This window comes from Schistocerca nitens, chromosome 5 (genome assembly GCF_023898315.1).
Source record: "Schistocerca nitens isolate TAMUIC-IGC-003100 chromosome 5, iqSchNite1.1, whole genome shotgun sequence".
In the NCBI taxonomy this organism is placed as follows: Eukaryota; Metazoa; Arthropoda; class Insecta; order Orthoptera; family Acrididae; genus Schistocerca; species Schistocerca nitens.
The window spans coordinates 272,242,412-272,530,769 of NC_064618.1; the positions used below are offsets into that span (position 1 = coordinate 272,242,412).

The 288,358-nt window shown below is 43.1% G+C and overlaps 1 protein-coding gene and 2 pseudogenes across 1 annotated transcript; 1 reads left to right on the top strand and 2 right to left on the bottom strand.

Annotated features, from left to right (window-relative positions):
- Positions 1–4,561: 4,561 nt before the first annotated feature.
- On the bottom strand, positions 4,562–4,679 carry LOC126261118 (5S ribosomal RNA; annotated as a pseudogene).
- A 38,732-nt stretch (positions 4,680–43,411) lies between these two features.
- Positions 43,412–217,374, bottom strand: LOC126260378 (uncharacterized). Its single transcript, XM_049957705.1, has 7 exons — positions 217,313–217,374; positions 212,394–212,568; positions 164,043–164,158; positions 62,288–62,516; positions 54,988–55,108; positions 43,625–43,761; positions 43,412–43,507 (listed from the first exon to the last, which is right to left on the bottom strand). Exons 1-7 carry the CDS (start codon positions 217,318–217,320, stop codon positions 43,412–43,414), a joined length of 882 nt encoding a protein of 293 aa, XP_049813662.1. The 5' UTR covers positions 217,321–217,374.
- A 41,436-nt stretch (positions 217,375–258,810) lies between these two features.
- Positions 258,811–258,928, top strand: LOC126261042 (5S ribosomal RNA; annotated as a pseudogene).
- The last annotated feature ends 29,430 nt before the right edge of the window (positions 258,929–288,358 follow it).

A 288,358-nucleotide genomic window follows, 5' to 3' on the forward strand; every position in this document is an offset into this window, starting at 1 on the left:
ACAGGGTCTGTTTTCTTTAACAGTTTGTTTTCTTTTTTCCTCATCTCCTTCACTGTGAAGTTTATGTATTGAGCTGTTACTGTTTCACTGTTTACCAGCAAACAGTGAAACAGTCACAGTGACAGCTGTTTTTACAGCTGGTAAACAGTGAAACAGTGACAGTGACAACTCAATACAAAGAACTTCACAGTGAAGAAGATCAAGAAAAAAGAAAACATGAAAAAATGTAAAATAAAACAGACACTGTAAAAACATAAACAGGAGGTTCGATTCCCGGCTGGGTCGGAGATTTTCTCCGCTCAGGGACTGGGTGTTGTGTTATCCTAATCATCATCATTTCATCCTCATCGACGCGCAAATCGCTGAAGTGGCGTCGAATCGAAAGACTTGCACCTGGCGAACCGTCTACCCGACGGGAAGCCCTAGCCACACGACATATACATATATTGGAGAATGTCTCTGTCGATTGCGTATTTATTTATTCAACAATATAAAATTTCGATTTCTTCTTTAATAAATGTAATGCAGGCTATTACATAAAGTATATAGTACAAGAGTTGAAGAACATAATGCGAAATATGGAAACATGATTTTAATAAAATTCCTCGAGTTTCAAGCCGCGTCAAGTGGTTAAATGCCCACGAGCTTTCTGCAGAGATCTCGTCTTCCATTGTTATGTGGTTGACTGTTCTCTGGATGCGGATGCCGCGCTGCTATAACCGCGCCGCCGGCAGTGACGTCATTGGTGCACAGCCTTGCACCAAATATGGCAATTTTTTGATGGTGTGACTGCCCGCCCGATTCAACTCCCGCTTCAACTCCCCAATCAAAAGGTCTCCGGCCGTGCAGATTACTCTTTGAAAAAACTATTTACTATTTGACTTTTTAACTTTATCATATTTGTGAAAATGTTCTACATGATACTATTTAACGTAACGAACATAATGCTTATACAATCCTCAACATGTTTAATCCACACTTCCATACTAACATTAACCACAAACCAATCGCATTTTAGCCACTGAGCGTCGCGTGTCTCTTACAGCTTCTGAGACGCTTGAACACAACACAATGTTAGGGTCATTTAAATGCTGTGCAATAAATAGAAACATCGTGATTTTACATGCAGAACGTAGTCGGCTTTTAGTGAGACTGCGTTTTATTATGCGAGAGCAGCAACAGTTAATAGGAGGACACATGAGGACAGCCGACGTTGTTGCATATAGAAGTATATCAGAAACACCACATTTTATTTTAGCGCCGTCAGCATCACTCATCATAACGTGACTACTGATAAACACCGACAGCTGGTGGTCTTTTGGTCCACTCGACATGTCACCACCAGTATTCATGCCTAACACTGAATCCCCGCCGCATTATGTGCAGTCGTATTTCATTATGGTTAGGTACACGGGTGAGGGATCTCTCCATTATTCCACAGCTTTTATATAACAACAAGCGTTTCAGCATCGACCAGTACACCCACGTTACAGGAGTTACCTATCGACAGACTGGAGCAGAATTCGCTGAAACGTTTACCAAAAATGTCACCTACAAGAAGGTTCCAACTAGGATGACGTTGCACAACATCAATCTAATGCCAGATCCTCTCTGCAGAGAGTGTCAGTTGCAGAATATGGTGACACATACATTCATTTGTTCAGATCAAAATGTAATCTGCAATTTGGTAATGGACAAGGAAGAAACTGGCTTTAATTAATAGAGCCCTGTACTACTGACTTGAACTTCATTTTCCAACCGAACTGGTGCTTGTTTCCAGGTACAAAACAACAACTGCGTCCTTGGTACGTGGCTCATTTCACTCACTGCTCGATTACTATAGCCACTCCGAACGTTTTAGGCAACAGCAACAATGGATCATGCTACAAAAGTGCGGCAGAAAATACTTTGAACGATTCCAAAGATTTTTAGCGTCTCTCTTGGTTTGCATTGACGAAGTATACTAGTTGGAATTCATTGAGGACCGACGACACTCTTGGATTGTTAACGGTCTTTACTGGCGCGGTATGAATACCAGAAGCTCGAAGAGGAGACTTTTTTTTTGCATACTGATCATGAAGACATTTGGTTCCCAGAGTTAAGAACAAATAACGATAAAGGTGAGGGGGAAACACAAGAAAAGCACGACGAAGAATGTAGCGTGAGACGTAAAACAAAAAATAGAGCTTTGTTGCCTCTCTATTGTGGGGTGCCAGGTTCTATTCCAGGTCGGGTCAGATTTTCTCCGCTCGGCACCGGGTGTGTGTATCGTTCTGATTATCATTTCATCAACGACGAGCAAGTCGCCGAAGCGGTGTCAAATAAAAAGACTTACTTCAAGTGGCTGAACATCCTGGCCAATAAATCAAATGTTCAAATGTGTGTGAAATCTTATGGGACTTAACTGCTAAGGTCATCAGTCCCTAAGCTTACACACTATTTAACCTAAATTATCCTAAGGACGAACACACCCACCCATGCCCGAGGGAGGACTCGAGCCTCCGCCGGGACCAGCCGCACAGTCCATGACTGCAGCCCCTAGACCGCTCGGCTAATCCCGCGCGGCGGTCAATAAATTCAAACCACATTTACATTTCACTTTATTTTACCGATTGTCGAGCGTGGCCGTGGGTAACAGTTAGCGTACAATGCTTATACAGTACTCACAGTGCTTAATCGATACTTCCATACTAATGTTATTAAATGCGAAAGTAACTCTATCTGTTACGGTTTCATGACCAAACCACTGAACCGATTTCGATGTGATATGAACCGCGAGAAAAAACATAAGACTACTCTAGAAAGAAAAAAGAAAGAAGTCGACACCTAAAGGGTGAACTAACGACTGGAATATCTTTTTTGGCATCATTGAACGTAAAACACATTTAAATTTAACAAATTTGTTGGATAATGTACACGTTGCATATGCCCACGTCTCTACATATGCATCGCTCGGCATTGCGCTCTGATTACCCGAATAGGCAACTATGTAAGGTGAGCTGGCGTACAATAGGTTACTTACTTACGATCACTCATCATAACAAAACAAATGACGTGCGAGTGTAACCAAACGTAACAACTGATTTTGTTGTGGTCTTCAGTCCTGAGACTGGTTTGATGCAGCTCTCCATGCTACTCTATCCTGTGCAAGCTTCTTCATCTCCCAATACGTACTGCAGCCTACATCCTTCTGAATCTGTTTAGTGTATTCATCTCTTGGTCTCCCTCTACGATTTTTACCCTCCACGCTGCCCTCCAATACTAAATTGGTGATCCCTTGATGCCTCAGAACATGTCCTACCAACCGATCCCTTCTTCTTGTCAAGTTGGCCACAAACTCCTCTTCTCCCCAATCCTATTCAATACTTCCTCATTAGTTACGTGATCTACCCATCTAATCTTCAGCATTCTTCTGTAGTAACAACTAGTGATAAATAATTGCGTTTCAGATTGGGTTTTATCGATCAGTGCCACTTGTGTGGTAAGTGAGTCGGTAATGAGTCTTCTTCTTCGTGATTCTATGAATAATAACGTTTTTCTGACGAAACTTGCTGTTTTCCCGGATAAAAATTTTGTATTTTACATATTACTCAAAGTTATTACCTTGTTACTTACGAACGAAAGTTACGTTGCAACGACCTCGGATCCAAAACAACTCACAACAACATTGACTGCCTCTAGAAAAGTTGTGAATTCTTTGTACTGTGCTCTTTTTACTATACTTCTCTATTAAGCTAATGGACGAATAGAGCTATGAGATCCATTTAGCTGCCAATTAAAACAGGAGCAAAAGCCATTTCAGTGGATCAATTTCCATAACGGGTAGGCTGCGACAGCACCATATTGCGTGAACGGCGAGCGTCAGCGCTGTGAAAGGGAAAATGAAATATTTCGAACTTTTCAGAGCGTGTCGCGAAATGCGAGTTGCCATTTTTCCGTTACTGGTATTATGACCGCATTTCACGCATCAGCTGCGTTGACGGTCTTCACTGCGTGTGCCATTCGAATTCAATGGCCCATGCAAACGGGGGAAAATGCGAATTCCAGGGGAAGCCGTTTTTTGTAGCAAAGGAGGGATTATGCACTGGGTAAAATGTAAGCTATACATGCTGCTACTTACAACTGATTTCCCCGTTGTGCTGAGTTCCAATATCATATATCATCAGTAGCATAATTTACGTGTTTTTGTGTTTCGTCGTGATAGATTATTCTATACGTCACCGACTCCTATTTGATTTCAGTGGCCGCGACACATGATTGTAGAATACATTGCATATATAGAAATTATGAAACGGAAGGAATCACAATTATCAATAATATCGATCACAATTATGGTATTAATAAACATCAAAAAGAGTTTATAAAAGTCAATAAACTAATCCAAACTCCTGCCGCTGTGTCATCCTCAGCCCTCAGGCGTCAGTGGATGCAGATATGGAGGGGCATGTGGTCAGCACACCGCTCTCCCGGTCGTATGTCAGTTAACGAAAACGGAGCCGCTATTTCTCAATCAGGTAACTCCTGAGTTTTCCTCACAAGAACTGAGTACATACATCCCTCTTGCTAACAGCGCTCGGCAGACCGGATGGTCACCCATCCAAGTGCTAGCCCAGCCCGACAGCGCTTGACTTCGGTGATCTGACGGGAACCGGTGTTACCACTGCGGCAAGGCCGTTGACTAAAAAGTCAGTAAGTTTGATGAAATTACTACTGAAGTAATAATAAATTATTATTTATTTATACTACGGCTCACAAAGGCTTGTAGTGCCACGAGAAATACGGATGGAGTCTATCAACAGGAACGTATCACGACAATCTACTGAAATGATTTGGTGAAACTTTGAAACACCGTAATCTGAATGGTTAGAGAAGTTTAACAGTCCAGAATACTCGTTACGTATAATTCTTATAATTCTTAGACACATGATAAAATAAATGAGCCATAAGTATTAATGTCCTAACAGGAATTGTCACTGTGATTATTGTAACACAGATTAAAAAAATATTAGTGTAAGGAATGTATTAATCAGGAAAAATTTCTTGAAACTGTATCTAGAAGATCTGTTTCTTTTTATTTTTTATTTTTATTTATTTATTAACGGTCTTAGAACCTGGTGGAAGTGCACTGAAAAGTTACGTTGGGAGTACCAGTAATTAAGGATATTCACGTATCGTAACATTACTTTTATATCTATTGAACGTTGAGGGGATGCTGCTGCTAGAAAAAAGTTTAATATTGTCGACCGAGAATCTCATAAATCGCGATGGCATAGTCAGAATCGCCATCTTGTTGACTAGAGGTCTGAACGAGGTTCGTGGAATAATACGAAGTATGCACTGTTGCATCACTTTTTCACTGAAAATATTGTTTGCGCACGAATTTATTTGTCTCAAAATGTCATCTCGTGTGAAAGGAAACGTTGATAGCATGCAAAGTAACCAAGTTCCGTTGCAGCAATGTTGTTGGGTGTACACGATTTTTTATCGTTTATGTAACTGCATTAAGCTTTCCAGAAGATCGCAGATGTAGTATCTTCCACGTATTCATTCCAACACAGTTCAAGAAATCTGGTCTTTCCTGTATCACCAACCGTGCGACAAGGGAACTGACACTATGAATCCTTCACGGCTGTCCACAAATCCGTAAGCGTGCGAGGGGTAATGATCTCTTGTGAACAGCACGTTGCAGGCATCCAAGATATGCTCAACAAGGTTCATGTCTGGTGAGTTTGACAACCAGCAGAAGTGTTTAAACTCAGAAGGGTGTTGCTTGAGCATGTGGGGTGTCGTTTTGTCTTGCTGGAATTGCCCAAGTCCGTCGTAAATCACAATGGACATGAATGGATGCCGTGATCAGACAAGATCCTTACCTATGTGTCCCCTGTCAGAGTCGTATCTAGACGTATAAGGGGTCCCATATCACTCCAGCTGCACACGCTAACACCATTACAGAGCCTCCAGCAGCTTGAACAGTCCCCTGATGACATGCAGCGTCCATGGATCAGGAGGTTGTCTCCATAGACGTACACGTTCATCCGCTCGATGCTATTTGAAGCGAGACCCGTCCGAGCAGGCAATGAAAAATGGTTCAAACGGCTCTGAGCACTATGAGACTTAACATCTGAGGTCATCAGTCCCCCAGAACTTTGAAATACTTAAACCTAACGAACCTAATGACATCACACACATCCATGCCCAAGGGAGGATTCGAACCTGCGACCGTAGCAGTCGCGCGGTTCCGGACTGAAGCGCCCAGAACCGCTCGGTCATAGAGGCCGGAGAGAGCAGGCAACATGTTTCCAGTCATCAACAGTCCAATGTCGGTGTTGATGGGCCCAGGCGAGGAGAAAAGCTTTTTGTCGTGCAGTCATCAAGGGCACACGAATGGGCCTTCGGCTCCGAAATCCCGTATCGATGATGTTTCGTTGAATGATTCGTACGCTGACACTTGTTGATGGCCCAGCACTGAAATATTTAGCAATTTGCGGAAGGGTTGCACTACTCTCACGTTGAACGAGTCTCTTCAATCGTCGTTGGTCTCGTTCTTGCAGGATCTTTTTCCGGCCGCAGCGATGTCGGAGATTTGATATTTTACCGGATTCCTGATATTCACGGTTCACTCGTGAAAAGGTCGTACGGGAAAATCCCCACTTCATCACTACCTCGGAGTTGCTGTGACCCATCGCTCGTGCGCCGACTATAACACCACGTTCAAAATCCCTTAAACCTGTCATTGTATCAGCAGCAACCGATATAACAATTGCTCCAGACACTTGTTGTCTTATATAGGCGTTGCCGTCCGCAGCGCCGTATTTGTTTTGTTTACACATATCTGTATTTGAATACGCATGCCTATACCAGTTTCTTTGGCGCTCCAGTGTATATTTATTGCGCTGGTAGAGCTTAAGTTGCCTATTAGATTGGCCCATATGTGTGTAGCTACTGGCCTCTACCGTTCGAATCTGTACGGTTTAGTGACACAGCACTATTTGAAGACTTCGATGTGTGTTAAGCTAACTGATGTATATGTATTTTTTTTTCTTACATAGTTTTGGGTTGCATATTTATTTTGATGAATTTTCTCTCTGTTGTGAATGTGTCAGCACTTTGTTCTGTTGGGTTTAGTGCTCCAGTTCTGCTGAGGTTAATTTAACTTGTGTACATGATTTATTTATCTTTTTATTCTCAATCTTTATTTTTATATTCATTTGCATTCACTTTTGTCATTATCTTTGGTGACTCATTGTGACTTAATTGTACGCAAGTTTGAGTTCTCTTATGTTTTTTATACAGAGTGTTACAGAGAGGTACGGCCAAACTTTCAGGAAACATTCCTCACACACAAATAAAGAAAAGATGTTATGTGGACATGTGTCCGGAAACGCTTAATTTCCATGTTAGAGCTCATTTTAGTTTCGTCAGTATGTACTGTACTTTTTCTATTCACCACCAGTTGGCCCAATTGAAGGAAGGCAATGTTGACTTCGGTGCTTGTGTTGACATGCGACTCATTGCTCTACAGTACTAGCATCAAGCACATCAGTACGTAGCATCAACAGGTTAGTGTTCATCACGAACGTGGTTTTGCAGTCAGTGCAATGTTTACAAATGCGGAGTTGGCAGATGCCCATTTGATGTATGGATTAGCACGGGGCAATAGCCGTGGCGCGGTACATTTGCATTGAGACAGATTTCCAGAACGAAGGTGTCCCGACAGGAAGACGTTCGAAGCAATTGCTCGGCGTCTTAGGGAGCACGGAACATTCCAGCCTATGACTCACGACTGGGGAAGACCAAGAACGACGAGGACACCTGCAATGGACGAGGCAATTCTTCGTGCAGTTGACGATAACCCTAACGTCAGTGTCAGAGAAGTTGCTGCTGTACAAGGTAACGTTGACCACGTCACTCTATGGAGAGTGCTACGGGAGAACCAGTTGTTTCTGTACCATTTACAGCGTATGCAGGCACTATAAGCAGCTGATTCGCCTCCACGGGTACACTTCTGCGAATGGTTCACCCAACAATGTGTCAATCCTCATTTCAGTGCAAATGTTCTCTTTATGGATGAGGCTTCATTCCAACGTGATCAAATTGTAAATTTTCACAATCAACATGTGTGGGCTGACGAGAATCCGCAAGCAACTGTGCAATCACGTCATCAACACAGATTTTCTGTGAACGTTTGGGCAGGCATTGTTGGTGATGCCTTAATTGGGCCCCATGTTCTTCCACCTACGCTCAATGGAGCACGTTATCATGATTTCATACGGGATACTCTACCTGTGCTGCTAGAACATGTCCCTTTACAAGTACGACACAACATGTGATTCATGCACGATGGAGCTCCTGCACATCTCAGTCGAAGTGTTCGTACGCTTCTCAACAACAGATTCGGTGACCGATGGATTGGTAGAGATGGACCAATTCCATGGCCTCCACGCTCTCCTGACCTCAACCCTCCTGACTTTCATTTATGGTGGCATTTGAAAGCTCTTGTCTACGCAACCCCGGTACCAAATGTAGAGACTCTTCGTGCTCGTATTGTGGGCGGCTGTGATACAATACGCCATTCTCCCGGGCTGCATCAGCGCATCAGGGATTCCATGCGACGGAGGGTGGATGCATGTATCCTCGCTAACGGAGGACATTCTGAACATTTCCCGTAACAAAGTGTTTGAAGTCACGCTGGTACGTTCTGTTGCTGTGTTTTCCATTCCATGATTAATGTGACTTGAAGAGAAGTAATAAAATAAGCTCTAACATGGAAAGTAAGCGTTTCCGGATACATGTCCACATAACATATTTTCTTTCTTTGTGTGTGAGGAATGTTTCCTGAAAGTTTGGCCGTACCTTTTTGTAACACCCTGTATAATGTGCATGAGACATTACAGCCACACAAATATGCTACCAGCTGTTAGGCCAAATATTTATTTTCTTATGGTTAAATGTCATTAAGTATATCTTGACATGAAGCTGTGTTAATACCATTCTTGTCCTACAGCCAAATATGATAAAGTGCACTTTGAGATCAAGCAGTTGTGATCAACCACGATGAAGTAACTCTTACATTTACGTGTGACGTTTAGATTGGGTCTTTAGTAATAAATGATGAATTGAAATTTGTCCTGTAAAACCACCAGCACCGTCAGCACCTACTACCACACTTCCTGCCGTTTCAGTGGAAGCAGAGTGTGGTTGTAAATGGGGGCTGGACAGTAATTGAGACGTTTGATCGTTTTGATTGTAAATGTAAGAGCCTTGCTTGGTTCACAATAGATTTTGGTCACGTTACCACAAGTTATTGTAATGTTGACTCCATTTTATGAGTTGTAAATTTTGTGAGGGAAAACCAGCCATTGGTAACTCTTGTGTCTCTTTTCGCGGAGGTATCGCGTAGTTTAGTCAATGTTTGTTCCTCCCATCCTCTTGTGCTTGTGGTACTTGCTGACAGGTCTGTATGTTTGTCTTTGTTAGTGACGAAGTGGTGCAAGCAGACGTGAGATTTTGGCTCCATCAGTAAAGTCAAGTATGCTATGGTGACAGTATTAATAAACTGGCCTCTTGTTGGAAGAAATGTATCCACACATTTCTGACTACGTTGAAAAATAAATATGTAGACATGAAGAATAAACATGTAGAATGTTAATAACGTTCGTTTAATTTAAAAAGCTTTAAGAACTTACGCATAAAAAATTCTGAGGTCTTACTTATCAGCAGGGTCTAATAAAAATGTATTATTTTCAGTGTTTCTGCTGATTATATAAGGTCACGAAGTAACACATTGTAAAGAAAGTCTTAACTGTTTCCAAAAATATGGCGTCGTATCTGTAACACTGTAGATATCATTTGTTGATGTTCCAGACACACGCAACTGAGCTTCTCATTGCCGACGTGTTGCGAATAACACAAATGTAGATGAAAGCGTTAACCTTCAATTCACTGCCTACATTACAATTGTGCACCCAGAAGTGGAGGAGGAAACGAAATGAAACATCACCGGGTAGGAGGGTATGTGATGTTATTTAACTGACACAACATTGAGTCAAACAAATGTTTCCGACTACGCATTTGCAAACTTCAAATTTTGCATCGCATTAAACCTGAGAATCACCGGAGACGATGTGATTTTGCTTTTCAAATGTTGCACCGTATAGATGAAAACTACAACTGACTCAGTGTAGAGCTGTTCAGTGATGCATCTATTTCCCACGTAAACTTCCAAGTAAACTCCAGGAAAACTTATTGAGTACGAAGGTGATACACTAAAAGGTAATGCGTAGTTGGGATTATATAAATATTGTGTGATAGGTCCACTTTTTAGGGAGTCTACAGCGACAGGGCAAACGTGTCTCGACATTTCGGCGAACTACGCAGTCACACATGCCACAGATGTCATTTTCCAGTAGAATGGTGCTCCACCCCACTATCATGGAGATGTTATCACTTTTCGCCATGAGACGTTTCCTATTTCTGAGCGTTGAATCGGGAATAGGGAGAGGGTCCCATTTCCTGGCCCCCTAGGTCTCCTCATCTGACTCCACTGGATTTTACTGCAAGGAATTTATTAAGGACAGTTTACAGAAAAGAAGGTTAGATATCTGGTAAACCCGAGACAACAGATCTACGCTGCATTAGAGGCTGAAACACCTGTCATACTAATGAACATGTTGCGAGAAGTGGAGTACCGTTTCGACATCTATCGAGCTACAGTGTCCAGATTGAACTGCACTACCTTGCATAAAAATGTTTGCGCTCCTGTATGTGATATTTGACAAATAAAATTATAAACGTCAATAGATACCGATGTATAAAGAAATGTTTCTTTATACCTCCTGTATGGACGCGCCATATGAGTATGGATTACATACACTATGTGATCGAAAGTATCCGGACACCCCCAAAAACATACGTTTTTCATATTAGGCGCATTGTGCTGATACCTACTGTGAGGTACTCCACATCAGCAACCTCAGTAGTCATTAGACATCGTGAGAGAGCAGAATGCGGCGCTTCGCGGAACTTACGGACTTCGAACGTGGTCACGTGATTGGGTGTGACTTGTGTCGTACGTCTGTACGCGAGATTTCACACTGCTAAACATGCCTAGGTCTATTGTTTCCGATGTGAAAGTGAAGCGGAAACGTGAAAGGTCACGTACAGCACAAAAGCTTATAGGCCGACCTCGTCTGTTGACTGACAGAGACCGCCGGCATTTGAAGAGGGTCGTAATGTATAATAGCCAGACATCTGTCCACATCATCACACAGGAAGTCCAAACTACATCAGGATCCACTGCAAGTACTACGACAGTTAGGCAGTAGGTGAGAAAACTTGGATTTCATGGTCGAGCGGCTGCTCATAAGCCACACATCACGCCGGTAAATGCCAAACGACGCCTCAGTTGGTGTAAGAAGCGTAAACATTGGACAACTGAACAGTGGAAAAACGTTGTGTGGAGTGACGAATCGCGGTACACAATGTGTCGATTCGATGACAGGGTGTGGGTATGTCGAATACCGGGTGACTGTCACCTGCCAGTGTGTGTAGTACCAACAGTAAAATTCGGAGGCGGTGGTGTTATGGTGTGGTTATGTTATTCATGGAGGGGCTTGCACCTCTTGTTGTTTTGCGTGGCACTATCACAGCACAGGCTTACATTGATGTTTTTAGCACCTTCTTGCTTTCCACTGTTGAAGAGCAGTTCGAGGATGGCGATTGTATCTTTCATCACGATCGAGATTTTGTTCATAATGCACGGCCTGTGGCGGTTTGGTTACACGACAGTAACATTTCTGTAATGGGCTGGCCTGCACAAAGTCCTGAACTGAATCCCATAGAACACCTCTGGGATATTTTGGAACGTCGACTTCGTGTCAGGCCTCGCCGATCGACATCGATAGCTCTGCTCAGTGCAGCACACCGTGAGGAATGGGCTGCCATTCCCAAGAAACTTCCAAGCACCTGATTGAGCGTATGCCTGCGAGAGTGGAAGCTGTCATCGAGGCTAAGAACGTGCTAACACCATATTGAATTCCAACGTTACCTACGGAGAGCGCCACAAACTTGTAAGTCATTTTCAGCCATGTGTGTTTGATCACATAGTGTATTTCCGTAACAAGTGCTGTGTTATACTGCACAGATCTAATACATTTAACAGGCAGCGAAAGTTAAGAAAAATTGTTCGATTCACTTCTTAAACAAATGTAGTCTTCACCTATGAGAACGACCGTTTAGGTTTACATGTGTTGTCATGTGTGAGATATATGGGATTCACAACTTTTCATTGTACAGTTGCAATTTATTATCATTCACTGTCATTTTACTATCAAGTTCATTTGTTAGGCTATATTGCTCAGTACAGCAGCGGCTGTTGGTAACATTGTTCGAACTGCCTCTCTCTAGCTCTCGCTTCCGCATCGGTAAGACGTGCTCGCTCCAGCGCGCAAGCCACCTTTCGGTGATGGCGGAGGGTATTTCTCCTACCCCTGTCATTTCTTCCCTCTCAATTCCATTCGTCAATGATGCGTGGAAAGAATGACTGCCAATAAAAGCTCACCACGGTATTGCTAACGCTAAATTATCATGTCAGAGGCCACAGTATTAAAAAAGTCAGTGTGGCAACGTATTTATTTAAAAAAAACTGAGTAATCTGTGAAGGTATATTTGTATTAAGCTTACTTCATCATAAACTGACAAAGATATTAAGTACCACGTTGCGTATTATCAGTGACCTTTCTACCGTATTATGGCTTGTGTTCTTTTTATAATTTGTTAATAACGTTCCTCACAGACGTGGAATGTAATAATTGTATTATATGTCTTCATCTATTGCGACAACGAGGAAGGGAGAGCTTACACACGATAGGTAATACAGTGGCTCCAAAGGCACTACAGACCACCGGTGTATTCGTTGTAACTAAAATATGATAGTCTAGACATATAAAGGCAGAGTTATGTTTATAGCATTTGTAGAGAAAGCTTTTGACGATGTTGACCGGAATACTCTCTTTGAAATTCTAAAGGTAACAGGGGAACAGCACGGAGCGAAAGGCTATTTACAACTTGTAAGCCAGATGGCTCTTCTGAAAGTCGAGGGACATGAAAGGTAAGCAGAGGTTGAGAAGGGAGTGAGACAGGGTTGTAGGCTATCCACTTTGTTCTCAATTTATCCTTTGAGCAAACAGTAAAGGAAACCAAAGAAAAAGTTTCAATAGCAATTAAGATTCATGGGGAAAGAATAAAAATTTTGAGGTTTTCTGATAACATTGCAATTCTGTCAAAGACAGCAAAGGACTTGGAAAAGTAGGTGAATAGAATGGACAGCGTGTTGAAAGGACGATGAACATCAACAAAAGCAAAACAAGGTTAATTGAATGTAGTCGAATTAAAAAAGGGAGGGCTGAGGGAATTAGATTAGGTACTTAAAGGACTAGATGAGTTTTGCAGTTTGACCAGCAAAACAGACAATGATGCCCGAGGTAGATAGGATATAAAACGCTAAGTGTTTCTGAAAAAGAGAAATGTGTTAAAATCAAATATAGATATAAATGTTACGAAGTCTTTTCTGAAGCTATTAGGAGTGTATCCACGTATGGAAGTGAAGCATGGACAATAAACAGTTTAGACAACAAGATAACAGAGATATTTGAAATGTGGTGCTACTGACGAACGCTGAAGATGGGTAGATCAGGTAACTAATGAGGAAGTTCTGAACAGATTTGAGGAGGAAATAAATTTTTGGCACAATCTGACAAGAAGAAGGGATCGGTTGGTAGTACATATTCTGAGATATCAACGGATCGTCAATTCAGTACAAGAGGGAAGTGCAGGGGGTAAAAATTGTAAAAGGAAAACAAGAGATGAAGAGAGTAAGCAGATTCAGAAGGATGTAGATTGCAGCAGTTGCTCGAAGATGAAGAGGTTTGCACAGGATACAGTAGCATGGAGAGCAGTATCAAACCAGTCTTCGGACTGAAGACCACCGCATTATAGTATCCGATATAAGGCTGATGTTGACATTGCACTCTACTGTTCACAGATTTGTTTCTGCATCATTCCATACTTATACTCTAATACGAAGATACCTAACGTGAATGTTTGCGAAGAAATGGAAACAAAAATGGCTCTGAGCACTATGGGACTCAACTGCTGAGGTCATTAGTCCCCTAGAACTTAGAACCAGTTAAACCTAACTAACCTAAGGACATCACAAACATCCATGCCCGAGGCAGGATTCGAACCTGCGACCGTAGCGGTCTTGCGGTTCCAGACTGCAGCGCCTTTAACCGCACGGCCACTTCGGCCGGCAAATGGAAACACACATTACGTCTACATAACCACATGTTTACTCTTCAAGTCACACTTAAGTGCCTGGAAATATTTTGTCTGATCATAGCGTTTAAATAAACTCCTTTTTTGTGAGTTAGAGGTAACATATTTTTCACCCACCGCTTCCGACCTTGTTGCCACAGACTTCTTTTTCAGAGAGTTGGCTTCGAGATATAAAGAATTATAAGAAATTACAGAGCATTTTACTGTACCGTAGTTCGAGGTGCTCCTGCGACGTGCAATTGCTGCATATGCATACAGATTGCGCAAATTAAACATTTTTATCATCCTTCTCAATCTACTTACTGTATTCATTTCTTGGTCTCCCTCTACTATTTTTACCCCTCACACTTCCCTCAAGTGTGGGGAGTAAAAATCGTACAGGGACACCAATGAATATCAATTTTGTTGGCTCAGAATGTCAGAATGTGTTCTATCGACCGATCCCTTCTTTTAGTCAAGTTGTGACCCAAATTTTCTCTGTATCACTCGCATCTTGTTTTCACTGTTTGTATTGTATGGTATGTTAACCGGGGATCTATAAACGACGGAGAGGCTCTGTCCCGGCCGCAGCCGCAGTGGTCCACAATCCTATGACGACTACCGCAGTCCACTTCACCCCTCCGCCGCCCCACACCAAATCCAGGGTTATTGTGCGGTTCGGCCCCCGGTGGACCCTTCAGGGAACGTCTCACACCAGACGAGTGTAGCCCCTATGTTTGCGTGGTAGAGTAATGGTGGTGCACGTGTACGTGGAGAACTTTTTTGCACAGCAATCGCCGACATAGTGTAACTTAGGCGGAATAATTCGCCGAGGCAGATGGAAAACCGCATAAAAACCGTCCCCAGACTGGCCGGTTCACCGGACCTCGACACAAATCCGCCGAGCGGATTCGTGCCGGGGACCAGGCGCTCTTTCCCGCCCGTAAAGCCGTGCGTTAGACGCACGGCCAAATGGGCGGGCATCTGCGCTGTTTACTGTCCTTATTTCACTTTCACGCTTCCTATCAAACAACGCTTTCGAGCAGCGCCATATAGCCCCTTTCTCTACAGTTCGATGCAGCGCTTTTCATTAATTATTCGACCCTCCCATCCAATCTTCAGTATTGTTCTGTAACATCACATTTAAAACGATAATATTTCCCTATTGTCTCTGTTGTTTATTGTCGTTGGTTTACGTCCATATGTAAGGGGCAGTCAAATGAAAGCGAAACAGACGGGAAAAAGTTAATAAACTGTTTATTGTTTCAAATAAATCATCGTAAGTGCTAATACATTTTCCCACTGCGAGACAAGGCTGTCAGTGCCTTCTGGGAAAAAAATATTTGCGGTTGTGTATGGAACCATGATTGTGCCCAGTCTTGCACCTCTTCATCCGAAGCAAATCGGCGCCCACGAATATCTTTCTACAGTTCTCCAAAAATATGGAAATCGCGTAGGGAGATGTCAGGACTGTCTGGAGGAAGTGTGACAGCTTTCGAGAGAATCATCTGCAACTTAGTCGAAACAACAGACAAGTCAATTCCGGGAAGGTCAGTATGACCTACATCCTTGACAGCAAGGGCCCGCTGCTCATTGACTTTCTGGAACAATGCGCCCTAGTTGATCCACAGCAGTGTGTGGGCACTTTATTAAAACTAAAGCTCGCCATCAAGCCCATACGCCCAGGAATCTTGACCGACAGCGTCATTCTGTTGCACGATAATGTCCGTCCAGATGTTACCAAGTCTGTTTATAGCATGACGGAAAAGTTTCGCTGGGAAGTTCTGACTCATTCCCCATACAGTTCTGACTTCTCTCCATGCGATTTCCATATTTTTGGAGCTCTGAAGAAAGACATTCGAGGCCGTCGATTTCCTTTGGACTAACAGGTGCACATCTGGATACAATCGTGGTTCCGTAGGCAACCGCAAACATTTTTCCATAAATGCATTGATTATCTTGTCTCAGAATTGGATAAATGTATTAACAGTTACGGCGATTACTTTGAAACAATTATCAATTTACTTACTTTTTTCCATCTCCTCATTTTCATTTGTGTACTAATTATATAAGTCTACACTCGAGACAAACACTTTCAGTCACACTATCGTGGCCAGGCTTGTGTTTATAAATAGATTGGGTAGTAGACTATTCTTGCTCACTGTAGTAGCAATTACTTTTCAGCCTTCACTGGAGTAGGAAGTCTAAAAGTTACAACGTTGTACGCTGTATGGATGAGGTGGGTGGAATTCTCAATGTAAAAGCAGCTACGAACGGTTGTGTCGCTTATGTTCGGACATCAGTCTACATACTTACGACTAGAGGTAAAATTTACTGCAATCTATTTTGAAATTTCTTCACGATTGGGATTTTAGGCACAAATTAAATGGCCAGTATCTTTCATGATCCAGTTTTTCATAGATGCCTTTGTAGAGACGGAAGAATACTATACTGGTTGTCTTTGTGATGTTCTTCGATTGCATCGGAGCTCATACACACGAGACGAATACAGCCCAGTTGTGGACTCGTAAAGCAGCGACAGAACTGACCTGTATTTAATTCTGAAATCAGACTCCGACGAGGTAAGATGACATTAAAGCATGTTGTCAGAAGCGAGTGCTATGAGTCACAGGATATATATATATATATATATATATATATATATATATATTTTTTCCTTGTTTCATGCATTGGGAATAGTGTGCGTGTTTCCTCGATTCAGTACAGCCACAAATGTTCAAAGTGTAAATTGAAAAGTGATAGGTGTGGTGTCACCGCGAGGCACCACACTGGCTAGGTTGAAGGCTTCAAATCGGTCGCAGTCCGTCAGTACACATCGGACCCGTGAGTCGCCACTGCCGACGCTAGCAGACCGAGAGCCATCACACGGCTGGTCTTATACTTTACGAGACAAGGTAGCGCACTGCCCAGTTCTATAGCCTACTTTAATAGGAATGGTTCACTCGTTATAGCTTCAGAGATCTCAATTGTAGAGACGCTAGTTAGCATAGCCTTCAGCTAAGTCAGTAGCTACGACCTAGCCAGGCGTCACATAAAGTTTATGCATTGACAATTGGTTTAGATGTGTGAAGCAATCAGAATTGTAAAGAAGTATTCGCAGATCAGTCTATAACTGCACTTGTAAATTATTGTACAAAGTCAAGATCGACGTTCACTGCTGATGCTGAATTAAAGCTAAGTATTTAATTGTATTCCCGTCTGCGAACTTTCTAATCACCTGAGATGTTCCAGATACATCCCGTCAAGTACAGTTCATTGATCCTCACGTCAGCCTACGTGACCAACGCATGCAATGGCCACACCTCGTGATCCGACAAAGAGTCAAATTGCGTGACTCAGCAGGGTCACCCTTTTTCCATGAGGCCCATAGTTCGGCCTCATACATAACAATCGGGTGGGGGAAGGGGGGAGGAAAGCAAAGGGAAGGAACTCATGACATCAGCTGCATGGAAACGTTGTGAGGAGTGAAAGGGTGTTCCACACCAGGATTCGAGCTCAGTATCTCCTGCTTGTTAAGCAGTTGGGTTAACCACTGTGCCCCCCCCCCCCCCCCCCCACACACACACACAATGTTAATCGCAGTTGTGCGGACTGTCTCCGTATACTTCTCGGGTGACCCACATTCCCGCCTAGCTCCACCTGTCCGCTATCCTCGTCCATGTTATCCACGCTCGCAACTTTGAGACTCCCGCAAGTGGTCGAAAGTGATTGGGCATTCGCACTGAAGGTGGTGGATTCATCGCTTACCGAGGCGACTCAGTTATGTGAATCCATGGTGTCTGTTCTTTGGGAGACCGAGCGAGGTGGTGCAGTGTTTAGGACACTGGACTCCCATAAGGGAGGCACGAAAGTTCCAACCTGTGTCCAGCCATCCAGATTTAGGTTCCCTGTAGCTTCCCTAAATCGCTCCAGGTAAATACCGGGATGGTTTACTTGAAAGGGCACTGCCGATGTCCTTCCCCATCCTAGAGACAGTCCGAACTTGTGCCCCGTCTCTAATGACCGTCTTCTTTCGAAAGAACAGACACAACCCATTCAGATACAAGTAGATTGTGGTTAACATACCAAACGAGTTATTCAGCGGCAGCCTGTGAGAGTTTTCAATGACTTGGTTGAACTGTTTAAGACGCATACTGATAGTGTATATTTTTGTGTATGTATGTTAAGAAGTAAAATAGTGGAACGAAAGACAGAACATACATCCTAGCACTTGATGATCTAAGTAGTGAAGGCACTAACGTCAGTAAACTTTTAAAAATACTTTTAATTCTCTGCCCTGAAATCTGGGGTAGATTGATCCAGTAACGATTTAGTTGAGAGACGCGGTCTTTCCACGCGATCTGGCAGCGGGGCGGAGTGAATACCAATTAGAAATATGTGGTATGTCTTGGATTTCTTCTGCTGCCACATAGCTCCCAGCCTTTTCCTTTCCCCCAAAAACTAAAATGGTTCAAATGGCTCTGAGCACTATGGGACTCAACTGCTGAGGTCATTAGTCCCCTAGAACTTAGAACTAGTTAAACCTAACTAACCTAAGGACATCACAAACATCCATGCCCGAGGCAGGATTCGAACCTGCGACCGTAGCGGTCTTGCGGTTTCAGACTGCAGCGCCTTTAACCGCACGGCCACTTCGGCCGGCTCCCCCAAAAACTGTAGGGGGACGTTAAGGTGAACTGCGGTATTTTCCTGGTTGGCTCCTTTCGCTGCTCTGTCAGCTTCCTCATTCCCCTCGATTCTTATGCGACCAAGGACCCAACAGAAGGGCACCTCATTCTCCTGCCTGTGCAGGAGTAGATGCTGTTCAAAATGGTTCAAATGGCTCTGAGCACAATGCGCCTTAACTTCTGAGGTCATCAGTCGCCTAGAACTTAGAACTAATTAAACCTAACTAACCTAAGGACATCACACACATCCATGCCCGAGGCGGGACTCGAACCTGCGACCGTAGCGGTCGCTCGGTTCCAGACTGTAGCGCCTAGAACCGCACGGCCACTCCGGCCGGCAGTAGATGCTGTCTCGACTACGCTACCTGAAGAGCAATAAGAGTCCGTGCACACAAGAAACTTCCTTCCATCAAAAGTCTCGTCTCGTGTGTTTCATAGCTCGTTACTGTACTCGAAGAATTTTGTCCTCGAAGTTTAAAGGTCTACATGCTGCTGAAGAGTGTAATTTCTATCATCAGTGCGGTTCTTACGTGTAACCTTATTTTTTCGATGCCTGTTCAAAATCATATGTCTCCAACATGTCTTAGATGTAGGTATAGATCTCTCACTTTAATCTACATCTACATCTACGTACATACTTCGTAACCCAGCGTACGATGCTTGGTGGAGGGTAACCTGTACCACTACTGGTCATAGAGCGGGGAAAGAACGCTTGTATATATGCCTCCGTACGAACCCAAATTCCACGTATTTAATTTCTGTGGTCCTTAAGCGAAATGTATTTTGGCGGCAGTAGAATCGTTCTGCAGTCAGCTTCAAATGCCGGTTCTCTAAATTTTCTCGATAGTGTTCCTCGAAAAAAACGTCGCTTCCCCTTCAGGGATTCATATTTGAGTTCCCGAAGCATTTCCGTTACGTGTTGTTTGAATCTACCGGCAACATATCAACCGCCCGCCTCTGAACTGCTTCGATGTCTTCCTTTAATCCGACCTGGTGCGAATCCCAAACATTTGAGCTGTACTCAGGAGTAGGTCGCACTATCGTCCTATATGCGGTCTCCTTTACAGACGAACGACAGTTTCTTAAAATTCTTCTAAGAAATCGAAGTCGACCGTTCGTCTTCCTTACCACAATTTTCACAACCTCGTTCCATTTCATATCCCTTCGCAACAGATATTCAAAAGACATGACGGTCCCAAGCAGGACACTACCAATGTTGTAGCTGAATATTGGCTCAAATGGCCCTAGAACTTAGAACTACTTAAACCTAACTAACCTAAGGACATCACACACATCCATGCCCGAGGCAGGATTCGAACCTGCGACCGTAGCGGTCTCGCGGTTCCAGACTGTAGCGCCTTTAAGCGCTTGGCCACTCCGGCCGGCAGCTGAATATTACGGGTTTGTTTTTCTACATTTAGAGCTAGCTGCCATTCATCACACTGACGAAAAAGTTTGTCTAAGTCGGTCTAGTAACTTCCTACAGTCACTCAAGGACGACACCTTCGCGTACACCACAGCATCAGCAACCAACAGCATATTGCCGCCCACTCTATCCGCCGGATCATTGATGTACTCGTATGTACAGGGTGTTTCAAAAATGACCGGTATATTTGAAACGGGAATAAAAACTAAACGAGCAGCGATAGAAATACACCGTTTGTTGCAATATGCTTGGGACAACAGTACATTTTCAGGCAGACAAACTTTCGAAATTACAGTAGTTACAATTTTCAACAACAGATGGCGCTGCGGTCTGGGAAACTCTATAGTACGATATTTTCCACATATCCACCATGCGTAGCAATAATATGGCGTAGTCTCTGAATGAAATTACCCGAAACCTTTGACAACGTGTCTGGCGGAATGGCTTCACATGCAGATGAGATGTACTGCTTCAGCTGTTCAATTGTTTCTGGATTCTGGCGGTACACCTGGTCTTTCAAGTGTCCCCACAGAAAGAAGTCACAGGGGTTCATGTCTGGCGAATAGGGAGGCCAATCCACGCCGCCTCCTGTATGTTTCGGATAGCCCAAAGCAATCACACGATCATCGAAATATTCATTCAGGAAATTAAAGATGTCGGCCGTGCGATGTGGCCGGGCACCATCTTGCATAAACCACGAGGTGTTCGCAGTGTCGTCTAAGGCAGTTTGTACCGCCACAAATTCACGAAGAATGTCCAGATAGCGTGACGCAGTAATCGTTTCGGATCTGAAAAATGGGCCAATGATTCCTTTGGAAGAAATGGCGGCCCAGACCAGTACTTTTTGAGGATGCAGGGACGATGGGACTGCAACATGCGCCAGTTCTGTTTATTGACGAAGCCGTCCAGGTAAAAATAAGCTTCATCAGTAAACCAAATGCTGCCCACATGCATATCGCCGTCATCAATCCTGTGCACTATATCGTTAGCGAATGTCTCTCGTGCAGCAATGGTAGCGGCGTTGAGCGGTTGCCGCGTTTGAATTTTGTATGGATAGAGGTGTAGACTCTGGCGCATGAGACGATACGTGGACGTTGGCGTCATTTGGACCGCAGCTGCAACACAGCGAACGGAAACCCGAGGCCGCTGTTGGATCACTTGCTGCACTAGCTGCGCGTTGCCCTCTGTGGTTGCCATACGCGGTCGCCCGACCTTTCCAGCACGTTCATCCGTCACGTTCCCAGTCCGTTGAAATTTTTCAAACAGATCCTTTATTGTATCGCTTTTCGGTCCTTTGGTTACATTAAACCTCCGTTGAAAACTTCGTCTTGTTGCAACAACACTGTGTTCTAGGCGGTGGAATTCCAACACCAGAAAAATCCTCTGTTCTAAGGAATAAACCATGTTGTCTACAGCACACTTGCACGTTGTGAACAGCATACGCTTACAGCAGAAAGACGACGTACAGAATGGCGCACCCACAGACTGCGTTGTCTTCTACATCTTTCACATCACTTGCAGCGCCATCTGTTGTTGAAAATTGTAACTACTGTAATTACGAAAGTTTGTCCGCCTGAAAATGTACTGTTGTCCCAAGCATATTGCAACAAACGGTGTATTTCTATCGCTGCTCGTTTAGTTTTTATTGCCGTTTCAAATATACCGGTCATTTTTGAAACACCCTGTAGGAAATAATAATGATCCTTTCACACTTTACTGGGGCTCTCTTGACGATACCGTTGTCTCTGATGAACACTCGATATCGAGGCAACACACTCGGTTCTATTACTTAAGAGCTACTCACATCTGGGGACCTGTTCCATATGGTCGCACATTCGTTAACAGCGTGCAGTTGGAACTGTGTCAAATGCTTTTCGCAACTCTGTGAATATGGAATTTACCTGTTACCTTCCATCCATAGCTCGCAGTATATCATGTGAGAAAAGGGCAAACTCAGTTTTGCAAGAGCGATGCTGATTCGTGGACATAAGGTGCTTCGTCTCTAGGAAATTTATTATATTCGAGCTCAAAATATGTTCTAGATTTCTGCTTGTTGCATCACGATACCGTTTATCGTCGAATACTCAAGTAAGTGTAGCAATGACATTCGCTACACAACTGAACTGGATTTTCACAGCACATAGGCGTAAAAAATGTACATAAAGGGTCCTTGTGCTTGAACAGAATGACAAGAAATATTTCAAGACAACTTGGGGTCTTCACGGTTTATAAGCCTTGGTAGCTGCACAATGGTCTTTCATCAATAAGAGATGACTTCGATTTTTCTACGCGGTGAGGCATGAGACTTTGAAATATTGAATTGTTATCACGGTATGCTTCACTATATCATCAGACCGTGTAAGATCTACTATAAATTTGATTTTGATGTTTATGCCATTAAGATAAAAACTAGTGAGGTACGAGCAGGATCTGCCCTCTGAGGGTTCCGTACAAACTTAATTACTTATACAGACACTTCATCCATCCCGGGAATCGATAATCTCGAAGATTTTTGCCTGTTATCGACATTGATAATGGCAAGATATCGGTTCCGGAAATTTCAAATGAGAACAGGAATATTCCTTTGTTTGATATAGTTACAAATTGACAGTTCTCCTATTTTTACCTTGACTTGTAACGTGAAACCCTGCTTCTTCCAAATTTCATGATTCAAGGTCAATCTATAGGTTTAAATGAGTGAGTTATGGAGTATCAAAATACGCGACATAAATTACCGTATCTTTTGATTACGTTGACTTAGAAGCCTAATTTTTTCACATCATCAATAGACCATAGACTTCAATATATGGCATAAATTTAATCTTCATACGCCTACTAGTTCCTGTCGGAAAACAAATGAAAAAAGGAATATTTTAGTACGAATTAATTACTAATTCATACTTTTCAGATTTTTTTCATTTAATTTTACCATTGAACCTTGCTTCTTGTCAAATTTCGTGATTCTAGGTCGAAGTGATGTACCCTATAGGTTTTGGTGAGTGAGTTTTCTAGTACCAAAATACATGACCTAAATGGTCGCATCTTTGGCTTGGACTGGTTTAGGCGCGGGATTAGCTGAGCGGTCTAAGGCGCTGCAGTGCGGCTGGTCCCGGCGGAGGTTCAAGTCCTCCCTCGGGCATAGGTTTGTGAATTTGTCCTTAGGATAATTTAGGTCAAGTAGTGTGTAAGCTTACGGACTGATGACCTCAGAAGTTAAGTTCCATAAGATTTCACACACATTTGAACATTTGTTGACTGGTTTAGAAGAGTCAATTTTTAAAAGCACCAGGCGACCTTAGACGGTAGTGTGTAGCATAAATTTCAAGGGGTCTTAACAGATGGACACACAGACTGTCGATCAACAAATGACCAAAAAATTTTTATGTTATATAATTACAAATCATCAGTTTTCGGAATTTTCTCTTTACTTTCACTACGAAAGCCTTTTATTTGCCAAGTCAATGATTTTAGACCAACAGGAAGTACCCTACAGGTTTTGATGAGCGAGTTTGCGATTATCGAACATAGGTAGCCCTATCTTCCCATTGCATTGAATTAGAAGCTTACATTTATTACACCGCCAAGGGATCTTAAACCTCAGTATGTGACATAAAGTTTTACTTGATACGTCAAACCCTGTCTGAGAAACAGGTGTCTTAAGAGACAAGCAGTTCAACAGCAAATGACAAAAAGGTTTTTCGTGTGATGTCATTACAATTTTCGGGTATTTTCCTTTCCTTCCACTGTTAACCCTTGCTTCTTATCAAATTTCATAATTCTAGGTCACTGGGATACGTTTACCCGTCCCTGAGGAAAGGGTTTTAAACAGTCGTAGAGACAGATACACGGCCAACAAAGTGATCTTACAAGGGTTCCTTTTTGACCAATTAAGGTACGGAACCCCCCCTCCCCCCACTTCCCCCCCAAAAAGAGAAATGGCTCTGAGCACTCTGGGACTCAACTGCTGTGGTTATCAGTCCCCTAGAACTTAGAACTACTTAAACCTAACTAACCTAAGGACATCACACACATCCATGCCCGAGGCAGGATTCGAACCTGCGACCGTAGCAGTCGCACGGTTCCAGACTGCGCGCCTAGAACCGCGAGACCACCGCGGCCGGCCCCAAAAAAGAGAGACATTAAATGAAAGCATGAATCCATATCTTCGTATTACTAACTCATCAGAATACAATTTCTGAGTTATATCGTCAAGTAGCTGGAAGATGCTTGGGGGGGGGGGGGTGAATTTTGGTGAGTGATCAACCATCAGCCGCGAACTGTCGGTTAGCGAGTGTTCATTATCAACTACACATGTATATGTAAATGAACCGAAACACACACGTCACCAGTGTAGTTTCGTGGTTTCTTACTTTCAATCAAGTCTTTTCATTGGACTGTTAGCGATATTAACGTAAGTTTCTTTAACAAATATTTTAATGGTTTCCAAGACATCTTTGTATATCGCCATTCATTGTCCACTTATGATCTGATGCGCCAATATAAAAAAAGTGCCGTATCAAAAGTATTCCGTTAGTTACTTGTTTGACAACAAATGATATTTACCGTAGAGTTATCTCTAGCTACACAAACAAGTTCGAGTCCCTTACCTTGTTTTATGTGTGCAGGACCCACTGTTCCTTACGTCTTGAGGTAAAGTATGCATATGAAAACTAAAAGATCGCAGGATCGAATCTCGGTCGGAGGAACGTATTTTAGTATGCATTTAACCAAACCGCCACTCTCACTCATGTGAAGATTCGCCAGTAATGAAACGTCGTTCCGATTCTACGTTAAACTGTAGGTCCCTTTCACGTGGTGAGGTCACTGGAGTACCTTAGGAACACACAAGTCACTTAGGTGGCGTCCAATTGACGCGCACTGGGCCATCAGTCATATGGAATTATTTTGTGAAGTGCTTTAAAGACATGTGCTTCACCGTTGTGTTATTCTCATGATCACTGGTTCTAAAACTTTTAGTGCACTATCGAAATCCTATGTGTAACTTTCGTCTATTCTTCCCATATATATGTTAACTTGTGCATCATAATTATAAGTATGACCAAAAGCTGATTTCTATCCCGTAATTTTCATTTAAAATGAGTCAGTAACTTCGAAATTCTTTTAGAACACATCATGTTGCTGTATTAGTTTAATTTATGTGGTTCATATCTGCAACTACTTGACATTATTTGCGATGAGTCACTACCTTCACAAATATTTTACGTTTTCTCGGTCAAAGTAGGGCTTCATTCTGGCCACTCAACTAATTGAAATTTTACTCTGATGTTAATCCACTCTATTTGTGCAGCTGCCAGTTGAAGTGTATTCCTTACTAAATGTACGGTGAAAATGTGAACATACTTCCAGTCATAACTAATACTTCATTTTGATTTTATCATATTTTCGGAAATTAGTGCAACGTACATCTTCGATTCTGAGCATGTTTTCTAGTTGAAACTATTGACCCACCGCTCAGCAGCTTTCTTAGTAGTGCTGGATGTTTATAGGTTTATTGATGTTCATGTCCTTGTTGATGGGATTGATCTTTCCTTTAGTGGTCTGAAGTATTTATAATGAAAATTAAATCATCTGTAAAGACGTAATTACGTAGCGAGGTAGAGTGAAAGTAGCTCATATACCGGTGGCTGACACAGTCGAAATAAACTTCCAGAACACAGAACTAGGCATGCACTCGCTGTGAAGTACTAAGAGCAGTTACTGACGGAGAGAACCCAGTGGTAGTTTTATTTTCTACTTGCTACAGTTTGCTTATGGAGTGTTATAAATTCGGTGAATGTTGAATTCCAAGTGCGCATTCGGTGCTATTTGTCACCAGCAATTTCAGCCATTTTCGTCGTCGAGGCACCAGTAAATGTGGATCATCGAAGCATGATATGTTGCGGCTGTGGTAAACGTGCTCACTTCAAGAAGATAGTCACAACTGCATTTCCAAGTACTGAACTTGTTGGACAGTCACTGTCCACTTCGCCGTATATGATGCAGCTAAGCAGCTTCAAACATTCGGAGTGTTAGGTAGTTTTTTCTTTGCAGTTTACTGAAAAACGCCTTCATGAAAAAAATGCACATCTCTACTGACTGCATTCTGGTTGTTGTCACCAAATGCATGTTTGTCTAACACTAGGAGCATCTAACTTTCAACGTGGATTTACTAAAAATTTACATTTAGCAAGAATTATCTTTTTGTGTGTAAAAGCTTAAAAGTATTATCCATTCACCAACGGTAAACATGTTTTCTGATAGCATTCGTTTAAACATTTGTAGAACATCATATTGTATCTTTAGCAAATACTTGCGCCATTAAACTGGCTGCCTTCAACTAATTAAGCTACAGCAGAATTCTGTTTATTGGTAGGACGTTCAGACAATATGCTCTATTTGGATCTGACTGAGACTTGAGAACAACAGTGTTTGTTTACATTATAAGACTTTTCATATGTCAGCCTCCTTTAACTTGTTGTTGTTGTTGTGGTCTTCAGTCCTGAGACTGGTTTGATGCAGCTCTCCATGCTACTCTATCCTGTGCAAGCTTCTTCATCTCCCAGTACCTACTGCAACCTACATCCTTCTGAATCTGCTTAGTGTATGCATCTCTTGGTCTCCCCCTACGATTTTTACCCTCCACGCTGCCCTCCAATACTAAATTGGTGATCCCTTGATGCCTCACAACATGTCCTACCAACCGATCCCTTCTTCTGGTCAAGTTGTGCCACAAACTCCTCTTCTCCCCAATCCTGTTCAGTACCTCCTCATTAGTTATGTGATCTACCCATCTAATCTTCAGCATTCTTCTGTAGCACCACATTTCGAAAGCTTCTATTCTCTTCTTGTCCAAACTATTTATCGTCCATGTTTCACTTCCATACATGGCTACACTCCATACAAATACTTTCAGAAAAGACTTCCTGACACTTAAATCTATACTAGATGTTAACAAATTTCTCTTCTTCAGAAACGCTTTCCTTGCCATTGCCAGTCTACATTTTATATCCTCTCTACTTCGACCATCATCAGTTATTTTGCTCCCCAAATAGCAAAACTCCTTTACTACTTTAAGTGTCTCATTTCCTAATCTAATACCCTCAACATCACCCGACTTAATTCGACTACATTCCATTATCCTCGTTTTGCTTTTGTTGATGTTCATCTTATATCCTCCCTTCAAGACACCATCCATTCCATTCAACTGCTCTTCCAAGTCCTTTGCTGTCTCTGACAGAATTACAATGTCATCGGCGAACCTCAAAGTTTTTATTTCTTCTCCATGGATTTTAATACCTACTCCGAATTTTTCTTTTGTTTCCTTTACTGCTTGCTCAATATACAGATTGAATAACATCGGGGAGAGGCTACAACCCTGTCTTACTCCCTTCCCAACCACTGCTACCCTTTCATGTCCCTCGACTCTTATAACTGCCATCTGGTTTCTGTACAAATTGTAAATAGCCTTTCGCTCCCTGTATTTTACCCCCGCCACCTTTAGAATTTGAAAGAGAGTATTCCAGTCAACATTGTCAAAAGCTTTCTCTAAGTCTACAAATGCTAGAAACGTAGGTTTGCCTTTCCTTAATCTTTCTTCTAAGATAAGTCGTAAGGTCAGTATTGCCTCACGTGTCCCAGTATTTCTACGGAATCCAAACTGATCTTCCCCGAGGTCGGCTTCTACTAGTTTTTCCATTCGTCTGTAAAGAATTCGTGTTAGTATTTTGCAGCTGTGGCTTATTAAACTGATTGTTCGGTAATTCTCACATCTGTCAACACCTGCTTTCTTTGGGATTGGAATTATTATATTCTTCTTGAAGTCTGAGGGTATTTCGCCTGTTTCATGCATCTTGCTCACCAGATGGTAGAGTTTTGTCAGGACTGGCTCTCCCAAGGCCGTCAGTAGTTCCGATGGAATGTTGTCTACTCCGGGGGCCTTGTTTCGACTCAGGTCTTTCAGTGCTCTGTCAAACTCTTCACGCAGTATCGTATCTCCCATTTCATCTTCATCTACATCCTCTTCCATTTCCATAATATTGTCCTCAAGTACATCGCCCTTGTATAGACCCTCTATATACTCCTTCCACCTTTCTGCTTTCTCTTCTTTGCTTAGAACTGGGTTTCCATATGAGCTCTTGATGTTCATACAAGTGGTTCTCTTATCTCCAAAGGTCTCTTTAATTTTCCTGTAGGCAGTATCTATCTTACCCCTAGTAAGATAAGCCTCTACATCCTTACATTTGTCCTCTAGCCATCCCTGCTTAGCCATTTTGCACTTCCTGTCGATCTCATTTTTGAGACGTTTGTATTCCTTTTTGCCTGCTTCATTTACTGCATTTTTATATTTTCTCCCTTCATCAATTAAATTCAATATTTCTTCTGTTACCCAAGGATTTCTACTAGCCCTCGTCTTTTTACCTACTTGATCCTCTGCTGCCTTCACTACTTCATCCCTCAAAGCTACCCATTCTTCTTCTACTGTATTTCTTTCCCCCATTCCTGTCAATTGTTCCCTTATGCTCTCCCTGAAACTCTGTACAACCTCTGGTTCTTTCAGTTTATCCAGGTCCCATCTCCTTAAATTCCCACCTTTTTGCAGTTTCTTCAGTTTTAATCTACAGGTCATAACCAATAGATTGTGGTCAGAGTCCACATCTGCCCCTGGAAATGTCTTACAATTTAAAACCTGGTTCCTAAATCTCTGTCTTACCATTATATAATCAATCTGATACCTTTTAGTATCTCCAGGGTTCTTCCATGTATACAACCTTCTATCATGATTCTTAAACCAAGTGTTAGCTATGATTAAATTGTGCTCTGTGCAAAATTCTACCAGGCGGCTTCCTCTTTCATTTCTTAGCCCCAATCCATATTCACCTACTACGTTTCCTTCTCTCCCTTTTCCTACACTCGAATTCCAGTCACCCATAACTATTAAATTTTCGTCTCCCTTCACAATCTGAATAATTTCTTTTATTTCATCATACATTTCTTCAATTTCTTCGTCATCTGCAGAGCTAGTTGGCATATAAACTTGTACTACTGTAGTAGGTGTGGGCTTCGTATCTATCTTGGCCACAATAATGCGTTCACTAAGCTGTTTGTAGTAGCTTACCCGCGTTCCTATTTTCCTATTCATTATTAAACCTACTCCTGCATTACGCCTATTTGACTTTGTGTTTATAACCCTGTAGTCACCTGACCAGAAGTCTTGTTCCTCCTGCCACCGAACTTCACTAATTCCCACTATATCTAACTTTAACCTATCCATTTCCCTTTTCAAATTTTCTAACCTACCTGCCCGATTAAGGGACCTGACATTCCACGCTCCGATCCGTAGAACGCCAGTTTTCTTTCTCCTGATAACGACATCCTCTTGAGTAGTCCCCGCCCGGAGATCCGAATGGGGGACTATTTTACCTCCGGAATATTTTACCCAAGAGGACGCCATCATCATTTAATCATACAGTAAAGCTGCATGCCCTCGGGAAAAATTACGGCCGTAGTTTCCCCTTGCTTTCAGCCGTTCGCAGTACCAGCACAGCAAGGCCGTTTTGGTTATTGTTACAAGGCCAGATCAGTCAATCATCCAGACTGTTGCCCTTGCAACTACTGAAAAGGCTGCTGCCCCTCTTCAGGAACCACACGTTTGTCTGGCCTCTCAACAGATACCCCTCCGTTGTGGTTGTACCTACGGTACGGCTATCTGTATCGATGAGGCACGCAAGCCTCCCCACCAACGGCAAGGTCCATGTTAACTAATCAGTTGATACTTGCAAACATACGAGGGCGTGCTGAAAAGTAATGTCTCCAAATATGCCTCCGAATTTTTATGCTGTCCTCAATGTCGGTTGATGTGTTGAAAGTCATACATTTTTCAGCTGACTTTCCCGCTTCGGTGATGCGAGGAGCAGTCCTCTGCCGCCAGAGCGATCCAGATTGTAGCATGTAACATGGCGATGTGAAACCTAGCTGTGTCGGTGCGTGAGAAATGGCGAGCTGTAATCAAGTTTCACGAATTCGAAAAGTTCGCCCACACACGAGTACCCTCTGTTTCTAACACTTATAGAATACCTTCGAGGACTTCACTTTGATGAAGCGCTGCAACGATAGATGAGATTCTGGCTCCGTGAACAAAGTCATACATTCTACAGTGACGGTATCAACAAACTGGTCGCTCGTTGGGAGAAATGATTGTTATTACGACGACTGTGTTGAGAAGTAACTATGGTGACATAAAGAATAAAGATTTAGAACGTTAATGAAGTTTGATTTATTTAAAGATCTCGAAGAGTTTCCCCACAAAAATTTGAATGCGTTACTTGCAGCAGTTCCTGTATAAACTGAACTACTGATGTGTCACATAACTATAAGAAATGGTTGATCCAAGTTCATCCAAATTTGGAGGAAAATTCTTAAACATTTTTTGGAGCACAGACATTTGTGAAAGATAGCATAAATTACAAAGGTCATAAACATCAACTTTCTCGAAAATTATGGTGTTTCTGTACAGCTAAATGCCTTTAACAAATCAGAAAAAATCCCAATAGGTGAAACTCTATGATTGAACTTCTTTAATACACAATCTCAGAAATGATACATGACACACAAAGTGGTAGGATACTTCTGAAATCAGAATCATAACGGACTCGTAATTTTGTATTTTTCGACGTGTGCCACCTTTTTTATCCCAATCATATTTTCGAAGAAATTTTACAATTAATTCTTGTGATTTATAGACGTGATTAGTCATGAAACACGAAGAATATTCCAAGGAACACATGCTACTGTGCACAGGAGCTCTTGAACCATTTATTTTTCCAGAAATTACTATTTCACCTATAAGGAAAGAAGTTAACGATACTGCTGCACTGCAGAATAACTTTGGTGTATATCCCTAAATTTTTCAGTTTTACCTGGCAAGTTCAGAGCCGAGGAGACCAGCTCAGGGCCGCTGTGCGTGTGTCACCAATTAAATGGAAAATAGGGCACTTGGTGACCACTGCCATCGACCTCCAAATGAAGGAACCAAAAGAGCAAACGCCACAATACTACACAACAGAGTTGATGAAGTAACAGTCCATAACTTCAAGCACCATACTGCCATAGCTCCAACAGGTATGGGGAAATTAGTGTGGGTTTCCACTGATACCAATTCATGTGAAGCATTATATGTGGTACCGCGACTGGTGGAAAATGAATAGGTGGACAAAATGAATTATTTTATGTACAGAAGTGTGGGACACATAGGTAGCACAAACGGCGAATTTGTGATTTCTGTAAGCTTGAATATGTAGGTCATAGACATCGTCGGTCTGTCTCAGGATTTAATGTTTGTCACTTTGAAGGTATTGGGTGTAGAGGATATTGATAGCTTAAATGACTAAGCCACAAGCAAACCTTTGATGCAGTAGTTTTATGTAAGGAAGTGAGTCGGCTGCAAGCGACGATCAGCAGTCATTGGGAGCTTTGCTACTTCAGTTTATGCATGTATTCAATATAAATGATCTGTTACCAGAAACACCTGTTACCCAGGTACTGTATACCTACACCTAGTACTGCACCAGTTTACAGAAAGTCATATTGCATAGTGAAGCATGTACAATTTGTAATGGAGGAATTCGTAGCTCAACAGTTTGCAGAGGGTATAACAAAGCACACTGACATCCCATTAGGGGCAAACGTCGATGTTGTTCTAAAAGAAGTCTTGAGATGGTACTAAGAAGTGAGGATTCTGATGCAACTAACATTACTTGAATGCAATAACTGCCACTGATGCGTATCCCATCCCCAATATTAGAAATATTAGAAAACCTAGGAGAGTGCCAGTACTTTACAACAATGGATCTAAGAAGTGGATATCACCAACTAGTGGTAGTCCTGGAAGAAAGTGCAAAGATTGCTCTCACAGTTCCATGGGGACGTTACTAACATAGGATGATGCTGTTTGCACTGAAAAGCGCGTCAGCCACATTTCGAAGGTTATTAGATGGGTTGCTATATGGTTTGAAACCAAAAACATACAAAGTATATATGCATAGAATCATCATATTCTCCAAGAACATGCAAGACCATGCAAAATGCTTGGAAGACATATTCACCTCTTTACGCTCAACACGTCTGATGCTTAACATAGGTAAGTGCCATTTTGTACAGATGCAGGTTAACTACTATAGAAAGTGTTCAAACTGATCTTTGCCTTACAGTGGCAGTTCGGAACTTTGTAATGCCGCAGATAATGAAATAATCATTCCTGAGTTTACACAATTACTATCAGAAATTTGTAAATAGTTTTGCCCCATTCACAGGACCTTCTAATCACTTGCTAAGGAAGGGTGTGATATTCCAGAGGCCAACAGAATGTCAAACAGCATTTGAAACGCTAAAGACAGTACCGATGTTTCCTGATTTTCATAAGGAATTTATCCTCTCTTGTGATGATGGCAGAGAGAGGATGGTTGTATTCTGAGCCAGAATACCAATGGTCAGGAACATCCAGTATTTATGCATCAAAGTATGTGAGCAGAGTGGAGAGTAACTACTTTACTATGGAAAAGGAAATGCCAATGGTTACACATAGGACTGCATACTTTCAGTGTTATTTATATGGCTGCATCACTGAAATGAGTGTTTGAGCTGAAAGACCATTTGAAGATGTTAACAAGGTGGACACACAAACTCATTGAGGTTGATAAGGTGTCACATAAACCATGAAGCTAACACATAGATGAATGCACTGAGTAAAAAGTTGCTATACTGAACATACTAGGGAAAAGTGTAATGTAATGGCAGAAAGTACACGTGGCTATCAAAGACTATCAGTCATTAGCTTGCAGAATGACGAAATGTGGACCAAGCATAGTGGTTGCAGCTGTGCTCAGGTACAAAACGCTGCAACAAGCACATGGGCATACATTGCCAAGTCATGGAGTATGCAGAACGATGGACAGAGGAGTTTCTGAAAGGCTCTGGAGGAGAACAAGCAAGTGTAATGTCAAGCATTATGTAAAGTACTGTGTATATTGTACACAAAGAGCTGATCTTAGTTAACTGAAAATTCCTTTTCAGAAACTACCACAGGCACCTAAACCCTTGCAGATGACTGGATTTGTTATTTTGGAACTATTCAATGAGACACCTGGCAGAAATAAATATGTAATAACAATCACAGGCCATTTTTAAAGGTCACTGGTAATGATGGCGATCCATAGCTGTCAGGATATTACAGTAGCTCAGGCTCTAGTTAACAGATGGATACTTAAATTTGGTGTGTGTGATGCCTTAGTTATCGTTCAGGGAACGAATCTTGTATCAGATCTGATGAAGCCATTATTTCTTTTACTTCATATCTGGAAGTTACGCATAAAATCATTCCATCCACTAACTAATGAAAGAACAACACAGCAATCCCACAAAACCATATCTAAAATGTTGAGTTATTACATTAATAGCCAGCCCAATGACTTGGATACATACGTCCAACATTTGGTTTACACTTATAACTCCAAAGTATGAAACTTACTGGCAGATTAAAACTGTGTGCCCGACCGAGACTCGAACTCGGGACCTTTGCCTTTCGCGGGCAAGTGCTCTACCAACTGAGCTACCGAAGCACGACTCACGCCCGGTACTCACAGCTTTACTTCTGCCAGTACCTCGTCTCCCACCTTCCAAACTTTACAGAAGCTCTCCTGCGGACCTTAGAGGAAGGTAGGAGACGAGGTACTGGCAGAAGTAAAGCTGTGAGTACCGGGCGTGAGTCGTGCTTCGGTAGCTCAGTTGGTAGAGCACTTGCCCGCGAAAGGCAAAGGTCCCGAGTTCGAGTCTCGGTCGGGCACACAGTTTTAATCTGCCAGGAAGTTTCATATCAGCGCACACTCCGCTGCAGAGTGAAAATCTCATTCTGGAAACTCCAAAGTACCTACAGGCACAGGTCTGTCACAGTTCTAGATGATGTGCGGCAGGGAAATGCCATCCCCCTTTGATGTTATGATCCCTGATTTTCGATCTAACTGTGAATCAATAAAAAAATTGAAATAAATGTGCATGAAACGTGGCAGAAGATAAATCAAGACATCCTTACACCCTTAGGGAGAAAAAAAGAAGTTTCTCACTAAGTAGAGATGACTTCTACAGTGAACATTTAAGTGCGGTTTCCAACTAAAATATCCATTTTCCATGTGAGCAGAATTAAACCTTACAACAGGAAAGGGGGGCTGCATCCTCACAAATTCCAACAACAGAGTCAGAGCACAGGAAAACGACTAGGACAGTCAGCAGCCACATACCAGTGAATAAGCAAGACACATATAGTGTGCCCCCATGCATTGAACTCACACAACAGGTAGTAATATTCAAGTTTATTTTATGTTATTTGTAAGAACTATTTAATATAAGTGTCATTTATTTTGTTTGGGCGAACACTGAATTTATATTAGTTACAATAGGTCATTACAATTGTATTTAGATACAGGTAATAATTGTTTTGTTTAGTGTGCACGTTTTCAAAGGAAGGATGGAATTATTAAAGTTCCCTTCTTTGGATGGTGAATCATCAGGAAAAACTGGATAGATTGTTGTAATCCTCATGCTGCTGCATATCATGAATTCACATTCAACCATAAAATTTACATGTGTTTTCCAGCAAATGAATGTGCTATTAACCAATCATCATTTAACACAGATCTCGACTGTTAATGTGTGGGTGATAAGGGACGAGGTTTGCAGATTGATGGGCGCATATATAGAGGATTCATTTATCGAGTTATAGAAGGAAGTGCAAGTGAACAAAATTCTCACCAGGGTACAGCGTGATTACTAGTAATTGAAGCTATCATACGGTAAACTGAGTATTCAACTGACACAAATCATGTATACTAATTCATAGGGAAAGACAGTGATTGGGTGGAGGATGGAAAACGTTACAGACAGTTTGAAACGGTAGATGACGAGAGATTCAGAAATTAAATGGCACAACTGAGTAATTTAAACAGATGGCAGGCACCACCATAACCATAGTAGAGTGGAATATTATGCAAACTTCTAAATAAAACCTAATTGCTGCGACAGTTAACCACAGTGTTACCCCATTACACCCACAATACAATGAAAACAGTAAACAGCGATTTGGGATAAGCACAGAATCGGTTGAGCTTACTAGACAGTGAAGTAGCACCAGCCAGGCTATTGCACGCATTAGAAGAGGGACTGAAATTTACGAGAATGGGAGTAGAGTCATTACAAGAAACAGTTTAAAATGCAGTAAACAGACAACTGAGTGTGGTATTATCACCATCGCAACAATTCCTGGCAAAGCTGAAGTTATCGGAAAAAGAATTTCCTGTATAATTACGACACGTGACAGAGGTGATGGGAAAGGACATGTTGATATTTTACAACATTGCAATTGTGGAAGTGAGTACTGACAGAGCTAGGTTGCACATATAGGCCCAACAACCACTGGTAGGAACGATGTGTTAGTGTTGTGTGATTCACAGTCACTGGGTAGAAGAGTAGATGTGAGAACTATTAACAATTTCTGAGCATGTCATGAGGGAACCTACAAAAGTGTCTAAGGGATAACAACGTTTATCCAGCCAGAGAAATGCAGACTCAGGTGCAGACGTGCGATGTACCACTGTTTCTAGGGAGAGAAGAAAGAGCATAATGCCAGAAGACACATTGGCCCTGCAACCTCATTTTTGGATGGAAGCAACACATTGTATCTACTCAGCTGTTGCACCAGAAACCATGCTCATTAACTGCTATTAGAATGGGAAACCAAAGGGCTTGGTTAAGTTTGAGTTAATTTCCAGCATTATTTTAGCGAACAGCAAAATCTGGGGGCGAGCTTTCGCCTTGTCATTGATATGACTGTAATGAAGCTAACCTAGTCTGCATCGTATTGGCCATGCCACAAAAACTGCTGAAAGTACAGGTACTACCAGCACAAAACCTAAACTTTCTTAAAAACCAATTACATTCAGCGATCAAAATACAATATTTCAAATTAGTTATAGAATAGTGTAGACTGCAAAGGTACGATTATTACAAGGTGACAGAATCATAATTGATGTTGGTGAGAACATTTAAGGGTCATCTGCTGTGGAGAGGGTATAATTCCTCATTCATATCTGTCCCACTTCTATAATTTCCTTACGCCAGCAGGTGGCGTTCACATATGAGAGAGGGAGAGGGAGAGAGAGGGAGAAAGAGGGGGGGATGGGGTTAGGAGGCGACTGCTGCTCTTACTCAGCAGTATGCTGAATTTATATGAATAACTTAATATCGTTAGCTGAACCAAGTCAACTAACTGATGTGACACAATGTGTGTCATAACATGTCCAGATAACAGAAGTCTTCTAAACGACATTAACTTCTATGTATTGTTGCGACCTGGAGAGCTGGGTTCGATTGAGTGCAGGAGGCCAAGCAGCGAATTTTCTGGAATGTGTTCTGAAATAAATCCATGTAAGCGTCTGAAACATGTATCTGTAACGATGTTTATTCGCCACGTTTAATTTACAGAGTAATAAAACTGTCTCCATGCATCGTCCAGTGTCTGGATCCCTGCACATGCCATGGAGAAGCACTGATGTGACTAATCAGTGAATCGTGATGTTAGGGCCAATGGTCGGTGTATCATGGCCGTGTGGTATCATGCAGGTAGCATCTGTTATTCTCCAGGCGACCAGTGGATTGCGCAAACGTACCATGCCTGGACAGTGTGGGGATGACAGCTTGCAGATGATCTGCAATTGACCCTCAGTGGGAGGAGGGCTGGCAGCACAAATGTCTTTTCTGCATCAACGATATTCCACATTTGCAATTAACAGGCAATTTGCACATGGAAATCACATTGTGATACTTAATTTTAAGATTTGTTGTGACTAAAAGATCAAACCACTGTCACGATTGGGTGCAAAGTGGAGGTTCAGACAACTAGATGATGGTACTTACCAACTGCATGTTTTATTTTTTATGGACAGCAAAATACTAAGCTGTATTGGGAAAGCTCTGTGTGTGTGTGTGTGTGTGTGTGTGTGTGTGTGTTGATGTATTTGTGTGGGTTCTGTGAATGCTGACTAAAGTATCATGTCGCTACTCTCCTGCCCCTAATGTAGGCAAATATGACATGTAATGATTACATATACTATGGGCCAGAGGTGCCACAGATATACCAGGCAAGTGGGAATGTTGTGCTTCCTGTAGTAGTGTTTCGGCTCTATAGGCATTATGGCAATGAGCTGGAGCATCATCATGTAGTACGACATTACCCTTCATATCATCAAAGGCATGTCTTCAGCACGGGAGACATTGTCAGCCATAGGAAGTGCAGATGTGTCTCGCCGGTGACGTGCTGTGGAAGGATAACTGGTCCCAAGAGAAGGTCGCCCATAATTACCGACCGCACACTGAGGCTGAGGTGGTGCCGATGGTTTGCTGCCACCATATCATGCGGCTTCTCTGTAGCACACGGGTGGACGTTGATACCACCCCTTGTAGAAGTAGCCTCTGCTGTGAATAGGATGGATGACATACAAGTAAATCCCAGTAGCATGGTGGCCTGTGCTACGAACCAGCAAATCTGTAGGCAATAAGGCCTGCACACATTTTGATTGGTAAGGATTGTGGCAGTTGTAGGTAATGTCCCACACAGTCATCTGGCTTACTCCTTACTGGGGGTATATACGACAGTCATTGCAAAAGTTATGGCAACTACCTTTTACCTCGAAAATTGTACCGAATTAAAAAATTCTCAACTATGCAAATGGTAGGCTAGTTTATAACACACACACACACACACACACACACACACACACACACACACACACACACACACACACACCGCTATAAAGAAATACCACGAGAGAAGAGACGAAACAAATTTTGACATTTCAAAAGTGTTTTACTGTCAGTTGCTACAGTACACAGTACAGCACAAGACTGGAACACGGACCTGTGACATCTTACAGCCCATGGAAATAGTGGAAGAAGCCTAATACTCGTTGCCTCACCATGAACGAATCGTTGTATCTCACACATCACTGCTGTAGCAACGTCTTCACGTGTTCGAAATCATGTCCCAAGTAGTTACTCTTTCAGTTTTGGTCATAATCGCAATATGATAAGTTTGTACTTCTTATCCCCTTCACGTGAGCAGATTCTACACACACGCTGTCGTATGGGCTCCAGCGTTGTCCAGCAGAATTAATGCATGGTGTAGACCGTATCATTCGTTTCGGACCTCTTGATAAGTATGGAAGTGTGATTACGCGTGTCAATCACATCGCGATTACGGGCAGCATGGGGTTCACGCCCTAGCCTCAGGACGTGTCGGGTGTTTCAAGCGTCAACTTCGCGTCTTAATATCTCGGGATGTAATGGGAATATTGCGATACAATCAACGCCATTGTGTATGTGCTTTGTCATGCTATGGATTGCTGAAGAAAAAATATAGGAGGTCCATTTAAAAAAAACATAAGTTTGTGTTAAAAAACACATATGCTTTCGTTTTAGAATGTTTCCAAATATGTACATCCATGGACCCCAGCCCTACATTGATACCGGTGCAAGTCCTTTTCCAATAGCTGTTGTTGTTCCAGAGATATTTTGGGTGGACAAGATAGCTGGGATACCATTATATATATATATATATATATATATATATATATATATATATATATATATTCCCAGTAAACAGATAAATGCATAAAATAAAGAGTTCAGGGATGATCAGGATGGTATGAAATTAATTTTACTGATGGTCATAAGAATTATAAAGATTTTTTATTATGTAAACCTGTGGATACAAAGTAAATAAATAAAATACTTTAGACGAGTATAAACTTTGGGTTCTATATTTGGATCTGCACTGTTTCTTAATCGTGTGATAATCATAGAGAGATCCGATATATTTGGTTCAGGTTCGTGAACTGGTGCTATGACAAGGCGGGAGGTGAATCTGTTTCATGTGCATCTATTGAGCTATTAAACATTTGCTAAGTCAAGCATACTTAAAACAGAAAGACTAAGCACCTGAACGGGTCTTACATCTCACTTCAACTTAGATACTGTCTTGATAAACACACACGCTTTCTGCAACCTAAAGAATAAAAAAGTCACATGGTTCTATTCATTCATTCATTAGTTGGTTAACCTATTCTGTTCTGAAAGTGCATGGATTTATCGAAAAGAAATATACATTCAGTTTATAATTTGCTGTAAAATATGACAGTCAGTCCTATTCAGAGTTTTTTATTTGAGAATCAAGAATCCCACACTATTTCAATCTTCACTGAGCTGAAAAGTAAGGCAAAAGACATTCTACTACAAGACCAACCTGAAGCTACCAAGCATCATCTGGAGTCTTCCTTAACATAATTTCTTCTAATTTAACAATAAAATAAGGGTATGGCAGCTCTACATATTCTCAAGATCTTTAAGATTCTCAAGACCAGTCCCACCAAATTAACGAAAGGTATCACCTTCGATGCTACTAATTTCAACAATTTCCTGTTATCGAGACTGTTTTCGAAGTAACACAGAGGTGATATCTGAGGAAGTTCATCTAACCAGCACCTTGCCATTTCTGTTAACACGCTTTTTGGTTGTGATTGTTTTTTATCCTTATAGTACGTCGAAAGCCTTGTACTAATCTCGACATAAAATACAGAATAATTTCAAAAACTGTCTTTGCACTGCTTTTTGAGGAGAGTTATGGCTGCTCTGGCGTATTCAGTGGTGGTTGTAAAATAGCAAGGAGTTACATATTTTCGTCGTTTCGCAAACTTTTATAAGCAACCAGATGCCTGCTTAGTGTTTATCACGACGGGTTGTTGCAACTGAAAGCTAACAGATATTCATCAACTTAATTTGACTCTTGTAATGAAGAATAGATTTCCTTTACATAATGGGTGTCACACTTCGACATGTTGATGTATAGAAGTTTATTAAATATCGTTGAAAGGCTCACCTCAATAGAGTGCTAACTTATAATTAACATTCAGACAGCAAAAACTAATCTGGATGCAACAAAATCGCCTGTTTTGGATGTCTTACTGTAATATGTAGATGCACAGCTTAAGTTAACAATATTGGTCACTAAAACTAAGGGTGTGAAACAGCAAACAAGGAATACTAAACATTATGAAATAAACAACTAAATAAATAGCATTTTAAAGTGAGAAAATATCTAGAAAAAAACAAAGAAAACTATTTAATATAGTTCTGACTCAAAAAGCATTCAGTATTTGGAAAGGAAAATGCCACAGAGGTATGTGTCATAATATAGTACACAAGAAAACATTTCGAGAACCTCAATCGCCTTACTCAATTCGTCACTGACGATTAAGCGGTGAGGAACAACTGGACTGACACGTCCATTCCATACTTGGTATACTGCCTATCACACTTTTGGATTTAAAGTCTGGCACGAAAAATTAAGACTTCAAGTAACTTCATAAATAACACAGCCAATGCAGTTAACGTACCACTGCAGACAAAGCCAATACAGACTTCCTTGCCCAGAACGTACAGAATTCCTATGAAGAGAGGGATACGATATAGTCTACAATAATTTGCCTCATATTAACTCATACTGCACCAGCTAAGAATTCAAACAGTGCCAGACTCATAGTTCCAGCCAAGAATTATGAACAGTTTCCTTTAATGGTAAAGTGATTTCTGAAATAAGAAATCTCAAATATCTTGCAGGTTGCAACTGGAAACAACGCGTCTCCTGTTAAGATTCCAATGACGTAAATTATTATTATTATTATTATTTCTTGTGATAGAGTTTAGTGTTCAATTGTGTTCCAAGATTGCAACAAACTTTCACAAGTTTGGATTTGCACTAATTCATTTAGCTATACAGTCAGAGCATTCTTTAATTTCTCACTAAAACCCCTCTGTGTATATTACCACGTCATCTTATAAAACACTAAAATATCCAATATTTTGGTCGTGTTGCAACGGCCTTCCTCCGGACGAAGAATACGTTAGTTGGGGAGTGAGTGCTTCCGTATATTGTATTTTTCTCTCTCTCTCTCTCTCTCTCTCTCTCTCTCTCTCTCTCTCTCTCCAAGACGCCGCTGGGGTTGTCACTTCATGAGTGGTGCTGACTTTGGTTTGACCGTGCACGTCACTAAAGGTTAATCGCTGTCAGCAAGCCATTGCCCTAATGTGAATGTACCACACATCGCTATGATGCATGTGTGTCGCATACAACTGATCTTGAGGCTATTTGCCTCGAAATCGGAAATAACACGGTAAAATGGAGACCATTTAATCCTTCATTACTGTCCTGGAGTTTCACACACTGCAGTCGACGTATTTTCCAGTGTTGTCACGAGATGGAGCAAAATATTTGTACTGGATACATAGGTAGCATTTTTTTATTGTGGTTAACGTCCGTTTACCTTCGTTTGCGAAGAAAGACGTATTTTATGTAGCTGTGGTTTATTAAATTCCACCACAGTTGTGGAGTCTCCCAGTTTTCACAAATATGGCAACAAGGCAACTGTAAACTGTAACATATATCGTATAATACACAGTCGATTAGTTGCTTACGTGTAACTCAGTTGTTCAGTAAGTGGTTTTGAACTGTTACATCTTAGAAAAGTTGAGAGTATGAAATTTCCCTGTCTAAGGAACTATCGATTTAATTTTTTCCTTTTTTTCAAATCCATATTTTAATTTTTGGATTTCCAATGATCCGTAAGTGATATGATTACAAAGCGCGTGCCCTATATGTCCTACATCCAAAGATAGAAAAGCTAAACATATGTGCCTTATTTACAGCCAATAATTGTGCTTAAAAACACATTGTTCTATCATGTGAAAGATGTTACAATTATGAAGAAGACTCTGAATCAGCAATGTTCGCTCGAGATATTACATGTAAGCAAACTGTACATTACAACTAAAATTATGAAAAAGTTAGTGTATTATATTATTTTTGTATTAACCAACTAGTATCATGTAACAGCTGAAATTTCTCATTTTTCCTTGTTCCCTTCAAGTACTTTGTTTTCATCCTGTCTCGCCTTTTCCTTTCTTCTTTCCATGTTGTTCCCGACCTCTGATTTCTTATGTACTGAAAACCTAAATTTAATATGTTTTTCTTACAAAGGTTTACAGTTTCCTATTTCTGATTCTTTGATGTTTCTTTCTTGTTCTTTCCTTATTTCTGCATTTCGTGCTACTGCGATTTCTTGTACCAGAAATATAGGAATATTACTTAGTTTCTCGAGTCTAGTCTCATTCATTCGGTAGAGGTGTCCAAAAAAAGATTAATCTTCTTTTGGCCATTACTCCTTATACTTTAGATCTGTATTGCATGCATTTTTTTTTAACAATCCGTTTTTCAGTTACCTCAATCCTGTCGAGCTTACAGTTCATCGTTATGCATTCTCATCCAAATTTGCGTTAAAAAGCTCATGCTGTTATGTAAAAATCAAAACTCTTTGTAACTGGTGAATGTTGTCGAGGTTTATTGCGAATGTTTTCACCGTTGTTGGGAATAAAATGTCGTTCCCTTTCTTCCTAAGGAAAAAAAATAATTTGGCGTTACTCGAACGCAACCATACTAATAACGTTAAATTAGTTGATCGCAGTAATGACGGATCAATTGAAACCTCAAGCAATTTATTTTTTCGTAAGTAATCGTATGTCTGCGTTTCCTGTAGTCCCACGTACAGTGGGAAGAATTAATACTGAGTATTTTAGAATTCTACGAGATAACGTGGTAATACACCGAGGAGGATTTTAATGAGACTGACACCTGCCGCAGCAGCCTACATGTATATATTCTGTACGTTCTTAGCAGGGTATGACTAGATTAGTTTCAAATGACACCCGTGGTGAGTGTGTCTGCAGAGACTGCAGAACCATACGGACGTCTCATTAGGCTTTTGGGCCCGACTGCACGTGTGTGGGGTGAGGACGACACTGGCCACTGGTCGGCTGGTGCCGCCCAGAGTGACTAGTAGAGGTCGGCGGGGTTGGGGCGGCGCTGGCCGCTGGACGAGTGGTGGCTGTAGCCCGAGTCTGACTCGTGGCCCGGCGGGGAGTCGCTCATCTGGTGGATGGGCGGCGCGGACGGCAGGTAGCGCAGCTGGAAGGCGCCGGCCGCGCCTGCTGGGGGCGGCGGGGGCGGCGCCGAGGGCGGCGGCCGCAGCGGGCGCGTCTCGTCGGCGGGCGACGGCGACGGCGAGAGGTGCTCGGCGCTGCAGTAGGTGCGCACGCCCTCCGAGCTGCCGCTGTCGCTGCCGCTGTCACCGCCGTCGCGCTCGTCGTCGTCTCCCCGGTCGGAAGGCAGGTACTCATCCGAACCTGAAACAAGCACGCCGGTTTTATAATCTTCTCACCTTCTTTCGAAAACACACGATTTTTCTCAGTAACTGTGTTAGCATCTACGCCATACCGGTCCCAAGTCCAGCTGAGTAAGGGGGGAAAAATATGGAAATGAGCGTTTGGCGTCGTTGGCCGTGAGGCCCCTTGCGGGGCAGTACCGGCAACCTTGGTGCAGGTCTTATTACATTCGACGCCACATTGGGCGACCTGCGCGCCGGATGGGGATGAAATGATGATGAAGACAACTCAACACCCTGTCTCTGAGCGGAGAAACTCTCCGACCCAGCCGGGAATCGAACCCGGGCTCGTAGGACGGCGATCCGTCACGCTGACCACTCAGCTATCTGGGCGGACAGTAAGGAGGGGGGGGAAGTAGGAACCCCTAGTCAATAAATCTAGGTTCGGTATGAAATTTTTACTCTGCAGTGGAGTGCGCACTAATATGAAACTTCCTTGCAGATTAAACTGAGTCCCGAACGGACATTCGAACTCGGGACCTTTGGCTTTCACGGGTCAGTGCTCTACCGATAGACCTACCCAAACATGATTCACAAGCCGTCCTCACAGCTTATGTCCGCCAGTATCTCGTCTCGTAACTCCATACTTCGCTGAAGCTCTACTGCCAAACTTGCGGCACTGTTGGCAAAAGCATTTGCCCACGAAAGGCAAAAGTCCAGAGGTCGACTCTGGGTCCATCATACAGTTTTCCAAGTTACAACGTTGGTTCACCGGGCGCTGGGTGATAGTACTTCGTGAAGTCCCCTCGTCAGGGTCATGAGAAGCACCTCAACGGGTGCATAGGCAGAAGAGAGGAACTCTGACGTGGCGAATCTGACAGGAGAGGCAACCTTCCACACTGCAGGGAGAGGGTTGAATCCACAGTAGATGAGACTGAAACTGTGGAGAAAGGAAGCCATCCAGAAGAAGTACACCTCGAATAAAAAACAGGTATGTCATGAGGCTTCAGTGTGGGAGCCTCATTAGATGACAATCTGCTAACGGCTGGTAATGTACAGAGTGGTCATCCACCTTACTCGTATACTTCACATACAGAGAAAGACGGACAGATCTATGGAACAGACAATTAAGTGCACACGAAGAAGAAGAAGAAGAAGAAAAAGAAGAAGAATTACCTTGCAACCGTCTAGCCATAACTGAATAAAATAAAATTTTTGTGTCATATACATTTCACCTTTATTCTTTGCACGGCAGCTTCATTCGTCTGGAATACACAAATATTTTTGTTTGTACTACTTAGTTTACGTTTAGGACATTGTATAAATAGCTTATTAACAGTTCGAGCACTTTTACTTTTCTATGATGTAAAAGTAATTTAAAGTTCTCCTTATAAATATATACAAAAAAATAGACGGAACCCTCTCAGAAATCAACGAACGCATCAGAACATAAAGTTCACAGAAAAAAAATTAATAAATAAATTACCTTGCCATAAGAATTAAAGAAAATGGAAAACGTTCTTTCAGTGTTTTCAGAAAACAATGCCCACAGAGAAAATAATACATACTGCATCATGTCATCTCCAGAAGCAGAAGATTGCAATACTACAACCCACGTTACATGGAATAAACATGATTCTGCTCAGTAACAGAAACTATAAAAAAGAAATGGGTGCAATCATAAAAACAGCTAGCAACAATGGGTATGACAAAACGTAAAAGACTCAGTCAAAATACTAAAACACAAATACATAACAAAGATACAATGTATAACGCAAAATGCAGGGAAACTCAAGCCCCAACCCCATAAATATACGCAACACACATACGTAATGACAGCACCACACAGGAAAGAAGCAGATTGTACACTACGACTTACATACACAAATCAACACACAGAGTAGTAAATGTACCTAAAGGCTGGGCTTCCAAACAGCACATAAAACCGGTGAAACTCCCTGATCGAACTGAAGTAGAGCAACAATCAAAGGGGCAAATTCCAGGGATCAGGAATGTACAAACTTGAACGTCAAAGTTGTGATGCATTATACAAAGGGATGACATGCAAGAGTTTTAAAACATTGTACAAGAACGCTCTAGGTGTTTGAAGTATGAAACAAACTGTTCCACATTAGCAAAGCACTTAAAACACCACAACCCGTGGTTAGAGGCGCCAAGTCAGGGACTGCGCGGCCCCTCCCGCTGGACGTTCGAGTCCTCCCTTGGTCTCGCGCGCGCGCGTGTGTGTGTGTGTGTGTGTGTGTGTGTGTGTGTGTGTGTGTGTGTGTGTGTGTTTTGTTCTTAGAGTAAGTTAGTTTAAGTACTGTGTAAGTGTAGGGTCCGATGACCTCATCAGTTTGGTCCCTTAGGAATTCTCATTCTCTCTCTCTCTCTCTCTCTCTCTCTCTCTCTCTCTCTCTCTCTCTCACACACACACACACACACACACACACACACACACACACACACACACACACAGACACAGACACAGACACAGACACAGACACACAGATACCACAAAAAGTAATTCGTCATAAACAACATCCTACGACTGGCAACCGCATACAAAACATAATATCAAACCATGTGTTCAGTCCGTATTGCTATGATGAGTGAAAAAGAAATTTCAAATGCCAGTTATCAGAAGTGTAGCAGTAACAAAGGAAAAACAACTTAACATGTACATCAACAGCCATGAAATCTCTAAGTAGTATTATTAATTATTATTTAATCACATAACAGTAGGGAGTCGCAAAACTGCTTATAACCGACAGGGAATACGCAACATATTGTGAACACCTGCACTTACTTAGGAATGGTTTATTAATAAGGGGTTGGACCGCCGCCCCCCCCCCCCCCCCCCCCAATTTGCCCGTAATACTGCCGTGATTCTTCTTGGAATACTGGCATATAATTATTGTATATTCAGTGGAACGTTATGCTACTCTTCGAACAGAACCTCTTCTAAGTCCAATAGTGACGAGGGAGGTGGAAACACGCTCCGGAGTCTGCGCTCCAATACCGACCACAAGAGTCCGATAATTCTTGATGCAATAATTTACCAACAGCCATATGATTTGTAGAATTTTATTTTATTTTATGAACTCTATGTGCTACCTGTTCCGGCATTACATTGATGCCATCTTCAGGCCCCACTCGTCATAGTCGTAATACCGCTATACACGGAAGGAGCCATGTAACTGGATCCGTGAATCAATCGTCCTTGGTGGCCAGGCGACACAGACTGGCAAACCGCCTCAGTCTGTGTCGCCTGGCCACCAAGGACGATTGATTCACGGATCCAGTTAATATGGCTCCTTCCGTGTATAGCGATATTACGACTATGACGAGTGGGGCCTGAAGATGGCATCAATGTAATGCCGAAACAGGTAGCACATACAGTTCATAAAATAAAATTCTACAAATCATACGGCTGTTGGTAAATTATTGCATCAAGAATTTCATGCCAGCCGTCGTCCCACGATACATAATTAACGAACGAAGATAGAGTTCGATAATGTTCAGGTCCGGGGACTGTGCTGACCAGGGAAGGAACTGAAGTTCAGTTGCATGCTCCTCATACCACGATTGTACTGCCCTGGCTGTGTGAATGGTTACATTATCATCCTGAACTATTACATCATTGTTGAGGAACAACATTTGAATCATGAGGTGCACCTGATCACCTAAAATGTTCACACAATCTTTGGCTGTAACACGGCCTTTGAGAGTAATGATGGGGCCAGCAAAATACCATGATATGGCTAACCACACCATCACACTTCCACCTCCAAGCTTAACTGGAAACAAGCAATCAAGATTGTAGGCTTCTTTTGGCGTTCTCCAAAAATAAACCCGGCCCGATGTTGGAAAGAAAGAAAACGTTAACTTGTCGGACCATATGACGAGTTTCCAATGATCAGTCGTCATTTATGCTCCTGACACCTTTTTACGCTTCTTTGCGTTGGTTGTCGTCACTGATGGTATCGGTATAGCAGCTCGCCCATGAATATTTGCTTTATGGAGTTCTCGGCGGACAGTGTCGATAGAACGGGGTATCGAAGATGGATTTTGAGCTCTGCAGTCACTTTACCCGCCGTAATTTTGTGTTGTTTTGAGAACAATTTGTATTAGCGTATGACAATCTCTATCATTTAGTGTTGATTTACGCCCATTATTAAGTCTATAAGATGATGTGTTTCCATGTTATGGCTGTCATGACTGTTAAAGCAGTTGCTCTTGAAACATTCAATACGTGGGCTGTCTTGGTTACTAATGCTCCAGCTAATCGAGACCCCACTATCTGCCCTCTTTGGAACTCCGTTACATCTTTCATTGCACGTCGACCTCAGCCTCTGAATGCAAATACGAAGTGTGCACTACTCATAAACAACCTGCACTGATGCCTAGTCCGTACCGAACACGCACAGTCCAGCGCGACACGTGCCTCACCTGCGTTGTTGACCGTCAAACACAACCATCGCATTATTACGTCTGTTCACAATATTTTGCCTACCCCTGAATATATACAATGTCCTAAACGTAAATTTAATAGTATAAACAAAAATATGTACATAGTGCAACCCACTGAAGTTGCCTTCCAAAGAATAAAGGTGAAATGCATATGGTGTAAATACTGTGTTGCAATCAGTTGTGACCGGACGATCCCAAAGTTATGATTATAGTGAGGATGAAGAAGAAAAAGAGCTTTACTAACCATATAGATCCAAATGTGTTGGTAGCATCTTCGGATAGATACAAACACTTTTAGACGTGTAATTCACTATCGGAAGTCTTCGTGTCTCCATTTCACAATCACATCACCAACAGCAATTTGGGAAGCTTTAAAAGGGTTACAATGCCTCTGGGGGGACTTCTTATTCAGGTGGTATCCAATGTTTAGTACGAAGTCAATGGGTTTTCGTGAGCTACCCATTTTGCCGTTACTGTATCTCTACCGGCAACACAGTACTCCTCGCCTTTGATACTGGCGTGTCCGCCATATCTAGCGGTCAATTCCGTATTAAATTAACGTGTACAGATAGTTTGGTCTATGTACTGCACGCTCTAAGGTCACATACAGAGATAAGATCGATTACAGAAAGTAACTTTCCGCTATAAAAATTTCATGCAATACATTGTTTATCCTTTTTTGTATAGATAATATCACTGTACTCAGACGTCAGTACAATTACATAGGAATCTATAATGGGGTACTTACGTTACATTCCCCATATCGCAAACAGGTTGAGATGCTGAAACAATATTTTAGCGAGCATGCAACGAGGAGAGTATTTTGCCACGTAGTTATCACGCAAAACATCCTGAACTACTGTAATATGCAAATAACTGAGATTTTTTCAGTGGAATAGTATAATTTTTTTACAGGCATCAAAACTCGGTGAAAAGAGAACTGCTGTGGATTTTGCAGTAACGTTCGCGAAGAAATTACATTCTTTATTCTCTAGCCAAATGGGCTTTTTTAAACTACTGACTTGTCCTCAGTTGTTAGTTTAATAATACAGTGCTTCACGTTTCCACCATAATTTCAATTGCATTGCAATATTTGTGAGATGAATCTACGTAAATTATGCATGATTTGGCAAAAGAAGTAAATTGAACTCAGCAACAAGAGAAGTTAATTGTTATTAAAAACTCGTCCCTGAAGACACTTTTCAGAAGGAAAAATGAAGAATAAAAGAAATAAATAGCCACCTCTGACGTAATTTGCTTAGATGTCTATAGCCAAGTGCATTTTTAAAAATGCATTTTTAAAAACGAATTGCTGAGACTGAAAATTGCCGAAGTCTCATTTCTACACTGAAGCGAAAAAGAAATTGGTGAAGGAATGCACATTCAAATATAGAGATATCTAAACGGACAGAATATGGCGCTGCCTTCGGCAACGCCTACAGAAGGCAATCGGTGTCTGGCGCATCGTTAGATCGGTTCCTGCTGCTAGAATGACAGGTTATCAAGATTTAAGTGAGTGTTACAGTCGGCGCACGAACGATGGGCACAGTATTTCCGAGGTAGCGATGAAAAGGGGATTTTCCAGTACGACCATTTCACGAGCGTACCGTCAATATCAGCAATCCGGTTAAACATCAAATCTCGGACATCGCTGCGACCGAAAAAAGATCCTGCAAGAAAGGGACGTCACAGAAGTGCAACCCTACCGCAAATTGCTGCAGATTTCAGTGCTGGACCATCAACAAGTGTCAGCGTGCGAACCAATCAAAAAAATGGTTCAAATGGCTCTGAGCACTATGGGACTCAACTGCTGAGGTCATTAGTCCCCTAGAACTTAGAACTAGTTAAACCTAACTAACCTAAGGACATCACAAACATCCATGCCCGAGGCAGGATTCGAACCTGCGACCGTAGCGGTCTTGCGGTTCCAGACTGCAGCGCCTTTAACCGCACGGCCACTTCGGCCGGCGCGAACCAATCAACAAAACATCATCGATATGGGCTTTCGGAGCTGAAGGCCAACTCGTTTACTCTTGATCAGTGCACGACAGAAAGCTTCACGCATCGTCCGGGCCGACGTCGGACTGTTCATGACTGGACACATGTTGTCTGGTCGTACGAGTCTCATTTCAAATTGTATCGAGTGGATAGACGTGTACAGGTATGGACACAGCCTCATGAATCCATGGACCCTGCATGTCAGCAGGGGACTGTTCAAGCCGCTGGAGGCTCCGTAATGGTGAGGGACGTGCGCAGCTTTAGTGATATGAGACCCCTAATACGTTTAGATACGACTCTGACAGGCGACACGTACCTAAGAATCCTGTCTGATCACCTGCATTCATTTATGTCCATTGTGCTTTCCGACGGACTTGGGCGACACCCCACATTGCCAGAATTACTACAGAGTGGCCCCAGGGGCACTCTTCTGAGTTTAAACACTTCCGCTGGCCACCAAACTCCCCAGACACGAACAATACTGAGCATATCCGGGATGCCTTGCAGAAGAGATGTCCACTCCCTCGTTCTCTTGCGGATTAGTGAACGGCCCTGAAGGTTTCATGGTGTCAGTTTCCTCCAGCACTGCTTCAGACATTATTCGAGTCCATGCCACTTCGTTTTGCGGCACTTCTGCATACACTTGGGGGCTCTACACAATATAAGGCAGGTGTACCAGTTTATTTGGCTCTTCAGTATACATTTCAGTGATCTGTGAAATGCGAAAACAAATCAGTTTCCGGAAGCCTATCAACTACATGTGGAACTAAGAAGAGATTATCGATGTCTTCGATAAACCAAAAGGTATTTCTTGTAAATGTAAGTCCTTCATTCTCTATACACACAGGAACTAATAGATGGCACACAGTCTTTGGTTTTCATAGATCTCAGATAACTGAGATAAAGAAATAAAATTGTTTGGCATCTTACAGGCCCAGCCAGTCATTATATAAATAATATACATTGGTTATAGCATCGTATTTCTACGATTTCCTTCTCTATGTCTTTGTCTTCAAACAAATGTCATCAGTGACAAGAATTGAATAATAGTGACTTGTTTTGTGGCCACATAATAATTTATCACTTTCGCATAAGAACAGCATGGTTTCTGAAGACTCATCTCAGTAACATTCTAACGAAGCTGAAATTGTGATTGAATCCCGAAGTAGTACATTATCAAACTGTTAACTAAGGACAAGAAACTCAATAGTTCATGAAAAAGTCTATTCTCAGTACGAAAATAAAAGGATAACCTTCTCTTAAGTTGCTGTAAAAAGTGGTTCCAATGGCTCTGAGCACTACGGGACTTAACATCTGAGGTCATCAGTCCCCAACACTTAGAACTATTTAAACATAACCAACCTAAGGACAACACACACATCCATGCCCGAGGCAGGATTCGAACCTGCGACCGTAGTAGCTGCGCGGTTCCGGACTGAAGCGCCAAGAACCACTCGGCCACAGTGGCCGGGTAAGTTGCTGTAAAACCCACATCAATTCTCATTTCACCAGTTTTCGATCATCATTACAAAATTAAATTAATCCATTGAAAAGCTCTATAGTTACTAACATCTCACAGCAGATAAGGAAGACTCGCATATTAACCATGTGGAAAATTACTCTCCCCTTTGCTTGCTATCGTTTGCCAAAGTCTCCTTTCAATATGCCAAACCGTTTATGACATACAAGCGATGAAATTAATTTTTCATTCTGGATTTATCATTTTCGTGCGTAGGCAGAACTGAGTATTCAACATATTATCCATCTTCTCGACAATGGAGGTATATATCGATCTCCTGCCAAGGTTTAAAAAACATTAATATGCTGTCTACATTTAATATGCACCAATGTATTACCTAACAAACAGAAAATGAAATCTCACAGCGATGTCTATTTTTCATTACAAAACCATTTTACGTTCATGAAGTTGCTCACTCCATGTAGAAATATCAGAGTAAGTGCGACCATTAACGAAATGATATTTCATCATTAATCTGACAAATTTATGAGAAATGATGTGTTGTTTACCAAGCAGTTTCTTTAAAATCCTTGGAGAAACAGAAAGCCAGCTTGTGCACACAGCTGTTTAAGCAGTCTAGCAAGCCTGCCAAATATTTTTACTGACATACTCACATACAGCAGAGGTTAATTCCAGATTTACTTGGATGATAGTCTATTACAGTAACATTTGAAAGGAACCACCGAAAGTATTTCTAATAATTGTTATTCAAAGAGTATATTTCACAAAAATACACAAATAACACATTTTGGCAGTAACAATGATATTTATATATAAAGATGCAGAAATCAGTGTATACCTGCGTTAGTGATTCCACTGCTGAAATCATCATCACAACAGGTAATTTTTTTTCCATTGAAGGTTTACAATGGTTCCACACATATATACTAATTTCTTACAAAGTTATTACTTTAGCATCGGTAGCTAGAGTGTCACTGTAGTTATTATGAACCAATTTTTTGTCTTTCCTACTCATCACATGTAGCATTCCTATGAACATGTCAACTGAGTGAACGTCTGGTTCGTTCGTTATTGTGAGAAGTTCCGAAATCTTTAATTAATCATGCCAGAAACAAAGACCACGGTGAGGTCTCTCTCCATTCCGATGACTTGGAACGCTATCATTCTAAATACGAATTCACATGGTTCCTGATTACTATTTTCATGCATTAAATAGATCTATTTTAGTACGAAAGGGTGGGAAGTGCAGAATGTCATCCATGTCACACACACATCGACCACCTGAAGAACAAAGCTGTGGAGTACCAAAATAGCCTGTCTCTAATGATGTACTTAGTTCTCTGTAGTCAGTGACAGACACCAGGAGTGCTGCATGTAGATAAAAAACTACTAAATATTTCGTATAATCGAAACTGAAATCGTTAGATTTGGTGGCAATTTCAATAATTATACTCCTACAATGGTTTTTAGATAATGATACTTATTACTAAACTTCACGTATCAGTGGATTGAAACATAGGATTCAACAATGGCCTCTACAATGCTACCACACACACAACACTTGAGATTGGCAGAGACCAGACACAAAACACTACGTGCCCGAAGTGTTCCTGCCTCCATAAACTCAGAACCAGGGAGTCCCGATTGCAAGATAACATACAGACATCGCATTTGACATCACATCAGTCATTATGTAGACCTTTTACTTAATACAACTTGGTTGTGTCGCTAACATGCACCATATAATCTTTGTCGACATTCACTTAAATTGTATCATTTGCTCGCTCCACTGATTCGTGACGCTACACTATCTGATCAAACGTATCCAGAAAACTATTAGTTGGCGTTAATATCGCGTGTATTCTACCCTACACTTTATGATGAACTTCGCAGGGGACACATTCCATCAAGTGTCTGAATGTCTGTGGCGGAAGGCAGCCCACTCTTCCTCATGAGGTGAAACCTGAGAAGGTTGTGACGCTGGATCTGGAGCGAAGTCGTTCTAACTCATCCCAACTGTGTTCCATTGGGTTCAATTTGGGACTCCAGGCAGACGAGTCCATTTCAAGTGTTACTGTGCACAAACCACTCCCTCTCAGGTTCTGCTTTGTGACAACAATCATCGTCTCAGAACAGTTCGTACATTGTACACAACACATAACGCCGAAAAATTTTTTCGTAACATTTTGCAGTTCGCGTTTTCCTAGGCGCAACAAGGGAACCACACCCCAACCACGAAAAACACCCACATAATTTAACCCCACATCCTCTGTAATTCACTGTTGGCACAACAGCTGTTAACAGTTAATGTTCTCCAGACATTCACTAAACCCAGACCCTCCCATCGGATTGCGACAGACCACAGCGTGGTTCATCACACCAAATCATTCGTTCCCAGTCATCCACTGTCCATTGGCGTCGCTCTTTACCCCAACTCAAGTCGGGCGTCGCTTAGCACTGAGTAAAGAAATCTATGGCTTATGAGGAGCTGTTCGAGCACTGCACCACGTTCCTTTTCTCTCTATACGCAGTCGCTGTTCAAACTCGACTGTTGGCAGCACTTTGGAACTCACGAGTCATTTCTTTCACTGATTTCATGCGAGTCTTACAACCATCCTCCACAATGTTCGACGGTCCCTGCCCGCCAGTAAACGAAGTGTGCTTGATCTTGGAATAGCTGTGGCTGTTCCTTCGAGTATCCAACTCACAAACGCTTTTGACTTGGACAGCGCTGAAGCGTGTCTAATCATACAATGAAGGCTTTCATAACCGAATGTTTCATCTGCTGAGAATTCTTCCTGGTTGTATGGCCGTGGTCCATGGACCTTTTCAATCCCTGATGTTTCGTCCAAGGCTACGTTGGACATCTTCTGAGGTGCTCCTGATTGTGCTGAGTCTTGCCGAGTCAGTCCACAAGACTCAGCACAACCAGGAGCACCTCCGAAGATGTCCAACGTAGCCTTGGACGAAACATCAGGGATTGAAAAGGTCCATGGACCACGGCCATACAACCAGGAAGAATTCTCAGCAGATGAAGTGTGTCTGACGGGTTTTTTAATCAGCTGACATCGAATAACTAGTCCACATTCGAAGATATTGAGCTAGCCCAACCTACCCACTCTGCTGTTAGTGCTTCTCGACTGACAACGCAGTATTTCCCTACCTTTTATACTGTCAGAGGCCAGCTCGCGAAATGGCTGGTGGTCAATTCCGTATAATGGTGGTCAATTCCGGATACTTTTGATCAGATGGTGTACACAGCACACTACTCATAGGGAGGTCAGCAGTGCTACTCACTGTTGGAGATCTCGTTGTAGACGGGGTTGTAGAGATCGGAGGGCTGCTGGTAGTCCGGACACAGTGCTGCTCTCTGATCGTGGGGGCGTCGATGCGGGCGTGGTTGCGGCATCGCTTGCATCTGCGTTGGTAAACACATTGAGATTAGTTTAACGGCAGCGATATGCGCCCAATACTGCTGTTAAATGCAAGTATAGATTGAGAAATTTGGTAGGATTAGCATCGAAAGAGACCAACAGTTTCTCGTGACAGATGTGCACAAAGTTTTAAGTGCCGTCATAAACAAAGTATTTAATCTACGACAAATAGAAATGTGTCAAAATCTTTGTTTTGTAAGGCTGCGGCGTAAATAGAACATGTTAAAACATTCACTTATTTTATGTGACATACTCTGGTAGACCTAATGTTTGTGTAACTATGAACCAACAGTGGGCGTGATACTGACACACCTCTGGTATGCCAGAAAGAGTCCCGCACTCCGCATTTAGTACGAATCCAATCGACACTTCTGGCTGTTTGAGAGCGAGATGCTATCCGAAACTTATCCGTAACGCTTCTGAAGTATAAGCACAAGTTGTGATTTACTTTGCATACTCTAAGGACCAGAAGGAAAGGGTCAAGTTGTCTCATGTTCCAAGATCTCTACGGGACAAGATATCTGTTTGTAAGGGGCATGTTTCATCAAGAATGATATAAACGAACTTTTGGCAGCTCGTAGAAGACTCAGGTCTTTATCGTGAAATGGGTAGAAATGATTTTATATCAGCTTTGATGTCGTTCACTCATCTCAAACATATATTACAAAGATCCCAGTGGGGGTTGAAATCTTAAGTTGGTGAAGAAGATGAAAATTATTCACCTTATCAAGAAGGTTTTAGTTGAATTGCTATTGTTCTCAGGCGACATTGCTCTGGTTCGGAAGGGTAGCACATTTATTTAACGTTGGTCATGCCTCCCGAAGTCATGTTGTATTAAACAGTGATGAAAATAGTGATCATCATTTGCATCAGCTAGTAGAACACAGTTTTCATGAGAGAGGGGGAGAGAGAGAGAGAGAGAGAGAGAGAGAGAGAGAGAGAGAGAGAGAGAGATAGATTGATAGAGGGGCGGGGGGGCGGGGAGAGGTAGTTTGTTTCAACCTTTGATTACACGTTGGGAGCGTATTTGGGTTACTCCTTTGCTCTCCGATGTTCGGTATTAGTTGATTTGCGTAAGCTTAAGTACCTACACAGTTTATCAGACACATTTTGTTTAATATGAAGTACAAATTGTGTCGTCGCCAGACTATGGTGAATATCATCACAAAATTTCTTTTTATACACTATTTAAAGCAATGTGAGCTGCTGCACGGTATTTGACAGCACTGTTAACAGTACCAAGGGTCAACGGAAACCTTTTATTCAGAAGGAAGATACACAATTCATGTTAACATGCATTTGCACCAGTGTGCAGGTGTTCTCGATGAAACACAGTAACACACATGATTGGTGTAAGGAACGAACAAATTTACAGCGAATACTTATGTAAAAGAAACTCAATCTATGAAAACACACACTGTGGAAATTGTACAATATTCGTTAACTTGCAATTTGATTCCAGCTAACGTAGGGTTCGTCAGACTATAACTGACTACCCTCATCACACTGTGTAGTAATCTTGGGACTTGTTTGAAAGTGCGTTACAAAACATACAGAACAAAAGCTATATTTTACAGTCCAACCTTCACACAGAAGAACATGCTGTAGTACAGTAGTTTAAGTACAAAATAAACGTAAAGAAGAAGAGCAGGAGTAATTTGCACAGTTTGACCCAAGTAAGGTAATAGATTCAAATTGTGCTACAACGAAATCGAAATTTGTAACATAGGATTTAGAGGTTACAGGTTTATTTGATATATGAGTCACACACAAACGCAGAAATTTTCTAAGACAATGACGTTATCATCTTCATGTACAACATATAGAGGCCAACAACTCTTAACATGCTTGTCCACACTCCTTTATAATTTCTGACTGACATATGTGCATTAGAGACTTACGAAAGTTGCGCACAGTACATAGAACTGACAGGATGCTCCATAACTACAATTGGTATTATTTATACTTATCAATCTATGTTTCAGATTAGTTGTGTAAGATAAAACTTAGCACTTCCTTTATTTGTTTTAACAGGTCCGTAGAGTTTCGAAACCTGAACAGGACCTGCAATTAATGTTAAGACAAATGGCCAGCCGAGTGACCGAGCGGTTAGAGGCGCTACAGTCTGGAACCGCGCGACCGCTACGATCGCAGGTTCGAATCCTGCCTCGGGCATGGATGTGTGTGATGTCCTTAGGTTACTTAGGTTTAAGTAGTTCTAAGTTCTAGGGGAGTGATGACCTCAGATGTTAAGTCCCATAGTGCTCAGAGCCATTTGAAGATAAATGTCGCAGTAGAACGCAATAAAAATATTACAATTATGTAGATTGTTTTATGTAGTCTGATACAAAAATTCTGTTGAGTATGGTACCGTGCCATAATTTAAAAAATTATACAGGAGAAACCAACGTTTCGGCCACAGTTACAATGGTCTTCTTGTGGCTCAGTACACCGCTAACGTATTCGGAGAACTTTTATGTCAACTGACTCTGGTCGCGGAAGCCTATGCCATTTTCTTAGTTTTATGGCGTTCGTACTAGTGTTGACAAACTGCGCCTTGCGGTACTAGACATGACGATGATCTGCAGAGCAGATCGAAACCGATAGTAGTTAATCAAAGAAATAGTCTTCCAGACGGTGTTTCTTCATTAACTAGAATAACAGTCAGTTGTCAAGAATTTAATCGTATCTCCACCTGACACAAGGTCAGGATTCACAAGTTCCTGAACACTTTAAAATAAAAGCTCGTTTCTTTTAAAAAGTAGTAGCTGCTGTTATCTTACAGTATTTTTAAAATGCATTTTATAAACTCAAGTAAGCATGAAGCAGTGTATCACTTACTGCCTCTCGCTCCGCTCCTCCTACCGAGCGAGGTGGTGCAGTGGTTAGCACACTGGACTTGGAATTCGGGACGGCGACTGTTCGAACTAGCGTCCGGCCATCCTGATTCAGGTTTTCCCTGAGTTCCCTAAATCTCTTCAGGCAAATACCAGGACGGTTCCTTTGAGGGGCCACGGCCCCGTCCTTTCCTAATCCAATGGGACTGATGACCTCGGTGACTGGTCCCCTCCCCCAAATCAGCCAACCGCTCCCACTTTTCGCCCTCTTTCCCGCCCAGTCCCCACCATATGTCCTTCCCCATCCCCATGAAAACTTCCGCGCTTTGCCTAGGTACCTGGTCAAAGAACTTATGAACTCAGTAAGTCAAAGTGAATGCAAAAATTTTTCTATTGAAGAGCATGCCCTATTTCATTCCTTTGCTTGTCCTGCCTCCAGCTTGTGATCTAATGACGTCGTTGTTGACTGCCATTTATGTATTCCGTATTGTGACACGTTCTTTCACACGATGCCTTCAGTCTCAGTTAACGTCGATAAGAGCCAATGTTGTTGATTTTTGGGTGTTCTGGTATATCAGGGACCGTGATGGGTACACGAGTACACAGTTATAGATCTCAGAGAACAAGTTATTTTTAATAAACCAGATTACTGACACCGTGTTCCATGGAAACAAACGGCAGCTTTTAGGAGAACTCTATGAGAGCCACTTCCTCCTCAGAAGCCCCACCAAAATTAGAGCCGCGCTCTGACGGGTTAGAGGCGTTTCTCACCAGTCACATCCATGCTTGTGAAGCTACTGTGGAGGAAAGTCTAATAATTTAAAGGATTAATCTTAATCTGCTATTAGATAAACAATGGACTTGGTGATCTAACGGTGGAAATAGACAATCTTTTGTCCAACACTATTGCAACAGTGGGTCACGATGGCAACGCAGAATCCTTGGCACATATAACGAACTCCGAAGTTAAATCAATCATTATAGGTGCCTGCCGAAAAAATGCTAAGGGGTTAGACGAAATGCCAACCTATTTGACACTAACTCCTGGGATGTTGTCAGGGAAAAGCTGACCAAACTATAAAAGGAGTAACGGGTACTAAGCGGAGATACTTCTGTTGGTGAATTAGGAGACATTACACCCTTATTTAATTCATTTGCAGGCAAATAATTAAAGCTATTACAAGTTGTATGTTTTCGGGTTGGTTAGTATCTCCAAGTACATGTGGCAAGATCAAGACATTTATTTTCCCCTGGGCAGCAGGTCAGGTGCTTATGTGTGGACACACGGACACAAGATTGTTAGCCCACTGTGACACTCGTGGTCCACTTGCTGATGCGGTACGAACACGCAGAAAACATCAGTTCGTAAAGTTAATGACGTTCTTGTGGGGAAGACTTTCGACGAAAAAAAAAAAAACAACGCACTGATGTGTGTACATATTAAGATACTACATATAAAAATGTCTACTCCTACACGCTTTACATCCTGTATAAAATTTGTTGACAAATGACACTTCACACCGCTTTTCATACAAGGCTTGTTAATCCTAGTGCTTAAACTACCACAAAGGAAAGTTCCATAAGATTTTCGCCCTATTACCCCCTCAACACGGATTTCAAGATCATGACCAGAGTTATAAACACCTGACTCAAAGCACTCCTTCCTAAAATACTTTGATCTCACCAAGAGAGAGATCAATGAATCGTCGATATTAACATTCTCTGTGAATACCGAAATATAAGGCGTTTCACTTGCCTGTGCAAAACCAAATTGGCGTTAATATTTTTTTGGATTCTGATGAGGTCTCTGATAGGGCTAATCAGGAACTTTTATCGAGGACAATGACGCAAATGAGTTTTAGTCACTGGTTTAGACAAATTTAAATAATATATTTGCAGTACATCTTATTGACTTAATACTGAGCGTCAGTTAACTGAAATACAAATCAGCTAGGAATTAAATAAAAAGTGAATTGCAGCAAAGCTACAGCGAAATCCCTGCTTGAAAAATGTGAAGGAAAAAGAAAGATTGTCGAAACGACTAATTCAGCATACAGAAAAAACAATACAACTTTCGGTGAAAATAAAGCAAGGGTGGTAACATTTAAAAACTACTGTTAAATGCAGAAGAGGGGATGAGTGGAAAGAGTACATGGAAGGACTTTATGAGAGGAGAGACTTGTCTGTTGGCGTCATGGAAGAAGAAACAGCAGTCGACATAGAAGAGACAGAGGTTCCAGGATTAGAACTTATAAGTGCTTTGGAAGACTTAAAATCGTATAAGGCAGTAGAGGTAGGTAACATTCCATCAGTATTTCTAATATCATTGGGAGGAAGTGGCAGTAAAACGAATATTCACGTCGATGTATAGAATGTATGAGACTGGCGAAATCCCATATGACTTTCGGAGAAACATCATCCACACAATTCCGAAGCCTGCACGAGATGACAAGTGCTAGAATTATCGCACGATCTGCCTAATATCTCATGCAAGCAAGTTGCTGACAAGAATCATATACAGAACAATGGAAAAGAAAACTGAGGATGTGTTAGATGACGATCAGATTGACTTTAGGAAAGGTAAAGGCACGATAGAGGAAATTCTGACGTTGCGGTTGATAATGGAAGCAAGACTAAAGAAGAATCATAAAACGTTCGTAGGGTTTGTCGACCTAAAAAAAGCGTTCGTCAATGTAGAATGGTGCAAAATGTTCGAAATTCTGAGAAGAATAGGGTTAAGCTGTAGGGAAAGACGAGTAATATACAAATTGAGTAAGAGCCAAGAGGGAACAATAAAAATGGAGGACTAAGAAAGAAGTGCTCAGATTAAAATGGGTGTAAGACAGGAATGTAGTCTCTCTCCCCGACTGTTCAATCTATACATCGAAGAAGCAATGACGAAAATAAAAAAGGTTCAAGAATGGAATTAAAATTCAAGGTGAAAGGATATCAATGATTAGTGTCACTGATGAGACGGCTGTCCTCAATGAAAGTGAAGAAGAATTACAGCATCTGATGAATGGAATGAATAGTCTGAGGTTACAGAATACAGATAGAGTAAATCGACGAAAGTAATGAGAAGTAGCAGAAATTAAGACAGCGAGAAATTTAAGATCATGGTTGGTGAACGTGATGGAGGTAATCAGTTGAAGTTTAGGAAATCTGCTACCCGGGCATAAAAAGGACGGATGGAGCAAAGAGGACTTATAAGAAGACCTGCGGTGGCGGGAGGGACGTTCCTGACCAAAGAAGGTTTGTTAATACCAAAGACAGCCCTTAATTTCACGACGCAATTTCTGAGAGAAAGTCGTAACAGTCATGTAAAATATACAGCAAATTTGACAAATAGCTTGCGAGAATCCCGTGCGGGTGAGGCGTGAAAAGTACTCTGAGTCGACGAGTACTAGTACAGCTTTTTCGCAATCAAGCTCCTGAAGATCGTATTTACATCTTGAAACCCGGGCTGTGGGTACGATTTTATGCAAATGAAGGATCTGTCTAGTACAGCTGGAGCAGATTTATTAATCATGAAAATTTTTAGCAACAGCTATAGATGCCCCGCAAATACATCATACCTGATGATATGTGCGTTTCCTTTCTCGCCAAACAGAGACGATTATAAGGGGTGGAGGGAATAGTACACGTATTAGCGAAGTCGCCTTGTAGTACCTAACATTTTGTTCCGCATGTTTAGTTGTATCATTATTACTAAAACAGGTAATTATCCAGGAGAGTCAAATGGCAGTAAGAGGCTGGCAGTTCGGGTAGTGGTTTCTTAAACACGGAGAACCAGTAGGTAAGCAACTGCTCGCAGGTACCGGGTAGTTATAATGGAAGTGCAGCTATTTACAGAGCTTCAGGGTGGGCTGTAATTATCATATGGCAGCGAAACTTGGCAAATATTCTAATGCGTCAATGTCGAACCAATGTACGTTGGAAAATAATTAGTTCCAATTCTGGCCTACAGGTGAACATCTGGCGTTGTGAATGCAACAAAGATGTAAAGAAATTTTTTCCAGATGTAACGCATTAGGAGTGGGACATGGGCAGAAAAGGGCAAGCAAGAGAGACAAACAGACGTCGACCAGATGCTGTGCAGCGCCAGATTGCACCTGGTCGCCAAAATTGGAACTATCTTTTTGTCCAGCGGAAATCGGTTCGACGTTAGCGCATTAGCATATCTACCAAGTTTCGCTGCCAACGGTATTTACAGCCCATACTGGACCTCCGTGAGTAGCTACACTTTAATTGTAAACACTCAGCATCACGGGCAACTAGCCTACAGCACAGAATGAAGGACTGTTAACAGGTGGAGTGGTTACGGACCTGCACCAGGTTCCTGGGAATGTGCGCTCTGGAGCGAGGGCTGCTGGCCAGCAGCACCTGCTGCAGCGCCGCCGAGGTGCGCGCGGGTGGCAGGATCTCCGTCAGGTCGGCGTACTCCACGGTGGGGCCGGCGCCGCCCCCGCTACCCCCGCCTCTGCCAGCTGAGGCCGCGCAGTAGCCGTCGCGGTGGTCCCCGCCCGCCGCCTTGCACGGTATCTTCCTGCGGTACCTGCAACAAAACGCAAAAACGGCTGAGACACACGCCACGTATGCAGGTTCACAAACAGCACAAAACATTCCAAATGTGGGAACATGTCGCCGAGTGCATCAACGGAAAACTGAGGCATCCATGTATGTTGTGTGGGGTATGTGGAGGATACGGTTCAGGCGGGAATTGATTCTGTGATGTTTTGGGGGTGTTTTCCGTACCATGATGTGGGCAGCCTTTCGAAATGACTATACAAAAGACGACGACGTAAAGCCAGAATGAGATTTCCACTCTGCAGCGGAGTGTGCGCTGATATGAAACTTCCTGGCAGATTAAAACACGTGTGCCGGACCGAGACTCGAACTCGGGACCTGTGCCTTTCGCGGACAAGTGCTTTACCACAGTTCTAATCTGCCACGAAATTTCATTTAAGCGCACACTCCGCGGCAGAGTGGAAATCTCATTCTGGAAACATCCCCCAGGCTGTGGCTAAGCATGTCTCCGCAATATCCTTTCTTTCAGGAGCGCTAGTTCTGCAACGTTCGCAGGAGAGCTTCTGTAAAGTTTGGAAGGTAGGAGACGAGGTACTGGCAGAAGTAAAGCTGTGAGGACGGAGCGTGAGTCGTGCTTGGGTAGCTCAGTTGGTAGAGCACTTGCCCGCGAAAGGCAAAGGTCCCGAGTTCGAGTCTCGGTCCGGCACACAGATTTAATCTGCCAGGAAGTTTCAAGACGAAGTAAATATTCCAGAATTCGAATCGAGAACAGCTGCCAACATGAGTAACGTAAACGTAAATATCCTCAGAGTAGTTCAAATGGCTCTGAACACTATGGGACTTAACATCTGAAGTCATCAGTCCCCTAGAACTTAGAACTACTTAAACCTAACTAACCTAAGGACATCACGCACATCCATGCCCGAGGCAGGATTCGAACCTGTGACCGTAGCGGTCGCGCGGTTCCACACTGTAGCGCCTAGAACCGCTCGGCCACCACGGCCGCCCTCTGAGTAGTGAAGCAACTTAAATCACTTAATAAAAACAAGTCTTCTGGTCCAGACTGTAAACCAATTAGGTTCCTTTCGGAGTATGCTGATGCATTAGCGCCATACTTAACAATCATATACAACCGTTCGCTCGACGAAAGATCCGTACCCAAAGACTGGAAAGTTGCACAGGTCACACCAATATTCAAGAAAGGTAGTAGGAGTAATCCACTAAATTATAGGCCCATATCGTTAACATCGATATGCAGCAGGATCTTAGAACATGTACTATATTCGAACATTATGAATTACCTACAAGAAAACGGTCTATTGACACACAGTCAACATGGATTTAGAAAACATCGTTCCTGAGAAACACAACTAGCTCTTTTTTCACATGAAGTGTTGAGTGCTATTGACAAGGGATTTCAGATCGATTCCGTATTTCCGGATTTCCGGAAGGCTTTGACACTTAACCAAACAAGCGGCTTGTAGTGAAATTGCGTGCTTATAGAATATGGTCTCAGTTATGTGACTGGATTTGTGATTTCCTGTCAGAGAGGTCACAGTTCGTAGTAATGGACGGAAAGTTATCGAGTAAAACAGAAGTGATTTCTGGCGTTCCCCAAGGTAGTGTTATAGGCCCTTTGCTGTTTCTAATCTATATAAACGATTTGGGAGACAATCTGAGCAGCCGTCTTAGGTTGTTTGCAGATGACGCTGCCGTTTATCGACTAATAAAGTCATCAGATGATCGAAACAAATTGCAAAATGATTAAAAAATATATCTGAATGGTGCGAAAATTGGCAGTGACCCTAAATAACGAAAAGTGTGACATCATCCACATTATTGCTAAAAGAAGTTCGTTAAACTTCAGTTACACGATAAATCAGTATAATGTAAGGCGTAAATTCAACTAAATACGTAGGTATCACAATTACCAACAAGTAAAATTGGAAGGAACACGTAGAAAATGTTGTGGGGAAAACTAACCAAAGACTGCGTTTTATTGGCAGGACACCTAGAAAATTAACAGATATACTAAGGAGACTGACTACACTAAGTATGTCCGTCCTCTTTTAGAATACTACACAATCATCTTTATTGTAAACATGTATAAATCAGATCGTCAACAACAGTAAGTGAACCTTCATTAAGATCGATGAGGAACGAAAGTCTAAAAGGAACAAAATGAAATAAAATTCAAAGACAGTGCATCACATACACTGAAGAGCCAAAGAAAATGGTGCATCTGCCTAATATCGTGTAGGGCCCCTGGCAGCACGCAGAATGCGGCAACACACGTGGCATAGGCTCGACTGATGTCTAAAGTAGAGCTGGAGGGAATTGACGTCATGAATACTGCAGGGCTGTCCACAAATCCGCGAAAGTACGACGGGGTGGAGACCTCTTCTGAACACCACGTTGCAAGGCATCAAAGATATGGTCAATAGCGTTCGTGTATGGGGAGTTTGGTAGCCAGCGGAAGTGTTAAAACTCAGAAGTGTATTCCTGGAGCCACTTTGTAGCAATTCTGGACGTGTGGATTGTTGCACTGCCCTGCTGGAACTGCTAAAGTCCCTCGGAATGCACAATCAACATGAATGGATGCAGGTGATCTGACAGGATGCTTACATATCTATCACCAATCAGAGTCGTATCTATACATATCAGGGGTCCCATAGCACACCAACTGTACAAGCCCCACACCATTACAGAACCTCCACAAGCTTGAACAGTTACCTACTGACATGCAGTGTCCAGGGAATCATGAGCTTGTCTCCATACCCGCACGCGTCCATCCGCTCGATACAATTTGAAACGAGACTCGTCCGAGCAGGCAACAGTCCAGTGTCGGTGTTGACGGGCCCAGGATGGAGGCCCAGCACTAAAATCTGCAGCAATTTGCAGAAGGGTAGCACTTCTGTCAAGTTGAATGATTCCCTTAAGTCGTCGTCGGTTCCGTTCCAGCAAGATGTTTCCCAGCCGCAGCGATGTCGGAGATTTGATGCTTTACCGGATTCCTGATATTCATGGTTCACTCGTGAAATGGTCGTACGTAAAAATCCCCACTTCAAAGCTACCTCGATGTTGTGACCCATTGCTCGTGCGCCGACTATAACACCACTTTAACTCACTGACATCTTGATAACCTATCATTGCAGCAGCAGTAACCGATGTAACAACTGCGCCAGACACTTACTGTCTTATATAGGCTCTGCCGACCGCAGCGCCGTCTTCTGCGTGTTTGTATATCTCTGTATTTGAATACGCATGCCTATACCAGTTTCTTGGAGCTTTAGTGTACAAGAATACTCTAAGTGCTATTAATAATACAAAATATTAAAGTAAACAATAGGAGGTAGAGCGCGGGGGAGGGGGGAGGAGGGCAGGCGATGGGAGGGGTAAATGGATGCTTGCTGAAGAAGGACGCGAGAGAGACAGAAATTCATAGGGTGGTCCATTGATCGTGACCCGGCCAAATATCTCACGAAATTAGCGTCAAACGAAAAAAAAAACAAAGAACAAAACTTGTCTAGCTTGAAGGGGGAAACCAGATGGCGTCGCCATAATTCAAACGGATATCAGCTGATTTTTTTAAAAATACGAACCCCAATTTTTTATTACATATTCGTGTAGTACGTAAAGAAAAATGAATGTTTTAGTTGGACCATTGTTTTCGCTTTGTGATAGGTGGCGCTGTAATAGTCACAAACACATGGCTCAATTTTAGACGAACAGATCGTAACAGGTAGGTTATTTTAAATTAAAATACAGAACGTAGGTTCGTTTTAACATTTTATTTTGCCATCGATAAAATGGGGGACAATTATCCTTCCTCCCATAATTCCGCACCATACATTAACCCGCCAAGGTCACTGATGTTCCACTTGTCGCAGCCATCGTGGATTTCCGTTGCCCAATAGTGCATATTATGCCGGTTTACGTTACCGCTGTTGGTGAATGACGCTTCGTCACTAAATAGAACGCGTGTAAGAAAATCGGTCATCGTCCCGTAATTTCTCTGTGTCCAGTGGCAGAACTTTACACGACGTTCAAAGTAGTCGCCAAGCATTTCCTGGTGCATAGAAATATGGTACGGGTGCAATCGCTGTTGATGTAGCATTCTCAATACCGAAGTTTTTGAGATTCCCGATTCTCGCGCAGTTTATCTGCCATTGATGTGCGGATTAGCCGCGACAGCAGCTAAAACACCTACTTGGGCATCATTTTTTGCAGGTCGTGGTTGATGCTTCACGTGTGGGTGAACACTTCCTGTTTCCTTAAATAACGTAACTATCCGGCGAACGGTCCAGACACTTGGATGATGTCGTCCAGGATACCGAGCAGCATACATAGCACACGGCCGTTGGGCACTTTGATCACAATAACCATATATAAACACGATATCGACCTTTTCCGCAATTGGTAAACGATCCATTTTAACACGGGTAATGTATCACGAAGCAAATACCGTCCGCACTCCCGGAATGTTACGTGATACCTCGTACTTATACGTTTGTGACTATTACAGCGCCATCTATCACAAAGCGAAGAAAGTGGTCTAACTAAAACATTCATATTTCTTTACGTACTACACAAATACGTGATAAAAATGGGGGTGCCTATTTTAAAAAACGCAGCTGATATCCGTTTGAACTATGGCAGCGCCATCTAGGGGGCCAACCATAGCACCATCTGGTTTCCCCTTCAAGCTAGAAGAGTTTCGTTCTTTGTAATTTTTTCCTTTGATGCTTATTTCTTGAGATATTTGGCCTGGTCACTATCAATGGACCACCCTGTATATTGCTAAGCCAAGACTTATAAAATTAAGAAAATTAAGATGGTTAACAGTATAATTAAGAGAGAGAAGAGGGTCTGGAATCAAGTACAGTGGGGGGGGGGGGTATGTCGAAGGATGGGGTGGGGTGGGGAGGACGCTAAATAAAATGACAGTTTGGACATAAGCGCACTTTTCATTACATGTTGAAGCAGGAAAAATCAAAAAGAGCGAAGATGTGGGAGAAATTTGGGTGGTGGATTGATGGGAGAGGGCCAAAAACTTCAAAGAACCTACCCATAGGCGAGTGGTTGAAGGTTCAAAGCGAAGGTGTGGGGGGAGGGGGCAGTTCAAGAGACTGTGACATATAACGACAAACAAATCATTGTGAACGGGAGGGGGGGGGGGGGGAGGCTGGTTGGGGAAGCATAGTAATCCTTAAGATTAGGTTGGTATACTGGCGGAACCTCTCGTGATATCTAGTGGTCAATTCCGCAATACTTAGGAGTGTCCGGATACTTTTGGTTGCATACGGTACTTTTCCTTCCGTAGGCATTGGTTACAGATTAGAAAGTTTTTCCGAACGGAAAAGCACAGAGTGAGTGTTAGTTTTGATTAACATGCTGTTAGTAGCGTCTGAAGCTAGGAGAGAAACTGAGCAGCTTTGTGTAGCACGAGTTCTGACGGCGGAATGCACAGAGCTCCTTTGTGCGAGTGAGAGGTCACCCCACCCTCGGCGTTCTTAATGCCTTCTGTACAAAACAAGTCCCTGAACAGGAGCTTCTACGCAGAACTGCCACTCGGCCCCGAAGCTGTAGAGACCTCGTGAGGAGTTACTGGAAAAGCACTACCAATTAGCTGACAGCTGCCGTACTGTAGGTAGTCCCCCTATATTTCTAGAAAGGGAATGCTATAAGCACGCTCAGCCTGTAATTATCGCTAGAGGACGTAATCAGATCGACAGGTGCATATCAAGATATAGAATACATCTGACTGCGATATCATAGGTCTGCCTAAGATATGTTCAAGTGTCGTGATTGCCTGTCAAAATGTGACTTGCTCTAAATCATGGGCCATTCTCCTACAATGGACGGTTTTGATTTAGGTGATCGGGATTAGGGGACTAATGGTAAGTGTCTGGTCATAATTTAAACTGCCAATGTTTACCTAAAATGTGAGCTGCACCCTCCCAATAAATAACTTCCTGTTGCCTTAATTAAATCTTTAACAGATGATGTCCTCGAAATTAGGACGAGGGAGGTCAGTGGAAGTTAACATGAAGCATGCCAAATGACACAGTCTATAAATATTTACGGCTGGTGGAAGGAATGAACTGACTGGACTACCTACATAGTGTGGAAAATGGTTTAAGGTAAACAAAGACGAATTCATAAAGCGTAGTAGAAAAGAGAATAACGGGCTGCTTAAATGGGGAACGACACAGTAGCAGAAATGGAAAAAAAGATTCTAAATAGGAAGTGAGGATACGTAAGACTTTCAGAGACAAGAAAATATCAGATGTAAATTGGCACGGCCGAAGAAAGCATTCCTCAATAAAAGAGCTGCACACAGGTTTCAGATACTAATATGGTACTTATTACAGGTTACTGAAAATGTGGCTCTGGAACGCAGCAACGCAAGATATCAAAACATGGAGCTCTATACATTCGAAAAAAAAGCAGGAGGTGCTGAAAATGTGTTGTTACGGAAAAACTGTATAATTTAAGTGGACAAAGTTAGAAAAGGAAAAGTGCTAGAAAGGATATATGTGGGAAGAAGTCTGTGAAAGACCATTACCAGAACAAAGGAGAGGTTAGTCGGACGCATCTGCTAAGGTATCTAGGAATGGTTAACCTGGCGCCTGAAGGAGCGGCAGAAGGGGTAAACAGTAAATGGAGAACAAGAATAAAAAATGCTGATCTTGCTGCAGAAGACGCTGGGTGTAATAGTTATGTAGCCATTTAAGATCTGTTACATAACGATCAGTCTGTCTATATGAAAGATAACAGCACAAGAAAGACAGTTGTGACGTTGCTACTGACAATGAAAACAAGACTCAGGAAAAATTAAGACACCTTTGGATCTGGCGATCTAGGAAAAGCGTTTGAAAGCCTCACGAAAATGCGAGTAAGATGGAAGAAAGACAGGTTGTATACACTATTTACGAGCCGGCCGGGGTGGCCGAGCGGTTCTAGGCGCTACAGTCTCGAACCGCGAGACCGCTACGATCGCAGGTTCGATTCCTCCTTCGGGCATGGATGTGTGTGATGTCCTTAGGTTAGTTAGGTTTAAGTAGTTCTAAGTCTAGGGGACTGATGACCACAGATGTTAAGTCCCATAGTGCTCAGAGCCATTTGAAGGAGAATCGTTGAGCGTGGCTGAAGTGCAACCCTTCCACAAATTGCTGCAAATTTCAACGCTGGGCCATCAATAAATGCCAGCGTGCGAACCACTCACCGAAACACTATCGATATTGGCTTTCGGAGCCGGAGGTCCACTCTTGCACCCTTGATGACTGCACGACACGCCTGGGACCATTAAAATCGACATTGGACTGTTGATGACTGGAACCATGGTGCCTGGTCGAACGAGTCTCACTTCAAATTGTATAGAGCGGATGGACGTGTATGGGTATGGAGATAACCTATTGAATCCATGGACTCTGCTTGTCAGCAGGGGAATGTTCGAGCTAGTGGATGCTCTGTAACGGTGTGGGGCGTGTGCAGTTGGAGTTAAATGGGACTCCTGTTACGTCTTGATTGAGACTGGGATGGCACGTACGGAAGGATCCTGTCTGATCACCTGCATCCATTTATGTCCACTGCGCATTCTGACGGACTTGGGCGATTCCAGCAGGACAATGCGACACTGCACACGTTCAGAACTGCTACAGAGTGTCTCCGGGAACACCCTTCTGAGTTTAAAAACTTTACTGGCCACCCGACTATTCAGAAATGAACATTACTGAGCATATCTTGGATGCCTTGCAACGTGCTGTTTAGGAGACATCTCCACTCTTACGGATTTATGGACGGCTCTGCAGGCTACATGGTGTCATTTCCCGCCGTCACTACTTCAGACATTAGTCGGGCCCATGTCACGTCGTTTTGCGGCACTTCTGGGTGCTCGCGGGGGCGCTACACGATATTAGGCAGGTGCACCAGTTTCTTTGGCTCTTCAGTCTATTTGTCTGGCATGCGGCAAAACATATCTCCATTATTTTGTGTTCTAATTTTTGTCAAGTGTAGAACTAGAGGATGAATCCGGCAGAACACCCCACAACTTGCTCAATTTTAAAATCGTGGTTAAATAATCCATGAAATAGAACAGACTTTACAAAAATCCTAAACAGTAAATAAATACTATTAAAATACGTAGTCAGGGCGAGTTTTTCAGACAGATCATGTATCACTGTAAAGGGCGAGCCTACGAGAACTACAAAGAAGTTGCTCGACTCCGTAACAAACGAACAATTCGAAAACGTTGGTTACAGTAGTCAACGGATTACTATCCCTGTCTCAGACATTTTTTTCTTGGCTGCTGCGCTGCGCATTTTGTTTTGTCCGTCAGTGTTGATGTCCGCTATCAAGAAAGCCATCTCTTTTCCGGTTGTGCTTGTCGAAAAAACGCGAGAGACGCTAAGAACTGAAAGGTGCGGTGACATCCGTGAAGAGAAAGGAGCCTTAAATCAAGCCGAGACTCCGTGTAGGAGTGAGCACACGCACACAGGCGCTCTCCCGCGCCCCGCACTGTACGAGTGTACAGAGCGGGCTGTCAGGCGGGGCGTGCTGCGCCGCTGTGCAGCGGTTCCGGGCCGACGCGGCGCCGTCCGTCTCCCGGCCCGCTGGTGAGGAGACAAAGCGACGGCTCGAGTAATTGCCGCCGGCCTGCGCACCCGCCCCGACACGGCCGTCCTGATTGCCCAACAAAGGCAGAGGCGAACACGCCCCTTGTGGAAACACCGCGATGGTGGCCGCCGTTCATAAGGCGTGCGTCGCGCGTGGGCCGAGGGCAGCCGTCCCAAACGGGTCATCGCCACGGCGCACAGTGCTAAGCACCCGTGCAACGTGAGGGCTCTACATCTACATCTGCACACACACTCCGCAATCCACCATACGGTGCGTGGCGGAGGGTACCTCGTACCACAACTAGCATCTTCTCTCCCTGTTCCACTGCCAAACACAACGAGAGAAAAATGACTGCCTATATGCCTCTGTACGAGCCCTAATCTCTCTTATCTTTGTGGTCTTTTCGCGAAATGTAAGTTGGCGGCAGTAAAATTGTACTGCAGTCAGCCTCAAATGCTGGTTCTCTAAACTTCCTCAGTAGGGATTCACGAAAAGAACGCCTTCTTTCCTCTAGAGACTCCCACCCGAGTTCCTGAAGCATTTCCATAACACTCGCGTGATGATCAAACCTACCAGTAACAAATCTAGCGGCCCGCCTCTGAATTGTTTCTATGTTCTCCCTCAATCCGACCTGATAGGGATCCCAAACGCTCGAGCAGTACTCAAGAATAGGTCGTATTAGTGTTTTAAAAGCTGTCTCCTTTACATATGAACCACATCTTCCCAAAATTCTACCAATGAACCGAAGACGACAATCCGCCTTCCCCACAACTGCCATTACATGCTTGTCCCACTTCATATCGCTCTGCAATGTTGCGCCCAAATATTTAATCGATGTGACTGTGTCAAGCGCTACACTACTAATGGAGTATTCAAACATTACGGGATTCTTTTTGCTATTCATCTGCATTAATTTACATTTATCTATATTTAGAGTTAGCTACCATATCAACGACGACATCTTCCCGTACACCACAGTGTCATCAGCAAACAGCCGCACATTGCTATCCACCCTATCCAAAAGATCATTTACGTAGATAGAAAACAACAGCGGACCTACCACACTTCCCTGGGGCACTCCTGATGACACCCTCACCTCCGATGAACACTCACCATCGAGGACAACGTACTGGGTTTATTACTTAGGAACTCATCGAATCACTCACATACTTTGGAACCAATCCCATATGCTCTTACATTAGTTAGGAGTCTGCAGTGGGGCACCGAGTCAATCGCTTTCCGGAAGTCAAGGAATATGTCATCCGTCTGATACCCTTCATCCATGGTTCGCAAGAGATTGTGTGAAAAAAGGGCGAGTTGCGTTTCGCAGGAGCGATGCTTTCTAAAGCCGTGCTGATGCATGGACAGCAACTTCTCCAGCGGCAATGGAGCAGCGGCACCAAACGGAGAAGACGCCGACTGCAATATTTAGGACCGTCAACAAGAATGAAACAAACTGCTCAACAAAAAAACTGAAGCCCTATGTAGTGGAGGTGTAAACGAAATGTTTCGCGGACTGAGTGAGTGCGTGATACTACATCAGTGGTTTCGAAACCAAATCTAATTTACAAACGTCGTGGTACACTACTGGCCATTGAAATTGCTACACCACGAACATGACGTGCTACAGACGCGAAATTTAACCGACAGGAAGAAGATGCTGTGATATGCAAATGATTAGCTTTTCAGAGCATTCACACAAGGTTGGCGCCGGTGACGACACCTATAACGTGCCGACATGACGAAAGTTTCCAACCGATTTCTCATACACAAACAGCAGTTGACCGGCGTTGCCTGGTGAAACGTTGTTGTGATGGCACGTGTAAGAAGGAAAAATGCGTGCCATCACGTTTCCGGCTTTGATAAAGGTCGGATTGTAGCCCATCGCGATTGCGGTTTATCGTATCGCGACATTGCTGCTCGCGTTGGCCGAGACCCAATCACTGATAGCAGAATATGGAATTGGTGGGTTCGAGAGGGTAATACGGAACGCCGTGCTGGATCCCAACGGCCTCCTATCAGTAGCAGTCGAGATGACAGGCATCTTATCCGCATGGCTGTAACGGATCGTGCAGCCACGTCTCGATCCCTCAGTTAACAGATGGGGACGTTTGCAAGACAACAACCATCTGCACCAACAATTCGACGACGTTTGCAGCAGCATGGACTATCAGCTCGGAGACCATGGCTGCGGTTACCCTTGACGCTGCATCACATACAGGAGCGCCTGCGACGGTGTACTCAACGACGAACCTGGGTGCACGAATGGCAAAACGCCATTTTTCCGGATGAATCCAGGTTCTGTTTACAGCATCATGATGGTCGGATTCGTGTTTGGCGACATCGCGGTGAACGCACATTGGAAGTGTGTATTCGTCATCGTCATACTGGCGTATCACCCGGCGTCATGGTATGGGGTGCCATTGGTTACACGTTTCGGTCACCTCTTGTTCGCATTGACGGCACTTTGAACAGTGGAAGTTACATTCCAGATGTGTTACGCCCCTTTGCTCTACCCTTCATTCGATCCCTGAGAAACCCTACATTTCAGCAGGATAATGCACGACCTATAAGGGCCTTTCTGGATACAGAAAATGTTCGACTGCTCCCCTGGCCAGCACATTCTCCAGATCTCTCACCAACTGAAAACGTCTGGTCAACGATGGCCGAGCAACTGGCTCGTCATAATACGCCAGTCACTAGTCTTGATGAACTGTGGTATCGTGTTGAAGCTGCATGGGCAACTGTACCTGTACACGCCATCCAAGCCGTTATTACGGCCAGAGGTGGTTGTTCTGGGTAGTGATTTCTCAGGATCTATGCACCCAAATTGCGTGAAAATGTGATCACACGTCAGTTCTAGTTGGAATGTCTATATTGTGGATTTGTTGGGCTAGTTCGTAACTGTTTTTGATACTGAAATTGCTGTCATATATCAAAAACAAGTTATGAACTAGCCCAACAAATCCACAATATAGACATTCCAACTAGTGCAAGTTTCGCCTCATTAGATATTAAACGCTTGTATACAAATATACCCATTAATGAGACGATTAACATAATTACGGATAACTTAATACAATACAAAAGTATGACTAATGATGGAATAATAGAATTTATAGAACTGCTTCAATGCATTTGAGACTACAATTATTTCTCTTTTATTACTAAAATCTATTGTCAGAAAGATGGCTTAGCAATGGGCAATTCTTTGGCTGGGACAGTTGCACACATTTTCGTGAACCACATTGTGATGCAATTCCCGAAAAATAACCCTGATATTGCAAACAGAATCATATATTACAAGCGATATGTAGATGATACATTAGTGCTTTATAATGGTTCAAAAGATGAAATTGAGAAGCTTGCTGTAAAGTTAAACTCTATGCATCCGAAGTTACAATTTACAGTTGAGCATGAAAACAAAAATCTATTTACTATCTAGATCTCACTATAACTAATAACAACGGGAAACATTGCTTCACCATATACAGAAAACCTACAACCACTGATATTATTAATGCCACATCATGTCATCCTGACAAGTATAAAAAAGCATTTTTTAAGTCTATGATACACCGAATACTAGTATTACCGCTGGAAGCTAATGAGATCAAAAAGGAAATGACCATCTTAAAACAACTTGCGAAAACCAATTCATTCGACACACGACAGGTATATATCATAGCATTCAGAACTGTCAATACTTTACAACAAAAATTAAGACATACCATAAGTAAAGATAATGAAAAATTTACTAGATCAGGAGTGTATAAGATCCAATGTAAAGACTATAAGAAAATATATATCGGCCGAACAGGTCGAAATTTTGCAGTAAGGTACAAAGGACATACGTCGGGTACCTCACGAACAAAATCTGTATTCGGCCATCATATAACATTTAGTAACCATGCTGAGGGGACAGTACAGCAGAATCTACAAGTTTTTCATTATGCAAATAAAGGCTTACTTATGAATATCTTAGAAGAAATCGAGATATATGCTCATTTGGAAACCAAATCATCAATGCTGCTCAATGAACAATTAGATTTTCGCAAAAAAAATTTTTACGACCTTTTTGACGAAATTTTATAATGAAGATGCACCTACTCTCTCGTTTTACATTATAAGATTAGTTATACCCATGGCAAAAACTATGTATGAAAAATATGTTATACAACATATAAAATTTTTATTAAATTGAGATTGATTATTATAAAAACTATTAGATCGATGAGTTTTAAATATTTAATCAGCGGTCTCATCAGTTATTCAGACATACATAACGCGGAACGTACCCTTGGCTGCTACCCCACTGTTATAAAGAATGTCACTATGAAAACTACAGTTAAAGTAAGACGATTCTGCAACATCCATCAAAGATGCAATTGTGATGTAGGCTACTCGGTATAATCGATTTATACCACAACTCCAAGAACTTTTACACCTTTGATTTAACTGACACTGCAATAGTATTACGGCTGCCCATAGAGGGCACAGCTATTACACATCGTAGTTTACCGTTTTTATCTAAAATACAAATAAGTTTTACACATACTAACTATCTGTTAATCAGACATTTTAAATGAATGAATTTTATGTTATTATTGTATTTCGCACTTTTATACTTTGACGACAGCGTCATATTATGAACGCTGATTGGCAGTTGTGAAGTAGTGTGAGAGGAAGTAGGCGGAGCCTCTGCGTATTTAAGCTCATGCTCAGCACTCCTAACCATTAGTTGACTTCGTAGCAGCTGAGGGGAGAGCTCCGCCTACCATCCTCCAAGGAAGCCATGGGTATAATAAGTTTTATTTTATCTTGTTAAAATTTTGTCGTCATTAGACACTTTTTATTTTAAGATTGGTCTCTAGTATTTTCTAAAATTAATTCGTAAGTCTGAAGATGGTTATATAAATATAACCGAAACCGGTCACCTATGTTATCGAGACAAAAGTGTTGTTATTAAGACTGAACTTTAGTTAAAATATAAAACTCTATTGATCACAGTTTCCAAAAATGTTTACGAAAATTGTACGAAGAAGAATAGTTGTCCATAGCGATTGTGGATTATTCTTCAGAGAAACCAGTGATCACGTCGGGCGGAACGAAGCAACCGTGATGCGGATCTGTAATAGCTGTACGCAGGAGGGAACAACTGACCGACGGGACCAGATCCGCACACCTCGTCGCATCACATTACATGATGACAGGCATATTGTGCGTATGGCGGTGATGGCTCGCTCTGCCACATCGCGAACCACACCACAACGAATTCAATCTGTTGAGCAACAAGCACTGTCTGCGCATACTATTCGACGTCGTTTTCAGCAGAATGAACAGTTCGCAAGGTGTTCATTGTTGTGTTTATCACAGAGTCAGCACCACAGGCGTTTGCCCCGGCAATGGTGCGATAAATGACGGACGTGAACAACCGAAAGGAACGACATTGTTTTTATCGACGAACCCCGACTCTGCCTTTACCACCACTATAGTCGGATTAGAGCCTGGAGACACCCTGGTGAAAGACTCCTGAACTGTTGCCTTAAGCATCGCCGTACTGGTCCTCACGGGGTGGTATTGGATCCCACACTCGCACCTCTCAAGTACGCATTGCCATTCCACTAACCAGTCACCGTTACATCTCTGAAGTGTTGGAGCCTGTTGCTCTACCATGCCTGCTCTATCATGCCTTCAGAGCTTGCCTCGACCACATTGTAACAGATAACGTGCGACCACATGGAGCACGCAGTGTTCAAGAAATCTTCACCGCCCAAGGAGCTGCACTGTTTCCTTAGCCTCCTTGTTCTCCCGATCTCTCCCCTATCGAAAATGCATGGTCGATGATTGAGGAGCGACTGGTCTAGGATACACAACCCGCTGGCTGCACCATATCAAACTTTGGCAATATGTGGAAACACGATGGACTGCTATACTCTAACAACACATCTGGAGTCTCTTTGACTCAAGACCGAGGCGTGCAGAAGTGGTTATAGCCAGCAATTCATTATCTTCCTCACTTCACATGGGGCTGTACTGTCAATCACGTGATCTTTGTACGACGTGTTATCTCCCAAATCAGTTCCAAATTGATTTGGTTGTCATATCGCGGTTTGAATGGCCAGCAATATACACTGATCAGCCAGAACATTACAACCACCTAATTAGCAGCCGGTATGTACACCTTTGACACAGATAGCAGCGGCGGCGCATCGCAGCATGATAGCAAAGAGGCCCTAGTACGTCACTGGTAGGAGTTGGCGTCACATCTTCACACACAACTCACCTAATTCATTCCGGGGAGAGGATTGAAGAGCTCTGACTTCAATCACATCCCAGATGTGTTCGATCGGTTCAGATCACTACTGTGTTCAAAAAATGGTTCAAATGGCTCTGAGCACTATGGGACTTAACATCTGAGGTCAGCAGTCCCCTAGAACTTAGAACTACTTAAACCTAACCAACCTAAGGACATCACACACACCCATGCCCGAGGTAGGGTTCGTACCTGCGACCGTAGCGGTCGGGCGGTTCCAAACTGAAGTGCCTAGAACCGCTCGGCCACTTCGACCGGCGCTACTGTGGACCACTCCAGCACTCTACTGGCCTTGTGACATGGCGCATTATCTTGGTGAAAAATGTCACTGCCGACGAGAAATAAGATCGTCATGAAGGACAGTACGTGGTCTGCAACCTGTGCACGGTACACCTTGACCGTCATGGTTCCTTCCACGAACTCCGCTAGGGCGATGGATGCCCAGGTGAATTTTCCCCAGAGAATAATGGAACCGTCTCCAGCTTGTCTCCGTCCCGCAGTGAAGACGTCAAGGAGCTGTTCCGCTAGAAGACGATGGATCCGTGCCCTCCCATCGAGATGGTGAAGAAAGTATCGGAATTCATCAGATCGTGCAACGCTCTGCCATTGCGGCACCGTCTAGTGCCGATGGTCATGTACTCATTTCAATAGCCTCCTCTTCAACCAACTAAACTACCACGTAATCCTCTTATCCGAAACGTGGTTGAAACCACACATATCCTCTGCATCTATTCATCTCCCAGGGTACACATTTCTTAGGGCAGACAGATCAAAAAAACCGAGGTGGCGGCGTCGGCGCGTATATACGAACAGATCTCAAAGCGAAAGTCTTATGTACGTCAAATCCTGCTGAAGAAAAAGAGGCTGAATTCATGTTCATTGAAATAAATATACAAAGTCGGAAATTCTTGACTGGCGTCGTGTACAAGCCGCCAAAAATAAGCTCAATGAGTCCCTTCCAGTCGGAATTACATTCACTTCAGTGTCAATACGAACATGTCATCGTAATGGGTGACTTGAACATAGACCTGCTAAGAGACACTCCCTCCGCAATAAACCTAAGAAGACTGTTTAGTTGCAATAGCATGAACATTCTTCCATTACAACCTACACACCATACGGCGCACAGTCATACTCTTATAGACGTAATCGCAACGAAACAGACTGACAAAGTAAGAGATGTTGGTCAAACATCGGCCCCTGGCCTCTCAGCACATGATGTAATATTCCTGGCCTACTCTGTGCAGCCCCCAAGGATCAAATCGCGTTACATAACTTGTAGGAACATGAAACGTATTGACCTTGACGCTCTAACAGCCGATTGCTCAGAAATCTCATGGCATCAAATAATCAGAAAACCCACAATCGACGGCAAAATTAATGAACTTGGTGATAAACTCACTGCCCTCTATGACAAACATGCACCTGTGCGCACAATCCGTGTAAGAAAATCTCCTGCTCCATGGCTGACAGCTGAATTACGTCAAATGATGACTAATAGGGATGCTGCCCACAGGCGTTTCAAGGCAGATCCGAAACCCGAGCGTTTCGAAGAATATAGAAAGCTACGGAACAGAGTGAAACAATGCATTCGCAATGCTAAAATCAGGCACGCTCGCTCCCTTGTATGCAGCGATCTGACGCCCACGACTCTATGGAAGAATCTCCGTAGCTTGGGGGTCGGAAAGGCAAAATCGGAAACCACTTTTCATGTGTCAGCTAACGAATTAAATGAATTTTTCTCTGCCCTCTGAATACCAGCACAGCTGATAATTACCGTCCACAAGAATCCCTAAACAGGATAACTAACAACGATACCTTCCATCTAAAACATGTAACAACAAATACGGCAAGAAAAGCAATAATGAGAATCTCTTCTGATGCAATAGGCAACGACAGTATCGGTATAACCATGATTAAGAATGTTGCCGATATCTTAGTGCCTGTCTTAACTGACATATTTAATTTTTCCCTCGTGAACGGAATATATCCCACTGCATGGAAAAGAAGCCTAATTCGACCCATCCCTAAGATCGAAAACCCGCAACTGCCTAGTGATTACCGACCAATTAGCATACTGCCTGTTGTTTCCAAAGCACTTGAATATATTGTTCATGACCAAATCACTGAACACTTGCATGAATTCAGCCTATATGACAAATTTCAATCCGGTTTCCGTAAACATCACAGCACAAACACTGCTCTAATTAAAGTAACTGATGACCTGAAATATGCCATCGACAATCGAAAGGCAACAATATTGACGCTACTGGACTTCAGCAAAGCTTTTGACACTGTTAAGTTTGACATAATGCCCAGAAAAATGCAACAGCTTAATTTCTCTGAAAGTGCAATGAGATGGTTTGAAAGCTACTTAAAAGACAGACAGCAATGTGTTGTCTGCGTAAATGAAAAATCTTCCTGGAAACATGTTTCCTCGGGAGTGCCACAAGGATCAGTCTTAGGACCACTTTTGTTTTCTTTATATGTCAATGATATTTCATCGGTTCTGTCCTCCTGTAAATATTTCTATGCCGACGACCTCCAGCTCTACCTAAGCGTCAGACCTGAAGATGTAAACACTGCAATCGCTCAGATGAATGATGATCTGTCTTCTGTAGTGACATGGGCGAAAAACCTGGGGCTTAAACTAAATGCAAAAAAGACGCAAGTAATCTTAATAGCCCATCAGAAATTAATAAGTTCAGATTTCCGCGAACGGCTACCTCCTATTCTGCTCGACGGTACTCCAATACCATATCAGAAAACAGTGAAGAACTTGGGTGTAACTTTGGATGAGCATCTCAACTGGGCGGAGAATACAGTCGCAGTGTGTCGAAAGACGTCTGCTTGTCTCTATGCTCTCAAAAAGTTTCGGAACATATTTCCACTGGACTTGAAACGCCAGCTCGTGCAAGCACTCGTTCTACCGAACCTCCACTATTGTGATGTGATTCAACAAGGCATGAGCAGTGAAAACAAAAGACGGCTAGAGCTAACCATGAATGCCTGTGTGCGTTACACCTGCAACATTCGCCGATACGATCATGTTAGTGCTTCATACTCCCAGCTAGGGTGGCTGCGGCCGGACAAATTGCGCGACTACCACACTATGTCTACTCCACCGACTCCTCGAGGCGCAAACACCCCAGTACCTTGCTTCAGAGATTAAAAACCTGTCATGTCATCATAATCGAAACACGAGGTCACTCTTATTTGGTATCCTAACTGTGCCCACTCACAAAACAAAAACTTTTGCAAACTCCTTCTCAGTTGCCGCTGTCCGCCTCTGGAACAAACTGCCCCTTACCTTGCGCAAAATTCAATCTCCTGCTGCTTTTAAGAAGAAGTTGAAGCATTTCCTACTATCATCCTCATAAAGTTCTCCACAAAATTAATGTACAAGGACAATCCCCTCATCTGTCAAACAGCAAAGCTAGCGTCTCCTATGTTGCTCCTGAGATGCCTTCCTCTTCATCTATCTCTATTAGCCACGCAATATTCTTTTCCTTTATATTTCCTTAATTATGTTTCATCATGTCTCTCTATTCTTCTCCTCCCTTCACCATGAGTCTCCCTCATACTCCCTGCTGCCAGCACTCCTATCTCAAATCTGTCTGTTCAATAATGTCTAATTATAACAGTACTTGTGATCTAAGAATATAAACTCTATATGTATGTATTTTTCCAGGTGTACCTTTCAAATTGTTTATTTCACTTTTTGTACTAGATGTAGTTTAACATGCCTACTAAAACATATGAATGTAAAATAAGTAGAATGCCTGGTTAGATGTAAGAGAGGGCCTGATGGCCCTAATCTTGCCAGGTTAAATAAATAAATAAATAAATAAATAAATAAATAGCAGTTGCCGATGTTATGGTGTTAACATTGGCACATGCACGAGTCGTTGGCTGCTGAGACCTATAGTTAGGAGCGTCCAGTGCACTGATGTGTTCAGACACACTTGTCCTCTGCCCAGTATTACAGCCTGATGTTAGTTCCCCCACAGTTCGCCACCTTTCCTGTTTTACCTGTCTGCACAGCCTACGGCGTCCAACATCTGTAATGAGGGGTGGTTGCCCCAACCTTCGTTTGGACATGGTTTCATATTGGTTTCACCACATGTTGAAGACATTCACCACAGCACTCTTCGAACACCCCCCCGAAAAGTGGTGCAGTTTCCCAGGTGCTGGTATCGAGCCTCTGGGCCATCACAATCTGCCTTCGGTCGAACACCGATAGATCACACACCCTTCCCATTCTACACACAGACAGCACGCTCACTGATACTACATGCACCGTGCGTGTGACTGACTAGTAGTCATTCCTCCACGTGATACTATCGCTTGGACGTCTTTACATCGAAAGTGGTCATGTTCAGGCTAATCAGCATACAGGGTGTTACAAAAAGGTACGGCCAAACTTTCAGGAAACATTCCTCACACACAAATAAAGCAAAGATGTTATGTGGACATGTGTCCGGAAACGCTTAATTTCCATGTTAGAGCTCAGTTTAGTTTCGTCCACCTACGCTCAATGGAGCACGTTATCATGATTTCATACGGGATACTCTATCTGTGCTGCTAGAACATGTGCCTTTACAAGTACGACACAACATGTAGTTCATGCGCGATGGAGCTCCTGCACATTTCAGTCGAAGTGTTCGTACGCTTCTCAACAACAGATTCGGTGACCGATGGATTGGTAGAGATGGACCAATTCCATGGCCTCCACGCTCTCCTGACCTCAACCCTCTTGACTTTCATTTATGGTGGCATTTGAAAGCTCTTGTCTACGCAACCCCGGTACCAAATGTAGAGACTCTTCGTGCCCGTATTGTGGACGGCTGTGATACAATACGCTATTCTCCCGGGCTGCATCAGCGCATCAGGAATTCCATGCGACGGAGGGTGGATGCATGTATCCTCGCTAACGGAGGACATTTTGAACATTTCCTGTAACAAAGTGTTTGAAATCACGCTGGTACGTTCTGTTGCTGTGTGTTTCCATTCCATGATTAATGTGATTTGAAGAGAAGTAATAAAATGAGCTCTAACATGGAAAGTAAGCGTTTCCGGACACATGTCCACATAACATCTTTGCTTTATTTGTGTGTGAGGAATGTTTCCTGAAAGTTTGGCGTACCTTTTTGTAACACCCTGTATACACTACTATGATTCAGCAGCCATTACTAGCTTTGATCAGGGAAATTTTTCTCACAGCAGTCGCATTAGCGTGTTGAGACTAATCAAAGACGCTAGTTTCAAATTTGTGCTAGACCGGAACTCGTACAGCCCCACTTTCCTAGATAAGTTGCCTCGGCCATCCAGACACGCTTAGGCACGAAATTCCCAAGTCTTCATAGGCCAATGCGGTCTGTATTCCCGCGCATGGGAATTAATCAAATGGTTCAAATGGCTCTGAGCACTATGGGACTTAACAGCTCAGGTCATCAGTCCCCTAGAACTGAGAACTACTTAAACCTAACTAACCTAAGGACATCACACACATCCATGCCCGAGGCAGGATTCGAACCTGCGACCGTAGCAGTCGCACGGTTCCGGACTGCGCGCCTAGAACCGCGAGACCACCGCGGCCGGCACAAAATTCCTAAAGCGCGATATATTAACGATAGAGAAATTTGTAAATTTGGATTCAGATTCTGTTTTTTTCATTTCTCAATAAAGTACAAGCTGATTTTTGTACTAAGATCTGTAACACAGTAGTAGATTAACTAGCATTTAGAAGTAAGCTACAATGATAAAATTACAGCACTAAGTCCATTAGAAGTAATGTTGGAGCTGTAAGAAACTTCAAGATACTTAAGTAAATTTGCAGAGGTACAGGCTGTAGGATTGGTGCACTTAACAGGTAGCAATCTACCCTCAGTTCCTTACAAACATTGACTCTCAGTTGCGTTAGAAATATTCTAGAAGTCTGACTTTAAAGTTTTATCTAATATGCAGTGGTTCGGCTGGGAATGTATCTTGAAGTAGTTGTGCCCACTCCCTAGGCAAGCTGGTCCACAACTGTTGTAACTGGTCGCTGATATCCTGGGGATGGGACTGACGCTCCAGCTGGTCCCGCTCATGGTCTATTGGGGCAGATCTGGGTATCTTCCTAGCCACAAGACAACCTCACCATCACAAAATGGTTCAAATGGCACTATCGGACTTAACATCTGAAGTCATCAGTCCCCTAGACTTAGAACTGCTTAAACCTGACTAACCTAAGGACATCACACACCTCCATGCCCGAGGCAGGATTCGAACCTGGGAGCGGCTCCGGACTGCAGCACCTAGAACCGCTCGGTCTATATACGGCCTCGGGCATGGATGTCTGATGTCCTTAGGTTAGTTAGGGTTAAGTAGTTCTAAGTCTAGGGGACAGATGACCTCAGATGTCAAGTGCTACAGTGCTCAGAGCCATTTGAACCATTTTGTAAATATACCGCCTGACAAAAAATAGTGAAGCACCCAGAGGACATGAGCGAATGTCATTGCAATTTCATGCCGTCACGCCATCAGCGGATATGTAAATGATTTAGGGGTTACAATTCTCCAGCGGCTAACAGGCTGCCTGACCGTTTAAGCATTTGGTGTTGTTACCAGGATATATACCCCTGGTCTAGGGGGCCGGCACGGTAGCTCAGCGTGTTCGGTGAGAGGGTTACGCGCCCTCTGTAATAAAACAACTGAGTTAATCGATCATCAACGAACTTAAACGGATGTCTTACGACGTCCGCCCCGAGCAGACACAACGAACGGAAACGAACAAAATGAGATTTAAAAAAAAAAAAAAAAAAAAAAAAAAGGTAGCGTCTTTGATTCATAATCAAAACGTCTTCGGTCCCGGGTTCGATCCCCGCCACTGCCTAAATTTTGATAAACAATCCGGCATAAGAAGTCAGCATCATTCTGCCAACGGCCTTGTCAAAGAGGGTGGAGGAGCGGATAGAGGTTCAGGGCACTCTTGTCCTAGGGGTGGGAAATTTGCCCGTAAAGGCGGAAGAATCAGCAATGATCAACGACATGAGGATGCAGAAGGCAATGGAAACCACTGCATTAAAGACACGTAACGTGTATCCACAGGACATGTGGCCTGTAATTGAAGAAGTGTCATGGTGATCTCTCCATTGGCAAAAGATTCCGGAATAGTCCCCCATTCGGATCTCCGGGAGGGGACTGCCAAGTGGGAGGTTACCATGAGAAAAAGATTGAATAATCTACGAGTCGGGGCGTGGAATGTCAGAAGCTTGAACGTGGTAGGGAAACTAGAAAATTTAAAAAGGGAAATGCAAAGGCTCAATCTAGCTATAGTAGGGGTCAGTAAAGTGAAGTGGAAGGAAGACATGGATTTCTGGTCAGATGAGTATCGGGTTGTTCTAATCAGAATCGACAGCAGACCTACACCGACAACGATAGTTCAGGTATACATGCCGACGTCGCAAGCTGAAGATGAACAGATAGAGAAAGTGTATGAGGATATTGAAAGGGTAATGCACTATGTGAAGGGGGACGAAAATGGGCGACTGGAATGCAGTTGTAGGGGAAGGAGTAGAAGAAAAGGTTACAGGAGAATATGGGCTTGGGACAAGGAACGAAAGAGGAGAAAGACTAATTGAGTTCTGTAACAAGTTTCAGCTAGTAATAGCGAATACCCTGTTCAAGAATCACAAGAGGAGGAGGTATACTTGGAAAAGGCCGGGAGATACGGGACGATTTCAATTAGATTACATCATGGTCAGACAGAGATTCCGAAATCAGATACTCGATTGTAAGGCGTACCCAGGAGCAGATATAGACTCAGATCACAATATAGTAGTGATGAAGAGTAGGCTGAAGTTCAAGACATTAGTCAGGAAGAATCAATACGCAAAGAAGTAGGATACGGAAGAACTAAGGAATGACGAGATACGTTTGAAGTTATCTAACGCTATAGATACAGCAATAAGGAATAGCGCAGTAGGGCCATCACAGAAGTTGGGAAGGAAAACATAGGTACAAAGAAGGTAGCTGCGAAGAAACCATGGGTAACAGAAGAAATACTTCAGTTGATTGATGAAAGGAGGAAGTACAAACATGTTCTGGGAAAATCAGGAATACAGAAATACAAGTCGCTGAGGAATGAAATAAATAGGAAGTGCAGGGAAGCTAAGACGAAATGGCAGCAGGAAAAATGTGAAGACATCGAAAAAGATATGATTGCCGGAAGGACAGACTCAGCATACAGGAAAGTCAAAACAACCTTTGGTGACATTAAAAGCAACGGTGGTAACATTAAGAGTGCAACGGGAATTCCACTGTTAAATGCAGAGGAGAGAGCAGATAGGTGGAAAGAATACATTGAAAGCCTCTATGAGGGTGAAGATTTGTCTGATGTGATAGAAGAAGAAACAGGAGTCGATTTAGAAGAGATAGGGGATCCAGTATTAGAATCGGAATTTAAAAGAGCTTTGGAGGACTTACGGTCAAATAAGGCAGAAGGGATAGATAACATTCCATCAGAATTTCTAAAATCATTGTGGGAAGTGGCAACAAAACGACCATTCACGTTGGTGTGTAGAATATATGAGTCTGGCGACATACCATCTGACTTTCGGAAAAGCATCATCCACACAATTCCGAAGACGGCAAGAGCTGACAAGTGCGAGAATTATCGCACAATCAGCTTAACAGCTCATGCATCGAAGCTGCTTACAAGAATAATATACAGAAGAATGGAAAAGAAAATTGAGAATGCGCTAGGTGACGATCAGTTTGGCTTTAGGAAAAGTAAAGGGACGAGAGAGGCAATTCTGATGTTACGGCTAATAATGGAAGCAAGGCTAAAGAAAAATCAAGACACTTTCATAGGATTTGTCGACCTGGAAAAAGCGTTCGACAATGTAAAATGGTGCAAGCTGTTCGAGATTCTGAAAAAAGTAGGGTTAAGCTATAGGGACAGACGGGTCATATAAAATATGTACAACAACCAAGAGGGAATAATAAGAGTGGACGATCAAGAACGAAGTGCTCGTATTAAGAAGGGTGTAAGACAAGGCTGTAGCCTTTCGCCCCTACTCTTCAATCTGTACATCGAGGAAGCAATGATGGAAATAAAAGAAAGGTTCAGGAGTGGAATTAAAATACAAGGTGAAAGGATATCAATGATACGATTCGCTGATGACATTGCTATCCTGAGTGAACGTGAAGAACAATTAAATGATCTGCCGAACGGAATGAACAGTCTAATGAGTACACAGTATGCTTTGAGAGTAAATCGGAGAAAGACGAAGTTAATGAGAAGTAGTAGAAATGAGAACAGCGAGAAACTTAACATCAGGATTGATGGTCACGAAGTCAATGAAGTTAAGGAATTCTGCTACCTATACAGTAAAATAACCAATGACGGACGGAGCAAGGAGGACACCAAAAGGAGACTCGCTATGGCAAAAAAGGCATTTCTGGCCAAGAGAAGTCTACTAATATCAAATACCGGCCTTAATTTGAGGAAGAAATTTCAGAGGATGTACGTCTGGAGTACAGCATTGTATGGTAGTGAAACATGGACTGTGGGAAAACCGGAACAGAAGAGAATCGAAGCATTTGAGATGTGGTGCTATAGACGAATGTTGAAAATTAATCGGAGAGGAAAGGAATATGTGGAAAACACTGATAAGGAGAAGGGTCAGGATGATAGGACATCTGCTAAGACATGAGGGAATGACTTCCATGGTACTAGAGGGAGCTGTAGAGGGCAAAAACTGTAGAGGAAGACAGAGATTGGAATACGTCAAGCAAATAATTGAGGACGTAGGTTGCAAGTGCTACCCTGAGATGAAGAGATTAGCACAGGAAAGGAATTCGTGGCGGGCCGCATCAAACGAGTCAGTAGTCGGCTGACAAAAAAAAAAAAAAAAAAAAAAAAAAAAAAAAAAAAAAAAAAAAAAAAAAAAAAAAAAAAACGGTCCTGATGGAGTATAAAATGGGCGTGAACGTCCTCAGATGTTAGATGATTTATTGTGAAGGACGCGAAGATAGCACGTACTCATGTGAGACAGTTCACTCAGTTCCTGACACAGTTCGAAATAGGCGTCGTTTTGGGTCTCAATTTAGCCAGCTGTTCGAAACGTGCCATACGTAGATTCCCGTTGTTTGGACTGTATGGCAGCGTGAAGGCAGCAATAGTAGCTGTCGGAGTTCCAATCGACCACGCCAAGGGAGGATCGCCTATTGTGCACCTTTATGGACAGTAGTGTATTTATTTGCACTTATATTCTCCCTGTATAGCTTATACGATTCTCGTAGAGATCAGCGTACGTTTCCACAATGGTGTATATTTACGTGGCTCAGCCGGCCGCAGTGGCCGTGCGGTTAAAGGCGCTGCAGTCTGGAACCGCAAGACCGCTACGGTCGCCGGTTCGAATCCTGCCTCGGGCATGGATGTTTGTGATGTCCTCAGGTTAGTTAGGTTTAATTAGTTCTAAGTTCTAGGGGACTAATGACCTAAGCAGTTGAGTCCCATAGTGCTCAGAGCCATTTGAACCATTTTACGTGGCTCATGAGACAGTAAAATCAACGAAGATTTAACGGAAAGCTACAAATTGTGACTGATACGCCCACCTTTGGACACAGGGAAGGTAATGCAGGCTTCGAAACGTGAGCTGTCGTTTTTGAGGCCCTTTCAACAGCCGACGACTGCATTTAGAGGGGAAAAAGAGAAGTGTTAGAGGAGCGCGTTTCATTGGATTGCCGTTGGCGAATGTCTTTCCACCGCAATCCGTCGCGTGAATTACGGCTACATCGCAAAGCGATAAATCTATAACCGTGCCACTCGCCGCAGCTAATACCAGGTATTTCGGGACAGCCGATTCGTCCCGGAAGAGCTTTCCGGCTAATGCCTTCAGAGGGAGAGGGAAGTAGAATATCTGCTGGATTAACGCAGGGAGGCAATCGTTTGTAAATACCACGTGCCGTCTGCGGCCACTGATATTCAAATGAGGTAGCTAAATAAATATATCAGCATCTGAAACTCAGGAAGAGATCTTGTGAAGCTGGAAATATTGCAGGCAATAAATAAAATTCAAAGGATGATCGCAAGCAGCTCAATCGCTGGTATTTGTAATCCTTTTACGTGTAACTGCCGTTCGGACGAACAGGTGCTTTTAATTACTTTCTTTGTGTTTGTTGTAACATCTGCCCAACTTATGTACGATTAAACCACATCTAAAGCCAGGTAGTAATGAATGAATCTTAAAATGCAAAGTTTGTCTGCACCGCCCACATCACGTTCCTGAGCGGAGTACTCTGTTATTCTGTTAGCATAGCGCGTAAAGGGAAGGTAGTATAAACATACACTATGGGGAAAATATTACGTCAAACAACGGGTTCCTGGTGTGGACTGAGATGTTCAAAACTTCTTTTGCAGGCGTAGAAGGATTTCGTAGTACCCTGTAGCACAATTTCTTCGTGAGAGTGCCAATTTTAGTTTCTCCTGATGTCTTTGGAACTGCAGATGAGAAAAGTAATAAATTTTTCCAACCCGGATTCGTTACGCACATGAAGAGGCAAACCTTATATGCTACCAGGCGTCGAATCATTGAGCGATTAAATGACTTTTCCATCCGTTTTAAAGAACATCTGAAAATAAGGACGCTCAACTGTCGACTGATAACGCTCATACGTTACCTAACTTGCAAGATGATTATACATTCAAAGGACTAAATAAATGTAACGCTATGAAGAACCTCTAGGTTACGCTTTATTGGAATACAGTAGGCGGTCGCGAATTAACGAACACCGGATCGGATGAATAGTACATATGGAATGAGGCACGATACATATCAATGGCAACTCTTATTGCCACGGATTGCATCTACTATTCTCCATGTGGCATCTACTTCATATTTTTCTATAACCCGTAACAGCCTTAGTGCTGCATTCCCTTGACGACATTTTTAATGCAACATTTGACGAAGAATATTCTAACTTCCAGAAGAATCTGCGTGTTTCCTTCTTGCTAGTCCACTGTACGTGTTTGCGTTTGTTTGGCAGTGGCATATGGTCACACAACAAAAGGTTCGACTTGGAAGAATTAGAAATCTATAGTTGTAATCGTGTTTTCAGAGTGAAATTAGCACACGAAAAACGACGAGACTTCTGCCGCCTTATTAATTTGTGCTGGTTTTCGTTTGAGTTATTGTTCTTCAACATTAAATAAACTTCTGCCGCTCATGTCTGAACTTCAATCGTGTCTTTGTGACAAATATAGACGTAAGCCAGCAGGCTCTTCTCTTTTGTTGTGTTCCAATTGAATTGGACTTGGGTGTACTGATAAAACATTACCTTCCACACTTTATCATCTAACGTTACCGTCAACACATTTTCGTGCTACATTCAGAGTTTCTCAATGTAGATCAAGTTGGCACACTATCATACACTAGCTATGAAACCCGGCACTGCCCTGGTATTTATTTATTCCAATCTTCTATTAGTCCTCCCTTCCCTCTTTATTCATCTCTTCTCCCTCCTCTCTCATCCCACAAGGGTGTCCCTGTCCATCATCTTCACGACTCTCTCTGTCCATCTCCTCCTCTGCCCTGTCGTTATCAAGTTGCTCCTCTCCTCTCTGTTCACCTGCTCCTTCTCCCTCTGTACATCTCCTCTTCTCCCTAAAATTCCATCACTTCCTGTCTCTTTCTTTGTTATCCTCCTCCTACTCCTCTCTTTCCTCTCCTTTCTGAATTCTTCTCACTCTCCTCTCTGACCCTCTTCTTCCATTTCTCTGTACATTTCCTCTCTGTCCATTTGCAGTTCGCCTGTCTCTATCTCCCCCTCGCTTTCTGTCCATCTCTTTCTCCTCTCTTCTCTCCCCACGTTAATACACTCACCCCACTCACCCCACTCACTGGTGGTTCTTTCCCCTCGGTATTTTTCAGACTTGTAAGTATTATGTGTAGCAAATCTGACTGAAATTATTCCAGGTCGTGTGAGGACAGGTCGTGAGTTGTGCTTGGGAAGCTCATTCGGTAGAGCACTTGCCCACGAAAGGTATAGGTCTCAAGTTTTAATCTGCCAGGAAGTTTCATATCAGCACACACTCCACTGCAGAGTGAAAAATTTCGTTGTGCATTATTCCAATTTTTTAGAATGACCTCCTTACTGCCACATTTTAGTTTGCATACACATAGGTGAAAGATAGTCATTTCTCTACCTGTCTCTTCCTCCCTTTTCTCTGTCCATCTCCCCCTCTTTCCTCTCTCTGTCCATTTCCCCTTCCCCTATCTCTGTATCTCCTCCTCCTCCTATATGTACGTATCTCCTCCTCTCCCCTCGCTGTCTACCCACCTCCTCGTCCTCCCTTCTTTCTCCACATTATGCACTCACCCCTTTAGAAGCCTATTTGTTCTTACTGCTGCGGTAATTACTTCCATATTGTAGGTAATATGTGTACCATATCTGGCTTTGCTCGCATACGCACGTTTCACATATGTTTCACACATATTTAACATATTTCTGGTGTATTTGTGCACATTTCTCACCTGAAGCAGCTGAATATTTTTGGCGTCATATCTCCTGAACTATGGATCGTACAATGATTTATTTCTCTACGTACATTCAGATGCATATGTGAATATCCTCTAAATAATGTGTTGCAAAGAGAGATAGTAGTAAAGAAATAAGAAATTAAAAGCGTCATCAATGGTGCAGCAGTTTATCACGCACCTCATTATTTGACGTCATATCTCCTGAACTTCGTCTCGAGCAATGAAATGTTTTTGTAGGTTCATTCAGCGGCAAATTTTGATACTGTCTACTGAATTTGTTGCAAATACAATGAGTAGCAACGAATTAATAAATCTAAACATCTTGCATGATGCTGTAGTTTTTCACGAATTCAGTGCGTATGACGTCGTAGCTCTTGAACTAAATGTTGTACAATGATTTAACTTTTCTTGTAAATTTAGTGGTACATGCTAATACCGACCGCAAAATTTATCTCGAATTTATTCAGAATAAATAAGTAATAAATTAAAACGTCATGCTTCATGTGACAATTTTACCACGTGAATAGCGAAAATGCGGTAAGGAGAAAACGTTTTTCCTCTCATCATCTTGCGGGGGTCGGTCGTCAGCGAGAATACTTTCGTAAAGCTTTTAGAGTCTCTAAGTGCTCTCATCCACAAATACTGCATAGTTAAATTATGCTACTCTCGCATCCTGGGCTGCACCGCTTTTTCATCCTCACCTCCACCCCTTTGATAGGTGGGCCGTTCTTACTCTCGCCGTGATTCTTTCCAGACACTGAAATCGGCCCAGTGGCTTAGGAGGAGGTGAGGATACATACATACATACTGAAACTGCTAAGTGAAATTGACTATACTGTCTCTTTGCTTGTCTTTATCGTTCCATTTCTGACCTACAAAATTTGCCCTGACTAATACAGCCCAAACTTATTCTATTCATTAATGACCCACAATATCCTAGCGCAACGCTATCTGACTGCTCAAAAATGACAACCTGAGTTCAAATAATACAAAAGAATGGGCCTGAATTAGAAGAAATCCTAACAATAACTCATACATTTCATAAGTCACTTACCTCACAAAAATCTTCATTAGACCAACTACTGCAAAACAGCAGGTGCCAATACAACCAACTACTGAAGGCTCTAACTACCAACAGACATGTGGTTAGCAAAGGAAGGATTTTGTCGCAGAGCAAACAATGTATTTACCTTAAGAATGTGACAACCAGTTCAAAACTTATATAATCGTCCATGACATCCAGTTCCAAAGATTATAAAATCATGAATAATACAGGGTGATTCAAAAAGAATATCACAACTTTAGGAATTTAAAACTCTGCAACGACAAAAGGCAGAGCTAAGCACTATCTGTCGGCGAATTAAGGGAGCTATAAAGTTTCATTTAGTTGTACATTTGTTCGCTTGAGGCGCTGTTGACTAGGCGTCAGCGTCAGTTGATGCTAAGATGGCGACCGCTCAACAGAAAGCTTTCTGTGTTATTGAGTACGGCAGAAGTGAATCGACGACAGTTGTTCAGCGTGCATTTCGAACGAAGTATGGTGTTAAACTTCCTGATATGTGGTGTATTAAACGTTGGTATAAACAGTTTACAAAGAATGGGTGTTTGTGCAAAGGGAAAAGTTCTGGACGGCCGAAAACGAGTGATGAAAATGTAGCACGCATCCAGCAAGCATTTGTTCGCAGCCCAGGAAAATCGACTCGCAGAGCTAGCAGAGAGCTGCAAATTCCACAATCAACTGTATGGAGAGTCCTACGGAAAAGGTTAGTTATGAAACCTGAACGTCAACTACCCGAGGCGATGGATCGGCCGCCAGGCAGCCCGTGACAGAGCACTTCATCACTGGCCTCCAAGAAGCCCTGATCTTACCCCCTGCGATTTTTTCTTATGGGGGTATGTTAAGGATATGGTGTTTCGGCCACCTCTCCCAGCCACCATTGATGATTTGAAACGAGAAATAACAGCAGCTATCCAAACTGTTACGCCTGATATGCTACAGAGAGTGTGGAACGAGTTGGAGTATCGGGTTGATATTGCTCGTGTGTCTGGAGGGGGCCATATTGAACATCTCTGAACTTGTTTTTGAGTGAAAAAAAACCTTTTTAAATACTCTTTGTAATGATGTATAACAGAAGGTTATATTATGTTTCTTTCATTAAATACACATTTTTAAAGTTGTGGTATTCTTTTTGAATCACCCTGTATATCAATCTCCAAGTCGGACACGTCCAGATCGTCCGCTCGCGCTAATACTGCAAACCCCTAGCACTGCTAATAATTATTATTAACATCTAACCTCAATCACTGCTGACTACTCACACCCAACTTCCATCACTGCTGGCTGTTAACTTCCGACTGCGAGTCCGACCAGCCACAGAGTCTCTAACAGAGTGCTCACAGTGCTGTCAGAGTTACTAGTGCAGAGCGCTACATAGTGCTGCTAACATACAAACACATAAACAGCCTACTTACAATACATACGTACGTACACCCATTTTTATAATTTGCATGGATTATTTTACGAGTGGAATTACATAGGTCTCCTAGTTCCGTTCTATATCCAAATAAATGCGCATTTCGTCTACGTATTGTAAATGAAAATTACAATTCTCAGAAACAGTGGGCATTTTCAGCACACTTTAAGCGAAGATGGCAGTGGGTGATTGCAACCTGAAAAGCATCGTGTAATTTTCATTTGCAATGAGCGGTTGAAGAGCTGTCCGTATATTTTCTCATTTTGATGTTTGAAGTAGGGCATGACTGAGTTGCAACTTTTATAATTTACAGCAAATACAATATGTAATGCTTTTTGTTTGTTCCGCAAGTGTTAGGCAATAAATGCCGGTGCTTTGGGGTGCGGTCCGCAGGTACAACTTGGAGATTTTACGGAACCTTTACGCTAGTTTCATTCTGATCAGTAATCCATTTCTATGTTATTTAAACCAGGGTTAAGATTCGAAATTACGGTTTATGATTTCATGCGTCTCGAAGAACCCATCCTGCCGTCACGGCAAGTCATGGGCATCCCAACTAGAAAAGAGCAATGACATTCCGGTATTCGAACAGATTTACTTTCTGCCGCTAAGTAAACGTTCACACTTGAAGTGTTTGCGTTAATTCGTATAAATTTCATGCACAACTGTTAGAAATGCAGTTTCGTATATGATTTCATCTGAGTAAATAACTAAAATTTTTAATAACTGATTTTTAGTTATTGATTTTTAATAACAGATTTTCTTCAATATGTATTGGAAAACCGTTTAAATTGACATCGGAACCGTGAAAGTATCTGCATACTTCATCTTTTATTTGCAAGCTAGGCATTCGTACTTAAAAACTTAAAATTCTGAATTACAACAGACGTATTATCTGGTCGAGAACAAAAAGCCGAATGAAGTGTGATATTTATGTCTCTCGATTGAATGTGATTTTAAATATCCTAACTGGAATAATTCTGTGCAATATATTTTTCGCAGAGTCACACACAGAATTTTTATCTGTGATTAGAGACACTCTTCTCGTTAAAAAGCCAGCAAATGAAATACATCAGCAGTAGCTATGTAGTTATACTCAAATACAGGATTTCACCCTCTCATTAGCCGGCCGAAGTGACCGTGCGGTTCTAGGCGCTGCAGTCTGGAACCGCGAGACCGCTACGGTCGCAGGTTCGAATCCTGCCTCGGGCATGGATGTGTGTGATGTCCTTAGGTTAGTTAGGTTTAAATCAACAATGATATCAACGCTCAGGCACGGCGACGGAATGACGTAATCTTGGCAGGAAACTGCCGAGGTCCTCCTCCAGTCGCTGCTGCCTGACGATGACAGGAATAATGACACCGAAGAGCAGCGTCAATTACGAAACGAAGACCTTCATAGGTACGTAAACGACGAAGCGGTCCTCCCCTTCTCGGAAGAGGAAGTTGCTGCTCTTATCAAGTCCTTAAAGAGAGGGAAAGCCCCCGGACCAGACGGCATTGTGGCGGAGGTAGTGCAGTTCTTGGCCCCACAACTAGTTGCCCCACTTACACATCTTTATAATGCATGCCTTAGACAAGGCAAATTTCCAAAAACATGGAAAACTGCAGACGTGGTAATCATCAAAAAAGGCCCCGAGAAGGACCCCGCTGAGGCCAAATCCTACAGGCCCATTTGCCTGCTGGACGGCTTTGGCAAACTACTTGAAAAGTTGTTAGCGAACAGACTAACTGCTCACCGCATGCTGCAGGGGATGAGCAACAGACAATTCAGTTTCAGGCCGGGACGATCGGCATCTGATGCAATCGCCCTGGCGGCCGAAGTCTGCGGCTCAGCCCCATGTAAGTATGTTGTTGGCATCATGGTGGATATCAGTGGCGCCTTCGACAACCTATGGTGACCTTCGCTCTTCTCCTGCCTTCGGGAGAAGGGGTGTCCAGGGCTGCTATATGAGTGTGAGGAGCTATTGTGAAGATCGGGAGGTATGGCTATCATCCCCTAGCGGGAAACTCCGGAAATCCATCACCAAGGGTTGCCCCCAGGGCTCCGTGTTGGGTCCCCTTTTTTGGGACATCCAGATGGAGCCTCTTCTGGAAAGCCTGCAACAAAGCGAAGAAGTGCTAGAGGTGATAGCCTACGCTGACGACCTCCTCCTGCTGGTCGGCGGCCGAAGTCGCGAGGATATAGAACCTAAAATAGAGCGAACACTAAATAAACTACAACTATGGTGCCATAACACCAAAATCACGATCTCACCAACCAAGTCGACTTACCTGCTACTTAAAGGACAATTAACGAGAAACCCGACTGTGAGAATTGACGGTACGGCCGTTCTACGGAGACGAGAAACGCGCTACCTAGGAGGTGGAACTTTGCAAGGCACATAGAAATCGTAACCCAGAAAGCCCTACAATTATTAAATAACCTGATTTCTATAGGACACAAGAGATTCCACCTCCCGCCTCACTTAATCAAGCTCTACCACAACAGTATACTGACATCAATAGTGGGTTACGGCTCAGGAGTCTGGGCTCACAGTCTCACGAGGGTGGTGCCTGCCATGACGGTGAGAAGAGTACAAAGGAACATGATATTAAGGTCCGTGGGAGCATATAAAACTTCTCCGGGTGGCGCACTGCTAATCATAATGGGGCTCTGCCCTTTAGATATTAAGATCATGAAACAGGCCGCCTGGTACTGGGCCAGAAAGGGTATTAACACCAAGGTAGAGGAAATTATGGGGGGAATAGTCAGGGAAAAAAGGGAGATAAGGGAAAGAGGGACAGATCTATGGCAGGAGATATGGGAGTCAGACGAAACTGGTAGAAGAACCTTTCAGTTCCTACCAGACGTCAAGGAAAGACTAAAAATGAAGTATTTTGAGCCAACTAGGGGTTTGTTCCACTTTCTCACCGGTCATGGCCCATATCCGACTTATCTAAGTCGGTTTGGGAAAAGGGCGACGCCTGCGTGTGACTGTGGTGCACCGGAGGGTACTCCTGACCATGTGGTTTACGAGTGCCCCCTTTTCGATGATGTAGCCGGGACACTGAGACGACAACTACCAAGTACAAATACCTATGACCTTCTGAGACAAGAGGAGACCTTTCAAAGACTAAACATACTAGCCAACGAGGTATCACAAAAAGTATTAAAAGCTTTTCTGAGAGACCTACAAGCCTAGTTAAATAGAAAACACCGATTGCGACCACAGCTCTGGTCCCATACCGCCCGTTCGTGGATAGGTCGACTTCACAGTTGGAATCCGCCACGACCGGGACTAGGGGGACTGGGGTGATCCCGAATATGACAACGCACGAACCATGACGTAGAATAGAAAGTAGATTTAGGCAATTAGAATAGGATAGTAAATTAGGAACCTGCAGCGATAAACCACCCTTGCCTGCCCGGTGCCAGGGGCACGCCCATACGGATTAGCTCTATGGGCAAGGCTTCCAAAGTAGGTTTATAATTACACTGGCACAATTTTAACGCTGCAGGCAGTTAGAACTAACCCTTTTGTAGTAACTAGAATTCAAGCTAACTTAAAATAAGAAGTAGTCTGCCTAGTACTAACCGCATAACTGTCTGTAATTAAGTATAATGTAGAAGCTGCTATTGTATAAGGTAGGAACATAGGACCCACTAATCAATAAGGTGGTGGGTCAATCTTGTATAATTATTATTGTGTTATGAAATAAAGAATTTTAAAAAAAAAATTCTAGGGGACTAATGATCTGAGAAGTTGAGTCCCATAGTGCTCAGAGCCATTTGAACCATTTCAACCATTTGAACCCTCTCATTCTTTCTCTATGCCATGCGTAAGGGAGAGAGAATTTCATAGTACAGTACGGAATCATCTACGCCAAATAAAACATCGGATTTTAGAAGACAAAATTGAAGTAGAAGTGAATAAAGATGTCTTGAAGTATTGATTTTGAACCGGTGAAGACCTGTATACACTTAAATGTGTGGAGTGTTGCAGGTAGGTGGAAAGTTGTCGAAAACAAAAACACAAGAGGAACTAAAACATGTAAAATAGGCTGGTAATAGAGACGGAAGGAGCGGCGGAAGAACGCTGCGGATCACCGTTCGTAAAGAGAGGCATCCACTCAACAGCTACCTTGAAGAGGGAAAGCTGCTGTAATATTCCTGGCTTTCCAACCATCATATTCATCTACAAGAGTTTCTTGTTAGAGCAGCAGTGGTAAGGTGACGTAATGTAGTGTGAGGCCGGACCAGCGAGATACACGGGGCCTGCAACGAACTTGTGACGTCATACTAGTGGGCCTGTCCGCCACATTTCGCAAACGCTCCGCTCCGTGTAGGGCCACGAGATAACAATATTTAATTGAAAAGTAACCACTAAAGGTCTTAATTTCGTCGTGTGCTATCTAGGATTTGCATGCATTTAAACACGCATTCAAGATTTAATAAGCTCGACTGAAAAAGTTGCTCGCTTCTCCCCAGAGATAACTGCTGGCACTCATAAGACTTGCAGTGTCAGGTGCTGTGAGGTACGCGCCACGGCTTTTGTATCTCGTGAGCCTCGGTGTGAGATACCGGTGACACACGGTTTATTCAGTGTTGCATCGTGAGAAAGACCGCCTAAATTGTTGTCCTCCTGCACGATTGGCTGCTGTTTCCGAAAGTTGCGCACCAAAATAATTTTGTTATTAGAGTTAGAAAAAGTAAACAATGAATTTATCTGCATTTCATATAAAAGTATTTCTTAATAGCAGGCTTTCTTTCCATTATTTCAAAAGCGTTCATCACCCGCAGTTAATAAACAACTGCTAAACGAAAGGCGGACGAAGCACTTCGGAGATCTTCAGACGTGGCTAACTTGGAAGAGACTAGGCACCTCATTTGTACTGCAGTCTTAGTACAACGGGATCAGTGACACGTCAACACAGAGGAGGTACGAAGAAATTAAATTTTCCGGGGAAGGAATTTATCATAAATACATAAATATCTCTCGCATTCTCTCTCTCTCTCTCTCTCTCTCTCTCTCTCTCTCTCTCTCTCTCTGTCACTTGCTGTAATGTAGAGAACGAAAAATCATAGGACCCGACATTAGAACGCCCAGTCGAAGGGCTGATGACTAGGTATATATGAATTTATACCTAGGAAACATACTCCTGAGAGAGAATTGCTTTTATGTGATACTGAGATGGACGGTGGTCCATTGATAGTGACCGGGCCAAATATCTCACGAAATAAGCATCAAACGAAAAAACTACAAAGAACGAAACTCGTCTAGCTTGAAGGGGGAAACAAGATGGCTCTATGGTTGGCCCGCGAGAGAGAGAAAAAAAATGGCTCTGAGCACTATGGGACTCAACTGCTGAGGTCATTAGTCCCCTAGAACTTAGAACTAGTTAAACCTAACTAACCTAAGGACATCACAAACAGCCATGCCCGAGGCAGGATTCGAACCTGCGACCGTAGCGGTCTTGCGGTTCCAGACTGCAGCGCCTTTAACCGCACGGCCACTTCGGCCGGCCGAGAGAGAGAGAGAGAGAGAGAGAGAGAGAGAGAGAGAGAGAGAGAGACCTCCTACCATCAAGCCGAATAGCATAGCTTGACACGTCAGTGACTATAATGTCAGATATTGTTCTGGCGGAAAGCCAAGAAATTTATTGATAAGATCAGCTCGTTCGGTTGTAGTCAGGTATCCATTATCGACGCGTGATACTCTTTCGCAGTCGTGCAGATTTTGCGCTTATCGCATGCCAAGGATGAACCGAGACTTTTCAATAGGGGAAAAACTTGCTGTATGCAGAAACCCGATGATAACAGGATTTGCCATCGACTATATTTGTTACGTGGAATCACTGGACATTAGGGCTCAGTTCGAAGCAGAACTCATCACTGAAACAAAACTACACCAGTCAATGAGATTCCAAGCTGAAGACATGTCTCAAGGCGCCCTGGACACTAGTGGGATACCAACCTGACTGTCGCCCGCCGTATTGCCAGACAAGGCGGAGTGGTGGTCTAGGGAGCCCTTCGGTCTGAACCCTTTCGATTTTCATCCGCGGCATCCATACGACACAGCGGCACTTCAACTATATTCTACGCCCCCGTTGTTGCCCTTCATGGCACGCCATCCTCGGCATACATTTCAGCAAGATAATACCCGCCTGGTCGTCTTCGGGCTTCCCAAACCCTATCTTCGTCAGCAAGGTCGCCAGATCTCTCCCCATTTGAGAACGTTTCGAGCATTATGGGCAGGGTCCTTCAACCATATCGGGATTTTGAGAGTTCACTCGGCAACTGGGCACAATTTGGCACGATATGTATGAGGAGGACATGCAGTAACTATCAATGAATGCCAAGCCGAATAACTGATTGCGTGGGGGCCACAAATGGATCATCGCGTTGTTGACTTGCTCTATTTGTGAAGCTCTTTCTTTCGAATAAATCAATTTACAGGATAAAACTTTCTCCCTCCTTGAAAGCGCAGCGAGCCTGTCATCACTAATGTCATTTTTTCATAATTTGTGACGATCCCGTTTATTTTGCAACGTGCTCAAGTTACCAAAGCCGGCCTGTCACTACCGTTGAAGGAAGAGGTCTCCCCTCAGCACAGCGGAGGACGTCAAATCCTATAACCCGCCTCCCCACTAGCGTCACGGAACCGCCGCAGCTACACCGAGCGCACGTCTCGCGGGAGATATACGAGAGCCCGAGCCGCTAATGCAGACGCTAAATAATGGCGTATCGGATTTCGTGCGTATTTAGCAGACTTCATTAGCTAATTTGATTTCGCCGGAGCGCGCCCCACGGTGTGGGCGGCACCCACTCCCGCTCGGCCTACGGGCCGCGGCGGGCCGTTCGCGGGCGCCGTGTCTCCGCGCTCTGCTAACAATGCGGTGCGGCGTGGGCGGCGGCAGCGGCAGAGAGAGAATCTTAATTACAAGGAAGTGGCTGCCGGCTTTGGGGGCCGCGATAAGGGGCAGCGGTAGGCGGCGGCGGCGGCGGCAGCGGCAGCACCAAGTTGCCTAAAGCCCCAGCAAATCCCCAACTTTGCCCGCCGCGCAACGGTGCGGGGCGTGGCGAGGCGAGGCGCTGGTGCCGCCGCGAGCCCTAGTGTGGTGTTTATGAGGCCAGGCAGCTAATGGGCGGCGGTGGCACCGGCAGGGCCGACGTGCAGCGTTGGAGCCGTGTTGCCCAGGCGACGCCTGACTGCTCTCCGTTTAGCCCCACTCTTGAGTGGCTGTTCAGTGTCTGGCCTGGTGTCCGACATTCGTACGACACGATATCGACCACAAGAAATGCTATTTTGTGGAAAATTAGAACACAAATTTAAAATTGAACAAGGTCTGTGGTTTCCTGTCACATTCATCTTCTAGTCCTTCACTCGACGAAAGTTTAAAAAAAAAGTAATGGAGATGTAAGATAGCAAGAACTATGCCCCTTACATGAAGTCATTAAACATCACCTAACTCACATTGAGCGACCAGTAGGGCTGAACAAAATGACTGATAAGGCACAATGCATCTTGTAGAGGGTGTAGGATGGACGTAGTGGAATAATTATTGTCGGGTGATGGTTTTAAAGTAATTCACACGACATAAAACTTTGTGGAAACGAGTCGATTTACTGGACGCTAGTTTACCCCAGGGAAGTATTTAGAGTTGACCGTGGCCGGCTGGGGGAGCAGCTAAGGGAAGCGACAATAGGCAGCTTAGGGCGGCTCAAGCTCTGAGAAAGCAGTAACGGTGCGCGGCCTCCAGCCGCCTTAAGATGAGTGACAGTGAGTGGGTGGTTGACCCCAACTCCATGCTGCTGTACCGGGAAACAGACGGAGAACTTTACGCCTGTTGATAACTGTCCGTCGTCCTGTTTTCTGTGAAACATGCGAGAAAGCCGCGCAAAGCTACGGTGGAGCGGTCAACAGAGGTCAAAATATGCGTGTTCGTGACTATACCAACTTCACGCTGAGTTCACAGTCTGCAGAGCCTGAAGTAAATCAGGTGAAGAGCGACAGCATGAAATACGCCAGCCTCCGATGGGAACGTAGGACCGAGGAATTTTAAGTACTCTCCTGGGAGTCAGAATTCCGGAAAACTTGGTGTTTGTGCAGACGCTAACCTTAATGGGTGGCCTGTGGGGAGCTAAATAGAAGAAGTTGAGAGGAAGGGAAATTTGTGGGAATTCATCACTTCCCAGAGCAGGCATTGGTTGGCGCTGGGAAGCGACGCATAATTAACGCAACTTGCGCTGCAATCGGCGTAAGTGATTTTGCTGGAGGGGAAACCGAGGCAAAGAGCGGACTGGCAGAAGTCTCAGTAGAGGTCTTCCGTTCCCAGCTTGCCTAGAGTGCGGACGTGGCCTTCTTTACTCAGCTTGCCTGAGAAAGAGTGACCATCTCTGCAGTTTAGGACTTAGCAAATGGAACGATTCAGCTTGGAGATAGAAAGTTGTGGTTCAGCTACATACTGAGCAAGATAGCTAGGAGTGAATAGACGAGCGCAGCCTTGCAGCACCACGAGGTCGGCCGACGTCCACACAACGACGCCACTCCGCCACGCTGTATTCGGTGATATTCCGCCCATTCCGGCTTGAGTTAGGGCACTGATTAATTTGTTGGATCACGTCGGCAAAGCTTCCACGAGGGTGTCATGGGCCGTGTATTGTAGAATTCTTCTCGCACTTTGCATTACGCCTGGGTCAGTCGATAGGAATTACTTTTGAGTTATCGAGCTTTACTCCACGCAAACGCAATTTATTACCACTGCCTGGTAGGAGAGTCATGTAATGTGATGACTGAAGGTCGTGAGTTAAAATAAATTTGTGATAATCGACTGCATCTTTCTTAATTTTATGTCCAACATTTGCATCTGGTGTTCAATAGCTGCATATAACATCAATGTGCACCCCTTTTTAATTAAAAGCGATCAATTCTGAATCAATTAATGTCAACACTGACACCGCAGTCCAATCAGGAGTCACAGGGCCTTATTACTTTCTTTGCGTTATCCGGTATTGCGGCAGTTTTGCACTCTCTGTTGATCTGTTAGTCAATTAGCTAGGGGTGAACACACGCCAAAACCAGATAAGTGATGGGTGGGGTGTTACAGAGACAATTTATGCCGCATGCCAGACAAATACACTGAAGAGACAAAGAAACTGGTACACCTGCCTAATATCGCGTAGGGCCCCCGCGAGCACAAAGAAATACCGCAACACGACGTGGTATGAACTCGATTAATGTTGATAGCAATGTGCGGCTGTTTGCTGATGATGCTGTGGTGTACGGGAAGGTGTCGTCGTTGAGTGACTGTAAGAGGATAAAAGATGACTTGCAAAGGATTTGTGATTGGTGTCAAGAATGGCAGGTAACTCCAAATATAGATAAATGTAAATTAATGCAGATGAATAGCAAAAAGAATCCCGTAATGTTTGAATACTCCATTAGTAGTGTAGCGCTTGACACAGTCACGTCGAATAAATATTTGGGCGTAACATTGCAGAGCGATATGAAGCGGGACAAGCAAGTAATGGTAGTTGCTGGGAAGGCGGATAGTCGTCTTCGGTTCATTGGTAGAATTTTGGGAAGATGCGGTTCATCTGTAAAGGAGACCGCTTATAAAACACTAATACGACCTATTCTTGAGTACTGCTCGAGCGTTTGGGATCCCAATCAGGTCGGATTCAGGGAGGACATAGAAGCAATTCAGAGGCGGGCTGCTAGATTAGTTACTGGTAGGTTTGATCATTACGCGAGTGTTACGGAAATGCTTCAGGAACTCGGGTGGGAGTCTCTCATGGAAAGGAGGCGTTATTTTCGTGAATCCCTACTGAGGAAATTTAGAGAACCAGGATTTGAGGCTGACTGCAGTACAATTTTACTGCCACCAACTTGTATTTCGCGGAAAGACCACAAAGACAAGAGAGATTAGCGCTCGTACAGAGGCATATAGGCAGTCATTTTTGCCTCGTTCTGTTTGGGAGTGGAACAGGGAGAGAAGATGCTAGTTGTGGTACGAGGTACCCTCCACCACGCTCCGTATGGTGGATTGCGTAGTATGTATGTAGATGCAGAAGTAGCGCTGGAGGGAAATCACATCATGAATCCTGCAGGGCTGTCCATAAATCCGTGAGAGTACGAGCGGTTGGAACACATGTTTCAAGGCATCTCAGATACCTGGATGTTCAATAATGTTCATGTCTGGGGGGTTTGGTGGCCAGCGGAAGAGTTTAAACTCAGAAAAGTGTTCCTGGAGCCACTGTGTAGTAATTCTGGACGTGTGGAGTGTCACACTGTCCTGCTTGAATTGCCCAAGTCCGTTGGAAAGCACAATGGAATTCGCAATGGACATGAATGGAGAGAGTCGTTATCACTCCAACTGCAACGCCTCACACCATTACAGAGCCTCCATAACAATGAAAAGCCCATTGCTGAAATGCAGGGTCCATGAATTCACGAGGTTGTCCCAAACACATATATCCGCTCGATACAATTTGAAACGAGCCTCATTCGACCAGACAACATGTTTCTAAAACTTCCTGGCAGATTAAAACTGTGTGCCGGACCGAGACTCGAACTCGGGACCTTTGCCTTTCGAGTCTCGGTCCGGTAGACAGTTTTCATCTGCCAGGAAGTTTCATATCAGCGCACACTCAGCTGCAGAGTGAAAATCTCATTCTGGAAACGTGTTTCTAGTCAGCAACAGTCCAATGTCGGTGTTGACGGGCCCAGGCGAGGCGTAAAGCTTTCTGTCGTGCAGTCATCAAGGATACCCGAGTGGGCCTTTGGATCCGAAAGCCCATATAGATTATGTTCAAATTTTCAAATGTGTGTGAAATCGTATGGGACTGAACTGCTAAGATCATCAGTCCCTAAGCTTACACATTACTTAACCTAAATAATCCTAAGGACAAACACACACACACACACACCCATGCCCGAGGGAGGACTCGAACCTCCGCCGGGACCAGCTGCACAGTCCATGACTGCAGCGCCCTAGACCGCTCGGCTAATGCCGCACGGCCATATCGATGATGTTTCGTTGAATGGTTCGCACGCCGACACTTGTTGATGGCCCAGCACTGAAATCTGCAGCAATCTGTGCAGGGGTTGCACTTCGGTCACGTTGAACGAGTCTCTTCAGTCGTCGTTGATCCCGTTCTTGCAGGATCTTTTTCGGCTGCAGCGATGTCGGAGATTTGATGTTTTATCGGACTGCTGATATTAACAGTACACTCGTGAAATGGTCGTTTCATCGCTACCTCGGAGATTTTGTGTCCCATCGCTCGTGCGCCGTGTGTAACACCACGTTCAAACTCACTCACATCCTGATAACTTGCCATTGTAGCAGCAGTAACCGACATAACAACTGCGCCAGACGCTTTTAGTCTTATATAGGCGTTGCCGATTGCAGCGCCGTATTCAACCTGTTTACATATCTCTGTATTTGGATACGCAAGCCTATGCCAGTTTCTTTGGCACACCAATGTAACTTCTCGCGAGGAGAAGACGGCAAGTGCCATAACCCGATTTCCAAGAAACTTCGCTCAGTAGAACAGGGGTAAAACTAAGCAAATAAATGTCTCAGCTTATTAGTAGATATTCGCCAGTTTCTGAGAAAACTACGGCTAATATTTTCAAAGTACTTTGTATGCCTGTTAGCCACTAAACGTTCGAACCGATCCAGTGAGAGAGTGGCTATCTACACGGCGTCACACTTTTGTGCCCCGTTCTAAAAGCGAGATTCTTATTTTTATATGGCTGGTTCATATGGCTCTGAGCACTATGGGACTTAACATCTGTGGTCATCAGTCCCCTAGAACTTAGAACTACTTAAACCTAACTAACTTAAGGACATCACACACATCCATGCCCGAGGCAGGATTCGAACCTGCGACCGTAGCAGTCGCGCGGTTCCGGACTGAGCGCCTAGAACCACGAGACCACCGCGGCCGGCAATTCTTATTTTTATTTTTGTTTTTATTTACCTATATTCGTAGAATATTTTTGCGCGAATGTATACTAAAATAACGTTGTACTTATTCGTCTCTTAAGTGAACATCTGGTGAATGAATTTAAAAATAAAACAATAAGTGAATGAGAAAATGATTGGAAGTTGTTTTCGTTGAAATTCCTGTAGCTTATTTTGATTTATTAACAACTGCAAGCACCACTTTTCGGGGAAAGTAATCCGTTGTGCATGGTTTGTCACGAAATTATTGCCAATGCGTGCAGTCATCAGTAACGCCAACGAAGTTTCTTTACCGGAGTGACATACATACTAACAAATGTCACTGTGCAAAGCTGCCTTCACGTGGTGGTTGTGGTGTTCGGAATTTCTCTGTCTCGCACTTTTCTACGATCAACATCATCCGAGGGAATGCACCAAATCTTCCTGAAGAATAAACACAAGAATAAAATCTAAGAATTAATATAAGAATTGACATAAAATAAAAAACAAGAATAGGATAATTTTAAAAAATGTAGTCCCTGAAAATACCATACGCATATATGTCATAATAAATGTATGACAGTTATTGTTAAACACAGCTGTAATTTTGCAATTAATATAACGCCTTTGCTTCATCTAACCTGATAAACATTCGATTAATAACCTACTATGGGTAGATGAATGAAAGTTCAAATGGTTCAAATGACTCTGAGCACTATGGGACTTAACATCTGAGGTCATCAGTCCCCTAGAACTTAGAACTGCTTAAACCTAACTAACCTAAGGACATCACACACATTCATGCCCGAGGCAGGATTCGAACCTGCGACCGTAGTGATCGCGTGGTTCCGGACTGAAGCGCCTAGAACCGCTCGGCCACACTGGCCGGCTGAATGAAATTAATAAATATAAAATAAATAACAACAATAATCAGGCAATGGCAAGGAAAGAGTTCCCGAAGAACAGAAATTTTTTAACATCGACCGTAGTGGTCGCGTGGTTCCGGACTGAAGCGCCTAGAACCGCTCGGCCACACTGGCCGGCTGAATGAAAGTAATAAATATAAAATAAATAACAACAATAATCAGGCAATGGCAAGGAAAGAGTTCCTAAAGAACAGAAATTTGTTAACATCGAGTATAGATTTAAGTGTCAGGAAGTCGTTTCAGAAAGTATTTCTATGGAGTCTAGCCACGCTTGGAAGTGAAACGTGGAAGATAAATAGTTTAGACAAGAAGAGAATAGAAGCTTTCGAAATGTGGTGCTGCAGAATAATGCTGAGGATTAGATGGGTAGATCACATAACTAATGAGGAGGTATTGATTAGAATTGGAGAGAAGAGAAATTTGTGGCACAACTTGACTAGAAGAAGGGATCGGTTGGTAGGGCATATTCTGAGGCATCAAGGGATCACCAATTTAGTATTGGATGGCAGTGTGGAGGGTAAAAATCGTAGAGAGACCAAGAGATGAATACACTAAGCAGATTCAGAAGGATGTAGGTTGCAGTAGGTACTGGGACATGAAGCTTGCACAGGATAGAGTAGCATGGAGAGCTGCATCAAACCAGTCTCTGAACTGAAGACAACAACAACAAGAATAATCGGTTTTCGAACACGGGACGGAAACGTGAAGGCCGTGACGCTAGGTATTGCGCCACGATTTCGGATGAGATTACCGAGAGCTAAAGGCATGTAAATTGCGTCGGAAACTTCGACCGTCATTTTCTCAGCATTGGTCGAGTACCTAAAGACAATCGGAGACACGTGTTTGCTTACTTTGACTCCTATTGAGCGATGTTCCTCGCATATCGGGTTATTGCACTTACCGTATTCGCATCGTAATATTTTTTTAGTAAAATTTCTAGGGCTATTTATGACTTAGAAATAAGTACTAACCACACAAAACTCAGAAGTACGAATAATAAGTGTTATTCAGCCAAAGTCTTCTTGTAGTTACCTCTTCAAGGGATTACGCATTTTACGAGTAATTGCACTTCACAATATACTGGGTGGTCCGAAAATGTCTTCACCACTTGTAGGGATGTTGCAGGGCAAGTTGTAAGGAGATATTAATCTTAAGAAAAAAATTCGATCGTTGCGCGGTTTACGAGTTATTTAGCACTGAAGTTAGAAAATCAAGTCGTTTCGCGCTCAGATTCAAACAGCCTGCGAGAGTTAATGTCGCCAAACATACTTTCAGTGTGGTTTGCTCAATCCAAGCAAGAGATCAATACAAAAACAAATACGATAAAATATTCGACGGCAGCGTGGATCGAACCCGGGCCACTGGATCAGCAATTCCGTGCGTTGCTATCTACGATATGACAACATTCAGTTTTAATTGTACCAGCCTCTGTAGGGAAACTTTATCTGCACGTCATTCAATAAACGGAAGGATAACGTTCTACGAGGCGGGGCGTGGAATATTAGGACCTTGAACATGGTAGGCTCAATCTACGGTATATATAGTAGGGGTCAGCGAAGTGAAGCGGAAAGAAGACGAGGATTTCTGGTCAGATTAGTATCGGGTAATATCAACAGCAGCCGGCCGAAGTGGCCGTGCGGTTAAAGGCGCTGCAGTCTGGAACCGCAAGACCGTTACGGTCGCAGGTTCGAATCCTGCCTCGGGCATGGATGTTTGTGATGTCCTTAGGTTAGTTAGGTTTAACTAGTTCTAAGTTCTAGGGGACTAATGACCTCAGCAGTTGAGTCCCATAGTGCTCAGAGCCATTTGAACCATTTTTGAATATCAACAGCAGCAGAAAACGGTATAACGGGAGTAGGATTCTTTATGAATAGGAAGGTAGGACAGAGAGTGTGTAACTGTGAACAGTTCAGTGATAGGTTTGTTCTTAAAAATCGACAGCAAACCAACACCGACAACGATAGTTGAGGTATACATGCCGAAGTCGCAAGTTGAAGAGATAGAGAAAGGGTATGAGGATATTGAAAGGGTAATACAGTATGTAAAGGTTGTAAGGTGTATGCTTCGTCGGCGATGGGCGAAGCATGACAGAATCTCTGACCAGAGAGTAGTTTATTGTTAGTTGTTGCTTGTCGCGAGTCTGCGCTAGTCTGCGCGAGTCGACAGTAGAAGTCAGTCGGATACAGTAGTAGTCGGTCGGCTTTAGTAGCGAGTGGACGGTAGTAGTCTGCGGGAGTCGGCATGCGTCGGCACGAAGCTGTGTCGAAGAATGTATACATAAGAGCAGATATATAATTGCAGTTATATTGAGGTAAGAATTTTTGCTTGTTTTTTTCAGAATACAGGGCCGAAGGTGAGCGTTGCTGTCCTTATAAAATTTACCAGATATTATTATTTCTGTTAGGAGGTTACATTTCGTTCATGGTTCATTATTTAATTAATATTATTGTGTGGTTTATGGTCAATTTCCATTTATCAATTTTGTGGGGAGTTTACGCATGGTTCGATTTCACATTTTTTATTAAACATTATTTTGTTGGGAGGTTACACTTGGCTCCATTTTGCATTATTATTTAACATATTTTTGCTGGGAGGTTACACTTGGCGACATCCGGCCAGGATCGTATTTCTTTGGGAATCTTCTGATAAGTAGTCATATATCTGCTCTTATTTACTTAAATGTAGTTTGCATCTGGCGCAACGCATTTACTAATTTGTCGCTCTTTCTTTCACAGATCATCGGCAATTTTTTGCTCTTTGTTGTATTTGTGTTTGTTACATTTTTGCATTGTGTTTGTTTCATTTGTGAATAATTTTGATCTTTTGATTTGTGAAAAATGCCGCGAAAAACTGTTAAAAATACATCGCGATGTACAATGAGTGAAATAGCCGACTCAAATAACTTGACCGATAGTACTTGCGACACTCAGTGTCTTAATGACAGTCCTCGATTTACAGACAATCAGAGTGCGCGGATTATTAATGTTGATTTTGATCCTAGTGATGAACAGACGAATTCAATTGCGTCCTCTGTTAATTTAACGACAATTGATGACGCGGGACGTTCTGTTACAATGAACGCTGCCCAGCTTGACACACCCGGTTTGCAAAATTTAAGTAATGAACAGACAAATTTTTGTAATGAAAATGAACAGTGTAATCAGAGTACGACAAATTTATTTAATTCCGGTGTAGTGACAAACAGTGCACATCCGATTGTCAAACCTTTTCAAAAATTACAGAATGACCAAATGGTTACAGAAAACGTGACAAATGCTTATACACCATCACACAGCACAGAGAATGCAGCAGCTATTTTTGGCTTGCAACAAATTATGGCAGTATTGCTACAGTTTAAGAAGGAACAAAATGAAAAACAAGACAACCTTAATGAAAATTTCAAACAACTTAGCGAACAGAACAAACAACTTAGTGAAAATTCCATACAATAGAATGAAAAACTAGAAAACAATTTCAAACAACTTAATGAAAAATATGATAACCTTAATGAAAAATTAGACAACAATTCCAGACAGCTTAGTGAACAGATTACAGCCATTGCCGCGCAGTGCCATGATACTAAGGAACAATTACGTGTGGAAATTGAGGCTTGTGCTGGGAAAAGTAGTGAAGAAATTAGATCTGTTGCTCAAGAATTAAGGGATATGCAAACAGCTACAACAGAATCACTTAGAGGCGAAATTAGTGCATTCGGTAAACAATGCTCTGAAAACACAACACAGTTACGCGAGGAGTTTAAATTAATGACAGCAGAACTTTCGCGCACACTGGATGCAAAAGTAGACGCGAAATTCGACCAACAGAACAGTCAAATTGACGAACGTTTTAATCATCACCTGCAAAACAGTGAAACGCGTTTCCGTAAATTTACACACGAACAGAATAAAGTAAAGCGACAAGCCATGGAAACAATTACCGCACAGAGACAGGAAGATAAACGTAAATTGTTTACGAAAGCAAAAACATACGTAGACAACAATATTGCTACTGTATCAGACGAAATTAATACCATCAAACAGTTAAACACCGAATTGCGTGGTGAAATTTTCGATCTTAAATCAAAACACACACAGTAAACTTTCAAACAGTGACCGACAGACTCGAACAATTAGAAGTAACACAGGATTCCGATGTCATCAAAGCTGAAGTTAAAAAATTGAACGAAACCACACGTAAAATACAAAAACAAATTATTACTTCTGACACTAAAAACGATGATCAGGTAAAAATTCTGACTGAAAAATATGATGAATTGGCCAGTCGTATTGACGTTATTGAAAGTAATAATGACAGCAAATCAGACGATACTTCACCGATTTCGTTTAATCAAACACCTGAATTCCAAAATTTACAGCAGACGATCAGTGATATAGATTCGTCTAATAATACATTACGTAGAAAACTGTCAACTTTACAGCAAGAGGTAACAGCGTTTAATACATCACAGCATACGGCACATTCCGAACATTTGTCACACTCACACAGCCAGTGTAACTTAAGTAATTTACAGAGACTACGCGACTTAAAATCCGAAGTGACACAGACAAACAGATTCTTATGCAATCGTGAATCTGTTCACACATTCAGTGACGAGAACGTTGATTATAAGCAATTTGTATCTGTAAAAAAATCTAAGGTATTTGAAAATGACAGAGCACAGGTACACGCATTGAACTGGATACGTCGATTTATTTTTGTACTTTCTCCGCCATTACCTGTAATGCAGAAACTACAATTAGCATGGATACAGCAATTTATTTTTGAATTTTCACCGGCATTGCCTGTAACGCAAAAGCTAAAATGTGTTTGCAGCGCGTAATAGACCTCAGGGGATTCATTACGCTTTAATGAATATGTGCCGTAGCGTGCACAGGGCCCCGAGCCGTAGTAGTGCTATTTCATCTTTAGTTTTCTGCACTGCTGCCTTCTCTTCTACTATCCTTTATATCTACAAAACAGCTCTTCAACTATTGCTCTACCTAGGATTAAGAAACGTGTAAAGAAAACCTGATAAGACAAGTTTTACCGGAAGTGACAATTTTTCATTAGACGCTCCAGGAACGACAACCACCAGAACTTTAATAACAGGCAAAATTTTTAATCATCAGTATGTGTAAAAAAATTATCAGCAACAGGAACCACATTTTAGTAATAATAGATGTTTTTCACCGCAACAGCATGAAAGCCAGCCGGTTAGCATACCTAACCAACAATGTAATGTACAAGGTCAACCAAGCTTTAATGTTTCGCCGCGTACGCGTGTACCGTCGGCCCCAACAAATAGTAACGCACAGCAACAAGGAAATCAGTACTTACAGAAATCACACTATTTCAATTCGTATCGCAATGCACCGTATAGGAATGATTATCACGACAGACGTAAAAATAATGAGCACAATTTTCAGCGTACATTAAATAACAGTCAATCTTATCAGCAGCAAGAAGATTAGCAACAACATATAATCATGAATGAACCAGACAGTAGGTATCATCCAGAGCGTAATACGTCAGGAAGAAATATAGAACAGTACAAATAGTGGAAATGCCACAGCATCCTCCTGAAAATAACACGCCAGATAGAATTTGATTAAATACAGTACAGGTTGCATATTCCAGTAACGCAAGCAATACTTTTGACACGCAGAATCTTGTTCATGAGAATGTTATTTGAAACATGCTTTGTTGAATGCATCACTTTTATCGCACCCAGATCTTACCAGAAATTTTTCCATTGCCACCGATAGTTCCAACACCGCTTTAGGCGTACACATTTTTCAGGAAATTGAAGAAGATGGCACTACAGTAATTAAAACATCGCCTTTGCAAGTCGCATTCTGTCACCTGCTGAACGAAATTATTCTGTTACAGAACATGAAACATTATGTGTTGTATGGGCTTTTACCAGATTTAGGCACTTTCTTTATGGAAGGCATACGACCGTTTACACAGACCACAGAGCGATACAATTTTTACTTTCGGCTGAATTTACACACGACAGATTAAGCAGATGGAAACTTTATTTGCAGGAATTTAATTTTACAATTGTTCACATTCCTGGTACACAAAATATTGTAGCAGATGCGCTGTCCCGTTCTCTCGGCAACAAATAAGCAAGACATCGCAACCAACTTCTGCAAAGCAAATTTCAGCGTCATGTGCATTCAACAAGTTGCATTAGAAAATTTCATTTCGTCGTCATTACAAGACATAGCACAAGAGCAGCACAAGAGCAGAATAAAGACAACGTATGGAAAGAGATTAAACACCTTTGGCAAGATAGGAATAATGTTACTAATAGAAACCATTACACTGTACGCAATGACATTCTGTTTCGCCGCTCTCATCCTGACAGCAACAATTGGTTATTATGCATTCCTGACGAACTTTTAACAAATTAATCTGGTATACTCATTTAAGTTACGCACATTACGGAGCCAGAAAATGGTTTCTTATACTGAGACAGAACTGTTATTTTGCCAATATGGAGAAACGGATTCGACGACTTTAGCGTCATGTAAAATCTGCCAGAAAGCTAAATCAGATACGACTTCACATATTCCTCCATTACATCCCATTGTACCTGTTAAATTAAGACACATGGCCGCTGTAGACATTTTTGGTCCGATTCCCAGAACTAATAGAGGTTTTTGCTACATCTTTGTCGCTGTTGAACTCACTTCAAAATTTGTTACCTTCACTCCGTTACGCAAAGCTACTGCTAAAACTGTTTCGAAAGCATTTGTAAAACATTTTCTATTTCATGTAGGGCATGTGTTGAAAGTAATTTCCGACAATGGACCACAGTTTCGATCTGCTATATGGACACGTATGTTACGAGCTAGAAACATTTCTCCGGTCTATATATCCAGGTACCATGCTTCTTCGAACCCTTGTGAACGATTAATGAAAGAAATTGGTAAACAGTGTAGAATTTACTGCCATAAAAAAACATATTGATAGGGACACACACATACTCTCATTCCAAGATGTAATTAATTCCATACCGAATGAATCTACCATGCTATCTCCGTCTGTTATACTGAAAAATGTTGAACCACCTAACAAAATTAAAGAATTAATAACATTTCCTTCATCTCGTCGACTACGACACCATGAAATAATTGACATTGCGCTGAACAACATCAAACGTGCCGCAGAGCGCCGGAGAAGACAGCAAAAACAGGTTTGTATACGCCGTGACTTTCACGTTGGACGAAAGAGGATGCAATACCTCGTGATGAAGAGTAAATGGATCAGAATTAACAAGCATTAACAAGAATATACTATACACATCGTATGATAGCAGTCTTAACTAATTTTTTCTTTCAGAATACGAGGCGATTGATGCAGGCTGTCAGACAGAACTACACATCTTAGTTTTAGTGATGAAATATGCTAGAAATAAGGAATAGTTGTAGAATGAATAATGAAGTGACTTTTTTGCAGATGATAATGAATGGTGATGGATAATGATGAAGAATGTGCTACTATGGATAATGAAGTTTTTATTTACAGGTAATGATGATAATGGAGTTATGGTGATATGGATAATGAAGTTTTTCTTTGCAGATGAAAATAATGATGAAGTTTATATATTTGCTGTTAGTTAAGAGATGCTATGTAGTTATTTAAGTATTTGTTGCAGTTCGTTTTGACAGTATGTCTTATATCGCATGGTATGATGACTGAAGGTTTTGGAAAGGACAGCTAGAGAACATATATATTTTTATACACATTTCACTACCTGTTAATTCGAAGTTCACTACTTTTCAGCATAATATGCGTTTCTTCTTTCAGTTTCATAATCCATTTTGTATATTTTGCAGGAGAAATTATTCAAGAAATTAATGTGGTATAAATAGCTGTTTATTAAACTTATGTCGTTTATGAATGTGATCACGTATACTCTACTTGTTTCATAACCTTGATACAGCTGACTCATGACGAATGACGTTACACATCTTCATTTGCAGCAATAACTCAAAAGCAAACAAAGTAATTACCAGTCCCAAATAATGCTACTAGTTTAAGAGAGTTCTGAATAATACTGATCAGCTCTGAATAGTATGTCACTTCAGTAATGACTTCTGAATAATACAAAAAAAAATGCTTTGTAACTGGCCAATGAATGCCACTGTTTATTGTAATAAGATTACCTATGATGCCAATGATTACTATAATTAAGTGAATTATGTTAATATTATGCCATTCATTAGCTTCTGTTTTGAATGATGACTTCTGATGGTTTGTAACTGGGCAATGAGTGCCAATAATTACTATATTCAGATAATTTTATGAACATTATTCTGTAATACTACATACATGGTACAGAAATGTTCAGTAAATGGGTGATGAGTGCCACCAATTACTCAAATCAGTTGTTAGACTAGTGTAATTCTCAATGAAGACTACTATGTGACTTAGTGTCCTTCACCTTCTGACCTAATTATCAGAAATTACTGCAATATCCATTTGTCCTGTCTATCCTCATGATCATGGAGCACTATATTTGGTTTTTGCACTAATTCTACGTTGGTCTACTTTACAAGAACATGGTGTTGACACGACATGCTGTCCACCTTGAGCGATGGAGATATTATGGTCCCACTGTTTGGTGTACCTAGTGTACTACCAAAATGATAGCATGGAATATTATTACGACATTTCAGTGTCTTGGCTACACTGATTAAGACTACTGGGAAAAGAACTGTAGATTGCCTCACTTGGTGTTGTGCTTCTGTAGAAAGATATGGACTTTCAGTGCAACTGCGTGCAACCTAAAGTGCTACAACCATGACGCAATCCTTCCCATTCCTTTCCTATTTCTTGTAAAATGATAAAGACATATACTGTGCGTGTGCACTTCCTTTCATTTGTTAATAAGATCAGTTGTCCTGAGAATACTAAAGACTTCTATAGTGCATGTGCACTTTATTTCACTCCTTGATATGTTTATTTGTTGTAAAAAAATGCTAGAGAGTTTTATAGTGCGTGTGCACTCTATGCCATTTGTTAACCCTAGCATTACCAACGGGGGGGCCTCGTAGGCCCACTGACTCAGTTTTTCTATGTTGTATCCACACCCTTTGATACATGAACTTGAAAGCAAAGGTAATTGTTCGTTATTGAATGTACTATTGAGTCATTACAGAATTTCGGAATAAAAATGTAATTAAAATTCATTTACTTGATTTAATTCTCTGTGGGCCTTAGAAGCCCTCCCGTTGGTAATAGCAAGGAAAGATTTACGAGGTTGAGTCTCTCGTTTCAAATTCTTACCATGAAACGAATTTTGGCATTGTTGCCTTCAGACGTATTATTATGAAGCGGACCATTGTTATTTTCAGTGTTTCTGCTGCTGTTGAACCAGCAACATGAGTAGATATCGTTTACGTGATAGTTCCATTGAAAGAGTGCTAGAAGAAGTTTTGAACTAATCAGATTTAGAGGAAAGTGAAGTGGATGATGATGTGGAAGAAATTAGAACTGATTCATCGTCTGAGAATGAAGACGAGGTTGAAGCCAATCCACCAGATGATAATGATACGGAATGTGATAAATTCATTGCAAAAAGTGGACGAGAGTATATTACGAAGCCATCTCGACAATATCGGCGTTCTGTACAAAATATAGTGCGAGAAAGAATGGGACTAGGACAACAAGGAAGAATTGCGTCTCCGAAAGAGGCTATAGAGCTCTTTTTTACACCTCAAATTATGAATCTAATAAAACTACACTCAAATGAAGAGGCTTCTCGACTAGGTATTCAGCACACAGATGAAGATGAGTTATTTTGTTATATAGGACTCTTGCTAATCATGGGTTCAAATCATGACAATAAGATACCTGTCCAAGATTTATCGTCTTTGCTTCAGGGCCGACAAGTGTACTATGGATCAATGAGTCGGACCCGATTTTTCGAATTGACTAAAATATTGAGGTTTGATGATAAGAACACAAGAGAAATTCGTCGCCAGACTGACAAGTTTGCTCCAATGAGGGAAATTTTTGAAAGCTTCAATTCTTCCCTTCCATTGTACTTCATTCCTGGTCTACATACAACAGTGGATGAGATGTTGTCTTTGTTCCGTGGTCGCTGTCCATTCAAGGTGTTTCTAAAAGAAAAACCTGGAAAATACGGCATTCTAATTCGAATGCTGTCTGATTCTGAGACTAGATATGTGATCAGCATGGACATCTATACAGGCAAGTCAGGAAATACACAGCATTCAAATGGACCGATGGAAATTGTAAAGAGACTAATAAAACCTATTGAAAAATCAGGCCGTAATGTTACCACAGATCGGTACTATACTTCAGTGGAACTTGCTGAGACTCTATGGAATGATTTTCACCTCACACTTGTTGGCACCCTACAGTCTAACAGACGACACATACCTGAAGAGCTGAAGACTACAACTGGCCGCAGTTTACATTCTTCCATCTTTGCTTATACTGACCCTCAGACACAGAGGCCACCAGTTACTCTTGCATCAACGCTAGTCCGCGAGAAGCCAAAACGACTGCTGTTGATGCTTTCAACTTATCACTCAGAAGGGGTGTTGAATGAAGACTCAAAAAAGACTAACATAAATCTTTTTTATAATTCTACAAAGGGAGGCGTGGACACCATAGACCAGATGGCAAGACACTACAGCACAAAGAGAGGAACAAGAAGATGGCCTTTGTCCCTCTTCTACACACTCATTGACATAGCAGCAATAAATGCATATTCACTCTTCCTCCTCAACTTTCCGAATTGGAAAAAGAATTTGCTAAACCGCAGAAGAGTTTTTATCACTAACTTAGGTCTCGAACTAATAAGATCTCAAGTAGATAAATGGGCACAAAATTTGTATGGACTTCAGAAGCCAGTAATAATGGCAATGGAAAGCCTCACACAACGGAAGCTCAGCTTCTCTGTAGAACCATCATCCTCAACAGCAGAACCAGGAACACGTGGACGGTGCCACCTATGCTACCAAGAAGCTGCATCTAAAAAGATCAAGTACAACAAGCTGGGAAAGTCAACTGTTACCTGCTCTCAGTGCCACAAACACGTCTGTGGGAAACACTGCAGGAAGACAGTGTTGTGTGAAAAATGCGTTGCAGAATGAGACAGTAAATTTTGTTTGCTTCATGTAGTGTATCGAATTAAAGAAGTCGTTTTTATAAGAAAACACTATTTTGAAACATTATTCCAAAAAATATATAAACTGAATCTCGTGATTTGTTCATTTTATTCCTATTATAATAACATCTTTTATTATCCAGTATACAAAAACAATGTCTAAGCATTTTGAATTGTTATTAGAGGTATCAGAAGTAAATAAACTTGATTTATGATAAAATAAATTGTGGTATTCTTTATGGGCCTTTGAGGCCCCCCCGTTGGTATTACATGTAACAAAAAATACGTTGGTAATGCTAGGGTTAATATGATTTGTACTCATTACGTATACATTTTGTGATTCTCAGATATGTTTTGTACTACAGTGCGTGTGCACTTTCATCATTTTGTTAACATGATTTGTATTCATTGCTTATACATATTGTGATTTGCTGATATGTTCTGAACTACAGTGCGTGTGCACTTTTGTCATTTCTCAATATTATTTGTACTCGTTGCCTATACATTTGTGATTTCCTGATATGTTCACTACTACAGTGCGTGTGCACTTTTGCCATTTGTTAATATGTATTGTACTCATTGTGTATACATTTTGCCATTGCTTGATATGTCTGTACTCAGTGCGTGTGCACTATATTTTATTTCATGTTCTGCACCTATATATATATGTATATATTCTGTGATTGTAAAGTTAATTAATTATGAAAAATTTGTTGCTCATGGCAAGTCCAATTGACTCACCATCGCTGCCAAATTTTTGCCCCCCCAGTGGAGGGTTATGTAAGGTGTATGCTTCGCCGGCGATGGGCGAGGCATGACAGAATCTCTGACCAGAGAGTAGTTTATTGTTAGTTGTTGCTTGTCGCGATTCTGCGCTAGTCTGCGCGAGTCGACAGTAGAAGTCTGTCTGCGCTTGTCTGCGCTTGTCTGCGCGAGTCTGCAGTAGTAGTCAGTCGGATACAGTAGTAGTCGGTCGGCTTTAGTAGCGAGTGGACGGTAGTAGTCTGCGGGAGTCGGCATGCGTCGGCTGTGTGCTCTGCTCGCGACTCTGGTCAGGACTCTGGAGGATGAGTATTGTTGTAGAAGGTAAAGAAGCAGCCTTGCGCATAATTAATAATGTATGTTAATTGTAATTTAATTTGTTCAAAAAATGCCCCAATAATAATTTTTACAATATAAAGTAACCTTTTTGTTTAAAGAAAAGTATTCATTTCAATTTAAAGAATTTTTCCAATGCATTATCATTGCTTCCAAGAATCCAAAAAAATATACGCCAGTATTGCACGAAGCTGTGTCGAAGAATGTATACATAAGAGCAGATATATAATTGCAGTTTTATTGAGGTAAGAATTTTTGCTTGTTTTTTTCAGAATACAGGGCCGAAGGTGAGCGTTTCTGTCCTTATAAAATTTACCAGATATTATTTTTTCTGTTAGGAGGTTACATTTCGTTCATGGTTCATTATTTAATTAATATTATTGTGTGGTTTATGGTCAATTTCCATTTATCAATTTTGTGGGGAGTTTACGCATGGTTCGATTTCACATTTTTTATTAAACATTATTTTGTTGGGAGGTTACACTTGGCTCCATTTTGCATTATTATTTAACATATTTTTGCTGGGAGGTTACAAGGTGTATGAAAATCTAATAGTCATAGGAGACTGCAGTGCAGTTACAGGGGAAAGAGTAGAAGAAAAGGTTACAGGAGAATATGGACTTGGGACAAAGAATGAGAGAGGAGAAAGACTAATTGAGTTCTGTAATAAATTTAAGCTAGTAACTGCGAGTACTCTGTTCAGGTATCACAAGAGGAAGAGGTATACTTTGAAAAGGCCGCGTGATGCGGGAAGATTTCAGTTAGATTACATCATGGTCAGACATAGATTCAGAAGTCAAAAGTGGATTGAAAGGCGTACCCTAGACAGTAATATAACCAATGACGAACGGCGCAAGGACGACATCAAAAACAGACTAGCAATGGCAAAAAGGGCATTCCTGGCCAAGAGAAGTCCACTGATATCAAATATCTGCCTTAGAGAAAAAATTACTGAGAATGTACAACTGGAGCACAGCATTGTATGGTAGTGTAACAATGGAGTGTGGAAAACCGGAACAGAAGAGAATCGAAGCATTTGAGATCGTGGTGCTACAGACGAATGTTGAAAATTAAGAGGACTCATAACGTAAAGAATGAGGAGGTTCTGCGCAGAATCGGAGAGGAAATGAGTATGTGGGAAACACTGATAAGAAGAAGGCACAGGATGATAGGACAATTGTTACGAGATGAGGGAATGACTTCAATGGTAAGACAGAGATTGGAATACATCCAGCAAATAATTGAGGACATAGGTTTCAAGAGCTACTCTGTGACGAAGATGTTAGCACAGGAGAGGAATTCGTGGCGGGCCGCATCAAACCAGTCAAAAGACTGGTAACTAAAAAAAAAATTTAAAAAAATCATCGTCGGGAATCGCATGTGTGCAATCGATCTTTGCCGGAAGAGTTCGTGTAGCTGCGAAGGTACACAGAAGGAGGTGCGATAGAACAAGTAGGCTTGACGCACACATAGTGGTAACATGACGCATCATCGGTACTCCAAGTACCGTGTTGATAAGCTTCTAACACACAGCGCTGCAGGGCTGCGGCGGCCCGCAGAATTTACAACGCCAGGTTTCCCAACGGCGTTATTTCGTTTGCGAATACCTTTGTAGCGGTTAAGGGAGACCGGAAGTTTTGCTGTAACCAGTGCTCACGTTGAAAGAGAACGCCACATACGGAACGTCAATTAGAAGAAAACGTTCTCGACACGGTTGCTCCAACACCTAATACCATCTCGAGGGCCGTTGGTAATGCTTTGGATACGCTATGTTACTCTGACGTTTTTAAAATATGCATACAAACTACACATGGTACATATATAGGTTTGTTTGTCACTACAGGTTTCGCACACAGTTGTATTGGACGTCCTAGATGACGAAAACATATTTCCGTACCACCTACAGAAGGTGGAAGAGATCTATGCTTCTTGTTACCAATATTCCTCTGGCACTTAAAGCAATGCAATGAATATCCTAATTTCGAAAGAATAGTGTTGCGGACAGACGAGGCATGCTTCACCAGAGGGGGACCATTCAACTTCCGAAATAGCCACATTTGGATGCAAATCCACATGGCACTTACGTTAAATCGTATCAGCAGAGGTTTAGTGTGAACATTTGGGCAGGTAGCGTAGGTGACTGTTGAGTCGCATTCTACTCCCTCCTCCCCCCCCCCCCCCTTTAAATGGGCAGACATGTTTAGCATTCCATGAAAACGTCCTTCCGCTGTACTTAGAAGACATTCCTCTAGTGGTCCGTCAGAGAATGTGGTTCCAACAAGATGGCGTACAGCCGCAATTCTCTGCTGTGCTACATAATCATTTAGATCCGTTGTATCCGCAAAGGTGGATTGGCTGAGGTGGTGTAGTACCCTGGCCAGCTCGTTCGCCAGATCTGACACCGTTGGATTTTTATCTGTGGGTGCATGTGAAGAAAGTCGTATAAGCGATCCCGGTAGAAACAATCGAAGACCTTCTTGCGAGGGTAGTTGTAGCTTTTGATGAAATTAGAGAAACTTTTGATTTCGGAAAGGTTGCGGACTCCATGACGCAGCATTGTTATGCGTGCAGTTAGGCTGGACGAGGGCACTTTGAGCTGCTAATGTGAAGGTTTAGTGTTACGTTTTGCTCTTGAAAATTATGTTGTTACTTTAACGACCTGACAAAGCACATGTATTGTTTTATGTTAATCATTATTTTTCCTGTATTTGTTACACGTATGATTATTGACTACGGTTGAGGTTTATTGCTTTTCCATTATTATGTCGAAATAGGTACACATTTTTAGACCTTTGCGGTTGCAGTCACAAGCAGTTATTGAACGTTACGGATACTGTAGCTGTTAGAATAAAAGTACACACCTGTGGCCAATACCAATTAGTTTTATGCAAACAAAAGTTACACAGTTCTGTTACTTACACGAACTTCGCACATAAACTTTGGACAGCAACAAATAAGGATAATTTTTCCCATTTGGTTAAATACAAATAAAACGAGGACCCTAAGGGGGTCGGCCCGCATCTCGTGGTCGTGCGGTAGCGTTCTCGCTTCCCACGCCCGGGTTCCCGGGTTCGATTCCCGGCGGGGTCAGGGATTTTCTCTGCCTCGTGATGGCTGGGTGTTGTGTGATGACCTTAGGTTAGTTAGGTTTAAGTAGTTCTAAGTTCTAGGGGACTGATGACCATAGATGTTAAGTCCCATAGTGCTCAGAGCCATTTGAACCTAAGGGGGTCGAATTCAGAACCAACTCTTTACCCATAGACCACGCTGTTCGATATTACAACAGGCCATAATTCGGAACTTTACAGCCATATGCTTCAAGGATCATATATTTGGCAACACCGCCCCTCGTAGGGTGCTTGAACCAGAGCGCGAAACGACCCGATTGGCTAACTTCAGTGCTTAGCAACTTGAAAATGGCGCAACGTATCGATTTTTTTTCTTAAATTAATGTCTCATTGCAATCTATCCTGCAACATCCCTACAAACGTTTCAGACATTTTCTGTCCACTCTGTATACATTCGCTAACGAAATTGGTCGAAAATAATCACAACTATGTTTTATATAAAAACTGTTACTATGAAAAACTCTGGTAGTAAGTAGTTGCATGATTAGGATCGAAAAATAGTACCTTCATCCAAGTGAAAACTAGTCACGTATAGCTACCCAGCAAACTGACTCGTTTCATGTCATTTCGTAAAAATCTTTCGGATTATTTACGGAACATTTCACCAACTAACAGCAAAAGACATGGACAGATAAACGTAACAAACCAGTCAACTTGATATATTAACCTCCGTAAATATCTCATGAAAGTAACTTACAGGAAAAAGGCAGTTCCACCTGACAGTCAACCGATTAATAATTAACCCGGATACTTTCGTGATATCTCCATAACAATACGTCTTTTCATATAGGGGAGAATGAAATGAAAAAAAAAACCGAGACTGAAATTCCGACTGTAGCCACTATCAGGCATCCAATCACGTTCAGTGGCGACAAGTGAAAATTTATGCCGGACCGGCACTCGAACCCATATTTCCCGCTTTAAGCAAGCGGTCGCCTTAACTGCTTTGGCTACCAGAATATGCTTCCCGTCTAAACCGAATTTCCAGGTTACCGCACACTACACACGTAGCTTCTCCTGTCCATTACCTTCATTGCTCGCAGCTTCACACAGATTTCCGCAAGAAGTCGGACGAAGAATGCATCAGCACTGAATGATCATTAATTGTCGGCATGGCGCATATACTTACCAGTGTGCTGCATATTCTTTCGGACATAGCCCAAAGAAAAGACAACACACGTATAAAAAATATTTTATTGCATTTTTGGAGCATGGCGTACGAAGGGATTATCATAGCTGCTTTCAACTTGTTAGAAAGTCATTGTACGAGGGTTGCCCAGAAAGTTATGCATCGCATTTTTTTCTTTAACAATTCTTTATTGAACATAATGAGAAATCTACACATCCTATTCCTCCACGTAATCTCCATCCCGTTCCATGGCCTTTGTCGAGCGCGAAAGAAGGGGTGTATGCCCTGTCGATTCCAATCCTTGTCCTGGTGGTTGATCCAGTGCTTCACTGTTTGAACTTCCTTTGCCGGTTGATAGATGCGGCGCCAACTGCCGAGTCGTAACGCGTCTGTCCTCGCGAATAACAACGTTAGTTCGCTGCAACATGCAAGGTGTGACAGCCGTGGATGGTCTGCAAATCATGGAGCTCCGCCGAACCACCTTCTGATGACCTCATCCTCCGTGACCAGCGATTAAGTGTACTTCTGTCGACAGCAAAAGCTCCGCAGACTTTGCACAAGCGTTTTTGAATATTCTCTCTCTGAAGTGAGAAATTCAATGACGGCACGTTGCTTGTAACGTAAGTTACCTAAAGACGCCATTTTCAAACTGTCCTGCAGCTACGCTATCTTTTGGAAGAGACGGAAACTTGGGGCGTTCACTCAGGAGACTTCAGATAATACATGCGTAACGTTTCGCTTTCCTAGCATTGTTTACGGCAGAGAAAAAAAAAATGAAGTGCATTACTCCCTGAGCGAACCTCGTAGCTGGAGATGGTGTAGTGTCGCAAGGAGTCTCCACCGCATTCGCTGTAAAAAGTGGTGGTATTGCTTGCAATCTCACATGATATATGTATAGAAAATCTAATATAAATTTACGTAGAAAACTTGAATCATAACAATCTGCAAATATTTTTCAACTTACAGTGAATTACTAGTGCAAAGGGCGAGAAGGTGAAATTAGAGGTACTACAGCACGCACAGAGTTACATACAAGTTTATCCTTGCAACAAACCATCCACGATCATTACGACGCTAGCGCTCCTCTTATGCAGTGGACGTGAGGACAACGTGCGGTTTGCTACGTAAGTTTTGCCCGCTCTCTTGTCAGAGCCTGGAACACACGCGCGTCGTTGTCCGCCTCTACCCTTGAAGTATTTATCTCTGAAGTGGCTCATAACACGTAAAGTGTTGCAAGTGCTACGCTGTAATAAAATTATCTAACGAAAGTTTGTATTTTCATCACATTTATTGAATCCAAGACAGTTTTAAGTTAGAGTGGCATGAATCAATCAGAACGCGATAATCTGAAAACGCTTTTATTATATACAAATCTGTCTTTTCTCCCATTGAAAAGCTCACAAAAGTGTTTTCATTCTAAATACTGTCAAATGTTCAAATATTATTTAAATAAATTCCATGCCAACTCTAATGGTAGAATATTCTACGCTGGACACTTGTGGCCTTATCGCCGATCATAATACACTACGTCCGAAACACCCACAACCTCTCCTACATCAACTGAGCTCGCTATGCTACCAATCTCACAGGTCATTTGAGGCGTTCCCCAGCCACTTTACGTGGAAATGGACCCATCTGACTGCAAGTCACCACATAAAAATTTAAATAAGGAAATTAACGAAGAAACACAATACAGAATCAATGGATGTACGACGATCAAAATGTTATGTCCAATTTCATGGTCTAACTACAATCCAAAACTACAAATCCACGAGATTATAACAGCCGGCCGTTGTGGCCGAGCGGTTCTAGGCCCTTCAGTCCGAAACCGCGCTGCTGCTACGGTAGCAGGTTCGAATCATGCCTCGGGCATGGATATGTATGTTCTTAGGCTAGTTAGGTTTAAGTATTTCTAAGTCTAGGGGACTGATGACCTCAGATGTTAAGTCCAATAGTGCTTAGAGTCATTTGAACCATTTGAGATTATAACAGACGTACCACGGAAAACGATAATAGTATTATAAATTAATTATGACGCAATTGTCCATTATTCTCAAACAGTTGTGCAACTTGTATCGAGACAATAAGTGGAGTTGCAACGAACACTTCGACCTGCTCTGTCGCTCACATACGCGCGAGTGGGGCAATTGATGTGCTGTTGTTATGGCGTGAAGTCAAGCGCCGCACGCCAGCCGGAATCTGGACAGCAGAGAGGGCTGTGAAGCAGACGGCAGCCAACTGCACTCTGGCCGGTCCCTCTCCACTCCAGGATGACAACGCGAGGGCAGCGACATCTGCGCGGAGAGGACACAAGCGCGCGCCGACTGGCCGTGGCCCAGTTAAAGACTACCCAGTTCCACGGTTCTACAGCAACATCAAGGCTAGGCACGTCAAGACCAGCGACTTAGGAATTGCATACACTGAAGAGATTTCTCATTTGCATGTTTTGTGACACTTCGCTGTTATTGTCAAAGTATTGTCATTATTCATATCGTAATAAAACTCATTAATGCAATTTGCTTGAATTGTTGTCTAGCGATACAAGAAGCGGGCTTCCTAGATACCCCATCTTTGACAACTAGGCAGGATCCAGCAGCTGTAATTAATTTCCCCGATACGTGTTTATAATATTTTAATATACACTCAAGCTCATAAATTAAGGGTAATGCTGATACCTGGTGAAACAACGCTCTGGTGGGCGGTTTGCGTGCTTGAATCACCGCGGTGTATGACCATGTGGTGCATTTGACCTGCGGTCGTCACACGGTGGCGATGGCAGCAGACCACATACGCAGAGGTGTGTTGGTGCACGTCAGCGTTTGGTGCAGCCACTAAGTGTGCAGACTTTTTCAGACGTGCTAATGGTCACTGTGTGTTGAAAATGGCTCAAACAACACATACTGATGACGTTATGAGGAGTAGATAACTAGGGCAACTGGAGGCTGGTCAAACACAGCAGGCCGTAGCACGGGCCCTCAGCGTGCCACACACTGTGATCTCAAGATTATGGCAACGATTCCAGCAGACAGGAAACGTGCCCAGGCGCTACAGTACGGGACGTCCACAGTGCACAACACCACAAGAAGAATGATATCTCACCATCAGTGCCCGCAGACGGCCACGGAGTACTGCAGGTAGCTTTGCTTGGGACATTACTGCAGCCACTGGAACAGTTGTCTCCAGACACACAGTCTACAGACGACTGAACAGACATGGTTTATTCGCCCGTAAACGTGCAAGGTGATTTCCACTGATCCGTGGTCGCAGGAGAGCCCGTAAAGCCTGGTGTCAAGAACACAGTACAAGGTCTTTGGAACAGTGCTCCCAGGTTATGTTCACAGACGAGCCCAGGTATAGTCTGAACAGTGATTCTCACCGGGTTGTCTTCTGGCGTGAACCAGGAACCAGAAACCAACCTCTTAATTTCCTTGAAAGGGACCTCTATGGAGGTCGTGGTTTGATGGTGTGGGGTGGGATTATGATTGGTGCACGTACTGCCTTGCATGTCTTTGACAGAAGAACTGTTAGAGGTCAGGTTTCCGGGACGTCATTTTGCACCAGTATCTCCGCGTTTTGAGGGGTGGAGTGGGTTCCACCTTCCTCCTGATGGATGATAACGCACGGCCCCACCGAGCAGCTTTCGTGGAGGAGTATCTTGAAGCAGAAGATGTCAGGCCTACCTGTTCTCCAGACATAAACCCCATCGAGCACGTCTGGGATGCTCTCGGTCGACGTATCACTGCACGTTTTCAAACCCATAGAACACTTCAGGAGCTCCGACAGGCACTGATGCAAGAATGGGAGGCTATACCCCAGCATCTGCTCGACCACCTGATTCATAGTATGCCAACCCGTTGTGCGGCTTGTGTACGTGTGCATGGTGATCGTATCTCATTTGATGTAAGAGTACATGCGCAGGAAACAGTGGCGTTTTGTAGCACATGTGTTTCGGGACGGTTTTTTCAACTTATCATCAATACCGCGGACTCACAGATGTGTGTCGTGTGTGTTCCGTAAGTGCCTATGCTATTAGCGCCAGTTTTGTGTAGTGCCACGTTGTGTGGCACCACATTCTGCAATTATCCTTAATTTGTGAGCATGAGTGTATATAGAGAACCCGAAATAATCTTAAGTCGAAGAGGCATGAATCAGGTTGCCCTGTGATATGAAAACGGCTTAGTTAAATGTCAAATGTCTGATGGAAACGTTCATAATTTTTTCACACTAACTTCAGTTAAAATTTCATGAGTATTTAAATAAATTCAGTACGAACTCGTACGGTAAAACGTTGTGTGCCAGAAACTAACAACCCAAGAGGGGTTAATTGTGGAGTGGGCAACAACAAACTGACCTGCAGAACATTTCATGCACCTCACGGTAGGCAACCCACTTTACTTCATCTGCCCGGATGTGCATGACGTCAGGTTTACCAGGTCTTGCCGGAAGGTAATATCTTCGCGGACTTCACTTTCACAGTGACGAAGCGTTGCAATCTGATGTGAGATTGTGGCTCCGCCAACGAAGTCAAACGTTCTATAGTAACGTTATCAACAAACAGGTCTCTCGTTGGGAGAAACGTGTTCGTCGCCAGGGTGACTACGTTGAGAAATAAATATTTAGACGTGAAGAATAATAATGCAGAATGTTAATAACGTTCGTTGTATTTAGAAAGCTGTAAGAGTTATCGTATAAAAATTCGGAGCATTAATTTTCAGCACGCCCCTGTATATAAAAATTTTTATTCTTATATGGTTTGCAATGATTCACAGAATTTAGATGGAGATGTCAAAACCGCTAATATTATGAAAACCGTAGTCTGAATTGAAGAAACATATTCTTGAGCTAAAAATCTCGGTTTATAACTTGACAGGAACATTAATTGCGATATTTACGATGTCTACTTACCGCTCTGCTGTGTCTCGCTATAATCTTCCATTGTTAAAAGAAATGCAATCACTTTCAACATAAATATCACCTCACCCACCGTCAACAATATCATAGCCTGACGCGGATCTTCTACTCGATGTGCTCACAAGGGAAAGACAGAATACGCAAATTATTCACGAAAGCCGAAGATTCAAATGGAAGCCCTGCAACACATCAGCGAGGAGGACAGTTTGAGTCACGTGACTCACGAACTCCGGAAACATTTGCGACCGTGTTGGAGTTGGCGGCTTCCACGGAATGGTACCGGTGAAATGAACGCTTCGTCAAGGTGCTTTGTCACAACAGATTCTCCTTTTTGGAATGAGCGGTCGTGCGGAGGTTGTCTTTTGCCGCAAGTGTAACAGTACCATTAATAACGCTGGACTAACAGGTAACGACGAAACACCCACACACAGCCCAGATAGATGACCTTAAATTGGCAAGCGTAGTGAGTGTAAATTTTACTGCAATACCTTCTCAATACAGCAAACTAGGTGCCGGCAGCAGTCTTAGTGAGGTCAAGATTAATTTCATGAATGCTTACCTTTCCGTGCAGCCCGACTGCTCAGTAATCGGACAGAGAAGGAAAAGAATCAGTTTTTAACTCACTGATAGAGGTTTCTCAGTGTACTTAGGGTATATTTGTCATTGCAATTGAAAGCTCCGGTAGTATTTCAGAATTTCCATCAATATGCAGTCGAAGAATGATGAAATGTTCAACCAGTGGTCGAGAATCTCTACTGCACAGAGACTACTTTAAACATCCACAATTCTGAATACTGGATTTTCTGCAGAGATTGCCATTATTGACATATCTATGAAAGACAAAGTTTGAATAAATTGGTACATTTAAAAAATATTCTCAGCCAGGCGCTGCTGTCCAGCGTAAGCTTTTTTCGGTACTTCTCATCCTCTTCATCTCGAACTAACAGGACTGCTCGTTATCTTGTGCCTATTGATCCAGAACACGACTAGAACGACTTCTAAACTTCACAGATACCGATAAACGTGCCTATTTTTTTTCACACAAAAACATAACTGACTGTGTGTGTGTGTGTGTGTGTGTGTGTGTGTGTGTGTGTGTGTGTGAGAGAGAGAGAGAGAGAGAGAGAGAGAGAGCGAGAGATAATAACTTTTATTGGTAGTTGAAGCAATTGTTAAAGTTTATTCTTGGATTTATGTAACGTAGGTGACGAAGAAACAATCTTTGGTTGTTATTTCCGGAGTAAAATATAAAGATTATTTCGGTACCAGAAAAGCAATTTTCGCAGCTATAAACCACTTCTAGCTAACTTCGTATTTCAGTTTGGCTCTCTTGAATACAATCGAAGCAGATAACAGTGTGTGCTATTGAAGATAACCAAATTCTTGGAACTTTCTACATCTAGAATGCTTTGAAAGAATGCTTACTGAACAGTGCTCGTGCGCAATTTTTGAATGAAAACCCGTGCTGTTCTAGACAGAGCACGTCACCATGATAGCACTATCTAAAGCTAAAGTCATTAGTATAAGGTTCATGTCATTCGTTAAGCAGACGTTAATGGACCTACCTACGCTTTACTTTCGGGTTATCTTAACTGCGTATGCTAATAAGACTGTGAAATGGAACTACTTGTCTTCGCTGCTTCTAGATCAGTCTTCTTTAATGGTCAGTTAATCACTACCAACACACATCCTGCATGGTCCTGCACTTCACCTGCTTCATTCATTCAATGAGAAATAATGGTCTACATACACTTTTTCATTATTTTGAAAACTGTTACCCATATACTTTTGTAATCTGGGTGTTGGCTGAAAACGGAATTACCATTTGTACATGTACTATTGTACAGGGTGGTTGTAATTAGACTTTCGGTACGTGGGAGAGCTCCGACGACAAATTAGTAATCGTAAAGCAACGAGACTTTGCGAAAACATTTGTAAGGAAAGGCAGTCGATAAATAAATAAACCAAAGAATGAAACATTTCCACGTGAGAAAGTAACATCTGTTAATTGCTTACCATTTCTTCAACATATTGTACGAAATTTTAACATGACAAAGGTGGTCACCAGTTGGATTTCGCGACTGCTCACACCCTGTCAGTGTCACCCAACTCAAGAAGCAAAAGAGATTCTTCAGCTGCGTCAGGGCGATTCAGATGACTTCTGTAACAACCTAATCACCGTATTACAATGACCCAGAGGCAAAGCAGGAAGAAGGAGATGCTGAGGGTTTTCGGAGACTGCTCGTAACGAGCAATCCATCACAAGAGTATACTGCCGATATCCCCTGTCGTGGTTATGGAAAGCTGTCACGGTGAAGGATAGCAGGAAAGTGACAGTAGTTTTTGTACGTCCATCCCTCTGGAGGTTTGAGGGACTTCGGCCGTTCACTTACGTAATAAAATGGAACACCTACACCCGTCCTTAAGATATTATTTACTATATGATTACCGGTTTCAGTGTCTCAGTACGCCATCTTCAGGCCTTAACTGACGGTGAGGGGAGTTAACAGCAATCGTATACGTGATTCATTCCATCACATCTACGAACTGGTTTCCGCAGACTACATGTAACAAAGATGCCGCGTCTCCAAACAATCAGTTGGTAGTTGATGGCTGGAGACACAACATTGTTGTTACAAGTAGTCTGCGAAAAACAGTTCATAATGTTGGCCACTAATGGAATGGTGCATACGATTAGAGTCAATCCTCTCAGCGTCATTTAATGCCTGAAGATGGTATACTGAAGCATCGAAACTGATAGCCAAATAATAAATAACATCGTAAGGACGGCTGTAGGTGGTCCATTTTACTACACTGTCCGAGGAAGTGGTTTTGCTCCCACGTCTTTCCAAGGCTTTCTCCACAGAACATAGTTAATCATGCTGCTTTTTTTGGGCTATCAAATTTTGCCTTATCCTGTCGTGTCCCGGCGCAAATCCAATCCACGAAGGTAGTTTTGGTGCGGCTTGCATGGGGCGGTCAGGACGTTGATTACTATGGGGCTTCGTTGTGCTGTCCTACTTAATCTTTACAGCGAAAATGAGAGGAAGAAGAACCTCCTTGGTTGCTTAGAGGGTTATTTGCGACTTGAATCGAGTTTGGCAGAAGTGTTCTGTCTAAGTAGCAAGTTATTACTCATCTTTTTTCAAGATTTACTCTATCTAAACAAATTTAAAAATGAGGTTGTCTGACAAATTATCCCTTGGTACTGTAACGTAGCAAATTGTTACGGGTTGTCCCCTTGCATTGAAAACTTAACTTGCCATGAGACCGGAAGGAGAGCTGGTAGTGTTTCTGACGCTCTCACAGCTGACGCAGGCTACTGGGCCAGACAAGCAGTGTACTTGACTAATGCTGCATACAGTACGTTACACAGACTCTATGAATCTCAAGAAGTACTGTTAAATATTAATTCATACTTAGTGTACAAAATTCTGTGGATAACAGAACCATACTACTAAAATACTGCTAAATTTCAAATCAATGACTTCAATACTTTCGGAGATTGTTACCTAAAACACGTAAGAACTGTGCTGGCATTGTGAAACCGAATTACGGACGGTAATGCAGTGACCTACAGTATCAATTGAAACTACAATCAAGACGATAGGTTCATATAATTTAATTTTCTGGAATTTTCTTTAGTCTGATTGCTACACATTTATGACGTAATTGACTGTACACTGGAATCTTATTATTTCTTTGTCTTTTGGTCATATCAGTGTTTAGAGAGACTGACAGAGTGAATGGAGGGCATACGTAAAGTGAGAATGCGATACCTTATTACAACTACGTAAATGTTAAGCGTGAGAAAGCTGTGTAACATGGGAATTTGTGAAGTATGTCCCAGTGAGCTGATTTTGTAATGGGCAGCCAGGAGGGGCGTGGAGTAATAAATTTGTTAGTAATTTATTTTGTGGAAAGGAATCGTATTTTGTTATCATTAAATTTTATCCAGTTATGGAGTTAAGAGATTTCTAGTCTAAATTACGTGTGGTAATCTGGCAGACTTTAGAAATACCGCAACTATGCAAGTGCTAGAGATGATCTGATTCACTGCTTAACATACCAGCAATAGGAAGCCAGCATTTTCCGCTCGTCTGAGTAGTGTTTGGTGCCTCAGATCTACGAGTCGAGATAGTCGCTCGGGAGCCGTCTCTCATATCACCTCCGTTAAATCGCCCTGATCCAGCCGGCCGAAGTGGCCGCGCGGTTCTGGCGCTGCAGTCTGGAACCGCGGGACCGCTACGGTCGCAGGTTCGAATCCTGCCTCGGGCATGGATGTGTGTGATGTCTTTAGGCTAGTTAGGTTTAACTAGTTCTAAGTTCTAGGGGACTAATGACCTCAGCAGTTGAGTCCCATAGTGCTCAGAGCCATTTTTTAGCCCTGATCCAATTTGTACCAAAATGAAGAAATACGCGTGTTTGATCGATTCTCGTGTAGCTGATGAAAAGTGACTACGATATTGAGTATTTTGCGAAAGTTTGAGGTCAGTGGGTGATTTGTTTTGGTATATTTCGCGTGTGAACATTTCAAGTCGTACATAAACCGCGCGTAGCGTGTTTCGTGAAAATTGGTTCAAATGGTTCAAATGGCTCTGAGCACTATGGGACTCAACTGCTGTGGTCATAAGTCCCCTAGAACTTAGAACTACTTAAACCTAACTAACCTAAGGACAGCACACAACACCCAGCCATCACGAGGCAGAGAAAATCCCTGACCCCGCCGGGAATCGAACACGGGAACCCGGGCGTGGGAACCGAGAACGCTACCGCACGACCACGAGATGCGGGATCGTGAAAATTACGAGACATTATAGCGAGCACTTGTGTACAATAACATTACTGAACGACTAACTGCGTTAACTCGCAAATAGTCGTGGGTCAGTCACTGTTCACGACCGTTTAAAATATCGAGTCGGACTAAATCTCTTCTGCCTGCTTTTGCGTGCGAGGATGTTACAGAGACCGTCAGTAAGATCGCATAGTTAGTGTTGGGGTATAAAAACGGCAATGATATCCATTTCCTTGTTTTAGAGACAATAAACGAACTAAAAGAAACTTTTGGACATTTTTTCAAACTAGTCATGCAAGAATCCCATACACACTATAGTTGAACTAACTTTCAGCTATGCCCATGGACTGGAGTTTTGTGGCCTTTGCGTGTAGGTACTTAGTCGAATTTTTGTCGGCGCTGCTTTGCTGACTCAACCAGTATATACCATTGCAGAGTGAAGGGGGCAGAGAACCTGAATCCTATCCAGGTAAGTGGACTGATTGTTTTATGGAGAATGAGAGAACAACCCGCTTCGCCGCAGCACACACAAAGTCACGTAACTCCCTCCAGATTCAGTCAGCTCTTCTGTGGGTAGTCCTCCTTTCAATGCAAGCAACTTCTAACTTTCATTTGTTCTGCTAAATACTGAATCACTGGCCATTTAGCCTAACTATTCACGCAATTTTGCTTGGCATAAACAATAAAACACTTGCCCCTTCGTCTAACTATTCAATCATCGGCCTCTTGGCCTAAATAATCAATCACTGGTACTTTGGCCAGACTATTCAATCTCTGGCACCTTGCCAAATATACTAATACTCTATTACTTCTTAACCGATCTTAAAGGAGAAAGGATGTCACTTGTTCCTCCTATTAACTGAAAATGCTCAACAGTAACTATCTGAGGAAAGACAGGATGCCTCTGCTGAACACTATTCCAAAGAAGGCAAAATTATGAGTTGCTGCTTCTCTAACAGCTGTAGTTGTGACCACCAGAGCATAACCGAATTCTCTCAGCTGAAATTTCTAATGTTCCATCTGTAGCTGTTGCTACCCTGCAGGTCCCTTCCCTGTCGTCATTCGTTAGCTTGAGGATTCCGTTTTACATGCCAGTTTGGAGGACGATCCTGCAGGACTAAAGCTTTTCCAAGGATTTTTCGGTGCTTCAGGAATATCTTGTCGCTACAGACCCATATTGACTTACACTATGTGATCAAAAGAATCCGGACACCTAGCTGAAAATTACTTACATATTCGTGGCGCCCTCCATCGTTAATGCTGGAATTCAATATGGTGTTGGCCCACCCTTAGCCGTCAAGATTGCTTACACTCTCGCAGGCATATGTTCAATTAGGCGCTGGAAGGTTTCTTGGGGAATGGCAACTCCTCCTCCTCGGAGTGCTGCACTGTGGAGAGGTATCGATGTCGGTCGGTGAGGCCTGGTACGGCGTTCCAAAACATCCCAAAGGTATTCTATAGGATTCAGGTCAGGACTCTGTGCACGCCAGTCCATTAAGAGGATGTTATTGTCGTGTAACCACTCCGCCACAGGCCGCGCGTTGTGACCAGATATTCGATCGTGATGAAAGATGCAATCGCCATCTCCGAATTGCTCTTCAACAGTGGGAAGAAAGAAGGTGTCTAAAACATCTAGGCAGGCCTGTGTTGTGACAGTGCCACGCAAAACAACAAGGGGTACAAGCCCTCTCCATGAAAAACACGACCACACCATAACACACAGCCTCCGAATTTCACTGTTGGCACTATACACGTTGGCAGATGACCATCACCGGGCATTCACCGTACCCAGACCCTGCCATCGTATCGCCACATTGTGTACCGTGATTCGTGTTGCACAGAACGTTTTTCCACTGTTCAATCATACAATGTTTACCTTCCTTACACCAAGTGAGGCATAGTATGGTATTTACCGGCGTAATGTGTGGCTTATGAGCAACCGCTCGACGATGAAATCCGAGTTCTCTCACCTTCCGTGTAACTGCCGTAGTGCTTGCAGTGGATCATGATGCAGCTTGGAATTGCTGTATGACGGTCTGGATAGATGTCTACCTATTACACATTACGACCCGCTTGAACTGTTGGCGGTCTCCGTCAGTCAACACACGAGGTCGGTCTCTACGCTTTTGTGCTGTACGTGTCCCTTCACGTTTCCACTTCACTATCACATCGGAAACAGTGTACCTAGGGATGTTTAGGAGCGTGGAAATCTCGCGTAGAGACGTATGACACAAGTGACACCCAATCACCTGACCACGTTCGAAGTCCGTGAGTTCCGCGGAGCACCCCATTCTGCTCTCTCACGATGTCTGAGGTCGCTGATATGGAGTACCTGGCAGTACGTGGCAGCACAATGCACCTAATATTAAAAACGCATGTTTTGGGGGGTGTCTGGGTACTTTTGATCACTTAGTGTACTTCTTTCCGCCATAGTTCCTCTTCGGAATCTTCCTAGGTGTACGTTACGATCCGAGATCTTCTTTCTCGGTGTCCAGTCGCGTTTAACTCGAGACGGTTATATCTGGGGCCTTGAATCGCATTCGGGAGGACGACGGTTCAATCCCGCGTCCGGCCATCCTGATTTAGGTTTTCCGTGATTTCCCTAAATCACTCCAGGCAAATGCCAGGATGGTTCCTCTGAAAGGGCACGGCCGACTTCCTTCCCCATCCTTCCCTAATCCGATGAGACCGATGACCACGCTGTCTGGTCTCCTTCCCCAAAACAACCAACCAACCAACCTTGAATCGCTTTCTCTGGATGGACCTCTCCTGTTCCTCGTCGCCAAGTGGCGCACGCGGTTGTGCCTCCTCAGGAGTAACTTGCTGACTGAATCTTTACCAAATATTATACTGACTCACATGTTAATCTTGCAGTCACGACAATCCTGTATTATTCTTGCTTGGCACCCAGCGATTTCTTCATCCTCAGATTAAGAAAAGATAGAGTGGCACATGTTTCCAAACCGATGAAGTTATTTGCGAAGTGGAATGGTTCATCAACAGCCTATATGCGAGCTCCTACAACGGAGATCTGCGCCAAACAACCCAATGCCTCCTAATATTGTGTCGGAACTCCTTTTACTCGGCGCAGCGCAGCAACTCGACGTGGGAAGGACTGAACAAATCGCTGGATATGCACTGTAGAAATATCGGGAAATGCTGCCTCTACAGCCGTCTACAGTTGCAAAAGTATTGCCGGTGCAGGATTTTGTGCACGAAATGATCTCTAGATTACGTCTCATAAATGTTCTATACGACTCATGTCGGGCAACTTGGGTGGCCAATCATTCACTCGAACTGTCCAGCTGTTCTTGTGACACAGTGACATGATGAAGTGTCATCCAAAAAAATAAAAAATAAAAAACATATCGTTGTTTAGGAACACGAGGTCGATTAATGGATGCCAATGGTCTCCAAGCAGCCGAACATAATCAGCTGGACCACAGGACCTACTCCATTCCATGTAAAGAGAGCCTACACCATTAGGAGCCCCCATAAACTTGCGCAGTGCCTTGTTGACAACTTGACTCCATGGATTCGTGCTGCCTGACACACACTAGAACCCTACCATTAGCTCTTATCAACTGAAATTGGGGCTCTCATCTTACCAGGCCACGGTTTTCCAGTCGCCTAGCGTCCAACCGATATTGTGACGAGCCCAGGAGAGGCACTGCAAGCGACATCGCGCTGTTACCAAATTCAATGGCGTCTGTCGTCTGCTGTCACAGCCATTAATGGCAAATTTTGCCCTAGTGTCCGACCAGGTACGTTCGTCGTATAGTACCTACCGCATTGATTTCTGCTGTTACTACACGCATTGTGGCTTATCTGTTTGCACTGACAACTCTGCGCAAACGCCGCTGCTATCGGTCGTTAAGTGAAGGCCATTGGCCACTGCGTTGTCCTTGGTGAGCGGTAATGCCTGAAATTTGGTGTTCTAGGCACACTCTTGACACTGTTGATCACGGAATATTGAATTTTCTAACGATTTTGGATGTGGAATGTCCAGTGTGTCTCGCCCCAACTACCCCAACTACCATTCTGCTTTCGAAGTCTGTTAATTCCGGTCGTGCGGCTATAATACTGTTTCACGTGAATCACCTGAGTGCAAATGACAGCTCCGCCAATGCACTTCCCTTTTACCCCATGTGTAAGCAATACTGCCACCATCTGTATGTGCCAATCGCGATGCCATGTCTTTTCTCACCTTAGTGTATGTGTCTCATGAAGGAATATGTGTAAGTAAGAAACTTCCTGACAAATTAAAACTCTGTGCCGGACCGAGACTCGAACTCGGGACCTTTGCCTTTCACGGGAAAGTGCTCTACCAACTGAGCTACCCAAGCACGACTCACGACCCGTCCTCACAGCTTCAATTCTGCCAGTACCTCGTCTCCTACCTTCCAAACTTAACAGAAGCTCTTCATATCAGCGCACACTCCGCTGCAGAGTGAAAATCTCATTCTGGAAACATCCTCCCACGCTGTGGCTAAGCCATGTCTCCGCAATATCCTTTCTTCCAGGAGTGCAGAAGAGCTTCTGTTAAGTTTGGAAGGTAGGAGACGATGCACTGGCAGAATTGAAGCTGTGAGGACGGGTCGTGAGTCGTGTTTGGGTAGCTCAGTTGGTAGAGGACTTGCCCGCGAAAGGCAAAGGTCCCGAGTTCGAGTCTCGCTCCGGCACACAGTTTTAATTTGCCAGGAAGTTTCATATCAGTGCACACTCCGCTGCAGAGTGAAACTCTCATTCTGGGTGAGTAACTAATACGAGTAACTTATACCAAGTCATATATTATTATTACCTCTCTTACTGCACTAACTAAACGATGATGATGACTGGTGGTCCAGTGTATAATTAGTAACACATAGAGAACTATAGCAGCGACAGCAACGGTGATTCCCATGATGTGATAGGCGCCGTTACTCCTGCCCCAGATCTGGACTGGGCCGTTTATCCGGGACAACTGCGACCGGCGAGCGGCGCTGTGAGAGCTCTAAAAATACGGCGCGGCACCCAGGAGGGAACGTGTGCGTAGCGTAAACTGCACGTCTCGACGTGTCCCGTAGCAGCAGCGCGCTGCAGAATAAAAACGTCGCCCGCCGGCAGCTGCTCTTACCCGCTGTGCGCGTGGCCGTTTGCGAGCGCGACTCAGCCGCGCCGCGGCGGGGTCTTACGTCGATTTACGGCGTCCCCTCGCCGTAGTGCCGTGAGAACAGCACACCGCGGGACGTGCTCTTACTTTACGCCAGGCACTCACTCGCGTTCAAAGGCGCCGCTGGCACGTAAACTGCAGCTCCTAAACGCTGGTTTTCAAATTTAATGATATTGTTGCTGTATGTTTGTCTTACTTATAACACGAGGTTTTCCAAATGTCGCACATCCTCTCCCAATGGTACTTCAATAGACTCGCACTCAGAACCGCAACCGACTTCGCACACAACCCCCGTCCCCTCTCTATTAATTTCCTCGTGTTTTGCGTTCTTTCACCCTTGTAAGTTTGCACTACTAATCATCATACACAATTTTTGGAACGTTGTCCTTACAAGCGAACCTCCCCATCGCACCCACCTCAGATTTAGTTACAAGTTGGAAAAGTGGATAGGCCTTGAAAAACTGAACACAGACCAACCGAGAAAACAGGAAGAAGTTGTGTGGAACTATGAAAAAAATAAGCAAAATATACAAACTGAGTAGTCCATGCGCAAGATAGGCAACGAGAGGCCCTTGGTTCAAGTCTTCCCTTGAGTGAAAAGTTTACTTTATTGTATTGGTTAAAAACAGTCTTGGTTGCAATTTTATTTATTTTTTTATTTTTCAACGACACGTTTCGCCTTATTTAGGCATCTTATGGTTATCTTTTTTAGATGGACGCGAGAGGCACCAAGATCTGCATAACGCGTTCCCGTTCACAGGAGCGGAACACATATGGGCTGGAAGAATTTCAAAAAGCAAAGTTATGATCTGTCCGTTTGTTCATTGACGTCTCTGTTCACTGTAATAAGTTTAGTGTGTGTGTTTTGCGACCGCACCGCAAAACCGTGCGATTAGTAGACGAAAGGACGTGCCTCTCCAATGGGAACCGAAAACATTTGATCGCAAGATCATAGGTCAACCGATTCCTCCACAGGAAAACACGTCTGATATATTCCATACGACACTGGTGACGGCATGTGCGTCACATGACAGGAATATGTTGTCGACCCACCTAACTTGTACACTTGGCGAATGGGTAAAAAGATTCTTCTACCTTGCCCGATATAAGTTTTCTTGTGGATGTGATAATCACTCCCAAAAAAGTGATGAAAACATAAGAGTTTGTCACACAAACTGCAACAAATGAATGCAACAGTTTCACAGTCGCACAGTTTTACCTGTGCTCTGTCGAAACATATGTTTTTAACGTTTTTGCGCTGTAGTCGACTGACGCCGTGTGTTTCGATGTTTGTTTAGGTGTAGCGTCCCCATACTACGGCGCAGTTACCTCACATCGGACGGGGACAGATAATAATTGTCTGAAAATAAAAAATTAAACTTTTCACTCGAGGGAAGACTTGAACCAAGGACCTCTCGTTCCGCAGCTGCTCACGCTAAGCACGGGACCACGGCACTCTTGAGCTCACACTATCCTTGATGTTGCCTATCTTGCGCATGGACTACTCAGTTTGTATGTTTTGCTTATTTTTTCATAGTTCCACACAACTTCTTCCTGTTTTCTCGATTGATCTGTGTCCAGTTTTTCAAGGCCTATCCACTGTGCCAAATTATAACTAAATCTGAGGGGAGTGCGATGGGGAGGTTCCCTTGTTAGGATCACACAGCGATCGATAAAATTATTTCAGTAAAACGGTGTACATGGAATGTCAGTTGTTTTCCACTTGCTGTTTCCAGTCCTTTAACTGACCATCATCAGAGCATTTTTTGCTCCTTGGTGGCTCCTTTTTACTCCTTACAAATGCAGAAACCACCATTCTCTCTCAAAATCAGGCCTCTTCAGAGTGGCCTGCTCCACGCCACGGGCTCCTGCTGTCAAAAAGGTGTGAAAAAATAATAAAATAAAAAAGTTATATATCTCTGTTGTGATCTAGACTATTTTACTGAAATAAATGTAATTATCGTACACCCTCCAATAATCTCTTCTCGGTTTACAGGCCGCGTCATTTCGAATAATACACACGAGCTTTCGATAGCTGTCTCCGCCATCTTCGTCAGGAGTCGAAATCTCCGACAGCCAAGCTGAACGATATTCTGCTTATATAGACGTAATTTGCAGAGTCTGGACCTTCCAGAGAGGGCCAGTGGCGCATGCGCGGAACACAAGTTGTGCAGCTCGCAACAACGTAGCGGCTGCGTACCGCCGCGGGACCGAGTTACGTCACATGGCGCGAGCGGCCGGCGCCATGTTTGAAACTGCGGCTCCCCCGTCCCTAAAAAGTCAAGCCTGCGTCTTTAGCTTTCGCTCAATGTCCAAAGCCCGCCTTCTTGGCGTGCTAGGTGTACACCTTGATCTCTGTTAAAACTGTTAGTGTTTATTCTAATTTAGCCCGCATCATTGACTGCAGAATCCCAGCGAATAAATGTAGTGTCACTAGGGTCTCCCGTCAGGCAGACCTTCGCCGGGTGCAAGTCTGTCGATTCGGCGCCACTTCGGCGACTTGCGCGTCGATGGGGATGAATGATGATGATTACGACAACACAACACCTAGTCCCTGAGCGGAGAAAATCTTTGACCCTGTCGGGAATCGAACCCGGGCCCTTTGGATTGACATTACGTCGCGCTCAGCACTCAGCTACCGGGGGCGGACAGAATCCCAGTGCGATGGTGTTTGGGTCAACGTTCTCGTGGTTTTTCTTTTCCCTCTCTAAGATTGAGTTTCATGCTCGGTGTCTACGCAATATTCAACCACGACTGACTTCTCAAATTCCCTTTGTTTGATATAATGTCTATCCTCTGTACAAAGCTCAGCAACAGTGTTAATAGTTTGGCCTATGTAAATGCTTCCACATTCACACGGGTACCAAACACGCTAGGAACTCTTTGAGGGGGCGTAACATATCTCCTTTCTCAGATGCACCAGAAAACTGGTCTCAGTCCATGTCTATTCTTGCTAGCAGTTGCTCCACAGTATGGAAGGAATACAGCTGGCTTGGCCTCTTCCGACGATTCACGAGGGGACTTTGGTCGGTAGTACTTGCAAGCTTTAGCGATTTCTCTGATCACGCGCTTCAAATACTGAAATTCAGGCTCTAGATGGTCATCATCAGAAATAATCTTTTCCCTGTGTAACAACATGTTCAGTACCACTTTCTTGTGCACAGGGTGGTGAAAACTGTTGCCGTCTAAGTACCCGTCAATGTTCGTAGATTTCCTGTACACTACATTATCCAGCGGCCTCTTGCCTTCTATTCAACTAAAACATCTACTTTTTAAATGAACAAACCGCCATTTGACTGTACTGTTGTTTAATTACGACCCAGGTTTCTGCCTTTATGCCGTTTCCAAGTGATTCAGTTTACGTCAAAACAGACGTTACAGGACATCAAGCTTGACCTGTCACTTAATTAAATGAACAACAATATAGTCAAATGGCTAGTGTTGCTTTAAAAATTATTGCACGACTGTTGCTCAGTAACATCTAAGCATGTAAAGAGATGACGCAGTTTGTAAACCCAGAGAATTTTATGACAGCATGCCACCCCCAAAGACTCCGAGGTCACATGCACACCCTGTACACCAGGACGGGCCATGGCTTGCCGAACTTCACGCGGGCCAAGCATCTGCCTGTCTCGGCTTTTTTTCCTTTCCGGAAGTACTCGGCACAGGGCGACGTTTCATTTAGTATTGCTGTGCGATATTTTTTCCGTCGGCACAACTTGCTCAGTTCCACGGAAACGTGGTGTCAGCGTTGTTGAGCCACCGCTATTTGTTCGTGGTATAAGGGCAGTCACAGATCCAGTGGCTGTTTGCCCAAAAAGAAGCAATCTAGCGACCTATCGTCACAAGCCTATAAAATTAATTGGAATAACAGAAGAGAGGGATAAGAATCCTCAATGTGTATTTCCAGTTACACAAATGACTGGACGGCAAATGCGCTATCAGACGATATTACAATATCATACAGAGACAATTTAAAGATTTACTCAAAATAAAAAAGAAAAAAATTTGTATGATCGGCAGTCGGGATTCATTGTTCAGTACATCAAGAAGCACCTTGTGCTAAATTTACAGTCGTGCGACACATGAAGAAACTGTTGGTATAAATAGTGAAATTTCTTAAGTTGTACTCATCTTTCCACTGTCACCTGCAACAGTTTTCGATGGAACTGAACGAAGAGTATTGAGACTTTATATATTACTGCAAAGTACGTTGGTTGAGTAGACACACGTGCCTGGAACGAATTTTAGATTTGAAACCCGTTATCAAATTTAGGAAGGAAAAAGTGGCGCTTAGACGAAAAGTACAACATCTGGAATGGATTGCAGACCTTGCGTTACACAGGGTGACAATTATTGAACTACATGAAACAAAATCGTCAACTTCTGAACGGTTTGCGTTAGGACTTTCAAACTGCAGGATTGGCGAATCGGCATGATGGGAATTGTATGGTTTGGTTTACTGATGAAGCCCACTTTCATTTGGATGGCGCGTCTGGGGGACTGAGAAACCTCATTTCGCGATAGAGAAGCTCTTCACATTCAGCGTGTCACTATGTAGTGTGCAATGCCCAGTCACGGAATAATCGGTGTGATATTCCTTGATGACATGGTGACTACCGAACGGTATGTGAATGTTTTGAAGATGATTTCTTCCCCGACCCCATCGAAGCAGGAGAGTGTTTGATCCTGGGGGAGCCTCTGGGGACCACATTCTGGCTCTGGGGTACCCAGATGCCAGTGACAAAGATCTCAATAGGCCACCATATTCTCCGGATCTGAACACATGCGGCTCCTTTTTGTGGGGCTACATTAAAGACAAAGAGTATAGCAGTAACCCCAAAACCATTGTTGAGCTGAAAACAGCCATTCAGGAGGTCATCGACAGCAATGATGTTCAGACACTTCATGCAGAATTTCGCTATTCGTCTGCGCCACATCATCGCCTTTAATGGCAGGCATATCGAACATGTTATAACCTAAATCCAGATGTCTGTAGTGACGTTTACTCGTTGAATAAAGTGTGTCCGAAGGACATTATAATGTGAAGATTTAGACACTATACAAAAAACAGTGTAACCATCAATGGTGTAGCTTCATAAGTGTCCCGGATAGATTTGTTACTCAGGTGTTAGAAGCCACTGAGCTCTACTACCGACCCATTCTCAATTGTGGCTTCTCTGCTGACATCAATATGCTACCTGCCTCCTTTTATAGTGGTCAGCTCCCCATCACATGGGGTGTCCTGATGCTTCCGATGAGACAGTGTACGAGGTAATTACGCGACGTATTGATGCGAGGATTAAATAGCGGAACATTTATCGGAGAGACCGGATCAAGTGTCATCATTCATGCACTTATAAAGTTAGTGTAATTACGGTAACCATGTGCGCTTTGACCTGCGAGACAAGTGCTGAACTTACCATTGCTCCAAAAGTAATTATTATTGTCGTGCTAATATCTAACTGCGTACAGAAAAATTCAAAAATCTGACCAGTGAACTGGAAAAATCACATCGCTAATAGTCAGTACACGGGTTCCAGTTGGTTCCTAGCAATTTTCATCGAAAATCTCCACAGACATCACAAGGAAGCGGAATATAACCCTGGTCGGAGCAGGGAATGAAGTGAAGATTCACCAGGAATGATATGCGTTCGGCTTCCACATTAAACTGTAGGCCCCCTTTTCCTGATATGATTACTGGGATAGATTAGGGACACACAAATCGCCTAAGTGGCGTTCAACTAGAAGATTTCCACTAGGCCGCTGAGGCACACCGAATTATACCAGCCATTTCCTCACATTTTTTATATGCGTGTGACATGTTTCTCCCTTAAACAGCTGTAGTATGCACCATTTACTCCCTGATTAAGTTGTATGGTAACATTTATTTCGTAAGGATACTCTATTTTATTATCTTTAAGTGTCTTTGATTAGTCGATGCCTCTAGATCTTCTGTCTGTCCTCATTTCCTTTACTGAAACTCGGTATAGGTCGCTCACATTCGATTTCCATGCACCGGACGAATAATCACAGCTGATAATGCAACAAAAAAACTTTCAGTCCTTTTCCCCCCTCATCTCAATTACCTTTTCTAGTCATTTGTTCTATGTATGTCACTGTGTAATCAAATTCCTGTCCTACATGTTAACAGTCGTGTCGATCAGATTAATATAGCCTTCAGTTCTTTATTGCTGGTAAACATGGAGAGACATGGAAACTTGATGTCTATTCACTGATTTGTTATTACCGACGCTTATTTTATCTTTTTCGACTTAACTGATAACGTCTCTTAGGGCCACTGAATTTCATCGTTTATACGAATGTATTCCTGGTGGCCGAAGTGCTTCCGTAAGTGTCAAGGTACACTGCAATGTCCCGTGCGATAGTATTCCGGACATGCAGATGGCGGGGGCTCTTGTGTAAATACCAAAGTATGTCAGACGAGCAATGCTGCTTGACGGCCATCATTGCATTAACGTTTCCGCTCCACTTCGGAGTTTCCACTCCACTTCGGAGCTAATCATCTGAATAATCGGAATAACGGGGAGACCTGAATACGTAAGGAAACTTCGTGTGCCGTTTGACTTCGACGGCTTACCGCAATCCAATGTTTTGAAGATGTTAGAGCCATATAAAGTTATACATCCGAAACTTGTTACTGGTAGTTATCCAAGTCTCGATACCATGACTTCTGCAGACGTCTGACCTGCCCCATTGAAATGTACGTCAACAGTATTTGAGAACTGTTCGTCTGGCTCTGAAAGAATTTCGAAATTACAACATACAAAATTATCTTCTACTAGTTTCTTTTCATAATTAAAGTTGCACACAGGACCTCGTATAATTGTACACGAGAATGTAACACACTCTGAAACAATACAAGACATTCTAAGCAAATGCTCTGTTGTTGTGCCACAGCTATGCAACTACATGGTGCGTCCTTTTTGTTTCAAGGACTAAGGGGTGATCAACAATTTATAGCTACGGGATTATAATCTTAATTCTTCTTTAACGTATGACTATTTCCTACTATGGCTGTAGCACACGTGAAAAAATTAGGTTTCCCCCATACCCGCATTAGTGAAACTTATCTCTTATCTTGCGTAGACACGTCATCTCCAGCAGAACCAAGCCTCACTACATACTCTCCTGTTACTACCAACCTTCCAATGATTATTACTTTATGAATTACAGAATAAGAGTAATAAAATTTCACACTTTTGACTACTTTACGTCTACTAATGTTGATGAAAACTAAGAAAACTTCATATTCACTTTCTCTTCGCCCCTACTGACCTTTGGATTCTTCGATACGACTCACATCGACATTTAGTGAGAGTTATGAGCTATCTTGCTATCTTTGAAAGAACTGACATTATTAATTTCCGACCGTTAGTAAGTACGACACGCTGAAGATGACAGCGGATGGTTCTTACTTTAAACATGAAAAATGAAAAAATTACTGAAGGAGCAGGGAATATTACAAGTAAAGAAATTTTCTGAACAATAACACACATCATATTGCTCTCCAGTTTATATTAGTGTTTTGGTATTCTTTCTTTCGCCTAACGCAAAGAGTTACCAGAATCATTGTTAACTTTCTCAACACAGACGCAGTTTTTCACATAAACTTTCACTCTACGAATCAGCATGAATGGCTAAGCATTGCTGGTGAGCGTCATAGAAATTAATTTTTGTTTAGAGCGAGGAACATCAATTAGACACATGCTAGACTCTTGGAACTGACGCAATAACATACAGTTTTAGTAGTCTCTTACACGGGTTAATTACTTATTGGAGGACGTTACAGTGTGTTATCTGATGAGCTTAACATGTGGGTATGACCTTATTAGGAGGAAATATATTAAACAACACTTACAAAAAACTGTAACTTCGTATGAAAAACGCGACATCACATTTATAAGAAGAAAGGAAGAATGAAATAATGCGACACTTAGTGAACAGCTTAAAGACTAGAAACGTTTAAAGATAAGTGATTTTACACAATCTAGGGCTGCTATTACGTGAATAGTAGAGATAGAAACTGGAATATGCAAATTAGAAGTCCAGTTTAAAAAGGAAAAATCTTTGTTGCAATCGAGATGAGTATATCTGAAAACAAGGAATTCCATTTTTACTAAAAGTGTATGAAGTTAAGCGTCAGAAAAGACGATCTTGGGAGAAATGGTGTACAGTATCGTTGAAAATGAGGTCTTTGTTGACGTAGAACAACTCCGTTTCGATAATGATCACGCGTAAGGAATAAGTAGTTCCTGGAACTAAACGACCGGTCGTGGCATTCACTTACAGCTAATACGGGAAACTACGAAAAATTCAAATTAAAATGGTCTCAGCCAGGCTTCGAACTCTATGAGTCAAGCGTCTTAACCACTATGCGTAGTGACAGATGAAATAAGTTGGCGAAAGTGTAGAAAATTTAGGTTTGTCACCCAGAGAGGTAGCGCAGCGGTTAGCGCACTGGGCTTTCATTCTAACCTGCATCAGGCCAGAATTATCTGTGTTATGCAGAAGCAGGAAAGTAAACTATTTGTTCTGTCATTCAAGACAGTTTATTAATTTACTTAAAAAAATTGTGGAGGGACACAGTGTTCGGGAAATCTGAAATCAGATAGTCGCAGCATGTTCCGTAATTCCTATTCCACGTTTCTGCAGTTGGTGGTCAGGGTATCCAGTTTCACTAGAGGCTTTCCTCCAGGTGGAATTTCGAAACAACGATGGCGTTTTCTCTCCTATGTATTCTGAAGAACAAAAGAAAAGATACATACAGTTGCCGGACTTCTGTTCATGAAATATATGTCTTTCACTGTCTTCACTTGCCACGAGAAAAATTGTAGGTATGCTTTTGGAAGTAGTAGTGGGAACATAAATATTCAGGGTCACTTCACTAACTTCAACAATTTAGTTATATGCCAGTGGAATCTGAAATGTTTGGAAACAGTTTTGGCGACATGCTTTATCTGAGTTTAGGTGCACAGAGACTATGCGTGTGGTAACTGAAATGGGGAATCAGCTGGCAGTTATGTGTGATTACTGGAACTTACTGGAACATGTAACTGAACTTAATGGGATAGTGCCCAACAGTCACATTATTTTTGCAGTGCAAGGCTATCAATATTCACTGTGGGACTTAATTAATGAATGAACACTCACCATTCATCTTACGAACAGAGAGTGTATACTGCTTTCATTTCATAGTTATCGCAGTTAATCTTTATTTCCAATTCACTATACTCTTCATACTCCATTAATAATTCAGCATTACCAGCAGTTAGTGTAATGGCGAGTGTGATTCCCTTATGTCAGGACTTAACAGCAAAGGCGCTCCGCAAGCAGACCGTGAGTTCAAAGTCTGCGAGCAGCGAGCACTGTACCCCCCACCATCATCACAGGAAGTAGGATGGAGACTTCTTGAGGAAAATGCCTGGAGAAATCTAGAATGGCTTTACGTTCCTGCCGCACTGTAGATACTTCAAGCAGCATGTCAACATGAACTGGGTACTCTAAGATTATTTGCTTTCCTATTCCGCTAGCTACGAATCCTGATTTGTTTCGCAATATGACTGGCGCTCCGCCTGTAGACACACAAACTCATAAATTCCTTGACAAACTTAAGGTTGGTTGATTGGTTGGTTGAATTGGGAGAGGGGACCAAACAGCGAGGACATCGGTCCCATTGGATTAGGGAAGGATGGGGAAGGAAGTCGGCCGTGCCCTTTCAGAGAAACCATCCCGACTTTTGCTAGAAGCGATTTAGGGAAATCACGGACAACCTAAATCAGGGTGGCCGGCTGCAGGTTTGAACCGTCGCCTCCCGAATGCGAGTCCAGAGTGCTAACCATTGCGCCACCTCTCTCGGTGACAAACCTAAATTTTCTTTAACATTGGTAAGATTGTCACACCCAATTATGTGCCTGTGATACCTACACGTTCATAATATGCAACAGACATTTACGAAGATTTTGCAAGGTGGCTCTGGACATCGTCTTTCATAAACTGGGTGAGACGTACGATTGTCATCTTTGATAACAGCACTACGTGAAACTTCTATCGGATGTGGGCATAAATGCTCAGCTGGAACCACCAAGGACCCTTATTAAATCACCATCTGTGGAAGACCATACTGTCAGTAGTGAAGTTTTGTAGCTCATGGGAACAACAGAGTCGCTTAGTTTTTCTGCCTATTCTCTTTAAACTGTAGAGAGCTTCCTTCTAAATTTTAAAACCTCTTGTAAACTGTTAAATGGCTCTGAGCACTATGGTACTCAACTTCTGAGGTCATTAGTCCCCTAGAACTTAGAACTAGTTAAACCTAACTAACCTAAGGACATCACACACATCCATGCCCGAGGCAGGATTCGAACCTGCGACCGTAGCAGTCGCGCGGTTCCGGACTGAGCGCCTAGAACCGTTAGACCACCGCGGCCGGCTGTAAACTGTTAGATCATTTACATTTTCCGCCGGCCGCAGTGGCCGAGCGGTTCTAGGCGCTTCAGTCCGGAACCGCAATGCTGCTCGGGTCGCAGGTTCGAATCCTGCCTCGGGCATGGATGTGTGTGGTGTCCTTAGGTTAGTTGGGTTTAAGTAGTTCTAAGTTCGAGGGGACTAATGACCTCAGATGTTAAGTCCCATAGTGCTCAGAGCCATTTACATTTTCCGTTTCCGTATTCTCTGACGTGGTGAGACAGGTAGTGCCTTTGTAAATTCAACTAACTGAACGTATTCAATTTGTTACGATGCACTAAGCATTTTGCAAACCCATATTTCTGTGTAAAACGATGACGTTCCTCGCACTGTACATTGAAGTGCGAAAATATTGTCAGTACAGCGGACTATGTCAGCGATGCCCAGTTTCTGGTAGAAGCGAATACCCAGGTATAAGTCTGACTCAAAGGTTCCAGCGTTAGAAGTTGTGATACATGGACTTTGTTGAGTGCGTGATTGTACAGAATGTAGCACGAAGTTTACCCGGAATTAATGTAATTTCTAGTGTGTATACTGTACATGTGATAATGTATACCAAATCTGTAGTTATTCACTTCTCTGGCTAAATTATTAACGCCAAAGGCCAATAAACTATATAAAAAAGATATCAGTGTTACAAAGTGCTGCTATTAGATGGCGCCGCTGCCAAAGCTGAATCTGCCCTATTTCACAGTTGGCGCTTCCCTTGTACTGTCGCGACAACATGATGCGCGCGGCTTTCCCTCACTCCCCTTTACGCCGCCGCTGCTCTGCTCGCGAGCAAAAGCCTGAGCAGGTGCGAATGCTCGTTCTCAAAATCGGCGAGTTGTTAAGCCCTGCCTTACAAATAGGTGAGCTAAATAAACTAACATGGCCGAACACCTTATTTTGACAGTGATTGGAAGCTTAGGATATGAATGTCCAGACTCTTGCAGCATATGGGACTAGTCATAATTTGTTTGGTCTCGGGCAGTGATCAATGCACCAATAAATGGTGAACTCTAAATGTGAAATCAGGTGATTGTACCATGTGAATATGCCACCACAAACATCAGTATTAAGGCCACAGTTAAAACATATGATTCAGTTTACTTATGGTAAAGAAGTGCACTGTTCCCAGACATTCACGTCTATGTATGATTTCATCTACTGACTTCCCGAAACAATCTCTTGCAGTGTGTAAAAGGAAAGGTGAAATTCACTTATCGGAGAACGCAAAGTAGAGACTAGCTGTGAATTAAGAGGTAGTGCAGGCCACGCAACCACAAGAGCGAAAAAATGAACCTGAAAAAGCATGTGAACACACTTCATTTTTTCTCGTTATGTCTTAAAAACAGATGTGCATATTTTAGAAATTTCATGGAACAAAAGAAATACGTCACCGTAGAACAACTACTGCACAAAGCACACGGAGATCTGCTTGCAGGGCATTTCACGCTAATCCGCCGCAGAGGTCAGCGGGCGGGTGTGTCAGACGAAAGCTATCGCGTTCGCAGGTCGCATCGCGTCGCGTTGCCCGACAGAGGTGGATAACCTGCCGGCAAAGCGTTATCGGCGGAACACGTCGGAATGGAATGTTTGTCGTTGCGCTATCGGATACCTGGCTCAATAACGCAATACCCGCTGTAGACATGGGCTCAATAACCGAACGCTGAGTCAGGCCAGAGATAACGAGTACGTTTGTGCGTCGAAAGCTACAGATAAGAGCAGGCGCGCCGACCTTTCAGTACACAAAGCGCCACACGAATCGATGCAGCCAAACGGCTAATTCTCCCGTCACACTCGCAGATGTTTCATGCTGCAGCTAAATAAATTCTTATCTTTGTAAATATTACTACTACCACTGCAGTCGCTGAAATACAGGGTCGTATTTAAAAAAATAAAAAAGAACTACATAGCTATCCACGCTCTGAACAGAGCCCTTGACCGACAGAAATAGATTCCCCCTTGCTCATGCCCAAGTGCGTCGTCTGTCCACGACACATTAGTTCAGAACCACTGTTGTGCGGCTAAACGCAACGAGATCCTCTGTTTGCTTGTTACTGTATGGCACGACAATGGAGTTTTGGGTATAAGACCATAGGATCACTTAAGACGACTTTCTTTTGATTATATAACACGAAAAGGATGCAAGAGAAGTTCATAAACGCGGAATCGTGTGACCAAGTAAAAATAAAAGAGTAATTTTATTTTCTAATTTTATGAACACTACAGAATACTTTTTTTTTTAATTTTAAAGATCGCTTTCGACTAAATTGTACTGTCTACTGATCTAAAATGTGTGTAGGCCGATAGCTATCACCGAAATTAGTTAATTTGCGTCATTAGAACTGAAAACCTGGGGATGGCAAAATAAAATAAAACATATGGTGTTTTGCATTGTCTATACTCGTATAATACAAGGTATTTAACAGGTTAGTCGTAGGTCCAAACAGTACTGGGGAAGAGGGATCCCAGGCCTGTAGTAGCTCAATGATGAAATGGAGCAGTTAGGTAACTTCGTGTGTTCTTTGCACATCATATTCTGTGTTAATCATTTGTGAGAATGAAAGCGTTGAACTAAAATCGTCCACGGTCTCCAGCCTTTCTTCTCGAATGTCCTTGATATCGGTACCAAGCTCAAGACGAGAGTCGGTCAGTTTGTGCCATTTATGCGACATTGCGGACTATGATTTACTAGATCGTATCCGACCTACATGTGCCAAGCTACGCCAAATGGACAGTGTGCAGGAAAGCGGTGCGAATAGGTTGAGTTGTCCTTGAGCGACAACAAATGGCGGGGAAAACCGTATCAGGTTTGGAAGCAGAATGCGTAGCTTCTAATACTAATATTAAGTGTTCGAATGATTAAATATCTGACAATACTGATGAATTTACCCAGTCTGATTCCAATATATCTACAAGTTCAGTTCTTAAACACTGACCTGAAAAGGTTAACAAAAGAATTAATGTAATGTTACGAATGATTGACGGACGTAACCGAGTAATATTGTTTATACAAGTCCGGCCTGTCCAGCTGTTGTTGTGCGAGAGGTAGAGAGTGCACAAATAAAACCCATTCCAAGGTACCGGCTTCAGTGTAAGGAATAAGTATAAGGGGGAATAAGGACATCCATAAGAATGTATAGATATACCAACAAATGCCATTAAAAAAATTGGATGACAGTACATTTTTTGATCAGTGGCAAAATTTAACGAAATGCATGAAGGAAGGAAAAGAGAGGATCTATCCATTAAAAAGCTTTTGGCCCCTGAGATGAAAAAAGCTTATTTTAACCGACATCGTAATGAAGAATTTTATTCGAAATTAACAGAATGTTTAATTTTCATTCCAGGACAGAAAGCTGACATCGAAAGGCTGTTCTCTTTCATAAACAACCAATTGCCAAAGGAACACAACAATTCGCGAAATGGCAAAATTGAGATGACGACGTTCTGTAATGTAAAATTATCCTGACAAAAGTCAAGGACATGATTTCCGACGAAAATAACGTTCTTGATGTAGTGTGCTCAAATGAGAAATATTACTGCGTAACTATAGGTTATCGTTTTTGTTATAGAATGGAAGTGACTAAAGGTATTTCATTTTCCGTTCCAGGATAATTAATAATTGTTTATTTGGTTCTTTGACGAACTTTTACTTTATTTTGACGTAAAATTATCTTAGGAAGAAGACTGAAAACTTTTCAAGTAGGGTGACTGAGCAATTAGTTGCCATCGTAACTGCAACATTTGTGCACTACGAGTAGTTATTTCGTTTAATTAAAAGTACGTAAAATTTTCTAAGGAAACGTTTGTATTCTAGTTCTATCATCCAGATTGTGATCACGTATAGATCACGAATGTTAAACTTCACTTAATATGCAAAGGTGATGTTCTTATAGAGCGACGATGTGAAATGAAACAAAAAAACGGAGAAAAGAGGGGAGGGAGGGAGGGAGGGAGGGAGGGAGGGAGGGAGGGAGAGAGAGAGAGAGAGAGAGAGGGAGAGAGAGAGAGAGAGCTCACCGCTTTGTGAATACGATAGCGCTCAAAGGACTATAATGAGGTATTATTGTAGCATTTATTGTAGAAGTATCCCCGAAAGCCACTATAAAATCGTCTGAGTATAGGTCAAATGCCAGGACTTGCGGTCCACGGGGAAGAAATTCAATGGAGTATCGAGACAGCTTTAGAAGAGGCGATGTAAGCAAGCTTCCACCTGATTATCTATAGAAGGATCAAATGTAGTTTATTAGAATTTATCTTTTGCGGTTCAATCAAAACAGCCCTCCACACTCATCTTCCCGCAAGCAACTTTGCAAGGTTATTATGTCTGACGTAGTACTGCATCAAGGTAGGTATTTCTCATTCTATGGGGTGAAGCGCTACAAACTAGGTGTGCTCAATCAGAACATGGCACGCGAAATGTAACAAACATTATTTGTGTCCAGTCATCGTCACGTTTTAACTTGTCGCACTTTACGTTAAGTATGTGTTTATTGTTCTCTCTAGATAGCAAAATACAGGGTATGTATCACGTGTTACCGGTGCGTTACGTTCTGGTGGGAAATAACCTGCCATGCACCGAATGAAAATTCGTAAGAGGCTATGTTCAAGGACGGGGGTAAAAATAAAACCCTTGCCATTTTACTACAGTTTCAGAGACTTCCCACTTACGCCGAACATATTACTGCACCCTCTTCAATAGTATTGGCAAGAACGTTCAACAGTTCGAGATAAGCGATGTTCTCGTCTGGATTTCCTTCAACTTTTCTGTATGCGATGTTGTACTGGAACTCTTGTGACGTTCCTATTAATTTGGAAAGCATTTTATTTTCTAAATTTTACATTTTATTGGAATGCTGCAGCTAGCAGAAGTAATTCGTTGCCTTAAGAATCACTGCAGAATGCGACTGCACGAAGTGATAAGTTGGTTCCCGCGTCAACATCGCTAACGGATGTACGTACCACATGGCGTGGTATTGAGTCTTTGGAGTGCGGACATATACGCAAGCCATGAGAGAGAAAGTTGCTTGGTGATCTACACTCCTGGAAATTGAAATAAGAACACCGTGAATTCATTGTTCCAGGAAGGGGAAACTTTATTGACACATTCCTGGGGTCAGATACATCACATGATCACACTGACAGAACCACAGGCACATAGACACAGGCAACAGAGCATGCACAATGTCGGCACTAGTACATGGTATATCCACCTTTCGCAGCAATGCAGGCTGCTATTCTCCCATGGAGACGATCGTAGAGATGCTGGATGTAGTCCTGTGGAACGGCTTGCCATGCCATTTCCACCTGGCGCCTCAGTTGGACCAGCGTTCGTGCCGGACGTGCAGACCGCGTGAGACGACGCTTCATCCAGTCCCAAACATGCTCAATGGGGGACAGATCCGGAGATCTTGCTGGCCAGGGTAGTTGACTTACACCTTCTAGAGCACGTTGGGTGGCACGGGATACATGCGGACGTGCATTGTCCTGTTGGAACAGCAAGTTCCCTTGCCGGTCTAGGAATGGTAGAACGATGGGTTCGATGACGGTTTGGATGTACCGTGCACTATTCAGTGTCCCCTCGACGATCACCAGTGGTGTACGGCCAGTGTAGGAGATCGCTCCCCACACCATGATGCCGGGTGTTGGCCCTGTGTGCCTCGGTCGTATGCAGTCCTGATTGTGGCGCTCACCTGCACGGCGCCAAACACGCATACGACCATCATTGGCACCAAGACAGAAGCGACTCTCATCGCTGAAGACGACACGTCTCCATTCGTCCCTCCATTCACGCCTGTAGCGACACCACTGGAGGCGGGCTGCACGATGTTGGGGCGTGAGCGGAAGACGGCCTAACGGTGTGCGGGACCGTAGCCCAGCTTCATGGAGACGGTTGCGAATGGTCCTCGCCGATACCCCAGGAGCAACAGTGTCCCTAATTTGCTGGGAAGTGGCGGTGCGGTCCCCTACGGCACTGCGTAGGATCCTACGGTCTTGGCGTGCATCCGTGCGTCGCTGCGGTCCGGTCCCAGGTCGACGGGCACGTGCACCTTCCGCCGACCACTGGCGACAACATCGATGTACTGTGGAGACCTCACGCCCCACGTGTTGAGCAATTCGGCGGTACGTCCACCCGGCCTCCCGCATGCCCACTATACGCCCTCGCTCAAAGTCCGTCATCTGCACATACGGTTCACGTCCACGCTGTCGCGGCATGCTACCAGTGTTAAAGACTGCGATGGAGCTCCGTATGCCACGGCAAACTGGCTGACACTGACGGCGGCGGTGCACAAATGCTGCGCAGCTAGCGCCATTCGACGGCCAACACCGCGGTTCCTGGTGTGTCCGCTGTGCCGTGCGTGTGATCATTGCTTGTACAGCCCTCTCGCAGTGTCCGGAGCAAGTATGGTGGGTCTGACACACTGGTGTCAATGTGTTCTTTTTTCCATTTCCAGGAGTGTATATGTGGGGAAACCACATACATCCTAGCGCGAAACTGAGAATTTTCTTCTTAAGGCCCACTTCTAGCAAAGCAAATGCTAGGGGAAGCCTACAGGTCATTGGACCTTTAATGCTATAATAAAACTATTCAATAAATCAACTAACCCAGGAAGAAAATGAAAATTATTCAGTTACCAGTCATATACGAATTTGTACGAAGTATGCATGAGATTTCTGCTGCGCGCCAATCTCGCCAGTCAGCGATAGGGTGTATTCCGAGTCTATGCTCTGTACTAGTCGTCTAAACCACGCTCTCGAATTACAGTAAATTTTCGTGATGAATTGTAAATGTTATCAGATTGTAAACTGTTTTCCGACATTTGTTGATAAATGCACCGTAATGGCACCCCGGGATTTGTCTCAAAGAGAGAGCAGTACTTTGAACTTTCTTGGCACACCATGACGGGATGCGAGGTCCGCAAGTTCCGCCATCTACATCTACATCCATATTCCGCAAGCCACCTGACGGTGTGTGGCGGAGGGTACCCTGAGTACCTCTATCGGTTCTCCCTTCTATTCCAGTCTCGTATCGTTCGTGGAAAGAAGGATTGTCGGTATGCTTCTGTGTGGGCTCTAATCTCTCTGATTTTATCCTCATGGTCTCTTCGCGAGATATACGTAGGAGGGAGCAATATACTGCTTGACTCTTCGGTGAAGGTATGTTCTCGAAACTTTAACAAAAGCCCGTACCGAGCTACTGAGCGTCTCTCCTGGAGTTTATCATCTCCGTAACGCTTTCGCGATTACTAAATGATCCTGTAAGGAAGCGCGCTGCTCTCTGTTGTATCTTCTCTATCTCTTCTATCAACCCTATCTGGTACGGATCCCACACTGCTGAGCAGTATTCAAGCAGTGGGCGAACAAGCGTACTGTAAACTACTTCCTTTGTTTTCGGATTGCATTTCCTTAGGATTCTTCCAATGAATCTCAGTCTGGCATCTGCTTTACCGACGATCAACTTTATATGATCATTCCATTTTAAATCACTCCTAATGCCTACTCACAGATAATTTATGGAATTAACTGCTTCCAGTTGCTGACCTGCTATTTTGTAGCTAAATGATAAGGGATCAATCTTTCTATGTATTCGCAGCACATTACACTTGTCTACATTGAGATTCACTTGCCATTCCCTGCACCATGCGTCAATTCGCTGCAGATCCTCCTGCATTTCAGTACAATTTTCCATTGTTACAACCTCTCGATACACCACAGCATCATCTGCTAACAGCCTCAGTGAACTTCCGATGTCATCCACAAGGTCATTTATGTATATTTTGAATAGCAACGGTCCTATGACACTCCCCTGCGGCACACCTGAAATCACTCTTACTTCCGAAGACTTCTCTCCGTTGAGAATGACATGCTGCGTTCTGTTACCTAGGAACTCTTCAATCCAATCACACAATTGGTCTGATAGTCCATATGCTCTTACTTTGTTCATTAAACGACTGTGAGGAACTGTATCGAACGCCTTGCGGAAGTCAAGAAACACAGCATCTACCTGTGAACCCGTGTCAATGGCCCTCTGAGTCTCGTGGACGAATAGCGCGAGCTGGGTTTCGCACGATCGTCTTTTTCGAAATCTCCAGAAAAGTCATTATACTCGAACATAATATGTGTTCCAAAATTCTACAACTGATCGACGTTAGAGATTTAGGTCTATAGTTCTGCACATCTGTTCGACGTCCCTTCTTGAAAACGGGGATTACCTGTGCCCTTTTCCAATCCTTTAGAACGCTACGCTTTTCTAGAGAGCTACGGTACACCGCTGCAAGAAGGGGGGCAAGTTCCTTCGGTACTCTGTGTATAATCGAACTGGTATCCCATCAGGTCCAGCGGCCTTTCCTCTTTTGAGCGATTTTAATTGTTCTCTATCCCTCTGTCGTCTATTTCGATATCTACCATTTTGTCATCTGTGCGACAATCTAGAGAAGGAACTACAGTGCACTCTTCCTCTGTGAAACAACTTTGGAAAAAGACATTTAGTATTTCGGCCTTTAGTCTGTCATCCTCAGTTTCAGTACCATTTTGGTCACAGAGTGTCTGGACATTTTGTTTTGATCCACCTACAGCTTTGACATAAGACCAAAATTTCTTAGGATTTTCTGCCAAGTCAGTACATATAACTTTACTTTCGAAGTCATTGAACGCCTCTCGCATAGTCCTCCTCACACTACATTTCGCTTCGCGTAATTTTTGTTTGTCTGCAAGGCTTAGGCTATATTTATGTTTGCTGTGAAGTTCCCTTTGCTTCCGCAGCAGTTTTCTAACTCGGTTGTTGTACCACGGTGGCTCTTTTCCATCTCTTACGATCTTGCTTGGCACATAGTCATCTAACGCATATTGTACGATGGTTTTGAACTTTGTCCACTGATCCTCAACACTATCTATACTTGAGACCAAACTTTTGTGTTGAGCCGTCAGGTACTCTGAAATCTGCTTTTTGTAACTTTTCCTAAATAGAAAAATCTTCCTATCTTTTTTAATATTTGTATTTACGGCTGAAATCATCGATGCCGTAACCGCTTTATGATCGCTGATTCCCTGTTCTGCGTTAACTGTTTCAAATAGTTCGGGTCTGTTTGTCACCAGAAGGTCTAATATGTTATCGCCACGAGTCGGTTCTCTGTTTAACTGCTCAAGGTAGTTTTCAGATAAAGCACTTAAAAAAATTACACTGGATTCTTTGTCCCTGCCACCCGTTATGAACGTTTGAGCCTCCCAGTCTATATCCGGCAAATTAAAATCTCCACCCAGAACTATAACATGGTGGGGAAATCTACTCTAAATATTTTCCAAATTATCCTTCAGGTGCTCAGCCACAACAGCTGCTGAGCCAGGGGGCCTATAGAGACATCCAATTACCATGTCTGAGCCTGCTTTAACCGTGACCTTCACCCAAATCATTTCACATTTTGGATCTCCGTCAATTTCCTTCGATACTATTGCACTTCTTATCGCTATAAACACGCCTCCCCCTTCACTGTCCAGCCTGTCTCTGCGGTATACATTCCAATCTGAGTTTAGGATTTCATTACTGTTTACATCTGGTTTCAGCCAACTTTCTGTCCCTAGTACTATATGGGCGTTGTGACCGTTTATTAATGAGAGCAGTTCTGGGACCTTTCTATAGACGCTCCTGCAGTTTACTATTAGCACATTAATATTGTTATTCCCTGTTGCATTTTGCCTACTCCTACCTTGCCGCGTCTCAGGAGGCGTCTTGTCGGGCCTAGGGAGGGAATTCTCTAACCTAAAAAGCCCCATGTGCACTCCACACGTACTCCGCTACCCTTGTAGCCGCTTCCGGCGTGTAGTGCACGCCTGACCTATTCAGGGGGACCCTACATTTCTCCACCCGATAGCGGAGGTCGAGAAATTTGCACCCCAGATCTCCGCAGAATCGTCTGAGCCTCTGGTTTAAGCCTTTCACTCGGCTCCAAACCAGAGGACCGCGATCGGTTCTGGGAACGATACTACAAATAGTTAGCTCTGATTCCACCCCGCTAGCGAGGCTTTCCGCCTTCACCAATTCCACCAACCGCCTGTACGAACTGAGGATGACCTCTGAACCCAGACGGCAGGAGTCATTGGTACCGACATGAGCAACAATTCGCAGTCGGGTGCACCCAGTGCTCTCTATCGCCGCCGGTAGGGCCTCCTCCACATCTCGGATGAGACCACCCAGCAAGCAGACAGAGGGAACACTGGCCTTCTTCCCCCACCTTTCCGCCTTTGAATACCGTGCGCAATTTCGATGCCAGGACAGGACGCGTAAGCAGTTCGTTGCGTACATATTGAGTCTCCTGGCGACTACGAGCACATGAAGGTTTCCCAGGGCAGTGGTGGGTGCTAACTTGGGAGAGCGGCAGGTTTTTCCAGTATGGTTTGTTGTTTATTGAGGGTCCAGGAGGCTACAAACAACGACGTCATTAGTTCCACGATCCAAGGTGGCAGAAACAGTGGAAATAACGACATCCACAGCAGTCCAGTCGACGGGAAAGGATTAGCGCGGCAGGGGGGTCCGATGCCCACACCATACCATGAAAGGGGGGGAGGGGAGGGGGCGAGGAATATCGGTGGTGTGGGGGCAAGGCCAAAAGCCTCCCAAATCAATGCCAATGCTAACCAAGGGACTCCACTTTCGGAAAGAGGGAAGACGAACCAGTTTCGTGATGGAATCTCAGGATGGACGTAACGCTGTCAGGGTCGCACGCTAACACCTGTGGCAAGCACATCTAGTGCGAAGGGACAAAAGGCGGCGGCAGACCAGCAAAACATGAAACGCTATGAGAGGGGCCCATATCCCTAAGGAAATGCTATCCGAAAACAAAGGAAGTAGGTTACAGTACGCTTGTTCATCCACTGCTTGAATACTGCTCAGCGGTGTGGGATCCGTACCACATAGGGTTGATAGAAGAGATAGAGAAGATACAACGGAGAGCAGCGCGCTTCGTTACAGGATCATTTAGTAATCGGGAAAGCGTTGCGGAGATGATAAACTCCAGTGGAAGACTCTGCAGGAGAGAGGCTCAGTAGTTCGTTTCGGCCTTTTGTTGAAGTTTCGAGAACATACCTTCACCGAGGAGTCAAGCAGTATATTGCTCCCTCCTACGTATATCTCGCGAAGAGACCATGAGGATAAAATCAGAGAGATTAGAGCCCATACAGGAGCATACCGACAATCCTTCTTTCCACGAACAATACGAGACTGGAATAGGAGGGAGAACCGATAGAGGTACTCAAGGTGCCCTCCGCCACACACCCTCAGGTGGCTTGCGAAGTAGATGTGGATGTAGATACATGCAATTAGGATTCTCGACTGCAATTCTAGAGGAGTAAAAATTTACTGACGACGCTGAATTGCAACTTTCAAGGTTGAAACTACAAAGGGGAGGACACACAATTACAGAGTAAAGAACCATGGTTCAACACGGTATGGCTGATACGTAGATGGCAGAGAGTCGATGATTCCCATCGGGAGAGGCTGAAGGAAGAACGCCACATCGCCGGAGTCTGGGAATTTGATATGAAGCCACAAATCTGTCACGGAGAACAAGGGGTTGGTGGCTCCAACCCCCCGCCCCCCATCCCTAGCCACATGATCGCCAATCTCATTAACCAGGATACCCATGTGGCTGGTTACCACAAAGGAAATCAACTGAAGAAGCGGCAGGGCCGAGATTGGCGAGAAGGTCATAAACACTGAGCGATAGACTGAAGGCCACTCATCGAATTTGTGCATAACGGGTGAGGGTGGACGGTTTCATAACAGATACGGGCCACAAATGCGGAAATCTACTGACATAAGCGGTTTTGACAAAGTGCAAGCACTAAGGCAGTAGAAACTCTCGCCGTGTGTTGCCGGGCATTTTTGCTGAAATGTGATCCACGGATAACTTGCCAAAGAGGGCAACGGAACGGAGCGTAGAATATGGTTGGTCTACCGCTGGGGTGCACGGGTGCTCTGGATGACAACCAAAAGGATCCTGCTATGATCCCAGATCATCACTCCTGTTTGTACGTATGCCAGGCGAAAGTCAAGTTGGTATCCCACTGCTGTCCGGAGCTTCTCCAGGAACGTCTTTGGCCTGGAATTCCATTGACTAGAGCAGAATTGTCTTCAGTGATGAGTTTCGCTTCGAACTGAGACCCGATGACTTGCCTGGAGCTGTTCTGGACGGGAGTGAGATACCAGACTTACTGAAGTCCGCCATTAGATCAGCCAGGAGAATTTGGCACGATAGCAGGTCACAAGGGCCAGAGGTGAACCGACGCCTTATTGACTTGCTTAATTTGTGAAGATCTTTCGCTTGAATACATCATCCAGCTTTTAAGAAATTGTAATCATTATCAGTACATGTATAACACAATTACTGATCCCCTTACCGTTCGGATAATTTCTTCGTGGTGCTTTTTTTTCTTTTGTAAGGCTATGCAGCCCATGAGACACAGGAGAGTTTTTTATTATATGTGTGTGCCCTTCCAGAATACTCACTACGGTTCCTCACGAGATATGGATTTAATGCCATAAATGGTTGACGCTTGTAGAGTGTGGTATATACACTGCCACTGTATATGGTCCTTAATTTTAAATGTAACTTGGTTGCCAACATTATAATAAAAAATTTAACATGCGTAAGATAAAAAATGTTATAATCTTAGTGCATAATCTAAGATTTTGAGCAAATGTGATTTAATGTATAACCTAAGCACATGATTATTAATCCGATCTCATTACTGGTAAAAATTTGACAGCTTGAAATGTACAGTATACAATTAATGCTGTTACGTTCTATATGGTCTACTGCATTTTTTCTAAAATATTATATGTGAACTGGTGGAGCTGAAGACGGGTCAGGCAGTCTCAAATCGATTATCCAGTGAAGACATTAGAAACCATCCTCGCAGCCAGAGGCCATTTTATCTGTAATTTCACATCAACACATTGCTGCGCTCCCGCCACTTACTACGAGAGGAAGTCAAATTAGCAGGTGTCATTCTAGCCAATATAGGGAGCCTAAGAACGCGCAGTTGTGACTGCGAGCGCCTATAGCAGCACGAGCGGAAAACTCTATAAATGAGAGACCGATAGATCAGTTGTATTCCAATTCACGTTTTCAATATGGCGTCAGACACTACAAGCCTAATTTATGTTGGCTTCAAGAATGTAAAACGGGACGTCGTATTTTAGATTTTCCACTATAAAGAAAGGTATAGATCTATAAAACAGTAACCATGTTTCTGAAGTTAAGTAAATATTGTGGGACGAAATATTTGGGAAATGTTTAACAGAAGCTAGCCTCATTCTGTTAAAATCAAAATAAGTTGCGTAAATATTTAATTTGTAATTGTGTAATATGAGAACGTTATATGTATAATGTTTATAAGTGGCATGTACGGTATGTCTTTTTTCAGATCCAAGATGAATGTGAGTGTAATAAAGCAGCCCTCTGGATTCTGTGAACATATTGCTACATTGTACTGCTTCATTAACAGTGAAAGATTTTCCTAAAACAACCGTTTTGCAACAGTGGGAAAATCCAGGTCATTCTCGTTGCAGCTTATACCACAAAGGCGAAACGGCTGAAAAAATTCTTCACGGAAAAAGCGCACACAATCTATTACAAATAGAGAAACGGATCACTAATCTCTTAATAAATAACAGGTATTTGAAAAGGTTAAAGAAGTTGACCGTGACTTTTCTCACATGTTACGAGAGAAATGTGAAAGTGAAGCTAAGTTTATATCCAACAGTTGGTAATCGACGATGTTGAACGAAGTGAATGTGATAATGTGCTGCTGTCGGAACTTGGGTCATCCACAGATGCCGTATGTTACGCAGAATGTGTAGTTTGAAGTGTAGGTTCATGCCATTAATTTTCAACAGAGCAGATTCCGAAGGTGTGCAGAAATTTTACATGTCTGACTAAAATTACAAATCGGCATGATACAAGATGTTGCGTTTTAGACTACAGAGCAGTCAAGTGTTGAGCATGGCTTAAAGAGAGGGAACTACACGTATCTGCCACTCGACAGACTCAGAGTTAAATTACTTGAGAGATGCCGATTATGATCGGCTGGAACGGTCGTTACTCAAGAGCAAGCAATGTACTTCTCCAGCTGTTACCTACATCAGAGGCAGCCACAACGAATAATGCCAAACATTCAATTTTTCTAACAGGTTTGATTCCACAGGGCATTAGTCGTACCCAGCGACTGTATTCATTTTAAGTAGTAAAAGGTGCAGCAGTCAATTGTAAATGATGTTTATTCCATATCAAGACTTCGGTCACTGTGTGGGCATCTTCAGTCCTAAAAAAACACGTAACGAACCAGTTAGAGTAAGGTAACATTCATGCCTTATTAAATGCGTAGTTGCATATGCCTTACATGTAAGTAACTTATAAAATATATACTAGTAAATGTAAGTTAAAAAATAAAAACCACTTACACATGCACATAGTCCAGACTGGACTATTGCATGTCAGAGATTGAGTTGACACTGAGGCCGCTGTTTAGACTTACAACACAGCTGGCCTCAGTATACATCATACCATTCTACAGCATCCTCCCTGCATATACACACATCAAAAAAAGTTTTGCATCACCCCGGTTGCCAGAACTCCTGAAGATAGACGTTGACTGTGGATACTGTATCAGAGACACCGTCCGTTTGACTGTTCAGAGATGTCACTGAACTCGCCCAAAGATGTAAACAACCATGCACGAGAAGCGCTTATTAGACGAAGGGGGTCCGACAGCCGGTCAGTTCCAGTCATTACGCCAGGAAGGGGTTACACGGCTCCTGTTGTCTGTAGTTCAACCATGCCAAGACGGTAAATACCGCGGTTCGATAGCGTCCGCATTGTTACTTTGTGTCACTTGCTTCTTTGGCACTTCAGTGTATATTAGATACAGTGACAACATCTTGTATTACTTTTTTTCACAATTTGTGTGTTTTCTCATTTTATTTATTATTTTATACTTTTCCAAAACTTATGTACATAAAACAAATAAGGCGGTTCTGGTTAAAACCAGTGACTAAAGTTTTACAATTACACATGGTCGTTATCGTGTGAAATAGCCAGAGGCGCCAGTTAACTTGTTGTCACTGCAACATCCATGTAACGTGAGCGCTGTAGATTGGTATGACGTACACTGAAGCCCGCTTTGTTGGGAGTGAAAACACTGACTTCATTGTGAGCTCAACCACCGACATGAATAGTTCAGTTGGGACTATGTGCACACACAAGTGGTTTTCATGTCTTAACTTAGTTTTACTGATATTTATTTTATGACTGTCTCACATTTGAAGCTTATGCGACTTTAAATTCTATGAGACATGCACGTTACCTTACTGTAACTGGTTATTAACTTTTTTTTTCGCACTGCATTTAGACACACAGCGACCAAAGTCTAGACATGCAATAAACATCATTTGCGACTGATTGCTGTATCCTTTTCTACTTGGATTCGGATTTTCGTTCACGTGTGTGCATTAAAGAGCAATAGGCATTACAAATATATTTCCTAGAGCCTGAAGATCTCAATTCAGTTATATTCACACTAAGACGCTACTTTGGGCGTAAATGTTCAAATGTGTGTGAAATCTTATGGGACTTAACTGCTAAGGTCATCAGTCCCTAAGCTTACACACTACTTAACCTAAATTATCCTAAGGACAAACACACACACACCCATGCCCGAGGGAGGACTCGAACCTCCGCCGGGACCAGCCGCACAGTCTGTGACTGCAGCACCCTAGACCACTCGGCTAATCCCGCGCGGCTTCGGGCGTAACCATTTATACCTTGAAGAGTGCTTGTTGTGTGGCTGTCCACTAGAGTGCAGCACTTGCAGTTCGCGCGCGCCCGACGAAGACACGTAATGCAGTCAGTGGCAAGTTGTACTCACTTCCAGAGCAGGGCGGTGGCGGTGACGACAGCGACGAGCAGCAGCGAACAGCAGATGGCGACTACCGTCGTGGCCGGCAGCGGCTGCAGCCCTCTGGACCCGTCCTCCAGGTGCACCTGCGGACAGACGACATGGCGTGTCACAACGTCCCCTGATACAGAGTACAAGCACACATTCCAATTCATTATCACATCTGCATCTGACATCCTACTCCTCATCAGTAAACTGCGGTGGCACCCGATCTGAGTTTAGCCATTAAATCGGTTCCTATAGTCGTTAAGAGACTGTAGTAATGCGAACAGTTTGATTCGTTACCAAACGGACAATCCCGTTGTAAGATCCCCTCGCTTCTAAACTGGTACTGTTATTCCTCAGCTTAGCAGCAAGTCCGTAGAGGGTGGTATATGTGACGCACAGTATAACTGGTCAGTATTTCCACCCGGAATTTGCGAGTGTAAGTCGGACCTTTCTTGATCCGCCTTGGTGGGTCGTGTCGTCGGATTTCCTCCTACCTGTGCGCGGTGCAGCTCTCGTAAATGTCGTCCCGCGCAGGTTCTTCATTGGCGCATTGGTATCTCTGTCGGTGGCAGATAATTATCTGAAATTGCTGTCGATCAACTTTGGGGTATCTATTTACTCGAAATTAACATTCTTTTATTTCTATTAGATGAATAATGAAACACTCATGTCACAAACTACTCGTAACCGAGATCATGGCTACCATCGAATTAGACAGGAAGAGCTCTTAACGCCGACTGCCGACTTTGGCGCGCAGTCCGTATCTCTTTCGTCACAGTCCGTGGATTTCCGATCAAGTTCGTACTTACTAAGATAAGCATCCACAGGCTCCTCCTAGTATTCATGTTGCCATAAATGACTAATTATTAAATATAAATAAACAAAATCGGTTACTGGCGCCAAGATGGCGGTACTTCCCGTCATGTATATTTCCCAGGCTGACGCTTGTAGCTAAGGTCCAGCGCCGAACCCCACCCTACTACGTGCGACACATGGTCGCTTCGTCACCTAGCCAGTCAGCGTGGGAAATGCTCTCCGACTCATGGCCGGCTACGGACTACAGCACTTCGTAACTATCGTCAATACATCAATAAAGAGACAATTTATTAAAACTGGTAAAAATGTCTTCCTCACGTAAGAGGCACCTTACACCGTTCTAATGAGGCAATATTGCGTATTTACACTGATGAGCCAAAACATTATGACTTCTGCCCACAGCGAGGTTGAATGCCTCTTGGTGGTATTGCGGGTACGTGACGCAGTAAGGAAAGAATGTAAGCGGAAGAGAAACGAATGGGCAGTAATCATAGCAAATATACGGGCCACAAATGCGGAAATCCACTGATATGGCCGGCCGAAGTGGCCGTGCGGTTAAAGGCGCTGCAGTCTGGAACCGCAAGACCGCTACGGTCGCAGGTTCGAATCCTGCCTCGGGCATGGATGTTTGTGATGTCCGTAGGTTAGTTGGGTTTAACTAGTTCTAAGTTCTAGGGGACTAATGACCGCAGAAGTTGAGTCCCATAGTGCTCAGAGCCATTTGAATCCACTGATATAAGCGGTTTTGACAGAGTGCACATTGTTGTGGCGTCGCGGTTGGAAACTAGAGTCTCTGAAACGACGAAACTGGTCGCCTGTTGGCCTACTACTGTCGTGAGCACCTACGGAAAGTGGATGAAGGATGCTGAGATAACGAGTAGGCCGTATGTTATTGGACGACGTCGTCTCATCGCAAAACGTAGAGGTCGGAGGATCCATCACTGTGTAACCCAGGATAGGCAGCGATCTGTGGCAGGTCTGACGATAGAGCAAAGTGCTGGTGTAGGCACAAGTGTTTCGGAGCACACAGATCATAGGCCGTTGTTGAACATGGAGCTCCACGACCCTACGTGTTCGTGTGCTGACCCAACGACATCGTCAGCTACGAAGGCAGTGGGCACAGCACCACTGAGCTTTCACTGTAGATCAATAGAAACGAGTCGCCTGTCGAATGAATCCCATTTCTTGTTAGGTGCCGTCATCCAGGCGAATGGCTGCAAGAAACATGCATCGCGCCACAGACGCAGTTCGGTGAGGGCAGAATTACGCCATTGGGTGTACTGACCGAGTTTCCATGGCATCTGTGGTGGTAATCTAAGGCATCATGATAGCAGTGAATTATGTGAACATTTTTGCGGACCACCTACATCGTTTCATGCTTAATTTCTCCCCCTACACTGATGACATCTTCCAGCAGGACAACTCTCCTTATTGCCAGGTCAAAATCGTGCTACAGTGCTTTGTGGTTTTGGGGGGGGGGGGCATTGTAATGAGCTCACATTGTTTTGGTGTCCGCCCCCGGTAGCTGAATGGTCAGCGTGACGGATTGTCAATCCTCTGGCGTCGGGTTCGATTCCCGGCTGGATCGGGGAGTTTTCTCCGCCCAGGGACTGGGTGTTGTGCTGTCAGCATCATCATCCTATCATCCTCATTGACTGCAGGTCGCCAAAGAGGCGTCAAATTGAAAGACCGGCACCCGGTGAACGGTCTGCCCAAAGGGGGGCCCCAGCCATGCCATGAAATAAATAAACGTTTTGATCAGAAAATGGGCCTGATACGCAGCTATTGGAACACATATCGGTCTCAACCTACGTGCCTGTAAGATACCATACCGTAATTTATTGAAATTGTTTTGACCTGTGTGCAAATAAGTGGTGCCACACGCTTCTGGAATGCTGTCAAGGACTTAGTATCCAAGCCAACGGAATCTCTCTTGTACTGTGTTTGAAAAGAGGGGCAACACGCCATTAAAGCTGTAATCACAGCGTTTTGTTTCATCGGTGTATAGCTATAGTGTTCAAGAAAGTCAGTGACGTTATGGAGAGACATAACACAGCAACAGTAAGGTGTCCATTTGAGGACACCTGGTGAAAGGTCTCTCTTGGATTCCTTTCATTTTAATTTCTTAAGTCTGTTGTCATTTACGGCATAAATTCCTCTTCTAAATTTACTATGGTGTTTCTGACTATCTGGGAGGAGACTGAGCAGTGAAACGTGTTACTTTTACATATAAACAAGAACGATCTGTCACACTACTACACTTTAAAACACAGTTTATATGTAATTCATGTCACACAGTCTCATACGGAACCTACATCCGCTTTCTTTTATATACTGTGCATGATAAGATACTGTCATCCCCCTTCCCTTCTGTGTGAGAGGATGAACGAGCAAATGTATTTCTAGTTGCATGCTGGATGGTAGCAGACGAGCCTGTCTGCCAGAGAACAGTAGGACCAACGTCGGAACAGGTAGCTACGCTTTCTAAAAGCAAAGAGGTTTCTATTCTTAGTATGGTCCTGTCCGTCCCTTGTCATGTTGGTATAGGAAGCGGCCTCTCTGGTCACTTCCGTTTTGTATACAGAAGCCACCCCTCAGGAAGGGACCAGGGCAGTCTGTCCGTGGCGAGCGTCTGAAGTGGTAAGATCTCCGGCTAAGCGCGTCTCTGATAAGTCCGTAGGACAATGGATTTCTTAAGTTCAGCCTAACTGAAAATTTAATCACCTTTATTTCAGGTTTAGCTCTAAAATATCTAATGTTATCTTAAATTTCAACGCAGTGTAATTCGAGTGTGAAGTTCAGAATATATTCCGGTAGTTGCTTTGTCACTACTTTGTGAGTAAAGTGGAACCATGTGTTGATCAGTAACTCTAACTAGCATCATCAATCTTAAATGCGAATGTGCGTGAGATTATAAAGTCTCGTCTTGACAATATTTTTCAATATAGCAACTTTTCTTTATGTTCAACCCACGTGGGGTGTACTTTGTGAGACCAGTACCACGTGCTTATACAATTGTTTGACCCATCAGGTTAATAGTGAGACGATAGTAAGACGATAGTAACCAGTTCGAGGTTTTTCTTTTGTAAATTGCTTTTCGATCTAATTTATTTTAATTATCAAAATTATTGTGGAGTTACACTCTTTGTGTAAACCAAGTTGACCACGTGAAGCATGTGGTGTTTTCATCAAAGTAGCCCTCAGCTATTCTTTTCGGGAAGATTTCACACAAAGTTAGTATGAATTTAGTATACCAGTGTGTGGTAATTACATGACGGACAGGATTGTGCTACGAACGTAACTTCTTTGGGTGAAAATTGAATCGGTTGGTTGTGGTTAATTTCCTCTTGCATATGTTTCAACGTTCTTCGTGTGTTATTTTATGAATGCAGTGTTGTATGCAGTCTCCCAATCTTGGCTCCATATTTGATGTGTTCCGTAAGATTACAATCTCACATTTTCACAATCCTAAATAAGGCACCAGCTTAGTTATGAATCGAGTTTAGTATGCTGAAATTTCAATGATCAATCTTAGAATAAATTTCCAAATATAAACTGATTTCTTTCTTTTTATTTAAATTCTCTTTTTTATATACATATCACCGGTTGTCGTATGACTATTAAAAGACAATTAATGTTACTCTGGTTGGGGATTTGGTAAGCTGGACTGCATACCTGGTGAAACAGTTGCTCAGTAATGCAAGGTTAACTTCGCCAGACAGCTCACAGCTTTTAACCCGCTTTTATTGGCTATCAGTACCGCTTTCATAGCAAATTAAAGCAACAACGTTACACTGCTCCTGCGAAGATTTTGTACGATGGTCGCCGTTTGGAACAGGAATGAGAGAGAGGCTGTTTAAACTCGGCCCAGAAGGCAATCCTTGAACAGAAATTAACCACGAAACAGAAACTTTTTTTTCCAGTGTTAAGAGTAGCCGAAGGAAGGTGTTTGCGGAGACCGTTTAAGATGAGGACATTGCAGAAGCTGACTACATCGCCCCGCCCGGGTTAATTCCCAATTCTCTCCACAGTGACCCATGGAGTAAATCGTAACAGGTATGTTGACTGCGATGTAGAGATAGGCCACATTAATCATGTTCGACAGGTATAACCCTATATACCAGAAACAAGTATCAAGTTTTCACTCCTCAACAAGAAGCACGCAACATATTATGCACTCTTAAGAACATCTCAAATAAAGAGACGTTTCAAGAAGGAAACTGGCTAACGACTGCATGTCAGTTACGTAGCTAAAAATCTCCGACCCTTTTCCCACCTTAAGCCGTACTCTCACGGGACATGTAAACGCACTTGGACGAAGAGCTGATGACGTTGCAGCGGAACGTAAAATAAAGAATCTGTCATGGTAGATCTGTGCCTCGTGTGAAAGAATGTAATCAATAAGATGTGACATCGTTTCACGTCACAAGCAGAAAAGAGGAGCAGCCATATTGCATTGCTTTAAAAATCGTAATTGTTGGTTTTGTTTCTCGTAGAGAACGTGATATGAATATAAGCTGTTTCATAGCATCAGCAGAGTGAGGGACTCTCGAAATCGAGACGTTTTAGCTACAATTCCTTATAATAATATGATAGGAAACTGCGTGTCGGTAGGTGCTTGTGTCCTGCGTAAGTATACCGTTTCAGTGCTACAGTCTTAATGATTTACCAAAAGAGCATCTTTCTGCATGTTGAATATCAAATAATGACATTTGTAGTTACAGTCTGTATACAGTCTATGCTACACAAAGAAACCTGTTTGGTATGTCGAATCTGTAGCGCAAATGGTAGCGTTATAAGTTTTTTGTATAATTGAGATGAAGGTAGCAGGTTCGTGCCCACCTCCTTCCAAACATTTTTTCTCACTTTCGTTTTCTAATGATTCTGGATCTTTCTTTTTCATTTAATAGAAGTATTATTTCAAAAGTCAATGATTGATATTTGGTATGCCGGCCGCGGTGGCCGTGCGGTTCTGGCGCTGCAGTCCGGAACCGCGGGGCTGCTACGGTCGCAGGTTCGAATCCTGCCTCGGGCATGGGTGTGTGTGATGTCCTTAGGTTAGTTAGGTTTAAGTAGTTCTAAGTTCTAGGGGACTTATGACCTAAGATGTTGAGTCCCATAGTGCTCAGAGCCATTTTTGATATTTGGTATAAATAAGGTATTTGGTGCAATTCTTCTTCCGAAGGTCAATGTTTCACCATTGGAAAGAAATGAAACGTGACTGTCAATCTATACCTGAGAGTTAACACAAATTACAACCTGGAAGTTGTTGCTGTTACGAAACTTTCTGTAATATATATGGTTTTATGGACTGGCTCATATTCCTATCTTGCCGGTAAATATTTTTCTCGTGATGGTAAGCTGCTTCGAAAAAATCGTTTCCTCCATTCGATCAAAATTACGAAACGAGTCTCGATCTGGAAATCTATGTGATGAAGTATGTAATTTCAGAAAATAAGCAGTCAGCGCAACGTCGAGAATCTGGATATTAGGCATGCGCAAACTGACATTAGGTGCTATATCTGAACTATTCAATTTAAAACACGGCCTCTTACAAACTGAATCGGGTGCTACTAATGGTGTCTTTGTCGCCTTAAAGGCGTTCTTGACTAACGTCAACTCACCACATCCAATTTCCAAGGTAACTGACGATCAGGAATTTAAAGCAAATCTGACGTGCTTCCTCAAAGTAGCGCTACTAGCGCCACTCTTAAGCGAAGGGCGCGAAATTTGAGTATACACCTTCTTTCAGGTGTACATATCTGTGTCTCACTTCTCCTAGGCGTTGCTATTCTTTTCCGTCAGTGTACCACAGACTGAAGCTTCACAGAATGGTGGGTGTTGGCGATAAACTAAAATTCCAGAATGAAGACGCTTCAGGACGCAGTTTCTTCTTTTACTTGAAATGGACACATGAGATGAATGATAACTGTCGCTTCGTCGACGTTCGGGACCAGCGCCCGAGCTGTTGCCACTCGCAGTAAATCGTCATCAGCACAGAAACGAGTTTACCAGTATTTTCCGAGGTCAGCGCTGGTTCTGGAAGTACCAGGGCTTTGCGAGCTTCCTTAAAGGCGGGTCGATTGGCGCCAGAGGAGCGGATCGTAAAAAGCGGCGTCGTGGCCCTAGCTGCGAGGAAGCGGCTAGGTTGCTGCGGACGAGGCAATGGCCGGTGGGTGAGCCGGCTTGGCGGTGGGTTGCCAAAGGCGTGCACCACTGCCACCCCCCCCCCCCCCCCCCCCTAACACAGACACGTTTTTATGGCGGGGCCATCCGTAATAACGGCCGAAATAAACGCCCCGGGTCCGTCACAACACATTTCGTTGCAGCGCTAGAGCATTTCGCTGCAGCTGTATACGCAATAATTTCGCTGCAGCTGAATTCGCAATAATTCGCTGTTTTTCTTGTCTGGTGAAAGAACCTTTTACAAGAGCTTCCGAAAGGCGTTCTCTATTACGAAACGCAGCGTTTAATTTTTTTATCGCATTTGGTTTGAGAAATAATAGACCCAAGATTCCAAACATCATTACAATTTATGCTCTTCACCGGTATACAGCCGGATTTCATCTCCCTGACGACAAGTTATTTCGACCGTCCAGCTGGCCGCCATCTTCAGGTGAGACTGCATGTGCACAATCACGCCGGAACTCATTTCCGGCGTGATTGTGCATTTGCAGACTCATCTGAAAGTAGCGGCCAGCTGGACCGTCGAAATACCGCGTCGTTACGGCGATGAAAGCCGGCAGCGTACCCGCGAAGAGCATCAACATTTATTAAACCGGCAAAATCTACATTATCACGTGATTACAGTTATTTCTCATTCCAACGCAGAGTATAGATGTGCATGTATCTTTTACGTTGTATGTAGAAGAACAAACTGTCAAAAGCTTAGAAATAGTATCGGCAGTTAGTACATAAAATTGATTTTCGCACATTCATTTCCTTTAGTAGCAGCACATATTTGAGTCCAGAAAGGTCTAAGTAGACAATATCTCAAGTGCTGTACGAGATGAATCCAAGCTAACTACTCCACCTACCCTCCCTCAAAGATAGCCGCCTTTCTGTGCCCGAAGAGTTTAGTCACTAGTATTCTGACGCCCGTGTGCCAGTCGTTCTAAAATAAAAATTACAGATGCCTATCTACAGTGCTTCTGTTCTCCAAGTTATAGTTACCCAATAATAATTATCGTCATTATAGTCATTACGGAAAGTTTCTTTACCATGAGATAAGCGCACAGATGGGGTTTGTTCTTACAGGCTCTGATGTGGAGCCACCCCAACATCTATATTTAAATACATATAATATATAATTTAAACGATTGGGTAACATTTCGAACATTTTGCACGTGGATTTAATAAAAGTCACATTTTTCGGAATTGTTGATATGATGTCATGTTTTCTCAAACGGCGAGTTGCTATTCTTCAGGCTGCGCCATGTAATTCCGATTACCTTCACGTAGAAGAGGTTTTTACGGACCTGTTGTAGGCTTAACCAGCTGAGCCTAAGCCAATCTTTCCATGCTCCACTACTTATAACAATAATCAACAGAAGGGCTGAGCACCCCTCTCTAATCCCTGTCTGTATCTCCCTATTATGCTTTGATGAGGCATTAATCTACGTTTAATACACAGCCTGAACATTAATAAAACTGACGAAGTACGGGGACCTGAAATAGAAGAAAAAAGACTTTTGATTGTGTAAATCATGGAATACTTCTAGATACGCTCAAGTACTGTGGTATGAATGGGACGGCGCTAAAATGGTTTAAATCATACCTAACTGGAAGAGTGCAGGAAGTTGAAATAAGCAGTTCACAAAATATGCAAAAAACTGCTGATTTCTCAAACTGGGGAACAACAAAAAATTGAGTGCCGCAAGGTTCGGTCTTGGGTCCTCTGCTGTTCTTAATACATATTAATGACTTGCCATTCTATATTAACGAAGATACAAAGCTGGTACTTTTTGCTGATGATGCAAGTATAGCTATCACACGCAACAGACAAGAATTAACTGGTGAAATTGTAAACGATGTTTTTCAGAAAATCATTTAATGGTTCTTTGCAAATGGGCTCTTATTAATCTTTGACAAAACACAGTACATACAGTTCCACACAGTAAATGGAATGACACAATTAATAAATATAGACTTCGATCAGAAATGGGTAGCTAAGGTAGAGTATTCAAAATTTCTAGGTGTATGCATTGATGCCCCCCCATGAACCATGGACCTTGCCGTTGGTGGGGAGACTTGCGTGCCTCAGCGATACAGATGGCCGTACCGTAGGTGCAACCACAACGGAGGGGTTTCTGTTGAGAGGCCTGACAAACATGTGGTTCCTGAAGAGGGGCAGCAGCCTTTTCAGTAGTTGCAGGGGCAACAGTCTGGATGATTTACTGATCTGGCCTTGCAACATTAACCAAAACGGTCTTGCTGTGCTGGTACTGCGAACGGCTGAAAGCAAGGGGAAACTACAGCCGTCATTTTTCCCGAGGACATGCAGCTTTACTGTATGATTAAATGATGATGGCGTCCTCTTGGGTAAAATATTCCGGAGGTAAAATAGTCCCCCATTCGGATCTCCGGGCGGGGACTACTCAAGAGGACGTCGTTATCAGGAGAAAGAAAACTGGCGTTCTACGGATCGGAGCTTGGAATGTCAGATCCCTTAATCGGGCAGGTAGGTTAGAAAATTTAAAAAGGGAAATGGATAGGTTAAAGTTAGATATAGTGGGAATTAGTGAAGTTCGGTGGCAGGAGGAACAAGACTTTTGGTCAGGTGATTACAGGGTTATAAATACAAAATCAAATAGGGGTAGTGCAGGAGTAGGTTTAATAATGAATAAAAAAAATAGGAGTGCGGGTTAGCTACTACAAACAGCATAGTGAACGCATTATTGTGGCCAAGATAGACACAAAGCCCATGCCTACTACAGTAGTACAAGTTTATATGCCAACTAGCTCTGCAGATGATGAAGAAATTGATGAAATGTATGACGAGATAAAAGAAATTATTCAGGTAGTGAAGGGAGACGAAAATTTAATAGTCATGGGTGACTGGAAATCGTCAGTAGGAAAAGGGAGAGAAGGAAACATAGTAGGTGAATATGGATTGGGGGGAAGAAATGAAAGAGGAAGCCGCCTTGTAGAATTTTCTACAGAGCATAACTTAATCATAGCTAACACTTGGTTCAAGAATCATAAAAGAAGGTTGTATACCTGGAAGAATCCTGGAGATACTAAAAGGTATCAGATAGATTATATAATGGTAAGAGAGATGTAGGAACCAGGTTTTAAATTGTAAGACATTTCCAGGGGCAGATGTGGATTCTCACCACAATATATTGGTTATGAACTGCAGATTGAAACTGAAGAAACTGCAAAAAGGTGGGAATTTAAGGAGATGGGACATGGATAAACTGAAAGAACCAGAGGTTGTAGAGAGTTTCAGGGAGAGCATAAGGGAACAATTGACAGGAATGGCGGAAAGAAATACAGTAGAAGAAGAATGGGTAGCTCTGAGGGATGAAGCAGTGAAGGCAGCAGAGGATCAAGTAGGTAAAAAGACGAGGACTAATAGAAATCCTTGGGTAACAGAAGAAATATTGAATTTAATTGATGAAAGGAGAAAATATAAAAATGCAGTAAATGAAGCACGCAAAAAGGAATACAAACGTCTCAAAAATGAGATCGACAGGAAGTGCAAAATGGCTAAGCAGGGATGGCTAGAGTACAAATGTAAGGATGTAGAGGCTTGTCTCACTAGGGTAAGATAGATACTGCCTACAGGAAAATTAAAGAGACCTTTGGAGAGAAGAGAACCACTTGTATGAATATCAAGAGCTCAGATGGCAACCCAGTTCTAAGCAAAGAAGGGAAGGCAGAAAGGTGGAAGGAGTATATAGAGGGTTTATACAAGAGCGATGTACTTGAGGACAATATTATGGAAATGGAAGAGGATGTAGATGAAGATGAAATGGGAGATAAGATACTGCGTGAAGAGTTTGACAGAGGACTGAAAGACCTGAGTCGAAACAAGGCCCCGGGAGTAGACAACATTCCATTACAACTACTGATGGCCTTGGGAGAGCCAGTCATGACAAAACTCTACCATCTGGTGAGCAAGATGTATGAGACAGGCGAAATACCCACAGACTTCAAGAAGAATATAATAATTCCAATCCCAAAGAAAGCAGGTGTTGACAGATGTGAAAATTACCGAACTATCAGCTTAATAAGTCACAGCTGCAAAATACTAACGCGAATTCTTTACAGACGAATGGAAAAACTAGTAGAAGCGAACCTCGGGGAAGATCAGTATGGATTCCGTAGAAATGTTGGAACACGTGAGGCAATACTAACCTTACGACTTATCTTAGAAGAAAGATTAAGAAAAGGCAAACCTACATTTCTAGCATTTGTAGACTTAGAGAAAGCTTTTGACAACGTTAACTGGAATACTCTCTTTCAAATTCTGAAGGTGGCAGGGGTAAAATACAGGGAGCGAAAGGTTATTTACAATTTGTAGAGAAACCAGATGGCAGTTGTAAGAGTCGATGGGGTATGAAATGGAAGCAGTGGTTGGGAAAGGAGTGAGCCAGGGTTGTAGCCTCTCCCCGATGTTATTCAATCTGTATATTGAGCAAGCAGTAAAGGAAACAAAAGAAAAATTCGGAGTAGGTATTAAAATTCATGGAGAAGAAGTAAAAACTTTGAGGTTCGCTGATGACATTGTAATTCTGTCAGAGACAGCAAAAGACTTGGAACAGCAGTTGAACGGAATGGATAGTGTCTTGAAAGGAGGATATAAGGTGAACATCAACAAAAGCAAATCGAGGATAATGGAATGTAGTCGAGTTAACTCGGGTGATGCTGAGTGAATTAGATTAGGAAATGAGTAGTAAAGGAGTTTTTCTATTTGGGGAGCAAAATAACTCATGATGGTCGAAGTAGAGAGAATATAAAATGTAGACTGGCAATGGCAAGGAAAGCGTTTCTGAAGAAGAGAAATTTGTTAACATCGAGTATAGATTTAAATCTCAGGAAGTCGTTTCTGAAAGTATTTGTATGGAGTGTAGCCATGTATGGAAGTGAAACATGGACGATAACCAGTTTGGACAAGAAGAGAATAGAAGCTTTCGAAATGTGGTGCTACAGAAGAATGCTGAAGATAAGGTGGGTAGATCACGTGCCTAATGAGGAGGTATTGAATAGGATTGGGGAGAAGAGAAGTTTGTGGCACAACTTGACTAGAAGAAGGGATCGGTTGGTAGGACATGTTTTGAGGCATCAAGGGATCACAAATTTAGCATTGGAGGGCAGCGTGGAGGGTAAAAATCGTAGAGGGAGACCAAGAGATCAATACACTAAGCAGATTCAGAAGGATGTAGGTTGCAGTGGGTACTGGGAGATGAAGAAGCTTGCACAGGATAGAGTAGCATGGAGAGCTGCATCAAACCAGTCTCAGGACTGAAGACCACAACAACAACATGCATTGATGAGGGATTAAACTGGAAAAATCACACTGAAGATCTGCTGAAACATTTGAGTTCAGCTACTTATGCTACTAGGGTCATTGCAAATTTTGGCAATATACATCTCAGTAAATTAGCTTATCACTCCTATTTTCATCCTCTGCTTTCGTATGGCATCATATTCTGGAGTAACTCATCATGAGTAAAAGAGTGTTCATTGCACAAAAGCGTGTAATCAGAATAATTTCTCTAGCTCATCCAAGATCATCCTGCGGACACTTATTTAAAGAGCTAGAGATCTTCATTGTAACCTCACAATATACAGGGTGATCAAAAAGTCAGTATAAATTTGAAAACTGAATAAATCATGGAATAATGTAGATAGAGAGGTACAAATTGACACCCATGTTTGGAATGACATAGGGTTTTATTAGAACCAAAAAAATACAAAAGTTCAAAAATGTCCGACAGATGGCGCTTCATCTGACCAGAATAGCGATAATTAGCATAACAAAGTAAGACAAAGCAAAGATGATGTTCTTTACAGGAAATGCTCAAAATGTCCACCATAATTCCTCAGCAATAGCTGTAGTCGAGGAATAATGTTGTGAACAGCACTGTAAAGCATGTCCGGAGTTATGGTGAGGTATTGGCGTTGGATGTTGTGTTTCAGCATCCCTAGAGATGTCGGTCGATCACGATACACTTGCGACTTCAGGTAACCCCAAAGCCAATAATCGCACGGACTGAAGTCTGGGGACCTGGGAGACCCAGCATGACTAAAGTGGCGGCTGAGCACACGATCATCACCGAACGACGCGCATCTGTCGGACATTTGTGAACTTCGTTTTTTTTCGGTTCTAATAAAACCCCTTGTCATTCCAAGCATGTATTCAATTTTTACCTCTCTATCTACATTATTCCGTGGTTTATTAAGTTTTCAAATTAATACTGACTTTTTGATCACCCGGTATATATATTCACTTATGGAATTTGTTATTAACAATCCAAACGAATTCAAAAGTAATAGCACTGTACATGGCTACAGCACAAGGAGAACGGATGATCTTCACTACTCAAGGTTAAATCTAACTTTGGCTCAGAAGGGGGGGTGGGGGGTGGGTAAATTATGCTGCCACAGAAGTCTTTGGTCACTTACCAAATAGCATCAAAAGTCTGACAGCCATACAGCATTTAAAAGGAAATTAAAAGAATTTCTTAATAGCAACTCCATTTACTCATAAGATGAATTTTTGGATATAGTAATATTACGTGTCATGTAATATTTTGGGTAATGTAATATCTTGTATAGACATCTTTTATTAACCTGACACGCTCCACATTATTAGGAAGTGTGGTATTCATGATCTATGGAACAAGTACTAATCTAATCTAATGACCATGTGCACGGAAATAAACGGCATGGGTGCAACGACAACAAATCGTCACGGAACAGAGTACAGAGCTGCAGCGCATCCACTTCCTAAAAGATGTTTAAAGTGGCCTTCATGGGATGCAATGCATGCGTTCACAGGTCGCATCATGGACTGCCCCAGTCTTTCACATGTTCCAGGTTCTCCCCAAATAGTGTCACAGGCGTCGTGAACACGCTGTTGAAGTCTCGACATCAGGAACTGGTTCAGCACACAGAGCGCTTTTCAGATGCCCCAGAGGTACAAATCCAAGGGGTTTGAATCCGGTGATCTAGCAACCCATGCTACAGGACCTCCACGTCCTCTCTAAAGTTAGTGAAAGATGGTGTTTTGTGTCGGCGAAATGTAATGCGGAAGATCTAAGTTTTCTATGGCTTACCTTAATGAGTCAATTAAGGTGGATCTCACATTAACACATTTAAACAGAGCGCATTCGGTATCTATCCGCATTGTAAGGGCAAGTGCAGAACCAGTAATGATGATATCGGCGATGACAGTGTAAATCTTAATTTTCGATCCCTTTGCACGGTACCAGTGAAGGTGAAAGGGCGTTTTGCGCAAAGACACTGTTTAATGCATCCTAGGAATGTCATCCATAATGTGAAATGTATTAATCAGGAATACTTCATTTTACTTAGGAAAACGATTTACATTTCACTAGTAAAGTTACACCCATTCTGACATTTAGGCCACACTGAGCAGAGTTATATAAGCTGTTGTAGCGATGCAACCGGTAGAAAAGAGAGGACACCCATTCCGCAAGAGGTCATGGTCATGACATGTGGGTCCGGAGTTTAGCAATGCGATGCCCAGACTGCGGTCACAGTGGCACCGATATCGGTGGATTCCGACAACGACCGACATCGGCAGAAGACGGCCGATCTTTTCAAATCAGTACGTTAATATGTGCCCGATCAAGATGAAGCCGATTTGACTGCGTGAACGTACAGACTACGGACGACAATCGGTGGAATTCAAATCAGTTTGTTTTCTTCGGTCAAATCGACCGACATGTTCACAAGCAAATAGCGGAAACGGTAAGTTTAGTCGAACAAAGATTGAGTTTTTGGCATCCTGAGGATGACAAATATCTTAATCGGTGTATAGTTCGAACTCAATGGACTGAAATCGCATGTTTATTGGAAACTACAATTGGGCAAAATCTTTTAAGTGACCTATAGAAACCATGGAAAACTTAAATAGCCAGACTGGAAATGCAACTATCCCCTTCATGAATAACGAGTCCAGTGCGCCAGCCCGCTCGGTGGCTCAGTCCTGGGGAACATACGTACGTTCAGCCTGAAATTGATGTTCAGTCTGCACTGCTGAGGCACGATTGTGCTAGAAGCAGCTGAACCATGCCCGTCGTATTTCTAACACGTGTCACTGCAAGGCACAGCTTTTTTTGTAAATATTGCCAATATCTAATATGTACAAACTTGGCCGTAAATACCCTTTAGTTTGTAGTAGACAGGTGAAAACACCCACTATGGTAGGCGGACGAGACGTAGTATAGCGGGTGCGTGATTGGCTCAGCACAGCAAGAATAAGGATTTATTCTGGTTTTGGGCGCCATGACGTAACATGGATAGTGTACGTAACTAGTGTACGGTTTTTAAGATATTTCTACATTGCTGGGACTATCAGACTCATCACAACTGTTATTCTTCAATTTAGAAGTAATTAACAGCTCATAACTGTGATACAAGATCTTAAACGTCTTAATTGTTTATCACCTATTCATCACAAGGATAACAACAGTGTACCGTGTAGGTGATAATTGTAGTTTAATGGAATACCATATACACTGGTGGCCCAAAACATTCGACGACTTTCCAAAAAGCGTGTTAGTCCACCTCTGAGCGTAATTCAGAAGTGAATCTGCGTGCTATGGATTCGACAAGTGCTTGATAGGTTCCCACTGGTTTCTGGCACCAGATGCTTACGTAAAGCTCACACACTTCCCGTAATTTACGGGCGGCTGGTTTGTGGGCGCGGAGTTGGCGCTCAATAGAGTCCCAACTGGATGTAATTGGATTCAGACAAGCCTAATTTGATGACATGAACTTAAGTTCACTATCATGCTCCTCAAACCATTGCAGCACGATTCTGGCCTTGTGATACGGACATATATCCTGCCGTAAGACGCCTTCGCTGTTGGGGAAGACATCAGGCATACGGGGTTACAGGTAGTCCCTACTAATTTTCACGATGCCCACAGCAGTCATGGTGCCTTCGATTACTACCGCAGTTCCCATAGAAGCCCAGGTAAATGTCCCCGTAACATAATACTGCTCAAAAAGGTCAGCGTCCGTGGCACGCTTCATGTTTCGTGCAGCCGTTCGACTGCGTATCTCGACACGAAAATCTACCTGGTTTAACAATAAACGGGAATCATCCGACCAGCCGACACGAATCCATTGATCCGTGGTCCAATCTCGATGATTCCGTGTCCACGGTAATCATTATTGATAATGTTGTTGAGCTGCTGCTTTCAACACTATGCGCTGAACGCTGTGCTCCAGAACAGATGCGCCAGCGCCAGCACTATACTCTCTCGTCAGATTTGCCTATCATCCTTTAGAGTGCGGACAGGCCTCCGATCGCTACGGTCTGTGATGAAGTATGTACATCCAACTTATTGTCGCTTACTCGTCGTTTCAGCATTCTTCGCCCGCTTTCCACAGATCTCACGACAGTAGGAAGTGAACAGCCGACCAGCCTCGCCGGTTCCGAAGTGCTCGCTCCCACGCACTGGGCAACAGCAGTCTGGCTTTTGTCATTGTAGCTGAAGTCGGCGGATTTCTGCATTTGCGCCACTTACCGTCGCCAGAACGATTAGCCATTCGTCTCTGCTCCGCTCACCTACTTCTCTTACCGGCTCACGTGCCCTCAGCTCCACCAGGCAGCGTACAATCTCGTGGTGGGCAGTGATCATAATGTTTTGGCTCATCAGTGTACTTTACTCAATAGTCACTTAATCTTGATCATTATGTGTCTCCACAACTCAATAACGTGAATTTTGACAAACACCGCAGCTGTTATTACATGTACAGTCGTTGCCAGATTTCGCATGACCTGTCGTCCATTCGTTGTAATGAACTGCAAAGCCTTACCGCAACAGGCTAGGAGACACAATGCAACCAACTTTCTGTCAGTCATATATGTACCTGGAGTATTTTATAAAAGGTGAGAGGAAAACAGTTATCAACGAGCATTACAGCAGGTAATAATTCTTTTTGCGAAGCGCCTGTTACCCTTTGACATGAAATGGATCTCGCAAACAGATTTTCAAACAGCTTTCCCATTTACTTTTCCCACAGGAGTTTAAGCTTTTCACGACTGATACATCATAGTCTGTGAACGAAGACAGCAATAAGAATTGAGATGCTGCAGCGCAGGAATTCCTGACTCATTAGAATGGGAAAGTTTGGTTATATGACGCGGAACTCCGTGAATTAGGCGACGGGAATCAAATCATCGGCAGCAAGAAGTATGAGGGTCGTTCAATAAGAAATGCCTCACATTTTTTTCTCAGAACATATTTATTCTTAAGAGTCATAATTTGGTAACAATATACGTCAGAATGTCTTGTCCATGTCCTATTTTTCTACATAGTCTCCAAGTTCTATAGCCGTACGCCAACGTTGTGGAAGAGCATGTATTCCCTGCTGGTAAAAGCTATTATCCTGTATCCGTAGCCATGTTTATAATCCCTGAATGACATTCTTGTCATCTTCAAAGTGTGTTCCCCATAGAGAATCTTTAAGCGGACCAAAGGGATGGAAGTCCGACGTTGCCAGATCTGGACTGTAGGGTGGATGAGGCAATGATGTCCAACCAAATTTGGCGATGTGTTCCCGGGTTCTCAGACTTGTGTGTGGGGGTGCGTTATCGTGTTGGAGCAAGCTATCTTCTGGGTTCTTGTCCGATCGAAAACGTCCGAAACGGCTCTTGAGTTTATTGAGAGCACTAGGCCTCTCAATTGATGGTTGGCATCACATCCACGAGAATGGCGCCATCACAATCCCAGAAGACTGTCATTATGACTTTTCCGGCAGCGGGGGTTATCTTTAATTTCTTCTTTTCTGGTGAATGAGGATGATTCCACTCCATGGACTGCCTTTTTGTTTCCGGCGCAAAGTGGTGCACCCAGCTATCATCCCCCGTAACGATCCGCGACGGAAAGACCTCACAGTCGGCCTGAAAACGCTGCAACAATTCAGATGAAATGGCTTTTCTTTGAAACTTATGGTACTCTGTGAGCATTCGTGGAACCCATCGTAAGTACCTTTTTGAATATCAGAGAGTCTCGATCATTGCAGGAGCACTTCCAATGCTGACCGACAGCTGTAGAGCCAATTGACGAGTTGTGATGCGCCGGCCAGCACGAGTAATGGCATCCACACGATTCAGCCTATCTGAAGCAGGACATCCCGACCGTGGCTGATCACGGAGCTCTGTTTCTGCATTTCCTGAGGCCAACTGGATCCAATCAACTGCAGCATCGCTATAACTGCACACAAACGTTTATGGATGTTCACCACTGTTTCTTTTTCTGCACACAAGAATTCAATAACAGCACACTGCTTGTAACGTGAGTCCCGTGCAGACGCCATTTTGACCCTGTACTACTGCTCTGCCATCTGCCAGGACGCTCCGAAACTTCACCGGCGCACGGAACGGACATCAAATGTGAAGCACCAACAAGGACGTTTGTCTATGTATACTAATGCCTTTAAAAATGTGGGACATTACTTATTCAACGACACTCGTAGTTAAAGTAATCTTGATCACACGAGTTCCAGTGACAGACGTTTGGTAGGTGCTACACTGGTACGCTTGATGTTATTCGTTGACGGTACGGACAGAAGGGGTCCTATTTTCCATTCTTTGTTACGAATCGCTGGGGACCATAGTAAGCCACGAACTTCAGTGTGGCCGTGTGACGGTTTCTGTCCATTGTCTCATTCAGGCGCCAGAATTGCGAAAATGCTTAGCGTGGCGGATCGCCGGTGGTTTTCTGGAGCATGAAGGTTCCGGTCCAACTGTGCCCACCATTGTTTTTAACAGTTTGGTTGACGTTGCAACTAAAATATCAATGTTATTTTAACAAATAAATCTGTAGGTACTTTATTAATAAATTATGTGACCGGGCGTTGTGGATCGATCTCGAAAGAATGGTTCTAACGATACTCACAGGCTGACAGGTGCAGTGGTTATTAGTTTTATTAATATCGCGTGTGTACACACGTATAGTAAAACGAATTTTGTAATTTCTCGAAAAAACAGTGGCAAACTTGAGCCTAGTTCCTGTCTGTAATTCCTGTACTTCAGCAACCAAAACTCCCATTGTTGAGCATGGATTGTGAACCTTCACAGCTGCTTTAATTGACCTAATGTCACTACATTTTTAAAATCATTAGTGATAAGCATATGGTAGCATATTGGACCATCATACAAACACATACAAGTATTTAAAATGAATACTCAAAGCACCTACTTTTGCTACATTACAAGCTTATTTATTGAGTCTGATCTTCTGATAAACCATTAGTCAAGATTATGAAAGAAGAATGAGTGAAAACAAGGATTTCTTTATACTGTTCGCGAACCCCATTAGTACTAAAATTTTCTTTCACATCTTTTTGTGGTGTGAAAAAGTTAGGAGAATTATGTATAAATGCATGTAAAATTTGAGAAAGACAGTATTCGTTCCGTCCTTTGTTGACTAATGGTATGTCAGAGGGTCACAATAAATAAGCTTGTCATGTAGCAAAACTCAATGTTCTGGTTTATAATTAAAATAATCGTATGCGTTAGTATGAGGGCCCAACATGCTCTCATATGCTCATAATTAATTATTTTAAAAATATGCAGATTTTAGATCAATTAGTGTAGATGATAGGTTCACAATCGATTGCTAACAATCGTAGTTCTGGGTGCTAAAGCACAGGAATCGTTAACAGGAAGTGGACTTAGGTTTGCCACTTTTGTTGGAGAAATTACTAAATTCGTTTAAGAACTCTATTACGTGTGTACTTCAGACGCGATATTAATAAAACTAATAACCACTGTACCCTGAAACTCCAGTTTTATTTTTCTTTGAGTACCGTTAGAGCCACTGTTTCGAGACCGATCCATGACGCCCCGCCGCTTATTCCTTTAATAATGTATATACAGAGGGAAGTGAACACAGATAGTTTTTACTTGTTGAATTCAGATTAATAAAATCGCAACACCAGTAAATAATGTAGAGTAACGAAATTTCGGGAATACATTAGTCTAGGTAACATATTTCAGTGATTAACATCGCAAGATCAAATGGTTCAAATGGCTCTGAGCACTATGTCACTTCTCTGGTCATCAGTCCCCTAGAACGTAGAACTACTTAAACCTAACTAACCTAAGGACATCACACAGATCCATGCCCGAGGCAGGATTCGAACCTGCGACCGTAGCGGCCGCGCGGACTGTAGCGCCTAGAACCGCTCGGCCAATATGGCCGGCCGATCGATCAAAATAGGGACGGTTAATCAAACTGTGGATGACGCTGCAGTTTTCTTCTGATGATGTCCCACTTGACATCAATTGGAGACAGATCTATTACCCGGTCGGGGTGGTCGCGCCGTTCTAGGAGCTACAGTATGGAACCGCGTGACCGCTACGGTCGCAGGTTCGAATCCTGCCTCGGGCATGGATGTGTATGATGTCCTTAGGTTAGTTAGGTTTAGGGGACTGATGACCTTAGAAGTTAAGTCCCATAGTGCTCAGAGCCACAGATCTACTGATACAGCAAACCAAAGCAAAACTTCGACACACTGTAGAGAAAGTTGGGTTACAACAGAGGCAGGTGAACGAGCGTTATCCTTTTGGGTAACACCCCCTGGGTCGCAGGCCCTGAATTAGTCTCCATCACTGGCACCGTAACAGAACCAGCTTTCATCAGGAAATTCCACAACAGACCTCCACTCTGTCTACCACTAAGATCTCGCATGACACGAGGGAACGCGCAAATGGTGGTGGTTTGGGGTCAGTGGAATGCACGCTACAGGGCGTCTGACTCGGAGCTGTCCTTAAAATAACGGATTTGTGACAGCTGTGTCACCGCGGTGCCAACTGCTGTTTACATTACTGCTGCATATGCAGTACGATGCGCCAGAGCCGTACTGCGAACACGATGGTCTCTCGGTAATGCCATGTGGCCGTACGATGCCCTGTCGCGACCGTATATTCTCGTGACCACCGCTGCAAGCACTCGTGTACAGTGACTACATACCGGACAAGTCTTTCTGCAGTATCATAGAAGGAACATCCGGCTCCTCGCAGCCCTAGTACATGACCTCGTTCGAACACAGTACGGTGTTGATAATGACGTGTTTTTTTCGCCTTAAAGCATGCCTGACTCACATCAGCTCATCACGCTGCTACCGCTACAGCGTGTACTCAAAGAAAACCTGATTTTCATCTTCCAGGTGGCGCTACTAGCAGCACTCTTACGCGATTGGCGTCAAATCTGAATACACGTCATCTGTCAGATATAGAAATACGCCTACCAACTTTCGTTTATATAGCACAACTTCCTATTGGTTTTGCCTTTTTTCCGTCAGTTGATTATAGTTCCAGCGTCAAACGAAAGTGCTAAAACCAGGGAAAACGACAGTAAGAATGGAACTTTCACTCTCGAGGAGCCCACCAGAGAACCGCCACGCCAAACAGTTGTCTTAATTTTAGCGCCTGAATCAGACGGTAGGCAGAAAACGTCACACGGCCACTCTGAGCATTGTGGTGTACTGTTGTCCCTAGCGATTCGTAACACGGAGTGTAAAACAGGATCCCTTTCGTCAGAGAAAAACAGTTTTAAGCGTAAGCCCATCAAGTGTGTCGGTGTAGCACGTATCAGACGTCTGGCGATCCGATCTCATGTGATGAAGGTTACTACAACTACTGGCTACTGTTGGTGATTTCATTCCCATCACCAAACTTCCACGCGAAGTAAGCACGTTATCCATTCTAATACGCCTTCAATACCTGAGGATGTCTTCGTAATGCAGCATCTCAATTCTTAGTGTTGTCTCCTTTGAGATACAAGCGTTGCTAAAAAGGTACGCGAATCGTAAAGAGTTTAAAAAATGTGGGGAAAATAAACTGCAAAGTGATTTGAAAATCCGTTTTTAAGATCAACTTCGTGTCGCAGGAAACAAACACGCTTCGTAGATAATTGTTTTCCTCTCAACTTTCGTTTCGTGTAAGATACATTTAATTGATGAAAGGAGAAAATATAAAAATGCAGTAAATGAAGCAGGCAAAAAGGAATACAAACATCTCAGGAAGTGCAAAATAGCTAAGCAGGGATGTATAGAGGAGAAATGTAAGGATGTAGAGGCGTATCTCACTAGGGGTAAGATAGATACTGCCTACAGGAAAATTAAAGAGACCTTTGGAGAAAAGAGAACCACTTGTATGAATATCAAGAGCTCGGATGGAAACCCAGTTCTAAGCAAAGAAGGGAAAGCAGAAAGATGGAAGGAGTATATAGAGGGTCTATAAACGGCGATGTACTTGAGGACAATATTATGGAAATGTAAGAGGATGTAGATGAAGATGAAATGGGAGATATAATACTGCTTGAAGAGTTTGACAGAGCACTGAAAGACCTGAGTCGAAACAAGGCCCCGGAAGTAGACAACATTGCATTAGAACTACTGACGGCCTTGGGAGAGCCAGTCCTGACAAAACTCTACCATTTGCTGAGCAAGATGTATGAGACAGGTGAAATACCCTCAGACTTCAAGAAGAATATAATAATTCCAATCCCAAAGAAAGCAGGTGTTGACAGATGTGAAAATTACCGAACTATCTGTTTAATAAGTCACAGCTGCAAAATACTAACGCGAATTCTTTACAGACGAATGGAAAAACTGGTAGAAGCCGACCTCGGGGAAGATCAGTTTGGATTCCGCAGAAATGTTGGAACACGTGAGGCAATACTGACCCTACGACTTTCCTTAGAAAATAGATTAAGGAAAGGCAAACATACGTTTCTAGCATTTGTAGACTTAGAGAAATCTCTTGACAATGTCGACTGGAATACTCTTTCAAATTCTGCAGGTGGCAGGAGTAAAATACAGGGAGCGAAAGGGTATTTACAATTTGTACATAAACCAGATGGCAGTTATAAGAGTCGAGGGGCATGAAAGGGAAGCAGCGGTTGGGAAGGGTGTGAGACAGGGTTGTAGCCTATCCCTGATGTTATTCAATCTGTATACTGAGCAAGCAGTAAAGGAAACAAAAGAAAAATTCAGAGTAGGTATTAAAATCCATGGAGAAGAAATAAAAACGTTGAGGTTCGCCGATGACATTGTAATTCTGTCAGAGACAGCAAAGCACTTGGAAGAGCAGTTGAACGGAATAGACAGTGTCTTGAAAGGAGGGTATAAGATGAACATCAACAAAAGCAAAACAAGGACAATGGAATGTAGTCGAATTAAGTCGGGTGATGCTGAGAGAATTAGATTAGGAAATGAGACACTTAAAGTGGTAAAGGAGTTTTGCTATTTGGGGAGCAAAATAACTGATGATGGTCGACTGATGATGGTCGAAGTAGAGAGGATATAAAATGTAGACTGGCAATGGCAAGGAAAGCGTTTCTCAAGAAGAGAAATTTGTTAACATCGAGTATAGATTTAGGTGTCAGGAAGTCGTTTCTGAAAGTATTTGTATGGAGTGTAGCCATGTATGGAAGTGAAACGTGGACGATAAATAGTTTGGACAAGAAGAGAATAGAAGCTTTTGAAATGTGGTGCTACAGAAGAATGCTGAAGATTAGACGGGTAGATCACATAACTAATGAGGAGGTATTAAACAGAATTGGGGAGAAGACCCGGCCGAAGTGGCCGTGCGGTTCTAGGCGCTGAAGTCTGGAACCGCGAGACCGCTACGGTCGCAGGTTCGAATCCTGCGTCGGGCATGGATGTTTGTGATGTACTTAGGTTAGTTAGGTTTAACTAGTTCTAAGTTCTAGGGGACTAATGACCTCAGAAGTTAAGTCCAATAGTGCTCAGAGCCATTTGAACCATTTTTGAGGAGAAGAGGAGTTTGTGGCACAACTTGACAAGAAGAAGGGACCGGTTGGTAGGACATGTTCTGAGGCATCAAGGGATCACAAATTTAGGATTGGAGGGCAGCGTGGAGGGTAAAAATCGTAGAGGGAGACTAAGAGATGAATACACTAAGCAGATTCAGCAGGATGTAGGTTGTAGTAAGTACTGGGAGATGAAGAAGCTTGCAAAGGATAGAGTAGCATGGAGAGCTGCATCAAACCAGTCTCAGGACTGAAGACAAGAACAACAACAACAAGATACATTTGACTGACAGAATACTGGTAGCACTGTGTGTGCTAGTCTGTTGCACTGTGTACCAGACAGTAAAGCTTTGCTGCTCAGCATATAGAGTAGCCGAGAGGTCTCGCGAATTCTGTTTACAAGTGTACATTTATTACGTCACAACCGGTTTCGTTCTAAATTAACTTTTTCAGCCAGAAGCTATCTGGATTTGAGTGGTCGTCGTGAACTAAACATCCACGCTCACTGTCACGCCCGACACTAGTGTAGGTTTCTTATAAGCCTACTTTGTATATTTTTGTTTAGAGACATCTCTCGTTGCTTTCGATGTACCCTGTGTTACTCGACATGGATATGCTGTTACTGAACGCTTTTCATGAGTTTTGTTCGTAACTCCAGTCCCAGGATACACAGTAGTGGGGCAGAGTACGCATTTTTTGTTTTACTACTAAATATTCTTAAAACCTGTAGCAATATTATATCAATTATGCATGCAGCACCTAGTTAGATACCTTAGTAACGCTGTGTAAAGTTTCATTGTCATCCAGCATGAGGAGTAATAAAAGTTTTCCGAAAGAAATAGTTTTCTGTGCTCTCACCCCATAATGTGGGGTAAGAGTACGCAGACCTGGGGTACTCAGTGCGTACTGAAGAAAAAAAATTATTACAAATAAATACACAACAAAAGAAATTAGGAACTCCTCATTTTGCAACCATTTCAAAAATTAAATATCGTAATGATCTGAGGGTCTCGCAAAAAGTTTTTCGAGGGGGAATGCAGTGCTGTAGTTTTACTTCTTGTTATTTCTCCAGTGAAAAAGTTTTCGAGGATCGGTCTTAAGGCAGCCTCTGAAAACGCGATAGCTTTGAATACTTGCCATATTGAGCTATTTTCAATAAGGCCAAGAGCATGGTGGTAGAGCGGCTCTGCTAATGGCTATCAAGTTAATGTTCTCGGTAAGTTTACAGGAAACGCCTTCGTACACAACGGTAAGGACAGATGGACTGCAGAGTGGTGCGGCAATTGTCATCATAGGTAAGTTGGACACGACTAGAAATGATTACCGAACCAGTTGACAAAGTACACAGATGATTTACTTAACTTGTATTTTTCCAAGTGTTCGAAAACTCACTACAGGTAATGCAGCAAGAAAGAGAGTCGAGCTCCCAGTGTCAAGAAGTTCCCTGAACTAAGCACGAACGATGTTGTTGGAGCCCCAACTACGCGGATTCTGCGCAGCATAACGTAGCGCAGTGGCTCCGAACACGAGAGGGGCGTCTCGGCTGCCGCAGGCCGTCCTATATCGCGGAGGCGGAGAGCGCTCTCGTGATACGGAGGCGTAGCTCAGTAGGCGCACACCACTGGGTACGCCAGATCCCGGGCGACAGCTATCGGCGTCTGACGAAAACCTGCAGTTCAGGTTTTAACTGCGAAGCCCGTGACGAGGTATGGATCAATGTCACCGCTGCCACTATGGAAGACGTGATTATATTCCAAGTGTATTTAAGACTTAGGTATTTTTGAAAAAACCACTACCCAACGAAAGAAAAACTACGGAAATGAGAAAATTACTGAAGTTCTCTAAGATAAATACTGAGGCTTCTGAGGTAAATGAACACCAATAAAAATAATTTAATGCGCTAGAATGAATTACACAAGTCGAAGTACAAGCTGAGGGGTTCGCAAATAGTCCTCGGCAGGGTAAAGTATGCACTGCAAACACCCCATCAGACCTGTGTACTTTTAGCCAGTAGCGCTATTTATCCTTTCGTCAATCTACAGATAACAAACGCAACGGAGATCAAAGAGGGCACTGGAAGTTTATACACGCCTTCTCCCGTACCGTGTTTTTCTGATTTTTAAATATATTAGGTTCACATAACACTCAACCAGACTTATACAGATTTTACATCGCAAACGTAACAAAACTGACTTCTCGCATTTCCTCCAGTTGTAAGCGTCGGACTGTCACGAAGTTCCAGAATACAACTTACGTAAAGTGGAAGAGAGAAGTGAGTGATGTAGCGAGAGGGAATTACTTATGTGTGATAAATCCCTTCCCTCGGACATTTCCTCCCTTCATACCTCTTCTGTGTTACCGCAGATGACATTTCGCTGATCTCATTTGTACTAAGATTGTAGTACACGCCGCCGGCCGGTGTGGCCGAGCGGTTCTAGGCGCTACTGTCTGGAACCGCGCGACCGCTACAGTCGCAGGTTCAAATCCTGCCTCGCGCATGGATGTGTGTGATGTCCTTAGGTCAGTTAGGTTTAAATGGTTCTAAGTTCTGGGGTTCTGATGACCTCAGAAGTTAAGTCCCATAGTGCTCTGAGCCATTTGAACCATTTTTTGTAGTGCACGCCTCGTACCTAGTTGCTCTCACCGCTCTCAGTGGAATACGTAAGTTCTGAAACTGCAGTATAATTATAGTTGGTGTCCCCTGCGTAGAAAACGGCAAGTAGGTTGTGTGTCCGTTATCTTGAGGCTATAGTGAATTGTTAGGCTGTCACTCGCCTTTTGTATAAGCAGAATTCAAGAAACAGCACAAATAATTTCCATTCTTCACACTTTGAAGGAGAATTCAAAAAATAATGAACTATGGTTTTGCGTAATTACATGCAAAAAAAAAAGAAACCATTACAATCACAGATGACGGTATACAACATGTCTGTACTTCGAGACTCTTTTACCAGTTCTCATCTTGCATCCGAACCACCTCGCCCGCCATCCAAGTTAGGCGCGACCTGAAAATCATCCACGCGCTTTGTCTGCCTTTTTTATTTCGCAGTTGTTTATTATTCTGCTCGTAAATAACACTTCTGACATAATGGGATGATAGCCTACTATTCAAATGGTTCAAATTGTTAACACCTGAGGTCATCAGTCCCCTAGAACTTAGAACTACTTAAACCTAACTAACATAAGGACATCATCACACACATCCATGCCCGAGGCAGGATTCGATCCTGCGACCGTAGCAGTCGCGCGTTTCCGGACTGAAGCGCCTGGAACCTCTCGGCCACCACGGCCGGCGATAGCTTACTATTGAGAGATGCTTTTATATTAAAGGCAAGTAAATTCACTGTTTAGTTTTTCCAATATAAATAACACAAGTTTATCATTTTGGTGCACTACTTCGGTACACAACAGCCAATAGTTAAAGACGACCACAATTTAGGCGCTTTCTCTCACTATACACGTACGGAACAAACCGTCTGTCATCGGTACCTCACACCACATTGCGTCATCTTCCCACTGTTGCCTTCTCTAAGAACAGCTTCTCGTAGTTGAATATGACTGCTGTAAAGCGAGAAACATTACAAACTGAGGAGATGATGAGACCTATGCGCTACGTGGTGAGAGAATTGTGAAATTCTGCTTTAGAGACTTGAAAGCTTAATGTGTGTTCTCTTGCACCACACGTACGTTTACCCCCACCAACCCTACCCCACTGTTAACTTTTAATTACGTTTATACGCACACTTAAGCAACGAATGAAAATTCGTAGCAATATTGGGGCTCGAACCCAGATCTCCTGCTCACTAGACAGAAGCGCTAACCACTACGCCATCCTGACACACTGGCTTTGCACTACGCCACCCTGACACAATGGCTTTGCACAACTCCATGGACTACCATCGCAAGCCTACCTCCTCAGTCCCAGATGCCAATCACGCCTCACACCACTTGGTATGCCTCAAACTCAAACATCATAGCGTAGGCTCTCCAATTTTGTTGGAATAGCACGTAAGCATTGAATGAAATGGCCTGACTGAAACCAGGTATAAGTGCTGTAATCGAATGAAACTATATGGCTTCAGAGACCTCTTTTAGTCACAAACATATATGATGTATGTACGAACTACCACCCCACCCTGGCACAGTAGTTTTGCACAATTGCACACAGTACCCTAGTGCGCCTCCCTTGTCAATCCATATTCCCATTCACGCATCTGCCCAGTTGGTATTTCCCCTAAACTCCAAAAGCATTGCAGACGCTCTCCAACTGCGCTGCAATAGCAGCTCTGCATCGAACTAAATTGGGAATCCTGCCCGCAACATAGGCATAGGTGCTTTAATCAAATTAAACTACTTGTCCCTAGAGACCTTTCCCCAGTTTCAAACATCTATGATTAATCCCGGGTGATCAAAAAGTCAGTACAAATTTGAAAACTTAATAAACCACGGAATAATGTAGACAGAGGTAAAAATTGACACACATGCTTGGAAGGACATGGGGTTTTATCAGAACCACCCCATATTGCTAGACGCGTGAAAGATCTCTTGCGCACGTCGTTTGGTGGTGATCGTGTGCTCAGCCGCCACTTTCGTCATGTTTTGCCTCCCTGGTCCCCACACCTCAGTCCGTGCGATTATTGGCTTTGGGGTTACCTGAAGTAGCAAGTGTATCGTGATCGACCGTCATCTCTAGGGATGCTGATACACGTCATCTCTAGGGATGCTGATACACAACATCCGACGCCAATGCCTCACCACAACTCCGGACATGCTTTACAGTGCTATTCACAACATTATTCCTCGACTACAGCTATTGTTGAGGTATGATGGTGGACATATTGAGCAATGCCTGTAAAGATCATCATCTTTGCTTTGTCTTACTTTGTTATGTTAATTATTGCTATTATGATCAGATGAAGCGCTATCTGTCGGACATTTTTTGAACTTTGTATTTTTTTTTTTGTTCTAATAAAACCCCATGTCATTCCAAGCATGTGTGTCAATTTGTACCTCTCCATCTACGTTTTTCCGGGATTTATTCAGTTTTCAAATTTATACTGACTTTTTGATCATCCGGTATATTCCGACTGCAGTGACGAATTAAAATTTTTATAAAGACCAAGACTCGAACCCCGGTCTCATGCTAACTAAGGAGTTGCCATCAGTACGCCATCCTGGCACCATGGTTTTGTACAACTGCACGGACTGTCCTAGCACGCCCACGCCGTGGTGTGAATCGGAACTTCAGTTTAGCAGGGAGGTGTGCTAGGGCAGCAGGAGACTCGGGTTCGAATCCTGGTCTTCGTACAAATTTTCGTTTGTCGCTTGAGCCTGCGTACACATATCACAGATGTTTGAGGCTTCTAAAGTTTCACGTGTTAATTTTTAACCTGTTTCTAAAATCGAGAAGTAACCCCTGTCCTTTACTGTCCTAATTAATCGGAGAACATCAAAACAAGGTACGAAGCTGATGCGTTGAGGAGGATGTTAATTTAAATACCAATGTCTTGTTAATATCACCTGTCCTATAAGTTAGGGTTCAAATGGTTCTGAGCACTATGGGACTCAACTGCTGAGGTCGTTAGTCCCCTAGAACTTAGAACTAGTTAAACCTAACTAACCTAATGACATCACAAACATCCATGCCCGAGGCAGGATTCGAACCTGCGACCGTAGAGGTCTCGCGGTTCCAGGCTGCAGCGCCTTTAACCGCACGGCCACTTCGGCCGGCTATAAGTTAGGGAAAGCTTTGCAGAAACAGTCGTCTTGCAGTGGCTGCTAACAATGACGAAAGGGTACTACAACTTATACTGAAATTGACAAACTTATTGTCTTGTGAGCTTACATAACGTCGTCTTTGTTTTGCGTAACTACAGGGAACAACATAGCATAAGCACATTCTATATCACTGCCGTTCAAGTTGACGCCTGTACTTCAACTAACCGGGCAGCTGATCGGGAACGTTGGAGCTTGCGCCCATTACTGATGGGGGAAGCTGCGAGTCCGTTTATGCGCAGTAATCCGTCAGTGGCAATCCGCTGAGCGCGGCTCCGCGAGATGGCATTATCAGCGCGGGCCGTGTATAATTGAGCGGCATGGCGCCCGGTAGCGGGGGGAAGTCCCGCAGACCCGGCAGCGGGGGGAAGTCCCGCACACCACAGGCCGCCATGGCAGCATGCAGCCTGCAGTCTGCAGCTGCGCAGCTGGGCGCCCGAATTTGGCGGCGGTCACGTCGCACCACTCCACTGCGACCTCATTAACAGCTGCCGCTGCTGCCAGCCGGAAAAAGAACTCCACGCCTTGCACTTGTCAACCGCGTCGCCTTGCCGAGGAAAGTTTGCTGCAACGGGTACTTCGTCTTCTTATTTCTCTTCCTCTCCTGCAGTTAAAGGGCTAGATCTCGAGCTCTAACCTTCTGAGCTTAAAACGTGCCTTCCCTCTCTTTGCCTACCTTCCTTGGCTCTCGTCCAAAAGTTAAACCGGTTAGCTTTCTTTCGTTGAGTTGTGAATAACTTCCCATTCCACACTACAGTGGTCGTGACGAAACTAGGTTGGTAAGGCCGTATTACTTACAGCATTACCAATTTGTGATAATTTCGAAATTTATTAAAATTTCTCAAAAAGATACTTGATATGTCTGTTTTTAGTCCAGACTGTGATCAAGTACTTTCCAAAAGAAAATTCTTGCCAGACGCTACGACAAATAAACACTGAAGTTACAAGAAACTTCATGATTTTAAGTCAGTGAGTAGAAAAATTAACACATACGCTCTGAGAAAAATGTATGAATAATGTCAACGTTTAAGGATTGTGAAATCATTTCGCCGCTGATGTATTTGGTTTCTGTTGGATCTCCTTGAATCTTTCAGCGAGAAAGTTGTTAAGATAACTTTGGAAACATCTGAGACAACATTATTATACCGCGTCAAAAATAAATCTTTTACCGGCAGCTCGCCCTAAGAGGACCTAGACTACTGCCTGCCAACCGAAAACACTATGTTTGCAACTGTTCCAGACTCTGCTCCTATACACACTCTATAGAAGTAGCTGTGGGTACTCTTGGCACACCATTTCCCTTCGAATCGTGCAAAATATACAGGGTGTTCCAAAATTCCCTTTGCAAACCTCTGATATTTGTAAATGGGGCTGAGGAGACACTACTTAGAATTGGAACTCGCATCCGGAAACGTACCGTTTCTGTGCTACTGCCGTTTGAAAACATGTTTCCTATATAGGTATGCTACAGGGTTGTCGTTTTGGAAGGTGCTGACAACGAATCGGCTGTGTTATTTGACGTCCACCCTACCTCTCCGACCTGATACGGCCCTCACTCACGTGTCTGTGAATGTTACAGCAACATAACTAAGTATGCGTTTGCAGAATACACCGACGTATCGTTCTGGATGGCGAACCTCAAAGTAATGGAAGAGCTGCTCCTCATCTTCAACAAGATAGTTATCCACAAAGTCCGACTCCATCGTGAACCCTTTCTGCGGCAACAAACGGACGGCTTCGAGGAAGAGGTAACGTCACCGTGAGCAGGCGTTATTGTGATGCGTCAAAGAGAGGCACATACCCGAATTGGGTATGCAGACTGATTAAGTTTCCTTATTATTTCTTTGTTAATAACGAGTGGAATTGAGAGTCAAAACAAGTAGCGACCCATGACGTCATATCAACTTAAGATTTTTTTATGCATGTAATTCATTTCTAAATTTTATTGATTATATGCAGAGTAAAGAATTTAATTATGTATAACATTTAATAGGTAATGAGTTTTAATGAGATAGATATAAATATGTTTTGACATAGCAAATTACCTTGTTGCATTATGCTTGACATGTTTTCTCTTTGTAAGAACAAAAACTTCCGTGTTGCTCGAGTGCGCGATCAAGTAGTCGTCGAAAGCGGATTTCCCGTAACTTTCATGAATGGGCATAGATCTGTTAATTTACAAACAGGAGTTGATTTAAAAATTACTCTAGGGAACCACGGCCCGACTTTGGTGCAAACAAATCGCGCGTGAATTCTCAAATATCGGGCGTTATCGTCGCGTGTATGATTCAGTAACATTAACCGCAATTTACGGACATTAGCTTGATAATAACTATCAAAGACATAAGAGTGGCATAGTAATCGTCTTGATGCAGAAGGCAAGCGAGAAGCGATTTACTATCGGGATACGAGAAATATTAATCATTGCATAGTCAGCTTGTTGAAACGTTGCTTAGCACCTCCTCAACGGACAGTGATAGAATTACTGAAACGATCTTTTAAAGTATCAATGACCACTACACACACACACACGTCAGAAACTAATTACTCTGTGAGTGACTTCTGGATTGGATGAGTTATTTTATTTCAGCTAATTGGTATTAATAAACTTCTTTCGAGGTTGAAACTTCATCAATATGTCGAGCTCATTCATTTTAGTAGAACGATAGATAATACTAGCTACGCTACTATTTATAGTTTTAAAAGAAAAGAGCACTTACATTTTTTTGAGAAATGTTCGTACCACAGTCATCAGCCTTCTCAAACCAGAGGCACAGCACTACGATTTCGTGAACCACCACACATATGTGCCCCCTTCTCACTACATTTCTCCTTCTTGTGAATGTGGTCACCTTACCAACATGTTTTGAAATGATTGTAGCACAGAGATCGTACGTTTCGAGATATGGGTTCCAATTAAAAGTAATACCCACTCAACCCCGTCTACAAGTCCCCGAAGTTTGTAATGGCAATTTCCGAACAACCTGTATTTGTCCGGATAGTCTCTGAAGTCCAAGTTTCGTCCAGAAATACCACTTGCAATAAATGCATCGTCCAAAAAATGTAGCTCTCGAGGTAGTAATGTCCTTTCACACGACGAGAAATTTGCTTACATAATCGCATTTTCTGTACTTCAAGGCGACATCTTTGGAACTTTGGACGACGAGGAACAGACGTTTCCAAACCCCGAAACTCCATTTTGTGTTGCAGTTATACGGACATTTGTTTATTAAAATAGGCCCTTGGAATATATCTAATTTCACATTTATATCCCTATGTAGAAGACAGCGACAGCCTCTATAAAGTTTCGAAGCTGGTAACACTTTGTATTCTTCTGTTTGAGACTCCATGTTCCTCCTAATTTTTTTGCTTGGGCAAAGTTAATGTGTCAGTTTCTTAGTCCTGAGCACGTATGTTGAAAACCCTTAAAATATTCGATATTACATGCTCTAAGCCCAACACCTTTATACAACGCAGAACTGAGCACTAGATGTCACGAGAGGCTGGCTCGTCAGTATAAATGGAGGTGGTGAGTGTTGTAATGTCAGTGAACTAGCAGAACAGCAGAATGGGTCAGTCAATAGAGCTCCGATTAGAACTGAATTTTATCAGAGGCATTTCACATGTTGGTGATGTGACTGTGAAGCGAAAAAGCAAAGGAACAACCACACACAACTAAACCTAGGCCTCATGTGCTGATGGTCTGGAACGGTCTCGCACTGCGTTTGGGTAGTTTGTAAGAAGCCACCGTGATATCAGCGGGACAGAATCACTCTTGAGTTACAAAGTTCTAGCAGCAATCCAGCGGGCGCAATGATTGTGCGTAGGATGTTAAAAAGAATGGAGTACAATGACCGCCCCTCCCCTCATACACCACACATTTCTGTAGGCAGTGCAAACCATCGCACCCCCGTTGGATTTAATGGTAAGATGGCCTAGTAGACAGTCCGTCAAAAACTGAACACAGATAAAGCATGGAAACAGGAAGAAGGTGTACCGAACTGTGAGAAAAGGAAGCTAAATAGAAACAGTGAGCAGTCCAAGATGAATATGTGCAACATCGAGCGGAATGCAATAATCACTGCGTCACGGTTGTGTGGTCGCGGTGTTTAACTGCAAAGTAGTGATGGGTCGTTCGCGAACTAACGGGTCCAAAGGAACGGTTCGCCAAGATGAACGGAACGAGCGGAGAACGAATTCTAAGGAACGGTCTTTCACAGTTCACTTCGGTCGCGGCTTTCTACATACAGTTCCCGGGAACAAGAAACGGTCGGTCTCGTTCCCGAACGACAAGTCGGCCGGTCTCGTTCCAGCCTCGTTCCCGTTCCCGTCCGTCTCGTTCGGCCGACTTGTCCTCCGCGTGTCCACTCGTCGCAGTTCCACTGCCGACTACTCATAGTTAGTTCAGTATTGAGTAGTAGTTGTTGTTGTTGTTCGTTTCGTTCGATTCGCACGCCCATTCTAGACCTGTTTCAAACCTTTTTTGAACTCTGAACTTCTGGTTCTTTTCGTATTCTATTCAGCTTCCACGACCAGTAATTAAAATATATTTTATAATTACGTAAATTACATAAAAATTGTGTGATATGTTTCATCTTTTGAGGTAACAAAACGGCGTATCAGATTACTTCACTATTTCGATAAACTGGAGAAGAAATACTTGTAAAAATGCCAGATTTTTTGTGATTACACATACAAAGGACGTCGGCACGGCAGACACGAGTGGCCATTTTCCGTCTGTTTTGGATCCAAGGCGCTTCGTAATCGAGTGTATGGTATCACATTTTGTAAAGAGAATATAACTCCTACAACATTATTTCAGTGGTACAGGGTGGAGCACGAAAAATCGGCCTCGAGTACTAGACTGCTCATTGTCGCTTAACAATCGTCATCTGTTGTTCCGAAGTTGTTTGCATTAGTTATTTGTTACTTCTTTACTGCCTAATTATTACGTGTTTATCTGTTCTGCTCGTAGCGGTCAACAAATTCATTTCTAAATTTTATTGATTATATGCAGAGTAAAGAATTTAATTATGTATAACATTTAATAGGTAATGAGTTTTAATGAGATAGATATAAATATGTTTTGACATAGCAAATTACCTTGTTGCATTATGCTTGACATGTTTTCTCTTTGTAAGAACAAAAACTTCCGTGTTGCTCGAGTGCGCGATCAAGTAGTCGTCGAAAGCGGATTTCCCGTAACTTTCATGAATGGGCATAGATCTGTTAATTTACAAACAGGAGTTGATTTAAAAATTACTCTAGGGAACCACGGCCCGACTTTGGTGCAAACAAATCGCGCGTGAATTCTCAAATATCGGGCGTTATCGTCGCGTGTATGATTCAGTAACATTAACCGCAATTTACGGACATTAGCTTGATAATAACTATAATTGACGAGCAGTCTGTACTCGAGGCCGGTTTCTCGTGCGCCGCCTTTCATTGCGATCAGCCACATAACGCTACAGTTGGCTAAACGAGATGTTTTGCAGAATCAAGAAAATTACAAGTGCGTGAGAATTCTGTTATGAATAAAAACTCTGTACTCCCGGGGGGAGGCAAGTGGCCCCCCTTGGCGCCTTCCATCTTCAGTCAACTACGCTACTAATTTTCAATTTTTCATAAGAACCATATACCAAGTACAATGAACGGTGAAAGAGTAAAAATTAACGGTTCCCAAAAACGAGCTTTCACCAGTGAACTAGTTCCCAAGGATGAACGATTTTGCCCATCTATATTGCAAAGCGAGATGGCCGAGTGGTTCTAGGCGCTTCAGTCTGGAACCGCGCTACCGCTAAGGTCGCAGGTTCGAATCCTGCCTCTGGCATGGATGTGTGTGATGTTCTTAGGTTAGTTAGGTTTAAGTTGCTCTAAGTTCTAGGGGACTGATGACCTCAGAAGTTTAGTCCCATAGCGCTCAGAGCCATTTGAACCATTTGAAATCCATGTTCAAATTTCCCTCTGGTCCCATTTTTTCCACAACATTATGAACTTTTTCGCCCGGTCATTGACGTATCTGTTCTTCTTGTCTTGGCAGTTGGCATACTATGCAATGGTTATAGAATATGAGGTACGAGGTAAGAATATAGCAGGTAAATGCGATGAATAGTGAGAGAAGGCGAGTTCCCCACAGACCTCCTACAGAAATGAAAACAGCAAATAGATGGGTGTGAACTATGAGACAACAAAGGAATTCAAGAGTCAAAAAATCCAAAACGGATTCTCGTGTAGAACAAGTAGGTGGTACGTACGTGTGGAGGTCACTTCCTTACATCTAGTTGTTGCAAACGACGCAAACAAATCTGAATACAGAGAACAGAAACGTCAACAACCGGACGGACAGTTAATAATTTTGTGAAACAAAGAATATGAGATCTGAACACGGACTCCTCCTCCGCCGTCCAACACGGTGACCACGTAACCAAGACGGCATTCGCTTGACGTTGCACATCTTGAGCTTGGGCTGTTTGCTATTCCTATTTTGCTTTTTTTTTTCACAGTTCAGCGCAACTTCTTCCTGTTTTCACATACATCTGTTTTCAGTTTTTGGCGGGCTATCCACTGGGCGATTTTAGCACTAAATCTGAGGGAGGGGGGGGGGGGGGGGGCGATGGGGAGTTTCTCTTGTAAATGATACTTGAGCTGTTGTAAAAAGACGCCAGTGGGCCGTGGATGACTGCTAACGAGTGATTAGGCGTGATGAGTCACATTATACCATGGGGCAATCCGATGGATAGATTTATATTTGGCGAATGTCTGGAGAACGTTTTCTGCCATCATGTGTAGGGCCAACAGTGAAGTACGAGGGAGGTGGTGGTTTTCGTGAACAAGGTGTGGTAGCTGCTGAAAACTCTTCCGGGTTGTATGGTCGTGGCCCATGGAACTCTTCTATTGCTGACGTTTCGTCCAAGGCTACGTTGGACATCTTAGGTGCTCATGGTTGTGCTGAGTCTTGCCGACTGACGAGTCGGACGTAGAAGAGCAGCCTAAATACCGTGGGAAGTGGGCGTGGTCTGAATTTCACGACGATAGGACACAGCGATGGATAGAACACGATTTCTCTGCCCTTCATCGAAAAATTAACGGATCAAACCGGTAAGATGTTAAGGAAACATAACGTTCGACCGATTTTCAGACCAACTAAGACAATAGGCCAAGCACTTTGTTCCGTTAAGGATAAACGTCCCCTTCTGTCTGCAAGTGGTGTATACAAGATTCCGTGTACGTGTGGTAAGGTCTGCATTGGAACTACAAAGAGACAACACACGTTTGAAGGAACATAAAAGTCTTTGCCGACCAGGAAAAACAGACAAGTCAGTCGTGGCGTAACATGCTCTTTAGTCGGGTGATCACGTAGTGAAATTTTCGGAAACAGAAGTTTTATATACTATGACGAACTATTATCCACGGCTATATAGAGGAGCCATCGAAATATATAAACATGAGTATAATTTTAACAGCAAAGAAGTAGCCATGAAACTCAGCGGTATATGGAGAGTGGCGCTACAAAATCGATGAGAAATTTTTATCTTTGACGTACTGATCGATAGTTATATTTTATCTTTGACAAGATTTATCTCTGCTGTCCTGTGAAATGCATACTACGCCCACTTTCGACGGTATTTAGGCCGCGCTTCGATGTCCGACTCGTCAGTCGGCAAGACTCAGCACAACCAGGAGCACCTCCGAAAATGTCCAACGTAGCCTTGGACGAAACGTCAAGGATAGAAGAGTTCCATTGACCACGGCCATACAACCCTGAAGAATTCTGAGCAGCTGAAACATCCGGTCGTGAAGGCTTTCATTGTATAATAAGGTGTGGGCCTCTTATTGTGCTTAAGAAGAAGAAGAATGCAGAAGGAAATGAACACATCTTAGAACAATGTGTAGTGTGTGTAGTACAGGAAAAGCTCGAAGACGGTGATTGTGTAGCATGTCATTGCACACTGCCATGCAACAGTATCTGTAAGGTAACTGTTTATTTAGACAATAATGTTCTTAAAATTCAAGGAGATACGCAACTGTACATCGTGGCAGTAAGCTCATCAACCTCTCCTTGAGAATCAAGTGAATCACTTTAATTTCGGAAGCGGAATAGAAGAAGAAATGCAGGGTCCCCAGAACTTGCGGTTTCTAGATCTTTATCACCAAACCAGGTAAATAAACCTGTCGCTTTGTGGACTTACTTAAATTCCTAAGTGTACTGCCAAGTCGACTGCATATATTTATTGACAACAAGGACATGCATTTCCACTTCTTTCATTGATGTAAGAAGGCCTTATGTCATTGGTAAAATATACAGGGCGTATACAGAGAAGTTTCCCAATTATCACGAAAGGCAGTAAGGGTAAAATGGAAAATAAAATTCAATGGATCTGCGCCTGAAAACAATTACTCATTGAAATACGGGCCATTTTATGTGGGTCGAGAATGGTAAGTTCTCAGTGATCTACTAGGTTCTCCGTTGTTTACTTTCATCTCTTTTTTGTTTTCTTTTTTGTGTGTGTCTCCATATTTTGTTCTCTTTGAGGCTAATATCAATCGCAGCCACACTACAGTATTGGCAATGACTGAATACCTAAGTACTTAGTCTTGACATTCCACAATTCACAGCTTGCGTATAATTTACAGATGAGGCAAGATTCACTAAGAATGGTAGAATAAATTACTGCAATAATCATAACTGAATAGATACAAACCAGCAAGTGATAACAGAGGCAAGGCATCATGTTCACTTTCATGCTACTGGGCAACGTATCTTAACATATGGGGAGTAGCTAGGTGTGTTCACGTAAGTTCTTGATTCTTTGAGAAGAGTTACAGGATGTGTAAGAGTATGTGGAAACCATACTGAGAACCTCCTATAACGTCAACAGAGTTAGTTTAGTGACAGGACAGAACTGTCAATATACTTTTATATACATATAAAGCAGTGTGTGTGTGTGTGTGTGTGTGTGTGTGTGTGTGTGTGTGTGTGATCTCTTCCCAAACCCCCAGATTGATTTCAACCAAAATGTGGCATAGAAATAGCATGCCTCATGAGGCATGAGGGGTTTATAACCTTGTAACTCCAACAGGAATGGAGGTATGGAAAAAAAGTGTTTTTTCATCCCCTGGCATACAGGCTGCCTTGCATGACAGACACATTGCACAAAAACAGGAACAGCATGCTGCAAAGTCAAGGAGCAGGGAATCAACCTGAACATCGGTATCTGCCACAAGCTGGGTCTTATGAACTAGCAGAGCGACCTGTTTTTCACGCGTCCGTTGCTTGCACAATCTATGTTGGTTACCACGGAGAACATTTTCGGGAACGAGAATGGACATACACGAGAACAGAACATGTTCCAATATTCTGTAACAGATGACGTTCTGTGCGTATGTTCGGTGACCTTTCTGTAGAACGAGAATTACCTACACATCTTGTTGACAAATGGAACCGTTTCTTTCGTAGAGCGACCCAAGGAAAGTAAGTAAAGTACGCGAAGTAGGGAAAGCCGTGCTCTCTTTAAGAGATAGTACTGTTCAAAGCAAGGAAAATACTTGTGTAAAGATATTATCAGAAACAAATGTCTTTTGAGGTAATAGCCTTTTCCCAATGGCTTCACACAGATGTATTAGCGAAATGTATATAGGGCACACCTCTGTGCATTCACCTGTTCCTCCCTCTGTCTGTCCACCTCATCCTCACACATCATCTCGTGTTCTCTATTCTGTCTCTTTATATCCTCCTCCTCTCTTTGTCACTTTTTTTCCACCCCTCTCTCTGACCAATTATTCCTCTCTCCTCTATTTGACCCTATCCTCCTCTCCCTACCTCTTTACCACTCTGTCTTCCCCTCTTCCTCTTCCACCTACCCACTACCACTCTACACCTTCCACCTGCATCTCTCTTTATCCGTTCCTCCTCCCTCTTGCTCTGTCCATTCACTCCTCTATTTATTTCAACCTGTCTTCAGTCATGCTGATCAGCAAGTAACCCCTGCAGTACAGTTCAGTAAAGCAGCCCGATACTACTCCCACAACATGCATGTCCTACAGCACGGGCTAGACAGCAGAGGCTTTAAAACATTTGACAGTATTGGATCACTGTTCATATTCGCGACTATGTCGCAGCTGGTGAAACATTTGACTTGAAAATAATTTATTTTCCTCTGACTTACAGACGCTATGCAAAGCCGTTAGATAAGGCATGCCAATACTACTCCGACGCAACACACCTGTCATGAAGGGCAGTCTACATGTTGGGGCCTGGAAAACTATTTCTTCACCTTGTGTCCAGATTGATTCCCCACTCCTTGAGTTTCCGAATGCGTTGGATACAGTTCCGCACGTTCACCTAATGAAGTAAATATAAGGGTACGGAATATCAGACAAGCTTTGAGATTGGAATGACGAGTTCCTAGTAAACGGAATCGAATATATCATTTTCAATAGACAGAAATGCTCATAGCCTAACTGAATATCATAAGGCCACTAGTGTTAGAACATGTGTAAATGGCATAGCGGATGTCAGAAGCTACATGAACCTGTTCGTGGATGAAGCTGTTGTATATACGAAAAGCCACAATGCATGAGAATTGTGGCGAAATGCAGGAACAATTGCAAAGAAGTCACGGTTGGTATAGTGCACGGTGGTTGACACCCAAAACAAACAAATTTTATATACTGGAATTACTGTAGCTGTTATGACTTGAACTCTTGTTGATGACTAATTTTTTCCTTGTACGTTTTCTAAGTAGTAGGAGGTGTTCGAATATTTGAAAACGTCAATTAAAATGTTTCTCACGCGATTCATTACTCAAGGTGATAATTCTGTTGTGTCAATTCTAGTTGTGTATTTAGTTTAACTGAGAAATCAGTTAATTAAAAGTTCTGTGTAATCGAAAGACATATCTAACTGAAAATTGCGTGATAACAAGAACCTTGTGAGTTAATACGTATTTCTGGGCGCAGTGACACGGCTAATTACAAAGATTTGCCGTTCACTTTTCAAATTTTGAAGAACTAATTAATTTACGAGGTAGTTTTCATTTTCACAAGTACCTACATTTTTAATCGCAGATTTTGCCTCTGTGCTTGTTAAATTCTGACTTCTACCATCATACTTTTCTAAATCTCAATTTTATGCACAAGGTAGCAATCTCCACTGATAGGTTAAGTCATTAATTAAGATTTTTGCATGATTTAATGATTTTTTTTAATACAGCGTTTGTACTCGGTGAATCGGGTATTCCTAACGTGGATGCATAGAATGATTCCAAACACTTTTCTAAGTTTGTAGATGACAATGTTTTTGACGAACCGAATTTTTATTAAAACTAATTGTCCATTCTGAACAACAAAATGCGAAATAGCCGTTTTTCAAATGACTGTGTAGATTCCGAAAGAGCAATTTTTTCATACGCCAGTCTCTAAATAAAGTCGCCCTGTCAGCGGAAACGAAGGAGGAGACGGAGAAAGTTTTAAGGTTATGCTAAGTTACATCCAAGATGTTTGATGCATCCAGTCTGGCACTGCAGTTAACTGAATGACAGGTATCTGATATGTGAGGAAAGGTAATGAGAAAGCCAGTAACAAAGATATCGATGAAGCAAGGAGAGCGTGTGAAAATTGCGCCCTACCCGGTACCATCCGGCGTAACTGAGTATAAGATGGACTGCTACCACCAAACTACCGACGTTTCACGCTGATCTTCACGTGCGTCCACATAATGCCCTTTTTTTCTATTCACCTGCGCCAATGCACAATTTCCTCGCAATGGAGGTCGTGCGTAATTGCGCACTGCTTCCAGCAAATAGGTGGGAACCTCGAACTATGTTTAGCAGACGACAGGCAACTGAAGCCGATTTGTGTTTCGTTGTGTAATACGTTAAGATTATGTTGCCTGTTGCCTCCAAAGCAAGCACTCTGAAGTTTATAAAACTTTACAGACAAAGAAAATTCAAATGTAACGCTACTTCTGAAAATCATTGAATATAAGTCTGAGATCCAATGTTGTGAGCGTGAAATATCACATAAAAAGTTATTATAAAGAATAAGATAATTCTGGAAGTAACTATACCAGAAGAACCCTACAGAATTATAAAAAATTATGTGGAAAGTGTGGACAAATGCTCATGCTATGGCGACATAGTAGCACAACAACCGAGGAACCTGACATCTGAAGAAGAGAGATGATGGGATTGGTGTAGCTCCTCAACGAACAACTAGAAACTGTAATGAAGGACACTGTTGATGCAAAAATACTAAATTGGAAAACATAACCTCCGTTCTAATGGATTCTACGGTCTGCGACATTCCCAGATTAGCTGAGTATGTAAACATTCATGATTAAAATTGTGTAAACGAAATTTTCTGATTAAAATTGTGTAAACGAAATTTTCTTATAAAATAAAATACAAGAGACGTATTGGGAGCTACTTAATATTCACATAACAACTAAGAACTTTGCAAATGCGAAATAAACAGTTCAAACTGATATAGAAGTCACTGGGCAATAGCTAATGAAATGTTAATGCCAGCGTTATTGCTGCAGTTTCCAATGCAGGCAATCTAAATTCTAGCTGTGACTTGAGTTTTGCGACCGAATAACAGGAGGCGAAAGGACAACGATAGGACACAGCGATGTAAGAACACGATTTCTCTACCCTTCGACAAAAAATTAAAGGATCAAATCGACAAGATGTTAAGGAAACATAACATTCCACCGATTTTCGGACTAACTAAGAATATAGGCCAAGCACATCCTTTCCGTTAAGGATAAACGTCCCCTTCTGTCTGCAAGTGGTGTACACAAGATTCCGTGTACGTGCGGTAAGGTCTGCATTGGAACTACAAAGGGAAGTGTGAATACACGTTTGAAAAAACATAAAAGTCTTTGCCGACTAGGGAAAACAGACAAGTCAGCCGTGGCAGAACATGCTGCTCAGTCGGGTGATCACGTAGTGAAATTTTCGGAAACTTAAGTTTTATATACTATGACGAACTATTATTCACGGCTATATAGATGAGCCATCGAAATATACACTCCTGGAAATTGAAATAAGAACACCGTGAATTCATTGTCCCAGGAAGGGGAAACTTTATTGACACATTCCTGGGGTCAGATACATCACATGATCACACTGACAGAACCACAGGCACATAGACACAGGCAACAGAGCATGCACAATGTCGGCCCTAGTACAGTGTATATCCACCTTTCGCAGCAATGCAGGCTGCTATTCTCCCATGGAGACGATCGTAGAGATGCTGGATGTAGTCCTGTGGAACGGCTTGCCATGCCATTTCCACCTGGCGCCTCAGTTGGACCAGCGTTCGTGCTGGACGTGCAGACCGCGTGAGACGACCCTTCATCCAGTCCCAAACATGCTCAATGGGGGACAGATCCGGAGATCTTGCTGGCCAGGGTAGTTGACTTACACCTTCTAGAGCACGTTGGGTGGCACGGGATACATGCGGACGTGCATTGTCCTGTTGGAACAGCAAGTTCCCTTGCCGGTCTAGGAATGGTAGAACGATGGGTTCGATGACGGTTTGGATGTACCGTGCACTATTCAGTGTCCCCTCGACGATCACCAGTGGTGTACGGCCAGTGTAGGAGATCGCTCCCCACACCATGATGCCGGGTGCTGGCCCTGTGTGCCTCGGTCGTATGCAGTCCTGATTGTGGCGCTCACCTGCACGGCGCCAAACACGCATACGACCATCATTGGCACCAAGGCAGAAGCGACTCTCATCGCTGAAGACGACACGTCTCCACTCGTCCCTCCATTCACGCCTGTAGCGACACCACTGGAGGCGGGCTGCACGATGTTGGGGCGTGAGCGGAAGACGGCCTAACGGTGTGCGGGACCGTAGCCCAGCTTCATGGAGACGGTTGCGAATGGTCCTCGCCGATACCCCAGGAGCAACAGTGTCCCTAATTTGCTGGGAAGTGGCGGTGCGGTCCCCTACGGCACTGCGTACGATCCTACGGTCTTGGCGTGCATCCGTGCGTCGCTGCGGCCCGGTCCCAGGTCGACGGGCACGTGCACCTTCCGCCGACCACTGGCGACAACATCGATGTACTGAGGAGACCTCACGCCCCACGTGTTGAGCAATTCGGCGGTACATCCACCCGGCCTCCCGCATGCCCACTATACGCCCTCGCTCAAAGTCCGTCAACTGCACATACGGTTCACGTCCACGCTGTCGCGGCATGGTACCAGTGTTAAAGACTGCGATGGAGCTCCGTATGCCACGGCAAACTGGCTGACACTGACGGCGGCGGTGCACAAATGCTGCGCAGCTAGCGCCATTCGACGGCCAACACCGCGGTTCCTGGTGTGTCCGCTGTGCCGTGCGTGTGATCATTGCTTGTACAGCCCTCTGGCAGTGTCCGGAGCAAGTATGGTGGGTCTGACACACCGGTGTCAATATGTTCTTTTTTCCATTTCCAGGAGTGTATAAACATGGGGATAATTTTAACAGAAAAGAAGCCATGAAACTCAGCGATATATCGACAATGTAGCTACAGAATCGATGAGAAATTTTCATCTTTGATGTACTGTGATCGATAGTTATATTTTATTCTTGTCAATGTTTATCTCTGGTATCACGTGAGATCCAGAACACGTCCACTTTCCGCTGTATGTAGCCGCTCTTCGACGTCCGACTTGTCAGTCGGCAAGACTCAGCACAACAAGGATCACCTCCGAAGATGTCCAACGTAGCCTTGGGCGAAACATCACAGGGTAGAAGAGTTCCACGGACCACGGCCATATAACCGGAAAAATTCTCGGCAGCCAAAACGTCGCGTTCACTTCGTATTTTTAGTACCTCTATTATGTAGGTACACTTTTAAACAAAGTTAGCCTTCGTGTTTTATTCCTCGTTGCCTCATTGCAATAAAAACAGCACGAACTTCCGAGTGAAGAAGGTGGTGGACAATGAGGCAACATGTGGACACGAGAGCGCGCGTGCATACGTGCGTTCCTTCCACTAATTTTTGTGCATGCTCTTTTGTTCCCGTTGTTCTGAGATTAGACACGAGGAAAGTGGTATCGTGTGGACATACAGTGTCTTTACGCATGCGTTCATCATTACCATGTTGAAATACGTCACAGTAAGCAACATTTGGTACGGCTGAAGACTAGTTTAATTTTCATATACCCATAAGTGTGGGAAAGTGGACGACGGCTGGTCAGTAGCTGAGGACTGATGGGTACCATGTTCAGCCATGTGTTTTCAAAATATCTTTGTTCAGTGCCACTAATTTCGTTGGTACACTACACCGTCATCAGGTAATAATTGGATATACATGCAAGTTGGTGTAGATCCAATTATTGCTAATTGTGGACGTGTTGACGGTGCAGTTTAACACCGAAACCAGTCGCACTGAATAAATAAATCTCAAAAATGCACCGTTGAAAATAGTACAATCAATTCCCAAGGACCAATTTTTGTTATATTCAATCCTTCTACACATAAGTCGCGAAAACGCCATAAATGAAGCTTAGCAATAATCGTTGTTCGTGCGCATCATTGGCGATCGAAAGAGGAAAACGAGGTATTGCTTGTGATATGAAAATTACTCTCCGCCACTCAGAGTAAGGTGGCTTCCGGAGTATAGATGTAAGAGGGACTTTCAGTACGTAATGCAACACATTTTTCACGGCCAGTTCGGTTTGAAAAATGCGGTAATTGTTGTGAGACACTGCGGATTATGATTAAGTTCCAGTATGTGTCGGTGCTATACGTAACCTTCGAAACGGCGTCTGTAACGGAGTTGCATTACAAGCAGAGACGTGCCATTTAGTTTTATTTAGCGGTAAACAAGAGCAACTCAGATATTCATAGGTGCTTGCAGACTGTCTACGGAGACCTCGAAGTAAACAAAAGCACGATGAGTCGTTAGGTGAGGCGTTTGTCATCGTCCCAGCAACATCGCGCAAACCTGTCCGCACTCAGCCGTGAATGCTGCGCTGAAGAAGCTTGTTTTCCAAGCCACAAAAAATGCAAACGATCATCGTTATCTTCGTGACAACGTGAACCTGAGACAAGTTTGCACACCCTAGAGGAGCTCATAAAACTTCCATTGGCTGTTCTTCCTCATCCTCCTTACGGTCCGACTCTCACACCTTTCATCTGTTTGGTCAAATGAAGGATGCACTCTTCGGAAAGCAGGACGTGGGTGATGAGGAGGTTACTGATGCTGCAAGACGTTCGCTCCGACGTCGACCAGTACAATGGTAGCACCGGGGCAAATAGTCCCTCCCAGTAAGGTGGTTTAAGGCCGTGTCACTGAACGGAGGTAAGTCGCAAAATTGTGTTTTGTAGACAAAAAGTGTGAGGGAAATATGGTGTACTGGACTCCTGAATAAAGCGAACCTACTTTAAGGAGAAACATATTTTACACCTCTTACTGATGTTTCTCATAGATGATGATGTTGTTGTTGTTGTTGTTGTTGTTGTTGTGGTCTTCAATCCTGAGACTGGTTTGTTGTAGCTCTCCATGCTACTCTATCCTGTGCAAGCTTCTTCATCTCCCAGTAACTACTGCAGCCTACGTCCTTCTGCTTAGTGTATTCATCTCTTTGTCTCCCTCTACGATTTTTACCCTGCCACGCCGCCCACCAATAATAAATTGGTGATCCCTCGATGTCTCAGAACATGTCCTACCAACCGAACCCTCCTTCTGGTCAAGTTGTGCCACAAACTCCTCTTCTCTCCAATTCTATTCAATAACCCCTCATTAGTTATGTGATCTACCCATCTAATCTTCAGCATTCTTCTGCAGCACCACATTTCGAGAGCTTATATTCTCTTCTTGTGCAAACTATCTATCGTCCATGTTTCACTTCGAACATGCCTACACTCCATATAAATACTTTCAGAAACGACTTCCTGACATTTAAATCTATACTCGATGTTAACAAATTTCTCTTCTTCAGAAACGCTTTTCTTGCCATTGCCAGTCAACATTTTATATTCTCTCTACTTCGACCATCATGAGTTATTTTGCTCCCCAAATAGCAAAACTCCTTTACTACTTTATGTGTCTCATTTCCTAATCAAATTCACTCAGCATCACCCGACTTAATTCGACTACATTCCATTATCCTCGTTTTGCTTTTGTTGATGTTCATCTTATACCCTCCTCTCAAAACACTGTCCATTCCGTTCAACTGTTCTTCCAAGTCCTTTGCTGTCGCTGACAGAATTACAATGTCATCGGCGAACCTCAGAGTTTTTATTTCTTCTCCATGGATTTTAAAACCTACTCCGAATTTTTCTTTTGTTTCCTTTACTGCTTGGTCAGTATACAGATTGAATAACATCAGGGACAGGCTACAACCCTGTCTCACTCCCTTCCCAACCGCTGCTTCGCTTTCATGCCCCTCGACTCTTATAACTGACATCTGGTTTCTGTAAAAATTGTAAATACCCTTTCGCTCCCCGTATTTTACTCCTGCCACCTGCAGAATTTGAAAGAGTATTCCAGTCAACATTGCCAAAAGCTTTCTCTAATACTACAAATGCTAGAAACATAGGTTTGCCTTTCCTTAATCTTTCTTCTAAGGTAAGTCTTAGGCTCAGTATTACCTCACGTGTTCCAACATTTCTGCGGAATCCAAACTAATCTTCCCCAAGGTCGGCTTCTACCAGTTTTTCCATTCGTCTGTAAAGAATTCGCGTTAGTATTTTGCAACTGACTTATTAAACTGATAGTTCGGTAATTTTCACATCTGTCAACACCTGCTTTCTTTGGGATTGGAATTATTATATTCTTCTTGAAGTCTGAGGGTATTTCGCCTGTCTCAAACATCTTTCTCACCAGATGGTAGAGTTTTGTCAGGGCTGGCTCTCCAAGGCTATCAGTAGTTCTAATGGGATGTTGTCTACTCCCTGGGCCTTGTTCGACTCAGGTCTTTCAGTGCTCTGTCAAACTCTTCAAGCAGTATCATATCTCCCATTTCATCTTCATCTACATCCTCTTCCATTTCCATAATATCGTCCTCAAGTACATCGCCGTTGTATAGACCCTCTATATACTCCTTCCACCTTTCTGCTTTCCCTTCTTTGCTTAGAACTGGGTTTCCAACTGAGCTCTTGATATTCATGCAAGTGGTTCTCTTTTCTCTAAAGATCTCTTTAATTTTCCTGTAGGCAGTATCTATCTTACCCCTAGTGAGATAAGCCTCCACATCCTTACATTTGTCCTCTAGCCATCCCTGCTTAGCCATTTTGCACTTGGTGTCAATCTCATTAATGAGAAGTTTGTATTCTTTTTTGCCTGCTTCATTTACTGCATTTTTGTATTTCTCCTTTCATCAATTAAATTAAATATTTCTTCTGTTACCCAAGAATTTCTACCAGCCCTCGTCCTTTTACCTGCTTCATCGTCTGCTGCCTTCACTACTTCATCCCTCAAAGCTACCCATTCTTCATCTACTGCATTTCTTTCCCCCATTCCTGTCAATTGTTCCCTTATGCTCTCGCTGAAATTCTGTACAACCTCTGGTTCTTTCAGTTTATCCATGTCCCATCTCCTTAAATTCCCACCTTTTTGCAGTTTCTACAGTTTTAATCTACAATTTATAACCAACAGACTGTGGTCAGAGTACACATCTGCCCCTGGAAATGTCTTGCAATTTAAAACCTGGTTCCTAAATCTCTGCCTTACCAAGATGTAGAAGTGAGCAATTAAAAAAAAATTAAACCTCGAGTCGGCATCTCGTGCAGAAAGCTGAGTGGTACTCACCGGGGCAGCGAGGTCGCAGACCTCGTAAGGCAGCAGCGGTTCCTCCGAGCAGTCCTCGCCGTCCTCCTGCAGGAAGGGCGGCCGCGGGGGCGGAGGCACGAGGAAGCGCGGCGGGGGCGGCCCGGGGCAGTGCTGGCAGGCGGCGACGCGCTCCTGGGACATGCTGCGACCGCGCCTGCGGGCACACGGTGCACGGACCTGCAGCGTCACCGCTCACTCACCACGCAAAGTGTCTGTCGTTCCGGCTCTCGAGCTACGTGCATTGGGAGTGGCAGGGGGAGTCAACCTGCCCACGACCACACTCGGTCAGCGCGTGCGTCAACGAAATTATCACAGCCAGAGATATAACGCGCGGCACAAACAATACCTCTATCAGCCTACAGTTACTGTCAGCTACACCACTCCACTTACCCTTCCACGACCTAGGAAGGCTTAGTGTGTAATAGTGTAAGAAGCTGTTTACGTTTTTATGTTGGTAACGCCAGGTAGCGCTCGGTATAAAAATCACTGACTGTGCTGTGTGCAGTCTGTGGCTGGTTTGCATTGTTGGGATTTTTGCTGTTGTAGTGTTGGGCAGTTGGATGTGAACAGAGCGTAGCGTTGCGCAGTTTGAGGTGAGCCGCCAGCAGTGGTGGATGTGGGGAGAAAGATGGCAGAATTTTGAGAGCGGACGTTCTGGACGTGTGTCCGTCAGAAAAACGAAATTTGTAATACTGGATATCATTAACTCATATATGACTTTTGAACATTATTAAGTTAAATACATTGTTTGTTCTCTATCAATATCTTTCATTTGCTAACTATGCCTATCAGTTGTTAGCGCCTTCAGTAGTTAGAATCTTATATTCAGCTGGCCGTATTGGCGCACGCTGTATTGCAGTACTTTGAGTAACCAATATTTTTGTGAGGTAGGTGATACACGAAAGGTATAGGTTATTGTTAGTCAGGGCCATTCTTTTGTAGGGATTATTGAAAATCAGATTGCGTCGCGCTAAAAAAAATATTGTGTCAGTTTAGTGATGATCAAAAATAGTAAAGAGAGAAATGTCTTGAGTACGTTCAGTTTTGCTCAGCTGTTTGAAAATCAAATAACGTAAGAGGTTTATCAGCGCAGTAATTCATTAATTTTCCAAAGGAGACGTTTCCATAGAGCGGTCAGCACCGGCATAAACAAAATTATCAGTACCAGGGCACACCGCGGGCCAAAGCAACATCTATATTAACTTTCAAATGGTTCAAATGACTCTGAACGCTATGGGACTTAACATCTGAGGTCATCAGTACCCTAGAACTTGGAACTACTTAAACCTAACTAACCTAAGGACATCACACACATCCATGCCCGAGGCAGGATTCGAACCTGCGACCGTGGCGGTCGCGCGGTTCCAGACTGTAGTGCCTAGAACCGCACGGCCACTCCGGCCGGCTATTAACTTTCAATCAGCTGCAGTACACCGTACCGCTCTTACTGAACAATGTAACATCTCCGATTCTTATATTTAAGCATGGAACCGCCTGCCACGAACTATCGATACTTTATCACCCAAGGCCCTTCTACACTAAATATGGTTTAGCAAATCTTGACTGACTGCCCGGGAATTATCCCGATATAAATGGGTCTATGACGGGTGAAGGAATAAGGTATGCATACCTCTGTCCGACTATGGAGACTGAAGCTATGAACCTACTAGGTTTCCCGGAAAGGAGCAGCTTTACAGCTGAATTTCTTGCAATAAGCCACGCACTCAGATACGCAAAGTATAATGTCGATCATATTCTGGTAAAACAGATTTTCGGAGATCTTAGAGATTATAACATCACTCCTGAAGCTTGAAAACGAAGTATTACCACTTCGATGTACACGAACAAATCTATCAGAATTTAATTTCTCTGTGGGGCATTCCGGAATCAGGGACAACGAAATCGCTGGCCAATTAGCAAAGAATTCCATTACGGAGGATTCCCGTTCTTTGTACATCTACCTTATACAGACTTCCTAACAACTGTAACTAAAGGAATCTTACAGGAGAAGTAACAGCGGTTTCCTGAAAATAATATAAAGTGATACATATTAAGTTAAAATGCATTTTTATTCCAGTCTATGACCACAAGTTAAATTTAGATAGGTTGAAGTTAGATATAGTGGGAATTAGTGAAGTTCGGTGGCAGGAGGAACAAGAGTTTTGGTCAGGTGAATACAGGGTTATAAATACAAAATCAAATAAGGGTAATGCAAGAGTAGATTTAATAATGAATCAAAAAATAGGAGTGTGGTTAAGCTACTACAAACAGCTCAGTGAACGCATTATTGTGGCCAAGATAGACACGAAGCCCACGCCTACTACAGTAGTACAAGTTTATATGCCAATTAGCTCTGCAGATGAAGAAATTGAAATGTATGATCAGATAAAAGGAATTATTCAGGTAGTGAAGGGAGACGAAAATTTAATATTAATGGGTGACTGGAATTCGAGAGTAGAAAAAGGGAGAGAAGGAAACATAGTAGGTGAATACAGATTGGGGATAAGAAATGAAAGAGGAAGCCGTCTGGTAGAATTTGGCACAGAGCATAAATTAATCATAGCTAACACTTGGTTCAAGAATCATGAAAGAAGGTTGTATACATGATAGAAACCTGGAGATAATAAAAGGTAACAGATAGGTTATATAATGGTAAGATAGAGATTTAGGAACCAGATTTTAAATTGTAAGACATTTCCAGGGGCAGATGTGGACTCTGACCACAACCTATTGGTTATGAACTGTAGATTAAAACTGAAGATATTGCAAAAAGGTGGGAATTTAAGGAGATGGCACCTGGATAAACTGAAAGAACCAGAGGTTGTACAGAGTTTCAGGGAGAGCGTAAGGGAACAATTGACAGGAATGGGGGTAAGAAATACAGTAGAAGAAGAATGGGTAGCTTTGAGGGATGAAGTAGTGAAGGCCGTAGACGATCAAGTAGGTAAAAAGACGAGGGCTGGTAGAAATTCTTGGGTAACAGAAGAAATACTGAATTTAATTGGTGAAAGGAGAAAATATAAAAACGCAGTAAATGAAGCAGGCAAAAAGGAATACAAACGTCTCAAACATGAGATCGACAGGAAGTGCAAAACTGCTAATCAGGGATGGCTAGAGGACAAATGTAAGGATGTGGAGGCTTATCTCATTAGGGGTAAGATAGATACTGCCTACAGGAAAATTAAAGAGACCTTTGGAGAGAAGAGAACCACTTGTATGAATATCAAGAGCTCAGATGGAAACCCAGTTCTAAGTAAAGAAGGTGGAAGAAGTATATAGAGGGTGGAAGAAGTATATAGAGGGTCTATACAAGGGCGATGTACTTGACGACAATATTATGGAAGTGGAAGAGGATGTAGATGAAGATGGGAGATATGATACTGCGTGAAGAGTTTGACAGAGCACTGAAAGACCTGAGTCGAAACAAGGCCCCCGGAGTAGACAACATTCCATTAGAACTACTGACAGCCTTGGGAGAGCCAGTCCTGACAAAACTCTACCATCTGGTGAGCAAGATGTTTGAGACAGGCGAATATAATAATTCCAGTCCCTTAGAAAGCAGGTGTCGACGGATGTGAAAATTACCGAACTATCAGTTTAATAAGTCACAGCTGCAAAATATTAACGCGAATCCTTTACAGACGAATGGAAAAACTGGTAGAAGTCGACCTCGGGGAATATCAGTTTGGATTCCGTAGAAATGTTGGAACACGTGAGGCAATACTAACCTTACGCCTTATCTTAGAAGAAAGATTAAGGAAAGGCAAACTTACGTTTGTAGCATTTGTAAACTTAGAGAAAGCTTTTGACAATTTTGACTGGAATACTCTCTTTAAAATTCTGAACGTGGCAGGGGTAAAATACAGGGAGCGAAAGGCTATTTACAATTTGTACAGAAACAAGATGGCAGTTATAAGAGTCGAGGGGCATGAAAGGGAAGCAGTGGTTGGGAAGGGAGTGAGACAGGTTTGTAGCCTCTCCCCGATGTTATTCAATCTGTATATTGAGCAATCGGTAAAGGAAACGAAAGAAAAATTCGGAGTAGGTATTAAAAGCCATGGAGAAGAAATAAAAACTTTGAGGTTCGCCGATGACATTGTAATTCTGTCAGACAGCTAAAGCTAGCTAGTTGGCATTAATCACTATGTGGACGATGTGGCCTATTCTACACCTTATTTTAAATCTATGTGACGATGCTATTCTGATTATATGTTTTGACGATGCCATTATGGCCGTATCACTTTAGGACATGGTGTAAAAAAGATCTGAGGATGGTCTTTACAGACTGAATCCGTCATCGTCTAAAGAATTCATTTGTGATCACTGGAAAAAAAGCATTTTACAGTATTTGATCACTGTTTGTACACGCTATTATGTCGCAGTTGGTGAAACATACTAAGTTGCTACTTGCGTAACTATACAGTAGAAACACAGTTATTGACAAGTTAGAGAGATCTATTCACTGTCAAATCTCTCTTTGATAATGGGGTGCTGGTTATCGAAATTACGAGGTTGTCACATAGTTTTCATTACCTGCTATCGATCTGCTATTTAGTATCAGTTCTGGGAAACCTCTCAGATTGCGAAAGTGCAAAACCTAGCATAGATGCATCAATGCATTCCCAAAAGAACATGGTATTCACTTAAAACTTTCACTACTACATACAACATCAGCCATAAGAATACGAAATGAACCCGTGTGTACCAGGCACATCCCTACCAAAACAAAATTCTATCACTTCCATAGTGCGAAGATCAGCCCTCACAACTTTCAGATCTAAATCATCCACTGCTCGGCTGTTATCGCTACACCAGTCAGTACACTAAACTGTATAAAACTATCGTCATACTGGGATCTACATTCATATCGCAGACACTTCGAAGAGACAGATATTTACCTCGACATTACAAGATCTGAAGAAACCGAGTCACAGCAGTCGCAGTAATCGAGTGCCCTCACAGGTGCACACCGGCAGGTGCTACAAGAAGAAGAAATCGCATGCAGTCATCTTCTAATAGGTTACTTGTGTACAGTGTTAATCCCTTGCCCCATCTATTATTTAATTCCAATGTTGAACTACACAGAACTCACTACAGTGAAACATGATTTTCTATCATTAACGTCCTCAGTACAAGTTACATGTTTATCTTATTTGTAGTATGAAAGACGTATGCGTCGCCAGCGATGGGCGAGGCATGGCAGAGTCTCTGACCAGAGTTGTTGCTTGTCGCGAGTCGGCGTCAGTCGGCTTTAGTCTTCTGTCCGTGCTAGTCGACAGTAGTCTTGAGTTGTATGCGTGAGTCGGCGGTAGTCGGCGCGTGTCGGCTGTCTGCTCTGCTCGGGACTCTGGTCAGAACTCTGGAAGATGAGTATTGTAGAAGGTAAAGAAGCAGCCTTGCGCATATCTAGTAATGTATATTGACTGTCTTTTAATTTCTTTAAAAAAAGTGCCCCAATAATAATTTTTATAATATAAAGTAACTTTTTTAAAGTAAAGCATTCATTTCAATTTAAAGAATATTTCCAATGCATGATCATTCGTTCCAAGAATCAAAAAAAAAAAAAAAAAAATATACGCCAGCATTGCACGAAGCTGTGTTGAAAATTTCTACATAAGAGCAGATATATTTGCAGTTTTTATTGACGTAAGAATTTTTGCTTCTTTTTTTATTCAGAATACAGGGCCGAAGGGCAGCGCTGCTGTCCTCATAAAATTTACCAGGTTACTAATTTTTTTATTATTTTTGTGTTTAGGAATTTTTCTGTTTCGAACTTAACATTAAATAAGAAAAGAATTTTGTGGGAACATTAAATGTGAATGCATTTCTGCACACAGATTATAAATGGGAGCCAATTTTGTTCTGAGGTTACAATATTAGAAAAATTAATTTCATTATTATTTTTCCGTGGGGAGGTTACACTTGGTCAATTTTCATTATTATTATTTTTCTGTGGGGAGGTTACAAGCAATAATACACAATTAATCAATAGTCATATCTATCGAAAGTTGCTACTAACATAACTCATATGTAATTGTGAAGTATTAAATAACGATGTGATTGGTTAACTAGATGAGCAGCCAGACGCCAAAAAAATACATGTTTCCAAGTTACGCGTGGCCTTGGCACCCGCTCTGACCTGGTGTAGCAAGTAATTCGTAGCTGTGCAAAGCGATTGGAACATACTCGTATCGGGAGGGAAATCGGCCGAATATGAAAATGAAAGGCCTACAATGAAAACTGCACGCCTGATAAGTAAACGTTAGTGAATTCATTATTTTGATCTCTGCATCTTCTGTCCTACTTGCTTACAAACACTGTTGTGTAGCACACTGGTGCACTAAACTTAAGGATGAAAGTAACTTTCGCAAGATGTGTAGTCTCCATCAAATAATAAAGCTTGACGAAATCTGGACATACATAGAATGAACTGTTGCAGTGTAGTACAGAAGGCAAGTGAAAGAAATACGCAGTGAGACGAACAGGAATGAGACGTTTATGCAAAGAAAGCAATCACAGTTAAGTCACCGCAATTTCTGATGGTCCCTTGACATTACAACAGACGCTATGCGTTAGTTAATACTATATGTGATCACCATGGATGGCAATGATTGCTCTGCAACGTATCCCATGTTGGCAACGTGGATGGTAAGGAGTTCTTTTGTTGGGAGCGTTCCATTCCCTCACCAGTGCCGTCGACGTCACTGTATGGTCGTTGGTACAAGTGGACGTTCTGCACAATGTGTACCCAATGCCTCCCACAACCGATTGGATCTATGTCGGAGGAACGGCAGGTCAGTCTGTTCACAGAGCGTCATCCCCTTCCAAGAGCTTCTTAATGTGCTCGGTTCAATGCGGTCGCTCATTGTCATTTATAAAATTGAAGTCAGGGCCGAATGTACCCTCGGAAAAAAGCACATGGAGCTGGAGTATCGCGTCACAATAACGTTGATCTGTGGGGTGCCGTGTTCGAAGTTTTGGAGGTCATTATGCCCAAGCAAAACAACGGCTCCCCACGCCCTAACAGCTAGACCATCAACACGATCATGTTCGACAATGCTCCTTGGTGTATTACATGTTCCCACCTCTTGCCATATGATGCTACGTAACTTACCCATGAACACTGCTGAACACGATGCTTTGACAGTCCAGGTTTATGGTCTGTGTAGGCGTAATGTTGCCTGGGAGTACTGACTTCAAAATCTTCGAACACAGTACACTCACAAGTCAACGTCATAGTGGCACCGTACTCCTTCACCATTTGCGTCTTTCCAGGGATGCACTTCATTTTCACGGATGACAATGCCCGACAGCTTCGAACAGCGCAAGTGGAGTATCTCTTGAAGCAGGAATAAATTTGACGAATGGACTGATCTGCGTGTACCCCCGACTTAACTGCTATCGTGCACGTGTGGAACGCGTTGGGGAGATGTACTGCAACACGTTCACATGCACGTTCACCATTTGTCAATCGCGCTGGTGGAGTAGCGAAACGCCATCTCAGGAACTGCTTAGGCCGGTATTGCACTATCGAATTTCTTTGTCAAAGTTGGTATGTCAAATATTTTTGCCAAAGAAGTTTGATGATGTAACTGGACACTTTGTCAAATCTTGTCTGTCGTCAAATAAATTTCATCAAGTCTAGGGACTCGCTGTAGATTTGATCAAAAACGTCGATTGTCTTCTGTTCACAGCAAAGTGACATGCTACCACGTGGAGCGCTAGCATCGCTGCAGCGTTCTTTCATCTGTAGTGTTTTTATAAACATTTCCGGTAAATATAATTGGTGTGTACCGACAACTACAAAATTAATAGAGATGCATGAAGCTGATGAAGCGCTTTACAACGTCAGGTACCCTGAATACAAAAATAGATTAAGAAGATTGGAGATCTAACCTAACTCTCTCCTGTAGCAAGGAATCGGAGTGTTACAGTGAGCCCGTCTTCTGCAGATATAGCAGTACTTAAGCGCGTATTGTGCTTTGTGATATACACTTCACTGAGCAAATACTGAAATGTATGCTCAGCCATTCTTAAGTAATTTATGTACGACTTTACGTCCTCCACTACAAGCTCACGTAACAAGTTTTGTTGAATGCTTTTATCGTCTCGTCTTAAAACCCACGGCTTCACCCAGGTACGTTTCCTTTTTTTCCCATCTTCTCTTCCACATGTGCGCACAGTGCTCATGTGGTACATGCAGCTGCTGCGGTCAATAACAAGCTGTTGTTGTCAGTCATCTTGAACGTTGACGAAAAATATGACGACAGTGTAATAGCCCTTTTTAGCGTCACGTCAAAGATCTTTGTCCAATAAATTTGACGAATATTTCATCACATCTTTGACAAAGAAATTTGACAGTGTTCAAATGGCTCTGAGCACTATGGGACTTAACATCTGAAGTCATCAGTCCACTAGAACTTAGAACTACTTAAACCTAACTAACCTAAGGACATCACACACATCCATGCCCGAGGCAGGATTTTTTATTTATTTATTTATTTATTGTTCCGTGGGACCACATTTAGGAGAAGTCTCCATGGTCATGGAACGAGTCAATACATGAAATTATAACACGATTGTAGAAACAGATAAAATGAAATATAAGAAACATATTCAGGCGACAAGTCGTTAGTTTAAATAAAGAAAATCAAGAATGTAACACTGGAATTTGCTTAATTTTTTAGCTCTTCCAGGAGCTCCTCGACAGAATAGAAGGAGTGAGCCATGAGGAAACTCTTCAGTTTAGACTTAAAAGTGTTTGGGTTACTGCTAAGATTTTTGAGTTCTTGTGGTAGCTTATTGAAAATGGATGCAGCATAATACTGCACTCCTTTCTGCACAAGAGTCAAGGAAGTGCATTCCACATGCAGATTTGATTTCTGCCTAGTATTAACTGAGTGAAAGCTGCTAACTCTTGGGAATAAGCTAATATTGCTAACAACAAACGACATTAAAGAAAGTACATACTGTGAGGGCAATGTCAAAATTCCCAGACTATTGAATAGGGGTCGACAAGAGGTTTTCGAACTTACACCATACATAGCTCGAACAGCCCGTTTTTGAGCCAAAAATACCCTTTTTGAATCAGAAGAATTACCCCGAAAAATAATACCATATGACATAAGCGTATGAAAATATGCGAAGTATACTAATTTTCGTGTTGAAATGTCACTTCTTTCAGATACTGTTCTAATGGTAAATAAAGCGGCATTTAGTTTCTGAACAAGATCCTGAACATGGGCTTTCCACAACAGCTTACTATCTATCCGTACGCCTAGGAACTTGAACTGTTCCGTCTCGCTTATAACATGCCCATTCTGTCTGATTAAAATGTCAGTTCTTGTTGAATTGTGAGTTAGAAACTGTAAAAACTGAGTCTTACTGTGATTTAGCATCAAATTATTTTCCACAAGCCACGAACTTATATCATGAACTACATTATTTGATAATGTTTCAATATTACACACAAGATCCTTCACTACCAAGGTGGTGTCATCAGCAAACAAATATTTTTGAATCACCTGTAATACTAGAAGGCATATCATTTATATAAACAAGAAACAGCAGTGGCCCCAGCACCGACCCCTGGGGAACGCCCCATTTAACAGTGCCCCATTGGGACTGAACATCATTACCACTCTCAATATTGCGGAGGATTACCTTCTGCTTTCTGTTCTTAAAGTAGGAGGCGAACCAACTGTAAGCTACTCCCCTTACTCCATAATGTTCCAACTTCTGCAGTAATATTTTGTGGTCAACACAGTTAAAAGCCTTCGTTAAATCAAAGAAAACACCTAACGTTCGCAACCTTTTATTTAATCCGTCCAAAACCTCACAGAGAAAAGAGACTATAGCATTTTCAGTTGTTAAGCCATTTCTAAAACCAAACTGTACATTTGACAGCAAATTATGTGAATTTAAATGCTGCAGTAACCTTGTATATACAACCCTCTCGATAACTTTAACAAACACCGATGGCATAGAAATAGGTCTATAATTGTCAACATTATCCCTGTCTCCCTTTTTATAAAGTGGCTTCACTACCGAGTACATTAATCGGTCAGGAAACCGACCACTCCTAAAGGAAAAGTTACAGATATGGCTAAGTACTGAGCTAACATACGTGGAACAATACTTCAGTATTCTGCTAGATACCCCGTCATATCCATGAGAGTTCTTGGTCTTTAGTGATTTAATTATTAACTCAATCTCCCTCTTGTCAGTATCATGGAGGAGCATTTCAGGTAACAGTCTCGGAACACTTTTTTCTAAGAGCGCTATATGATTCCCTGTTGGGACTAGGTTTCTGTTCAGTTCACCTGCTATATTCAGAAAGTGATTATTAAGTACTGTACATATATGCGACTTATCAGTAACACGGACATCCCCACTACGCACTGATTCTATATTCTCGACCTGTCTCTGCAAACCAGCCACTTCCTTCACGACTGACCATATGGTTTTAATTTTATCCTGAGACTTAGCTATTCTATCTGCATACCACATACTTTTTGCCTTCCTAATAACATTTTTAAGCACCTTACAATACTGTTTGTAATGGGCTGCTGCATTTAGATTTTGACTGTTTCTAACGTTTTGATATAATTGCCACTTTGTTCTACAAGATATTCTTATCCCATTAGTCAGCCACCCAGGCTGCCTGTTTGTGCTAGTACCCTGTTTTGAACGTTCTAACGGAAAGCAACTTCCAAAGAGCACGAGAAAAGTCTTGAGGAAAGCATTATATTTATCGTCTACTGTATCAGCGCTATAAACATCTTGCCACTCTTGTTCCTTGATAAGGTTTACAAAAGTCTGTACAGCAACTGGATCAGCTTTCCTAAAAAGTTGGTAACTATATTTAACATGTGTTGCAGCACAAAAATATTTTAGACTTAAAATTTGTGCATCATGATCTGAAAGGCCATTCACCTTTTTGCTAACAGAATGCCCTTCTAATAATGACGAATGAACAAAAATATTGTCTATGGTTGTTCTACTGTTCCCTTGCACTCTCGTTGGAAAGAATACGGTTTGAATAAGATTATATGAATTAAGGAGGTCTACCAGCATCCTTTTCCTTGCACAATCACTTATACAATTAATATTGAAGTCACCACATATAACTAACTTTTTGTATTTCCTATAAAGTGAACCAAGAACCTCCTCTAGCTTTAGCAAAAATGTTGTGAAATCTGAGTCTGGGGATCTATAAATAACAACAGTAAGAAGTTTAGCTCCACTAAATTTAACCACACCTGCACAACATTCAAACACCTTTTCAGTGCAGTACTTTGAAACATCAATTGACTCAAATGGGATACCGTTTTTCACATACATGGCTACTCCCCCACACCGCAAAGAGCTCCTAGAAAAGCTGCCAGCCAACCTGTATCCTGGTAAAGGAAGCCTCTGAATTATCTCCTTATTTAAGAAGTGTTCAGATATACCAATAATTTCAGAGTCAACATCTATAAGCAGTTCACTAACTTTATCTCTAATACCTTGTATATTTTGATGAAATATACTAATTCCCTCATTAATCGGATACCCAAGCTTTGTAGAAAGTGGTTTCTTTGTTAGAGAGACTTCCCTTAAGCAGGAATACCTATCAGCTGACTTCAATCTAAAAAAGGTACAGCTCTAACACCCACAACTACCGGAATTTTCCCATGAGTGATCCCACCACCCCCACCTATGCTGTCACCTATAAGTTTTGCCAACCTCCCATTCCCATACCTGTTGAGGTGCAGGCCATGTCTAGTGAAACCCGTCCTGCTGATAGACTCCACCGACACCACTGAAATGTGACTCATGCCTTCTGTCATCAGCGCACCCCCAAGTCTCACGTTATTACGCCTGACGGCTCTATTAAGATGAGGCCGATCGTGACGCTGAAACAGTTCCACGAAATGCACATTCGTGTTGCCAGTCTGAGTGGCTATCTTTTCCAGGTCACCATCTATGTCATACTCCCCATCCCTATCAATACTATTACCAGCCCCACCCACAATCACTACCTGATCCTCTTTAGTAAAATCCCTACATAACCCCCCTATGTTAAAAGTCACCTGAGCCAATCCTGCATTAGGCTCCACAATGCTGGTGACCTGGTACTCACTCCCCAAAACTTCCTGCAACTGCTGGCCTACACCTCTACCATGAGAACTACCTAACAGCAGAACCTTCTTCTTTCTCTTAGACTTTGCAACTGTCCTAGCCACCGTAACTGCTGAGGTCTGCTGCATACTTCCTACATCTACAGCTACTAGAGATTCCTCTCCACTAGACCCTGACAGTTGGTCATATCTATTACAAACACCAATAGTAAAACTATCTGAAAATCTCCTTCTCCTAGCAGATCTCTTGCCAACAGCCAGCTCCCATTCCCAAACTCCCTTCTCCCTCCTCATCCTATCTAGCTCCTCCTGTGCGATTTTCAACTGCACCTGAAGGGCACAGATCTTACGCTCCTGCTCCTCTATCAACTTACTCTTGCTACATAACCTGCAGTTCCAGGAGAGGATCTCACCAGAATGCCCACTGGCTTCCCCACTGCTTTCCCCCCAGTGAAAAAACTCCGAACAAGTCTCACACCGCAATCCACTACTCACGAACCTACGGCAAAGCCCACACTTCTCACTCATGGTAAAATTTTACAATTATTGAAACAAGAAAACAATTTTATCTAAGTTCCGCTACTACAATAGGAAGATATTAAAAACTGACTACAATAATCACAAACTTGCTCTACAAGGGAAGTAACTACTATTATTGACAGTATTAATCAACAACAAATGAGAATATAACAAAATACTAACACAGAAAGAAAATCAAACGTCTAATGACAGTAACGAAACTAAAAGCAGTTCGCAAAAATTTCTTCTGAAGTTATTTCACCGGAAAACACCAAGAACACCGGTTGAAGACTACTAAAGTTCCTAAATAAACTACTATACACAAACAATTAATTAGTACTTAGCTTTCGATGCGCCGCTACAGCTGCAACTGGTCAGCGCGGAATGTAAACATGGGTAAGAGGTTAAGTTGCTCGATACGAAACACTCACAAATATCAGGCCTCAACACAAGAAATGCAGAGGTGAATGAAGAAACCACTAACCTGCGACCGTAGCACTTGCACGGTTCCGGACTGAAGTCTGTCGTCTCATAGCGTATTTCTTTCCGTTACTTCGTGTGCTAAACCGTAGCAATTTTTTCGATCTATGGTCCCAGTTTCAACAAGCTCTATTACTTGCAATGACATCATGTGAAAATTACATCTGTCCTTAATTTGTGCACACCAGGGTATCAGAAAATACCCACAATTTAGTTCGTTGAGCAAGAGCCTAGAAGGAAAATTTTTGTCTTCCTTAATGTTAGTCCATTTATGAACTTGCTTCAGGACTGCCCACTGGTAGAAATTACATACTTCAAGATTTGGAATACGACTAACGCTTTGCTTTCCCCTCTATGGCACTGAGCGTAACCCACAAGACTACAAATATTGCTTTCTGCCACTACTAGAAACTAAAAATATTACTGATACACACGCTCTGCTGCGAACCGTGTCAAAAAGTTTTGTCGAATACAGCGCCCTATCTCGTTCTTTTACCGCTTCAAAATAATGAACACGAAAGAGCAAAAGGCAAAAATATTAGGTTAATTATCTCCATAAATGCCGACTTTGGAAATGGGTGGTTAGTTCCTTCGGTAAATAAGAATTACTATTCACGTTGGTAAATAAGAAATACTATTCACGTTTATCGGTGGTATCAGAGGGAAGCATTTTGTGAATCTGTCATCAAAATATATGTAACGTTCCAAATCCTGTTTTAACCTTTTTTTAACGGACATTTAGTGATTCCCGAAACTTCAGCCGTAATTTAGATTTCTATAGAACGGAGATAACTTGGATGAAAAGATGAGCGTTGAGAACGCATGTGTTTCTTTAAAGGCACGCCACTGCTCACAAATTATAGGAGGAGCGAAAATAAAATTTCGACTCTCATTTCAAATGGTTGCAAAAGCGAACAAGGTAGATGTCGAGGAAACTCGTTCATCTGACATTAAATGACGCAAATGCCTAATAATATGTAAACAATTTGTACCTTGAAATTATCGCAGCAGGAAGCAACCCCGGCTTATTCCGAGCGTGTCCAGTAGAACGTACTTCCCGCCTCTTGACTTTCGCAGACCGCACTACTCCGTCCTCACACCACTGTGGCAGCCACCACTCGACTGCCAACGAGTCAAGCGAGCTGTATGTGGGAACCCGTAGGCTCGCTTCGGCAGATGTCCGTCGCCTGCTGCTGCCCCACTGCACTTCGTGTCTGCGAGCACGAGACGAGGCGGTGAGGAACTCAAGAGCATTTCTGAAGGTTGAAATGGTTCAAATGGCTCTGAGCACTATGGGACTCAACTGCTGTGGTCATCAGTCCCCTAGAAGTTAGAACTACTTAAACCTAACTAACCTAAGGACATCACACACAGCCATGCCCGAGGCAGGATTCGAACCTGCGACCGTAGCAGTCGCACGGTTCCGGACTGCGCGCCTAGAACCGCGAGACCACCGCGGCCGGCTAGGTTGAAATGACCGGCTTTACTATGTAGGATTCTGTTGTTGGGGCCTTAACGTTTTCGTAAAGGGACTGAAATATAATCGTATTGGCTCTTTCTCAAATCTTAGTTGTAAGCAATCGAGTCATTTGCTAACTAGAGGTATGTATATACGGGGTCAGGAGCCCAGGCTTTCCAAGTAAATTTTGTCACAAAGATGTTTGCAGTCTTCTTTCACCTACAGACGAATAGTGTGGGCTCATGAAATCAATACCACCGCACTTTCGCAAACTCAATCACTACCGGAACACATGGGTTAACTGTTTTTGTTGATCTACGGTATTTTTTTCATCAGAATAACAGATCTGTGCGAGGAAAGTTCAGTGCTATAAATCTGGCCAGGTTTGATAACAAAGTACGGGGTAAAAATGAACTGCATATTTCCGCTGCTGTTACTGCTATTCGTAGGACTTCCAGGAAGTTTACGCTACTAATTACAGTAATGCTGAATAATTGTCGCTGCTACGGACGTAAACCCAAATGCGTGAAAAAGGAACAATTACGTTTTATAGATAAATACCACAAAGGTCTAATGATATGTACTATACTAGTATCAGATGTTTTGTGTGTTGAAAAATGTAGAGACGCGTCTAGAATTAATTCTCGCACCACTACTGCAAAGCTGAGTGATACAGACATTAGTGTCAGCAGCATTGAGAAACAACTGAAGTCGCTAAAACTGAACGAAGTTGCAGGGCAAGATAGAATCCCTGTCAGATGCTATATCGAATTTGTGGCTGAAATCCCTCTTCTTTTAACAATAATATACTGTGAAACCCTCGAAAAAAAAAAGAAAGCGCAGGTCACATCCGGGTAGCAGAAGTGGTCCACAAAACTACCGTCAAATATCTTTGATGTCTATTTGTTGCAGAATCTTAGAACACGTTCTGAGCTGAAATGTACTGCGGTATCTCTAACACAATGACCTTGCCACTGCCAACCAGCGTGGACTGCGAAAGCATTTACCACGTGAAAATCAATTCACACTTTTCTCATACGACACTTGACGAGGGGAGACCGAGATTAGCACAATGGACTCGCATGCAGGACGACAATATTTCAAATCCGTGACCGGCCGTCCAGCTTTAAGTTTTCCGTAATTCCCTAAAATCATTCCAGGCAAACACCGGAATGGTTTCCTTGAAAGGCCATGTCCGATGTCCTTTCCTATTCTCGAACCACTCAAAGCTTGCGTCTCTAATGACCTCTATGTCGGCGGGACGTTAAACCGTAATCTTCCTTTCTTCCTTCCTCCCTTTCCTCACGTGGAGTCCTGAAAGCCATGGATCAAGGCAGTCAAGTAGATGCAGTATATCTCGATTTCTGAAGAGCATTTGACTGTAGTACAGCTCACACGCCAATTACCGAAAGTTCGATCGTTTGTATTTAGCGAAATTTGTTAATGAATTGAAGATTTATTGATGGGGAGACCGCAGGTTATCTTGGACGGAAAGTTATCGACAGATGTAGAAGTAAATTCGAGTGTGCGCCATGGAAATGTGTTTTGGACCCTTGTTTGCTTTTCGCAGATGATGCAGTAAACTATAATGAAGTACCGTCCGAAAAAAACTGCAAAAATATTCACTCGGATTTTGATGAGATTTCAAACTGCTGCACATATTACCAACTTGTTTCAAATAATTAGGAATGTAAAATTCTGTACTCTACAAATCGAAGAAACGTACTATCCTATGGCTACAATATCACCGAGTTAAACTGGAATGTGTCAACTCCTACACAGACCTGGGTGAAATAGTTTACAGCATTATGAAATGGAAAGATCACGTATGCTGACTCTTAGGTAAAGCAGGTGACAAGCCATTTCATTGATAGGATACTGGGGAAATGCCATCAGTCTACCAAGGAGTCTGCTTCAACATCACTCGTGCAACCCATACTACTTAAAATATTGCTCGTGCGTGTGTGATGCCAAGAAAAAACAAAAATTTAGTAAGTCAGGTAAATCAGTTCAAAATGGTTCAAATGGATCTGAGCGCTATGGGACTTAACTTCTGAGGTCATCAGCCCCCTAGAACTTAGAACTACTTAAACCGAACTAACCTAAGGACATCACACACCTCCACGCCCGAGGCTGGGTTCGAACCTGCGACCGTAGCGGTCGCGCGGTTCCAGACTGTAGCGCCTAGAACCGCTCGGCCACTCCCGCCGGCTCAGGAAAATCTGTCACTGGATCAAGTTTGGAACTGTAATGAGACAGGACTCAATTACAGACTGCTTCCGACCAACACCATGGCAGCTAGAAATGAAACTTCCACTCCAGGCCATAAAAAATTTAGAGACAGAGTAACGATTCTAGCTTGCACCAATGCCTCCAAAGATCACAAATTGCCGCTTTTGTTAGTTCGTAAGTGTTCGCATTTCAGTGTGAGTTTCTGCTAGCACATTGTTTCTAAAGCAAACTCAAGTACGAGGGGAGTTCAATAAATAATGCAACACATTTTTTTCTCGGCTAATTTCAGTTGAAAAAATGGCTTCAGGCCATATAGTTTCATGGTTCCGACAAGTGGTGGCGTTATACCTGGCCTTCAAAATGGCGTCTGTAATGAAGGTGCGTTCCAAGAATCCAAGCAGAGACCCGTCATTGAGATTCTTGTGGCGGAAAACCAGAGCATCGCAGATATTCAAAGCGGCTTGCAGAATCTCTACGGAGACTTGCCAGTGAACAAAAACACGGTGAGTCGTTGGGCGAGGCGTCTCTCATCATCGCAAGAAGGACACGTAAAACTGTCCGTTCTCCCACGTGCCAGGCGGCCGCAAGTGCTATAACACCTGCTATGTTGGGAGGTGGGGACACTCTCTTTCGACGTCATCGACGGATTACGATCAAGCACTTCGCTGCTATCTGTTGGTAGTGCTGACTCATGCGTCCACCAGCCGGGGTACTGAAACGTGTGTGCCCGCTGAGTTACTCGCCACCTCACAGAAGACCAAAAAAAGAGCAAGGAAGGACCATCCGTGTGGTATTTCTTACACGCTAAGAAGGTCGATCGTGAAACTTTTTGTCGGACATCGTCATAGGCGACGAAATATGTTTTCATCACTTCAGCGGGAAACAAAACGGCAATCCATGGAGTGGCAGCACACAAACCCTCCCCCTCCTCCGACAAAAAGTTCAAACACGAACGCTCAGCCGCTTAAGTCATGACGACAGTATTCTGGGACTCTAAAGAGGGTTATTCTGTCTGATGTCCGCCCTCATGGTGTAATAATAAAGCGTATTTTCCTAACTTCAAGAAATTACAGAAGCGATTTCACCGTGTACGTCGCCAAAAAAAACGAACTTCATATTCTCCACGCCAACGAAAAGCCCCACACAAAACTGCGCACCCGAGAGGAGTTCACTAAACTTCACTGGACTGTTCTTCCTCATCCACCCCACAGCCCGGATATCGCACTTTCCATCTGTTTGGCCTGATGAAAGATGCACTCTGCGGGAAGAAGTAATTGGATAATGGGGAGATTACTGATGCAGGAAGACGTCGGCTCAGACCAGTACAATAGTAATATGCAGGCAGTGGCATTGAGCAGAGATTACATTAAAAAGCAGGGTTCAGTAGCCAAAAGAGTGGAGAATAACTTGCTATATCGGAATCCTGAATAAAACCAACCTGCTTCCAGACAAAAATATGTTTCTTTACTTAGTGAACGCCGTTAACTGATAATTAACATAATTTACTGTAATAATAATAATTCCAATCCCAAAGAAAGCAGGTGTTGACAGATGTGAAAATTACCGAACTATCAGTTTAATAAGTCACAGCTGCAAAGTACTAATGCGAATTCTTTACAGACGAATGGAAAAACTGGTAGAAGCCGACCTCGGGGAAGATCAGTTTGGATTCCGCAGAAATGCTGGAACACGTGAGGCAATACTGACCCTACGACGAGGCAAACCTACGTTTCTAGCATTTGTAGACGTAGAGAAAGCTTTCGACAATGTTGATTGGAATACTCTCTTTCAAATTCTAAAGATGGCAGGGGTAAAATATAGGGAGCGAAAGGCTATTTACAATTTGTACAGGAAGCAGATGGCAGTTATAAGAATCGAGGGACATGAAAGGGAAGCAGTGGTTTGGAAGGGAGTGAGACAGGGTTGTAGCCTCCCCCCGATGCTATTCAATCTGTATATTGAGCAAGCAGTAAAGGAAAAGAAATAAAAGTTCGGAGTAGGAATTAAAATCCATGGAGAAGAAATAAAAACTTTGAAGTTCGCCGATGACATTGTAATTCTGTCAGAGACAGCAAAGGACTTGGAAGAGCAGTTGAATGGAATGGACAGTGTCTTGAAAGGAGGGTACAAGGTGAACAACAACAAAAGCAAAACGAGGATAATGGAATATAGTCGAATTAAGTCGGGTGATGCTGCGGGAATTAGATTAGGAAATGAGACAATTAAAGTAGTAAAGTAGTTTTGCTATTTGGGGAGCAAAATAACTGATGATGGTCGAAGTAGAGAGGATATAAAATGTAGACTGGCAATGGCAAGGAAAGCGTTTCTGAAGAAGAGAGATTTGTTAACATCGAGTATTGATGTAAGTGTCAGGAAGTCGTTTCTGAAAGTATTTTTATGGATTGTAGCCATGTATGGAAGTGAAACATGGACGATAAATAGTTTGGACAAGAAGAGAATAGAAGCTTTCGAAATGTGGTGCTACAGAAGAATGCTGAAGATTAGATGGGTAGATCACATAACTAATGAGGAGTTATTGAATAGAATTGTAGAGAAGAGGAGTTTGTGGGACAACTTGACCAGAAGAAAGGACCGGTTGGTAGGACATGTTCTGAGACATCGAGGGATCTCCAATTTAGTATTGGTGGGCGGCGGGGAGGGTAAAAATCGTAGAGGGAGACCAGGAGATGAATTCACTAAGCAGATTCGGAAGGATGTAGGCTGCAGTAGGTACCGGGAGATGAAGAAGCTTGCACAGGATAGAGTAGCATGGAGAGCTGCATCAAACCAGTCTCAGGACTGAAGACCACAACAACAACAACTACTGTAATAATACTGTGAACATCAAGTTCTGGATATATTTGTAAATAAAAGGACTGTAAAATAATCACTCTTCGTCTAATTCAAGTTTTCCCAAATTTGAGCTCTACTCGGACCTAATTACCTCGAATTCATGAGGTTTTACTGCACTCACTCCGGAAGTGTCCGTTGTGTATTGTAGATACACCTGAGCTGTGCTTTAAGGAGGGAGGGGGAGGGGAGGTGTGCAGAGAGGGAGAGGGAGAGGGAGAGGGAGATGGAGTGAGAGAGGGAGAGGGAGTGGGAGAGGGGGAGAGAGAGAGAAAGAGAGAGAGAGAGAGAGAGAGAGAGAGAGAGAGCTATCCGACGTGCAGCGAACGCAATGTGCCGAGGCCTTCCTGCCGTGTACCGGTCCAGGTAGGTGAGAACGTGAATGCGCCGGCTACACTACACAGCGACGCCCCACGGGAAATGCAGCGAAGTGACCGGCGCGCTCGGCATTTTTATTTTTGTTTTTATTCGCGGGGCATGCCTTCGGCGCGAGACCTCCCAGCGGCGATATTAAGTGGTACTCGTATTCCTGCAGACTCCACGGGCACGCCATTAGCGGTAATGACAGCGGTGTCTCCGCGTCGCGCGCAATGGTTGCCTGGCTGGATGTCCTCTCGCTCCGCTAGTGCCACCTACTCTCTACTCTCGGCTGCTCCCCCCCCCCCTCCACCCACTTCCTCCCACACTCTCACACAGGCTCCATCGATGGGAACCACGCAAGGCCTCGAAATCAAAAAGCTGTGTCCCCATGATAACGTCACACTCGTTAGTGCTATTTCCGGGTCCAGAGCGATGGGTACAAGTGCACCAGCTTAGGCCATCGACCGTCCTTTGCCCTAACGTTGAAGGCCTGTCACATGTCATTAGCTCTGTGGTGTCACCGCCAGACACTTCACTTGCTAGGTGGTAGCCTTTAAATCGGCCGTGGTCCGTTAACATACGTTGGACCCGCGTGTCGCCACTATCAGTGATTGCAGACCGAGCGCCGCCACACGGCAGGTCAAGTCTAGAGAGACTCCTAGCACTTGCCCCAGTTGTACAGCCGACTTTGCTAGCTATGGTTCACTGTCTACATACGCTCTCATTTGCCGAGACGAAAGTTTAGCATAGCCTTCAGCTACGTCATTTGCTACGACCTAGCAAGGCGCCTTATTCAGTTACTATTGATATTGATATTGTGAATCATGTACCTTCAAGAGCGACGTTCATCATTAATGGATTAAAGTTAAGTACCAAACTAGCTACGTCCGCCTTCTGAATTCTGATTCCTTGTCATGTTCCAGACCTCACGTCCGTATAGTTCTTCCCTCCTCACGGCAGCCTGCGTGAGCTAAATCGGCGTGTATTTCGGCCTCCTCTAGTAACACGGTGTTGGCTCTTCTGCCAACCCAACAAGCTCCACGTCGGCCCTTAAGATCGGTACGCATACGACTGCTTGCGCTACCAAATACAACATGCTCTAGATACCGGCTCCCAAGTTGATGCCATATTTCTCGACTTTCGAAAGGCGTTCGACTCAGTTACGCACTGTCCCTTGCTGCAAAAAGTGCGCGGTTACGGTCTATCCGATGACATATGCGGTTGGACAGAAAGTTTTCTAACAGACAGGGAGCAGTATGTCGTCCTGAACGGGGTAACTCCAACAGAAACAAGAGTAACTTCAGATGTGCCCCAGGACAGCGTAATAGGTCCGCTGCTTTTTACGATTTACATAAAAGATCTGGTTGATGGTATTGACAGCGGCCTTAGACTGTTTGCCGATGATGCTGTAGTCTAGAGGAAAGTAGTATCACACGAAAGTTGTGAACAAATCAATGAGGATTTGCAGAAAGTAAATGCGTGGTATAATGACTGGCAGTTATCTCTCAATATTAGTAAGTGTAACCTACTGCGTATAACAAGGCGAAAATACCCATTAATGTAGGAGTACAAAATAAATGATCAGTCTTTCGAAGCGGTAACACCAGTCAAGTATCTGGGTGTGACTATTCGAAATGATCTCAAATGGAATGATCGGATTACACAAGTAACGGGTAAGGCGAACTCTAGGCTGCGGTTTATTGGTAGAATCCTAAAGCGATGCACTTCTTCAACAAAGGAAATAGTTTACAATACGTTAGTTAGTCCAGTCTTAGAGTATTGTTCGTCTGCATGAGACCCTTACCAGTTGGGTTTGATTCAAGAGATTGAGAAGGTCCAAAGAAGAGCGGTAAGATTCGTTACTGGTACATTTAGCCATCGCGAGAGCATTACAAATCTCATAGAAAGTTTGAAGTGGGACACACTTGCTGATAGACGACGCGCTAAACAGAAGGGTCCAATCTTCGCCGAGGATGTAGAGCATATATTATTACCACCAACTTTCAAATCGCGAAATGATCATCATTCAAAGATAAGGGAAATAAGAGCTCGTACTGAGGCGTTCAGACAGTCATTTTTCCCGCGATCCGCGAGTGGAACAGAGGGGCGGCGGGGGAGGGGGGGGGAGTATGACTTTGGCGCGAATTGTGCCGCCAAACACCGCTTGGTGGCTAGCAGAGTATGTATGTATATGTTGATACGTTTCAAAACGCCGTTTATAAAAATGAATTTTTCCGGGGCTCAAACCTCGGATTCTGTTAGTGATAGAAAGGTAAGGGTCAAGTGCTTCTATAATCCTTGGGCTGCGGGCCATTTGTATACCCAACTCAAGGATCGTCTTACTAAAATATCGTAGAGCACAGAGTGGAAATTTGAAATTTCACACTTCCACCCCTTTATGTAACTGCGACTAATCGCTTGACTCTTTTTGTATTATATGTGGTTCATGGTGCGTCTCTACTGTCTTATGCAGCCTCCATCTGGTTCATGGTCAGTTCCTGAGAAAATCCAAAGAACATGGTTTTTGGCTATCGAAACCGAGCCGCGAATTCCAACATGGCTGTGAGTAGCAAAAAGTTTTAACATTTGCGATATATTTCTACGATCCCCATCTGAAACAAAAATGAATATATTCTTTTTATCTTTGTCCATATCCGAGGTACATAGGTTCAACGTTACCCTGCTTGTAAACGTAATATACGCTCGTAATATCCGGTGTGAGACGAAAACGTAGTTTATGAAGTGGCGTAGCGTGGAGAAATATGCAGATTCAGATTCATCTGAAGAATCTTAAGGAAATGTAACTCAACCATGAAAGTAGCGGCTTATAATGCGCTTGTTCGCCCGATTCTTCGGTATTGTTCATCAATCTGGGATCCCTATCAGGTAGGACTGATAGAGATAGAGAAGATCCAACGAAGAGCGGCTGGTTTCGACACGGGATCGTTTAGCTGGCGAGACATTGTTACGGGAATGCTAAGCTCCACTGGCAGACGTTACAAGAGAGGCGTTGTGCATCACGGAGAGATTACTATTGACATTTCGGGGCAGTACGTTTCAGGAGTAGTCGGACGACATATTACTCCTCCCCACATACATCTCGCGTATTGACCATGAGCAGAAAATTCGAGAGACTAGAGCCAATACAGAGGTTTACCGACAGTCTTTCTTCCCATGCACTATTCGCGAGTGGAACGGGGTTGGAGGGATCAGATAGTGATAACGAAAGTACCCTCCGCCACACACCATTAGGTGGCTTGCGGAGTATGATGTAGATGTCAAGTGTTTACGTTAGCATCAGACGGATAGTAAAGCACATGCAAAATTTTTGTGCACTTAAATCTGGTCATTTCTATTTCACGTGAGTAAACTACCAAAATTTTACTAGTCCTTGAAGTTCTTTTCACATGAGTGACATGCCCTGCAGCAGCCGGGAAAAGAATCAAACAAAAATGCTCGTATCGGAGCACAAGAAAAACTATTATGCTCCTCTAGTCTGACTGTAAAGTGGGATACCTTCCTCACCATCTTTAAAAAGATCTCAAAAACATTGCGTGCAAAATACATTCGCGCTCTTTTATACTGAGAGAGAAGGAGACACAGACAGTATGAAACAAGCGGAAAAGTAGATACTGGAACACAGCAGACAGTGGTTGTGGTGTAGAAAGAACGAAGGAGAGAATAGCACGTGAGAGAGAGATAGCACACAGAGGCAGCAGAACACAGTTGACAGTGACAGAACAGTGCTAGGAATAGAGTGAAGCAGAAAGTGCCAGTCGGAGAGCATCAAAGGTAAGGAGAAAGTGGAAGTGGTTGACAGCCGTGATTATGAGAGACAGAGTCTATGAAAATTACAAGAAAAAGAGAAGCAGCGAGAGTGAGAAGAGACAGCAGCAGTGGGGAGAAATCAGTGATGTATTAGCAGTAAGAAAGAACAAGAGAGAGACAGTTAACAATGAGTGACGACAGCAGCAGTATGATGGAATCAAGGAGACAGTGACAGAGAGACAGCAAGACATAACGACAATAGGTTGGATTAAATGAATTAGTGAGAATGGGGAAGTGGGAGTGGATGTGTATGAGCGACTTAGTGGTGATGGGCTAATGGGTGTGGGCGCGTTACAATTGGAGGAGATTTGTGGGAGTGAGATGTGAGCTGCACATTGAAAAGACACTGAATATGTTCCCATGCAAAAATTTTTGGTAAAATTTTAAAGGTGCTGAAAAAAGTAGAATGAAGGAGCTGGTACCCCACTTTTCAGTCAGAGTCTTTTAAAACAGGATCATATTAGCTCCGATAGGAACATTTTTCCCCTGATAATTTCCACCCGTTTCATGATGTATATTAAACGTGATGCCACATCCAAGATTATAAGAACACCACATGACCTGAATGCTTCTACCGAATGTTTTGTTTGGAATCAGCTACACCCGTTATCTAGGTATCCTTTCAACTACTGGTAATTATACGACGCACTGTATCAGGGAGGGATGGATACGTGCAACTAATAGAGACAGTTTGCAAACTAACAGGGAAAACAAAGTTAAAAGTATACTGTTCAATTGCATAACCAGTATTACATCTGGATCAGAAGTGAAGATGATGGCATAACTGCATTTAACCAATAACATCATCTGAACGAACACTCTTGGGAAAAATCTATGGGATTGCAAGAGAGAGACAGGTCGTCGGGGAATAACATATGCGGCGTTTTACACAGGGGAAAGACACAGCTAAATTTGTCAAATCTCGGAAAATAGGCTATCAGGACGTATGGAGTCGATAGCGTATAACAGGGTAACTAAAAGATTAATGAAAGGAAGATTATATTCCAAAAGAAGGAGGGACCGACCAGAAAAAGATGGACATTGTCACTGATGACATGTTGTGAAAGAGGAGGAGAAAAGAAAGAAGGTGTATGCGCGTAGATTACTGAACCGTTGTAGAGCAGGAGAAGAAGAAGAAGAAGAAGAAAGAGGAGAAAGTTGGCACTCTTGTCCCCTCCTCCCCACCTTATGTCTAGTATGTAACTGCGGAGAGTGGATAATAGCGATGAGTGTTTCTGCATTATTATGCTGGGTTTGTTTGGTTATGAATCACTAAGTAATTGAAAACTGCCTTCCAGAAGTCTGTATTAACACAACGAAGGTAGGTACGAAATCCTAAGTGCTGAAAATAAAGCAAAAAACTAATCATGTTTTTGCGCTTGAAGATGTTGACTAAATTTTTAAGCACATGATTTGCAAACACTGTGAACTCGATATTGTTAGTTGTTATTCATCATGTATTCGCCAAAAATGTTTACGTTTCCACTTTTTTAAATTACTTAACGGCCTAAAGTTAGACAAATGGTATGAGTTCCTACTTATAATCAAGTCGTCGTCAGATGATCTTTTTAAAAGGGAAGAAAAAGGGGCTAATAAAACATTAGAACACTAAATTATAGATCAATCTTCTACGAACAACCCTACGTACTCGAATATGTTACGCAGGAGCTCTTCAGCTGAGCCCGCCCATAGATACGCTCGCAGTGTGAACGTAGCTGCGCACTGATTGTTGAAACTGAATGCTGGAGTTAACTGCGTACTAGTATAAAGTTCGCAACACTTCAACCGCAAATTAGAAACTAAAAATATTCGTAATATAAAACAGATTGTGTAAGAAATATGTCTAGTACAGCTAATTCGTGTTGCTGTTTCCACTTACTTTTAGACATCATAACACGTAAACATGAAATTTCCCTTGTAAGAATGCCGAGTCTCGCTGCGGTAACACTAGGTGAAAATTTTTTGACTTACCAGCCGCGTCAAGTAATCAAAGTTACATGAGCATAACTCTACCGACGAAGAGCATGTAAACAATCTGTCTCCAAAACGATACAATTAGATTCATAGGGAAACGAACTGTAATTTCAAGCAAGATCAGTAACTCGTACCTAATATGACCAGAGCTGAGGACAATTACCTGCGAGCGCTACGTAATGATGAAAGAATTGTGATCCTTCCTCCTGACAACGGACTTTGATACGAAGATACGCACGCTACTGGACGAGGATACGAGTACTTACGGAAAACTCACACGTGACCTGACATCGAGAATTATAAGGAAGACATCCGAACTTCTCAAGCGCTCTTCGGTGGAAGACAGTGTGGTTAAGAATCTTCTGCCACAGGTTCCTTGACCGCCTACTGCTAATGCTTTACCGAAGATCCACGTGGATGGGACGCCATTCCGCCACATCGTAGCCATCATTGATTGGTTCACCTGTGCTGTCACCGCCAGACACCACACTTGCTAGGTGGTAGCCTTTAAATCGGCCGCGGTCCGTTAGTATATGTCGGACCCGCGTGTCGCCACTATAAGTGATTGCAGACCGAGCGCCGCCACACGGCAGGTCTAGTCTAGAGACTTCCTAGCACTCGCCCCAGTTGTACAGCCGGCTGTGCTAGCGATGGTTCACTGACAACATAAGCTCTCATTTGCAGAGACGACAGTTTAGCATAGCCTTCAGCTACGTCATTTGCTACGACGTAGCAAGGCCCCATATTCAGTTACTATGTCTTCTGAACAGATAAAATTGTGACTCATGTACCGTCAAGAGCGACATTCATCATTAATGGATTAAAGTTAAGTATCAAACTAATTACGTCCGCTTTCTGAATTCTAATTCCTTGTCGTGTTCCAGACCTCACTTCAGTATAGTTCTTCCCTCGTCACGCCAGCCTGCGTGAGCTAAAACGCGTGCATTTCCGCCTCCTCTAGTAACACGGTGTTGGCTCTTCTGCCAACACTACATCACCAACAAACAAACTTGCGAAGTACTGGTCCATCTCCGCGCTCCACATATGGGACACTGCGAACACCGTATTAAAAACTCAGCAGATTTAATACACCGAACTAACCGTCTTCGACTTGGTGAGGGAGACATCACGGTCAGTTCTGATGTGGTGGCACTGTCTACGAATGTGCCTATCAAAGACTGTTAGGACCCAGTACTTTGAAAACTACATGCTTCGGCTATTTAGGGACACCCTTAGGTTTTCTAATTTTCAGTACAACGGCCAGTACTAAAATAAGACGGGCAGCGTTCCAACGGGTAGCCCGTTAGCTCCAGCTGTTGCAAACGTCTTCATGGAGAACTCTGAGGATTTGCATAGGACATGGCACCGTTAAAGCCTACTTCTTTCTTTCAATAAGATGACGAGACATTGACATTTAGCCCCACGGACGTGAGAAACTTGACGAGTTCATCGACCACATCAACGGGAGTAACAATAACATCTAGTTTACCATGGTAGTAGAAAAAGACAAAGCATTTCTCTCTCTCGACGTCCTCGTCCGCCGCAAGCGAAATGGATGTCTTGGCCACAAAGTCTTAGGAACACCCACCCACACTGATCTGTAGCTCTACGGCATCATCTCTCGGCACAGAAGAGCAAACATAGTTGCACCGTGCAAGAATGATATCAGACGCTGAATACCAGTCCCGTGAACTGAGCCACCTCCGCAAGTTCTTCAGGAACAAGGGCTATAAGTGATTTCAAGCAAGAATCACATTAAGACCACCGACGAGGAACAGGAAAAGAACTATTATTTCTTGCCGTTCTGTGGCTCCGTGTCGGGCAAGATACCCGCAAGTAGCCTGAAGAAACGCGTAAGATCAAATAGATCTTCAAGCTTACGACAAAAACCCGTGAACTACTGAAACCAGCAGGGTCCAGAACACCTTGGGTCTACTGTGGCCACCCTTACGTTGAACAAACAAACAGTACGCACTGTGGAACAACACAGGAAGGAGCGTGAGAGGTTTTATCGCCTACGCTACCTCGAGAAATCTGCTTTAGCTGTACATACTCTAGAAGATCCCCCCACCCCCCATGAACCATGGACCTTGCCGTTGGTGGGGAGGCTTGCGTGCCTCAGCGATACAGATAGCCGTACCGTAGGTGCAACCACAACGGAGGGGTATCTGTTGAGAGGCCAGACAAACATGTCGTTCCTGAAGAGGGGCAGCAGCCTTTTCAGTAGTTGCAGGGGCAACAGTCTGGATGCTCGACTGATCTGCCCTTGTAACATTAACCAAAACGGCCTTGCTGTGCTGGTACTGCGAACGGCTGAAAGCAAGGGGAAACTACAGCCGTAATTTTTCCCGAGGACATGCAGCTTTACTGTATGATTAAATGATGATGGCGTCCTCTTGGGTAAAATATTCCGGAGGTAAAATAGTCCCCCAATCGGATCTCCGGGCGGGGACTACTCAGGAGAACGTTGTTATTAGGAGAAATAAAACTGGCGTTATACGGGTCTGAGAGTGGAATGTCAGATCCCTTAATCTGGCAGGTAGGTTAGAAAATTTAAAAAGGGAAATGGATAGGTTAAAGTTAGTTATAGTGGGAATTAGTGAAGTTCGGTGGCAGAAGGAACAAGACTTCTGGTCAGATGAATACAGGGTTATAAATACAAAATCAAATAGGGGTAACGCAGGAGTAGGTTTAATAATGAATAAAAAAAATAGGAATGCGGGTAGGCAACTAAAAACAGCATGTTGTTGTTGTGGTCTTCAGTCCTGAGACTGGTTTGATGCAGCTCTCCATGCTACTCTATCCTGTGCAAGCTTCTTCATCTCCCAGTACCTACTGCAACCTACATCTTTCTGAATCTGCTTAGAGTATTCATCTCTTGGTCTCCCCCTACGATTTTTACCCTCCACGATGCCCTCCAATACTAAATTGGTGATCCCTTGATGCCTCAGAACATGTCCTACCAAACGATCCCTTCTTCTGGTCAAGTTGTGCCACAAACTCCTCTTCTCCCCAATCCTATTCAGTACCTCCTCATTAGTTATGTGATCTACCCATCTAATCTTCAGCATTCTTCTGTAGCACCACTTTTCGAAAGGTTCTATTCTCTTCTTGTCCAAACTATTTACCGTCCATGTTTCACTTCCATACATGGCAACACTCCATACAAATATTTTCAGAAATGACTTCCTGACACTTAAATCTACACTCGATGTTAACAAATTTCTCTTCTTCAGAAACGCTTTCCTTGCCATTGCCAGTCTACATTTTATATCCTCTCTACTTCGACCATCATCGGTTATTTTGCTCCCCAAATAGCAAAACTCCTTTACTACTCTAAGTGTCTCATTTCCTAATCTAATACCCTCAACATCACCCGACTTAATTCGACTACATTCCATTATCCTCGTTTTGCTTTTGTTGATGTTCATCTTATATCCTCCCTTCAAGACACCATCCATTCCGTTCAACTGCTCTTCCAAGTCCTTTGCTGTCTCTGACAGAATTACAATGTCATCGGCGAACCTCAAAGTTTTTATTTCTTCTCCATGGATTTTAATACCTACTCCGATTTTTTCTTTTGTTTCCTTTACTGATTGCTCAATATACAGATTGAATAGCATCGGGGAGAGTCTACAACCCTGTCTTACTCCATTCCCAACCGCTGCTTCCCTTTCATGTCCCTCGACTCTTATAACTGCCATCTGGTTTCTGTACAAATTGTAAATAGCCTTTCGCTCCCTGTATTTTACCCCTGCCACCTTTAGAATTTGAAAGAGAGTATTCCAGTCAACATTGTCAAAAGATTTCTCTAAGTCTACAAATGCTAGAAACGTAGGTTTGCCTTTCCTTAATCTTTCTTCTAAGGTAAGTCGTATAGAGTTTTGTCAGGACTGGCTCTCCCAAGGCCGTCAGTAGTTCCAATGGAATGTTGTCTACTCCGGGGGCCTTGTTTCGACTCAGGTCTTTCAGTGCTCTGTCAAACTCTTCACGCAGTATCGTATCTCCCATTTCATCTTCATCTACATCCTCTTCCATTTCCATAATATTGTCCTCAAGTCCATCGCCCTTGTATAGACCCTCTATATACTCCTTCCACCTTTCTGCTTTCCCTTCTTTGCTTAGAACTGGGTTTCCATCTGAGCTCTTGATATTCATACGAGTGGTTCTTCTTCCTCCAAATGTCTCTGTAATTTTCCTGTAGGCAGTATCTATCTTACCCCTAGTGAGATAAGCCTCCACATCCTTACATTTGTCCTCTAGCCATCCCTGCTTAGCAGTTTTGCACTTCCTGTCGATCTCATTTTTGAGACGTTTGTATTCCTTTTTGCCTGCTTCATTTACTGCATTTTTATATTTTCTCCTTTCATCAATTAAATTCAATATTTCTTCTGTTACCCAAGGATTTCTATTAGCCCTCGTCTTTTTACCTATTTGATCCTCTGCTGCCTTCACTACTTCCTCCCTCAAAGCTACCCATTCCGCTTCTACTGTATTTCTTTCCCCCATTCCTGTCAATTGTTCCCTTATGCTCTCCCTGAAACTCTGTACAACCTCTGGTTCTTTCAGTTTATCCAGGTCCCATCTCCTTAAATTCCCACCTTTTTGCAGTTTCTTCAGTTTTAATCTACAGGTCATAACCAATAGATTGTGGTCAGAGTCCACATCTGCCCCTGGAAATGTCTTACAATTTAAAACCTGGTTCCTAAATCTCTGTCTTACCATTATATAATCTATCTGATACCTTTTAGCATCTCCAGGGTTCTTCCATGTATACAACCTTCTATCAAGATTCTTAAACCAAGTGTTAGCTATGATTAAGTTGTGCTCTGTGCAAAATTCTACCAGACGGCTTCCTCTTTCATTTCTTAGCCCCAATCCATATTCACCTACTACGTTTCCTTCTCTCCCTTTTCCTACACTCGAATTCCAGTCACCCTTGACTATTAAATTTCCGTCTCCCTTGACTATCTGAATAATTTCTTTTATTTCATCATACATTTCTTCAATTTCTTCGTCATCTGCAGAGCTAGTTGGCATATAAACTTGTACTACTGTAGTAGGTGTGGGCTTCGTATCTATCTTGGCCACAATAATGCGTTCACTATGCTGTTTGTAGTAGCTTACCCGCATTACTATTTTCCTATTCATTATTAAACCTACTCCTGCATTACCCCTATTTGACTTTGTGTTGATAACCCTGTAGTCACCTGACCAGAAGTCTTTTTCCTCCTGCCACCGAACTTCACTAATTCCCACTATATCTAACTTTAACCTATCCATTTCCCTTTTTAAATTTTCTAACCTACCTGCCAGATTAAGGGATCTGACATTCCACGCTCCGATCCGTAGAATGCCAGCTTTCTTTCTCCTGGTAACGACATCCTCTTGAGTAGTCCCCGCCCGGAGATCCGAATGGGGGACTATTTTACCTCCGGAATATTTTACCCAAGAGGACGCCATCATCATTTAATCATACAGTAAAGCTGCATGCCCTCGGGAAAAATTACGGCCGTAGTTTCCCCTTGCTTTCAGCCGTTCGCAGTACCAGCACAGCAAGGCCGTTTTGGTTATTGTTACAACGCCAGATCAGTCAATCATCCAGACTGTTGCCCTTGCAACTACTGAAAAGGCTAGCGCCCCTCTTCAGGAACCACACGTTTGTCTGGCCTCTCAACAGATACCCCTCCGTTGTGGTTGTACTTACGGTACGGCTATCTGTATCGCTGAGGCACGCAAGCCTCCCCACCAACGGCAAGGTCCATGGTTCATGGGGGGGGGGGGGTTGGCATACCTGCATACATGCATATTGAAGGCGTTATTTTGGCGACGATAGATACGAAGCCCATGCCTACCACAGTTGTACAAGTTTATATCTCAACTAGCTCTGCAGATGACGAAGAGACTGTCTCTTCGTCATCTGCAGAGCTAGTTGAGATATAAACTTGTACTACTGTGGTAGGCATGGGCTTCGTATGATGAGATACGAGAGATGAAATAGTGAAAGCAGCAGAGGATCAAGTAGGTAGAATGACGAGGGCTACTAGAAAACAGAATCTATATTGAATTTAATTGATGAAACGAGAAAATACAAAAATGCAGTAAATGAAGCAGGCAAAAACAAAGACAAACGTCTCAAAAATGAGATCGACAGGAAGTGCAAAATGACTAAGCAGGGATGGACAGAGGACAAATGTAAGGATGTAGAGGCGTATGTCACTAGGAGTGAGATAGATACTGCCTACAGGAAAATTAGAGAGATCTTTGGAGAAAAAAGAACCACTTGCATGAATATCAAGAGATGAAAACCGAGTTCTAAGCAAAGATGAGAAAGCAGAAAGGTGGAAGGAGTATATAGAGGGTCTATACAAGGGACAATATTATGGAAATGGAGGAGGAAGCAGATGAACGTGAAATGGGAGATGTGATACTGCGTGAAGAGTTTGACTGAGCACTGAAAGACCTAAGTCGAAACAAGACCCCGGGAGTAGACAACATTCCATTAGAACTACTGATAGCCTTGGAGAGCCAGCCCTGACAAAACTCTACCATCTGGTGAGCAAGATGTATTAGACCGGCGAAATACCCTCAGACTTCAAGAAGAATATAATAATTCCAATCCCAAAGAAAGCATGTGTTGACAGATGTGAAAATTACCGAACTGTCACTTTAATAAGCCACGGGTTCAAAAGACAAACACGAATTCTTTACAGAGAAATGGAAAAACTGGTAGAAGCCGACCTTGGGGAAGATCAGTTTGGATTCCCTAGAAATGTTGGAACACGTGAGGCAATACTGATCCTACGACTTATCTTAGAAAATAGATTAAGGAAAGGCAAACCTACGTTCCTAGCATTTGTAGACTTAAAGAAAGCTTTTGACAATGTTGACTGGAATACTCTTTTCAAATTCTGAAGCTGGCAGGGGTAAAATACAGGGAGCGAAAGGCTATTTACAATTTGTACAGAAACCAGATGGCTGTTATAAGAGTCGAGGCGCAAGAAAGGGAAGCAGTAGTTTGGAAGGGACTGAGACAGGGTTGTGGCCTATCCCCGATGTTATTCAATCTGTATATTGAGCAAGCAGTAAAGGAAACAAAAGAAAAATTCGGAGTAGGAATTAAAATCCATGGAGAAGAAATAAAAATTTTGAAGTTCGTCGATGACATTGTGATTCTGTCAGAGATAGCAAAGGTCCACTCGACCAAGTCAACCGATCGTTGACTGGAAATAGTTGTGTTCGGCTACTTGGTGACCATCTGCAGCCATTCATGGACTTCATGTTCCCAACATCCATTATTTATGAATGATAAGCGCTATGTCCCTGGGTCACTGCTGTTCGCGACTAAGTTGAAGAACATTCTGGACAGTTCGAGCGAATGATTTGGCCACACAGATTACCCGACATGAATCCCATCGAACATTCATTGGACATAAACGAGAGGTCAGTTCGTGCACAAAATTCAGCGCCGGTAAAACTTTCGCAATTATGGACGGCTACAGACGTAGCAAACCACCTCCGCTAGGACCTTGCCTAGTACAGCGGTGCGGGTTCCCCGCATCGTCCCCAACGCTCTCTCAAGGAGTATGGGACCTCATCATCATCACAGAGGCAGCATGGTTCAATATTTCTGCTGCGGACGTCCAACAAGTTGTTGAGTCCAAAACACGTCGAGTTGCTGCACTACACCGAGAAAAAGGAGGTCCGACAAGATACTAGGACGGATCCCATGATTTTTGTCGCCTCAGTGAAATGAAATCAAATGATCGTATGGCATTGTTGGCCGGGAGGCCCCATGAGGGGAAGTTCAGCCGCCGTGTTGCAAGTCCTTTTTAGTTGTCGCCACTTCGGCGACTTGCGAGTCAATGATGATGATATGATGATGAAGGACACACAACACCCAGTCATCACGAGGCAGCGAAAAATCCCTGACCACGCCGGGAATCGAACCCGGGACCCCGTGCGCGGGAAGCGAAAACGCTACCGCAACACCACGAGCAGTGTACTGTTTTGGCAAACCAGTTTTGATTTCGTGGGCCCGAAATTCGACAGAAGGCGTGCTGCAATACCACTGTTGCGAATGCGCCTTTGCGTATCAGATGAAGGGCACTAAACACGGCGAGTGGAGATCATACAGCGAAATTCTATGTGCATGCACCAAACCGCGTCGATTGTCGCTACCAAGTAAATGACGTATATCAGCAGTCTCCCCTGAAGATGGCTGAGTGATTGTCAGCCGGAATATCGTGGCAAGGCATTGACGTCATCTGGATGCAAGCCTGAAACCTCACGGAATGCTCATTAAGCCGAGAAAACTTCTAGAATCCAATCATACTCTGAGGCGACAAAAGTAATTGGATACCTTGCAACATTGTGTCGGACCTCCTTTTGCCCGGCGTAGTTTAATACGTCGTTGGAAGTCCCCTGCAGAAATATAGAGAACAATGCTGCCTCTGCAGTCGTCCATAATTGCGAAACTGTTGCCGGTGCAGGATTTTGTGCACGAACTGACCTCTTGATTATATCCTATAAACATTCAACGGGATTCATGTCGTGTCTTGTTGTCAGCTTGGGTCCATGGCTTCGTGCAGTATGCACCACACTCGAACCCTACCAAAATCTTTTACCAACTGAAATCGGGACTCAATTGAGCAGGCCACCGTTTTCCAGTCATCTAGGGTCCAACAGATATGACCACGAGCCCAGGAGAGGCGCTGCAAACAATGTCGTGCTGTTAGCAACAGCACTCGCGTCGGTCGTCTGCTGCCATTGCCCATTCACCGCACTATCCTAACGGATACGTCTCTGCGGTTATTGCACGCAGCGTTACATGTCTGTTAGCACCGACAACTCTGCGCAAACACCGCTACTCTCGGTCGTTAGGCTTTTCTGGAGACTAGAAACCTACTCTGTAGGAATCAGCAAGGGTTTCGAAAAAGACGATCGTGTGAAACCCAGCTCGCGCTATTCGTCCACGAGACTCAGAGGGCCATAGACACGGCTTCCCAAGTAGATGCTGTGTTTCTTGACTTCCGCAAGGCGTTTGATACAGTTCCCCACAGTCGTTTAATGAACAAAGTAAAAGCATATGGACTATCAGACCAATTGTGTGATTGGATTGAAGAGTTCCTAGATAACAGAACGCAGCATGTCATTCTGAATGGAGAGAAGTCTTCCGAAGTAAGAGCGGTTTCAGGTGTGCCGCAGGGGAGTGTCGTAGGACCGTTGCTATTCACAATATGCATAAATGACCTTGTGGATAACATCGGAAGTTCACTGATTTTGCAGATGATGCTGTAGTATATCGAGAGGTTGTAACAATGGAAAATTTTACTGAAATGCAGGAGGATCTGCAACGAATTGACGCATGGTGCAGGGAATAGCAATTGAATCTCAATGTAGACAAGTGTAATGTGCTGCGAATAGCTAGAAAGAAATGTCCTTTATCATTTACCTACAATATAGCAGGTCAGCAACTGGAAGCAGTTAATTCCATAAATTATCTGTGAGTAGGCATTAGGAGTGATTTAAAATGGAATGACCATATATAATTAATCGTCGGTAAAGCAGATGCCAGACTGAGATTCATTGGAAGAATCCTAAGGAAATGCAATCGGAAAACAAAGGAGGTAGGTTACAGTACACTTGTTCGCCCACTGCTTGAATACTGCTCACCGGTGTGGGATCCGTAACAGAGAGGGTTGATAGAAGAGAGAGAGAGAGAGAGAGGATCCAACGGAGAGCTGCGCGCTTCGTTAAAGGATCATTTAGTAATCGCGAAAGCGTTACGGAGCTGATGGATAAACTCCAGAGGAAGACTCTGCAAGAGAGACGCTCAGTAGCTCGGTATGGGCTTTTGTTGAAGTTTCACCGAGAAGTCAAGCAGTATATTGCTCCCTCCTACGTATATCTCGCGAAGAGACCATGAGCATAAAATCAGAGAGCCCACGCAGAGGCATACCGACAATATTTCTTTCCACGAACAATACGAGACTGGAATAGAAGGGAGAACCAATAGAGGTACTCAAGGTACCCTCCGCCACACACCGCCAGGTGGCGTGCGGAGTATGGATGTAGATGTAGATGAAAGCCGTCAGTCACTGCGTTGTCTGTGGTGAGAGGTAAGGCCTGAAATTCTATATTCTCAGCACACTGTTGACAATGTGCATCCCGGAATACTGAATTTCTTAACAATTCCCCAAACAGAATGCCCCATGCGTCTAGCTCCAACAACAGCTCGACGTTCGGAGCGTCTTAATTCCAGTCGTGCAGCCATAATCGCGTCGGAAATATTTTCGCGTGAATCACCAGTGTGCAAATGACAGCTCCGCCAATGCAAAATGGTTCAAATGGCTCTGAGTACTATGGGACTTAACTTCTGAGGTCATCAGTCCCCTAGAACCTAGAACTACTTAAACCTAACTAACCTAAGGACATCACACACATCCATGCCCGAAGCAGGATTCGAACCTGCGACCGTAGCAGTCACGCGGTTCCGGAATGAGCGCCTAGAACCGCTAGACCACCGCGGTCGGCCCGCCAATGCATTGCCATTTTATATCTTACGTACGCGATACTACCGACATCTGTGTATGTACACTTGGCTATCCCATCACTTTTGTCTCCATTATAAACTCCCCTAAAAATGGCTGAATGGTTGTCAATCGAAATATCGTGACAAGACATTGATGTCATCCGGCAGTAAGCTCGAAACCTCACGGAATACTCATTACGCAGAGAAAAATTCTAGAATCAAGTCACAGTCGCCACTACCGTGTTCTCGAATAGGAGTCTGCGCATCAGTACGAGAGGAGGACGCCGGGACGATAAATAAACTGCCGCAGGATGCGATCCGCGTCATGAATCGCATTAGGGACGCGTTTTAGTTGCGGCCCCTCCCCGGCAGTACGCGCCATCAACATGGGGACGTGGTCGCAAACGGTGCAGGGCTGCTCGGTCACCGGAGCGAACCGGAGCGGTGAGTCGCAGACGTGGACGCCGCACGGATGAATTAGTGACGGCCTGGGGCGTCGGGGCCGACCGCCGCCGCTGGCGCCGCGCCCGCTACGTACAGTCGCCGTCGTCTCCTAATAGAGCACCTCTCACTGCTGACGTGAGCAGCCGTGACTTACAGTGCTGCTACCCACGACGTCAGACTGCGTGACTAAAAATGCAATCGGGCTAGGTGGTCTAGCGGAGCAATCAACGAAAAATGCGCACCAACTCTAAAGCCATGCCGTAGTGTACTTCGGCGACTCGTCCTCCTGCGGAGCGTGTAGCTTAATAAACAATCAAGGGCATCAGTTCGTTTGCGACAATGTCGAAGATATCTAGAGCACCATGAGACAAAGGCTGGCGCTCATCAGTAGGACTTCCCCAAATGTCATTACATCTGATGAATCCCTGTATGCAGATACAATTTCGTAGCCTGACACAAGAAAAATTCTTTCAAATAGCTAAAGGGGCATTCGGTGAATTATCTAATGTCAAGAGAAACCATATATTATCTCTAGAACATCTTTAAGATAGAACATTTTACTCTGTCATGAACCCGCCAGGGTAGTCGAGAGCGCTAACGCGCTGCTTCCTGGACTCGGGTAGGCGCGCCGGCCCCGGATCGAATCCGCCCGGCGGATTAACGATGAGGTGTGGCCAGCCTGGATGTAGTTTTTAGGCGGCTTCCCACATCGCCCTAGGTGAATACCGGGCTGGTCCCCACGTTCCGCCTCATTTACACGCGTCGCAGGCATTTGAAACACGTTCGCACTATTTCCCGATTTACACTAGGTGACGAGAGCTGGGCTACTGATTCCATCCCTGGGATACGGGGTGGCGGCAGGAAGGGCATCCGGCCTCCCCTAAAACTAACATTGCCAAATCCGTTCTAACTGCGCCGACCCTGCGATCGCTGCGGGAATATGGTGAAAGCAAAAGAAGGAAAGAAAGAATTATACTCTGTCATGAAGTACGTCTATTTGAAAACAAGACATGATTTTTTTTCACATTTAATAGTGTAACAGGTTTCTTCTTTAGCTCCAAGAAAAAACATTTTCATTAATTTCTTTCACTGTGTGTTTTTTATTTAATACTATTTCTGTGTCAAATAGAGACCTTAATTTCTTGCATTATATGTAAAAGAAATTGTCGTAGTCGTATAAGTCACTAAAGTTCCCAGGGACTGGCAGTCTGTGTTGTACTCCTCATTCCTACATCATTCGTGAAAGTGGCTAGATTGGACTCTGTAAAGATTGTATGGGCGCTGGAAACCGCGCATTGAGCGCCCCACAAACCATACATGATGATGATGATGATGATTATGATGATGATGATGATGATGATGATCATCATCATCATCACTAAAGTCTCGCGCTAACTAGAAGCTCCAACACAGCCTTTCGAGACAAGAAGAAACAGAAAAACATACCCCTTCTTCACTACTGTGTATAAACACAAATGTTAAGACTTTGTACGCGGCTGAAACAGCAACCTAGAATGAAATCGTTTTGTAGAAAGAGTAAACAGCTAATTAGTGGCAAATTGGAAGGATTATTCATTGACTGACGCCTTTCGACTATATTTTAACGTACGTCTGCTACAACATACAATCCAGTTGTCTGAATTTCCTTCTGAAGAAGACGTTTTTATAAAAGTTGAAACCATGGCAAAGAGCTTTTAATAAACTTTCCAGTTAGCAACTGATGGCTTTTTACTATTCCTAAAACAATAAAGACAAGCAGTCGTTTAACGTTTTTAGCAAAATCTCGAAAAGTTCTTGACCGATTTCCTTCAAATTTTTACACGATTCTCTTATCAATATTTGGACAGGCATAAGCTACACATTTTTCACAAACATCGTATGTAAATAGGAGGGATGCGCAGGAAGTAATGCATCGCATTTTTTTTCTCAACCTAAAACAATGCTACGTATGCGAAACGTTATTTATGTTTATTTGAAGTTTCCTGAGTGAGCGCGCCTAGTTTCTGTCACTTGTGATAGATAGCGTAGCTACAGGACAGTTTCAAAATGGCATCCGAACCTGATGTACGTTACAAGCAAAGTGCCGTCATTCAATTCGTCACTGCAGAGAAAAAAACTGTGGGAAATATTGAAAAACGCTTGTGCGAAGTTCTATGGAGCATCTTTAGTCGACAGAAGTACAGTTAGTCGCTGGACGCGGAGGGTGAGGTCATTAACGGTTCGGCGGAGCTCCACGATTTGCAGCGGTCGGGGTGACCATCCATGTCTGTCACACCTGACACGCCTGACCTAGCCCCTTCGGACTTCCACTTGCTTGGGCGATTAAAGGATGCCATTCGTGGACATTTTGAAGACGATGAGGAGGTGATTCACGCATTGAAGCACTGGCTCCACCACCAGGACAAGGACTGGTACCGTCAAGGCATACACGCCCTTGCTTCGCGCTGGAGGAAGGGCATAGAACTGGATGGAGACTATGTGGAAAAATAGGGTGCCACACCATTCTATCGTGTGTGTAATTCTCATTATGTTCAATAAGGAATTGTTGAAAAAAAATGCGGTGCATTACTTTATGGGCAACCCTCGTACATACATATGACACATAAAAAGGAAACGTTATTAGCAAAGATGTCGTAAAGCAATTAATCGATTTACTTCAGATTTTTGCACGATACTGTAATAAACATGTAACGGACATAGGCCACGCTGTTAATGATAATGTTTCGTTTTCTTTTAACCAACCAGAAACAGTATACACAACTATGTGCTACTTTGTTTTTTTCCTCTCAGTCGGTTTTCACAGAAAATAAGAAAGCTTTGTTTGTGGCTTATCGACTTATGATTATAATACTACTAAGAAATATGAATCATCCGAAGCATTTTAATCCCACCCTTTTGCATATTAAAACTATGTAAAATACTGTCACTGAAGCTACTATCCTCAAATATCCAGCAGCAGTTGGGGTATACCCCGCATACCAATGATCCCGAACCCATTTACTCATTTGTCTTAAGCGACTTCAGGTCCCGTCAATGATCCCTTGTCAATAACAATAAAGACGACTCAAGATCAGAGAGTGGGGGAAGAGGAGATGGACCAGTGGAAGTAGGGGTGGTGGGAGGGAGGTAATGGGCAGGCGGAGGCGGAGATGGGCAGAACGAGGGGGCAGGAGACTAGGTCGTACATCCAATTCCAATACATATTTAGCAATTGCGATGCATTGCGAAGTTCACCAGTTTGTGTATGAGAAGAATAAAATTATTTTGTTATCATACATTGAAGAGTGATGACAAATTATGGCAGGTGCGTCAAGGTAATTTATGGTAATAGGAAGCTGAAGAACCTAGTCGACGAAGGCACACATAGTGACGGCAAAGAGGCGCTGCCGGAGAGGCTGGACACCCCCCCCCCCCCAAAAAAAAAAAACCGGTAAATTTCGTGCCTGGAAGTCGGAAGATGGAAATCCGGTCGGACCCAAATTTTTGAGCCTACCTTTTAAAATAGCATTCATGTCTCAGACACGACACGTAATTTGGATCCCACGTCGTTAAATACAAGTCCCCTTTCACCGGTTGGATTACTGGTGTAGGTGACGGACATGCAAGTCGCCCAAGTGGCGTCAAAACAGAAGAACTTGCACCAGGCCAATAAATCACACGAAATTATTATTTTTATTATTATCATAAAATTATGAACCCTTTTATTTCAACTGGAGTCGGGAGCAGGACACTAATTTATTTCAAAGCAACAAGTGAATGCGAGGACCTCTAACAAATTAAAGACCTTGACATTAAGATCTTTACCTTTTTAAGTAAGAAGTTCAGCTTTATCTACGTCTATGACTTCATACATACTCAACAAGCCATACGGCGCATGGCGGAGGGTACTTTGTACCACTACCAATAATTCCCCTTCCCGTTCACTTACACAACTGGCCATTAAAATTGCTCCACTACGAAGATGACGTCCTACAGACAACGCGAAATTTAACCGACAGGAAGAAGAGGCTGTGATATGCAAATGATTAGCTTTTCAGAGCATTCACACAAGGTTCGCGCCGGTGACGACACCTCAAACGTGCTGACACGAGGAAAGTTTCCAACCGATTTCTCATACACAAACAGCAGTTGATCGACGTTGACTGGTGAAACGTTGTTATGATGCCTCGTGTAAGGAGGAGAAATGCGTATCATCACGGTTCCGACTTTGATAAAGGTCTGATTGTAGCCTATCGCGATTGCGGTTTACCGTATCGCGACATTGCTGCACGCGTTGGTCGAGATCCAATGACTACTAGCAGAATATGGAATCGGTGGCTTCAGGAGGGTAATACGGAACGCCGTGTTGGATCCCAATGGCCTCGTATCACTAGCAGTCGAGATGACAGGCATCTTGTACGCATGGCTGTAACGGATCGTGCAGCCACGTCTCGATCCCTGAGTCAACAGATGGGGACGTTTGCAAGACAACAACCATCTGCACGAACAGTTCGCAAGGTTTGCAGCAGCATGAATTATCAGCTCGTAGACCATGGCTGTGGTTACCCTTGACGCTGCATCACAGACAGGAGCGCCTGTGACGGTGTACTCAACGACGAACCTAGGTGCACGAATGGCAAAACGTCATTTTTATGGATGAACCTAGGTTCTGTTTACAGCATCATGATGGTCGCATCCGTGTTTGGCGACATCGCGGTGAACGCACATTGGAAGCGTGTATTCGTCATCGCCATACTGGCGTATCACCCGGCGTGATGGTATGGGGTGCCATTGGTTACACGTATCGGTCACCTCTTGTTCGCATTGACGGCACTTTGAACAGTGGACGTTACATTTCAGCAGGATAATGCACGACCGCATGTTGCAGGTCTTGAACGGGCCTTTCTGGATACAGAAAATGTTCGAATCCTGCCCTGGCCAGCACATTCTCCAGATCTTTCCCCAATTGAAAACGTCTGGTCAATGATGGCCGAGCAACTGGCTCGTCACAATACGCCAGTGACTACTCTTGATGAACTGTGGTATCGTGTTGAAGCTGCACGGGCAGCTGTACCTGTACACGCCATCCAAGCTCTGTTTGACTCAATCCCCAGGCGTATGAAGGCCGTTATTAGGGCCACAAGTGGTTGTTCTAGGCACTGATTTCTCAGGATCTGTGCACCCAAATTGCGTGAAAATGTAATAACATGTCAGTTCTAGTATAATATATTTGTCCAATGAATACGTGTTTATCATCTGCAGTTCTTCTTTGTGTAGCAATTTTAATGGCCAGTAGTGTATAAATGTGGGGACGGAAAATTCTACTGTCTATGTTATTCCATATGAGCCCTGATTCCTTCACTTTTTCCAGTCCTTATTGGTGGCAGCAGGATAGCTGTGCAATACTCTCTTGCTGATTGAACCTCCCGGTAACAGTTCTAGCGGCATGCCTCTGAAACATCTTCGATGACTTCCTTTAATCCAACTTGGTAGGTACCCCAATACTCGAACAGTACCCAACAATGTGTCTTACATGCGATCTCCTTTACAGATGGGCTACATTTTCCTAGCATTCTCCCGATAAACCGAGGCGATCACTCGCCTCCCCCACTACCGACCTTACGTGCTAGTTCCATTTCATATTGCTTTGCAACGTTACTAGCCGATATTTAACGGACTTGACTGTGTCAAACAGCACACCACTGATACTCTAACAGAACGTTACACGATTGTTTTTCCTAATCACCTGAATTCATATTTTTCTACATTTAAAGCAAGGTGCAATTAATAAAACCAAACATAAATTCTGTTTAAGTCATCCAGTATCCTCCCACAGTCCACGACGACACTTTTCCCTACACTACAGCCTTATCAGCACACGCTGCAAACTGCTGCTCATCCTGTTCATCAGATCGTTTATGTATGCAGAGAACAAGAGCAGTCATATCACAGTTTTCTACGGCACTCTCACTATACCTTTGTTTCGGATGAACACTCGTCGTCCAGCATACTGGTTTCCGTTACCCTGAATTTTAATCACGTCCAAGAAAAAAGAAAATATGAAAAGGAACTCTGTCTTACGCTTCTGACGTGTGCTATCTCGTGTTTGCATCACGTGCAACGATTGAGACCAAATTGCTGTTAGTATAGATGTCGTCAAAAGGAGAACAAAAGTCTTCTCAGAATCTATGTTCTCAATAAGTAATTCATACTCACTGCTCGAATAACTTACAAGTGGGCCGCTGCGCTGTATTCGCTTTTAAGGACTGCTTTGCCCTTGCGTGATTGAAATCCAGTGTTTTTTGAATCTTTGTGTCTTGTGGTGATTTAATGAATATCTTTTACATTACAGTGCATTACGGGGAGACAGCTGCCAGGGTCTAGTCTCTTGCGTCTTGTCTGTCTCTAGCGTTGTTCCAGTTTCGTGACATTTGTCTGCTTCCGTAGACATCCCATAAATACAAGTTTTTTAACGTCACGTTTCCTCCAGTTTTAACATTTGCATTAAACACTTACATTTCTAGGTGCATTTTCTTCCATGATACCCTGAATATATTTTGGCATTAGTCTTATAGTGTAATTATTACCATTACCATCTGCATTTCTGAGTCGTCTCTCAAACAAGTATTTAAAGAAATCTAAGAAAGTCTGCAACTGTGTCTGTCGTTAGCTATCGTTCGATTTGTCATTTTACCTGCGGAAATGTGTTGTCTATCCAACTATTTCTATTTTGTCTTCTTCATATTTCTATTGTTTTCAGCTGCTTTCCTTACCGTATTTTCCCTATATTTTCCACAAATTCTATGGAAGACGTTTACTAGTGGATTCATTTAATTCAGCATATTCTGTTGCGTTCTCATCATCCTTTGCTTCAAAGTCTATCAGTTTCTTTAATATTTGACTCGTTCCATTTCGTATAATCCTTGCACGAGGACGCTATGTACCCACTATATCTGTTTCTGTCTGCATTTGTTAAATTATCACCGCTTTCATCTATCTTCGTACTAACTTAGTTTCCTTAGCTGCTGAATGTGTTGCTTAGCTTAACTGTAATTCTCTACTTATAAAAAAACCTCTCCTAACCTAAACTTCAGATTTTCTGTCCAATGTTTCTATGTAGCAGTTTTGTTTACATCTTATGAGTCTATGATCACATGTAATCTGGAAAGGGTTTATGAGCGTCACACGTTTACTATTGTTTGATGAAATGTAGTGGCCTTAATATTTGCCTTGTATGTCATTATCAATGCTTTTCTTCTGGATGAATGTTTTGGTAAACATATTGTTCTTCGCGGTACATTGTAGCAACGTGTAATATCTGTCATCCCCGATATCGTCGTCAAAATTTCCTACTGAATAATCCTTTTTAGTTTATGTCCCACTTTCACACTAAAATCCATTATAAACCATCTGGCAATCGTAGTCGCTCCTAGTTACCGTATAGAGTACATCATATAAAATACTGTATGCCGAACGGCTAAAAAACTGAATAAAACGCCGTATAATTTGCTGTCTAAGATCCTCATATCAGTATGTAACTGATACACACTCTTCATCAGAGACCGTAGTAAATAAGTTGCAGTCGTAACGGTCAGTCGATGACGATATGATTAGTGTTTTCTCCGAGCTTCATTTATACAACGGTTCTTCTGCGTACTTAAATAAGTGAAAACGCAGTTTAAGCTTTTCGTGATTAAAGCGGAGGCGGAATACGGAGGTTCCTATGACACATTCCTAAATCGTTCCATTGTCATAGAGGATTGTTCGGAGCTACTTCCGCATAGTTCCATCCCTCCAATTGGTAGGAACGACATAGTACGCAATTCAAATTGTCTGTAATTTTCAGCTACGCTTACTGGAATAGGTGTACGTGCGCAACATGGTCATATCTTTTGTCTTCTGCGACGTTCGCAGATATGTCGACTGCTGCGTTCCATCCTACACCGCACTCCCTCCTACCGAATGAGAATAGTCGTGACAATCCTTCACTAGTAGAAGAAAGTAGGCTTCGTTTCTCGAAAAAGCCGTCTGTGACACATAAAGGGAGCACTACACAGCCACAAAAAGTTTCATCATTTACGCAGTACCGTGAAACGCCTGATAAAAACTGAATAATAAATTACTTCTGTGGACGGCGAAACAGACAAATGTTTAATTTCATTATTATATTTAAGAAATCTTCACTAGTCATCTTTTTAGGGTAGAAGACTAACATATTTACTCTTTTTGGTTGATTTCATTAAGCCCTACTATAACCTGGGTGACATTAAAGACTATTATGTTTCGTTACGGTTATTAAATTTAAACTTTTGCTGTATTTAGTAACCTATAAATTGGATCTTTGTAGCTATGCAAGCAAACAAATCAAATACACGTAGCGTGCAAACTGACTCGTTGAACATAATTTCGACAGATATCGTTACAAATGTTGCGCGGTTGTGACAGTTATTTGAATTTATCGACAGAGAAACAAAATGCATCATCTACAAAATATTCCAGCGACGTGGCCATAGTCGTCAGAAATTATACCATGAAATATAATTAAATTAGACAATTTCTTACACTGTTGCGGGCTAAGCTAAGTCCTGAGACAACGTTAAGACCCACTGTAATGTCCAAATAAATCGTTCAGCAATTTTAATTGGTCGTAGTGATACGCTACGCCAAGCGTGTTGGCATCAATTCAACCACAGCTTGTCTAATTGCTTGCACGAATGAAGCCAGAAGACGTGTCGGTTCGTTGGCTGTCAATGAGCCAACCTAAACTATGACTAAGCATCACTGGCAGAATACTGAGTAGTAGAAATACAGGTTTCTGTTGCCACCATACCTTAGTAAGTGCTACAGAATGCAGTCGTGCTACCCAGGATCTTCGTCAAATCTGCAGCAGTCCTTCAAGCAGTGGACGAGGTTTGTTCTTTGGGCAGTAAATGTCTAACGACATAATACATTAAAAAGTTATCAAATTGAAATGAAAAGCAAGAATTGTCGATGTTAACAGGTTTCCGGCTTACAAATCCATCATCAGATTACGACTAACATCATCTAAAGGAACGTAGTGCCGGTTAACAACACCGAAAATTGAATTACACATAGATAACGCGGTGTAAACACAGAGTATGCACCATCTTAGACAGTGCAATAGTAACAAATGGTAAAGTAAAAGCTAAACAGTAAACTGATATGAAGCTTACAAACCAGGAAACATTAAGCCTGAGCATCGAAAGAAAAATGTGTGATATATATATATATATATATATATATATATATATAAGAGAACGAGGGCAACATGATGATATAATTAGGCTCAACACAAGGAAAGATGTCCAAGCTAGAGCTTATATAAAAATTTTAATTACATTAACATTCACAGTTAAATTAATGTACACTGTAAGCCAGTGAATAATTTATGAATAATAATAAAACACCAGAATGTAATACGATCTGAAATACTTTGATAATCACAATTATATAAACAAATACAGTTAAAATGAAGGATTGGTAAGGAACAGACAGTGGGAGGAAAGATGGGCTCGTATGCCGAAACCTGGTTAGCTAAATAAACAATAATATTGTAAAACATCAAGAGTCTTGTGCTATTCGTGTGTTCTTGTGGCCAACGGCCTTGCCGCAGTGTTAACACCGGTTCCCGTCAGATCACCGAAGTTAAGCGCTGTCGGGCTGGGCTAGAACTTGGATGGGTGACCATCCGGACTGCCGAGCGCTGGTGCCAAGAGGGGTGCACTGAGCCCTTGTGAGGAAAACTGGGGAGCTACTTGATTGAGAAGTAGCGGCTCCGGTTTCGGAAACTGACATACGTCAGGGAGAGCGGTGTGCTGACCAGTGGCCGAGCGGTTCTAGGCGCTACAGTCTGGAGCCGCGCGACGGCTACGGTCGCAGGTTCGAATCCTGCCTCGGGCATGGATGTGTGTGATGTCCTTAGATTAGTTACGTTTAAGTAGTTCTAAGTTCTAGGGGACTGATGACCTCAGACGTTAAGTCCCATAGTGCTCAGAGCCATTTTTGTGCTGACCACATGCTCCTCCATATTACCATCCTGTGAGGTCTATGGGTTGAGGCTGACACGGCGGCCGGTCGGTGCCGTTGGGCATTCATGGCCTGTTCGGGAGGAGTTTAGTTTTATGTGGCATTATGGAGATGTTCAAGAAGCAGCAGCGGAAGAATCAAAGAACAGCATACAAAATCCCCATTGGCATAAAACAGGAAATCTTTTCTAAAGCAGTGAAATACGTTGACATCAGTTATAAATTTGTGTGCTATGAAATTTGTTGCAGAAGTATTTGTCTGTAAAATAGCTTTATCATGATGTTAAACGTGAACGATAGCTATTACAAATACGCAGAAAATTGAAGAAAACACACACACACAAAAAACAAAGGAACAAATATCAAACAACACATATACACCGTATAAACAAAAGAAGAAAGATGAATTACCAGCGACAGTTGCCAACACTACACAATGTAAACACACACGAAGTGCTGTAATAAAAAAAGGAAAAATGCTGAAGATGAGGTGTGTAGATCGGTTAACTTATGAAGATACTGAATCAAATCGAGGAGGAAAGAGCTTCATACCGTCATACCGTAACATGACGAAACGAACGGATGTTTGATGCAACATATTCACATATTCCGAGACATCAATGTAAAGTTCATTTGGTAGGGATAATAGTTCTGGAGTGAGACTAAGGCCAGAACGCAGTAAACAGAGTCAGTAGGATGTAGACTGCAGCAGTTGTGCAGAGATCGACACACATGCTCAGAATTGGCTAGCGTGAAGATGTCATTCAAGTCAGTCTCGACCGAAGACCACCACAACGACGAGCATATGGTGATATAAACTTGCACATCGAATTCAAACAAAGAGTGCAATCTGAGGGCTCTGAATACACAGTTTAAACAGTGTCGCTGTATTCATTTACGCAGGTATTTAATTTCAAATGACTCGGCAACCTTTATCGCATACGTACATCCAGTAACAACGTAATGGTATTTTTTCGCAAGTTATAAATGTCGCACTCTGTGAACATGAATCTAGTTACCAAAAAAACGTTTGAATATTTCTAGTCTATCGAGCATTTATTGCATAACATTCCGTTGATTTGCTACAAACGAGGGCATTATTCTCAATTTCGTGCGATTCGTTACGCTCTGCATAATAAACGATATGCAAATGTTTGGAAACGATTTACTGGAATTATTAAGTTGCCAGTGATTTTTGATGGAAATAATTTTGTGTGTTACACCAGAAACATCGGATCTAATTGACTGTTTTGTATGATAGCGGCGCTAACTTTTTATTCACTGTCTCGTACAAGTTCCGATCGAGTTTCTCATATAATTTGAAATAGGTAGGCTAATTTACTCTGTCATCACTAATGAAAGGAGCATATATGTTGCCGAGCGGTTCTAGGCGCTACAGTCTGGAACCGCGCGACCGCTACGGTCGCAGGTTCGAATCCTGCCTCGGGCATGGATGTGTGTGCTGTCCTTAGGTTAGTTAGGTTTAAGTAGTTCTAAGTTCTAGGGGACTGATGACCTCAGAAGTTAAGTCTCATAGAAAATAAAAAATAGTAAAAAAATAGTAATAGTAGCATATATGTTATAGAATCGTAAACGCAGTCTTAATTAATACACTGACTGGAATATGCACTAGTCAGGTAAATCAAAATCATGATGGTTAAAATATATTTCTCACCGGCCGGCCGCGGTGGTCTCGCGGTTCTAGGCGCGCAGTCCGGAACCGTGCGACTGCTACGGTCGCAGGTTCGAATCCTGCCTCGATCATGGCTGTGTGTGATGTCCTTAGGTTAGTTAGGTTTAAGTAGTTCTAAGTTCTAGGGGACTGATGACCACAGCAGTTGAGTCCCATAGTGCTCAGACCCATTTGAGCCATATTTCTCACCACCTAAACAAACAACCGATATCATGCTAGCATAATAACAGGCTTGCCTAATACGCTTGTACCAACGGGTGGAAAGTTGGCGACGATCAACAGGGGCTATGGTACCGCCTCTTCCGAGTAATGAACGAAGTAGGTTCGGACTGTCTCAAATGGAGAGCCTCTTGTGGAAAGCGTACGAACGAGATACGATTTGCTGGGATGTTATTTCGTAAAAAAAAAAAAAAAAATGCAACAACTACGATTGTGGTATGTTGTGTGGTCTCTGGTTGGCATACTTGTTTTCGTAATATGTAGCGATTTCCGAAGGGATGGTTAAGTAGGGAACTAATAACCTACCTTTCTGTAAAACTTAAGAATAGGCCGGCCGAAGTGGCCGTGCGGTTAAAGGCGCTGCAGTCTGGAACCGCAAGACCGCTACGGTCGCAGGTTCGAATCCTGCCTCGGGCATGGATGTTTGTGATGTCCTTAGGTTAGTTAGGTTTAACTAGTTCTAAGTTCTAGGGGACTAATGACCTCAGCAGTTGATTCCCATAGTGCTCAGAGCCATTTTTGAACTTAAGAATAGTCTGCAACCAATTAAATGAGACTGACAGCAGAATCGCATTTAGGGTACTGAAGTATAAGTACGAAGTACTTCTACTAAAATACATCAAAGATTGTCGTATAGTCCCCTGAAAATTGTATCTGAAGAAAAATATCCGATACATGGAGGAAAAAATTAGCAACGGGTGGTGATGACTGATTAGACACGATGGTGGAACCATTGACAAAATAGGTTCGATAAACGTCATTATGGGTATGAAAATAAGTGGGGTTATAATGAAATATAGATGTGTAGGTACGGAATGTTCTGTAAAATTTATGCTCTACTATTAGGATCCAGCCTGCCTGTCACTTCGGAAACCGGAACAAGGCAAGGAAAGCGTTTCTGAAGAAGAGAAATTTCTTAACATCAAGCATAGATTGAATTTTCCGGAAGTCTATTCTGAAAGTATTTGTATAGAGAGTAGCCATGTATGGAAGTGAAAAGTGGATGATAAACAGTGCAGACAAGAATAGAATAGAAGCTTTCGAAAAGTGGTGCTACGGAAGATTGCTGAGGATTAGATGGGTAGATCACATAAATAATGAGGAGGTACTGAATAGAATTGAGGGGAACAGGAATTTGTGGCACAACTTGACTAAAAAAAGGGGTCGGATGGTAGGACACGTTCTGAGGCATCAAGGGATCACCAGTTTAGTATTAGAGGGGAGTGTGGAGGGTAAAAATTGTCGAGGGAGACCAAGAAATAAATACACTAACCAGATTCAGAAGGATGTAGGTTGCAGTAGTTATTCGGAGTTGAAATGGTTTGCACAGGATAGAGTAGCATGGAGAGCTGCATCAAACCAATCTAGGCTGAAGACCACAACAAAGACAACAACATGAAAATACTACACAAAGGTTTTGCAACGATCCATATAAATGTGACTTCTGCGCTTGAACGACCAGACTGTCACATTGCAACCTAATCTAGACGTCGGGCTATACTACAGATCAGATCGCCACCGCATCGAGTATTCTTCCACTACTCTTCTTTGGCTTGGCCCACTCGCAACCGAACAGTCACATCCCATTTTAAACTAGACTTCGGTATACGCTACTCGTAAACACATCGATTGTGACAACTCCAAATCTACAGAAAAAGGTGATATTTCTGTTTGTGACACTAGCTCATACACAACAGGAAAGAGGCGCTATACAGCCCCTGTTACCGTTGGCAACTTTCCTTTGGCCTACACTAACACATAAGTTTATCCCAGATTTCAAGTGTTTCGACTGAAACGAGCAGCAACGGTATTTATAAACAGAACTGCTACACATTTTTAACGGTTCTTTCGGAATATATCGCGATTTCCAAGGTGGTGGCTGGGCTGGGACCTAAGACTTAAACTGTTTTGTTGTGAAAATGAAGGTGGAGGGGGAAGAAGGAAAGGAAAGGGAAGGAAATGATGGTATCAGCTGCATTGGAACTTTATGCGGAATCAGCGGCGACGATTAAAAATGTGTGCCAAACCGGGACTCGAATCCAGTACAGCTGCGATAACCAATGCGCAATCCGGACACAACGCAAATGCACGAATTCTCTCGGCACGCTCCCCGGATGACCCACACTTCCATCAAGCGCATGAGCAGTGAAGGTTGTGAAATAATTGCCCATCGAGGCGAATCAATTATATGAATGCATGGTGTCTGTCCGAAAGAACAGACACAACGCATTCGTGCAGTGAAGGGCAAAAGAAACTGGTATAGGCACGCGTATTCAAATACAGAGATATGTAAACAGGCAGACTACGGCGCTGCGGTCGGCAAGACCTATATAAGACATGAAGTGTCTGGAGCAGTTGTTAGTTCGGTTACTGCCGCTACAATGACAGGTTATCAAAATTGAAGTGACTTTGAACGTGGTGTTATAGTCTACACAGGAGCGATGGGACAGAGGATCTCCTATGTAGTGCTGAAGTGAGGATTTTCCCGTACGACAGTTTCACGAGTCAGCACCGCCATTGGACTGTTGATGACGGGAAACATGTTGCCTGGTCGGACGAGTCTCGTGTCAAATTGTATCGAGCCGATGGACGTGTATGGGCATGAAGACAACCTCATGAATCCATGGACCCTGTATGTCAGCAGGGAACTGTTCAAGGTGGTGGAGACTCTGTAATGGTGTGGGGCGTGTGTAGCTGGAGTGATACGGGACCCTTGATACGTCTACATACGATTTTCACAGGTGATACGTACGTAAGTATCCCGTCTGACCAACTGCATCCATTCATGTCCGTTGTGCATTCCGACGGACTTCGCCAATTCCAGCAGGACAATGCGACATCCCGCACGTCCAAAATTGCTACAGAGTGGCTCCAGGAACATTCTTTAAATATTTCCGCTGGCCAACAATCTTCCCAGACATGAACATTACTGAGCATATCTGGGATGCCTTGCAACGTGCTGTTCAGAAGATACGTTCACCCCCTCGTAATCTCTTGGATTTATGGACAGCCCAGCAGGATTCCATGGCGTCAGTTCCCTCGAACGCTACTTCAGACATCAGTCGAGTCCATGCAATGTCACGTTGCGGCACTTCTGCGTGCTCGCGTGGGCCCTACACGTTGTTAGGCAGGTGTACCAATTTGGCTCTGAGCACTGTGGGACTTAACATCGGAGGTCATCAATCCCCTAGACTTAGAACTACTTCAGCCTAACTAACCTAAGGACATCACACACATCCATGCCCGAAGCAGGATTCGAACCTGCGACCGTAGCAACACCGCGGTTCCGTATTGAGGCACCTAGAACCGCTCGGCCGAGTACCAGTTTCTTTGGCTCTTCAGTGTACATATTTATGAATAAAATGTCCACGTCTTGTAATCGATTACAGACCTATCTTACAATTTTAGTTTCATAAGCTAGTGGAGTGTTGACACTTTTACGTTAAAATCTATTCTCTTTGTAATAACGTAACAGCTCATGATCTTTACATCACGCCTAGCAGTAAACCAACTCTCACAAAGGCTCATATCCAAGTACCCCCACAAATCGATGTCTGTGCGTCCATATACAGTATCTGGTTGGCTACCTGGTGTTCTTTGTCCCACCAACTGAATTATTCGGTTAAAACTTTTGTTGTGTGGATATTACACGGCTTGTGTTGTTCATCATTACGATTCAGTGTTCCTTTTGCACGCGTGTAAAGAATGCAGTTTATAGATACATGTTTGACGACTATGGAAAGTGGGTCTGGGCGTCGAGTGCGCTTGGATAGACTAATGGCTAAAAAAAAGGTAAGGCAACCGCTCAGGATAAGCAGGAAATCCAGGTTCTAGTCCCCAGTTGTCTATATTCGCAACAGCGAATACCTTTCTCGTATTTTGTTGTATCTCTGCAACACAATATTTCTTTGCACTAAAAGACGGACTCACTCGTCAAGACGTTCCTCTGTAACGGCGTTCCGTTTACTTGATAAGCTTTCAGCTTCTCCGACATCTGTGATCACCAAGTCCCGCTGTTATCTCCTGTTTGCATAACTCTCTGTAACTCAGGGGCCACTCATCATTTTGCTTCTGATGGCAATGACTGTCAGCAGGAGTGACTGCCACTAACACCACAGGACCTCTCCAGAACAGGTCACAAACAAGCCGCTGTCCACTGCCAGGACATGCTGTCTAATGACCCCCCCCCTCCCCCCATACACATACAGTGTGTGATCAAAAGAATCCCGACACCTGGCTGAAAATGGCTTACAAGTTTGTGGCGCCCTCCATCAGTAAAGTTGGAATTCAATACAGTGTAGGCCCACCCTTAGCCTTGATGACAGCTTCCACACTCAGAGGCATACGTTCAATCAGGCGCTGGAAGGTTTTTTGGGGAATGGCAGCCCATTCTTCATGGAGTGCTGTACTGAGGAGAGGTATCGATGTCGGTCGGTGAGGCCTGGCACGATGTCGGCGTTCCAAACATTCCAAAGCTATTCTATAAGATTCCGGTCAGAAAGCTGTGCAGGCTAATCCATTACAGGGATGTTACTGTCGTGCAACCACTCCACCACAGGCCGTGCATTATGAACAGGTGCTCGATCGTGTTGAAAGATGCAGTCGTAGTCCCCGAATTGCTCTTCAACAGTGGGAAGCAAAAACGTGCTTACGACGTCAATGTAGGCCTGTGCTGTGATAGTGACACGCAAAACAACAAGGGGTGGAAGCCCCCTCCATGAAAAACACGACCACCGCCTCTGAATTTTACTGTTGATAGATGACTTTCACCGGGCATTCGCCACAACCATACCCTACCGTCGGATCGCCACACTGTGTACCGTGATTCTTTACTCCACACAACGTTTTTCCACTGTTCAATCCTCCAATGTTTAAGCTCCTTACACCAAGCGAGGCGTCGTTTGGCATTTACCGGCGTGATGTGTGGCTTACGAGCAGCCGCTCGACCATGAAATTAAAGTTTTTTCACCTCTCGCCTAACTATCATAGTACTTGCAGTGGATCCTGATGCAGTTTGGAATTCCTGCGTGATCGTTTGGATAGATGTCTGCCTATTACACAGTACGATCATCTGCAACTGTCGACGATCTCTGTCAGTCAACAGACGAGGTCAGCCTGTACGATTTTGTGCTGTACGTGTCGCTTCACGTTTCCACTTCACTATCACATAGAAAACAGTGGACCTAGGTATGTTTAGGAGTGTGGAAATCTCGCGTACAGACGTATGACACAAGTGACACCCAATTGCCTGACCACGTTCGTGAGTTCCGCGGAGCGGCCCATTCTGCTCTCTCACGATGTCTACTGACTACTGAGGTCGCTCATATGGAGTAACTTGCTGTAGGTGGCAGCAAAATGCACCTAAGATGAAGAACGTATGTTTTTGAGGGTGTCCGGATACTTTTGATCACATAGTGTATGTCTGAGTGAGCATGCTTTTGTAAAACGATCGGTAGAGAGAGTTTCCACAAAATAACAGGAACGTTCCTATTGGCCGAAAAAAGTCGTGACGTGGAGAACAAAAGAACCCAGGTGGGGAGAGAGTTCGGCTACGAGAGACTCGTGCGAGTTAATGGCTGACCAGAAAAAGATGCGTTCTGACGTTGACCAGGTGCAGGATGCAAGTGTCTAATGTTAACTAAAGGGTTAACAACTTACCACATAAGACGTCTGGTAAGGCGCAACAAATTGTGGAAGAGCTCAATGTCACAAAACGTGTCACGCGAGCCCCATTAAAGAGGTTCGACACACGCATTGAAAACATAATCTCTAAAAATCAGGAACAGTATGAACAGCTTCGTACAGAACTGAAACAGTGTACCGAGAGCCATACAGAAAGTAGTAGTGAGGCAACGGAATCGGTAGTATCATCCGACATAGTAATGGACGAAATCCAGTCAGTGGTGCAGTCTTCCTTAGCAGTAGCGGAAACACAAAAAAGGCATGAGATTCCAGTCGTATATCCACAAGAGGTTGAGTCAATGATAACCGAAACGAAACAGAAGCAAACGGGAAGAGAACAGTTAAAACAGGTGATCGCAGCAGATAATGTGCGGTCACAGCTGACAATGGATCGAGAAACGGTAAACGCGCGCATTACTACAGAGCAACAGTCGATTCTCCGAATGTACGCGAGTGACGCGAGCAAGTTACGGCGACACATGTACCAATTCCGAAATTTCCAAATTACAGTACAACAGGCTATAGACCGCAAGTCACTATGACTCAAATGGGAAAGCAAAACATTGAACCAGTAACGGGAAATGTAAAAGAATGTTTCAGCCCGATACACTAGGGACGGTACGGTTTAGATAACTGGACACCACTACGTAGATACGATGCAAAATGGGACGTAAATCTGTCATCTCAGGAACCAAATATGGTAGAACGAACACGAGAAAACATGAAACAGTTGAAGGGAGCGGATAATGTTGAGAAAACGCAAACGCTGTACGGTGGAATAGAAAAATTTGACAATGATCACTTTTTGACAGTCAGAAAATGCCAACATTACAAAGAAAGCGGGAACGGCTTGCACCCACGCACGTTTATAAATTAATTCCAGATCGTTGTTCCAGAGAATTGGCCACTTCGACCTAAACGTGACTTCATTTGTGGGCATATGGATGGCGCAATAGCGGAAACCATGCAAAGAGTAGCTGTAAACTGTCAATCATATGAGCAATATAAATCCACATTCCTGGAGCGATACTGGTCCACGGAAACCCAAAATAGAATAAAGTATGAGTTGTTACAGAAAGAGTTATTCGGAAACTCAGGGGAAAAGAAACCAGTTAGATTTTTCGAAGAAATGACAAAAAAGAATCAGTGTTTACATAATCCATACAGTGATAGGTAACTGATACGTATGAGCACAATGAAGTTACCGTTACGTTATCAGAAGTCATTGAATGGTAGGACAGGAGATAATATGCCAGCATTTAAAGGGATGTTAAGAGAACTGGAATTCATCTTCAGTGAAGATGACGCGAAGAAACAACGTACAGTCAGAGAAAGCGATGGTAGGGGGAATAACAGCAACCGATCAGGCTTTAGTAATAATTACAATGGAAATGATAACGTAGGAAAAGGTAATCGTTTTGGGAGGAGTGGCAATCGCCCATGGGATAACAATAATAACTATGGTTGTGGAAACGCACACAGGACGAACAATAATTAAGGTTTTGGTGGGCCGCAATAGTGGATTTGGTCTTAGAAGCTATGGTAGTAACTATGATCCGAGATATAATTACCAGGCAAAGAAGGCAGGAAAGTTTAGACGTTTTCAACAACAAAATCCAGGTTACTCACGTAGAAATGAAATAGACAGAACGCAGAAAGATTGGGAAAATCAAGCTTCAGCAGGACAAAACACGCGAAATGAACCGGTACAGGAAGTCAAGTTGAGGCCACCAAACCCAGGTAAAAGACAGAACTGACGATATGAACGTTCCGAAGACCAGTCACCACAAGTGATTCAATCGCAAAATGAAGTTAATTATATAATTAAACATGTAAACAGACTTAGTTTTGATCAGTAAGATTCTGAAGTAGGTTTAGCGAGTAATCGGATACAAACACTTCGTTCAATTGACTGGGAATCGACCGATGACGAGGAACAGGAGTTATTAACGGTAAATATAGACAGTACCACAAAAACTGTTGAGGACCACATTGTAAAAGATGTAGCTCATTTATATGAAACGGAGAGAGAAATTGTATAAAGGGAGAATCAGACTAGACAGAAGAAAAAAAAGAGTAATTCCACACGAGAATTTAGTTGTATTAAATGTCCAGAAATTAAAGAAAGATAGCAAAATGCACTCAGATAAAACTTTTAACTTTTACTTATCTCAGTTAACTAAATAAAAATTAATTTGGTATCAAGGTAAAGGGAGAATGATGAAGAAATGACAGGAAAGTAAGAACTGAAGTAACTCTTCTGCAAACGAAATGTGTTCTGGGGAAAGAGTAGAAAACAAGGAAGATAGAGATCAACATGTGGACAGTTTGACGAAATATTAGTAGATTCTCTCTTAAAGATGCAGTGTGAAGGAGGAGGAAGTTGATTTTTGTGGACAAAAGGAGGTAAAGAAGTAGGAAGGAAATAAAGAATTAGGTAAGAAGGAGATAGTCATTTCTAATTTGTTCCGTAGAGGACGGTGAACAGATGATTGAGGAGATATTTTGGGAGAATATGTGAAGCATATTAATTTGTGGAAGGTACCACAATATTTAAAGAGAGATATGAGGGAAATAAATATAAGAAGTTGTTAGGAGGTAATAATTAGGAAAGAGAACTGAATGATTAAGGTAAGCAAGAAACATTTCGTGGAAGGAGGTAAACAGTAGGAAGTAAGATTAACCCAGAAGAGATTTCAATACGGAAGAGTACGGTGAGGGAAGAAAGTAAAATAAAAGTTTACTATCGAGAAAAAGGAGAAAGGGATAAGTACAGCTGAGAAATGAATTGTTTAAACTTTAAAACAACGCAATAGAACAATCGAGAAAATTTTTGAATAGAGAAAGAAGATAAACTGTGTTTTTGAAATTCTGTTACAGCTGACGCCAAATAGAAGAGATTGCTGAGAAAAAACGCTGGAGTCGGAGTCAAGGTGTGAAGTTTTTAAAATAACATAATATACTTTTACTTAGAAAAATAATAAGCGGTAATGAGAAAAATTCACTAACCATCGTGATGAAGATGAGGAAACCATGACTTTATCTAAAGGAAGAATTACACAAAATGGGGAGAAAAAATAGATAAATAAATAAAAATAGTGATAAGAAAAACAATTTTTGTATATAATTAATGATACTTTTTGTAAAATTATAAAAAAATTTAATGTTCGTAAAGTTTGTAACGTAATTTAAGGAAGTAAGGGTAGAATAAAATAGGTAATGATATCATGTAAAATAGGGAATAGGTGAGGACGTAAGAGGAGTAAGATACGCAAAGCAGGGACAAAAATTGTATTAAGTATGAAATCAGCAGACAAGGTGCAGCATCATTGCGGTCAGATCGACGGCAGAACTGAGGAGAGCGATTAGGCGTGAGAGGAAGGGACACTGAACTGAAGAGCGTGATGGCGAAAGAAGATGCCTTGGTGAAAGCACGTTCCTAGAGGATAACACTTCTGTGGAAAAGTTTGGAAAGCGATGCAGAGGCCGCACCCCAGGAGGCACTACAGAAAGCTCTGAAGGGGGCGCGTCTCGCAGCGGGTCAGTGACCGGACAGGTGACGCATACTACAGGGCCATTAACATGCCACCAGAAATAGGACAGAAAGAATCTTCAGAAAACTGCATTTCGGAATGCCAAAGGGATACGAACAAAACCATTGACGCATTCAATCACGTGAATTCCAAGTGCTACACATGTGATAGACACATGCCACGTTTTAGGCATCTGGAGCAGGCACAAAATCTCCGATTGGAAAAAATGCACCGGGAAAGAGTAAAGTGCTGATATTTCCATGCAGTTCAATGGTAGGTCCCTTGTGATTGGCAGAGAGTGTTTCCACAAAATAAGAGGAACGCTCCTATTGGTCGAAAAAAGCCATGACGTCGAGGACAAAAGAACCCGGGTGGGGAGAGAATTCGGCTGCGATAGAGACAAGAGCGAAATTTTTGAGAACTCTTCTCTGAACTGGCGTCAAGTGCAGAATGGAGTGCATAACGCTTTGTACGACGCAGAGGAGAAATTTGTATGATCACTGCGTTCACAGCGGCTGACCTCCAGCTAGAAATTATCTGCAGCGTCGTTGAGCTCCAACTGTGGAGAAACGAACCAGCCAGTTAGTTAATTGTTCTTGCGAGAACAGAGAGGGCATTGTAATACGCACGCTGCTCCTGCAATTCACATATATACACTCCTGGAAATTGAAATAAGAACACCGTGAATTCATTGTCCCAGGAAGGGGAAACTTTATTGACACATTCCTGGGGTCAGATACATCACATGATCACACTGACAGAACCACAGGCACATAGACACAGGCAACAGAGCATGCACAATGTCGGCACTAGTACAGTGTATATCCACCTTTCGCAGCAATGCAGGCTGCTATTCTCCCATGGAGATGATCGTAGATATGCTGGATGTAGTCCTGTGGAACGGCTTGCCATGCCATTTTCACCTGGCGCCTCAGTTGGACCAGCGTTCGTGCTGGACGTGCAGACCGCGTGAGACGACGCTTCATCCAGTCCCAAACATGCTCAATGGGGGACAGGTCCGGAGTTCTTGCTGGCCAGGGTAGTTGACTTACACCTTCTAGAGCACGTTGGGTGGCACGGGATACATGCGGACGTGCATTGTCCTGTTGGAACAGCAAGTTCCCTTGCCGGTCTAGGAATGGTAGAACGATGGGTTCGATGACGGTTTGGATGTACCGTGCGCTATTCAGTGTCCCCTCGACGATCACCAGTGGTGTACGGCCAGTGCAGGAGATCGCTCCCCACACCATGATGCCGGGTGTTGGCCCTGTGTGCCTCGGTCGTATGCAGTCCTGATTGTGGCGCTCACCTGCACGGCGCCAAACACGCATACGACCATCATTGGCACCAAGGCAGAAGCGACTGTCATCGCTGAAGACGACACGTCTCCATTCGTCCCTCCATTCACGCCTGTCGCGACACCACTGGAGGCGGGCTGCACGATGTTGGGGCGTGAGCGGAAGACGGCCTAATGGTGTGCGGGACCGTAGCCCAGCTTCATGGAGACGGTTGCGAATGGTCCTCGCCGATACCCCAGGAGCAACAGTGTCCCTAATTTGCTGGGAAGTGGCGGTGCGGTCCCCTACGGCGCTGCGTAGGATCCTACGGTCTTGGCGTGCATCCGTGCGTCGCTGCGGTCCGGTCCCAGGTCGACGGGCACGTGCACCTTCCGCCGACCACTGGCGACAACATCGATGTACTGTGGAGACCTCACGCCCCACGTGTTGAGCAATTCGGCGGTACGTCCACCCGGCCTCCCGCATGCCCTTTACGCCCTCGCTCAAAGTCCGTCAACTGCACATACGGTTCACGTCCACGCTGTCGCGGCATGCTACCAGTGTTAAAGACTACGATGGAGCTCCGTATGCCACGGCAAACTGGCTGACACTGACGGCGGCGGTGCACAAATGCTGCGCAGCTAGCGCCATTCGACGGCCAACACCGCGGTTCCTGGTGTGTCCACTGTGCCGTGCGTGTGATCATTGCTTGTACAGCCCTCTCGCAGTGTCCGGAGCAAGTATGGTGGGTCTGACACACCGGTGTCAATGTGTTCTTTTTTCCATTTCCAGGAGTGTATTTCCACAGTCTGGACTAGGGATGAGTTCATTGCCCGCATCTCGTGGTCGCGCGGTAGCGTTCTCGCTTCCCACGCCCGGGTTCCCGGGTTCGATTCCCGGCGGGGTCAGGGATTTTCTCTGCCTCGTGATGTCTGGGTGTTGTGTGATGTCCTTAGGTTAGTTAGGTTTAAGTAGTTCTAAGTTATAGGGGACTGATGACCATAGCCGTTAAGTCCCATAGTGCTCAGAGCCATTTTGATGAGTTCATGTTTTGTCGCATATCGAGAATCACAAGCAGAGTTTCTGTTGGAAAATTCAGCAAAGGCTTAATTAGATTTTATAGGAATTTCAGTGTGCAAGAGCAGCCATGCAGATGACAACTCATCGCAGCTAAGGAAAATACCGCTTGCAGAGGTGGAAACTTGTTGGTTCACCAGCTTGCGTCCACTGTAAACTAGAATGACCTTGCCGGCCGAAGTGGCCGTGTGGTTCTAGGCGCTGCAGTCTGGAACCGCGAGACCGCTACGGTCGCAGGTTCGAATCCTGCCTCGGGCATGGATGTGTGTGATGTCCTTAGGTTAGTTAGGTTTAACTAGTTCTAAGTTCTAGGGGACTAATGACCTGAGAAGTTGAGTCCCATAGTGCTCAGAGCCATTTGAACCATTTTTAGAATGACCTTGGGTAATCTTTTGCTTGACTTGTCACAAAAGTAACCATCCTCCATAGACTTGATTGTTGTGTTTAGGATTATTTCACTTTCAGAGGCCGAGATGCGTCATTTTGACAACTGGCTTAACATTGTTACACTGTAAACTGTTTAAGAGCAAGTATTTCCGTGACCAAATTGCAATGTTAAACAATGTCATTACAGCTCACACAGTTGTGTTCAGTCATAGAATAAGAAACCACCTAATGATAACCTTACAAACTTACTATATGCTGACGTTGCAGTGATCCTAGCAGATAAAGCCAACGATTTTCAGAAAGGAAATTACTTACTGGAACAAATAAGTGCGAAATTTGACATGGTAAAATCAACAGAAAAAATACGAGAATGGCCTTCATGGGGAAAGAACACATTGCAACCAAAAGAGTGGTAGATCAAAAGTTTTTAGAGCAAGTAAATCACTTTAGTTACCAGGGTTGTGACGTGACATAGCTAAAGCAAAGATATAACAATTCAGCTTATTAAATTTATCTGGGTGTGTGGAACAATTAACAGAAACCTTAAAAACAAAACTAGGAAAGATACTCAAATTAAGTTCTAAAAAACAGTTGCAGTCCCGACACTGCTCTATGGAAGCGAGATCTAGGTGGTTAGCAGAAAGCAAGATATCCATATTCAGGCACAAGAAATGAAATTCTTGAGGCGAGCTGAAAGTTGCACAATAGAATACAGACTAGGAAATCAGGATATTACAGAAGAAATAAAAATTTTTAGTGTAAATGATAAAATTGTAGAGTAAAGGAGAGAATGGAATGAATGGAGTGACGGACCAACCGTAAAGGCTAGAAAAATAAGTGACAAGGAAGAAGGGACAGAGGAAGGCCCAGCAACGATGGGTACCGTAACAGGCAACAACAACAACAACAACCAAAACTAGAGGCGATGTTAGACTGAACTAGCGTAATCGCTCCTGCGAGTGGCTATTTTCTTTCCAAAGTACTCGTTCTACATTTTTGCATCTGGTACACCTGATGCCTGTATTTATTATAATGATTGCAACTGCTGTACTCAAATGCTATTATCTTTTAATTAATAAATAAATGCAATCAACAGGAATTACGTTCAAATGACTTGTGGGAAAGCAGCCGGCTGACGTCGTCGAGAAACGACGATGTTTCGACAGGTGACCATCCTGGACCATCCTGTTATTTTCAAGGTAAAACTGCAGCAAGTACGCACTTTGCAAGGGAATTCAAAACCTCGGTTTGCAGAGTGATTCCGGGACCACACACACTGTTGGGTCCTGCCTACGCATCAAAAATGGGGTGTCTAGGAAACCTGCTTTCTCGAATAGCTAGACAGCAATTCACGCAAATCGTATTAATGAATTTTTATTACAGTAAGATAAATACTAAACTTTGAGAATTCACAATGGTGTGTTGCAAGCAATGGGCGACAGTCGAAAGAAGAAATCACATCAGTATTTCCTAACACAAATGAAACAATTCAGTTCCTAAGTCGCTGCTGTAGAGCTTGTAAACGGCTAGTCTTCAACTGGGCCGCGGCCACGCTACTCGGCGCATATGTTCTCTTATAGCCGAGCGGTCTAAAGGCGCTGCAGTCACGGACTGTGCGGCTGGTCCCGGCGGAGGTTCGAGTCCTCCCTCGGGCATGGGTGTGTGTGTTTGTCCTTAGGATAATTTAGGCTAAGTAGTGTGTAAGCTTAGGGACTGATGACCTTAGCAGTTAAGTCCCATAAGATTTCACACATATGTTCTCTTAGCCTAGACGCCGCTGCTGTCTCAGTCTCATCCTAGAGAGGGGTTGGTCTGCGTACTATTGACTGATTTCTTCTTCACCGTCCTCTCTACTTTAACATTCTCGCCTTGCGTGCTAGCGCTTGACTTTACCCCGGAACTAACTAACACACACACACACAGTCAACATTAGAGCCACCTCACAAAGATGACCGACGCCAGAGATATTGTTGTTATTGTGTCTTCAGTCCTGAGACTGGTTTGATGCAGCTCTCCATGCTACTCTATCCTGTGCAAGCTTCTTCATCTCCCAGTAGCTACTGCAGCCTACATCCTCCCTTCTTCTAGTCAAGTTGTGCCACAAGCTCCTCTTCTCCCCAGTTCTATTCAATACCTCCTCATTAGTTATGTGATCTACCCATCTAATCTTCAGAATTTTTCTGTAGCACCACATTTCGAAAGCTTCTATTCTCTTCTTGTCTAAACTATTTATCGTCCACATTTCGCTTCCACACATGGCTACACTACATACAAATACTTTCAGAAGCGACTTCCTCACATTTAAATCTATACTAGATGTTAACAAATTTCTCTTCTTCAGAAACGCTTTCCCTGCCATAGCCAGTCTACGTTTTATATCTTCTCTACTTCGACCGCCATCAGTTATTTTGCTACCCAAATAGCAAAACTCCTTTACTACTTCAAGTGTCTCATTTCCTAATCTAATTCCCTCAGCATCACCCGAGTTAACTCGACTACATTCCATTATCCTCGTTTTGCTTTTGTTGATGTTCATCTTATATCCTCCTTTCAAGACACTGTCCATTCCGTTCAACTGCTCTTCCAAGTCCTTTGCTGTCTCTGACAGAATTACAATGTCATAGGCGAACCTCAGAGTTTTTATTTCTTCTCCATGGATTTTAATACCCACTCCGAACTTTTCTTTTGTTTCCTTTATTGCTTGCTCAATATACAGATTGAATAGCATCGAGGATAGGATACAACCCTGTCTCACACCCTTCCCAACCACTGCTTCCCTTTCATACCCCTCGACTCTTATAACTGTCATCTGGTTTCTGTACAAATTGTAAATAGCCTTTCGCTCACTGTAATTTACCCCTGCCACCTTCAGAATTTGAAAGAGAGTATTCCAGTCAACATTGTCAAAAGCTTTCTCTAAGTCTACAAATGCTAGAAATGTAGGTTTGCCTTTCCTTAATCTTTCTTCTAAGATAAGTCGTAGGGTCAGTATTGCCTCACGTGTCCCAACATTTCTACGGAATCCAATCTGATCTTCCCCGAGGTCGGCTTCTATCAGTTTTTCTATTCGTCTGTAAAGAATTCGCGTTAGTAATTTGCAGCTCTGACTTATTAAACTGATAGTTCGGTAATTTTCACATCTGTCAACACCTGCTTTCTATGGGATTGGAATTATTATATTCGCCTGTCTCAAACATCTTGCTCACCAGATGGTAGAGTTTTGTCAGGACTGGCTCTCCCAAGGCTGTCAGTAGTTCTAATGGAATGTTGTCTACTCCGGGGGCCTTTTTTCGACTCAGGTCTTTCAGTGCTCTGTCAAACTCTTCACGCATTATCATATCTCCCATCTTCATCTACATCCTCTTCCACTTCCATAATATTGTCGTCAAGTACATCGCCCTTGTATAGACCCTCTATATACTCCTTCCACCTTTCTGCTTTCCCTCCTTTGCTTAGAACTGGGTTTCCATCAAAGCTCTTGATATTCATGCAATTCGTTCTCCTTTCTCCAAAGGTTTCTTTAATTTTCTTGTAGGCAGTATCTATCTTCCCCTAGTGAGATAAGCCTCTACATTCTTACATCTGTCCTCTAGCCATCCCTGCTTAGCCATTTTGCACTTCCCCAGAGATATTACCGATAGTAAAAATTACTAAATTATTTAGTAATTGTTTAGTAATTTGTACTATCCCCAGAGATATTATCGATAGTAAAAATTACTAAACAACGGGTGAGGTAGCATTAACTGTGTCCCTCCGTTTTTTGACAAGGGAGACAGCAGGAGTAAAAACGTCCATCTGTATTTACAATGTTACTTGCTAACTCCTTCCTTAATAACGCTATCCCAATAGCTAGAAGTAAATTCCACAAACGTCGTGTTGTTATATTCCAAAGGATGACTGGTGTCAAAATAACGTGCTGCAATATCCGTTTTGCACAGCTTGGTAAGCGTGTGTGACGGTGCACCGCTCCCTACACGGTCCTGATAGTCTGACCAAGATATGACATGCCGCAAGTCCAAGAAATACGAAAGGCACCCGCTTTACGCCAACCAAGATCATCCTTAACGTCACTTAAAAGGACCGTAATCTTAGATGGAGTTCAGAAAATACATTTAACATATTTCTGCAAAATACGTCCAATCTTGATGAAGATGCTCCCTGCAGAATGGCCTTAGACTTTGGTGTCAACTCGATACTATCATCACTCATACGGTGCACAGTTGGTCGGTAGTGCAACGCACGTCTGATCTGTCTTTCACTGCGAATAAATCATAAACTGAAAGGGAAGTATGGCAAATTTGATGGCTCTGGAGTATACAGGATTCATTGCAGTAACTGTGACCTCAAGATAAACTAACTCAGCTGACAATTTCTGATAGTCTAAAATGACCTGGGCACTGTGAAACGCGACGCGAAGTACCCTTTCACGTTGAGCTGGATAGTGACTACTATCAGCCTGAATATACAAGTCAGTGTGAGTAGACTTCCTATAAAATATATTCCAATCTCCCTCCTGACCAACAGTTCAAGAAAGGGAAGACAGCCACCCTTTTCCACTTCCATCGTGAAAGGTATGTTCGGATGGGTTGAATTCAGGTCTTCTAATAAGTCGTTCAGATTCTCACTGCCATGAGGTCAAACAAATAAAGTGTAAGTTTCCTTTAATTTACGTCTATGGTCACAAACGTTTTGTTAACAGATTACCGGTTTCGGTCTATAATGACCATCCTCAGTAGGCTAAAGAAATGTTTAACAAACTGCAGGCACACCCAAAATAGAACCGGCAACGATAGAATGAAAACCATTCCTATGAAATTTAACGGCAAAATGTCCCTGCAAACAGAAAAATGTTTTAAAAAGTCTGATGTCAGATGTGGGTTTCAAGAACATCCTAAAACTGCGAATAAATCATAAACTGAAAGGGAAGTATGGCAAATTTGATGGCTCTGGAGTATACAGGATTCAAAAAATGGTTCAAATGGCTCTGAGCACTATGGGACTCAACATCTTAGGTCATCAGTCCCCTAGAACTTAGAACTACTTAAACCTAACTAACCTAAGGACATCACACACACCCATGCCCGAGGCAGGTTTCGAACCTGCGACCGTAGCAGTCCCGCGGTTCCGGACTGCAGCGCCAGAACCGCTAGACCACCGCGGCCGGCTATACAGGATTCACTGCAGTAACTGTGACAAATATTACATCGGTCAAACAGGCCGCTCTTTTAAATTAAGGTTTAAAGAAGACTGACAGCCACGGAACAAAACTGCTTTGGGGCAGCATTTGTGTCTGAAACTAGTCATTCCATAGGGAGCATTGAGAATTGTATGCGTATTCTTCACAGAGTGGAAAAAGGCCGTGCTCTTTATTTGTTAGAGGAGCTTGAAATTTATAAAGCAAAAAAATAAAGAAACAACTAAACTACCAAACTGGCATAGTGACTTTGTGTCCAATGCCTACTTTGCTCAACTAAACTACCTAACTGGCAAGACTTTGTGGCCAATGCCTACTTTGCTTTATTCGACAATGTTATACCCTAATCACTGCACGCCTCTGTTATATATAGTGTGTTGATAGTTTCACCTAGTATTGAGCGCCTCACATACTTACTTCGTTTTCGTACGTTTTACGCATGTCTCTAGTATGTTCTTGTTCCTTCTCTGTTCATTTCACTGACAGCATTAACCAGATAATGTGGGTCATCCACTGTTACGGAATTTTATCATTCTTTTCTTGCAACGGAGTTCAGCAGGGTACGAGGGGCCCTCTAAGCGGTCACCTTCCTTCAACCACTCCCCGCCTGAACGGAATTCTGGCGTTGGCGCTAACAGAGGGCGCTGATTATGTGCAGCACTATGTTTTCTTTCATTTGTGGCTTCTTTAGCGATTTGTTTTATGGTTGTTTAATAATATCCGGTGCACTATCAAAAGTGTTTAATATTTATGTCATTATCTAGAATATTGGCACTAGAGCATATGTCAACTACTGTTTCTTAACTCTTCCTCTTTTTAACAATCTTACTTTTGTCGTGTTCTTTTTATTGATTTTTATTACTATAATGCCTTTTATACGTTATAAGCTCATTACAGACTTCAGCTATTGTATCCCCCTTTATTTTCGCTGTTCAATTAATTATTGAAAACTAGTGTATGCCGACATCAGCGACATCTCGTGAACTTTCAACACAAACATCTTGTGGCTACTGTATGGCAGCTTGTTTTGAACAGTAGTGCTACTGACAACATGACTCGTGCACATGATGTTATTTATATACTCTCCTGGAAATGGAAAAAAAGAACACATTGACACCGGTGTGTCAGACCCACCATACTTGCTCCGGACACTGCGAGAGGGCTGTACAAGCAATGATCACACGCGCGGCACAGCGGACACACCAGGAACCGCGGTGTTGGCCGTCGAATGGCGCTAGCTGCGCAGCATTTGTGCACCGCCGCCGTCAGTGTCAGCCAGTTTGCCGTGGCATACGGAGCTCCATCGCAGTCTTTAACACTGGTAGCATGCCGCGACAGCGTGGACGTGAACCGTATGTGCAGTTGACGGACTTTGAGCGAGGGCGTATAGTGGGCATGCGGGAGGCCGGGTGGACGTACCGCCGAATTGCTCAACACGTGGGGCGTGAGGTCTCCACAGTACATCGATGTTGTCGCCAGTGGTCGGCGGAAGGTGCACGTGCCCGTCGACCTGGGACCGGACCGCAGCGACGCACGGATGCACGCCAAGACCGTAGGATCCTACGCAGTGCCGTAGGGGACCGCACCGCCACTTCCCAGCAAATTAGGGACACTGTTGCTCCTGGAGTATCGGCGAGGACCATTCGCAACCGTCTCCATGAAGCTGGGCTACGGTCCCGCACACCGTTAGGCCGTCTTCCGCTCACGCCCCAACATCGTGCAGCTCGCCTCCAGAGGTGTCGCGACAGGCGTGAATGGAGGGACGAATGGAGACGTGTCGTCTTCAGCGATGAGAGTCGCTTCTGCCTTGGTGCCAATGATGGTCGTATGCGTGTTTGGCGCCGTGCAGGTGAGCGCCACAATCAGGACTGCATACGACCGAGGCACACAGGGCCAACACCCGGCATCATGGTGTGGGGAGCGATCTCCTACACTGGCCGTACACCACTGGTGATCGTCGAGGGGACACTGAATAGTGCACGGTACATCCAAACCGTCATCGAACCCATCGTTCTACCATTCCTAGACCGGCAAGGGAACTTGCTGTTCCAACAGGACAATGCACGTCCGCATGTATCCCGTGCCACCCAACGTGCTCTAGAAGGTGTAAGTCAACTACCCTGGCCAGCAAGATCTCCGGATCTGTCCCCCATTGAGCATGTTTGGGACTGGATGAAGCGTCGTCTCACGCGGTCTGCACGTCCAGCACGAACGCTGGTCCAACTGAGGCGCCAGGTGGAAATGGTATGGCAAGCCATTCCAAAGGACTACATCCAGCATCTCTACGATCGTCTCCATGGGAGAATAGCAGCCTGCATTGCTGTGAAAGGTGGATATACACTGTACTAGTGCCGACATTGTGCATGCTCTGTTGCCTGTGTCTATGTGCCTGTGGTTCTGTCAGTGTGATCATGTGATGTATCTGACCCCAGGAATGTGTCAATAAAGTTTCCCCTTCCTGGGACAATGAATTCACGGTGTTCTTATTTCAATTTCCAGGAGTGTATATTTGACGATGCTTATGCTGATTCTGCATTTAACATTTGACGATGCCACTATGGCTACTGTACATTAGGACTTTCTTTTTTATGAAACAGGTGTGCCTCTTCATACTTAAAGCGCACACATGCATATATTGTCAGTAGTATTTTTTATTATGGTCTATGTATTGTTTTTAAGCTGTAGACAATCTGCGAGTGTATTTATATTTTTCCCATTTTTTGCTGCAGATCTGATGATGGTCATTAAAGACCGAAAACGGTAATCTGTTAACAAAAAGTTTGTGACCAGAGACATAAATAAAAGGAAACTTATTGCATATATGGGTCACTGTTTTATTCGCGACAATGTTGCAGCTTGTGAAATAAAGTGTAGTCAGTACATCCGAAAAAACACGCAGACTACAAGGTACATTTCTTCAAGTCTTCCAGAAACAAATTTGCAACAACAGGTGACAAAGGACTTGCCATAGAAATTCTATCTGTCTGCTCATACTACCGGTCATTGACTAACAAATAAGTGGAAGTCAATACATGTCCAAATAAGTTCGTCAATTCAACACCAAACCTAACCTCAATTAAGCGTAACGAATCAGAGGAACACGAGTGAATAGAGAGACCACGTACGCCGAAATAACGGCGGTTGTCGACAACGTCACACGGCTGCAATCCAGTAAGTTATTTTTAACAGTGTTTACGCTGGGAGAAAGTAAGGTCCAACAGCAGTTACAATGTGTGGCTTGAAATTAGCACAATTCTTTACTAAAACGAGTATCTTACAGACGTTGCAAATGGAACTTCAGGATTAGAATTTACACATTGAAGAGAAGGATGGATACAATGCATCTACCTATAAGGGGTTTTGTCAAAAAATAACTGTACCTGTTACTTAAGCTACAGTCTTTCATGTTGCTCTCGTACATTAAGGAATTTAATTGGGTAGGCCACATGAATGAGATTACGAATTCAAGGAAGGTAGCCACCGCTTCGCTTGAACCACAATTTCCAAAATGGAAACATACTTGTGACATTCCAAGACTGACAACCCACGTCATTGTTGTTTTCATTCATGAAGTACATCCTTGTACCTCAAAACGTCAAAGGGCTTTTCATTCAAAAGATTATTCCAGCTTGGGAAGCAGTTGTACGGTTCGATGTCTCAAGTCTATTCCGAGAGAAACTAAGAGCGAATAGTGGAATTGGCAATATGTCGTTCTGTGCCGCAGGCATTGTCCACACTCGTCTGCGCGATACAGCGATAGTCAAATGTTTCGCCGCGGAGCGCGGTGGATACGCCACTTCTATTTTTGTGGTTCAATTAGCCGCTCTCGGCTTTCGAAAAAATAACCGTCAGTTGCAAAATCCACTCACTGCGCAGCGCCGCTCGGGAGCAGCCGCAGAGCACAACTCTTTTCAATTCCCTCCCCGCCCGTTGTCGAACTTTTTTTCGAGTTGGAGGTGGGGGTGGGGGGAAGGGAACGGGGATGGGGGGGGGAGGGGTAGAAAGGCACGCGTGCCAAGTTTTCACCGCAGATTACAGCCAAAAATTAATCACTGCGGTTTTTTGCTTCCACGCGGATAAAACAGTATGGCGTGCGCGAGATTTGTACCCAAAATAAATAAATGAGAAACGCCGAACGGTTCTGCATAAGAGAGAGAGGGAAAAAAGAAGGATGGATCTTGTCATGTTGTTGCGGCACTGTAGTCTGTACTGAGCTATTTAGGTGTAGAACTCGCATCTGTTGGGTGGCAATTGCAAGAGCTGGAACTTTCGGTCTAGTCGTCACATTGCGTTTCAGCGCAGCTGTTCCATCGCTCCGTCGCTGTCTTTATCGTTCTCTTCTTCAGATTCCACCTGCCTCCATTCTGTGCCTTGGATTTCTGATTGTTACATTGTCGCTGCTTTTTTCATTTCGTGCCATTCCTGCTTCTACTTTTGAGGGAAATGTGTGCTGCTGTGTAGCTAAGCGCAAAATACATTGCGTCTCTAAATATTACGATCACATTGTAGCTCCAAGGAAATGCAGATATTTCAAATCATCCTTGGTGTGGTTAGTTACGTACTACCAAAGAGACACTCGACGTTAATCGTGTACTGGATAAATTTCCACTCAGCTGACTTACCTAACTCGTTCATACCACATTATCCATTTCAGAGTGTTACCTGTTTTGATTAATCGTAATCGTCTGTGTCATCCGGTAACCCCTAAATCCACCTGAAAAGATGGAGTCTTCGAAACTATTCGTAGACTATTATATTTATATTAACCCTAATGAATCCAGCAATGCTTCGCAACTGCTAAATGCGTATGGAAATTGTACAAACATCCCAAATTCCGTGACCAATTCCCCCTACCCATCTCCTCATACCCCCTTTCTCTCCAAAAATCTCCTCTCTCAGTCCATCTTCTCCTGTCGCCTCTCTAAGTCCATTTCCCACTGAATGTTCAGCATTGTAGCGTGTAAAAGTCAAGAAGTAAATGCGGCAAGACCTTTTTGTGATTTTTAGTAACAACGTTTCCCTTTTATACACACACATATGTATATATTACATATACTATAAAAATGTATAACCTATCTGCGTATGTCCATCCGAGCGTTAATTAGACTATCGAGTAAATATTTGATGTAACTCGGTAGGAAACGCTGAGAATTGCTGTAACAATGTTTCCCCTTTATATATTACATATGCATTTATCTGTTCTACATATAACTGTCAAACTAATTATTTTGTTATGAAAATATGTGATAGCAGAACTGTCAAATTGAACGCAATTTTTTTTCTTGTTTTGTTTTACATAAAAAAAATACTATTACCATCCACAGTTACGAACACACCAAAAAAGAAAAGGAAAAGTCAACCAAATCGGTCAATCCGTTCTCGAGAGATGATCTTTCACAATTTATTTCAATTTCCTACTTTTGCTGGGAATTTTACAAAAATTTTCATTCATACAAGCGATGTCCTGACAATACCGAAAACAGCAAAAATAAAAAATAAAAATAAAAAATGAAAATCAACCAAATCGGTGAAGCCGTTCTCAAGTGATGACCTTTCAACATGCAGCAATAGAATTTCATTTATATCGAGTGATAATCTTTGTAAACGTTTTGGGAACACCAGATCGCAATGAACTAGTAACAAAATATTACAGAGAACAGCGTCGATCCCATAAAAACACAATTTTATTCGTAAGTGGCAACCGGTTTCAACCCGATGTGGATCATCTTCGGGCCATACTCTGTCAGTCAGAGTAAAACAGAACAGAAGGAAACATGTAATCTAATTATGTTAAATGTAAATTACACGATATTATACCCCAGAGATGACGCTTGGAGACAATGACACAGGCGAGGAGGTGCGGATACTTCTCACTAATGTCAACTGCTGACTGTATGGCAGTGTCATAGCAGAAGTCCTGCCCCTTGCCTACCACCGTACTTCATCTTTAGCCAGTATAAACCAATTTTTTTTGTCACTAATGGTATACAATGTGTTACAGAATGACTTCATCGTTCGCCCAGATAACTGCGAGCGTTAGCACGCTGGTTCCGGGATTCGCGGAGGCGCAGCGGCCCCGTATCGAACTTCCCCGGTGGATTTTCGACAAACGTCGGTGTGTCGGCCAACCTAGATGTGGTTTTAAGGCTGTTTCCCATATCCGACTAGGTGAATGCGTTGTTCGAGCTCTCGAATGCAATCGATGTAATATTATCATGGTTAGCGACGAAATAGGGGTCCTGTTAGTTTCGGATGTATCACAGAGGGCATTAGTATCAACTAAAATACTGTCCTCCACAAGATTTTCAACTGTTTATGGTAAACAGTATGAAAGCACGCGCTTGTCTCGCGACTGCCTCTCATTTCGCCTTTTTTTTTTACGGTGTAAACCATGAATGCTTGAAAATGACAAACATATATATGTATAGGGACTGAAAAGGTTCGAAAATTAATCCCAATCGTGCAAAAAACATTTCGATTGATAAGCGGAAGTCAGCTAACTGATATAATTTCAGCAAAATAAGAGTGTTTCGACATCAGCAAAAAGAGGTCGACTGTGCGTTTCAGGTATTGCGAATAACAGATTTGTTCAGTTTCAATTCGAAAAACACAAGCTGGAAGTTTAAGCGCCATTTTGTCCAAAACAACATTTTTCATGTTGGCGGGAGCTGTAACTCATGATGCAGACATTCAGTCACACTATACCTTTCTGTAACTTGTGAGACGGCTTTTCTTCTACGGTAGGTTCAAATGGCTCTGAGCACTATGGGACTCAACATCTTAGGTCATAAGTCCCCTAGAACTTAGAACTACTTAAACCTAACTAACCTAAGGACATCACACACACCCATGCCCGAGGCAGGATTCGAACCTGCGACCGTAGCAGTCCCGCGGTTCCGGACTGCAGCGCCAGAACCGCTTCTACGGTAGGACTTACGATTTTGCGACGTATTTTAATTTAGATTTTTGTAGTATGTTTTTGTAACGATAAATTTTTTTTTCAGAGTGCGGCTATTTTCTTACGAACTTTTTTGTTTTACAATCCCTATGTACTACGTTAGACAACAGCATCAGTTCCGTAGCAATTGTTTGAAATTTTGTTTCAGGCTGAAAACTGTGGCGTTCAGAGCTCCCACGAACCGCCCTCGCACTCAGCGAAGGCGCTCCGTCGACGTCGTATAGTGTCGTCTGGGTGACTTTTTTACTTAAAAATATATAATACAATCTTATGAGCGTACAATAAAGATCTAAAGTCAGTTTTGTAACTTAATTGTTATTTTGTTGAAAAAATCATGAATATCGTTTCCAAATTTGAATGTCACACCAATCTGCCCCGTGAACATAATGACAAAAGGCAGACTCGTCTGGGACACTTTGTGTGTGTATTAGAAGTATAAGTTTCGACCTATGTTACACGTCAGATCCATATTTAGAAAATAGTTTATTCGAATCAAGACAAAAGTGAGCCGGCCGGTGTAGCCGAGCGGTTCTAGGTGCTTCAGTCTGGAACCGCGTGACCGCTACGATCGCAGGTTCGAATCCTGCCTCGGGCATTGATGTGTGTGATTTCCTTACGTTAGTTAGAATTAAGCAGTTCTAAGTTCTAGGTGAGCGATGACCTCTGATGTTAAGTTCCATAGTGCTCAGTGTTGTAGATTGGCAAGACAGCCAACCCACTATGAGAGGAAGCCGAAAGGCACGCGTTTTAGCTCACGCAGGCTGGCGTGAGGTCTGGAACAGGTCAAGGAAATGAGACTAACAAAAAAAGGATGTAGCTGCTGGAATACTTAACTTTAATCCATAATTGGTGAACATCGTTCTTGACCGTACATGTTTTACAATATCAATAGTAACTGGTAATGGCGCCTTGCTAGGTCGTATCAAATGACGTAGCTGAAGGCTATGCTATCGTCTCGGCAAATGAGAGTGTATTTTGTCAGTGAACCATCGCTAGCAAAGTCGGCTATACAACTGGGGCGAGTGCTAGGAAGCCTCTCTAGACCTGCCGTGTGGCGGCGCTCGGTCTGCAATCACTGATAGTGGCGACACGCGGGTCCGACGTATACTAACGGACCGCGGTCGATTTAAAGGCTACCACCCAGCAAGTGTGGTGTCTGGCGGTGACACCACACTCAGAGTCATTTGAACCATTTTTGAAAAAAAAGTTATCCATACACTGCTGTCCAACTGCTGTCCTTCCTCCTTGTGTGTTAACTGTTTTGAAAACAATCTGCGTTCATAGACGGTAATTATACATTATATTTGCAGAACTGGTTGATATATCTTTGTGTGATGATGATGATGATGATGATTAAATCCATAGACTAAATACTAAACATCCATGATTATTAGTCTCTTATTCCCCACCACAATGGAATCTGTGTACCTCATCTGTCTGCGTCTAGAGGAATCCCACGTGCAAGTGTGAGAAAGTTGTTAAATGTTTATGTGGCGTGCGTGAATTTGAAGGAAGGAAGATCAGGTTTTAATCTCCCGTCGACATCGAGGTCATTAGCGACGGAGCACAAGCTCGTGCTTCAAGTACGGGGAAGAAAATCGGCCATCCTCGCGTTTACTAGGAGCAATTTAGGTGAATTACGGCAAATCTAAATCTGGACGTTCTGATGCGGATTAGATCCGTCGTCATCCCGAGAGCGAGTCCAGTGTGCTAACCACTGCGCCACCTGGCCGGCCGGAGTGGCCGTGCGGTTCTGGGCGCTGCAGTCTGGAACCGCGAGACCGCTACGGCCGCAGGTTCGAATCCTGCCTCGGGCGTGGATGTGTGTGGTGTCCTTAGGTTAGTTAGGTTTAACTAGTTCTAAGTTCTAGGGGACTAATGACCTCAGAAGTTGAGTCCAATAGTGCTCAGAGCCATTTGAACTGCGCCACCTCGCTCGGTTGTGCGTATCTAAAGAGGGATGTGGTTATCAGCCGGGTATTAAGATAGTGGAGTGCGGTAAACCGCCTAGAAACCACTTTCAGTGCGTCGTTAATCCACGAGGCTGATTTGATCATAGTCACGATTAGAGTAGCTCGTCGGTTGTACACGGGAAGATACGAAAAGAGACGACTTCCTTCCAAAGAAACATTCGTCAAACTTGATTGCCTTTTAAGGAGCCGTAAGAAACGTCTAGTGGGTTCAGGGAGAAGGACACGGACCAGCAACTTAGAAAAAGACGTTACTGAATAAGTAGCCGCCAATTTTTAGCACTGCAACGACAATGGCGCTTGCGGAGACACCTGTGGTGTCATTTTCCTATGAGATTGGATTCATTTAATACACAGACACACTACAGCAATATTACGTAATATCTTGATTACTAAGAGGTACGGTAAAGTTCCGGGTTCTGCCCGTTCCGAGCCAATCGGTCCCGACCGGCCGCCTTGTCACTCTTCGCCAACGGTGTCATCGGACGTGCTATCCTCAGTGGGCCTGACGAGGGTGGGTGCACCCCGCACCAGTTCCTCTCACGAAGGAAAAATCACTAGCGGTACCGGGAATCGAACCCGGATCCCCTGCATGGCAGTCAGCCGCGCTAACCACTCAGCTACGGAGAAGTAAAAATACATTTAAGGCTGTGTGCCAAGTATAATGCAGTCATTCACTTCATTTGCAAACAACGGTCCTGAAAAAACGTCGTTTATTAGCAAATGATGGTACAAAATTTATGAAAAATAGCACTTGAATTAAGAGTAGCTATAGATCCCGAGCGATAATTATTGCACAATCAGCTTAACATCTCATGCATCCAAGTTGCTGGTAAGAATAATATACAGAATAATGGAAAAGAAAATTGAACGTACGTTAGATGACAATTAACTATATCAAACCTCCGTCACACGTCTGTGCTAAGGCCGTTGTCGCCTTTGGCTGACTTCAGCGTGAATCTTGTCTTCGGCTTATCAAAGGAAACTCTGAACGTCGTGTGAGGCTTTAGCTTTTAGCACTTAAGGCAACATTTCTTATTTGCCCTGATCTGGAGGGAGGGCACAGCACGTACGTCCAAATAAGCAACCCGAGGTTGTAGAACGGCTCTGATATGTTGTCCCTTGCT

Excerpts from the sequence above, each read along its gene's own strand:
- LOC126260378 (XM_049957705.1), bottom strand. Across the intron at positions 164,159-212,393 it reads TCTGCGACCTCGCTGCCCCG|GTGCACCTGGAGGACGGGTC; the intron begins GTGAGTACCACT and ends GTCTGTCCGCAG. Across the intron at positions 43,508-43,624 it reads TCTCGCCGTCGCCGTCGCCC|ATGAGCGACTCCCCGCCGGG; the intron begins GCCGACGAGACG and ends CCCATCCACCAG.